The sequence below is a fragment of the Vitis riparia genome, chromosome 5 (assembly GCF_004353265.1).
Source record: "Vitis riparia cultivar Riparia Gloire de Montpellier isolate 1030 chromosome 5, EGFV_Vit.rip_1.0, whole genome shotgun sequence".
NCBI lineage: Eukaryota > Viridiplantae > Streptophyta > Magnoliopsida > Vitales > Vitaceae > Vitis > Vitis riparia.
This window is the reverse complement of record NC_048435.1, coordinates 22,419,727-22,650,339: the sequence shown is the minus strand read 5'-3', so window position 1 is coordinate 22,650,339 and position 230,613 is coordinate 22,419,727. Positions and strand designations below refer to the sequence as shown.

The 230,613-nt window shown below is 35.0% G+C and overlaps 15 protein-coding genes and 1 pseudogene across 19 annotated transcripts; 4 read left to right on the top strand and 12 right to left on the bottom strand.

Moving 5' to 3' along the window:
- Window positions 1-4,167: 4,167 nt before the first annotated feature.
- LOC117914214 (putative disease resistance RPP13-like protein 2) lies at window positions 4,168-8,142 on the bottom strand. Its single transcript, XM_034829445.1, has 3 exons — window positions 8,084-8,142; window positions 4,587-7,793; window positions 4,168-4,448 (listed from the first exon to the last, which is right to left on the bottom strand). Exons 1-3 carry the CDS (start codon window positions 8,131-8,133, stop codon window positions 4,442-4,444), a joined length of 3,264 nt encoding a protein of 1,087 aa, XP_034685336.1. The 5' UTR covers window positions 8,134-8,142; the 3' UTR covers window positions 4,168-4,441.
- Window positions 8,143-16,293: 8,151 nt separating this feature from the next.
- On the bottom strand, window positions 16,294-18,034 carry LOC117915056 (annotated as a pseudogene).
- A 6,609-nt stretch (window positions 18,035-24,643) lies between these two features.
- Window positions 24,644-27,139, top strand: LOC117914222. The gene is made up of 2 exons (XM_034829457.1): window positions 24,644-24,753; window positions 24,859-27,139. The coding sequence occupies exons 1-2, from the start codon at window positions 24,741-24,743 to the stop codon at window positions 27,009-27,011; spliced, it is 2,166 nt and encodes a 721-aa protein (XP_034685348.1). The 5' UTR covers window positions 24,644-24,740; the 3' UTR covers window positions 27,012-27,139.
- A 3,866-nt stretch (window positions 27,140-31,005) lies between these two features.
- On the bottom strand, window positions 31,006-37,148 carry LOC117914221 (putative inactive disease susceptibility protein LOV1). Its single transcript, XM_034829456.1, has 3 exons — window positions 36,907-37,148; window positions 31,480-34,667; window positions 31,006-31,363 (listed from the first exon to the last, which is right to left on the bottom strand). The coding sequence occupies exons 2-3, from the start codon at window positions 34,659-34,661 to the stop codon at window positions 31,357-31,359; spliced, it is 3,189 nt and encodes a 1,062-aa protein (XP_034685347.1). The 5' UTR covers window positions 34,662-34,667; window positions 36,907-37,148; the 3' UTR covers window positions 31,006-31,356.
- Window positions 37,149-40,368: 3,220 nt separating this feature from the next.
- LOC117914223 lies at window positions 40,369-111,892 on the top strand. Of its 2 annotated transcripts, none has more exons than XM_034829459.1 (2): window positions 40,369-40,671; window positions 109,735-111,892. In XM_034829459.1, the coding sequence occupies exons 1-2, from the start codon at window positions 40,659-40,661 to the stop codon at window positions 111,813-111,815; spliced, it is 2,094 nt and encodes a 697-aa protein (XP_034685350.1). In that variant the 5' UTR covers window positions 40,369-40,658; the 3' UTR covers window positions 111,816-111,892. The 2 variants fall into 2 exon arrangements, with proteins under 2 accessions (XP_034685350.1, XP_034685349.1); XM_034829458.1 differs by lacking the exon at window positions 40,369-40,671 and adding an exon at window positions 109,360-109,630.
- Window positions 74,941-76,885, bottom strand: LOC117914224 (7-deoxyloganetic acid glucosyltransferase-like). Its single transcript, XM_034829461.1, has 2 exons — window positions 76,227-76,885; window positions 74,941-76,112 (listed from the first exon to the last, which is right to left on the bottom strand). The coding sequence occupies exons 1-2, from the start codon at window positions 76,726-76,728 to the stop codon at window positions 75,151-75,153; spliced, it is 1,464 nt and encodes a 487-aa protein (XP_034685352.1). The 5' UTR covers window positions 76,729-76,885; the 3' UTR covers window positions 74,941-75,150.
- LOC117914220 (putative inactive disease susceptibility protein LOV1) lies at window positions 98,062-105,620 on the bottom strand. 4 transcript variants are annotated; one of them, XM_034829452.1, is made up of 4 exons: window positions 105,421-105,620; window positions 103,454-103,593; window positions 98,536-101,723; window positions 98,062-98,419 (listed from the first exon to the last, which is right to left on the bottom strand). In XM_034829452.1, the coding sequence occupies exons 3-4, from the start codon at window positions 101,715-101,717 to the stop codon at window positions 98,413-98,415; spliced, it is 3,189 nt and encodes a 1,062-aa protein (XP_034685343.1). In that variant the 5' UTR covers window positions 101,718-101,723; window positions 103,454-103,593; window positions 105,421-105,620; the 3' UTR covers window positions 98,062-98,412. The 4 variants fall into 4 exon arrangements, with proteins under 4 accessions (XP_034685343.1, XP_034685344.1, XP_034685345.1 ...); XM_034829453.1 differs by having other exon boundaries at window positions 98,536-101,720; XM_034829454.1 differs by having other exon boundaries at window positions 103,454-103,518.
- Window positions 111,893-113,714: 1,822 nt separating the features above from the next.
- LOC117915304 (probable disease resistance protein RF45) lies at window positions 113,715-116,338 on the bottom strand. The gene is made up of 2 exons (XM_034830858.1): window positions 115,354-116,338; window positions 113,715-113,926 (listed from the first exon to the last, which is right to left on the bottom strand). Exons 1-2 carry the CDS (start codon window positions 116,336-116,338, stop codon window positions 113,715-113,717), a joined length of 1,197 nt encoding a protein of 398 aa, XP_034686749.1.
- Window positions 116,339-116,400: 62 nt separating this feature from the next.
- Window positions 116,401-117,644, bottom strand: LOC117915303 (disease resistance protein RPP13-like). The gene is made up of 2 exons (XM_034830857.1): window positions 117,068-117,644; window positions 116,401-116,933 (listed from the first exon to the last, which is right to left on the bottom strand). The coding sequence occupies exons 1-2, from the start codon at window positions 117,642-117,644 to the stop codon at window positions 116,401-116,403; spliced, it is 1,110 nt and encodes a 369-aa protein (XP_034686748.1).
- A 12,039-nt stretch (window positions 117,645-129,683) lies between these two features.
- On the bottom strand, window positions 129,684-130,367 carry LOC117915302. Its single transcript, XM_034830856.1, has 2 exons — window positions 130,086-130,367; window positions 129,684-130,013 (listed from the first exon to the last, which is right to left on the bottom strand). Exons 1-2 carry the CDS (start codon window positions 130,365-130,367, stop codon window positions 129,684-129,686), a joined length of 612 nt encoding a protein of 203 aa, XP_034686747.1.
- A 12,176-nt stretch (window positions 130,368-142,543) lies between these two features.
- LOC117915301 (disease resistance RPP13-like protein 4) lies at window positions 142,544-143,596 on the bottom strand. Its single transcript, XM_034830854.1, has one exon. It carries the CDS (start codon window positions 143,594-143,596, stop codon window positions 142,544-142,546), a length of 1,053 nt encoding a protein of 350 aa, XP_034686745.1.
- A 5,265-nt stretch (window positions 143,597-148,861) lies between these two features.
- LOC117914253 (protein STRICTOSIDINE SYNTHASE-LIKE 13) lies at window positions 148,862-151,006 on the bottom strand. The gene is made up of 4 exons (XM_034829502.1): window positions 150,591-151,006; window positions 150,082-150,366; window positions 149,836-150,003; window positions 148,862-149,433 (listed from the first exon to the last, which is right to left on the bottom strand). The coding sequence occupies exons 1-4, from the start codon at window positions 150,956-150,958 to the stop codon at window positions 149,034-149,036; spliced, it is 1,221 nt and encodes a 406-aa protein (XP_034685393.1). The 5' UTR covers window positions 150,959-151,006; the 3' UTR covers window positions 148,862-149,033.
- Window positions 151,007-155,570: 4,564 nt separating this feature from the next.
- On the bottom strand, window positions 155,571-158,702 carry LOC117915300 (putative disease resistance protein At1g59780). The gene has a single exon (XM_034830853.1). The coding sequence runs from the start codon at window positions 158,700-158,702 to the stop codon at window positions 155,571-155,573; it is 3,132 nt and encodes a 1,043-aa protein (XP_034686744.1).
- Window positions 158,703-163,703: 5,001 nt separating this feature from the next.
- Window positions 163,704-166,946, bottom strand: LOC117915299 (putative disease resistance RPP13-like protein 3). The gene has a single exon (XM_034830852.1). The coding sequence runs from the start codon at window positions 166,944-166,946 to the stop codon at window positions 163,704-163,706; it is 3,243 nt and encodes a 1,080-aa protein (XP_034686743.1).
- Window positions 166,947-171,385: 4,439 nt separating this feature from the next.
- LOC117915297 lies at window positions 171,386-172,972 on the top strand. The gene has a single exon (XM_034830851.1). The coding sequence runs from the start codon at window positions 171,386-171,388 to the stop codon at window positions 172,970-172,972; it is 1,587 nt and encodes a 528-aa protein (XP_034686742.1).
- Window positions 172,973-185,619: 12,647 nt separating this feature from the next.
- Window positions 185,620-195,091, top strand: LOC117915296. The gene is made up of 2 exons (XM_034830850.1): window positions 185,620-185,659; window positions 192,954-195,091. Exons 1-2 carry the CDS (start codon window positions 185,620-185,622, stop codon window positions 195,089-195,091), a joined length of 2,178 nt encoding a protein of 725 aa, XP_034686741.1.
- Window positions 195,092-230,613: the final 35,522 nt, after the last annotated feature.

Sequence of the window (230,613 nt, the reverse complement as noted above, 5' to 3'; positions counted from 1 at the left end):
ATGGAGGTATATGTCAAATACAGGAAAGATGAAGGGGACCTTCTGGATGATCCTACTCTCTATCAGCGCCTGGTTGGGAGTCTTATCTACTTGACTACTACTCGACTTGATATCTCCTATGTTGTTCATTAGATCAGTCAGTTTATGACTTATCCTCGGCATCTCCATCTTGTTGCAGTTCGACGTATCATCCGCTATCTTCGAGGTTCACCTACTCCTGGGTTGTTCTTTCCTACTGGCTCCTCTCTTCAACTTGTTGCCTATAGTGATACTGATTGGGCTAGGTGTCCAGATACACGTCGATCTATTACGGGTTGGTTTATGTTTTTAGGTGATGCCTTAATTTCTTGGAGATGTAACAAACAAGATCGTGTTTCTAAATCGTCTACTGAGGTCAAGTATCATGCCATGCCTACTGCTTGTTCTGAAATTGTATGGCTACGCGGTCTTCTTGAGGAGCTTCATGCTACAATAGTGGAGAGACGTTGAAAGATGAAGGAGTATCAATGGCAACAACTTCAACCCGAAATGGTAGTTCGACTAGTTAAGGAAATCTCAACAAATTGATGGAGCAAATCCCGGATTCAAAACAGAGCATATCTTGAGTATTCTCGCAAAGCATATCTCGGATCATATCTTGGAATGTTGACGCAGCATATCTCCAAGACAAAATTAATAAATCAAATTACTCTCAGATAGTCTTGGATTTTTTGCTACCAGTTATACGGATTCTATGTAATCTGTTTTCGGAAAAAATGTAATTTTGTTATCCTGGTTTTTTGTGTTTAAATAGAGGACGTGATCCTCTGTATGTTGCATCCTGGAAATAAAAAAATTGGAGTTACATCTCCAGACGTGTTCACGTATACAAAAGTAGACTTATTCTTTCTTACTTCTGCTTTCAAATTTTCTTTTCTTACAAGAAGCTCTAGGTGACCATGCCCCCGACGAAACTCAATAGCCATTTCATACTGCCAAGATGAAGCTGGCTGCGAACAGCAAAGGACTGAGGTGGAGGCGACCTTGGAAACAAACTCACAATAGCAAGGAAATCTGGGTACTAACAAGTAAAACCAAGTCTTTCCCTGATCATTTTCTCCGTCCTCTTCATTTAAAATTCCTAATTTCCTACCCAGTCACGCTTACCACCTTCATCCTCTCTTTCTAAGAACATTCCCCCTTAACCTCTTGTCTCCTTTCCTCCCTGTGTATGTATATAAAGTATATACTTTCCTCTGAAAGCCAACTTACACTGGCCTCCATATATTGACCACCCAATACCATCAGTTCCTTTTTGTTTTTGTTTTTCTCTATGGGAGACAATGGACTTCTCCACCCTTTTTCTAAGAGGAATACTGGTAGGCTCTTTCGGAAAGACTTGTGACACAAAGAGTCAACATAAACAAACAAATTAAATGTCTCCACAATTGTAGTGAGTTTCTTGGACAGTGAGAAATTCTGTGTCTAAAATTCAAAACACCTTGTTGCAATATACGTATAAAATTTATCCATTAAATTTTGAGATCAAATTTTGTATCTCTTGAAGAAAATATAGAAATAAGAGATTTGTGATGATAGAGGAGACAGATGCTGAATAGTGTTTTCTTGTTGTAACATTTGGTTGCCAAAACTTATTTTGTGTGATTGCTTGAATATTTGATAACTTTCAACTAAATTATTCTTAAAATGGATGATACAATAATTTCGATGAGTGCAAATTACTCCAATGTCTCACAGCCTTTCACGGCTTGTTATTAATTTTTGGCATCCTCTAATGTCCCAGAATGGATAGTTTGTCACCTCCATATTAAAAAATATTGCGGTTATATTTGTTAATGTTTTGGTTCAAATGATTCGTTTCAAATTTCATGTAACCTTCAACTAGGAACATATGCTAAATGATTCTTTCGGGTTGCAGCATTTGATTACAATAACTTGTTTTTAAACTTCAGCAGCAGGTTTCTCTAGTGTTCTTGTGTGCTACCACTGACATACTTCGATAACCTTCTGCAACACTTTCAACATGGATGATGCATTAATATCAGCAAGCAGAAACTAATCTACTGTCCAAGGTCGTTCAATGCCCCATGTGATGGTGTTATTGATTTTGGGCATTCTCCATTGTCCCAGAAACATGCTTTATCAGCTTCATGTTCAACTGATTTGTTATATTTGTTAATCTCATGGTTCAAGTGATTCTTTTCAAATTTAAAGTAACCTTTAATGCTAAGTAAATGGTGGCAAGTTATGTCGTACAATTCATTTTGTTTTTTTGAGATAAGCTATATTCTTTTGTTATATTTGTTATGTTCTTTTCAAATTTTATGTTGCAGTCTACTTTGGGAATGAGTTTGAGATAAGTTTGTTGACAAACGGTATTCCAAATGATAAATAGTCCAAATAGGAATTGGAGTGAGATTTTTTTCACAAACAGATGTATGAGTTAAATTTATGCCAAGGCAAACTCAAACTCAATCACTCTGAAAGCCTCCTCCCAACATTTATTCTCGAATTAGGGGTTGGCTGTTGTTGCAGTTAAAAATGTTGAACAAATAGAATATGCTGCATGACATCTTGAAATGATCATTTTGTTTGGATGAATAGGCTCAAATGATGCTTGGGCCACCAAGTGTAGTAGCAGAAGTGGTGCCTCCATTACCACATTATTTGAAATTATAATCTTGATCTCAATTAGTTCATGTGCTAAATGCAAAAATCCGATCATAAGATTCATAACACCAAACACAACTCCTAATGCTGTAGCATAAATCCTTGAATTAATGAAGAAAAAACTGCCAACCTATATCACTAATGATCAAATGTTAGTTGTAAATGGAGGAAATATGAACCGGATCTAACCAAAGAAGAAAAAAAGATACAATGAAAAGATTGGATGTTCATTTCTATTGAAATTAGCCATCAGAAGCCAGACATAAGTGAGCAGCTCTTCACCTTATCTGGGCTACTTGGCATGTTGATCTGATCAACCATGCCTTACAGAATAAAATAGCATCTCCACAAACACGGCTTGTCATCTCCCATTTCTGTGCACAGTCCCAATGATCCTCTGTTTCTAGCGTTTACAAAGCTTTAGCCATCCTGCAGGCATAAAAAATCCTCTGTTATGTACTTCCTCTCTGGGAAAAACTCCCAAGACATATTTTGGAAAAAGAATGAAGGAGAGCTCCAATTAAGTGCTTGAAAGTGCTGAAAAAGTAGTAAGCCTCATGCAAAATGGCTGTAGTGAAGGAAAGGCTGCTTCCTGCAGCTATATCAGAATGACGTATTGCAGTGGCCAGTTATATTAGTATTCCCCTGTGAAATCTTAAAGCTCAATAGTTTCTGGCCTATACTTGTCCATGAATTTAGGCCTTGAATTTTTCTGGCATTCTGGAAACTGTATTTTAATTGCCCTGTTTGAAACACCCAAACCACAAGCTAAATGTACGATTCCAAAACCAAATGTCTCACTTGGGTGAAAGCTCTGATGTTCATTTCCAGAACCCCCATACTGACCATACAAAAAGAAGAAGAAGCAGATGGACTGGAACAGATTGAAGTTAAGGAAGCAGGACAGAGATAGATATCTCATGTCAGGAAGCATTGGATGGAGGTTGTCATAGAAACTCTCTGTTCTTCTCCTTCAATAACCAGCAGCTTTGGTTTGGAGGTGGATGAATCAGATTTGAAATGGGTGTTGTAATTATTGCTCCATAATTATATTGTACGATCCAATGTCCAAATCCGTAGTGCTAGGATCTTCTAAATTACAAAAAAGGAAAGGGCGTAAGCTTTGATATTGTATTTGGACTAAATGGACTAACTATTGGAATGGGCAGAGCATGTAAGCGGCCATGCAAGCCATGGTGTACTCTGATCTGAGCTTGTGAGCAAAAGGAAGTATTACTTTGATATATTAATATAACGTAATTGAAGACTTTGAACCTAATACACTTACAAAATAAGCTACAGAAAGGTGGAGGATTAATCTTACTCTCCTTCATCCATCTGGGCAGGAAGAGAACAGTTATTTTCACCCTATGTGCATTAGAGCAGACTGGGCGGTTAAATTCTATCTGACAAACATCATCAACTAAAAGAAAAAATTACTTTATTCATTCCAAATACAATCACACCCACAACACCATTGTGTTCACGATGCCCTGATTCTATAGTTCACAAACACTAGTTATAGAATCTACTAACAAGTACAATACAGTATGCATTTAAGGTTTGAAAGACGAGAACATAGCATCAATGGTAGAACAGAATAATGAGCAGAAGGGATGGAAACCCAATTCAAAAAAATGAGCTCTATAAATTGTTGCAACTGAGAACTGCCCTCATGAGGATTTGAATATCTGCTCCAACAGCAAAAACATTGGAATGGAAGGCAAAGCCCAACACGAAGAAGTAGACCAGAACCTTCTTCCTTAGCTTCTCACACCCTAATCAAACAAGAAAAGAAAGAAAGAAAGAAAGAAAGAAAACACAATGGCCTATCAGGTTGTTTGTTACACAAAGCAATCATCTCATGTTAAAGTAGGTCATAAACCAAATTTCAAGAGATGAAGTAGTGAACTTACTGGGCAGGTATAACTTCAATTTTCAAGAGAGTTCTATGCAGCAATTCTGCAGGTAGAATTTTCAGACTTCTGCAGAACCTAATCTCCAAATCTCGGAGAGCTTGTAGTGCTCCTTTCTCTACATTCCATTCCTCCAGTTGCTCTAAATTCCATAGTTTAAGAACTCGAAGCTGAGGAAAGCCTCCTAAAGAGCAGAGCATGTTCTTCCCTAAATAAGATTTGGCAAGCAATTTAAGACTTCTAAGGTTGGGAAGCTTATCCAGTGACTGCATTGGATCTTCTACAAGTCCTGACCCTGATAAGGTGAGGTCGATGAGGCTGTATGGGAATTGGGACATAATGGATGGATTCTTTAACCGTCCGAGCAAGTAAATGTAAGAAAGATTCACAAGGCTTACTAAAGGCTTCAACTCTAGATCCCATGGCTGATTGCTTTCATCAATAGATTTGAGCCTTAAAGACCGGAGTTGGTTCAGTTTTAGAACCCAGTCAACTACTGCCTGCAGTTGCAATGTTATTGCCTCTTGTTTAGATGATATTGTCAATCCCAATTTCCTAATATCGAATAATCTGTCTAGGCCATCTCTTACGGGAGTCTCCTCATCTACAAGAAGCCCACACAATGTTTGGAGGAACGTAGGAAAATTAGTACCGTGTCGAAGCATAAGTTTACTTCGATAGCTCTCACTCAAGTATAAGTGCCGCAATTGTTGTAGCTTCCAGATTGAATCAGGCAGAGTGTTGATGCTAGTATGCTTCATGTCCAGTGTTTGAACATTCTGCAACTTGCTTATAGATGATGGAAGTACCTCGAGGAATGTAGATCTTAAGCCAAGGTACCTTAGTCGAGTTAGTTTTCCAATTGCCTCAGGTAACTTAGGTCTGAATACATTTTCAAGATCAAGCACGAGCAGTACTAGGAAGCCACCGCTGGATATGCTTTGACGAAGAAAGTTTCCCACTTCTTCTCCTGGTTTGCTTTCTTTTCGAGTATCAAAGGACAGAAAAGAAAGGACATCTTCATAGTAAGGTGTCAAAGAAGTAGAAGTGGTATTGTAATCACCATGGATATGATCAAAGCTTATATCTTCTTTGTCAAGATGATCAACAAGACGACGGATCCTGCTGGTGCCTAGGGACAACTCAGATCTTGTGTTGGTATGAACTCCAAGAAATGTGGCTTGTTGAGCTTTGGATGACCAATATTGTCTTAGGGCATCAGGCAATCGCACCATTTTAACATTCCCATTAAGCTTCTTCTTTGTCACTTGAACCATTCCCTGGGCTATCAACAAATTCAAACACCTTTCTGCAACATCTTCTGGAGTTTCATTCTCGCCTTCTGGCTGTACCAAGTCCTCTGCAACCCACAATGTTATCAATCTTCTTGCCGGAATATCAAAATCTTGAGGAAATAGAGTGAAATAAAATAGACATCTCCTCATGTACAAGGACAAATCCTTATGGATCTTGTAGAGGGTACTAGGCCAAAGTTGCTGTTGGTCATGATGAAATTGTTGAAGTGAAGTGGACCACTCCTCAAGGGTTGCATCCTTGTGTGAGAGTGCTTCTGCCAATTTTACAATCAGCAGTGGCAGCCCCCCACACCTTTTTGCAATTTCGTCTTTCAGCTTTAGCAAGTCTGGGGGTATGCTAAATTTCAAAGCATGGGTAAACAATGCCCAACTCTCCTCATCTGTCCGTAACCGCAGTTGGTGAGGATCACTCTTCATTTTGAGATTTGGAGGTAGCCTTGTTTCGCAAGTAGTCAAAATCATTCTACTGCCATTTAATGTATCTGGAAGCACTTCTAGCATGTCGTACAAGAGATGCGAATCATCTAGAACTATGAGAGACCTGTTATTAATCAAGAAAGCTTTCAGCCGTTGCATCTCGTCATCATAACTCCACACATCTCCCAGTTGACTTAGATCGGACTCCATCAATTCTTCCTTGTTACGAAGCTGAAGTCGACAGCCATCTGACGTCCTAACAGCAAAGGGGAAATGATCCACAACAGCTTTATGGTTAAAGATCAAATTTGCTAGGGTTGTCTTTCCGATGCCTTGCATACCCATAATTGGAATCACTCTGAAACTCTCATCATCTGTAAGCAACCGTTTTACCATTGCATGTACATCATCAGTGAAGCTGGCGAGATTAGGTTCTTGCGTCGTTGGCTGTGGTGAGATTCGCATGGTGGACTCTGTGTCCCTGCTTTGACTTTGTCTACTGAATTCTGTTGGCCTGTGCATAGAGAGGTTCTGGATCTTAGCATATATTTTGTCCATCTGCATAGCAAGCTTATCCTCAGATTTCAATTTGCCAAAAGCAAAAAGAAATCCCCTGGAAGGTCTCATCCAACTTCTTTTTGTGAACTGTTCTTTTTTATTGATGAAGTCCTCAATGGCAGTCACAGCAGACAGGGCAACATGGGACAACTCCTCCATCCAAACCATTCCGCAAGCGTCTAATTCCACTGATTGTAAGCCTGTCAGAAAATCATTCAGAGACCTGACTTTGTCTAGCACCCGCATGACTTTCTTCTTAGTATGGGGATGAATTACCTCCTGAGCTAGCAGAGCTGATACCTTCTGTTCCACTGGGGAAACAATTGTGTTTGCCACACTCCGATCGTGTATCAAGAAGATGTCTGACCAGACCCTTTCTTCAAAGTAGTTATCATGGTTGGCACCGTCTCCTATTAAGATCGGGAGACAAGGGAGGGCAGGGATCTTAGACTTCATCAATTCCAGCTTCTTATGAATTCTGATTATCAAAAGGCACCTCTCCCAATTTCCTAATCTCCTTTGCTTTGCGGGTGATCTGAGCATAAGGTCATCAATCACATCTTCAAAATCATAGGCAACGTCCGTTAATTCCTCTGGGGAATATTCAGGTTCAACCCGAGCATGCATCAACTTCCTTTGGATCCACTGGACATCTTCTTCAACTCCAACCAAAACTGTTGGTTCTTGAATGCGCACAACATAGAGTTTCTCTATGACCCTCGACAAGACTATCTTCGCCAAATCTCGTGTGTCGTCTACCTCCGCCCAATTTATTGTGTCCCAATCTGGTGTGTCGTTCGTCTTCAACGTAGAGTTTCTATGCCGCATCTCCTTAGCTTCTTCATTTCTACCCTCTGCCATCATCCTCCAGGCCTCCTCCCTTTCCTTCCTTTTAGAGTATTCATGCAGCATTTTTCTGCGGGGAAAGGACAGAAAAGCTTTCACACAAATCTAATTAAAACATATCTTAAGAATTATCAAGAGATGCAGATTCTGCTTTTCAATCCGAATAAGAATCTAGAAATTAAACCAAGGGGATAAAGGAAAAAAAAAAACCTCATGAAAATATCTAATAAAATGATGATGAATAAAAGGAAACAATAACTGAAATTATTAACCCATAAATATTTAATAATCAGTCATCTTAGGAGGATCACAAAAGGGGAGATGATATTGCAGACTTGATCAAAATTTCATTGTTCTTACAAGAATCTGTAGGCGACAAAGCCCCCGATGAAACTCCATAGCCATTTCATACTGCAAGGTGAAGCTGGCCGCGAAAGGCAAAGGACTGAGTGGAGGCGGCCTTAGTAACAAACTCACAATGGCAAAGAAATCTGGTAACTAACGAGTAAAACTAAGTCTTCCCTGATCATTTTGTCCTTCCTTTTCATTTTATATTCTCATTTTCTTTCTTAATTTTCAACCCAATTCACACTCACCACCTTCATCTTCTCTTTCTAAGGACATTCCCCTTGACGTCTTTTCTCCTTTCCTCTCTCTTTATATATATATTTTCCTCTGAAAGCCACTAACAGTGACCACCACATATTGACCACCCAATACCATCAGTTTCTTTTTTTTTTTTTTTTCTTTTTCCTATGAGAGACAATGGACTGCTCCCACCCTTTTTCTAAGAGGAATACTGGTAGGCTAGCTCTTTTTGAAAGACTTGTAAGACAAGGAGTCAACTTAATCAAACAATGTTTCCAATGTGGAAAGGTTTTGTTTCCACATGAGAAAGATAAGGTGGTAAATGGGTAGTGAGTTTCTTGGACAAAATGAGAAATTCTACTAAGGATTGAGGATTCGAGTAGCTCTAGAAATTAAAGAATCTGGTGCAATTTATGTAATCCTCTGTATAAAATTCAAAACACCTTGTTGAAGAGGCCATCATTAGATACTCAAGACTTATGTAATGTATAATTAATTATCTGGAGGAGTTTTTAAAAATATAGTAAATTTTAAAATAATTTTTTTAAATATATTATTTTGAAAAATATTTCCATATCTATGAAATAAAATTAAAGTTCACTTCTTCTATATATATATATATATATATATATATATCATTTAATATGCTATCTAACACTTATCTAAAATAAGAAATTACAACAATTAATTTATTCTGGTAATAAAAGATGCAAAGGGAGGTAAAAATTTATCATATAAATTAAATATTTCCAACAGCCAAATTGTTCCTTAAATATGCGAGAGAGAGTTTTTATCCATGAAATTTTAAGATCAGATTTTGTATCTCTCGAAGAAATAGAAGTAAGGAATTTGTGTTTCTTTTTCCATTTGAGATCTTTCTCATGATCTCTCTCCCTCTCTCTTGTCATCACAGCTTATTCCACACTCCTCTCTCCCTCTCTCTTTTCTTGTCACCTCCATTAACTTACTCCTACATATTTTCTCATCTAAACATAGTCTACGATCATGCCAACCTTAGTTGCCCCATCTATGTGAAATTTAGAATGTAGCGTTGTCACCATCTTCCATGACCAGTATTGTCATCGGTCTATTCTCTCATTTGGAGAAGGAAACAAGAAAACAAAATTTGAGAACACAAATTCAAGGGTTTGTGGGTTTGTTTTGACCCATTTTATTCCATGATTTTTGGGTTTTACTTTGGGTATTTATGAATAAACCAAGTTTGACGATTGTTTATTGATTTTATTTTGTGATTTTTTGCTTTCCTTTTATTTTTTTGCTGAATGACTCTTAGGTATAAAAAGGGATGGTTCTCTTGGGCAGGACTCATTGGAAGATTATTCAATAAAAAAGCCATATTTTTCAATCAAACCCGTCTTCTTCTCCCTGGTTGTTTCATTAGTATCATAATGACAACCTAACACTAAGTAATGGCGGATGGGACTAGAACATAAGAAGTCTGTCAATTAGAGGATTTTGTTAAGCGATTGAAGAAAAAAATCAAATCAACAATCAACAAAACTAAAGGAGTTAGCCCATATGATGATAGTGATGAATCTCAAAATTGATCAACTAGCAGAAAAATCGTTGGCTCTTGGGGTTTCTACCGAGGTTAGTGGTTTAATTCCAACCAAGCCAAGAACGGGTTCCACGTCTAGCATGAATCATACACAAACCAAATTTTCTAAATTGATTTTTTTGACTTTTGAGAGGGAAAATCCTACAGGTTGGGTGTACAAGTGTGAGAAGTTTTTCAAATACAATGAAATGCTGGAATTGGAGAAGGTTGGGATTGCCTCTATTCATTTGGAAGGTAAGGCATTGGATTGGTTCCATGGTTATGAAGCCTATGTTAAGGATTTAAATTGGAAGACATTTGCTGCAAATATAATTATGCTATTTGGACTGGGAAAGTATGCCAACCTGTTGGGCCAAATTACTAAATTGAGGCAAGCCTCATTAGTGCAAACTTATCAAGAGTAGTTTGAAGCCTTAATGGTAAGGACTAGAGGCTTAATAGAGGAATTTTTTATACAATGCTTCATAAGAGGTCTAAGAGATACAATCAAGAATTAAGCCATGATGTTTCAACCTACTACTGTAATTCAAGTTATAAGGTTGGTTTTGCTATTAGAGAATACGATGGAAGCGACAATTATGGAAGCTAAGTTCTCATCACGAATCACTGCCAGCCTGGTACCACATATGCAAGAAGTAGGATTTCTGGACAAATTCCCCCAATCAGGAAAATATCTTAGGCCGTGATTTAGGTAATGAGAAACAAGAAGTTATGTTACTATTATGACGAAAAATATGAAGCAGGACATGAGTGCAAAAGGAGACAGATTTATTTGTTAGAAGGAGAAGAGGGTAGTGAAATGATTGGTGAGAATGCTGAACTTGAAGGAGAGGATGAGGATCCTCTAGTGTTAGTCCATGCTATTGTGGGAGCCATATCTCATCAGACCATGTGAATTAGAGATAATATCAAGAAAAAAATTGTCATCATTTGATTGACTATAGGAGTACCCATAATTTTCTTGATGTCTCTATGTCTAAGCGCACAGATTGTGTAATACAAGGAAGCCTCTAATGTTAGCAATGGTGTATGGCACCAAGATTGTTAGTATGACTACTTGGAAGTTATTAGCCTAGAGCATGCAAGGTAAGGAATTTAAAGCATATAAGAGATTCATTCCTTTTGGGGGATGTGACATGGTGTTGGGGATACAATGGCTAACTTAGTTAGGGCTAATCTTATGAGATTTTAAAAATTTGTTGATCAGGTTTAGTTAGAATAGGAGGAGAATGGTGTTTCACGAAGCTATAGTGGGTCCCTTGAAGTTGGTTTCAATAATGTAAAATGGAGATCAATTTGAGAGATTAAGTAGAAGTTATTTTCATATATATATATATATATATATAATATATATATATTAAAGGAAAACATGAGAAATAAAAAATAGCCTAAAAAAAAGTCATAAAAAAATTTTAAGTATGATTTTTTTTTTTCTTAATTATATGTAGTTTGTGAACTTCTTTTAACTTCTTTAAATTATTTTGATTAAGCAAATAAATTTCAAATAAGGCCTTATTTGATACATACCATTTATTAAACTAAAGACTAATTCAATTAGTACTAGAAGGTTATGGATCTTAAAATTGAGCCTAATTAATATTTAGAAATTTAAAAATTAAAATTTATATTAATGATTTTGTTTGTTTCTTCTTGATGTATAACTATATTTTTGCAAATTTTTTTGTTAGGCAAAAAGAACTCCAAACAAAAAAGTTTAAATAGGTTTCAAAAATAATTTGAAGTTTCAATAATAAAATAAGAAATTTTTGGATAAAAATTAGTTCAAAATAATTATATTGTTTCTTTTTAATGTAAAACAATATTTTTTTTAAAAATTTTCTTACTATACAAATAAACTTTAAATTAAACAAGACTTAATATGTTGGATTAGGTGTATTAAGTTTGTGATAATTTTGAACTAAAAAAACAATACAATTATATTGAAAATTGGTAGACTAAATTTTTTTCAAAATGACTTTATTATTTCTCTTGTACAAAACTATATTTTTATGAATTTTTCATTGGAAAAATATATTTTAAAATAGTGACACTTAATGTATTGAATTTATTAATGGGTTTAATTATTTTTAAAAATAACTTAGAACTCAAATATAGATTCAATCACTGTCAAAGATGATAGATCAAAACTAATACATAATGAATTATGATTTAATTATTTGTCCTATACAAAAAATTATATTTTCTAATTTTTTTCATTAAATAAATAAATTCTAAATCAAGTCAAACTCAGTACTAAATGAATCTTTCTATTTTTAAAAATAGTTGAAAAATTAAAGTTGATATGATTAATTGCATACTAAATCAAAATTAGTTGAAAATGCGTATATATAACAACAAAAATTGGAAGTGGAAACTACTCCATTGCCTCCCACACCTTTCAGGATCATATGATGGTTTAATTGATTTTTGGCACCCTCCAATGTCCTATGCTTTCTTAGCTTCATGTTAAAAAATACTGCTATTATATTTGTTAATGTTATGGTTCTAGACTTTGATAGTTTCCAAATTTAAAGTAAAAATCAATATTAAGTAAATGGTGCCAATGAATGTCACATGATTCATATTTTTTTTGCCAGATACATTCCATATCTCCTGTTAAGCATATCACACACTTTACATTTCAGTATATTTTGGGAACGAGGTTCATACAAATTTCATAGCAAACGGTATTCTCCTTCAAATTGTAAATACTCCAAATAGGCATTAGAGAAAGATTTTTTCACACACAGCTGTATGAGTTAAATTGGGCTCCAACAGAAATTTACATGAATGCAATCCCAATCCCTCTCAAAGCTTCCTGCTGAGATTTACTCTTGAATAATTGGGCTGTAGTTGCAGTCTTAAAATCTTACAATTAGATCTAAAAATAATTAGTGGAAAGCACTCAAAAGAGTGGAAAGCATTGCTGTTTGTTGTATCACTGCCTTAAATCCCAAATCCTTCTCCTTCTTTTGGTCCATACCCATCCATCAATTTTCCATAATGAGCCTTGGGTGTTGACGAGGTAGGATGATTTCTTGAAATTATATCCTTGATCTCCATCTATATGGTTGGGGAGGATGGCAAGACAACAGGAAGAGGAAAACTTGTAAAGGAGGGTCACTAAAGCTATATATGTTCCGATCACTACTTATTACTCCTTGATAAGACCGGATGTTGTGTTGTTGTAATGGCAATGTCTGCCACTCCTACTTCATTGATAAATGACAAGTTTCAGCATTGGATCTTTCTACATGTGTTACTAGCCATTAAGGCCAAAGGCAAGGGGCTCCTTACAAAGGGTAGACAAAAGGACCCGGTCCATGCAGGCTGTATGGCAGCCCTAACCAGCAAAACCTGCATACATTTGTATCTATTGGTTCAGATTAAGAGGCTTGAGAAGCTTTAAAGTCTTCCTATTGTCTGAGTAGATTAATCTACTCCACTCTGTGGATAGAGAAATCAGGTGTTCCTTTGCTAATCATACTCCGATTGCTCAGCAGGACTGGTACAAACTAACCAGACATCCTGAAGTTGAGGCAGAGCAGCGATGCATGCCGTATTGCAGACAGCATGGTATGCAGGGTGTTAGAGAACTACTCTGCTCTGCTACTTTGAGAGCAAGCAGCATTGGTTGGAGTTGAAGAGCAGCTCCAATGGATCCAAAGGGAATTGAGTACTCGGAATATCAAGTGGCATTACGGCTTCACAGAGGAATTTATAGATGTCGCTGATGAGGTAGAGAATGTCATTGACCTCCTTAAACTCAGATCAGCAACACAATGGTTCATTTTGTTCATTTGTGATTTCATTGGTCAATGTCAACTTCACCAGAAGCTATAGTTAAGATCTGTTAGGACAAAATCTCGTAAAAATTCCAATATTCACATTTCACCAAGATCTGAATTTGCTTCTTCCATTCTTTGAATTGGATCTAACATAGCCCAGTTAGAATTTCTTTCCAAACTCCTACTCCTAGTCCCAATATTTAGGGTAGAGTTTGATATTATTGCTTCACTTGTCCTGCAAACTTTCTTAGCAAGAATTTGATCCTTGACACCATTAAACTTTAACTCATAGAATTACCAACCACACCTCTAGCTAGCTAGGTACTTTAGTCGAGTTAGTTTCCCCAGTGCCTCAGGCAACTCAAGTTCAAATACATTTTCAAGATCAAGCATCTGCAATAATAGGAAGCAATTCTTAGAAATGCATCACTGTAAAAAGTTTCCTACCACTTCTCCAGGTTCCCTTTCTCTTGGAGTATCAAAGGACATAAAGAGAGGATATCTTGAGAGTAAAGTATCAAAGAAGTTGAACTTGTATTATGACCACCATCGATATGATCAAGGCTTATATCTTTTTTGTCAAGATGGTCAACAAGATGTTGGGTCATGTTGGTGCCCAGGGATAATTCTGGCCTTTTAATAGTATGAACTCTAAGAAATGTGGCTTGTTGAGCTTTAGATAACCAATATTGTCTTCGGGCATCCAACAGGCGAATTGTTTTAACATTCCCATTAATCTTCTTCTTTGTCACTAGGACATGCATTCCTTGGGTTATCACCAAATGCAAGCACCTGTCTGTAACATCTTCTAGAGCTTCATTCTCGCCTTCTGGTTGCATCATATATATCCTCTACAACCCACAGTGTTATCGATTTTCTTTCCGGGATATCAAAATCTTGAGGAAATAATTGAAATAAAATAAACATCTTCTCATGTATAAGGACAAATTGTTATGGATTGGGTAGAGGGTATTGGACCAAAGTTGTTGTTGGTCATGATGGAACTGTTGAAGTGTATCAGACCACTCTTTAAATGGTTGGATCCTTGTGTGAGAGTGCTTCTACTAATTTTACAATCAGTAGTTCTGGTGGTATGTTTACCTTCAAAGCCCAACTCTCCTCATTTGCATGTAATGGCAGTGGGTAATTATCAATCCTCATTTTGGGATTTGAAAGAAGACCCATTTTGTGAGTGATCCTAATCATACTATTCCCATTTGATTTGTCTGCAAGTATTATTAACAGATCATTCTAGAAAAAGAAATGAGAAAGATCGTCCATAACAATGACAACATGTTATTAATCAAGAAAGCTTTGAGCTTCTACATTATTTCTTGGTATTCACGGGAAACCCATACACCTCTTATGACTCTCATGGTGTAGTCCAATTGTTTCATGATGTCTAGGAGAATTTGATGTGATAAACCTATACTTGAACAAGCAGTTCTAGATGGCCAAGCACGACATGGGAGAACAGGTAAACTTCCAAAGTGGTTGACTCCAGATGGAGAAGAGATTAAAAAAAAAAATAATAAAAAAAATAAAAACTTGAATTTTCAAGTTCTAGGCTTGGGGGAGAGAAGAGGTAAAAAAAAAAAAAAAAAAAAAAAAAAAAAAAAAAGAAAACTTGAATTTTTCAAGTGCTTTTTCCAAAGTGGGACTTTGGCAAAAACTTGAATTTCGAAGTTCAAAGCTTGGGAGGGAGAAGAGGTAAAAGAAAGAAAAAAAAAAAAAAACTTAGAATTTTCAAGTGTTTTTTACAAAGTTGTTAACTTCGAACAAAACTTGAATTTTCAAATGCTTTTTCTGAAGAGATTGACTTGAGAAGAAAGAGAGATAAAAAAAATAAAATTGAATTTTTAAGTACTTTTTTCAAGAATTAATCAAAAGAAATAAAATCATTCGTAAAAGTTTTTCATGTTTTTACTTAAGAAGTAACTCATTTTTAACATAAATATCCTTCATCATTTCAATTATTTATATGTAGATTAAAAAAATATTTTTATAAAAAAAAAGTGATAATACTTTTGTCAAAAAAATGATGGAGGGTTAGATTTCAAAATCTAGGTTTTTCATAACCTTTTTACTCAAATAACTTTTTTTAGTGAAGGAGAAGAGGTTCAATTGTTGATTTAGGTTATTTGATTAAAAGGGTTATTAAAAAACCTAAATTAGGACCGACTTGGTTGATTTTAGGTTTTTAATAACCATTTTTTTTTTGCTGTGAGTTAGATTTCCAAACTAACTAGTTGAATTTATTGGTTCAATTGTTGATTTAGGTTATTTGATTCTAGTTCAATGTTTGAAACTGTTCAACTCCTAACCAAATCGGTATTGTGATCGGTTGATGGCTAATGGATTGGACAAATTAATTTGGTCTGGTTTTCAAAACCATGGTTAGGATTGTACTACCAGATCCAACGGCTAGGATCTTGTGTTCGGTAGGTACTGAAGCAATAGAACAGTTTTTTCCTAACGATAAATTTGGAACATGATATAAGTTACTATTTTTGGGCTTATTTCATTAATTCCTTTTGAAATTGCATACCTAGCGACCCGTAAAGGTTCTAAGTAAGAGCACAAAGTATTCAATTTTTTCTAAGTTGGGCTTGCAACATGGGACGACAAGGGCATGTGATCCTGCCCTTCACTTCTACCGATGGTTTTTCTTTCTTGATTGAAAAAGAACTTGGAAAAAAAAGGGAGGAAATCACATTTCAACGGAAGCAAGTTCCTCCAGGCTATGAGAGGCGCTCATCAACCTTATATCCTCGATCAAACGGTCAAAGTTACAGTAGGAGGTCCCACCTTCACTCAGGCTACGTCTTGCCAATTTTGCCATGGCATCTACCGATTTGGTGAACTCAGCTCTTCTCTCTTCCATCACATCCCTCACCATCTTTTCAACAGTAATTCTATCGCAAGCGTCCTTCATATCCATACCCATCTTCCAAACATGGCTCACGAACCTACTGTTTAACTGTTGATCAGTAAAATACGGCCAGCAAATCATTGGCACTCCGGCGACTATACTCTCAAGGGTGGAGTTCCATCCACCGTGAGTTAGGAACCCACCCACAGCCGGGTGCGCTAGAACCTCTTCCTGTGGAGCCCAATCCACAATTTGACCCCTCTGCTTCGTCACTTCCCGGAGCTGCGCTTGCAGCTGAAACTCTCCATCTTTTTCTGTGAGGGAGTGTGGCCGTATGACCAGCAAGAAGCGACTCCCGCTGTTGACTAGACCGTGCCAGAACTCCATCATCTGCTCCTTTGTGATGACCGTAATGCTTCCGAAGCTGACGTAGATGACAGATTTTGATTGCTGGCGATCAAGCCACGCTAAGCAGCTTCTGTCTTCCTCCCAGAAACTGTTGGAAAACTGTGACGTGGTTGTTTCGGATGCAAGCCTGGATTTGAGATGTGCGTGGAGAGGTCCAATGGTGTAGATTTTTGGGCAGTGATTGCGTATTTGAGAGAGTATGGGTCCGTCTAGGTCTTCAAATGTATCGAGTATGAGGGCATGGGCTCGTGGGGTTTGTTGAGTCTCCGTGATTATAAACTGGATTCCGGGGTCATTTGCATCCCTGGTACGGCAAAAACTAGGTAGATCTCACTGCCGGAGAAACCCCTCCATTCCCGGCACTCTGGTTACTAGGCGATCCATATCATCATCTGCAGTTCAGCCATACTCCTAGGAAAATAAGCAAAACAGGAAAGAGAGAAAAACACAGATGGAACATGAATATAAACAACCTTTTTTCATGAAAGATAAACCAGAAAAGTTACCTTTAAAGGGGACTTCCCCTGCTTCAATGAGTTCGGCGAAAGAGAAATATGCCAAGAAGCAACAAGGACTGACAGTACGGCAAGAAATGATGGGAACTCCGACTTCATTAGCAATATCAATGGCAAAACTCATGAGCCCATCTGCTATGATGCAGGTCACCGGGTCGGAACTCCGGCACGACGAAATTACCATCTCCCTAAACAGTGGTTTGGTCGTGGCTTTTATTCCATCCATCATATCCCTTAATCCGGCACCAGTCCGCGGACGATCCAATGGCAACCCATCGGTGATTGTTTGGAAACGGAAGCCAGGATAGCGCGTGTATCTGTCCAGAATATTTGTGTAACGGAGGAGGCGGTGGTGGTTGTAGTCGGAGTTGAGGAAGGTGATGCGGAGGCCGGCGAGGGAAAGAAGTTCGGCGAGCTTGAGCATGGGATTGACGTGGCCTTGAACTGGTAAAGGGAAGATGAGGACATGGGGAGAGACAGACCGATGTTCCATGTCGAATTTTGGATTTGGTGATGTAGCAGCGTCAGTTCTTTGCTCCTCTTTATATCACTGTGCTCACTGCTTAGCTTGGGCCATCTGGAGGGTCACACATGAAGAATAGTTGAGATCCACTTCCACTTGCCCTTTTAATGAAATTATGGGATGTTTGCTTTGTGATTACATGGAGATTGAATTAGACTTTTTTGAATGAGCAGAGAGCTTGTATTCAAGCTTGCAGGGCCAAGATTCAAACAGTGGAGACCATGAATGCATGGGAAGTTCCCACTGTTGGGGATGGCGTGGTTCCCAATCATATGAATATTATAGTGGGATTCCAATTCATTTGAATGTGGTGGTGGGAATCCGCTCACATGAACATGATATGAAGATCATTCATTTAAATATGATTCATTGATAATGCTATTAAATAAAATTATTCCAATTACCACAACCCTAGCTTGTTAATCAAACCATAGACACCAATAGGAAAAAAAAAAAAAAAAAAAATTTAACATGATTTGATGATCAATGTGATCCCTTCACGGAGTCTTGCAACACTCAAAAACCCACTAATAAAGAGAAAATGGGATCACAATGATGAAACTCTAAAAAAAACCTTTCAATTCTGTCCTTAGTGTGTAAAAGAAAAACTAGCTAAAATATAAAATTGTTAAATATATAATAGGGATAAACTCATCATTCATCACATAAAAAAAAATTTCTTTATGGGGCATTGCCCCCTTCAACCCCTACTAGTTGACTTGGGTAGCTTAATCCTCACGAGTTTGGCGGCAAGTTCAATCTTCGACATCATAAGCGAAGTATAACAAAACTGATTCAGACTTTATCACAATTCAACATAGCTATCATATTAGGATCATCCATTTAAATAATGATGGTAAGGTAATCACACCATACGTATATTAGATGAGGACCATTCATTTAACCATTAATATTATTCTAACATGCACACACCATAACAATATATATATATATATTAATAACATTCATTTGAATATGATACAGGTAAGGATGATTCCTTTCAATATGATCTATTGTTTATGCTACTAAATAAAAAATTCATTATTCAATGTTGCACTATTGGCTATTAAATTAGCCATTAAGCCTGTCGATTATCATTTATTAATTAATATGTCAAAGTTAAAGTTTTCTTTTTCTTTTCATTGATTTAACGTGTGAACTAATAATTTTATTTTATTTTTAAAGGAAGCAGTTAAATATTGACTATTTTTTTACAACAAAATGCAAAAGCACTAGCGGAGCCAAGTAAGACTGAGGGTCATGTGCCCCCCTCGAAATTCCCCCCCCAAAAAAAAAAAAAGAAAAGAAAAAAGAAAAATCCCTTACATGTTAAGAATTTTTAGCAAAATAAAAATGAAAAATGGAAAATTTGCCCTCTCTAAAAAAATGTAAAAGTAGAGGTAACTAAATATTATTACTAAAAAAATGTCACTTACCATTAAGTACTAAGAATATAATATTTAACTAAAATTATAAAAATAAATAAAATCTTATTTAATATTCATACTTATTTTTCCCTATTAATTTATCCAATCTTTTTCCTTTTTATATTTAATTTTCATGATTTAATCTTATTTAATTGTTCAAATTAAGTGAGTTTATATTTTGTTTTAATCATGGAGAAAATATAGCTTGATAGTATATTTTGAATTATAGAAATTAATATTTGTCATGTTTTCATTAACTACTAAAATTTTTACATGAAAGAAGAATAACAAGTAGGTCCATCAAAGTCTTAACATTAAGCCTTTATTATAGGATTAATTTCATTAAGACCCTAAGGTTTGATGTAAATATGCTAAACCACCATTGGTTTCAAATTTCATTAATTAATACCCTTATAAATTTATTTTATTTATGTTTTAGAGATGTTTTAAGTAAAAATATTTTAGATAAGAGTGTTTAACAATTCTCTAAAAACCAAATTTTATTCCTTAAAAAAAAAATTATATATGAAATACATTTATAGGGATGCTAATTGACGAAATTTGAAACTTGTGGTGGTTTAGTATATTTACACTAGACCTCAGTGGGTCTCAATAAAATTAACCCTTTATTATATAAAAAATAAGTTTTAAGTAAAAAAAACTTTACTTTCAACTATTTTATATTTAATGGGACAGCTCCTCCATCCAAACCATTTCTCTATCATCTATTTCTACTGATTTTAAGCCTTTCAAAAACCATCTAAGGACTTGAATTTGTCTAGTACCCACTGTTGGAAAATTTTTTATATGGGCTAACATTAATTGAATAATTTGTATTTGCAAAAACGGGTTAATGGATAGTCTATTGTATAATGAACCCAATTAACTAGTGATCACATTTTGGATTGGATTTTGCATCTTTTGAGTAGAAGTTCAGTTGAGTGGCAAGTGTAGGCTATGGGTCTCATTGAAGCCCATTATGGGAGGGCCCAATAAGAACCCAATATTGAGTTATGCTAAGTCCCCTCTTTAATCTAGATAAAAATGGTCTTTTTTGTTTTCCCATCGAACCACCATAGTTGTTATCAAGGTCATAGAAAGGAAGACTTGATTGCAACAATCAATCACGGTTTTTTATGATGGCTCAAACAAGTATGTTTTTTATAGTGATTTCCTATTATTAGTATCCTTTAATCATGTATGATTAATCTATGTGATTATGTAAATATTTTACACCCGCCTGGCTTTCTTCTTAGCATCTGGATGAAGTGCCTCTAGAGCTATCAGAGCTTGGCACCTTCTCTTCCACTAGGAAACAGCTATCAGAGCTGACACCTTCTCTTCCACTAGGAAACAACTGTGTTTGTCAGGTTCTGGCCATGTATTGAGAACATGGATGACCACTCCATTTCTTTCAAGTATTCAGGAATTTCCAAAGAATATGGTACAGCTATTCGGGCAGGAGGATGAGAGATCTTAGACTTGATCATTTCCAGCTTCTTGTGAATTCTAACTAATAAAATGCATCTCTCCCAATTTCCTCTTCTTTGTTTTGCAACTGTTCTAAGTATAAGGTCATCAATCACATCTTCAAAATTGTAGGCAATGTCCATTAATTCCTCTGTGAAGTCATAGCCATGAGTAACCCCAAGACCCTTCAATTTCCTTTGGATCCATTGGACCTCTTCTTCAACTCCAACCAAAATTACTGGTTCTTGAATCAGCACAACATTGAGTTTCTCCATAACCCTCGATACGACCAACTCAACCACCCCTTGTGTGTCGTTGATCTTCCTAAACAACTCGGTCCAGGGTAGAGTTTCCACGCAACATCTTCCCCTTCAGGGAAAGGAACAAAAAAGTTTCACACAAATCTTCATTCAAACATGTCATTTATCAACAGATGCAGATTTATCTTTTCAATCCAAGTAGGAACAATTCAAAATTTCTATTTATTAAACTATGTTTACCGAATGAATGGATGTGAAAACTGAGAACAACTGCCACACATCTGAGGGAAAAATAAAAGGAAGACATAAACAAAAAATAAATGCCCACCTAGAAATGAAATCTCTGGTTAGTGGGAATGTAGAATTCAGCTCACGTAGAGATATTCGATGAAGAAATGAGGAAATATAAGATGTTTCCAAAACTTGATAGTTGCATCTAGTTTTTACTCTTTGTAATATTTTTTATAATAGAGTGGAATGATTCTCTCTTATCTCTTATCCATGCTTATTGACGTAATTTATTGAATCATGTTAAAACCTTATATAATTTTATATGGTTTGTTTTATCCCTTTATGTCCGTAAACTAATTTTGTTTGTGTGAAAGTTTTTGTTTGCACAATACTATTTGTTATCACTACCTATGGTGATGGGTTTATGGTGTTGAAGAAATTTTCCTCCACAACTCTATCAGCTACCCTATTTCTAGATAGCATATGTAACTATAAAAACGGAAAAGATAAGATGACCCATTTAAATGCCATTAAAAGTTGTGGAGCACATGCATTGCTATTCACATTTCTTACATGTTCATCTATTAATATAGAGGGATGTTCAAACTCACATGCATCAATTTATAGCATTCACATGATGGAGTATTCTTCCTCCATTTATCACTATTCGTTCATATATGATTCATTGATATTAATAATTAAATAATATTCAAATTCAAAATAAAAGTCCATTACTAATCTAATGATAGTTTTTGCATATTGAAATCTTTGGTTATGATATAACTATTTTTTAAAAATAAAAAATAATGATAACAATAAAATCGTTTTTGACTAATTTTTGTTCATAAATTTTTTCTATTAATTGGATCATTATTTGAATTTTGAGTTATTTTTAAAAATTACTAAACTCGTTAATAAGCCAAACATGTTTTGTTTAATTTGGAGTTTATTTTCTTAATTAAATAATTTATAAAAATATTATATATGTAAAGAAGAATCTAATCAAGTCATTGAAAATAAAGTTTGGTCTATATTTTTAATGTTATTGAGTTCTGTAACTTTATAGTGTTAATTAAATCATTTTTTGAGTTTCAATGTACTTTTTAAAATTAATAAATTTTAAATATCAAGTATATTTGATTTTAAATTTATTTGCTTAATAATTTTTTTTAGAAAAGTAAAAAAAAAATATTTAAAAAAGCACATATAATTTACTATAAGTGATTTTTTAGAATTTTAAAAATGTTTCATAAAATTAATCCAACACTTAATGTATTTTTTTTTTTTAAAAAAAACATTTTTTAAACTAAAAGTATTTCTTAGAATCAGAATGTCAAAGAAACTCTTAATATGCTTAACCTACTAGACATGATGCATTGACAATGATTGTAACTATTAACTATTTTAATTCACATATGACCAATTTATTAGATTAATTATCATTTGGTTACATGTAATTTTTGTATAAGATACACAAATTTTAAAAAACTTATATTAAAAAAATAATGATTTTAAAAACTATTTAAAAAAATTGAGGTATTAAAATTTTTTATTATCTCAAATTTTAAAGTTTCTAATAAATAATTTTTTGCTAAAATTGAGGTATTAAGATGTTCTACATTTCTAATTTTACAAATAAAAAAAGATAGAAAATGTTCTCAAATGAATGCTAAGAATACTACCCATTTGAATTAGCCTCTAACATTATTCATTAGACAAGATCACTAAAAATGTTATAGTAAGCAATTAATCATTCCATTTCATAACACAACTCTATTATATTAAGTCTATTATATAGAGTTTATTCATTTAAATATGACCTATCCTTTGATAATTGTTAGAGGTTGGTGACTCGAATTCTATTTGATCTAACTTGAAAAACTCGCGGTGTAACATATTTGATGAAGAAAAATTATGAGATTTTGAGGGGCCTATGTGTTTTTAACAAATAATAGTGTCTTTTTATTATGATTTTCCCTATTTTGTAATAATAACAGTTATAAGTGAGCAATAATTATTCCAATTCACACAATAACTCTATTACATTAAGCCTATTTTGCACATGGGCATCCCATATTTCTATGAGTTATGGGAACCATTTATGGTGGAAGATTATTTATTTATATTGATATTTATTTATTTATTTTTCATTTATAGGACTTACAATATATTTATGTGGGTTTTTGATAAGTTTGTGGTAATTTAAAAAAAAATTGTAAATTACGGTAATGAAGAAAGTATTAAAAATATATTCAAAGATTTTTAAAAATCGTCTCTTCAAGAGACGATTATTTTCTTATAACTTTTTTTTTAAAAAAATAAGTAAATAAATCGTCTTTTTTAAAAGATTTGGCTTTCGATTTTTCTAGTTGACAAAAACTATTAGAAATTCTTGATCCATTACCATAGTTTACAAATTATTTTTTAAAATTACCATACTCTTATCCAATACCAGCTTTTATGTTTAGTGGACTTTCTATTTAATTAGTTGCATAATACTAATATACGTTTTGAACAAAGATGAAAAGAAAATTATAATATTAAAGAGATTAATTTTCAAGAAATTTTAGTATATGCTCAATGATAAATAATAAGTTATTTATTAACGAACCCTTTATATAATGTCAGATAGTTCTTGCAAGTAGGGAAAAAAAATCAGAAAAAAAAAAGACTATACAAACAAACAACAACCATAACAAAATCAAAACAAATGGAAAATAAAAATATATATCACTCACATGATTCATTCATTAAACAAATGAAAAATAGAAAAGTATATCATTCACATGATTCAATGTTCCTTCACCTATCAATACTTTAATTCACATGATCACACCTATTTAAAAGTGAATGATACATACAAGACATGGCTTGTCGGTTTAAATTATTTTTAGTTATTGGAAAGCATTAAGGATAAGATTTTTATTTTTTTTAAGAAAATTGATTTTATTATATTTGGATGCCATAGATAAAAGTAAGGAAACTAACAAAATAGAGAGGAATTCTTCTTCATATTCCTTAAAAGAAGTGGACAAAATTTGTGGAAGTGTAGTCCTAGACAGTTTTCATGAATTATAAGCAAGAAAAAATTTATATTTCTTCTATTTTTTTCCCCCTATCTTCTTTCCTTTAAACTTTCAGAAATAATAAACTCAAGGTCAAGGGTTGTCAGAGCAGAAAATATGGGCTAGGGAAACTATATAGATTTCTTGATCAATCATAGCTTGTGTTATCCATGTGTACCCCTTAAATGAAATGAGTCAAAGCAGGGAAGTTTGGCAGTTGGTGTTTCTTTATAGCAGAAGCTGCAAGTGTTGAATTCCAATCCCCAGATCTTAGATACACTCAGAGAAACCATGCCAATTACAGGTGAGCTCACCAGTAAGCCAGCTGATCAGCCATTGTCTAATGATCGTTTGGCTTTCAGATAATCTTCTATATTGATCTAACACATTAACCCCATTTTATTTTCAGGTATTGGCAGCTTGATCTTCATGAATAAAAGAAGATCAGTAATGAAAATATTGCCCCAAAGCGTGACAAAACTTTGGAATGAATGGGAAGTCCGGGTATTGGTTTTAATTAGCCTCTTCTTACAGATTGTGCTCATACTGTTAGGCAATCGGAGGAAGTATATACCTTCAAAGTGGATCAGAGTCATCCTTTGGCTTACTTACTTAGCTGCAGATTGGATTGCAGCAGTTTGTATTGGCGTCCTCTCCAACAGCCAAGGAGATTCTGAAGACGACTCATTGCAACAAACCAATATCATAAGGGCATTTTGGGCACCGTTTCTACTGCTTCACCTTGGCGGCCCGGACACCATTACAGCCTACTCAATGGAAGATAATGAATTATGGTTAAGACACTTGCTGGGGCTAGTCGTCCAGTTTGGAGGGGCATTTTATGTCTTTCTTAGGTCTTGGGAGGGCATGCCCCTTAATATTCTGGCCATCCCAATGTTCGTGGCTGGACTCATCAAGTATGGGGAGAGGACCTGGGCTCTAAGGTCTGCAAGCAGCAGTCAGTTTAGGGAGGCCATGCTCCCTCGTCCTGACCCTGGGCCTAATTATGCCAAAATCCTCGGCGAGTTTACTCTGCAAAAGTCCCAGGGATTTAATGTTTCATTCGAACCAGTGGCTGAGCCTTCTACCAAAGTGAATTGCTTGGATCCAGATGAAGAAATTCTCCAAGTTGGTTATGCCTTGTTCATGACTTTCAAGCGATTATTTGCAGATCTCATTCTCACTTTCCAAGATCGCAAGGACAGCCAATCGTTCTTCCACAATACAACTTGGGAGAAAGCTTTTGTAGTGATTGAAGTTGAGCTTGGATTCATGTATGATGTGCTCTATACAAAGGCAAGTGTGACTTATTGTAGATGGGGCCACCTACTCCGCGCAGTGAGTTTATCTTTCACAGTCTCAACATCCATAGCCTTCTTGCTCATTAACAAGCAAGAGTACGCGACCATTGATTTGATTATAACATTATTGTTGCTGGTTGGTGCAATTGTTCTAGAGATGTATGCCATTATTATACTACTTTCCTCCGATTGGACCATGCTCTGGTTGAGTAAGCACAAAAAACCCCTCAAGGATAGGGTTAAGATGGATCGAGCAAACAAGAGATGGTCTAATTCCATGGCACAATACAATCTACTAAGTCTCTGCCTCAAAGAGAAGCCAATCAAGTATCTTGGACCAGTCCAGAGATTGCCTTACATTTGTGAAATGTTGAAGAAGTATCGCCTTGGTCAACATGAAGGAATTCTCTGGAGATTCTCTCGTGTTTATGAAATGTTGGAGGAGCATAGCTACAAGACTTCTGTGACTGTTTCCACTGATTTGGAAATATTGAATGATTTGAAAGAATTTATCTTTGAACACCTTTCAGATAAATCAAATAGTGCTAAGGAACAATCAGATGCCAATGCAATTTATAAGCAATTATGTGCAGGTAGGGGGGATCTGGTACTCAAGAAAGAGAAATATAATTGTCATAGTATCCTTGGCTGGAGCGTTGAGGAAGACTTCGAACAGAGCATTCTTCTCTGGCACATTGCCACTGATCTCTTGTATCATACCGATAATCAAGACCAAAATCCAAGCTTGGATAAATGTCCAGATTATAAAGCTATGTGCAAGTTGGTGTCAGACTACATGTTGTATCTTTTGGTCATGCGCCCTTCCATGCTTCCTGATGGAATTGGACATATGAGATTTCGAGACAGCCGCGCTGAGGGCATTCAGTTTTTTAAGGACAAAGCCATCATAGAAGGAAGAACCGAGGCTTGCCAAAAGTTACTTGAGGTGAACACTGAAGTTCCACCTCTGCAAGTGGAAGGAGATAAAAGCAAGTCCATGCTATTCGAAGCCTGCAGGCTGGCTAAGTCTCTGCAATCCCTGGAGATAACTGAGAAAGAGAAATGGGAGATGATGTGTGATGTGTGGGTGGAGATGCTGTGTTATGCTGCAAGCCAGTGTGGATGGAATCAGCACGCCAAGCAGCTGAGGCGAGGAGGAGAGCTGCTCACCCATGTGTGGCTTCTCATGGCCCATTTTGGTATAAGTGAACATTTCAAGATTTCACAAGGCCACGCAAGGTCTGTGGTGGTTGTGACTTAGGAATACTTGATAGCTCTGGGACCCTTGTTGTGCTTCAACTTTTAATTTAGCAATTTTTATTTTAATGGTTTCTGGCAGTTTGTACTTGTTTGGAAACATTTTCGAAAACCATTATGAAAAACACTTTATGGGAATAATTTTCAAGAACACTTCTACAATCTTTTTTATGGCAACACAAATTTGTGATATAAAAAAATTAGACATGCGTGTCAAAATAAGGGGACACCATCCTTGTGTCACTTTTAGCAATTTGTGGCTCATCTTCAACACAAAATGGTGTTTAAGAATCAGAAAATGGTTCCAATTTTTTTGAGGTGGCTCCATCCTAACCTCATTTTTGGCATGATGGTATGTCGACTCATTGAATACTTTTCAAATTTTCGTCAATCTTTTCCAATTTTTTTGCTTAAGCAAAAGACATCCAAATTTTCTACAAAATGGTGAATTGGTCTTCAAATAGTCTAAATTTTAAAAAGGTTTATTCGAGGTCATTTGAATATATCTAACCTCCTCAACCAACCTAAAACCTTTGATTAATGGGAAGTTTATTTTATTAATCTTCATTCAACTTTGATATTTTAACTCTACTCATACTTTTATCTTGCCCTAGGATGTTCCAAGAGTCTATGATAATCCTTATTATTCATAAAAATAGTTGTAAAAATCAAGAAGTAAATGAAATATGTGACAAAATTGAGCATATATATGTAAGGTTACATATAATTAAGTTTTATAGAGGGTGTGTTTAATGCTAAAACTAAGTTTAGAATGCAATGTATGACATGCATCAATCAACTCAACTTTTATTAGTTTTTTCAACACAAGTACACTCTTGTGTCACTTGTAGAACATTAATGACTAATATCTAATGGTCAACCTCACAATCAACTTTTCAGTATTCGCGATGTATTTAGGTTTTTTATAAAAAAAAAAACATAAATACACTTCATATATAAACAAATATTTTAAAATTATTATGAATTACAAAAATAATATAAGATATTATAATAATAGAAAAAAACCATCATCACAATATGGATATATTAATTAAAAATGCTAATAATAATTAATTATATTATTAATAGAATTAATATTAATATCACTCATAGTATTTTATAGAGAAACATTTGATAGGTGATTCTCTTAACAATATTTTCAAAGAAAATGCTTCGATTAAAAACACTTTTCGAATGCACTCTTAGTTTTAGTTTTGCAAAGGTGGATAAATCTCATTTTAAATGGGTTGAATGGTCATTGCTTCCAATTATATGAGATTAAATAGCATGATCAAAAGGCCAAATTAATCTGTAGTGCTTCTTTCTCTTCTAGTAGGAAAAAGGATGGTGTAAGCTTTGAGACTGTATTTAGACCAAATGTATCAACTAGTGGGGATGATGGGCTATAATCACAACATAAGTTATAGGTATAAAGATTCCAACAGAGGTGGAGGATAATCGATCTGCTTGTTGAGAGTGAATCAATCTTACTCTCCCCCGTCTATATGGGCAATCTTTCCAATAAATTATGTGTTTCTTGTGCTTGCTATTTGCATGAAAAGAACAGTGATATATGTTATTTGCTCAATATGTATGCAGCAAACTACTTAAGATATAAAAACAACATCATCAACTGAAAGAGGAAATAATTTTTCTTTGTAGAAAACTAGAGCCCACTAGCATCTGCATGTTATTCTGCTATAAAGATCACACCCAAATACAATCAAAAAGTAAAACTCAAAAACATATTTCACACTCAGAACTCCATCAAGTACATGATGGACTCATTATGAAGTTCACAACCACAAGTTACAAGTTCTACTAACAACTACACAACAATATGCATTTAAGCACAGCATCCTCTAAGCCCGCGTATCTATGGTCTCTACTAAATGAACTAAGAGAATATAACAATTAACTAATTAATCAGAGATACCGGGAGAAAGAATAATAGAAAGAAATATATACAAGTCATAGTAAACATCAAATTACAAGAATAAACAAAAAAAAAAAAAGGCACAAATTGATTTATGAGGTTAATAAGAAAAAAAATTAATTTCAAATGACACGACACAATTTTAAAAATTTTTGAAAGAATTTATTTGTATTAAAAGGGGCCCTTTACACTTCAACTATTAAGAACTTGAGATACCCTCAAAGGGGCCCTTTACACTTCATTTCCTAAGCATCAAGGCATGATATTCTTATTGAAAATAGAAAGATCCAACTTACAAGTGGAATATATCATTAATAACAAAAAAAATAAGGGTAATTTCATAGGTACAAGGGAGGTTCTAAGAAATCCTTATTAATTCTTAACCTAAACCACTACTCCAAAAACATGAAAATGGAATTAAAGTGAAAAACAAAAGCACGAGAAAATAGTCATTGAAATCTAAGATTCAACTTCAATAATGTATTAAGCCAAACCTTAAAAGTAAATACATCCAAATATAATCAAAGAAAATGAGTGTAATAAAATACAATACAAGTAAAATGTGCAAAATAGTAGGTAAAAAGGGGTGGCAACACAAGCTTCAATAGCAACCAATTCTCCTTCCTCCAAGCTGTTCAAGGCTCTCCAAGAAATCCTCTTATCAATTGCAAAATGGCTTTTTACAGGTGCTTCAATATTGTGTCATATGTTGTATACTATGCGGATCCATAAAAAAGGATGGGAGATCCTATGGTGGGCTATGAAAGGTCCAAAATTGGTGGGTTTGTGCTATCCTGGAGTGGTAACATGAAATGATCAAGGGTAAGGTGGTGCGATCCTAGTGCCAGTTTTGGCAGTTTGTAACTCGTTTTTAACACATGGTGCCGAGGAATGAGAAAATGGTATGTTGCCTTCTTCAGCTTTTCTTATTTTCATCAATATATATTTTGTGATATATTATTATTATTATTATTATTATTATTGTTTTTGTTTTTGCATAGACAAATTAACAATGTCCAATTCTTCTAAAAATTGATGAGATTGATTCTGAAAGAGTACGTCAAGATCTTTTTTTTTTTTTTAAAAAAAGGAAATATGATTATATCATCAATCTTCATGAAACTTTGATACTTTAGGCTCATATTCCACTCTTACCCCCCATCTCCCAAAAGGTTCCCATAACCATCATTATTCATGAAAATAGTTGTAAACATTCAGGACTAAATGAAAAACGTGAGAAAATTGAGAATGTACGAGATAATTACTTATAATTAACTAGTTGGAGAGTACGCTTAATACTAAAATTGAACTCAAGATACGACTGTTGCCCTCATTACTATGCAATATATGATATTTGGTAAAACTAATGATGGAAATAATTCTACAAATCATGCTAATTCCAAAAATCATGCAAATCATGGTGATGATACAGACTCAGCTATCCTTGCATACTTGTTAAGGACCAACTCCAATTTAGTAGCCATCTCTAGGCTAGTTAACTCCAAAATTTGCTCTCAAGGATTATCTCTAACCTCATTACTGTTGGAAACCAATCTTGCACAATGTATGGCCATATCAAAGAGTCCTCCTTATGGGTGTATAGTGGCTGCCAAATCAACCAACACAATCTCATGAATCAAGGCATCAAAATTGATTTTTTTCCTTTTCAATTTTTTTTCTCTCATCTTATATATATATATTATCTGCACACTTTCTTGTAATGAAAGAGCACGGTTGTTTTTCATTCAAAATTATTTCTTCATTTGGTTCTTCAAAATCAATCAACCTGATAATAGTTTTCTTTTTTACCACAAATCAACAATTATGCATGACTTTGCTTAAATTCCACAGGCAATCACCAATGACCAATCCTACAAGGCAAACGGTTTGGTATTCCTACTGCATCTTGGTTTCTTATAAAAGAAAAATGAAGACACTCAATATATACAAGATCAAAATAATATCATCAATTGAAAGAGGAAATTATTCTCCACGGAAAACTAGAGCCACTAGCTTTCTGCATGGTTATTCCAATCAATCTAAATACTCACAAAACAAAATATTAAAACATTCAAACCTAGAACTCCATTGAGTACATGATGGCCTGATTATGAAGTTCACAAACAAAGGTTATAAATTCTACCAACAACTACACGACAATATGCATTTGAGGCATCCAAGATGATAACTTAACATTAATGGATACAACCGTAGACTGAGCAGAAGGGATAGAAATCCAATCCGAAATGAGCTCCATTACTTGTTGTAACTTAGAACTCACCTCCACGAGTATAATTTGAATATCTGCTCCAATATCAAAACATTGAAATGAAAAGCAAAGCTCAACATGAAGAAGTAGACCAAAACATTCAAACAGGTAGTCGCATCCATTGTTTCCTCCCCATATATCTTGTCACAGCCTAATCAAGCATGCAAAAAACAATGTTGCATCAGGTTATAAATTCTGCTAAGCAATCATCTCATGTTAAGCATGTTATATAAACAAAATTTTGAAGAGATTATGTAGTGAACTTACTGAGCAAGTTTAACATCAATCTTCAAGAAAGGACTCCTGTCTAACAATTCTTCAGGAAGGATTGGGGTCCTTTCAGAGTACCTGATCTCCAAATCTCGTAGAGCTTGCAGTGCTCCTTTCTCCACCTTCCAGTCCTCCACTTGATCTAGCTTCCATAGTTTAAGAACTCGAAGCTGAGGAAAGCCTCCCAAAGAGCAATGCATGCTCTTCCCTAAATAAGATTTGGCAAACAATTTAAGACTTCTTAGGTTGGGAAGCTTATTCAGTGACTGCATTGGATCTTCTGTAAGTTCTGATCCAGATAAGGTAAGGTCGATGAGACTAGGCGGGAATTGAGACACAATTGATGGATTCCTCAACCGTCCAAACAAAAAAATGCATGAAAGATTCAGGTGACCTGTTAAAGGCTTCAATTCTAGATCCCCAGGCTGGTTATTGTCATCAATGGATTTGATCCTTAAAGATCGGAGATGCTTTAGATTCAGAACCCAGTCTGTTACTGCCTGTACTTGTGTTGACATTGCCTTCGGTCGAGATGACATAGCCAATCCCAATTTTCTAAGATTGAGTAACCTGTTTAGGCCATCTTTTATTGGAGTCTCCTCATCTACAAAGAGCCCACACAATGTCTGAAGGGTTGTAAGAGAACCAATACTTGGTTGGGGCTTAAGTTTACTTCGATAACCCTCACTAAAGTATAAGTGTCGTAGCTGTTGCAACTTCCAGATTGAATTAGGAAGAATGCTGATGTTGGTATGCTTTATATCTAGCGTTTGAAGATTCCGCAATTTGCTTATGGATGAGGGAAGCTTCTCAAGGAAAGTAGATCTCAAGCCAAGGTACCTTAGTCGAGTTAGTTCTCCTAGTGCCTCGGGCAACTTAGGTTTAAATACATTTTCAAGATCAAGCACCCACAGAAATAGGAAGCAATTGCTAGAAATGCATCGTCCCAAAAAATTTCCTATCTCTTCTTCTGATTCAATTTTTCTTCGAGTATCAAATGACCGAAATGAGAGGACATCTTGATAGTAATGTGTCAAAGAAGTTGAACTTGTGTTGCAACCGCCATGGATATGATCAAAGGTTATATCGTCCCTATCAAGATGATCGACAAGACGACGGATCATGTGATTGCCAGGGAACAACTCAGATCTTGTGTAATTATGATCTCCAAGAGCTCTGGCTTGCTGAGCTTTGGATAACCAGTATTGTGTTAGGGCATCAGGCAGGCGAACAGTTTTAACATTCCCATTAAGCTTCTTCTTTGACAGTTGAACCATTCCCTGGGCGATCAACAGATCCAAACAACTCTCTGCAACATCTTCCGGAGCTTCATTGTTGCCTTCTGTTTGCACCAAATCCTCTGCAACCCACAATGTTATTAATCTTCTTGTTGGGGTATCAGAGTCATGAGGAAATAAAGTTAGAGAAAATAGACATCTCCTCATGTGCAAGGACAAATCCTTGTAGATCCTGCAGAGGGTATTGGACCAGACTTTTTCTTGGTCATGACAAAGCTGTTGAAGTGCTCTAGACCACTCCTCAATGGTTGCATCCTTCTGCGAGAGTGCTTCTGCCAATTTTACGATCAGGAGTGGCAGCCCTCCACATCTTCTGACAATTCTCTCTTTCAGCTCTTGCAGTTCTGAGGGTATTCTTACCTTCAGAGCATGGGTAAACAATGCCCAACTCTCCTCATCTGCTCGTAGTCGCAATGGGTGAGGATCACTCCTCGTTTTAAGATTTGGAGGAAGACTCATTTTGCGAGTGATCCAAATCATTCTGCTCCCGTTTGATGTATCTGCAAGCACTCTTAACAAGCCGTCCCAGTAATAGAAATCAGAAGGATCATCCATAACTATGAGAGACCTGTTATTAATCAAGAAGGCTTTCAGCTTCTGCATCATTTCTTCCTGTTCACTGGAAGCCACTGCATCTCTCGTGACTCTCATCTTGTAGTTCATCAATTGTTTTATTATGTCTAGGAGAATCTGACGTGAATCACCTATGGTTGAAGAAGCAGTTGTAGATGGCCAAGCACGGAATGGGAAGTGATCCACAACAGCTTTATTGTGGAAGATCAACTTTGCCAGGGTTGTCTTTCCAATGCCTTCCATACCCATAATTGGAATCACACGGAAACTCTTATCAGCTGCAAGTAGTCGTGTCATCATTGCATGGACATCATCATCAAAGCTAGCGAGATGAGGATTTTGTGTTGTTTGCTGTGGCGGTATGTGCTTTTCAGATTTTATGAACTCTCTACTTTGACCCTGTACTTGGGTGGCTTTCTCAGGCTTGGAAATCGAGAGTTCTTGGATCTTAGCATATATTTGGTCCATCTTCATGCCAAAATCATGCTGAGATTTGGATTTTCCAAGAGGAGATCCCATCCAACTTTTCTTTCTGAGCTGTTGGTTATTGTTGATGAAGTCCTCAATTCCAACCACAGCAGAAAGAGAAACATCGGACAACTTCTCCATCCAGACCACTGCTTTATCATCCAAACATACTAATTCTAAGCCTTTCAGAAAACTACTCAGCGACTCCAATTCATCTAGTACCCGCCTGGACTTCTTCTTAGTATCGGGATGAAGTGCCTTCAGATCTAGCACAGCTGATAGCTTCTCTTTCACTGGGGAAACAACTGTGTCTTCCAGGTTCTGACTAGGTATTGAGAACAAGGGTGACCACTCCATTTCTTCCAAGAATTTAGAAGTTCTTGAAGACATTGGTACAGGTGCTTGGGCACGAAAAAGATAAAGGATTTTAGACTTGATCATTTCCAGCTTCTTGTGAATTCTGATTACTAAAATGCATCTCTCCCAGTTGCCTCCTCTCCTTTGTTTTGCTGCTGATCTAAGTACAAGGTCATCAATCACATCTTCAAAATCATAGGCAGCGTCCATTAATTTCTCTGTGAAGTCATAGCCATGAATAACCCCAAAACACATCAATCCCCTTTGGATCCATTGAACCTCTTTTTCAACTCCAACCAAAACTCCTGGTTCTTGAATCAGCACGACATTGAGTTTCTCTATAACCCTCGATACGGCCAACTCAGCCACCCCTCGTGTGTTTTCGAGCTTCCTTAAGATCTCCCTAGCTTCTTCATTTCTTCCTTCCTCCAACATCCTCAACGCCTCCAAATGCATCTCCCCGGTGTAGTTTCCATTCGACATTTTCTTCTGTAGGGAAAGGAACAAAATATTATCACACAATTCTTCACTAGAACATAGCTTAATAATTATCAACATATGTAGATTTTGGTTTTCTGTGTAAGCATGAACAATCGGAAATTTTTATTCTTAAGCTATATGGTTAGAACAAAGGGAGGTGATGAGAACTACAATTGCCACACAATTAATGGAAGAAAAGAAAAGAAAAAAGAATGCTAAATGAAATCTTGAAATCTTATGATTCTTATCCTTAGGAAAATGATTGGAGGGTGAAAAATATCCTTAACCATTAGAGGGATGACAAAAGTCTATATATTAGATTAAGACTATTCATTTAAGAATTACCCATAAGACTATTCATCTAAATATGACCATTGATAATGCTCCTAATTAAGGTAATATTTGGATACATGATTAAATAAAGTGCTAAAATGAAAATGTTCTAAATAATCACTTGAAGTGATTTCTAAATAATCAATTGATAGGTTATTTTTCCAACAATCGGTTTTTAATTATATAATATATTATTAAAATAATATCTAAATATGTATTTAGTTTATATCTAAACACCAAGTGTTAGTTTGGATATACTTTCTATTTTCTATTTTTTTTTCAATTTAAAAAACTAGTAATAATTTTATATAAAATATAAGGACTTTTAAAAACTTACATCGAAAATATAATAATTTTAAGAATTGTTTAAAATTTTGAGGTATCACAAAAATTTTAGTGCCTCAAATTTTAAAATTTGAACATAATTTTTCAAGACACTAGATAAATCTATACATATATTATACAAGATACTCTATTTTTAAATAGAAATCTCTATTTTTATCTAAGCTAACACTAAGCATTTTTTCAAAAAAGTTTTTAACGGAAGCATCAATAAGCTACATATATAAGTGTTTTAATCAAATTCACTTCTCTAATTAATATACAAATTCAAACCAAAACTCTAATAAACTAGGGCTATATTTGGCTCCTATAAAACTTGAGGGAAAATATAGAGGAAATAATACAAAGAGGAAAAATAAAAAGAAAGGAAAAGTGGAAGAAAATAAAAATAGATTTAAAGCCAATAAATTATTTTTATTCACGATTTTGCATTTATTTCAGTTATTTTAATTCTTCGATGTAAATATTAGATAATTAAAAAATCCATAGGTTTTGAACTAATTTTAATTATGTTAGATTGTCTTTGATTTTTTTATAATAAAAATAAACATGAGAACATAATTTTTTTTCTTCTTAGTATTGTATTTTTTCTTTCTTTAATTAGTATTTTTTGAGAACCAAATATAACCTAAGACTATTGATTAAAAATGAGGGAGAAGACTCTTCAATTAAATACTATCATTCATTGATAATACTATTAAGTAAATAATTAATTATTCTAATTCATACAATATTCATTTAAATATGACCCACTAATAATTAATGCTACTAAGTAAATGATTGATTATTTAACTCACATAGAGAAATCCCTCATAGAAAAATCCCTCTCCTCACTGCCAATGTACGAAGGATGACTAAATGTGTGGGTATTCATAGGTATAGATTATTAAATGAAGATGTTTCCATTCATTCCATACTCTAAGACTATGTTTGATTTTCAGAAAGCACTAAGAAAAGAAAAAAAAGTTAAAAAAAAAAATTGTTTTCTAAAGAAAATCAAATATAATTAAAATTAATTATAAATTTATATAATTTTAAAGTTATTTTATTTTTATATAATAGAAGGAAAAAAGTGAAATAAATTTAAAGAAGTATATAAAAATAATTTATTGACTTTAAAACTATCTTTTATTTTCCTTCGATTTTTTTTTTTTCCTTCTACTTTTCTTTTCTATTTTCTTTTCTTAACATTTTTCCTCAAATTTTTTGAGACCCAAACATAACCTAAATATATAAATTAATGTGACTCAAGTTGAAGAAATAAATTCACCCATAACATTTGTGCATTTATTGGTATAAATTGTCTAAAAAAATTTGAGAAAGCTCAAAACATTAATCCAACCTGTTTATGATAATAAAATTAAGATTTTTATCAGATCTGACATGAACATATTTTTTTTCATATAGTTGGTTTCTAACTGTATAAGCTGTTTTGAAAAAAAAATAAAACAAGAAAAAAAAAACGAAAAAAAGAAAAAGAAAATGTACTTTCTATTGTTTGACAATCACATTCCGCAAGGATCATACATAGACTGATGGGCGAGAAGAAGTGATGAGCAGGCAGCTTAATTACCTGGTGTGAATGGATGAAACTAGGGAGCAGATCCTGAGCCTGGGAGAGCACAGCCTCAGCTCGAGACAAGCAATTAAAAGAAGAGCATTGGCTTGAGCTTGATCATCTGCACCTAGCTAGGGTTATGTAAATCTTATACATCATTCAAACACAAAATCCCCTCTCAACTCTCATTGCCAAAGCATATTGAGAACTATTCCTGAAAGAAACTATATCATCCAATATATAAAGAAGCACATCCATTGATGTATAGGTATGGGTTTCTTATATGCTATTATCCTCTTTTCATTCATTTAAATGCCCTTGGAAAACTGTGAAGCACATGGATTGGCGTTGACATTTTATCAGATGCCCAGTAATAACACTAACAAGTAAACAATAACTATTTCAGTTCACACCGTAGCTCTATTAAATTAAGCCTATGCATGCAGCACATGGTGTTCCATGGGTTCATGAATGGGTGACAGGTGGATATTGCTCTTGTATGGGCATCCATTCCTATTAGTTATGGCAGAAAATTATTTATTTATAATATTGATTTTTAATTTTTATAGGATTTGAAACTTTTATGCCTTGGTGCACATTTTGTTTAATTAGTTGGATGGTACTAATATATGTTTTGAATAAAGATAAGAGTGATTAAGTGTTAGTTTGGTAACCGCTTTAAAAAACAATTTTAAAAAATAGTTTTAAAAACTGTTCTATAATTTTTGTAGAATAGAAGTTTGTTTGAAATCCTAAAATGTTTTTAACTTATTTTTAAATATGTTTTTAAAATAATTTTTATATCTCCTATTTTATTTTTAATTATTCTATATATTTGTATAATTATTTCTTAAATCAATTTTCAGAAAACAAGTGCAAAAATAGAAAAATGTTAAAAGATATTATTTAAAAACACCATATTTTCTGTATTTGATTGTCAAACAAAAAACATTTTTTAATTGTCAAACGTATTTTTTGTTCTGGAGAATAAAAAATTGTTTTAAAAAACAGTTCCCAAACATACCATAATATTCAAGAACTTCTTTTAGTATATGTTGAATACATATTATGTCATTCTCAATTCAATTCTTTTGGAATATTAATGGTATAAAATGTATGGATATTACACTAGTAAAAATTTTATGTTTCAATTCAATAATTAAATTTCAATTTCAGTTACGTTTTGAATTTTTAGGACTTACGTCTATTTTTGAGCCATGTGAAGAGGCTAAATTCAAAGCTCATGCTCTTTGGAGTAAGAGCCATGTGAGAAGAGGGATGTCTAGAAGAATATGAAATCTATATCAAGTGTTCTAAAAGAGGGCACCTTTTTGGGAATAACAATCCCTTCATACAGTAAATACATCATGGGTTCCTCTTTTCAAACACCTTCACATGTCTTATGATTTTAACCCATCCATTTAATATATGTAGTTGGATTCACAGCATAGCACTACAAATAGATTACTATGTAATTAATGGCAACTCAACAACACAAATATATAAAATATTAGACAAAAGTCTTCATGAGTTGATTCCTTTTAAACTAACACATTAATTTCTTATATACATATGAAAGGAAAACCCATTGACCCTGTAGTTTTTTTTTTTTAGCTATCACTACCTGTATTCTTTGCTAATCTCCTACCCATATTTTCTCCCTCAATCTCGATAGTAATTATACACAAACGACTCACCCATATCTCTTATATACAACTCATATATTTTTTAAATCTCGTTAATATTAAAAATAATAATTTTAAAATCTATTTAAAAAAATTAAGGTATTAAAAAATTTTACTATCTCAAATTAAAAAATTTTTAAAACAATTTTTAAACACATAAAATAAAATTTATATATCTTTTTATATAAGATGTTCTACATTTATATGAAAGTTTTTAATTAAAAAAAACAACAAACAGAAAGTGTTCAAATGAATGCTAAGAGTAATACTGACTTGAATCTAGTCTCTAACATTATTCATTAGACATCATCCACTAAAAATGATATAGTGAGCAATTAATCATTTTAATTCATAACACAACTCTATTATATTAAGTTTATTCATTTAAAGGTAACCTGCCCATTGATGACTATTCCAATTCACACCATAGCTATATTAAATTAAGCCTATGCATGCAACATATGGTATATTTATGGGTTCATAAATGGGTGACGGTGGATAGCTGCTTTTGTATGGGCATCCACTTCTATGAGTTATGGTAGAAGATTATTTATTTATAATATTGATATTTAATTTTTACAGGATTTGATTGAAAAATTTTGAAAAACCTTGAGTTTGCCACACAAAAACCATAAAAGTGCAATATTAAAATCATGAAAGCCATGCGAAGGGCCTATCACATGGTTTGATCTCCGCGTTCTTTTGAGCATGAGCCTTGTGAGTTCGTATTCTGCAGAAAACCCCGTTCCTAGGATCTTGTCTAGAACATGAACTCTAGATATTAATCATAGAGTGACACATATCCTAGATTAATAAAATATACAAAGAAGAAAAGGTCCAAGAAGATGAGACCTTAATTTTTTTAGGAACAACGACCCCTTCATATATAAAGTATATATGATTCAATCAAATATATATCATTCACATGATTCAATCATCCTTCACCAATGCTATTCTTTTAAATATCATCACATGATTGATAATGCTTATTATCAAACAATTAACTATTCCAATTGATACCATAACATTAGCTAGGTGTCATTTGAAAGTCCATGCATGGAGCACATGGATTATTATTTATAATTCTTTTAAATATTGTCTAAGATTTGACTCTCGTTATGGAAACATAATGCAAAAATATCTCTTATATTAGTAAATAAAATCACACAAAATTCTATCTTTTACAATAAAAACTTGGCTAGATAAGAAAATCTATGTGCAGAGTGTTAATTTGCATCCAAAATAACAATAATTATTTATGAATTATTAATTAAGAATAATTTAAATAAATTCCTACCCAAGTTCAATCAAATTATTATTAACTTTAATTTTTCAGCAACTTTTGGCGGGTCTTTCACTTGTCAAATTTAGTACTTTAGTTTATCTATTTTCTATGATGTATAAACTTAATTTCTTTGGTCCAAAAAACTAAAAATAAAAAGGTCTTCAAAATACAATATTTCTTCAAGTATTTGTAAGTATTCAAATGTGCCTGAATTGATAATGTTATTAAGTCAATAATTAAGTACTCAAATTCACATGATCATATCTCAACTAGATCAAAGATATATGTTATTTCAAAACGAATGATTCATACAAGACATGGGTTGTTGATTTAAATTATATTTGATCATCGAAAAGTATTAAGCAAATGATTTTTTTTTTTTTAAGAAAAATGATTTTATTATATTTTGATGCTATATCTAGAGAGGAATTCTTCTTCATATTCCTTAAAAAAAGTTAAACAAATTGTGACGAAGTGTATTCCTGGACAATTTTCATGAATAATAATATTTCTTCTTTTTTTTCTCCCTATCTTCTTTCCTTCAAACTTTCAAAAACCATAAACTCAAGGTCAAGGGTTCTCAGAGCAGAAAATATGGGCTAGAGAAACTATAGATTTCTTGATCAATTATAGCTTCTGTTATCCATATGTACCCCTTAAATGAAATGAATTCAAAGCAGGGAAGTTTTAAGCTCTTTTTCCTAGCATAACAGTTTGGCAGTTGGTGTTTCTTTATAGCAGAAGCTGCAAGTGCTGAATTCCAATCCTCAGATCTCAGATACACTCAGAGAGAAACCATGATAATTACAGGTGAGCTCACCAGTAAGCCAACTGATCAGCTAATTTCTAATGAGCGTTTGGCTTTCAGATAATCTTCTATGTTGATCTAACCATTAATCCCATCTTATTTTCAGGTATTGGCAGCTTGATCTTCATGAATAAAAGAAGATCAGTAATGTATGATGTGCTGTACACAAAGGCAAGTGTGACTTACTGTAGATGGGGCCACCTACTCCGCTCGGTGAGTTTATCTTTCACAGTCTCAACATTCGTAGCCTTCTTGCTCATTAACAAGCATGGGTACTCGACCATTGATCTGATTATAACATTCTTGTTGCTGGTTGGAGCCATTGTTCTAGAGATGTATGCCATTATTGTACTACTTTCCTCAGATTGGACCATGCTCTGGTTGAGTAAGCACAAAAAAACCCTCAAGGATGAGATGGATCGAGCAAACAAGAGATGGTCTAATTCCATGGCACAATAAAATCTGATGAGTTTTTGCCTCAAAGACAAGCCAATCAGGTGGTATCTTAGACTACTCCTGAGATTCTCTTACGTTTATGAAATGTTAGAGAAGCATCACTGCAAGAGTTCTGTGACCGTTGCTGATAACTTAAAAGCATTGATCTTCCAGCACCTTTCAGATAAATCAAAGGGTAGTAAGAAGGAACGCTCAGATACCAATTCACATAATTACAAGGAATTATGTGCTGGTAGGGGTGATCTGGTACTCAAGAAAGAAAAATATAATTGTCATGGAGACCTTGGCTGGAGCGTTGAGGAAGACTTTGATCAGAGCATTCTTCTCTGGCACATTGCCACTGATCTCTTGTATTGTACTGATCATCAAAACCAAAATCCAAGCTCGGATAAAAATCCAGATTGTAGAACTATGAGCAAGATGGTGTCAGACTATATGTTGTAACTTCTGGTCATGTGCCCTTTCATGCTCCCTCATGGAATTGGACAGATCACATTTCAAGTCAGCTGTGCGGAGGCCAAACAGTTTTTGGAGGACAAGAAGCTCGTCGGGGAAGGAAGAACCGAGGCTTGCCAAAAGTTACTTGCGGTGAACAATGAAGTTCCACCTCTGCAAGTCAAAGGAGATAAAAGCAAGTCTGTGCTATTCGATGCCTGCAGGCTGGCTAAGTCTCTGCAATTTCTGGAGATATCTGAGAAAGAGAAATGGGAGATGATGTGTGGGTGGAGATGCTGTGTTACGCTGCAAGCCAGTGTGGATGGAATGAGCACGCCCAGCAGCTGAGGCGAGGAGGAGAGCTGCTCACCCATGTATGGCTTCTCATGGCCCATTTTGGTATAAGTGAACATTTCAAGATTTCACAAGGCCACGCAAGGTCTGTGGTGCTTGTGACCTAGGAATACTAGATAGCTCTAGGACCCTTGTTGTGCTTTAACTTTTAATTTAGCAATTTCCATTTTCGTGGTTTTTGGCATTTTGCTCTTGTTTGGGAACATTTTTGAAAACCATTATGAAAAACACTTTTTGAGGATAATTTTCAAAAACACTTCTATTATATTTTTTTTTTATTACACTAAATAGTACACATCTCACAATAAAAGAAATTTAACCAGAAATATGTCATATTAAAAAAAATACACAAATTTGTGATATAAAAAAATTACACATGCATGTCAAAGGGGCACCATCTTGGTGTCACTTTTAGCAATTTGTGGCTCATCTTCAACACAAAATGGTATTGAAGAATCAGAAAATGGTTCCAATTTTTTTGAGGCGGCTCCATCCTAGCGTCATTTTTGGCATGATGGTATGTCAGCTAGTTGAACACTTCCCAAATTTTCACCAATCTTTTCCAATTTTTTTTGCTTAGGCAAAAGATGTCCAAATTTTCTAAAAATGGGTATTCAATTGATCATCAAAGAGACTAAATTAATATTTAAAAAAGTTTACTTGAGCTCAATTGAATATATCTATCCTCCTCAACCAACTTAAAACCTTTGATTAGTGGGAAGTTTATTTTATTAATCTTCATACAATTTTGATACTTCAACTCTACTACTCCTATCTTGCCTTGGGATGTCCCAAGAGGCTCTCATAATCATTATTATTCATATATAAGAACCCAAATCTACCACAATAAAAAACTTAAATAACCATGAAAATCCAAAGAAATCCAACCATAGTTGGATGAAAAGTCCACTCATATTTGTTAAGGAGTTTGGATACTATTTAAGATTATTTGATTAGAAGGGATGGAATCATCCCCGATTGGTAAATCTAATTCTTCACTTTTTTTCAACCTAAAAAATAACTATTTTAGACAAAAATGTCCTCATTTTTTTTGTTGTTAAAATAACATTCTATTTTAAAACTTACATGTAAATAATTGAAGTATTAAAGGACATTTATGTTAAAAAGGTTATTTTTCAAATTAAAAAATGAGAGAGGTTAAATTTACAAATTTGGGTTAGAAACTTGATGACACTTTTAGGTACTTATATGTTGTTTATGAGTGTTAGAACCTCCTCTTCTACCTCCACTACTCTTGTCGACCACTTTTAGTTTCAGTTTTGTAGAGGTGGATGAATCTCATTTTAAATGGGTAGAGTGACCATTGCTTCCAATTATATGAGATTAAATTGCATGATCTAAAGGCCAAATTAATATGTAATGACTTATAATTAACTAGTTGGATAGTACACTTAATGCTAAAATTGAGGTCAAGATACGATTGTTGCCCTTATTACTGTGCAATGTATGATATTTGGTAAAACTAATGATGGAAATAAATCTAAAAATCATGCTAATTCCAAAAATCATGCAAATCATGGTGATGATATAGACTCAACTATCCTTGCATACTTGTTAAGGACCAACTCCAATTTAGTAGCTATCTCTAGGGTAGTTAACTCCAAAATTTGCTCTCAAGGATTATCACTAACCTCATTACCGTTGGAAACCAATCTTGCTCAATGTATGACCATATCAAAGAGTCTTTCCTTATGGGTGTATAGTGACTGCCAAATCAACCAACACAATCCCTTGAATCAAGGCATCAAAATTGACCTTTTTCCTTTTCAATTTTTTCTCTCTCATCTTATGTGTATATTATCTGTACACTTTCTTGTAATGAAAGAGCACGGTTGTTTTTCATTCAAAATTATTTCTTCAGTTGGTTCTTCAAAATCAATCAACCTAATAATAGTTTTCTTTTTTACCACAAATCAACAATTACGCATGACTTTGCATAAATTCCACAAGAAATCTCCAATGACCAATCCTAGAAGGCAAACGGTTTGGTATTCTTAATGCACCTTTTTAAAAATTAGATGGGTTGTCAACTTTTTAAAAATTTCTTTTGAAGAATTTGGATAGTATTATGAAAACCCAAATCTACCACAATCTGTAGTGGTTTTTCCCTTCTAAAAGGGAAAAAAAATGGTGTAAGCTTTGAGATTGTACCTGAACTAAATGGAACAACGGGTCAATGAGCTACAGATATATAGATTCAACGCTCCATTTCATCCATACGGGCAATCTTGCTATTGCATGAAGAGAATGGATCAAAACAACATCATCAATTGAAAGAGGAAATGATTCTTCTTTACAGAAAACTAGAGCCACTAGCTTTCTGCATGGTTATTCCAATCAATCTAAATACACTCACAAAACAAAATATTAAAGCATTCACACCTAGAACTCCATTGAGTACATGATGGCCTGATTATGAAGTTCACAAACAGGTTATAAATTCTGCCAACAACTACACAACAATATGCATTTGAGGCATCCACGATGATAACTTAACATTAATGGACACAATCATAGACTAAGCAGAAGGGATAGAAATCTAATCCAAAATGAGTTCCATTAATTGTTGCAACCTAGAACTCAACTCCACGAGTATAATTTGAATATCTGCTCCACTATCAAAACATTGAAATGAAAAGCAAAGCTCAACATGAAAAAGTAGACCAAAACATTCAAACAGGTAGTCACATCCATTGTTTCCTCCCCATATATCTTGTCACAGCCTAATCAAGCATGAAAAAAACAATGTTGCATTAGGTTATAAATTATGCTAAGCAATCATCTCATGTTCAGCATGTTATATAAACAAAATTTTGAAGAGATTATGTAGTGAACTTACTGAGCAGGTTTAACATCAATCTTCAAGAAAGGACTCCTGTCTAACAATTCTTCAGGAAGCACTGGGGTCCTTTCAGAGTACCTGATCTCCAAATCTCGAAGAGCTTGCAGTGCTCCTTTCTCCACCTTCCATTCCTCCAGTTGATCTAGCTTCCATAGTTTAAGAACTCGATGCTGAGGAAAGCCTCCCAAAGAGCAATGCATTCTCTTCACTAAATAAGATTTGGCAGACAATTTAAGACTTCTTAGGTTGGGAAGCTTATCCAATGACTGCATTGGATCTTCTGTAAGTTCTGACTCGGATAAGGTAAGGTCAATGAGACTATGTGGGAATTGAGACACAATTGATGGATTCCTCTACCGTCCAAGCAAATAAATGCATGAAAGATTCAGGTAACCTGTTAAAGGCTTCAATTCTAGATCCCAAGGCTGGTTATTATCATCAATGGATTTGACCCTTAAAGATCGGAGATGCTTTAGATTTATAACCCAGTCAGTTACTGCCTGTACTTGTGATAACATTGCCTTGGGTTGAGATGACATAACCAATCCCAATTTTCTAAGATTGTGTAACCTGTTTAGGCCGTCTCTTACTGGAGTCTCCTCATCTACAAAGAGCCCACAAAACGTCTGAAGGGTTGTAAGAGAACCAGCACTTGGTCGGAGCATTAGTTTACTTCGGTAGCCCTCCCTCAAGTATATGTGTCGCAGCTGTTTGAATTTGCAGATTGAAATAGGAAGAGTTTTGATGTTAGTATGCTTTATATCTAGAGTTTGAAGATTCCGCAGCTTACTTATGGATGAGGGAAGCTTCTCAAGGAATGTAGATCTCAAGCCAAGGTACCTTAGTTGAGTTAGTTTTCCTAGTGTCTCGGGCAACTTAGGTTTAAATACATTTTCAAGATCAAGCATCCACAGCAATAGGAACCAGTTGCTAGAAATGCATCGCCCCAAAGAATTTCCTATCTCTTCTTCTGATACAATTTTTCTTCCAGTATCAAATGACCAAAAAGAGAGGACATCTTGATAGTAACGCATCAAAGAAGTTGAACTTGTGTGCTAACCACCATGGATATGATCAAAGGTTATATCGTCCCTATCAAGATGATCGACAAGACGACGGATCATGTCATTGCCTGGGTACAACTCAGATCTTGTATAAATATGATCTCCAAGGGTTGTGGCTTGTTTTAGCTTCTTTGTCACTTGAACCATTCCCTGGGCTATCAACAGATTCAAACACCTCTCTGTAACGTCTTCCAGAGCTTCATTCTTGTCCTTTGTTTGTACCAAATCCTCTGCAACCCAGAATGTTATTAATCTTCTTGCTGGGATGTCATAATCATGAGGAAACAAAGTTAGAGAAAATAGACATCTCATCATGTACAAGGACAAATCCTTGTTGATCCTGCATAGGGTATTGGACCAGACTCTTTCTTGGTCATGACAAAGCTGTTGAAGTGTACCGGAACCCTCCTCAATGGTTGCATCCTTCTGTGAGAGTGCTTCTGCCAATTTTACAATCAGCAGTGGCAGCCCCTCACATCTTCTTACAATTTTCTCTTTCAGCTCTTGTATTTCTGAGGGTATGTTTACCTTCAGAGCGTGGGTAAACAATGCCCAACTCTCCTCATCTACTCGTAGTCGTAGTGGGTGAGGATCAATCATCGTTTTAAGATTTGGAGAAACACTCATTTTGCGAGTGATCCAAATCATTCTGCTCCCATTTGATGTATCTCCAAACACCGTTAACAGGTCGTCCCAGAAATAATAATCAGGAGGTTCATCCATAACTATGAGAGACCTGTTATTAATCAAGAAAGCTTTCAGCTTCTGCATCATTTCGTCGCATTCACTGCCAGCACATGCACCTCTCGTGACTCTCGTGTTATTGATTATCAATTGTTTCATTATGTCTAAGAGAATCTGACGTGAATCACCTCTAGTTGAACAAGCCGTAGTAGATGGCCAAGCACGAAATGAGAAGTGATCCACAATCGCTATATTGTTGAAGATCAGCTTGGCTAGGGTTGTCTTTCCAATGCCTTCCATACCCATAATTGAAATCACACGGAAACTCTTATCAGCTGCAAGTAACCGTGTCATCATTGCATGTACATCATCAGCAAAGCTGGCGAAATCAGGTTCTTGTGTTGTAGGCTGTGGCAGTATTCGTGTCGTAGACTTTAGCTTCCTCCTTTGACCCTGAACTTGAGTGTCTTTTTGAGGCTCGTGTTTAGAGAGATTTTGGATCTTAGCATATGCCTTGTCCATCTCCACGCCGAGCTTGTGCTGAGATTTTGATTTGCCAAAAGAAGATCGAATCCAACTTCTCATTCTGAGGTGTTGGTTATTGTTGATGAAGTCCTCGATTACAACCACAACAGACACGGAAGAATGGGATAGCTCCTCCATCCACGCCATTCCTCTATCGTCTAAATCTACTAATTCTTACCCTTCCAGAAAACCATCCAAGGACCGGAATTTGTCTAGTACCCGTCTGGCTTTCTTCTTAGCATCTGGATGAAGTGCCTTCAGAGCTCGCAGAGCTAATACCTTCTCTTCCACTGGGGAAACAACTCTGTTTGCCAGCTTCTGACCATCTATTGAGAACATGGGTGACCACTCCATTTCTTCCAAGTATTCAGGAACTTCCATAGAACATTGTACGATTGGTATGGCAAGAATAGTAGAGATTTTAGACTTCATCAATTCCAGCTTCTTGTGAATTCTGATTAATAAAATCCATCTCTCCCAATGTCCTCTTCTCCTTTGTTTTTCAGTTGATCTAATTAGAAGGTCATCAATTACATCTTCAAAATCATAGGCAATGTTCATTAATGATTCCTCTGTCAAGTCATAACGAGCACTGATCAATTTGCTTTGGATCCTTTGGACCTGTTCTTCAACTCCAACCAAAATTATTGGTTCTTGAATCAGCAAAACATACAGTTTCTCTAAAACCCTCGATAAGGCCAACTCACCCTGTCACGACCCAAATTCCAGGCAACCCAAAATTTGACCCGTGACCCCAAGTCAAAGGTTTGACCCTAAGGGTTTCTCCTATTCCACGTTGGCAGTCAACCAAAACACTCTGGATTTTTTTTTTTTTTATATCAATCCCACTAGAATTCTCATAAACTATAATATCCCAAAACTACTCAAAACAACAAGATTAAATAAATATTCATTATAATCCAAAATAAAAGTTCCCAATTAACAAATTTATCAAAATAAAACTTCATAACAAATCCATGAGTCATAATTACTAAAACAAATCCCAAAATCCAAAAAGAAACACAATAACAAAAAAAATGCCACGCTCCACTAGGCTGCTCCAGGAGCATCCTGAAGTCCTCCCTGCCCCACCTGTGGATCCTCATGAGAGATATCTGCATCTAAAAAGGTATAACAAGGAAGGGGTGAGCATTTCCACATTGCTCAGTAGGGTGCCTAACACCCAAGGGGTTAAGGGGATTACTAAGTTTCAAGGAATACGAAAATGACACTTCAACACAAAAGGAACAATTCAACAGTATCAATCAATCGCATAGTGTAATATATAATATTATACACAATCTCATAATATTCAACAATTACATGGATGCACATGAACGTGTGACACACAGTCATACAATGCACTATTGTTTTCGGGCTTTCACCGAAGGATACGCGTCCGCACCCAAATACACTCCCCATTCGGAGTCTTCCCGGGGTAACTTTTGGGTCTTTCACCCTAGGGATCTCTCTCCCTTCTTAGTTCGCCTCACACGGGCTTTCACTTTTCATCACTATTTTATTTTATTTTTCCATTTCATACACTTTTCACAATTTTTTTCTTCATACAACCATGATGCAAATGAATGCCACAATTCCAATGTTCCTCAATAATTCAACAATCTCAACATTCCCCAACAATCCAATAAAATAATTTCACACATTAAAATTTCCGATAATATCTCAAACAAATATTCAAAAATTTGCATATCAAAATCTTGAAATTTTACCACACTTACAAAATTTTCCACCATTATAATAATTTTTAACATCCGAAATTAACTAACTTTTTACCCTAAAATTTTCGAAAATATTCTAACCAATGCCTAAAAATTCACAAATCATTATATTTGGAATCTAACCCAAATTTTGGAATTTTCCAACCCATCTAATAATTTTTAACATTTCAAAACAATTAATTATCAATCAAAATCAACTTCCCGAAATTCTAAAAATTCCAAACAAATTCCAAATATTCTAGAAAAATTCATACAACACCTATAATTCCTAATTAACTCATAATGACAATATTTAGAATTTTTTCTCAAGGGAAAAACATAAAAATTTAAGTTTTAGGGTTAGGGTCCCCTACCTCAGATCTGAAAATTCAGCCGCTAAAAATACGATTGGCCACCGTAGGATTATTCCCCTCGTCGAGAAGAACACCCCCTCCAAATTTGAGCCAAAATGGAGGTCGTTTGACCACCCAAACGGCCGGTCAAAGCTCCGGCGAGGTGAGAATTGCTACAGTGCCGCCGCCCCCTTTCTCCCGGATCTGCTACTGTTCCCTTTTCCACTTAAGCCCATTTCTTTTCTTTTTAAATCAGCCCACTCAAGCCCATTTCTCTTTCTTTTAAATCAGCCCACTTCACATGGCTTTTAAAAGCCACCAGCCACTTAAGCCCACATCCAAGCCCAACTCAAAATCTAAGCCCAATCCATTATTATTATTATTATTTTCTTTTACAACCCATTACCTTACAACCAATATTCAAAGCCCATTGCATATATTTATTTTATTTCTTTTATTTTCTTTTCTTTTGTTTATTCTAATTGTTTTATTTTATTTTATTTCCAATTCTTTTTTTTTTTTTTTTTTTTTACACACAAATTTATTTATTACTACCAATCTAAAACTAGTTTTCTCAATTTTTTTATTCATCAATTTAATTTAATTGATTTATTTATTTTTCTTAATTAATTCTAATTAATCCTAATTTATTTATTTTTCATTTTCGTTTTCGTTTTTCGTTCCCGAAAATTTCCAATTTCTAAAATCCTAAGAAATTTTCTATCCTAAGGCTGACACGGCATAAAATTTCAACTCGTTTAATTGACCGACACAATAAAACGAAATTCACCAATCCGAAATTGACACGTGTTCTCCAAACACTTTTCTTTTTGACTTTTCAACCATTACACACAATAAGACTTTTCAAACTAAAATGCTAACGTGGCATAAAATACCCGGTCATTACATCCTACCCCCCTAAAAGAAATTTCGTCCCGAAATTTAAACTAGCTTACCTTAAAATTCATAGAAGAGTTGCGGATAATGTCGTCTCATTTCTTCCTCAGGTTCCCAAGTGGCTTCTTCTATCCCATGGTGTTGCCACCACACTTTGACTGCAGGAATCACCTTGTTCTTGAACCTATGCTCTCCAACTTCCAGAATTTGTAAAGGTTCCTCCACATAAGAAGTATCTTCACTAATCTGAACATCTTGCAAGTCCACTACCCAAGTTGGATCTGGAGTACATTTCCTTAGCATTGACACATGGAAAACATCATGCACAAGGGACAACTGTTGAGGCAAAATTAACTTGTATGCCACTGGGCCAACTCTCTTATCAATCTGAAATGGTCCAACAAACCTAGGGGCTAACTTCCCTTTCTTCCCAAATCGAAATATGCCTCTTCGAGGGGACACTTTTACAAACACCCAATCCCCTTCCTCAAACTCCAAGGGCCTTCTCCTTTTGTCTGCATAACTTTTCTGTCTATCTTGGGCAGTCTTAAGTTTTTCCTTGATGAGTTGTATCTTCTCTGTAGTCTCTTGGACAATCTCAGGTCCCAACAAACGACTCTCACCCATTTCTATCCAACACAAAGGCGATCTACAAGGTCTCCCATAGAGTGCTTCATAAGGTGCCATGCCAATACTAGATTGGTAACTATTGTTATAAGCAAACTCTGCCAAAGGTAAGTAATCTGCCCAATTTCCTCCAAAATCCAAAACACAAGCCCTTAACATGTCTTCTAAGATCTGGATCACTCTCTCTGATTGACCATCTGTCTGAGGGTGAAAAGCGGTGCTAAAATTCAGTTGGGTGCCCAAAGCCCTTTGTAAACTCTGCCAAAACTGAGAAGTAAACTTAGGGTCCCTGTCAGACACTATAGATACGGGTATCCCATGCAATCTCACAATCTCCTGTATATACAACTTAGCCAAAGAGTTCATGGAATCAGTAGTTTTCATGGCTAGAAAATGAGCTGACTTAGTAAGACGGTCCACAATCACCCAAACTCCATTTTTCTTGCTTCTAGTTCTTGGCAACCCTATCACAAAGTCCATAGTGATATTATCCCACTTCCATTCAGGTATAGGTAAAGGTTGCAACAACCCTGCAGGTCTCTGGTGTTCAGCCTTCACTTGCTGACAAATCTGACAATTAGCTACAAACTGAGCAATATCTCTCTTCATCCCACTCCACCAAAACTGTCTCTTTAAGTCTTGATACATCTTGGTATTCCCAGGGTGGATGGTATACTTCGCCCTATGAGCATCTGCTAGAAGTTCATTTCTCAACTCCACATCTTTTGGCACACACAATCTCCCTTTGAACCTCACACTCCCATCTTCATACATAGACCAATTTTCATCTATTTCACCTGCTACCAATTGGGCTTTAACCTTTTCTAAAAACTCATCATGAACTTGGCCTTCCACTATTCTCTGGATAACCATTGGTCTAGCTGATATACTGTACAAGCATGGACCATGCCCTTCCAAACCAAGACATAATTCAAAATCCTCAATAACTGCATGCATCTCAAACTCTCTCAACTCCAAGCTAGACAACTGGCCAACACTCTTCCTACTCAAGGCATCTGCTACAACATTCGCCTTTCCTGGATGATAATGAAGAGCAAAATCATAATCTTCCAATGTCTCCATCCATCTCCTTTGCCTAGAGTTCAGATCCTTTTGAGTGAAAATATATTTCAAACTCTTGTGATCGGAGTACACCTCAAACTTCTCTCCATACAAATAGTGTCTCCAAGTCTTAAGGGCAAACACCACTGCTGCAAGCTCCAAATCATGTGTTGGATAATTCCGCTCATGTTGCTTTAACTGTCTTGAGGCATAAGCTACCACCTTGCCTTGCTGCATTAACACACACCCTAGCCCCACTGTGGAAGCATCACAGTAAATTGTAAACAACTCTCCACTAATAGGAGCAGTTAACACTGGAGCAGTGGTCAATTTCCGCTTCAACTCCTGGAAAGCATTCTCACACTCCTCATTCCAATCAAACTTCACCCCTTTTCTAGTCAACCGAGTCATTGGTGCTGCAATTCTAGAGAAGTCTTCCACAAATCTCCTATAATATCCAGCCAACCCCAAGAAACTTCTAACCTCAAATACATTAGTAGGCCTTTGCCACTCCTGTACAGCTTCCACCTTGGAATGGTCTACTGCTATTCCTGCCTCAGAAACCACATGGCCTAAGAAATTCACTTCAGTAAGCCAAAACTCACTTTTGTCCAACTTCCCATACAACTGATGCCTTCTCAAAGTTCCAAGAGTGGTCACCAAATGCTGCTTATGCTCCTCCAAACTCCTGGAGTAGATCAAGATGTCATCCACAAATACAATCACAAACTGATCCAAGTAAGCACGAAATACCCTGTTCATTAAATCCATGAAAGCAGCGGGGGCATTAGTTAACCCAAAAGGCATGACTAAGAACTCATAATGCCCATATCTTGTTCTAAAAGCAGTTTTAGAAACATCTTCTTCCCTAACCCTCAATTGATGATACCCAGTTCTCAAGTCAATCTTACTAAAATACTTTGCACCCTTCAACTGATCAAACAAGTCATCTATCCTTGGAAGAGGATACTTGTTCTTCACAGTAACTCTATTCAACTTCCTATAGTCAATACATAACCTTAGTGTGTCATCCTTCTTCTTCACAAACAACACTGGGGCTCCCCATGGCGATGTACTTGGACGAATAAAACCCTTACCCAACAATTCATCTAACTGAGTTTTCAATTCTTTCAACTCAAGAGGGGCCATCCTATAAGGGGATACTGAAATAGGATCAGTTCCTGGGTATACTTCAATAGAGAAATCAAACTCTCTATGAGGTGGTAAACCTGGTAACTCATTTGGGAATACATCCTGAAACTTCCTCACCACTGGAATTTCTGTAATGTCCTTCTGGGCTTTCTCCTTACCACGAAGGCAAGCTAGGAAATTTATTGATCCCTTCCTCAACACATACTGATAACACGGATCGGACTGCGAAAAAGGCAAACTAACACACTTCCCTCCAACAAAGCAAACCTCAAATCCCTCTGGCAGACAAAATATTATCCTGCGGCGATGACAATCAATAATCGCTCTATACACTGTCAACCAATCCATTCCCAAGATAACATCATACCCAGTCATATCCAAAATCCTCAAATCCACATTTAGTGCTCTATCTGCCAAGGTAATAACACACCCCTTGCATATTCTATCAATTCTAGAATTTGTACCCACTTAGCAACTTCAACAATTATCAAAACTTTCACTTTCATACAATCACAATACATAATTTAATTAATCATCAACTCGCCAATTAACACATACAAAAATCATAACATTACAATACGCACAAACACTCACAAACATTGACCCCAAGGTATTATCGCAACCTTGGCTCTGATACCACGCTGTCACGACCCAAATTCCAGGCAACCCAAAATTTGACCCGTGACCCCAGGTCAAAGGTTTGACCCTAAGGGTTTCTCCTATTCCACGTTGGCAGTCAACCAAAACACTCTGGATTTTTTTTTTTTTATATCAATCCCACTAGAATTCTCATAAACTATAATATCCCAAAACTACTCAAAACAACAAGATTAAATAAATATTCATTATAATCCAAAATAAAAGTTCCCAATTAACAAATTTATCAAAATAAAACTTCATAACAAATCCATGAGTCATAATTACTAAAACAAATCCCAAAATCCAAAAAGAAACACAATAACAAAAAAAATGCCACGCTCCACTAGGCTGCTCCAGGAGCATCCTGAAGTCCTCCCTGCCCCACCTGTGGATCCTCATGAGAGATATCTGCATCTAAAAAGGTATAACAAGGAAGGGGTGAGCATTTCCACATTGCTCAGTAGGGTGCCTAACACCCAAGGGGTTAAGGGGATTACTAAGTTTCAAGGAATACGAAAATGACACTTCAACACAAAAGGAACAATTCAACAGTATCAATCAATCGCATAGTGTAATATATAATATTATACACAATCTCATAATATTCAACAATTACATGGATGCACATGAACGTGTGACACACAGTCATACAATGCACTATTGTTTTCGGGCTTTCACCGAAGGATACGCGTCCGCACCCAAATACACTCCCCATTCGGAGTCTTCCCGGGGTAAACTTTTGGGTCTTTCACCCTAGGGATCTCTCTCCCTTCTTAGTTCGCCTCACACGGGCTTTCACTTTTCATCACTATTTTATTTTATTTTTCCATTTCATACACTTTTCACAATTTTTTTCTTCATACAACCATGATGCAAATGAATGCCACAGTTCCAATGTTCCTCAATAATTCAACAATCTCAACATTCCCCAACAATCCAATAAAATAATTTCACACATTAAAATTTCCGATAATATCTCAAACAAATATTCAAAAATTTGCATATCAAAATCTTGAAATTTTACCACACTTACAAAAATTTTCCACCATTATAATAATTTTTAACATCCGAAATTAACTAACTTTTTACCCTAAAATTTTCGAAAATATTCTAACCAATGCCTAAAAATTCACAAATCATTATATTTGGAATCTAACCCAAATTTTGGAATTTTCCAACCCATCTAATAATTTTTAACATTTCAAAACAATTAATTATCAATCAAAATCAACTTCCCGAAATTCTAAAAATTCCAAACAAACTCCAAATATTCTGGAAAAATTCATACAACACCTATAATTCCTAATTAACTCATAATGACAATATTTACAATTTTTTCTCAAGGGAAAAACATAAAAATTTAAGTTTTAGGGTTAGGGTCCCCTACCTCAGATCTGAAAATTCAGCCGCTAAAAATACGATTGGCCATCGTAGGATTATTCCCCTCATCGAGAAGAACACCCCCTCCAAATTTGAGCCAAAATGGAGGTCGTTTGACCACCCAAACGGCCGGTCAAAGCTCCGGCGAGGTGAGAATTGCTACAGTGCCGCCGCCCCCTTTCTCCCGGATCTGCTACTGTTCCCTTTTCCACTTAAGCCCATTTCTTTTCTTTTTAAATCAGCCCACTCAAGCCCATTTCTCTTTCTTTTAAATCAGCCCACTTCACATGGCTTTTAAAAGCCACCAGCCACTTAAGCCCACATCCAAGCCCAACTCAAAATCTAAGCCCAATCCATTATTATTATTATTATTTTCTTTTACAACCCATTACCTTACAACCAATATTCAAAGCCCATTGCATATATTTATTTTATTTCTTTTATTTTCTTTTCTTTTGTTTATTCTAATTGTTTTATTTTATTTTATTTCCAATTCTTTTTTTTTTTTTTTTACACACAAATTTATTTATTACTACCAATCTAAAACTAGTTTTCTCAATTTTTTTATTCATCAATTTAATTTAATTGATTTATTTATTTTTCTTAATTAATTCTAATTAATCCTAATTTATTTATTTTTCATTTTCGTTTTCGTTTTTCGTTCCCGAAAATTTCCAATTTCTAAAATCCTAAGAAATTTTCTATCCTAAGGCTGACATGGCATAAAATTTCAACTCGTTTAATTGACCGACACAATAAAACGAAATTCACCAATCCGAAATTGACACGTGTTCTCCAAACACTTTTCTTTTTGACTTTTCAACCATTACACACAATAAGACTTTTCAAACTAAAATGCTAACGTGGCATAAAATACCCGGTCATTACACACCCACTCGTGTGTGTTTATAGATCATCGTCACTTCTTCATCTCTTCCCTCGTTGAACATCCACATCGCTTCCTCTTCCATCCCGTGTAGAGTTTCCATGCAACATCTTCCGGTAAGGAACAAAATGTTGGAAATGGTTTCTATTTTAGTAAAATAAAAATAAATAAAGGTTTTTAAGTTTATGACTCATTTAAATATTATTTTTCCTAAAAAAAAATAAAACGTAGGGACACATCTCTTAGGGGTAACCACCCATATCTATAGACATGAGACATTTTCATTGATGTTATAACTACCGTTAGTAATATTTGATGGGAAGAAGAGAAAAATATAGGAATATACTTAATGCCAAAAGGAATAAGGGTCTCTAGTCTACAACAATAGGTCTGTGAGTTCTATCGGTGCATAGGCATAATGTCTTTGAAGGACTAGCTAATGAATACCTATTTTGTGTAAATTTGATATTCATGGCTGGAGGAACGATTTTATTGGTTAGGCTTTCAATTCAATATTTATCGTTTTAAATTAATTTAGTTCTATTTTCATATTTGATGAGAGAAATTTATTTCCATGTTCATTGGGTATTTCTAATTCAATCCATATGGAGAAAATTCACATATATATGGTGATGATAATTTTCATGCAGGATGAGTTGGTTCCATATTTAAATTATCATAAAAAAAAACTGAACCATTGGCCTAAGGCCCATGTTTATTAAAGGTTGCCTTCTCTAAACTAAAATGTTGGCTCTATCACTGTGAACATGTATAGATTAAATTTTTATAAGTAGTATTTAGAAACACTACTTATATTTGTCTACCATTAACTTTGGTAATTTTTTATATCATATTAGAGTAACATGTGATTAATTAAGTAATAGCCACAACATTCTTGATTATGATGATGTTAAGTGACAAAGGAAAATTTAATTCTTGTCACATAAAATTAATGAAAGCAATATTTGAAATAAACATAAAAAATAATAATAATTTAATCCCAGAAAGTAATTATTATGTTTTGTGTTTATTTAGGATGTGATGGTAAAATAAAAAATAAAAAATTGCCTATAGGCCTAAAATTATTAGTTCCAATAATGTAATTAAAAAAAATCATTTGTGTGTCGTCTTCTATTCCCATAGGAAAGTTTATGATGACGTGTTGATTTTTTATTAATTGGAATTAATTTACATGAGTAAATTTTAATATTTGCTTCATTGCATATTAGTAAGCTTTGTCATTTATTTTGCAGTTCAATCTATATCCGTTCCCAATTTTGATTCATTTTGTATACCTTCTTTGAATGTTACTGATAACTATGCTAATTGGAAGGAGAAAATTCTCCTTACATTGGGTTACATGGACCTTAAATTAGCACTTCATGTGGATGAGCCATTGGTTCCTATGGAATCAAGTACCCAAACTGAGAAAGCATATGAACATTAGGAGCGATCTAATTGCTTAAGTTTGATGTTTATCAAGTTTAGTATTGGGAAAAGTATCTGTGGTTCAATTCTTGATGATGCTAAGGTAAAAGAATATCTCAAGTTATTAAGCAATAGTTTGAGACTTCTGACAAGGCTTTGGTTAGCACCCTAATGACAAAGATGGTTCCTATGAAGTTTAATGACACAAAAGGAGTACGTGAGCACATAATGAAAATGAGGGATATTGTTGCTCAACTTAAGTCATTGGAGATTGAGATGTCTGAGTCATTTTTGGTTCACTTCATTCTCTTCCATTTGATTATGGACCTTTTAAGATTTCATACAACACACATAAGAAAAAATGGTATATCAATGAACTTTTGACCATGTGTGTGCAAGAGAAAGGGAAACTAAATTAAGAAAGGATTGAAGTGCTCATTTGGCGACTTAAGAAAAGAAACCAGGTAAGAAAGGTAAAGGAAAGCAAAAGACATCTCTTAATCATGTTAATAAGGACGACATCAAGTGTTTCTTTTGCAAGAATAAAGGACACATCAAGAAGAGTTATCCCAAATTTAAGGTTTGGCTTGAAAAGAAAGGTAATCTCATCTCTTTAGTGTGTTATGAATCTAATATGGTTCATATTTCTTACAACACTTAGTGGATCGATTCTAGTACTACAATCCATGTTGCCAATACCATGCAGGGCTTTTTAAACTAAAGGAAACCAACGAAAAATGAATACTTTATCTATTCTGGAAAACGAATAAGTTCACATGTGGAAATGGTTGGGAACTATAGACTTGTTCTTAGATTTGGCTTTGTTTTAGACCTTGAAAAAACGTTTTATGTTCCTTTTTTTTTTTCTAGAAATCTTATTTCAATTTCGAGGATTTTACCCTATGGTTTTAGTTTTAAATTTGCTAGTATTTCATTTCATTTGATAAAAGACAATGATGTTGTTGGTGATGGTATTTTGGATAATGGTTTATTCAAACTCTATTTAAATCCTATTTTTAATCATAGCCTTACAATTATGCATGGAAATATTGGCATTAAGTGTGGTGTTATAAATGAGAAATCCTCCATATTATGGCACAAGAGATTAAGTCATATCTCTATTGAAAGAATTAAAATACTGGTAAATGATGGAGTCCTTGAAGCTCTTGATTTTACAGATTTTGATATTTGTATGGACTACATTAAGGGAAAGCAGACCAACAGGACTAACAAGCAAAGTGTTAGGAGGATTGATGATGTTTTAGAGATCATACACACTGACATTAGCGGTCCACATGATATGTGCTTAAATGGTCAAAGATATTTTATCACTTTCATTGATGACTGCTCATAATATAGTTATCTCTTTTCGCTTTATGATAAGAGTGAAACACTAGATGCTTTCAAAATCTATAAAGCAGAGGTAAAAAAATTAAGATCATGTAGTTAAATAGAGGTGGTGAATATTATGGTAGGTATATTGAAAAAGGACAATTATTTGGTCCATTTACGAGGTTCCTATAGGATTGGTTCACCATCCCAATACACAATGCTTGGCTTACCATCTTAAAATGGTGTGGTTGAAAAATGAAACTGAACCCTAAATGACATGGTTAAGAGTATGGTTAGTAACTCCAATCTTCTATTATCCTTGTAGAGTGAAGCCATAAATTAAGACAATGACATATGTACTAAACCGGGTTCCAACTAAGGTAGTACCCAAAATGCCTTTGAGTTATGGAAAGGTTTGAAACCCAGTCTAAGGCATGTACATGTATGGGGTTGCCCCGTTGAAATTAGAGTTTATAATCCTTAAGAAAAGAAATTACACTCAAGAATAGTCGGTGGATATTTCATTGGTTGTGCATAAAAGTCTAAGGGATACAAATTTTATTGTTCTTCTCATGCTACGAAAATCGTAGAATCTCATAATGCAAGGTTTTTGGAGAATGATGTGACTAGTGAGAGCAATGAACCTCGACACTTAGTGTTTGAGAAACGCCACAATATTGAACCTACTCTTGAGTTTTCAAGTAGACCGATTGCTTTCCTTGATAGTCATCAGGATTCAACAATTCAAGAGGCACCAGTTGTTCATGAACCACATCATGAGGATATTCTGATGGATCTAGTTATTCAACATCCTCAACAAGAGAATGTTGATATAACATTAAGAAGATCTACTAGAGAAAGGAGACCTACAATTTCTTCTGATTATGTTGTGTACCTACAAGAATAAGACATTGATATTGGTGCTAAAGATGACCCCATTACGTTTTCACAAGCCATGGGTGGAAGTGAATCCACAATATGGTACAATGCCATAAAAGATGAGATGAATTCAATAGCTAATAATCAAGTCTGGGATCTTGTTGAGTTGCCTAAAGGTGCAAAGACCATTGATTGTAAATGGGTTTTTAAAACTAAAAAAGACTCCTCAGGTAATATTGAAATATATAAGGCAAGACTTGTAGCCCAAGGATTCACTTGACAAGAAGGAATTGATTATCATGATACCTTATTTCCTATTTCAAAGAAGGATTGATTTCAGATAATCATGACATTATTGGCTCATTTTGATATGGAGCTACATCAGATGGATGTGGAAACAACCTTCCATAACGGAGAGCTAGAGGAAGAGATTTACATGGAACAACCAAAAGGGTTCATCTCAAATGGGAATGATCACATGTTTTGCAAGCTTAAGAAATCTATATATGGACTAAAACAGCCATCCTATTAATGGTTTTTAAAGTTTCATGATGTTATTTCTTCATTTGGTTTAATAGAGAATGTTATGAATCAATGTATATACCATAAGGTCAGTGGGAGGAAAATGATTTTCTTAGTCCTATATGTGGATGATATTTTACTTGCTTCAAACGATTTGGGCTTACTTCATGAGGTGAAGCGATTTATCTCATAACAGTTTGACATAAAAGATATGGGTGAAGTTTCTTATGTCATTGGCATAAAGATTGAAAGAGACAGATCTCAACGGATATTAGGATTGTCTCAAGAAACCTATATTAATAAAGTGCTTGAGAGATTTTGTATGAAGGATTGTTCACCTAGTATTACACAAATCGTCAAAGGTGACAAATTTAGTTTGAACCAGTGCCCAAGTAATGATTTGTAGAAGAAAGAGATGAAAAACTTTTATTATACTTCTGTAGTTGGAGCTTAATGTATGCTCAAGTTTGTAAAAGACTTGACATTTCTTATGCAATAGGAATATTAGGCAGATATCAAAGTAATCTAGGTTTGGAACATTAGAGAGTTGCAAAGAAAGTCATGTGATACCTTGAGGGGACTAGGGACTGCAAGCTTACATATAGGCAATCTAAATATGTCTTCTTATTAGCTGAAGGGTCCATTTAAAATTTGTAGCATGTTTTGAAGCAATGTCATAGGATATCGAGTTGAGGAGTTTTACTTTAGGGATGTTGACTCAATCTCTAAGCCATTAAGGATTTACTACGATAACTCTGCTACAGTGTTTTTGGACAAGAATAATAAGAGTGGAAGTTGCAGTGAACACATCGACATAAAGTACTTAGCTATTGGGGAACATGTTAAGTCAAACAAGGTGGCTATTGAGCATATTAGTACCAGATTGATGATTGTGGATCCTTTGATGAAGGGATTGCCACCTAAGGCTTATAAGGAACATGTTGAGCATATGAGACTCAATTTTATTTTGTAGATTTCAAGTAATTGAGATACCCTCTGTGTTTTATCGCATGTTTTGGTTGATATGAAAACTCCAATTATTTCAATTTTGTCTTCTAATTTTGGGTGTATACATAAAGTTTAGAGAATGACAATATGCATGTTATGAATATTAAGTAGACCTTGAATGAGAATTTGGAAACTCATTCATAAAGAAATGACTAACATATTGTTCATATTCAAAGGAGAAAGTTACATTGTAATATATAGAAGAAAAAACTTTTTCTTTGAGGACATATCACTATGATTCATATGATTTAAACTCTTTTGATTGAGTAAAAGGATTTAGGGAAAAATTTGTTATGTATTAATTTAATTAATTCATATTAAGTAATTTATGGATCAAGTGGGAGAAATGTTGGGAATAGTTTCTATTTTAATAAAATAAAAGTTTTTAAGTTTGTAGCCCATTTAAATATTATTTTCCCTATAAATAAATAAAACTTGGGACACATCTCTTATGGGGTAACTACCCATATCTACAAACGTGAGGCATATTTCTTGGTATATATGATAAATAACCTTAGTTTGCTTTTATGGGAAGAAGAAAAAAAGATAGGGATATACTATAATTCCAAAATGGATAAGGGTCTCTAGTCTACAAGAATAGGTTTGTGAGTTCCATCGGTGCATGAGCATAATGTCTTAGAAGGACTAGCCAACAGATCCCTATTTTGTGTGAATCTGATTGCCATGGTTTTCCACCTTAAAGTCAAGCGTCAGTCTTTTTATCTATATCTCTTGTTTATCTTAACTTAGGAAATTTTCATTGATTTAATATATTGGTTTTAAGGAAATTGGTTAAAATTGTATCATTTAATCTTTGGAATAGTGTGAAATAATTTATAACTAGGTCTTCATGTTAAAGAATATGAGAAAATATTTTTTAAGTAGATAAATGTCTTGTAAATCTTGATTGGGGAGTATTAACTTATTTGCATGTGAATTGCATTGACTATCATGTTGAGAGCCTTCGTACATCTATTTTCACTTTTGTTTTTACTTTGGCCACTTATTGATGAAATAAAAAAAGAAGAACAAAAATAATGAAAAATAAAATGAGTGATTTGCATTTCTGAGGCACCATCTTTAAATGTTTTAAAAATACCTATTCAGTTTCCTCTATGTGCTATCTATTGTTGAGATTCATCTCTTCAAATTGATGAATGGTAGTTTTTCATTCATTATCTCATTCGTTCATGTACAGAGTATATATAGAGGGTAATCGCCATTCTAAGAATGGGAAAGAATGATACAAGGAATGAATGATATAAAGAAAGAACTACTAATATCCTAATATCTCAACATTCCTAATATCTCAACTTTCCTAATATCTAAACATTCCTAATATCTCAACACTCCCCCTCAAGTTGGTGCATAGATGTCACACATGCCCAACTTGTCTAAAAATGTTGAGAATACTCGACTTGAGACTTTAGCTTTGGTGAGGATATCGACCAATTGATTTTCTGATCGAATCTTAGGCAATTCCAGAATCTTATCATCCAACTTCTCCTTAATGAAGAATCTGTCCACCTCGACATGCTTTGTACAATCATGTTGTACTGGATTATGAGCAATATCACAAGCGGCTTTATTGTCACAAAACAATTGGATTGGTTGCCTAGATAGGTAACCTAAATCCTGTAAGAGTCTTAGCCATAATGCCTCACAAAGTCCCAGAACATTACCCTTAAATTCCGTTTTTGCACTTGAACGAGCGATGACATTTTGCTTCTTACTTTTCCATGTCACAAGATTACCACCTACAAAGGTAAAGTAACCAGATGTAGATCGCCTATCATCCACTGCATTGGCCCAATCAGTATCAGTATATTCTTCTATACTCTAATGATCAACATTTTTAGTAAACAAAATTCCCTTCCCAGGAGCATTCTTCAAATACCTCAAAATACGCATGACTGCATTCATATGTTGCTCTCCAGGATTATGCATGTATTGACTTACTACACTCAATGCATAAGCAAGATATGGTCTTCTATGAGTTAAGTACATTAATCTCCCCACAAGTCTCTAGTATCTTCCCTTATCAGTTGATACTTGATTAGACTCAACACACAATTTCAGACCTTCTTCTATTGGTGTATCAACAGGTTGACATCCCGACATTCTAGTCTCCTATAAAAGATCTAAGGCATACTTTATTTGAGACAGAAAAATTCCTTCACTTGATCAAGAAACTTCAATCCCAAGAGAGTATTTCAGAGGACCTAGATTTTTCATTTTGAATTCTCTAGATAGATAATTTTGCAGAGCTTTTCTTTCTTCAGGATCATTTCCTGTAACTACCATGTCATCCACATATACGATGAGTGTCGTAATCTTACCATGTTGCTTTTTCAGGAACAAAGTGTGATCTGAATTACTTTGACGATAGCCAAAAGCTCTCATTGACTTTGTGAACCTTCCAAACCATGCTCTCGAGGATTGCTTCAACCCATTCAATGACTTCTTCAATTTGCACACCTTTTGACATTGCTTTTCTAACACCATGCATCCTGGTGGAAGATCCATATATACTTCTTCAGATAACTCGCCATGTAGAAAGGCATTTTTCACATCAAACTGTTGTAATGGCCAATCCAGGTTTGCAGCTAAAGACAGTAATGCTCGAACTGTGTTGATCTTAGCTATAGGTGCAAATGTCTCTATGTAGTCAATTCCATAAGTTTGAGTGTACCCTTTTGCTACCAATCTTGCTTTAAATTGTTCAATACAACCATCTGCCTTGTACTTCACAGTATAGATCCAACGACACCCAACTGGCTTATTTCCTGGTGGATATTCTACGAGTTCCCATGTTTCATTCTTCTGCAATGATTTCATCTCTTCATTCATGGCTTCTTTCCACCTTGGATCAGCTAAGGCTTCCTACACACTATTAGGAATAGCTACAGTAGATAATTGATTTACAAATGACTTATTTGATTCAGACAAACAATGGTTAGACACATAGTTGCTTATGGGATATTTGACTTTGGTAGACAATTCAGGTTCATATGTGGGTTTAGGAATACCTCTATTATGACGGTGTGGTAACCGTTTCATGAATGGATCAGGTTCCAAGTTAAGAATACCCTCAACAGACGATGATTGGTTTGGTATTTCAATGAAGACATCTTCGGACCCAAATTGTTTAGATAGTGGTGATGGTTCAATTGTACTGTCTCTTTCTTCTTCTATCACTTCTTCGGTTTCTAGGTGGTCATTACTACTTGGTTCCAAAGTTGTACCACTCATATCCAACTCACCCGCTTCCTGGTTCACTAGTTTAGATTGTCCAAATTCATCCTCCTCAAAGATATGATTAGTCCGACAACGATCAACCCAGAATTGGCAAGGACCAATCCATAGCTAAGGTGTCAGGGTTGTCAGATTTTGCTTTCATACTAGCATGACGTATTGCCTCTCATCGAATCAGTGCATAGCATTCTTCCAAAAGAGGAAGAAGATCTTTGCGTAGAATCTCTCCTCAAACTTACTCAAAGTCACCATCCAATCTAGCAAGAAAGATGTGCACCTATTGTCGTTCAATGGATTTTCGGTATGCTGCAATGTCCTCAGGGTCTTTCATGACTACCTTATCTCGATGATCCAATTCGTAAAAAAATTCAGTTAACTCTCCATAATATTCAAAAAGAGACCTGTTGCTTTGTTTGGTAGTGAAGGCTTTTTTTATTCAAAATGAAAACTTGTAATTCATCACTTCCATCATAAAAGGTATTTGATAATGCACTCCAAATTTCTTGAGCGGTGGGTAAGTGTAAGTAACGCTTCATAATTTCTAGACTCGTAGACATTAACAACCATCTCTTCACCTTTTGATTCTCAGCATACCATTTGTCATATCCATCTTCTGACTCTTTTGGTGGATTTGTCTTACCTCGAATATAGGAAAGTTTCTCCCGTTCAGCAATATGCATCTCCACGGGTTATGACCAAACGTCACAGTTTGATTCAGTCAAAATAATGCCTGGATTAAAAGTACCTTCAGATTGAAAAACAATAGTATTTTTTCACTTTTTTTTTTTTTTATCGCGAAGAAGGGGCGATGGTTAGCCTTACCGATAAAATATCCAGGATTTCAGCTCCATGGCTCTGATACCATCTTCAAATTGATGAATGGTAGTTTTTCATTCATTATTTCATTCGTTCATGTACATAGTATATATAGAGGGTAATCACCATTCTAAGAATGGGAAAAAATAATACAAGGAAGGAATGATATAAGGAAAGAACAACTAATATCCTAATATCTCAACTTTCCTAATATCTAAACATTCCTAATATCTCAACATCATCTACACACATCATTAACTCTATAGATTACACCCATGCATGAAGAACACAAATTATGATGTATTAAAAAATGTCAAAGTTAGAGTTTTTTTTTTCATAATTTTTTTTTCTATCATGTGTTTGGTTTTCATTAGAAAAAGTTATTGTTGTTTCATTTCAACATGCATATGTGAAGTAATTAATAAGGTTTTTATTTTGTGTTTGATCATGGGAATAAATTGGTGTAGAAGATATGACATAAATAATAGCATGGATTACCAGAGTGGTAATCAGCTTAGTTAATTACCTAGTGGCATGGAGGGCTAGGATCAAAGTATGCAACACAATGGTTAGAAGAATAGTAGAGCCTTCGACTTTAGCTTCTATTTGGGTATGTGTATATTATAAATAGATCCCTCTAACTCTCAATGCCAACTTTGTTGGTTTTTGGCTCAATTAAAATTTGTTATATTTTGGGTATCCTCATCCTTCTTGGATTGTGATTTGGTTTTGTTAAGGGTTAAGATCCTATAATTAAGTCCAAGTCCTTTGACTAAGGGATTATAGTTGTTAATTTTAGTCAATATTTGTATGATGAAAGCTCTTTGCAAAGTAAAAGCCTCTTATTTTGATTTTAAAATTTTCTTATTTAAAGATTAGTGGACTTTCATTCTGATAAGGGCTCTCGTAGGTCTACCTCTGGGTATGTGTACACTCTAAGAGGTTTTTGTTGCTTCTATAACAACAAAGGAAGCCTTTTGGCTTATGGGTAGTTCCCTTGGCTATATCGTCTAAGATCTTGTTATGTGATAATAGTGTGATAGTGGCATAGTTTGAAGAATTGAAATACAACAAGAAGAGGAAACGCATAGAGAGGAATGTCTTATTATGAGATAGTATATAGAGGTGATGTGGATGCGGAGTAGATTCTTTCTACGATGCCTCGTCTACTTTTGGGGCTAGTAAGAGTTTGTTGGGATTGAGCCCCTAAAAGCAAGACATGATGTAACAAATTCAAAGTAACTATCCCCTTGCTATCTTTTTGGTGTATGGACATTAATTTGAGCATTCAACTCATATCTCTTACATTGTACATGACTTGAGTGCATTAAGAGTTGCACAAAAGAAATAAGTCATGGATTCCTTATAAGTAGATAAGTTGTCCATAGTCGGTTCATGGATTTGAGCTATTCGGTAAAGATTGTAGGGCACCACCTCCTAATTGGAGGGATGACTTGTCTTGATCATCGGAATTGCATGGTGAGTGCACTAGTGTATGTGATGCACATTGGGTAGGACCTTGAGTGAATCACGATGCAAGGCTATTAATTGCCATAATTCACTAAGCTACTATACTGCATGCACTCTCAACCTTGAGAAGATATTGAACTTGTGCCAAAATCAACAACAGACTTTGACCTATGGATGAGACCCTAAAGTAGTCATACATTCCTATGGATTGGGTTACTGTTGATAGAAGTTGGTGGCAATGGGTATTCTTAATAAAGACACCATGATATCTCATGGGATTGAGATAGCGTGTCCTTTTGGGTGATCCAAAAGACATGTGATCATGAAATCTGTGACCGCAGTAATTCCTTTAATGGAATTTGACATATACTCCTTGAAGTTAGTGTATGTCAGTTGATCACATAATAAGTGGGATCTAAATCACTGTTGATGAAAGTTGGTGGCAATAGTTATTCTTAATAAAGTCACCATAATATCTCATGGGATTAAGACAATGTGTCTTATTGGGTGATCCAAAAGACATGTGATCATAAAATGTATGGCTGCAATAATTCATTTAGTGGAATTTGACATATACTCCTTGAAGTTAGGGTATGTCAGTTGATCACATAATAAGTGGGATCTGTAATTCAATTATTGGAGAAGTAATCTTGATAGGTGATAACACTACCTTGTTAGATTATGGACACTAGTTCATGGGAAGTCTACATACAATGGATAGTAGGTCACGAACACGAGCTTTGCCTCGTTGTAATCTACATAAGGTATTAGAGTGTAGTTGATTCTCTTTAGTGGAATGTTGAATCAACTTCAGAATTGGATTTTGAGGGAGCTAGTACTCCTATGGGTCTTAGTGGTCCCTGCTCTAAGCTCATAAACCATGATGATATGTTTTATGAGGATTGGATTGGCTCTAGGTTCATCCTTGTGCATAAGGGCATTTGGGTAATTATGCAAGGTTTAACAGAGGATAATGAATAAGGTCTTTAGATTGGACTAATTGATTAATTAAATGACCTTATGTGGTTAATTAATCAATTAGGACCCGTTTTGGGCTAGATTAAGTGACCCAAGTTTTGATGGGCTCAAGTCATTTAAGCCTAATGTGCAACCTTATAAACACCCTTTTATGGGTTAGGGTTTCCTATAGCCAATAACCTTTTGGTGAGAGTTATCCTCCACCTCTAAAGAGAAAGAGAGAACCATAGTTTCTAAAGTCCACACTTTGGAGTGCCAAGATTGTGGTTTGAGTTATCGAACGGAAGATTTTGGGTGTACGAGACTTTCAGACATGTTCTTCATCGCAAGGAATTGATCTGGGAACATCTAGATCTTGGTATAAGCATTTTTTATAGTCATATGTTTCAGTTGCGATATATTTAGAGAAGTTTAGGATAATTTACATGCATCCTATGAGATTTAGGGACAGAGAAAAAGTAATCGAGGGTTCCTAACATCTTTTGTCATGAAAAGGGGCGCTAGAAGAAGGATTGTCATAAGTTACAAAAGATGGATAAAAGCAAAATGGTGGTTGATGCTCAAGTGGCCAAGTATGATGATGATGAGTCAAACTTTATGTTGGTAAGTTTATCCTTGGTTTGTAACTTTGATAAATAGATTTTGGATACTAGATCATTTTTATCACATGTGACTTTACAAGGAATGTGTTTTCTAGCTTTGAAGAACTACAAGGTAAAGTTGTTTACATGGACAATAATAATACTTGTGAACAATAAGTATAGGTACCATCCAATTAAAAACTCATGATAGATCAACTAAAACTTTGACAAATGTTCAAAATGTTCTTAATATGAAGAACTAATTGTCTCATTTCATTAGGTGTAATAGAATTCATCACTATTATTATGATAGGATTTTGAAAGTTATGTTAGGTAAACTTATGGTGATGAAAGGAACAACAAAGAACAATTTCTACTACTTTCAAGGGAATAGAACTCTTAGATCAACAACTATAACCACAAAAGATAATGAAGAATTAGAAACTACTATGACATATGAGTTTGTGACATGCAGGTGAAAAGATTGTACATAATTTGGTGAAGCAAGGGTTATGAAAGGTGTAAAAATTTACAAATAAGGATTTTTGTGAGTATTATGCTTTTAGTAAGCAAACAAAAGTCAAATTTGAGACTACAATCCACTATACGATAGATATGTTAGATTAATTCATATAGAAGTTTAAGGATCAACCAAAGTAGTTTCATTGGGAGGTATGCACTATTTTGTTACTTTTATTGATGACTTATCTAGAAGGTTTTGGGTGTATGTTATGAAAAGTAAGGTGAAGTTTAGAGAGTGTTTTTCAATGGAAAAAGATGATTGAAACTCATACTATTGGGAAAATCAAACAAATAAGATCAAATGATGACGGTGAATACAAAAATGATCCATTTTTCCAATTATGTCGAAATGAAGGTATTGTTCGATACTTCATGGTTAGGGATATACCACACTAGAATGGGGTTGTAGAGTGTATGAATCAAACTTTGTTGGAAAAAGTTCAACATATATATGTTGTTCAATGCTAAATTGAGCAAGGAATTTTAGGCTGAGATAATTGTTTATGCATGTCATCACATAAATCATATACCATGTATTGCAATTGAGAGCAAAACTCCTATTGAGGTATGGTCAATCTAGGAAACTTACAAATGATTATGATTTCTTGTACATTTTTTATTCCATTACTTTCTTTCATATCAAGGGATCTAAATTTGATTTGAGAGCTACACGAGCACTATTCATGAGGCTCAATGCATGTGTGAAAGGATATCATCTTTGTTGTATAAATTCAAAGAACATAATTTTAAATAGGAATCTGTGTGACTTTTGATGAATCTTCTCTACCAAAGCATATAGAAAAAATTATTGTTCTCAAAAGGAGAAGATTGTGGGTACTGAAAATAAGTGGAGCTTGAGACAATAAGAGTTGGTCCACAAAATGTTAATGAGACAAATAATGACATACAAATGATAGATGAAGGTATTAGGGATGAATTAAGAAAATGCTCCAAATCAACTACTTCCTGTTGTGCCAACGAAAGCTTTGATGCCAACAATGTTAGTTCAAGAATACAAAGATAAAACAATCACACATACGGTACACGAGGTTTTAACGTGGTTCGGCCAACCATGCCTACGTCCACGGATGAGAGATAATGATTCCACTATACAATAGAGAATATTACAGAGGACAGAACCAGATACAACTATTGGGTTCCCGAAACATCCCATGTTTCCCCACTGCTTGTATCTATACCTTACTACGAGCCATCTCGCTCCACCGGGTACCTCCCGTTCTTCCTCACATCTCTATCCACCTTGTATAGTCTCTACAGGTCCATCTCCATCTCATAACTTTTTCCCCTCATGACCTAGAATATTTATAGAGATATTTCCAACAACCTTCCTTATTCTATAAGGAAGTCTAATATTACAATAATATATCAACCTGGAAATATTCTATATAATATTCTTTACAAAAAGGAATCTATACTAATTAGGAATTTGGGACACTCCTAACACTTCCTCATTAGTAAGATTGGATTGTAATTAGTAGAGTAAGAGGAGAGATTTGCACACCTGCTTGATTTGTTGATATGATGGCATATGCAGTTCTGGTAGTATGGTATTATGCGTTCTTATTGTTTAGACTTCGTCAATATCATGTGAATTTGATCAAGCATGTTGAATGTATGGCATATGAAGATGCATTTAGAGGAGATGATGGTTAATTTACTTGTCAAAAGATTTTTAAAATTTTAGAAGTCATTAGTGGTTGACTAATTTCACCCAAGTGGAGATTTGTTTGTTTTAAAATCTATTAGAATTTGTTGTACTTTAGGAATCCTTTGTCCCACAAAAATTATGATTTAGTTTTTCCAAGGCTTGAGAGCCTATCATTAAGTCTAAGTCTTTTCACCAAGGGGTTGAAGTGGCTTAGCCAATATTTGTATAGAGAAATCTCTTTACCAAGTAAGAGCCTCCCACTTTCCATTTCTAAGCCTATCATCAGTTTTCAAAACAGATAGATTGATGGGCCTGATCATAGATTGATGGTGAATTAACTCCTGTTGTTTTGGAATCACGTTCCACATGGATCATAGATTGATGGGCCAGAAAAGAAGAAACAAGCATAATGAGCAGCTTAATCACGTTGACAGTCTTATTATTTTAGGCCATCCATTAAATAGTTGCGTTCACACTATGACACTACAAATATATTAAAATCTCATTCACGTCATAACACTATAAATGTCTTAATATGTAATGGCACCTTAACAACACAAATATAAAATATTAGATAAAAGCCTTCATGATTTGGTTCCTTTAAACCAAGGTATGCCATGCATGGATTTTCATTCACATTAATTTCTTTTATACATGTTAGCCATTAATACTCCCCCGATCTTTCACTTGTTTGGATTTTCTTTTTCAATCCTACTAACAAGCAAGCAAATTAATTACAAGCAATAATGAAGGCACCAACACTCTTCCCACAAAATAGTCGATACATTTCACACGCAAATGAGTCAACACTTCCCAATGACAATATATAAGACATTTCATCAACTCAAATTTGAATTTTCACATGTTTAATTAATGATCTCAAACCTAAAAAAAAAAAAAAAAAAATTCATTCTCTTTCAAACCTTAAATAATCCAATTTCAACTTGTAATTAATATAAACTAGTCAAAAGATGATATAGAGATAAAGAAACATCAACACCAAAATTTTAATGGGAAAAACCTCCAAAGATATTAAAAACCACATACCTCAAGCAATCAAAACATCCACTATGAAGAAAATTAACTAAATACAAGGATTTACCTAGATCAAGCCTTCAATCATCTTTCAGACCACTTGCCTAGAACTTTCAAAATTCAGCTACCCATTTTCTTCTTTTGAAGCATACTTAGAGTCCTCACCAAGCTTGATCTCAACCTCTTCTTAAATCTACATACAAAGAAATTTGGGTTTTATCACAAATATAATAACTATGAGAGTAGGGATGAAACCTATAGTGAATCAACAAATTTTCAAAGAAATTCTCACTCAAAAATTGATTTTTAACTCAATCCCATAAAGTTTTCGTTCAAACCAAATACCCCCAAAAGAGGTAAAGGAATTTGAAGCTCAAGGGAGGCCAAGCTAACACTCACGGTCTTCTTTTCCTTATTTGGAAAGAGGACATAAATATTAGGATTTTAAAACCCATGAAATAGTTGAGATTCATTTGAAAAAACCTGAAAAATTGTAGATGTAATCAAATTAAGTTTCATCGATAAGACAAGACTAAAAAAATTTGGGTATAGTAAAAATTGTTACCCTTTAGTTTGATCGATAAAAAATCGATCCAAATGTTTTAAATAGAATGTTTTACACTCAAAATGATAAAAGATTAAAACTTGAAAAAACAAAACCCCAATATTTGAAATTTCATTTATGTTTTTAGTTTGAATATTCATCTAACATAAATATAATTAAATTTCATTTATGAAATTGTGCGATATTAGGGTTAAAAAGCCCCCGATTCTTTAATTAGTTGAGTGTGATTCAAGATTTTCATTAAAGAACATGCTGAAAAATTAACATATTTAAAAAAAAAAAATCCAATACACTAACTAAAATCTAGAGATTTAACTTGCGACCGTTTTTTTTTCAACCACATCTTCAACATTATTGAAATTCATATGAAATTGCAACAAACCCTAATGAAGAACAAAGAAAAATGAAAGATGAGAAAACTATTAGAGAAGAAATATATATGAGAGAACTTCACTCTTTGATTTGAAAAGTTATATCAATCTTGATATAGCATATAATATGACAATTTAGGGAAAAAAATATTTTTAAATTTTGATCTAATTACGATACAAGTATATATATATAAAACATCTCTAATCAAGTGATATTACGTGTATATCTATGAGTCTCATTATTAATGTTCTAATTTTATTCATTTGTACCATTATATTTTGGTCTCATTTGTTCATACCCTGATTCAATAGCCCAAATTAATCTCATCATACATATTCAACAGTCTAATTTTGAAGTTTTGTAGATATTATTACCTTAATGTTTTTCTTTAAATTATTGTAGAAATAAATCAAACTCTGAAATAATTATCAAAAATTTTTGAACCACATCGATTACCACATGATCAAAAACCAAGACCGAAAATGATGGTTTTAATGTAATTTAAAAAATACTTTAAAACAAGAATGGTGATGTTGATTTTAAGATAACTTTAAAATTACTCTAAAACGAACATTAACAACTGTTTTTTCACACTTGGTGATTATAAAACAAATTCTATCCACGTGACTGAGAAGCAATATTGTGAGAATTATTTTTGCAATCCACCTTGTTCCTATAATATAGAACTCATAATCTGATCATTAATTTCATTTGTTTGTACCTACATCTATCTATTTGTACCATATTCTCCTATGTTTGTACGGTCTAAATTTATTTGTTACTTATATTACAAGTTGGAGAGTTATGTGGTGTTTGTTTTTTTTTACTTAATTCTAAATAGAACCTTAATACTTAATAGTGTTAAAAATTAGGTTGTTTGTTTTTGTAATATTTTATTTCTATTAAGTATTAAAAAGTAAAGAAAAACCAATATATTATTTTTTCTATTTAGAAAAAGCTATATATTTTGGTTTTTTCTATTTAGTAAAAAGTTTACGATAAGTCATGAAAAAATTGAAAAACAAAGAACCTAAATTTTGAAAATAAATTGTTTTCATAAAAATCCTAAAAAAACAAACACCACCTTAGTGAATTGCTACCCTAGCATTTTCCTTACTGTGGAATCTTTCATATAGACAAAGTGTCCAACTGTTATGAACCCAATCTTTCATGGAACACGCAGAAGGATATAAAGAAAGAAGTCTAGACTAACAACAATTATTGAGACCCCACTAATGAAGTACCCAGCTAAAACATGTACTACTCCAGACCAGAAGTTAAATCCATAAAACAGGGGAATGCTATGATATCTGTGGAGGAGGCGTCCTAGTGCCATATGATTTTGAGCCATTAACTGTTGGCGCTGGTGGCTGAGATGGAGTGCCTGATCTTAGGTTTCGCAAGGGCACTACTTTCTTGTTGTAAACGCTGATCTGGCCTTTACATCCAGAGTTACCTTTTCTGCCAGCAACTATCTTCCTCGTGCCACCAACCCACCATGGACTTGTATCACAGTCTTTCATGGCATAAAAACAGTATACCAAATGAAAGTTAACCAAAAAGCACTTGCCATTTCCTCTAACAATTTTCCATGACAAATAATTTGAAAAAAAGCAAGAGTCTAAGAAAGAATTTGAAATAATTGAGTTAGGAGAAATATAATGAAAATGTAGGGTAAGGCCGGCTGACAATGGAGTAGACCTAGAAAGCTGGTGGCACATGGGTTGGTAAATACATTCATCAGATGCTGAATTAATAAATAGACGTTGGAAACTTTGATCTCTCATTAATATTAGTTGTACTTCAATGGTAAGATATTAAAAAGAAAAAAAGAAAAAAAATAGAAAGACTTTTAAAATTTCTAAATTTGAGTTTTTAATAACCCTTTTAACCAAATTATTATTATTATTATTATTATTATTATTATTATTATTATTATTATTATTATTATTATTATTATTATTATTATTATTATTCTGGGCAAAGTGACAAACTCGGGAGGGACAAGAGGTAAAAATGGCCGATGCATGGGTCCAAGCCTTGTGAATACAAAAAGTTGCAAAGGGATAAAACAAGGGAGAAGAGGTACAAAAACTTGTTTCCAAAAGGGCTGACGTATGGACCCAAGTCTTGGAATGCAACAAGCTGCGAAAGGATTGAAGGTTGGCTATGGGCCCAAGTCTTATGACACGAAGTTGGGAAAAATGTGGAAAACGACAGGAAAAAAAAAAAAAAAAAAAAGGTAGGTGCTGTGGGCCCAAGTCTTGAGACAAGGAGTTGGGAAAAATTTGTGTTTACAGTAAAGGAAAAGATCCATCCGATTCACCAAAAAATAAAATTGGTCGCTCCACCGGTTTAAATGGTTCGATCATCAATTTAGGTGGTTTGATTTCAATTTAATGCTTGAAATGGTCCGATTGTCTAATCGAATTGGTATTATGATCTAACTAATTGGACTAGTTGGTTCAATTATTGGTTTAAGTGGTTTGATTTTAATTCAATGCTTGAAACGATTCAATTGCTTAATCAGTCAACAATTTAACTAGTTAGATTGACTGGTTCAATTATTGATTTAGGTTATTTGATTATAGTTTAATGTTTGAAACTGTTCAACTACCTAATTAAATCGGTATTGTGATCAGTTGATAGCTAATTGATTTGACAAATCAATTTGATTTAGTTTTCAAAACTATGGTTAGGATCCCATGACAGTTTTTTCCTATCGATAAATTTGGGCTTATTTCATTAATACTTTTTTAAATTGCATCCCAAGCAACCGGTAAAGGTTCCAAGTAAGAGCACAAAATATCCAATATTCTATAAGTTGGGCTTGCTTACCTACTTTCCCAAATTAGCCCCTCTAGTTGCAAGGGCATGTGATCCTGCCCCGCACTTCTACCGATGGTTTTTCTTTTTTGATTGAAAAAGAACTTGGAAAAAAAAAAGGGAGGAAATCACATTTCAACGGAAGCAAGTTCCTCCAGGCTATGAGAGGCGCTCATCAACCTTATATCCTCGATCAAACGGTCAAAGTTACAGTAGGAGGTCCCACCTTCACTCAGGCTACGTCTTGCCAATTTTGCCATGGCATCTACCGATTTGGTGAACTCAGCTCTTCTCTCTTCCATCGCATCTCTCACCATCTTTTCAATAGTAACTCTATCGCAAGTGTCCTTCATATCCATACCCATCTTCCAAACATGGCTCACGAACCTACTGTTTAACTGTTGATCAGTGAAATACGGCCAGCAAATCATTGGCACTCCGGCGAATATACTCTCAAGCGTGGAGTTCCATCCACCGTGAGTTAGGAACCCACCCACAGCCGGGTGCGCTAGAACCTCTTCCTGTGGAGCCCAATCCACGATTTGACCCCTCTCCTTCGTCACTTCCCGGAGCTGCGCTTGCAGCTGAAACTCTCCATCTTTTTCTGTGAGGGAGTCTGGCCGTATGACCCACAAGAAGCGACTCCCGCTGTTGACTAGACCATGCCAGAACTCCATCACCTGCTCCTTTGTGATGACCGTGATGCTTCCGAAGCTGACGTAGATGACAGATTTTGATGGCTGGCGATCAAGCCACGCTAAGCAGCTTCTGTCTTCCTCCCAGAAACTGTTGGAAAACTGTGACGTGGTTGTTTCGGATGCAAGCCTGGATTTGAGATGTGCGTGGAGAGGTCCAATGGTGTAGATTTTCGGGCAGTGATTGCGTATTTGAGAGAGTATGGGTCCGTCTAGGTCTTCAAATGTATTGAGTATGAGGGCATGGGCTCGTGGGGTTTGTTGAGTCTCCGTGATTATAAACTGGATTCCGCGGTCATTTGCATCCCTGGTACGGCAAAAACTAGGTAGATCTCGCCGCCGGAGAAACCCCTCCATTCCCGGCACTCTGGTTACTAGGCGATCCATATCATCATCTGCAGTTCAGCCATACTCCTAGGAAAATAAGAAAAAGAAGAAAGAGAGAAAAACACAGATGGAACATGAATATAAACAACCTTTTTTCATGAAAGATAAGCCAGAAAAGTTACCTTTAAAGGGGACTTCCCCTGCTTCAATGAGTTCGGCGAAAGAGAAATATGCCAAGAAGCAACAAGGACTGACAGTACGGCAAGAAATGATGGGAACTCCGACTTCATTAGCAACATCAATGGCAAAACTCATGAGCCCATCTGCTATGATGCAGGTCACCGGGTCGGAACTCCGGCACCACGAAATTACCATCTCCCTAAACAGTGGTTTGGTCGTGGCTTTTATTCCATCCATCATATCCCTCAATCCTGCACCAGTCCGCTGACGATCCAATGGCAACCCATCGGTGATTGTTTGGAAACGGAAGCCAGGATAGCGCGTGTATCTGTCCAGAATATTTGTGTAACGGAGGAGGCGGTGGTGGTTGTAGTCGGAGTTGAGGAAGGTGATGCGGAGGCCGGCGAGGGAAAGAAGTTCGGCGAGCTTGAGCATGGGATTGACGTGGCCTTGAACTGGTAAAGGGAAGATGAGGACATGGGGAGAGACAGACCGATGTTCCATGTCGAATTTTGGATTTGGTGATGTAGCAGCGTCAGTTCTTTGCTCCTCTTTATATCACTGTGCTCACTGCTTAGCTTGGGCCATCTGGAGGGTCACACATGAAGAATAGTTGAGATCCACTTCCACTTGCCCTTTTAATGAAATTATGGGATGTTTGCTTTGTGATTACATTGAGATTGAATAGACTTTTCCTCATAATAACTACTTATAAGGTTATAATCTATAATTACAACATAAGTTATAGATATGAAGATTCTAACAAAGGTGATGAATAATCTATGTGCTTGTTGAGAGTGGATCAATCGTACTCTCCTTTCATCTATGTGGGCATTAATTTGCTATTTCATGAAAAGAATGGCGATATAAGTTATTGCGCTCTCTCTCTCTATATATATATGCATTCCAGTTGACTACATAAGATAGAAAAATAACATCATCATTTGAATGAGAAAATTATTTTTCTTTGCAGAAAACTAGAGCTCACTAGCAACATGATTATTCCATTCGATCCAGATATTATCAGAAAGTGAAATTCTAAAACATATTTCACACCCAAAACTCCATTGAGTACATGATGGCCTGAATATGAAGATCACATGCACAACTACACAATGAGGCATCCAAGACAATAACTTAATTGGCAATGATGGGTGCAGCAGCATAATGGGCAGAAGGGACGGAAGCCCAATCCGAAATGGGCTCCATTAACTGTTGCAACTTAGAACTCGCCTCAATCAGTATTTGGATATCAGAACGGTTGAACTGAAAAGCAAAGGCCACGAAGAAGTAGACCATAACATTGAAGCGGGTAGTCATAGCCAATGTTTCCTTCCCACATATCTTGTCACCGCCTAATCAAGCATAAAAAGCACAATAGTGTGTCAGGTTGTTGGTTATACTCAGCAAGTTACAAACCAAAATTTGAAGAAAATTATGGAGTGAACTTACTGGGCAAGTTGAACATCAATCTTCAAGAAAGGACTCCTGTCTAACAATTCTACAGGAAGCACTGGGGCCTTTCAGAGTACCTGATCTCCAAATCTTGAAGAGCTTGCAGTGCTCCTTTCTCCACCTTCCATTCCTCTAGTTGATCTAGCTTCCATAGTTCAAGAACTCGAAGCTGAGGAACACCTCCCCTAGAGCAATGCATGCTCTTCCCTAAATAAGATTTGGCAAACAGTTTAAGACTTCTTAGGTTGGGAAGCTTATAACCCAGTGATTGCATTGGACCTTCTGTAAGTTCTGACGAAGATAAGGTAGGGTCGGTGAAACTATGTGGGAATTTGTGAGTGTTTAGTTAGGTTGACAATTTTGGGCAAAATTCTTAAGTGTCTCCTAACTCAATTTTTCAAAATCCTTCTTCTGACTACTTGCTTAATAAAGATCGAGACATTGAATTTGCTTAGAGACCAAGGCATATGGTTGAGGTTGGATTGGACGGAATTGAATCAACCACATTATTTAAATGTTTTTTTTTGTTTTTTTTTTTTTTTATTAAGTGTTCAAAATGCCTTGTTTCAGGATTGATCAAACTTTAGGTCGGATCGATCCGGGTTGCACTTTCTTGATGAAATCTCATCCATTGGATTAAGGGCTTCTTTCATTTAAAAACCCTGAAATTGCTTCCTATAATGGTAGAGAGATACAACAACAACCATCTCCTTTTATTCTCCTCTTTTCCTATTTTGGGTTGTTAGATTGCCAAGAAAATTCAACTTTCCTAATTTTTTTCCAAATTGGTTTTAATGGATTTTCTTGAGAAAAAAATGGGTTGATTTTTCATTCATTCATCTCTCAATTTCTAATCTATTTGGGTTTTTGTCAAAACTCATTTTCTTCTTGTGTGGATTCAAGAAGAGGTCGAGATCGAGCTTAGTGTGGACTCCAAGTGTGGTCTAGAAAAAAAAGGTGAGAAGTTAATTGAAAGTGAAAAGTACTAGTCAAGTGGTCCGGGAAGGATTGGTAGGTTTGAGTTAGATAAAACCTTGTATTCAATTTTTGTTCTTTATAGTGAATTTTTTTATCAGTTGTAAGCCCGTGGTTTTTGATATCTTAGGAGGCTTTCCACGTTAAAATTTGGCGTCATTGTCTCTTTTTCTCATCCTACTTTTTGATTTTTTTTTTTTTCAGTTTTTGATATCATTGGTTAATTGGGTGTATATATGTTAAATGGAAGAAAAATGAATTGAAATAGGTGTAATTACCCATTGGATATCTTGAATAATTTTTTTTGTTCATTTTGGTGAATGATATCTTGTAGTAATTGAAAATGAGTTAAAGAAGATAATTGTTTTTATGAATTAATCTTGGGGAGTGTTGAAGTATTTTCATGTGACTTGCATTTGAAATCTGATGGTGTAGTGTTATTGCATTCATACTTATTTGAATATTGTGTTTTGTTGAAAAGTTGTAGGAAGAGAAGTTTATAGATATTAAGAATTTCAAAGGTTAGAAAATTTGTGTTGGGAAACCTTTTTAAATTGTTCAATAACACCTATTCACCCCCTCCTCTAGCCATAGTCCATATTTGAGATCCACCTTTCATAATTCATATACAATTGATGGATTCCTCAATTGTCTAAACAAAATATTGTATGAAAGCTTCACGAGACCTCTTAAAGGCTTCAATTCTAGATCCCCAAGGTGGTCATTAACATCAATGGATTTGATCCTTGAAGATGAGAGATGGTTTAAATTTAGAACCATGTCAATCATTGTATGTACTTGTGATGACATTGTCAATCCCAATTTTCTAAGATTGAGAAACTTGTGTAGGCCATCTCTTACCAAAGTCTTCTCATTTATAATTAAAGAGTCCACAATGTCTGAAGGGTTGTAAGAGAACCAGTACTTGGTCAAAGCATAAGTTTACTTGTGTTGACCAGTACTTGGTCGATAGCCCTCACTCAAGTACAAGTGTCGTAGCTGTTGCAATTTCCACATTGAGATAGGAAGTTGGTATGCTTTATATCTAACACTTGAAGATTCCACAACTTGCTTATGGATGAGGGAAGTGTAGACCCTCCATTTTGTCCCTTTAGCACATGTCTTTAAGTTCACCTTCAGTGCTCCACAATAGTTCCTTGGTGGCCCATTGCTACTCATACTACTTACCTTTTTTAACCATCTTGGAGACTTTGATTGAGGTATTTATCTAACCCCATTGTCACCTTTAGCAACCCTAATTTAGACTAAGGTTTTCCATTCCTTTTTAGGGTAGCTTTTAGGTGCACTTTTAGGATAGCGCACTTAGGCATGTTTAGGTCACTTAGACAACGTCCTAAACACCCTAATGTCATGGACTTAGTCGTTCACTAAGCTCGTACAGCACTTAGGCAAGTCAAGATGCTTGATCTTGCTAAGTTAGCCTTGCTCCCAATGCTTAGCTTGCTAGGCTAAGACGTTCACAACTCAAAAGCTTAAGAAGCTTAGTAGGCAACTCTCTAAATAATGGAAGCTCTTATTAACTCAAGGAAGCCTTTACAAGTGCTTGGAAGCTCACTTGCTTGGTTAAGAAGTGATTTTGGGTGGCGCCTTGGCCAAATGAGGGTCTCACCTATTTATAGGCACAATGGAACTTTTTGGAACCTTGGAGGGTTCCTTACAAATCAAGAATATTCTAGAACTCCCTACACTAATCTATATACAACCCCATGTACAAGAATATACAAGAGATCTCTAGAATTCTCTAGAAAGCCTTGGACTCCTCTCATGCCTTCCACCATAGTGTAGAGATGTGTGGACATCTCTAGGCATCTCTAGAACCTTCCACACTCTTCCCACCAATGTCTTAGTGTAGATGGCTTCAGGAGTCTCCAGAAGCTTCCCTCCTCCTATATAAGCCCATGGGGAGGGTCATTTGAAGCATCCTGTGACACTAAGCCCACTTAGGTACACCTAGCCCATTAGGCACCACCTTAGGCCCACTTAGGCACTCTTGGCTCATTAGACACCACATTAAGCCCACTACCTTAGGCCCACTTAGGTTCATCTTGGCCCACTTAGGTTTACTTAAGCACACTTGGCCCACTTCGTTCGCCCTAGCACACTAGGACACACCCTAGGTCACCTTTAGGCATTTTTGCATGGCTCATACTTTTGCATGTGGTTGATTTTTTATTTTTTTAGCTACGTGATTTAAATTTCTTTTGAATTTAAATTTCATGATATTTATTGATTTTAATCTTTATTTTATTTTTATTTTATTTTATCTTTATTTTACTTTTATTTTTATTTTTATCTTTATTTTATTTCTTGCATGAGGAAGTGGCTGCCGACAATTTGGAAACAGGCTCACTAAAATTATTAACAAAAGAAAGTCCACGGCTACAAATGGAGTGTAAATATTCATGCCCTAGGAAAATTCATCCAAAGGGAATCACCACTTGAGAGAAAAGGGAAGGTTGAAAACCGTGTTTTAGGAAGATTCATGGATTATTTTTGGAAAGGAAAGGTTCCACAGGCTATATATATATATATGGGAAAACACAAGAAGCATAGACAGTTTTGGAAATAAGTAGATTTGGGACCATATAGAGGAACCTTTTGAGTCTCCACCAAAAAGTTGGCAATCGTGCCATGAAAAAGAAAGACCTTCACTCTGCCATAACAGGTGTCAACATATCATATGGGATTCATGCACCATTAAGGGGAAGGTGGTAGGCTATGAGAGGAATAAGGGAGAAAGAGTTTTTTCTTTCTTTTTTTTTTTTTTTTTTTTTTTTTCTGGTTTTGGTTTTTATTGAAGAGATGAAAGGAACAATAGAGAAGATAGAGAGATAGGGCATCTGCGGCTGCAGACATGATGTTTGAAAGTTGCTAGTGTGAGAGTGGGTTAGATGAGGACTTTTAGTGGAACTTGAGAGCACACACGCAAAAGACCCTTTTTGGGGGATTCATAAAAGGATGGATTCCGATTTTTGGTTGGTTCTTTAAAGAAGAGGGAAGTTCACTAGTTCTGGGGTTCTTGAGAAACATTTGTCAGCCTGCATCTACTTAGAGTTGGATAGGGTCTGTTGGATCATGTTCAGAAGTTGTTTTCTGGTGACTGTGATAATACTAGAAGGCATGGAAGCTATATAATAGGAATTTGAAGACAAAATGTTTCCCTGCATGGTTCAATTGAAAAGCTCTTGTGTGATCTTGAGCAGAAGGAAGAACACATTGATATATATGTTGAATGATTGCTTAAAGCTCAGTCTTTTCCATAGGGAGGCTTGCCTGAGTGAAAAGCATTATCGATTGAGTATTGTGCTAAGAATGCCAAAAAGGGGTTTCTCCATTTCTGTGTTGACAGCTTACAATAGGAGCGGTTTCGTTTGTCTGAGAAGAAAGGCTACGTATACAAGTGAACGATCTCAAAGAAACCACTCTATGAAAGGATTTGGCAATAAGAAACCTAACGAATCAGGGTATGTCAAGTGGAGGTTCAAATATGGAGGATGAAGGCAATATCTCGATTCCACCCTTTAGTTCGATCATGGTTTCATCTTCTTTGGATGATCAAGAGGAAAATGATTTTGCATCCCAACCTTCTGTTCTGAGTAAAAAAATTCTCCAATTGAAAGTCCCTGTTAAAGTATTTGGTATTTTCATAGATAATCTGATGATTTGACACGTCTATTTGATGAATATGGATTCCTATTCCAGCTTCAAGCCAAATGCTCTACACATTTAGGGCGAAAACTGTACCTGGAATGATCGAGACCATTCTCTCATCTCTGATTTTCTCATTCCCAAGCGTATCAAGTAACCATCAAACTTCTTCATCAGCAACCTCGCTAAAGAGTAATCTTCTGATTATTGAAAACAGAGTGCATTATGACATGCATGCCAAACCAACCTTGCAAGGAGGAGGTCATCGAAAGAATTATGGGGTTCTCTAGGTATGAAATAATGGATCATTGCTAGTATGAGTTTTTTCACATGTTGCAGTTGGACATAGAGATGAGCATGATGAAGTTGAGCATAGTGAAGCTCACATGTTTAGAAAAGAGTGATTTGTCATCCACAATTGTTGATCAAGTTCATGTTTGGGTAGTTTTTTAAGAATGAGAAATCTGGATTGGTAGTCCAAGTGCTGGAGGTGAGATAGCCCATCATCAATGACACTAAACAGAGTTGAGAGCCCTCTTTGAGCAAGGCAACATCCCAGATCAAAAGTATTGCCATTGTTACAGTCACATCTTCGAAAAATGAGAGTGAGTCGTATGAGCATCAATAGGTAAGCTCTCTCATGCAAGCTACAGATGATTAGTTAGTACTATTGAAGAGGTAAAAGATGAAGCTCATGAGGAGCTTAAAAACACAGATTTTGAACTATAGTTAGAAGAAAATTGTGTGAAAATTGACAAATCAGATGAATTTTTTAGCAAAGGCTTGAAACTCGATAACAAGTGGCAACAAAGGAATTTGATTTGGAGTTGGACCTGATGTACAGAGGAAGCTTAAGTGAGTAGAAAATAATTTGTTTAACCATGGTCCGCATGAATCAAACTCTATTATTGCAAGATGAGGTAGAAGTTGAAAGGCTTGATCAATTGAAAGCTAGTAGGATGAAGGAAACTAATTCAAGAGGCAGGTTGAACTTGAAGAGATATTTGCCCGTGCTCACTTAAAAATAGATCTAGAGGCTATTCGAGCAAAGATTGTGGTGCTTCTTGATCCTAAGAATATTGAATCTCTTAAAGAAAGTTTATGGTTTTTCCAAAGCAAAGCTACGAAACAAGTTCTGCTGCAGATAATGATTTTTTTTTACCATCAAAGCTGTTGGCTAAAGTATTCTCGATATTAGAGGAAGTAGTTAATGCTTTCACTTGATGCTTGAATCATGAACCCTGACTGTTACAAGTAGTGAGACTCAATTTATCATGAAGTTATTGAGAAAAATGACACAACTTACAACTCAAATGGGCAAATTCTAACTGGAGATCCTCAAGAGTTCAATGGGATGAACCTTCATCCATCTTGGAGCCATAAATGAAAGCCCTTATACTATTCACCAAATCTTTCTTGAATGTGACACTTCTCTTTGATCCAGTATTCAGTTCTAAGTGACCCTATCCTCGAGAAAGAAAAAGAGAAGTGATGAAACCTTGGCAATGAGAATTTAATATGGAATACAGAAAACCTGTCAATGTAGAAAATTGTGAATTTTGAACCTTTTGTTCAGTGTTTGACTACTGTTGGGGATAAGCCAGTCGAGCTTACAAATCAAGTTGCTTTTTAAATCGAAGTATTTGACAGCCAAACACCCTTAAGTTGAAGCATTTGACAGCTAAACACCTTTACAGTGAATTGGTTTCTTTTATCCAAAATCCCTTGGCTCCACTCCTTTGGCCACCTTAGTGCACACCTCTTCCTCTATTTGTTTCTTTGATTGAGAATTTATAGTTTTGAATTGAATTTTCAAATCCTTTTCAACTTAATAATTCTAGCTTTAAAAATCCATCTCTAGATTTCTTCTAGGCAATAAGAATCTTCATTTTCAATAAACTTGTTGCTGTCAAAACTTCTAGCATGCATTTTCTTTATTTTTCTTGATAATTTTCATGGTTTTCTTGATTCCTTAACAGACATGAATAAAATTCATGATTCCAATAATGGAACTAATTGAACCAATTCATGCAAAAGTAATTAAGGCTTTGGTGGGAGCCCAACATCCATGATATTTTCTTCACTATTGTTTGTTCGATATTTGATTGATTGTATTTCCTCTTTATGAATACATGAGATGGTTTTACACCTATTATGGAGCTAACCTTGTTTCTCATTTTAGCGCTCGACTCGTTGTCTAGGTACGCTCTCCATCAACCTATTTTCAAAATTCCATGAATATCCATGTCTTTGTGTACTATGCCCTTGTTTGATGTTATGCTTGATTGCCTTGATATACGTTTGATCGTTTGGTTATCTTTGATAAAAAAGCATATTGTGTGCCATATTTCTAAATTAACTATTGTTGTTTTGATAGCGTTTAAGAAACAGTCCATGTACGCTTCCTAACCCTATTTACAATTGCGATTTGATTTCTTTTTGGCATGCTGGTTCTAAAATCACCTTAGCCTACCTAGGTACCTTCAATCGATGGATTAATTGCCACTTTTCCCTCGACTTAGTCATTAGAGACCTCTTTAGGGCTTAGAGGGATGCTACCTCTTAGAGGTGTCTTCCCAATAGGTAACTTGATCCTCGGGTTTTTCAAGACTTGTTTTTCCAAAACTATGGAGTCATTTCTTTAGGGTTTTCTTTCTTGTTTTATTTTCCTTTTTAAAATAAAATAAAATAAGTGGCGACTCCAACTTTTCCAAAACTAATTTTTCACCAATAAAAATGAACTTCGCCATTAAGTGGGGACGCATGTGAAAAATGTGGGTCCACAAATTGGCGACTCCACCGGGGATTTTGAGTATCAAGCTTGAACACTAGTTGAGAAAAATGTGGCATTTAATTGGTCGATTAGAGGGTACCCCATTTTTTAAGCAAGGTGAACCGATTTGCTTGCTTGTTTGGTTTGCTATCTCGACATGTTTGATTGCCTTGAATGATCACTTGATTGCTTGTTCACTTCAGCATAATTCACTCCCACATATGCTAGATAGGATTTTGTTTGTATGATACCTATCTGCTTGGTATGACTGCTTGTTGCATGACAACCATTACTCTTACATGATTGTATGATTGCTTGTCTTTGTTTATTATCTCACTTTAGATTTAGGGCTTTTCAGATGCACCCACATCCTTCACTGCATTCTTTAGATTATACCCTGAGTGTTGAGATATAAGAGAGTCTTCACCATTAAGAAAACCCCTGGGAAAGCGAGGAAGTGTATCTGTGGAAGTGATGACCACCTTACATGGAAGCACCTCGTCTCCCCGGAAGTGTGCAAAGGGTTGCATACCGTCGGAGGGTAAGATCACTTCTGCCTATCCATTTTATTTTATAGAGCCACTTCAACCTTGTAGGTTAGCCTAGACCCAATTAAGATTTCATTCCTACATGTGGGTGCATCTGTGGACCTTCAGAGCAACCTTGGTCACAATTGGGTTCAATTGTCCTCTTCATGGTCTCCTTTTGGTGTGCTCAAAGATTGGTACATATTTGAGTTTCAGTTGGGCCACTTTTCTGCATTGTGATTAGTGCTTTTCCACCCATTCTGAGCTTCTTTCATGATATTTCTTTTTCCTTGTCTTTGTACTTTATAGTAATGTTATTCGTTTTAGTTTAGATTCAACTTCTTAGATTAGAGTTGGAGATAGATTGATCAAGGTTTCAAAGCAATCAAATATGGATCCTCAGTATGTTACAATTGATCAACTTATGGTCACCATGACTCTATTAAGGAGGTATTAGCAGGTTTGAGCCAGATGATTGATGGACAGTGAGATAGATAACATCCAATTTATGATGAGATGTTATGTGATTCATTACCTCCCACCCCCACTACCCAATTAGCCAGTGACATTGTTGAGGGTGACATCCTACATATGATGAGTTTAGTGGATTATGAGTCAAAGTTTATCATATGAGAGTTCTTATAGAGGATGTTAGTTTTTCTCTAAGATGAGAGATTTGATCGACATGGTTTTCTTCATGATGAGCCTGAGATGGACGTATTGGATGATAATTGGATGGTTAGCATAGATTAGTCAGAGATAGTTCATGTTCTTAATATGCTTGAGATCTTCATCGTTGAGAGATCAAAAGAGATTAAGTTTATTTATATTGGAGGATCTTGCTTATGTTGATGATATGTTTGAGGAAATTGTGAGCCCAGATATGGTCATGGAGATTCATCTATTCCAGGAGACCCTAGGGACTTACTTGGAGTACACCACATGTCACTAGAGAGTTGACCCCAAAGAAGAAATATGATTGATATATCGAAATATAGACTAGTTCTTAGACCCTACCAATGTGGATCAGCTAAAGAAGTATTACATTTGAGACCATGGTCACAGGATGGGTGGTCATCATTTTGGTTAGTCTTACACTTTATCACCTCTATCTATATATTAGACCGTTGCTAGCCCATTGAGCTTCATGTGGTATGTTAAAGCCTTTTTCCTTTCTTATAGCCTTGATTACCATTTCTACACTCGGGTTGGGCCTTTTGATGTATATGCATGCTTTGCTAGGAAAGTCTTATGAGCTTTAGACTTATAGGCCTATCTTCTCATTTTTGTTACCATCTCCTTATCACCTTGTTTGTTCTATTTTACTATCATCATATTTTCATTCTCTTTCTTACTTTTATCATTATTTGCTTCATCTTGTTTCTTCTCTTCCTTGGGTTGATGATTCTTCACATCTTGGGGCAAAGAGGGCAGTTATATCATTCCATTCATCCCATTATTTGGCATTGATTCGGAGATTTTAGTTTGAGAGATTGTCTCATGGGATGGGGTTCATGTATTCATCAGTGATTTGAGAGAGTTTGTTCATTCATTATATTTTTCCCATTGGAATTCGATTTATTGATGATTAGAGCATGCACATTCAATAAAATAAAATAAATAAAAAAGAAAAAAAAGAAAAAAAAAACGCAATGATATGTTTGTGTATGATATCTTGCTCCATTGGGCACTTATGTCACCTTTTGAGGTCTGTTTATTGGGTATATTTGTCATTGATGGTTATTGTGAGATTTTCATGAGTTTTCACTCCTTGAGCCACTATTGTTATGCATTTGGAGTGTCGAGGGTTCGTGTGAGAGTTGTATGAAATCCTATGCTTCTCGGATCATGGTTAATATTACGTATGAGATATGAGTGATCTATTTACTAGGGTCCTTGGATCATTGTCATATCTACCATTCGATCATTGGTGATATGACTTTTCTTTATTGTACAAATATGGGTTGATTATCATTCATTCCACTTTCTCATTGCCTTTTATTGTGTCCCATCACCTTTTTCCAGATTTTCGTTCCACCTTTTATTCATTTCTTACATATTGATACACATTTCTGATTCAATACCTCCTTCACATCATTCACAAGTTTCGTTGATGGTTTGACCACTTATCATTTCTCTTGTTTCGCCATCGACATTTCCTTTGGTTACCTTTAGGTCCATGGCTCATGAGATTTTTCTATGCATTACATCTTGTACATGAAGGTATGGGTTTGATCATTGGGTATTTGAGCCTAGTTTCCCTTCATTTCTTTCACCCTATCACCCTAGCCTACGTTATGTCCCGTGTCTTAAGACCACCCTGAGGCCATGAGATCAGATGCTATCTTTGACAGCCTCTACTTAGGTTGGTTTTTGGGATTTGGTTGATATGTAGAAATCATCTTGTTTTTTCTTTTGGGAAATGCTTCTTTGATGCTTGGAGGTGATTCAGTGATGGGTGTAGACAATTGCTTTATTTTATGGATGATATTTGATGTCGTCTGGCTTCCCATTCTACTATGCATCAACTATCATATTGGGGTACATTTTTTTTATTAAAATTACTAGTTTTTCATGGTTTATGATGATAGATGATGATTCGATAGTATACCTTTGTCGTGATCCTCTAGCGGAGTATGTTGAGATGATATTAGTTCTAGTGGAGCATTGTTGATCTCATTGACGGTTGTCATGATTCTAGGTTCCATTTGTGGAGTATTTCTAAGATATACTAGTAGATTATTACTGAGTTGGGGACAGTTTTCAGTGCAATGTATAGATCTTGTATAGTAGAATGATTCTCTATTATGTCTTATCCATGCATATTGATGTAATGTAAAAATGAAATCTTTTATTAGTGGGAATGTAAAATTCAACTCATGTAGAGATATTCGATGAAGAAATAGGGAAATATGAGATGTTTAGGGAACTTGATAGTTGTATCTAGTTTGTTTCATCCCTTAATGTTCTATAAACTAATTTTGTTTGTATGAAAGTTTCTGTTTGCATTATACTATTTGCTATCACTACCTATGGTGATGGGTTTATGGTGTTGAAGGAATTTTCCTCCACACAACTCTATCAACTGCCCTATTTCCTGATAGCATATGTAACTGTAAAAAGGGAAAAGATAAGATGAGCCATTTATATGCCATTAAAAGTTGTGGAGCACATGCATTGCTATTCACATTTCTTACATGTTCATCTATTAATATAGAGGAATGTTCAAACTCACATGCATCAATTTATAGCATTCACATGATGGGGTATTCTTCCTCCATTTATCACTATTTGTTCATATATGATTCATTGATATTAATAATTAAATAATATTCAAATTCAAAATAAAAGTCCATTACTGAATCTAATGATAGTTTTTGCATATTGAAATCTTTGGTTATGATATAACTATTTATTTTTTAAATAAAAAATAATGATAACAATAAATTCGTTGACTAATTTTTGTTCATAAATTTTTGGTATTAATTGGATTACTATTTGAATTTTGATTTATTTTTAAAAATTACTAAACTCGTTAATAAACCAAACACGTTTTGTTTAATTTGGAGTTTATTTTCTTAATTAAATAATTCATAAAATATTATATATGTAAAGAAGAATCTAATCAAGTCATTGAAAATAAAATTTGGTCTATCTTTTTAATGTTATTGAGTTCTCTAACTTTATAGTGTTAATTAAATCATTTTTTGAGTTTCAATGTAATTTTTAAAATTAATAAATTTTAAATATCAAGTATACTTTGATTTGAAATTTATTTGCTTAATAAAATTTTTTAGAAAAGTTAATTTTTTTTAGAAAAAGCACATATAATTTACTATGAGTGATGTTTTAGGATTTTAAAAGTGTTTCCTAAATTTAATCAAACACTTAATTTAATTTTTTTTAAAAACACTTTTTAAACTAAAAACACTTCTTACAATCATTGAATGTCAAAGAAACTCTTAGTATGCTTAACCTACTAGACATGATGCACTTATAATGATTGTAACTATTAATTATTTTAATTCACATATGACAAATTTATAAGATAAATTATAATTTGGTTACATGTAATTTTTGTATAAGATACAAAAATTTTTAGAAACTTATATTAAAAAAATAATGATTTTAAAAACTATTTAAAAAAATTGAGTTATTAAAATTTTTTATTATTTCAAATTTTAAAGTTTCTAATAGATAATTTTTTGCTAAAACTGAGGTATTAAGATGTTCTACATTTCTAATTTTACAAATAAAAAAAGATAGAAAATGTACTCAAATGAATGCTAAGAATACTACCCATTTGAATTAGCCTCTAACATTATTCATTAGACAAGATCCACTAAAAATGTTATAGTAAGAAATTAATCATTCCCTTTCATAACACAACTCTATTATATAGAGTTTATTCATTTAAATATGATCTATCCATTGATAACTATTAGAGGTTGGTAACCCGAATTCTATTTGATCTAACTCGAAAAACTCATGGTGTAACATATCTGATGAAGAAAAATTATGAGCTTTTTTGAGGGATTTGTGTGTTCTTAACAATTATAGTGTGTCTTTATTATGTTTTTCCTTGTTATCTATTCTCGCCATTTCGCAATAATTATTCCAGTTCACACAATAACTCTATTACATAAAGCCAATTTTGCACATGGGCATCCTATTTCTATGAGTTATGGGAACCATTTATGGTGGAAGATTATTTATTTATATTGATATTTATTATTTATAGGACTTACAAGATATTTATGCGGGTTTTTGATAAGTTTGTGGGAATTAAAAAGAAAAATTGTAAATTATGGTAGTGAAGAAAGTATTAAAAATAAATTCAAAGATTTTTAAAAATCGTCTATTCAAGAGACAATTCTTTTCTTATAACTTATTTTAAAAATAAGTAAGTAAATAAATCGTCTTTTTAAAAAGATTTGGCTTTCAATTTTTCTAGTTGACAAAAACTATTAGAAATTCTTGATCCATTACCATAGTTTACAAATTATTTTTTAAAATTACCATACTCTTATCAAATACCCGTTTTCATGTTTTAGTGCACTTTCTATTTAATTAGTTGCATAATACTAATATACCTTTTGGACAAAGATGAAAAGAAAATGATAATATCAAAGAGATTAATTTTCAAGAAATTTTAGTATATGTTGAATGATAAATAATAAGTTATTTATTAATGACCCCTTCATATAATATTGATTGTTCTTGCAAGTAGGGAAAAAAAACACTATACAAATAAACAACAACCATAATAAAACCAAAACAAATGGAAAATAAAAATATATACCACTCACATGATTCATTCATTAAACAAATGAAAAATAGAAAATTATATCATTCACATGATTCAATGTTCCTTCACCTATCAATACTTTAATTCACATGATCACACCTATTTGAAAGCGAATGATACATACAAGACATGGCTTGTTGGTTTAAATTGTTTTTAGTTATTGGAAAGCATTAAGGATAAGATTTTTATTTTTTTAAGAAAATAGATTTTATTATATTTTGATGCCATAGATAAAAGTAAGGAAACTAAGAAAATAGAGAGGAGATTTAGCATGAGTAATTGTGCACCAGGAGACACTCCGGTGGCAAAAGGCAATAAATTTAGTTTGTACCAATATTTGAAAAATGAACTTGAGAAGAAGGATATGGAGAGGTTTCCCTATGCCTTGGTAGTAGGAAGTCTCATGTATGTATAAGTTTGTACACGTCTAGATATTGCGTACATTGTTGGAATGTTAGGCAGATATTTGAGTAACCCAGGTATGGATCACTAGAAAAAGGCAAAACGGGTTATGCGGTATTTATAAAGAACTAAAGATTATATGCTCACATATCGTAGATCTAGTCATTTAGAGATCGTGGGATATTTAGACTCCGATTTTGTGGGATGTCTTGATAGCAAGAGATCCACTTCAAGCTACATCTTCATGTTGGCTGAAGGAGCAGTTTCATGGAAAAGTGTTAAACAAACACTTATTGCTTCTTCCACCATGGAGGCAGAATTCATAGCTTGCTACGAGGCATTAAACCATGGGATATGGTTGTGGAATTTTATCACTCAGTTGCGAATTGATGATGGGATTCAGAAACCACTAAGAATCAATTGTGATAATAAGGCTGCAAAATTATATATTAAGAACAACCGAAGTTTGTCAAAGTCCAAACACATTGACATCAAGTTCTTGGTTATGAAAGAAAGAGTTTAGAGTCTTCAAGTATCAATTGAACACATAAGCACAAACTCCATGATTGCAGATCCGCTCACTAAGGGTTTGCCACCCAAAGTATATTATGAGCATGTTACACATATGGGTGTTTTACACATTGATGATGTGCTAGTATAGTGGAAGTTTGTATTTAGATTTTGTGTTTGTTTTCTTGATGTGATATTATGTTTGTGTTATTTGTACAGACCTTGATTTTAAACACTATTGTAATTTGAATACTCTGAATTGAAATGATGACTTTTAGAAGCAGTTTAGCATCAAGTGTTGAAAATGGAATTTGACTATTTTAGTCATAAAGTATGACCAATTGGAATTAGACATATTAAAGATCACATTCTATGTAATTTCCATGCTACACATCCATACTTGATCCATGTTGCTAATTTTGTTAATGTTGTGATTGATGGGTCTAGTTATAATTATGATTAACGAAGGCCACTTTAATCCTGTGTTAACATAATTAGTAGACTGGATTGTTTAAGAATATTTAGATAGAATAGCAAAATGAGCTCAATAAAGTACTATTGTGAATCATTGTTAAAATATATGTGGTCCAAGTGGGAGATTGTTAAAATATGGACGCACAAACATATTTTAAAATATGTGGTATGTGTGATGATTCGTCTTCATGAAAGAAGGCATGTTTTTCTAATGAATGATATATATATATATATATATATATATATATAGTGATAATGGAGAATAAACAAATAACATAGTATACTCTGCAAAAGTCCCAAGGATTTAATGTTTCATTCGAACTGGTGGCTGAGCCTTCTTCCAAAGTGAATTGCTTGGATCCAGATGAAGAAATTCTCCAAGTTGGTTATGCCTTGTTCAAGACTTCCAAGCGATTATTTGTAGATCTCATTCTCACCTTCCAAGATCGCAAGGACAGCCAATCATTCTTCCACAATACAACTTGGGAGAAAGCCTTTGTAGTGATTGAAGTTGAGAGCTTGGATTCATGTATGATGTGCTCTATACAAAGTCAAGTGTGACTTATTGTAGATGAGGCCACCTACTCCGCTCGGTGAGTTTATCTTTCAGAGTCTCAACATCCGTAGCCTTCTTGCTCATTAACAAGCAAGAGTACGCGACCATTGATTTGATTATAACATTATTGTTGCTGGTTGGTGCAATTGTTCTAGAGATCTATGCCATTATTATACTACTTTCCTCCGATTGGACTATGCTCTGGTTGAGTAAGCACAAAAAACCCCTCAAGGATAGGGTTAAGATGGATCGAGGAAACAAGAGATGGTCTAATTCCATAGCACAATACAATCTACTAAGTCTCTGCCTCAAAGAGAAGCGAATCAAGTATCTTGGACCAGTCCAGAGATTGCCTTACATTTGTGAAATGTTGAAGAAGTATCGCCTTGGTCAACATGAAGGAATTCTCTGGAGATTCTCTCGTGTTTATGAAATGTTGGAGGAGCATAGCTACAAGACTTCTGTGACTGTTTCCACTGATTTGGAAATATTGAATGATTTGAAAGAATTTATCTTTGAACACCTTTCAGATAAATCAAACAGTGCTAAGGAAAAATCAGATGCCAATGCAATTTATAAGCAATTATGTGCAGGTAGGGGTGATCTGGTACTTAAGAAAGAGAAATATAATTGTCATAGTATCCTTGGCTGGATTGTTGAGGAAGACTTCGAACAGAGCATTCTTCTCTGGCACATTGCCACTGATCTCTTGTATCATACCAATAATCAAGACCAAAATCCAAGCTTGATAAATGTCCAGATTATAGAGCTATGTGCAAGTTGGTGTCAGACTACATGTTGTATCTTCTGGTCATGCGCCCTTTCATGCTTCCTGATGGAATTGGACATATGAGATTTTGAACAGCCGCGCTGAGGGCATTCAGTTTTTTAAAGACAAGACCATCATAGAAGGAAGAACCGAGGCTTGCCAAAAGTTACTTGAGGTGAACACTGAAGTTCCACCTCTGCAAGTGGAATGAGATAAAAGCAAGTCCGTGCTATTCGAAGCCTGCAGGCTGGCTAAGTCTCTGCAATCCCTGGAGATAGCTGAGAAAGAGAAATGGGAGATGATGTGTGATGTGTGGGTGGAGATGCTGTGTTATGCTGCATGCCAGTGTGGATGGAATGAGCACGCCAAGCAGCTGAGGGGAGGAGAGCTGCTCACCCATGTGTGGCTTCTCATGGCCCATTTTGGTATAAGTGAACATTTCAAGATTTCACAAGGCCACGCAAGGTCTGTAGTGGTTGTGACTTAGGAATACTTGATAGCTCTGGGACCCTTGTGCTTTAACTTTTAATTTAGCAATTTTCATTTTAATGGTTTTTGAGTTTGCACTTGTTTAGGAACATTTTAATGAAAAACATTTTTGGGATCACTTCTATAATATTTTTTATTGCAACACAAATTTGTGATATAAAAAAAATTAGACATGCATGTCAAAATAAGGGGGCACCATCTTGGTGTCACTTTTAGCAATTTGTAGCTCATCTTCAACACAAAATGGTGTTTAAGAATCAGAAAATGGTTCCAATTTTTTTGAGGTGGCTCCATCCTAGCGTCATTTTTGGCATGATGGTATGTCGACTCGTTGAACACTTTTCAAATTTTCTTCAATCTTTTCCAATTTTTTCCTTAACCAGAAGACATCCAAAATTTCTAAATAATGGTGAATTGATCTTCAAGCAACTTAAAACCTTTGATTAATGGGAAGTTTATGTTATTAATCTCCATTCAACTTTGATATTTTAACTCTACACATACTTTTATCTTGCCCTAGGATGTCCCAAGAGGCTCTAATAATCCTTATTATTTATAAAAATAGTTGTAAAAATCAAGAAGTAAATGAAAAATGTGACAAAATTGAGAATATATATATATATATATGTAAGGTTACATATAATTAAGTTTTATAGAGGGGGTGTTTAATGCTAAAATTAAGTTTAGAATGCAATTATTACTCTTATTACAATGCAATGTATGACATGCATCAATCAACTCACGGCTATTATTAGTTTTTTCAACACAAGTAACAATCTTGTGTCACTTGTAGAACATTAATGACTAATATCTAATGGTCAACCTCACAATCAACTTTTCAGTGCTTGCGATGTATTTAGGTTTCTTATAAAAAAAAAAAGAAACATAAATACACTTCATATGTAAAACAAATATTTTAAAATTATTATGACTTCCAAAAATAATATAAGATATTATAATAATAGAAAAAAACCATCATCACAATATGGATATATTAATTAAAAATGCTAATAATAATTATTTATAATATTAATAGAATTAATATTAATATCACTCATAGCATTTTATAGAGAAACATTTGATAGATTCTCTTAAAAATATTTCCAAAGAAAATATTTCGAGTAAAAACACTTTTCAAATGCATTCTTAGTTTTAGCTTTGCAAAGGTGGATAAATCTCATTTTAAATGGGTTGAGTGGCCATTGCTTCCAATTATATGAGATTAAATAGCATGATCAAAAGGCCAAATTAATCTGTAGTGCTTCTTTCTCTTCTAGTAGGAAAAAGGATGGTGTAAGCTTTGAGACTGTATTTAGACCAAATGGATCAACTAGTGGGGATGATGGGCTATAATCACAACATAAGTTATAGGTATATAAAGATTCCAACAGAGGTGGAGGATAATCGATCTGCTTGTTGAGAGTGAATCAATCTTACTCTCCCCCATCTATATGGGCAATCTTTCCAACAAATTTGGTGTTTCTTGTGCTTGCTATTTGCATGAAAAGAACAGTGATATATGTTATTTGCTCAATATGTATGCAGCAAATTACTTAAGATATAAAAACAACATCATCAATTGAAAGAGGAAATAATTTTTCTTTGCAGAAAACTAGAGCCCACTAGCATCTGCATGTTATTCTGCTATAAAGATCACACCCAAATACAATCAAAAAGAAAAACTCTAAAACATATTTCACACTCATAACTCCATCAAGTACATGATGGACTCATTATGAAGTTCACAACCACAAGTTACAAATTCTACTAACAACTACACAACAATATACATTTAAGCACAGCATCCTCTAAGCCCGCATATCTATGGTCTTTACTAAATGAACTAAAAGAATATAACAGTTAACTAATTAATCAGGGATACCTGGAGAAAGAATAATAGAAAGAAATATATACAAGTCATAGTAAACATCAAATTACAAGAATAAACAAAAAAAAGGCACAAATTAATTTATGAGGTTAATAAGAAAAAAAAAAAATTCAAATGTCACGACACAATTTTAAAAATTTTTGAAAGAATTTATTTGTATTAAAAGGGGCCCTTTACACTTCAACTATTAAGAACTTGAGATACCCTCAAAGGGGCCCTTTACACTTCATTTCCTAAGCATCAAGGCATGATATTCTTATTGAAAATAGAAAGATCCAACTTACAAGTGGAATATATCATTAATAACAAAAAAAATAAGGGTAATTTCATAGGTGCAAGGGAGGTTCTAAGAAATCCTTATTAATTCTTAACCTAAACCACTACAAAAACATGAAAATGGAATTAAAGTGAAAAACAAAAGCACGAGAAAATAGTCATTGAAATCTAAGATTCAACTTCAATAATGTATTAAGCCAAACCTTAAAAGTAAATACATCCAAATATAATCAAAGAAAATGAGTGTAATAAAATACAATACAAGTAAAATGTGCAAAATAGTAGGTAAAAAGGGGTGGCAACATAAGCTTCAATAGCAACCAATTCTCCTTCCTCCAAGCTGTCCAAGGCTCTCCAAGAAATCCTCTTATCAATTGCAAAATGGCTTTTTATAGGTGCTTCAATATTGTGTCATATGTTGTATACTATGCGGATCCATAAAAAAGGATGGGAGATCCTATGGTGGGCTATGAAAGGTCCAAAATTGGTGGGTTTGTGCTATCCTGGAGTGGTAACATGAAATGATCAAGGGTAAGGTGGTGCGATCCTAGTGCCAGTTTTGGCAGTTTGTAACTCGTTTTAAACACATGGTGCCGACGAATGAGAAAATGGTATGTTGCCTTCTTCAGCTTTTCTTATTTTCATCAATATATATTTTGTGATATTATTATTATTATTATTATTATTATTATTTTTGTTTTTGCATAGACAAATTAACAATGTCCAATTCTTCTAAAAATTGATGAGATTGATTCTGAAAGAGTACGTCAAGATCTTTTTTTTTTTAAAAAAAAGGAAATATGATTATATCATCAATCTTCATGAAACTTTGATACTTTAGGCTCATATTCCACTCTTACCCCCCATATCCCAAAAGGTTCCCATAACCATCATTATTCATGAAAATAGTTGTAAACATTCAGGACTAAATGAAAAACGTGAGAAAATTGAGAATGTACGAGATAATTACTTATAATTAACTAGTTGGAGAGTACGCTTAATACTAAAATTGAACTCAAGATACGACTGTTGCCCTCATTACTATGCAATATATGATATTTGGTAGAACTAATGATGGAAATAATTCTACAAATCATGCTAATTCCAAAAATCATGCAAATCATGGTGATGATACAGACTCAGCTATCCTTGCATACTTGTTAAGGACCAACTCCAATTTAGTAGCCATCTCTAGGCTAGTTAACTCCAAAATTTGCTCTCAAGGATTATCTCTAACCTCATTACTGTTGGAAACCAATCTTGCACAATGTATGGCCATATCAAAGAGTCCTCCTTATGGGTGTATAGTGGCTGCCAAATCAACCAACACAATCTCATGAATCAAGGCATCAAAATTGATTTTTTTCCTTTTCAATTTTTTTTCTCTCATCTTATATATATATTATCTGCACACTTTCTTGTAATGAAAGAGCACGGTTGTTTTTCATTCAAAATTATATCTTCATTTGGTTCTTCAAAATCAATCAACCTGATAATAATAGTTTTCTTTTTTACCACAAATCAACAATTATGCATGACTTTGCTTAAATTCCACAGGCAATCACCAATGACCAATCCTACAAGGCAAACGGTTTGGTATTCCTAATGCATCTTGGTTTCTTATAAAAGAAAAATGAAGACACTCAATATACAAGATCAAAATAATATCATCAATTGAAAGAGGAAATTATTCTCCACGGAAAACTAGAGCCACTAGCTTTCTGCATGGTTATTCCAATCAATCTAAATACACACAAAACAAAATATTAAAACATTCAAACCTAGAACTCCATTGAGTACATGATGGCCTGATTATGAAGTTCACAAACAAAGGTTATAAATTCTACCAACAACTACACGACAATATGCATTTGAGGCATCCAAGATGATAACTTAACATTAATGGATACAACCGTAGACTGAGCAGAAGGGATAGAAATCCAATCCGAAAGGAGGTCCATTACTTGTTGTAACTTAGAACTCACCTCCACGAGTATAATTTGAATATCTGCTCCAATATCAAAACATTGAAATGAAAAGCAAAGCTCAACATGAAGAAGTAGACCAAAACATTCAAACAGGTAGTCGCATCCATTGTTTCCTCCCCATATATCTTGTCACAGCCTAATCAAGCATGCAAAAAACAATGTTGCATCAGGTTATAAATTCTGCTAAGCAATCATCTCATGTTAAGCATGTTATATAAACAAAATTTTGAAGAGATTATGTAGTGAACTTACTGAGCAAGTTTAACATCAATCTTCAAGAAAGGACTCCTGTCTAACAATTCTTCAGGAAGGATTGGGGTCCTTTCAGAGTACCTGATCTCCAAATCTCGTAGAGCTTGCAGTGCTCCTTTCTCCACCTTCCAGTCCTCCAGTTGATCTAGCTTCCATAGTTTAAGAACTCGAAGCTGAGGAAAGCCTCCCAAAGAGCAATGCATGCTCTTCCCTAAATAAGATTTGGCAAACAATTTAAGACTTCTTAGGTTGGGAAGCTTATTCAGTGACTGCATTGGATCTTCTGTAAGTTCTGATCCAGATAAGGTAAGGTCGATGAGACTAGGCGGGAATTGAGACACAATTGATGGATTCCTCAACCGTCCAAACAAAAAAATGCATGAAAGATTCAGGTGACCTGTTAAAGGCTTCAATTCTAGATCCCCAGGCTGGTTATTGTCATCAATGGATTTGATCCTTAAAGATCGGAGATGCTTTAGATTCAGAACCCAGTCTGTTACTGCCTGTACTTGTGTTGACATTGCCTTCGGTCGAGATGACATAGCCAATCCCAATTTTCTAAGATTGAGTAACCTGTTTAGGCCATCTTTTATTGGAGTCTCCTCATCTACAAAGAGCCCACACAATGTCTGAAGGGTTGTAAGAGAACCAATACTTGGTTGGGGCTTAAGTTTACTTCGATAACCCTCACTAAAGTATAAGTGTCGTAGCTGTTGCAACTTCCAGATTGAATTAGGAAGAATGCTGATGTTGGTATGCTTTATATCTAGCGTTTGAAGATTCCGCAACTTGCTTATGGATGAGGGAAGCTTCTCAAGGAAAGTAGATCTCAAGCCAAGGTACCTTAGTCGAGTTAGTTCTCCTAGTGCCTCGGGCAACTTAGGTTTAAATACATTTTCAAGATCAAGCACCCACAGAAATAGGAAGCAATTGCTAGAAATGCATCGTGCCAAAAAATTTCCTATCTCTTCTTCTGATTCAATTTTTCTTCGAGTATCAAATGACCGAAATGAGAGGACATCTTGATAGTACTGTGTCAAAGAAGTTGAACTTGTGTTGCAACCACCATGGATATGATCAAAGGTTATATCATCCCTATCAAGATGATCGACAAGACGACGGATCATGTGATTGCCAGGGAACAACTCAGATCTTGTGTAATTATGATCTCCAAGAGCTCTGGCTTGCTGAGCTTTGGATAACCAGTATTGTGTTAGGGCATCAGGCAGGCGAACAGTTTTAACATTCCCATTAAGCTTCTTCTTTGACAGTTGAACCATTCCCTGGGCGATCAACAGATCCAAACAACTCTCTGCAACATCTTCCGGAGCTTCATTGTTGCCCTCTGTTTGCACCAAATCCTCTGCAACCCACAATGTTATTAATCTTCTTGTTGGGGTATCAGAGTCATGAGGAAATAAAGTTAGAGAAAATAGACATCTCCTCATGTGCAAGGACAAATCCTTGTAGATCCTGCAGAGGGTATTGGACCAGACTTTTTCTTGGTCATGACAAAGCTGTTGAAGTGCTCTAGACCACTCCTCAATGGTTGCATCCTTCTGCGAGAGTGCTTCTGCCAATTTTACGATCAGGAGTGGCAGCCCTCCACATCTTCTGACAATTCTCTCTTTCAGCTCTTGCAGTTCTGAGGGTATTCTTACCTTCAGAGCATGGGTAAACAATGCCCAACTCTCCTCATCTGCTCGTAGTCGCAATGGGTGAGGATCACTACTCGTTTTAAGATTTGGAGGAAGACTCATTTTGCGAGTGATGCAAATCATTCTGCTCCCGTTTGATGTATCTGCAAGCACTCTTAACAAGCCGTCCCAGTAACAGAAATGAGAAGGATCATCCATAACTATGAGAGACCTGTTATTAATCAAGAAGGCTTTCAGCTTCTGCATCATTTCTTCGTGTTCACTAGAAACCACTGCACCTCTCGTGACTCTCATCTTGTAGTTCATCAATTGTTTTATTATGTCTAGGAGAATCTGACGTGAATCACCTATGGTTGAAGAAGCAGTTGTAGATGGCCAAGCACGGAATGGGAAGTGATCCACAATAGCTTTATTGTCGAAGATCAACTTTGCCAGGGTTGTCTTTCCAATGCCTTCCATACCCATAATTGGAATCACACGGAAACTGTTATCAGCTGCAAGTAGTCGTGTCGTCATTGCATGGACATCATCATCAAAGCTAGCGAGATGAGGATTTTGTGTTGTTTGCTGTGACGGTATGTGCTTTTCAGATTTTATGAACTCTCTACTTTGACCCTGTACTTGGGTGGCTTTCTCAGGCTTGGAAATTGAGAGTTCTTGGATCTTAGCATATATTTTGTCCATCTTCATGCCAAAATCATGCTGAGATTTGGATTTTCCGAAAGGAGATCCCATCCAGCTTTTCTTTCTAAGCTGTTGGTTATTGTTGATGAAGTCCTCAATTACAACCACAGCAGAAAGGGAAACATCGGACAACTTCTCCATCCAGACCCCTGCTTTATCATCCAAATATACTAATTCTAAGCCTTTCAGAAAACTACTCAGCGACTCCAATTCATCTAGTACCCGCCTGGCCTTCTTCTTAGTATCGGGATGAAGTGCCATCAGAACTAGCAGAGCTGATAGCTTCTCTTTCACTGGGGAAACAACTATGTCTTCCAGGTTCTGACTAGGTATTGAGAACAAGGGTGACCACTCCATTTCCTCCAAGTATTTAGGAATTCTTGAAGAAAGTGGTACAGGTACTGAGGCAGGAGGAAGATGAGGGATTTTAGACTTGATCATTTCCAGCTTCTTGTGAATTCTGATTACTAAAATGCATCTCTCCCAATTGCCTCCTCTCCTTTGCTTTGCTGCTGATCTGAGTACAAGGTCATCAAGCACATCTTCAAAATCGTAGGCAACGTCCATTAATTCCTCTGTGAAGTCATAGCCATGAATAACCCCAAGACGCATCAATTTCCTTTGGATCCATTGGACCTCTTCTTCAATTCCAACCAAAACTCCTGGTTCTTGAATCAGCACGACGTTGAATTTCTCCATAACCCTCGATACGGCCAACTCAGCCACCCCTTGTGTGTTTTCGAGCTTCCTAAAGATCTCCCTAGCTTCTTCATTTCTCCCTTCCTCGTACATCCTCATCGCCTCCATCCACATCTCCCGGGTAGAGTTTCCATGCGACATTTTCTTCTCTAGGGAAAGGAACAAAATATTAGCACACAATTCTTCACTAGAACATAACTTAATAATTATCAACATATGTAGATTTTGGTTTTCTGTGTAAGCATGAACAATCGGAAATTTTTATTATTAAGCTATAAAAATTAATGGAAGAAAAGAAAACAAAACAAAACAAAAGAAAAAAGAATGCTAAATGAAATCTTGAAATCTTATGATTCTTATCCTTAGGAAAATGATTGGAGGGTGAAAAAAAAAAACCATTAGAGGGATGACAAAAGTCTATATATTAGATTAAGACTATTCATTTAAGAATTACCCATAAGACTATTCATCTAAATATGACCATTGATAATGCTCCTAATTAAGGTAATATTTGGATACATGATTAAATAAAGTGCTAAAATGAAAATGTTCTAAATAATCACTTGAAGTGATTTCTAAATAATCAATTGATAGGTTATTTTTCCAACAATTGGTTTTTTATTATATAATATATTATTAAAATAATATCTAAATATGTATTTAGTTTATATCTAAACACCAAGTGTTCATTTGGATATACTTTCTATTTTCTATTTTTTTCAATTTAAAATATTAGTAATAATTTTATATAAAATATTAGAACTTTTAAAAACTTACATTGAAAATATAATAATTTAAGAATTGTTTAAAATTTGAGGTATCAGAAAAATTATGTTAGATTTTCTTTGATTTTTTTATAATAAAAATAAACATGAGAAAATAATTTTTTTCTTCTTAATATTGTATTTTTTCTTTCCTTAATTAGTATTTTTTGAGAACCAAATATAACCTAAGACTATTGATTAAAAATGAGAGAGAAGACTCTTCAATTAAATACTATCATTCATTGATAATACTATTAAATAAATAATTAATTATTCCAAATCATACACTATTCATTTAAATATGACCCCTAATAATTAATGCTACTAAGTAAATGATTGATTATTGAACTCACAACATAACTTTCATAGATTGCCAGATGTTTGGGTGTGTTTCCATTATATAGAAATCCCTCTTCTCATTGCCAATGTGCTAAGTATAGATTATTAAGTGAAGATGTTTCCATTCATTCCTTACTCTAAGGCTATGTTTGATTTTCGGAAAGCATTAAGAAAAGAAAAAAAAAAGGTTTTCCAAGGAAAATAAAATATAATTAAAATTAATTAGAAATTTATATAATTTTAAAGTTATTTCATTTTTATATAATGGAATGAAAATAAGTGAAATGAATTTAAAGAAACATATAAAAATAATTTATTGACTTTAAAACTATCTTTTATTTTCTTTCATTTTTTTTTTTTCTACTTTCCTTCTCTATTTTCTTTCCCTCGTATTTTTTCTCAAATTTTCTGAAACCCAAACATAACCTAAATATATAAATTAATGTGACTCAAGTTGAAGAAATACATACACCCATAACATTTGTGAATTTATTGGTATAAATTGTCTAAAAAAAATTGAGAAATCTCAAAACATTAATCCAACCTGTTTATGATAATAAAATTGAGATTTTTATCAGATTTGACATGAACATTTTTTTTTTCTTTTCATATAGTTGGTTTCTAACTGTATAATCTGCCTTGAAAACAAATAAAACAAGAAAAAACAAACGAAAAAACAAAAAATGTATAATCTATTGTTTGACAATCACATTCCGCATGGATCATACATAGACTGATGGGCGAGAAGAAGTTATGAGCAGACAGCTTAATTACCTGGTGTGAGTGGATGAAACTAGGGAGCAGATCCTGAGCCTGAGCCTGAGGCCCTGAGCTTGAGCCTGAGCAAGCAACTAAAAGATTAACAGCAGTGGGGCGAAGTTGATACACAAATTCTCCTCTCTCAACTCTCGATGCTGAAGGAAACCATAAAATCCAATATGGAAAAGTGTAGCACATGAATATCCGTGGGAACTACTCCATATATATACTCATGAATATCAGTTTATTATATTCTATATATTATTATTCTGTTTCTAAATCACAAAGTCATCATCATGAGACGTCGCCCATATGACATTAGTTAGACTTAGATGATCTTATTAATTATATGTAAACATATTCACACTATAACCCTAACTAATAGATTAATTTGCAATTATTGACAGCTCAACAACTAACATAAATATAAAAATATTATATCAAAGTCTTCATTTGATATATATATATATATATAGTTGGGTTTGGGTGCCCAAGTGGGACTGACCCGATTTGGATCCAACAAAATGCGAGATAGGGAGAAAGAAAAAAATCTTTGACTCTCTTTCTCACTTTCTTTGAAAAAAGGTTGAAAGAATATGCTTCTATAAGAAGTTTTCTCTCTTTAATTTCATCTAATTTTGTTTTTTCTCTGTGCAAAAGAAAGTTAAGGCATTTATGCTCTGAAATAAAGTGGTTCTTAAATTTTTTGTAATTCCATTCACGATTTGGGGTAGAAAATTCATCGATAAAACAATCAAACTGAATTTTAGGCATTTCAAAAAGTAATCCAAAGCCTTATTTCCTATAATATGAATGTTGAAAATTTTGATAGATGTGATCACTAATTTGCTAAGGCAATGTGATACATTTGTAGTCCAATTGATTGTGGAATAACCATGATGCATCTAAAGATATTGTAATTGGTACAAATAACATTCACATGATATATCGATATTCATTTAAATAAGACCTATTGGAAAATGTTTATTAAATAATTAATTATTCCAAATCATTTTAAAGTCTGTGCATGCAAGGCATGGGTTATCATCATTTGTTCATATCTCAACATAGTAATCAACTTATGAGAATCAACCTATCATTTGTCTTTCCATTGAAATGACTTTAAATTTAAAAGATTTTTGAGAGTTTAAAAATAATGATAGGGTAAAGGCAATATAATATATATATATATATATATATATATATATTTCCTCTAGGTATGTCATACTAATGGCGTCATAGCATAAGGTGGCACCATTGATCTTGGTGGCACCTTTAGTAGTTTGTAACTCATCTTCAACACAAAATGATGTTGGAGAATGAGAAAATGGTTCCAATTTATGAGGTGGCATCATCCTAGTGCCATTTTGGCAGAACGGTAAGTTGACTCCTTTAGCACTTTTCTTATTTTCATCATTTTTTTTCCAATATTTTTTTGTATAGATAATGGATGTCCAAATCTTCTTAAAATTTGTGAATTGATCTTCTAATTAGAGTTAATTTTTTAAAAGTTTATTTATGCTTATTAATTTAAATAGATCTAACCTCTTCAACTAACTTTAACCTTTGATGGAAATAGGATTATTTCATTAATATTCATACAATTTTGATACTTTATGTCTATTCATACTTTGCTCTTGCCCCTTAAGACGTCCCTAGAGGCTCCATAATTATGATTATTCATGAAAATAATCGTAAATATCAATAACTAAATGAAAAGTATGATAACGAAGTATACAAAGGTATCATACAATATAATAATTGAGAAGTGAATTTAATGCTAAAATTAAGCATAAGATGCAATTATTGCCTTGTTATCATGTAATGCCTTGGAAACATGGAAAATAAGTGAAAAATATTCTAAATTCCCAAACAGATTTTTATTCTAGAATGTGTCAAAGAATTGCCTTTAAAAATTATTCTTAAAACTTGTTTTATAAAATCAATTTTCAAAAACACTTATCAGATAAAGCCTTAATTACCTGGATTGAGCCGATGAAATGGGGAAGCACAGCCTCAGCTCGAGACAAGCAATTAATAGAAGAGCATTGGCTTGAGCTTGATCATCTGCACCTAGCAATCTTATACATCATTCAAACACAAAATCCCCTCTCAACTCTCATTGCCAAAGCATATTGAGAACTATTGCTGAAAGAAACTATATCATCCAATATATAAAGAAGCACATCCATTGATGTATAGGTATGGGTTTCTTATATGCTATTATCCTCTTTTCATTCATTTAAATGCCCTTGGAGACTGTGAAGCACATGGATTGGCGTTGAAATTTTATCAGATGCCCATTAATAACACTAACAAGTAAACAATAACTATTCCAGTTCACACCATGGCTCTATTAAATTAAGCCTGTGCAGCACATGGTATTCCATGGGTTCATGAATGGGTGACAGGTGGATATTGCTCTAGTATGGGCATCCATTCCTATTAGTTATGAGTGTTATGGCAGAAAATTATTTATTTATAATATTGATTTTTAATTTTTATAGGATTTGAAACTTTTCTGCCTTGGTGCACTTTTTGTTTAATTAGTTGCATGGTACTGATATACGTTTTGAATAAAGATAAAAGTGATTTAAGTGTTGTTTGGTAACTGTTATTTGTTAATTATTTTAAAAAATAATTTTGAAAAATAGTTTTTGAAAACTGTTCTATAATTTTTGTAGAACAGAAGTCTGTTTGGAATCCTAAAATGTTTTTAATTTATTTTTAAATATATTTTAAAAATAATTTTTATATCTATCATTTTATTTTTAATTATTCTATATGTTTGTATAATTATTTTTTAAATCAATTCCCATAAAACAAGTGAAAAAATAAAAAGCAACTAAAATATATTATTTAAAAACACCATGTTTTCTGTATTTGATTATCAAATAAAAAATAGTTTTTTATTGTCAAACGTGTCTTTTGTATTTTTTATTTTGGAGAATAGAAAACGATTTTAAAAAATAATTCTCAAACATACACTAATATTCAAAAACTTCTTTTAGTACATGTTGAATGATACAAAATATTTCGTTGTCAATTCAGTTCTTTTGGAATATTAATGGTATAAAATGTATAGATATTGCATTAGTGAAATTTTTATGTTTCAATTCAATAATTAAATTTCAATTTCAGTTATGTTTTGAATTTTTAGGAGTTGCATCTATTTTTGAGCCGTGTGAATAGGGTAAATTCAAAGCTCATGCTCTTTGGAGTAAGAGTCTAGTGAGAAGAGGGGTGTCTAGAAGAATATGAAATCTATATCAAGTGTCCTAAAAGAGGGCTCCTTTTTGGAATAACAATCCCTTCATATAATTAATAAATCAAGGGTTCCTCTTTTCAAACACCTTCACATGTCTTATGATTTTAACCCATCCATTTAATATATGTAGTTGGATCCACAGCACAACACTACAAATAGATTAATATGTAATCAATGGCAACTCAACAACACAAATATATAAAATATTAGACAAAAGTCTTCACGAGTTGATTCCTTTTAAACTAACACAATAATTTCTTATATACATGTTAGTGAATGAAAACCCATTAACTTTGGCATGTCTATATTTTTTTAGCGATCACTACCTGTATTCTTTGCCAATCTCCTAATCGTATTCTCTCCCTCAATCCCGATTGTAATTATACACATACAACTCACCCATATCTCTTAAATACAACTCACATTTTTTTTAAATCTCGTTCATATTGAAAATAATAATTTTAAAATCTATTTAAAAAATTAAGCTATTAAAAAAAAAATTTACTATCTCAAATATAAAAAAAATTTAAAGCGGTTTTTAAATACATAAAATAAGATTTATATATCTTTTTATATAAGATGTTCTACATTTATATAAAATTTTTTAATAAAAAAAAAACTATATTAAATGTTCTACATTTACTATATTAAGTTTATTCATTTAAAGGTAACCTGCCCATTGATGACTATTCCAATTCACACCATAACTATATTAAATTAAGCCTGTGAATGCAGCACATGGTATATTTATGGTTCATAAATGGGTGACAGGTGGATAGTTGCTCTTGTATGGGCATTCATTTCTATGAGTTATGGCAGAAGATTATTTATTAACTTTGACCTGTATATATTTTTTTAGTGATCACTACCTATATTCTTTGCCAATCTCCTACTCGTATTCTCTCCCTCAATCCTCTCCCTCAATCCCGGTTGTAATTATACACATACAACTCACCCATATCTCTTATATACAACTCACTTTATTTTTTTAAATCTTGTTAATATTGAAAATAATAATTTTAAAATCTATTTAAAAAATTAAACTATTAAAAAAATTTTACTATCTCAAATTTATAAAAAAATTTTAAGCGATTTTTAAATACATAAAATAAGATTTATATATCTTTTTATATAAGATGTTCTACATTTATATAAAAACTTTGAATAAAAAAAAAAAAACTATATTAAATGTTCTACATTTACTATATTAAGTTTATTCATTTAAAGGTAACCTGCCCATTGATGACTATTCCAATTCACACCATAACTATATTAAATTAAGCCTATGCATGCAGCACATGGTATATTTATGGTTCAGAAATGGGTGACAGGTGGATAGTTGCTCTTGTATGGGCATTCATTTCTATGAGTTATGGTAGAAGATTATTTATTTATAATATTGATATTTAATTTTTACAGGATTTGATTGAAAACTTTTGAAAAACCTTGAGTTTATGACATAAAAATCATAAAAGTGCAATATTATAATTATGAAAGCCATGCGAAGGGGCTATCACATGATTTGATTCAAAACTTCGCGTTATTTTGAGCATGAGCATGACCCTGTTCCTAATATCTTGAGTAGAAGAACATGAACTCTAGATATGTAATCATAGAGTGACACATATCCAAGATTAATAAAATATACAAAAAGAAAAGGTCCAAGAAGATGGGACCTTAATTTTTTTTAGGAACAACAACCCCTTCATATAATAAGTATACATGATTAATTCAATTAGATATATATCATTTACATGATTCAATCATCCTCCACCAATACCTACCAATACTATTCTTTTAAATATCATAACATGATTGATAATGCTACTTATTAAACAATTAACCATTCCAATTGATACCATAATATTAGCTAGGTGTCATTTGAAAGTCCATGCATGGAGCACATGGATTATTATTTACAATTCTTTTAAATATTGTCTAAGATTTGACTCTCTTCATGGAATATAATACAAAAATATCTCTTATCTTAGTAAGTAAAATCACACAAAATGCTACCCATTTATAATAAAAACTTGGGTATGATTACAATAATTATTTAAAAATTATTAATGAAGAATAATTTAAATAAATTCCTACCCAAGTTCAATTAAATTATTATTAACTTTAATTTTTCAACAACGTTTGGTGAGTTTTTCACTTGTCAAATTTAGTACTTTAGTTTATCTCTTTTATATGATGTATAAACTTAATTTCTTTGGTCCTAAAAACTAAAAATAGAAAGTTCTTTAAAATACAATATTCCTTCAAGTGTCTGTATGTATTCAAATGTGATTGAATTGATAATGTTATTAAGTCAACAATTAAGTATTAAAATTCACATGATCATACCTTAACTAGATCAAAGATATATGTTAATTGAAAGCGAATGATTCATACAAGACTTGGGTTGTTGATTTAAATTATATTTGGTCATCGAAAATTATTAAGCAAATGATTTTTTTTTTTTTAAGAAAATTGATTTTATTATATTTTGATGCTATGAATAAAGCTAAAGAAATTAAGAAAATTGAGAGGAATTATTCTTATATTCCTTAAAAAAAGTTAAACAAATTTTGAGGAAATGTATTCCTGGACAATTTTCATGAATAATAATATTTCTTCTTTTTTTTTTTTTCTCTCCCTATCTTCTTTCCTTCAAACTTTCAGAAACCATAAACTCAAGGTCAAGGGTCCTCAGAGCAGAAAATATGGGCTAGAGAAACTCTAAATTTCTTGATCAATTGTAGCTTCTGTTATCCCTATGTACCCCTTAAATGAAATGAATTCAAAGCAGGGAAGTTTTAAGCTCTTTTTCCTAGCATAACAGTTTGTCAGTTGGTGTTTCTTTATAGCAGAAGCTGCAAGTTCTGAATTCCAATCCTCAGATCTCAGATACACCCAGAGAGATACCATGATAATTACAGGTGAGCTCACCAGTAAGCCAACTGATCAGCCATTTTCTAATGAGCGTTTGGTTTTCAGATAATCTTCTATATTGATCTAACCATTAATCCCATCTTATTTTCAGGTATTAGCAGCTTGATCTTCATGAATAAAAGAAGATCAGTAATGGAAATTTTCCCTCCAAGCGTGACAAAGCTTTGGGACGAATGGGAAGTCCGGGTATTGGTTTTAATCAGCCTCTTCTTACAGATTGTGCTCATACTGTTAGGCAATCGGAGGAAATATATACCTACAAACCGGATCAGAGTCATCCTTTGGCTTGCTTACTTAGCTGCAGATTGGATTGCAGCAGTTTGTATTGGCGTCCTCTCCAACAGCCAAGGAGATTGTGAAGATAACTCATCGCAACAAACCAATATCATACGGGCATTTTGGACACCGTTTCTACTGCTTCACCTTGGCGGCCCGGACACCATTACAGCCTACTCCATGGAAGATAATGAATTGTGGTTAAGACACTTGCTGGGGCTGGTCGTTCAGTTTGGAGGGTCATTTTACATCTTTCTTAGGGCCTGGAAGGGCATGCCCCTTAATATTCTGGCCATCCCAATGTTTGTGGCCGGACTCATCAAGTATGGGGAGAGGACTTGGGCTCTAAGGTCTGCAAGCAGCAGTCAGTTTAGAAAGGCCATGCTCCCTCGTCCTGACCCTGGGCCTAATTATGCCAAAATCATGGGCGAGTATACTTTGCAAAGGTCCCAGGGATTTAATGTTTCATTCAGACCAGTGCCTGAGCCTTCTACCGAAGTGAATTGCTTAAATAGAGATGCACCAATTCTCCAAGTTGGTTATGCCTTGTTCAAGACTTTCAAGCGATTATTTGCAGATCTCATTCTCACCTTCCAAGATCGCGAGGACAGCCAATCCTTCTTCCACAATACAACTTGGGAGAAAGCTTTTGCAGTGATTGAAATTGAGCTTGCATTCATGTATGATGTGCTGTATACAAAGGCAAGTGTGACGTATTGTAGATGGGGCCACCTACTCCGCTCGGTGAGTTTATCTTTCACAGTCTCAACATTCGTAGCCTTCCTGCTCATTAACAAGCATGGGTACTCGACCATTGATCTGATTATAACATTCTTGTTGCTGGTTGGAGCCATTGTTCTAGAGATGTATGCCATTATTGTACTACTTTCCTCGGATTGGACCATTCTCTCGTTGAGTAAGCACAAAATAACCCTCAAGGATAGGGATGAGATGGATCGAGCAAACAAGAGATGGTCTAATTCCATGGCACAATACAATCTGATGAGTTTCTGCCTCAAAGACAAGCCGATCAGGTGGTATCTTGAACTACTCCAGGGATTCTCTTACGTTTATGAAATGTTGGAGAAGCATCACTACAAGAGTTCTGTGACCGTTGCTGATAATTTAAAAGCATTGATCTTCCAACACCTTTCAGATAAATCAAAGGGTATTAAGAAGGAACGTTCAGATACCAGTTCAAATAATTACAAGGAATTATGTGCTGGTAGGGGTGATCTGGTACTCAAGAAAGAGCAATATAATTGTCACAGTGACCTTGGCTGGAGCGTTGAGGAAGACTTTGATCAGAGCATTCTTCTCTGGCACATTGCCACTGATCTCTTGTATTATACTGATCATCAAAACCAAAATCCAAGCTCGGTTAAAAATCCAGATTGTAGAACCATAAGCAAGATGGTGTCAGACTATATGTTGTATCTTCTGGTCATGTGCCCTTTCATGCTCCCTGATGGAATTGGACAGATCAGATTTCAAGACAGCTGTGCGGAGGCCAAACAGTTTTTAGAGGACAAGAAGCTAGTCGGGGAAGGAGGAACTGAGGCTTGCCAAAAGTTACTTGCGGTGAACACTGAAGTTCCACCTCTGCAAGTCAAAGGAGATAAAAGCAAGTCTGTGCTATTCGATGCCTGCAGGCTGGCTAAGTCTCTGCAATCCCTGAAGATAGCCGAGAAAGAGAAATGGGAGATGATATGTGATGTGTGGGTGGAGATGCTGTGTTATGCTGCAAGCCAGTGTGGATGGAATCAGCACGCCCAGCAGCTGAGGCGAGGAGGAGAGCTGCTCACCCATGTGTGGCTTCTCATGGCCCATTTTGGTATAAGTGAACATTTCAAGATTTCACAAGGCCACGGAAGGTCTGTGGTGGTTGTGACTTAGGAATACTTGATAGCTCTAAGACCCTTGTTGTGCTTTAACTTTTAATTTAGCAATTTCCATTTTCATGGTTTTTGGCATTTTGCACTTGTTTGGGAACATTTTCAAAAATCATTATGAAAAACACTTTCTGGGGATAATTTTCAAAAACACTTCTATGATATTTTTTATTACAACACAATGTCAAAATAAGGGGCATCATCTTGGTGTCACTTGTAGCAATTTGTAGCTCATCTTCACCACAAAATGGTGTTAGAGAATGAGAAAATGGTTCCAATTTTTTTGAGGTGGCCGGTTCCATCCTAGCATCATTTTTGGCATGATGGTATGCCGACTCATTCACCACTTTTTAAATTTTCATCAATCTTTTCCAATTTTTTTTTTCATAGGCAAAATATGTTCAAATTTTTAAAAATTTGATGAATTGATCTTTAAAGAGTCTAAATATTGAAAAAGCTTAGCTCATTTGAATGTATCTAACCTCCTCAACCAACTTAAAGACTATTTTATTAATCTTCATTCAATTTTGATACTTTAACTTTACTCATACTAACCTTAGCTTATTTGGGATGTCTCCAGAGGCTCCCATAATTATTATTATTCATAAAAATAGTTGTAAAAAAAAAAGAAATATATAACAAAACTGAGCATATAGAGGTGAGGTAATGTATAATTAACTAATAGAGGGTGTTCTTAATGCTAAAATTAAGTTTAAGATGCAATTATTGCTCTCATTACCAGGCAATTATTGAGTAACATCTAATGACCAACCTCATAATGCAACTTTTTAGTATTCACAATGTATTTAGGTTTCTTATATATTAAAAAAAAAAAAATTACATAAATACACTTCATGTATAAAATAAATGTTTTACAATTATGATGACTTACAAAAATAATATAATTAAGAAACTATAATAATAGAATAAAACCATCATCACAATATGAATATATTAATTAAAAATACAGATAATATTAATATTAATATTAAATGGGTAGAGTTGACCGTTGCTTCCAATTAATATGAGATTAAGTTGCATGATCTAAAGGCCAAATCTCTTCTGAAAGAAAAAAGACGGTGTAAAATTTGCGATTGTAACTAGACTAAATGGATCAACTAGTGGGGATGGTGGGCTATAATTACAACATAAGTTAAAGGTATAAAGATTCTAACAGAGGTGGAGGATGATGGATGTGCTTGTTGAGAGTGAATCAATCTTGCCAACAAATTCGGTGTTTCTTGTGCTTGCTATTTGCATCAAAAGAACGGTGATATATGTTCTTTGCTCAATATGTATGCATTCCAGCAAACTGCTTAAGATATACGAACAACATCATCAACTGAAAGAGGAAATTATTTTTCTTTGCAGAAAACTAGAGCTCACTAGCATCTGCATGGTTTTCTGCTATGAAGATCACACCCAAATACAATCAAAAAGCAAAACTCTAAAACATATTTCACACCTAGAACTCCATCGAGTACATGATGGCTTGATTATGAAGTTTACAGACACGCGTTATAAATTCAAACCAACAACTACACAACAATATGCATTTAAGGCGTCCAAGACAATTAACTTAATTAACACTGATGGGCACAGCAGCATAATGGGTAGAAAGGTTGGAAACACAAATCGAAATGAGCTCCATTGATTGCTGCAACTTAGAACTCACCTCAACGAGTATTGGAATATCTGCCACAATATCAGAACGTTGAAATGAAACGTGAAGCTCAACAGGAGGAAGTAGATCAGAATATTCAAGCAGGTAGTCACATCCATTGTTTTCTTCCTACATATCTTGTCACGGCCTAATCAAGCATAAGCAGCACAAATGGGGTATCAGGTTGCTGGTTATGCTAAGTAAGTTATGAACTAATTTTCAAGAGACCAAGTAGTGAATTCACCTAGCAGGTTGCACTTCAATCTTCAAGAAAGTCCTGTGTTGCAATTCTGCAGGAAGCATTGGCAGCCTTTCACAGTACCTGATCTCTAAATCTCGAAGAGCTGGCAGTGCTCCTTTCTCCACACTCCATTCCCCCAGTAGATCCAGCTTCCATAGTTTAAGAACTCGAAGCTGAGGAAAGCCTCCCAAAGAGCAAAGCATGCTATTCCCTAAATAAGATTTGGCAAACAATTTAAGACTTTTTAGGTTGGGAAGCTTATCCAGTGATTGCATTGGATCTTCAGTAAGTTCTGACCCAGATAAGGTAAGGTCGATGAGACTATGAGGGAATTGAGACCAAGGAGGAAAATGTCGGGATATATCGGCGATATATCGCCGATATATCATGTATCGGGAGGGGTCGACACGACATTTTGTGAAGAAAAATAGGAGGGGAGATATTTCCGTAAATATCGCCAAAATATCGGCGATATATCGGTTCGGGGAGATATATCGGAGATATTTTGAAAAAATTGTCTCTGGTGATAAAATATCGGCGATATATCGGTGATATATCGGAGATATATCGCTGATTTTTTTGTGATATTTCCCCTCCTTCATGCAATGTGATCTGACGGCTCAAATCACATCCGTGTTGATCCGACGGCCTAGATGTGATTCCAATGGTAATATGGCAATCTAACGGCCAGATTGCTCCCAGATTTTGATCCAACGACCAAAATTGATTTTCAATGGTAAATTAATGTTCCAACGGCTATTTTGGCCCAAATTTCTTCTATAAATAACTCAAATTTCATCTATTTCATCCATTTTTTCTTTCATTCTTCATTTGCTCTCTCATTACTCCAATTTTTATTAAGGTTGCTCAATTATTTAATCATTTTAAGGTATATTTAATTTAAATTGTAATTAATTTTGTTTGCAATTGTAATTAGCTCATGTATTTTCAATTAATTAGTATGTTTACAATATGGATGATTTAATGCTATTTTTACATTCAATTGTAATTAATTTTTATATTTTTATTGAATTAACTTAGGTTAATTTGATTATTTAATTATAAATTGATATGTTTATTTTAGATTATTATTTGTGATTTATTTTCACATTTAGAATTAAATTAAACTAGTTAACTTAGCTAAATTATTTAATTAATTTAATTAACATGAACTAGTATATTTTGAATATGAAATATGTTTATTTAATGAATTTAATGTGTACAAATTATTGATATTTAATGAAATAAAGTATTTTATGTGACTTTATAATGAGAACAATTACAAAATTAACATTTTTTATAGATCAACATGATATAATTATATCTAATATTGCAAATTATATCATATATATATATATATATATCAAAATTTTCAATAAAACAACTTTAAAATGTCCATTATACTTCTAATTATATTATTATGAGGTTTTCCTTGCATTTCTATGAGTTTTTAATAATTTTAAGTCTACCGATATTTTTTTCCAATATCCGCCGATATATCTCCGATATATCCGATATATCCGTAAAATCGAAATACCGATATATCCGTGATTACCGATATTTTCATCCTTGATTGAGACACAAGTGATGGATTCCTCAACCGTCCAAACAAATAAAGGCATGAAAGGCTCAGGTTACCTGTTAAAGGCTTCAATTCTAGATCCCAAGGTTGGTTATTGTAATCAATAGATTTGACCCTTAAAGAACGGAGATGGTTCAGATTTAGAACCCAGTCAGCTACTACTTGTAGTTGTGATGACATTGCCTTTGGTTGAGATGACACTGTCAATCCCAATTTTCTAAGATTAAGTAACCTGTTTAGGCCATCTCTTACTGGAGTGTCCTCATCTACAAAGAGCCCACACAATGTCTGGAGGGTTGTAAGAGAGCCAATACTTAGCTGGGGCTTAAGTTTACTTTGATAACCCTCACTGAAGTACAAGTGTTGTAGCTGTTGTAACTTCCAGATTGAATTAGGAAGAGTGCTGATGTTGGTATGCTTTAGATCCAGAGTCTGAAGATTCTGCAACTTGCTTATGGATGACGGAAGCATCTCAAGGAATGTAGATCTCAAGCCGAGGTACCTTAGTTGAGTTAGTTCCCCCAGTGCCTCGGGCAAATTAGGTCTAAATACATTTTCAAGATCAAGCACTCGCAGTAATAGGAAGCAACTACTAGAAATGCATCGCCGCAAAAAGTTTCCTACCTCTTCTCCTGGTTTGCTTTCTCTTCGAGTATCAAAGGACCGAAAAGAGAGGACATCTTGATAGTAATGTGTCAAAGACTCTGAACTTGTGTCGCAACCACCATGGATATGAACAAAGCTTATATCTTTTCTGTCAAGATGATCAACAAGATGGCGGATCATGTCATTGCCTAGGAACAATTCAGATCTTGTGTAAATATGATCTCTGAGAGTTGTGGCTTGTTGAGCTTTGGATAACCAGTATTGTCTTAGGGCATTAGGCAGGCGAATACTTTTAACATTCCCATTAAGCTTCTTCTTTGTCACTTGAACCATTCCCTGGCCTATCAACAGATTTAAACACCTCTCTGCATCATCTTCTGGAGCTTCATTCTTGCCCTCTGTTTGTACCAAATCCTCTGCAACCCACGATGCCATTAATCTTCTTGATGGGATATCTAAATCTTGAGGAAATAAAGCTAGAGAAAATAGACATCTCCTCATGTACAAAGGCAAATCCTTGTAGATCCTGCAGAGGGTATTGGACCAGAGTTTTTCCTGGTCATGACAACGTTGTTAAGTGCACTGGACCATTCCTCAATGGTTGCATCCTTGTGTGACAGTTCTTCTGCCAATTTTACAATCAGTAGTGGCAGCCCCCCACATCTTCTTACAATTTCCCCTTTCAGTTTTTGCAGTTCTGGGGGAATATTTACCTTCAAAGCATGGGTAAACAATGCCCAGCTCTCATCATTTGCTCGCGGACGAATTGGGTGAAAATCATTCCTTGTTTTAGGATTTGAAGCAACACCCATTTCGCGAGTGATCCTAATCATTCTGGTCCCATTTGATGTATCTCCAAGCACGGTGAATAGGTCATGCCAGGAAAAATTAGAAGCATTATCCATAACTATGAGAGACCTGTTATCAATAAAGAAAGCTTTCAGCTTCTGCATCATTTCTTGGTGTTCACTGGAAACCCATGTATCTCTCGTGACTCTCACCTTGTAGTTCATCAATTGTTCCATAATATCTAGGAGAATTTGACGTGAACCAAAAGATGAACAAGCAGTTGTAGATGGCCAAGCACGAAATGGGAAGTGATCGACAACAGCTTTATTGTTAAAGATCAACTTTGCTAGGGTTGTCTTCCAATGCCTTCCATACCCATAATTGTAATCACACAGAAACTCGTATCATCAGCAAGTAACCGTGTCATCATTGCATGCACATCATCAGCAAAGCTGGCGAAATCTGGTTCTTGTGTTGTTGGTTGTGGCAATGTTGTTGCTCTAGGCTTTAGCTTTCTACTTTGACCCTGTTCTTGGCTGTCTTTGTGAGGCTTGGAAATGGAGAGTTTTTGGATCTGAGCATATATTTGGTCCATCTTCATGTCAAAATCATGCTGAGATTTGGATTTTCCAAAAGAAGATCCCATCCAACTTCTCTTTCTGAGTTGCTGGTTATTGTTGATGAAGTCCTGAATTACAACCACGACCAAAAGGGAAACATGGGACAGCTCCTCCATCCAAACCATTCCTCTATCATCTATTGCTACTGATTCTAAGCCTTTCAGAAAACTATCAAGGGACCTGAATTTGTCTAGTACCCGCGTGGCCTTCTTCTTTGAATCTGGATGAAGTGCCTCCAGAGCTAGCAGAGCTGATACCTTCTCTTCCACTGGGGAAACAACTGTATATGCCAGGTTCTGACTTTGTATCGAGAACAGGGGTGACCACTCCATTTCTTCCAAGTATTTAGGAACTCTCGAAGAACATGGTATTGATACTAGAGCACGAGGAAGATGAGGGATCTTAGAATTGATCGATACCAGCTTCATGTGAATCCTTATAAACAAACTCAACCTCTCCCAATTCCCTCTTCTCCTTTGCTTTGCGGTTGATCTGAGTATAAGGTCATCAATCACATCTTCAAAATCATAAGCAACGTCCATTAATTCCTCTGTGAAGTCAACCAAAAAGAATCCCAAGACGCATCAAGTTCTTTTGGATCCACTGGACCTCTTTTTCAACTCCAACCAAAACTCCTGGTTCTTGAATCAGCACGACATTGAGTTTTTCCATAACCCTCGATACGGCCAACTCAGCCACCCCTCGTGTGTCGTTGAGCTTACTAAGGATCTCCATAGCTTCTTCATTTCTCCCTTCCCTAAACATCCTCATCGCCTTCTCCCTCATCTCCAGGTAGAGTTTCCACGCAATACCTTCCCCTACAGGAAAGAAACAAAAAAGTTTTACACAGATCTTCATTCAAACATATTTTAATAATTATGATCAACAGATGTAGATTTTGCTTTTCAATCCAGGTGGGAACAGTCCGGAAATTTTATTTATTCACCTATGTAGGCCGAATGAATAGATGTGAGAACTACAATTGTCAGACAACTAAGGGGATTTAAAAAAAAAAAAAAAAAGGTTAAGAAAAGAAAATCCTAAATTTTTATCAAAAGGGGTTTTTCACTCGTTAATTTGAAAATATATGAAAAAAAGAAACTAAACTTTGATGAATCAGTTTTATCATTATTTGTTTAAAAACATTTTAAAATGAATATAATTTTTCATAAGTCAGATAATTATTTCTTGAAATAATCATTTTATTTTATAATATTTGAAAAAATTATCAAAAAATTTATTCATCATTTTAAATAAATAAAAATATCTTAGAAATAAATATTATAAATTTTTATTGTATAATATAAGATACAAATCATTATAAAAAAATTCTTTAAGATTTTCAAGTGATAAATAAAATATATTCTAATATTCTAGTTAATAATGATTTTATGTTTTATATTATATAAATTCCTTCGTCTTCTTATCTTTTTTAATATAATTGAATAAAAATTTTATTGGTTACATCAACAATGAAATAGGAATTTTTAAAAATTTAAACTTAATTTAAAACTAAAAAAGCTTAAAAACTAAAAATATAAAAATAAAATATTGACTTTCACTTCACTAATAAAGTATGCTAGTTAAAAATATAAATATAAAAATAATTAGAAACACCATGAGAGTCAATATATTTTTTTTTAACTTTTGAGTTTTTTTAGTTTTAATTGCATTAATTTATAAGCATTTTAGTTTTAATTGTATTTTTAATTTTTTAAATTTCCTATTTTACTGTTGTCCAATATTTCTATGGATGTTTGTTTTTTATCAAATAAAATTAGATTCAAACCAAATCTCTATTAGTTTAATTAGATTAAGGCAATTCTATAGATTACACTCATGAATACAAACACAAATTATGATGTGGTAACCAATATTAATGTCAAAGTTAAGAAGATTTTTTAGGTTTTTTGATCATATATATATAGAGCCACCTAAAATATAACCATGTAAAATAAGCTCAATTAAAAATAAGCACTTGCCACAAGAACTTCCCCTGACCTACACGGAACCTACTATGTTATAATGGTATTAAATAAATAATTAAATTAAATTCACATTCAAACCAAACCTCCATTAAATTAATTTGATTAAGACGACTCATTTAAGAATGACCCATGAGACTAATTCAATATTTAAATATGATCATTGGTAATACTATTAAGTAAATAATTAATTAATTGTTTCAATTCATACACTATACATTTATATAATACCGCCTAATAATTAATGTTACTAAGTAAACAATTAAAATTTTCAATTCATAATAAATATTTATAGATTAGACTCATGAATGCAAACACAAATTGTGATGTGGTAACCAGTATTAACGTCAAAGTTAAAAGATTTTTTGAGTTTCTTTTATATATATATATATATATATATATATATATATGGATAAGCCACCTAAAATATAACCAGCTAGAATCACCTAAAATATAGCCATCTAAAATAAGCTCAATTGAAAATAAGCATCTACCGCAAGAACTTCCCCCAACCTACAAGTAACCGACTTTCTAGTCTACCGAAAGATCATTAAATGAAGATTTTCCTGTCCCTAAATATATTATAAACTAATTTCACTTAATTAGATAATACACCGAATTTTAGTGAGTTTAATCACTCGTATAAATTGTCTCACAAATTCAGAGAAAGCTCCAAACACAATCCAAATTCCTTGTGATGGTAAAAGTAAGGTTTTGTATCAAATCTTACATGAACATTTTTGCATATTGTTGGTTTTTAAGTCTATCATCAGATCTCAAACACAGATAAAAGAAATACACCACAAAAAAATACATTTAGCAGCTGGTTTTCAGAAATGGTGTTTGAGAACATTTTCCTAAATTGATAAGTAACTTCTATTATTTTTACAATCGATTATAGACTGATGAACGAGAGAAGAGGTGAGAAACCTAATAAGATGAAGTGATGATCAGAAGCTTAATTACCTGGAGTGAGTGGATTAAACTGACCAGCAAAGCCCGAGCTTCAGACAAGCAACTAGATGAAGAACAGTGGCTTGAGCTTGATTAAATCTGTACCTTGGCATCATACACAAAATCCCCTCTCAACTCTCCATGCTAAACCATATTGAGAACATATTGCAAAAGGAAACTAGTACTATATTATGCAATATATAAAAGAAGCTCATGAACTTCTTGGGGAAGTACTGGATGCATACTCATCAGTTTATTATATATTGTTATCCTCCTTTCAAATACCCCATATATATATATATATATAATGGAAACTCGACAACAATACAAATATAAAATATTGGATAAAAGATTTCATTCACACTAATTTTTTTATATACGTGTCAGCAATTAATACTCATAAATCAAATTCAAAAAATTTTGATGTCTGATTTCAAGTATTATATTCTACCATTAGTAATGTACTTTTATAATTTAATTTGTAAAACTGTAAATCTATATGAAAAGTTGGCTTTAACTTACTAATTTAAAATATATAAAAAAACACAAAAACTAAAACTTTTATAAATTAATTTTATTTTCATTCATTTAAAAATATTTTAAAATACATGTACTTTTTTATAAGTCAGAAATTTATTTTTAGAAATGATTATTTTACTTGATAACATCTTAAATAAAATTATTAAAATATTAATTTATCATTTTAAGTTAATAAAAATATCTTACAAATAAATATATTAGAAATTTTCATTATATAACATGAGATACAGATCATTACGGAAAAATTCTCTAGGATTCTTAAGTGACGAAGAAAATCTTTTCTAATATTTAGTTAATAATAATTTTATACTTTATATTATATAAACTCCTTCATCTTTTTATTTTTTAATAAAATTGAATAAAAAAAATTTTGGTTGGCATCAACAATTAATGAAATAAGAAATTTTAAACATTTAAAATTAAATAAAAACTTTAAAAAAAAACTTAAAATCTAAAAATATAAAAATAAAATAGTGACTTTCACTTTACAATGCTAGTTGAAAATATAGATATTGAAAAAGAATTAGAAACATGATGGAAGTAAATATTTTTTAAAAAAATTTAAGTCTTTTGGTCTTAATTGTATTTAATTTTTAAATATTTTAGTTTTATTTATATTTTAAATTTTAAGGATGTTTATTTTTGGAGGAAAAAAATCTTAAATCAAGTCTCATAGTTAAAAGAAAAAAATTAAATTAAAAGGGAGATCGTTTCATTACAATTAAGTATCCATGTGTCTACTTGTTATGAGTCTTATAGACCTAATAAGTAAAAGAGTTATTTTAAGAAATAATTATCTGACTTATAAAAAAGTGCATATATTTTAAAAAAATTTAAATAAAATTGATTTATAAAATTTGATAATTTCTTTTGTATATTTTTTCAAATGAGCAAGTCATAACCCCTTTTTAAAGAATTTAGCTTGTATATATCCTCGAGAAAATAAATTATGATGGAGATCAGAAATGTCAACATTAGATTAAGATATGAATAGGTTTTCCATGTTATTAAATTATTTTGACATTAATACATTAAACTCACATGCAATCAGTTTTTTCAATTTCTATCATTCACATCAGCCAATATTCTTCCTCCACCTCTCATTTTTCATTAATTAAATATGACTCATTGATAGTGGTACTGAATAATTAATAAATAAAATTTACATTCAAACCATACCTCTATCAAATTAATCAGATTAAGACTATTCATTTAAGAATGACTCATAAGACTAGTTTAATATTTAAATATGATCATTGATAATAATATTAAGTAAATAATTAATTATTCCAATTACACTATCCATTCATATATGACCACCTAATAGTTAATGATATTAAGTAAACAATTAATTATCTCAATTTACAATGGATATCTATAGATCACACTCATGAATGCAAACAAAAATTATGACGTGGTAACCAATATTAATGTCAAAGTCAGAAGATTTTTTTGGTTTTTTTTCATATACTTTTTTTTCTAACTTTAATTTGTCAGGTTCTCATTTGCAAATTAAAGTTATTATTGTTTGATTTCAAAATGCATGTGTGAAGCAAATTCAACTTCTATTTGACCATGTATATATCATAAACATAAGGAGGATGAATGAATGAGTGGGCATGCATAGAAAGATCGTTAAATGATGATTATCCATTCCTTTAATTTCCCTAAATATATAAATTAATTTCACGTAAATTAGAGAATACACCCAATTTTAGTGTGTTTAACCACTCGTATAAATTGTCTCACAAATTCAGAGAAAGCTCCAAACACTAATCCAAATTCCTCATGATACTAAAAGTAAGGTTTTGTTTCAAATCTTACATGAACATTTTTGCTTACTGTTGGTTCCTAAGTCTATCATCAGATCTCAAAACAGGTAAAAGAAATATACTACAAAAAATGATATTTAGCAGATGGTTTTCAGAAATGGTTTTTGAGAACATTTCCCTAAATTGACAAGTAACTACTATTATTTTTACAATCACGTTCAGCATCGATTATAGACTGATGGATGAGAGAAGAGGTGAGAAACCTAATAAGATGAAGGGATGATCAGAAGCCTAATTACCTGGATTGAGTGGATTAAACTGGCCAGCAAAGCCCGAGCTTCAGACAAGCAACTAGAAGAAGAGCAGTGGCTTGAACTTGATTAAATCTGTACCTAGGCATATGCAGATCTAATTAATTATTCATACACAAAATCCCCCCTCAACTCTCCATGCTCAAACACATTGCAGAAGGAAACTATACCATCCAATATATCAAAGAAGCTCATGAATTTCTTGGGGAAGTACTTAGATGTATGCTCATCATTATTATATATTATTATCCTCCTTTCAAATACCCCATCTATATATATATATAAAACTCGACATCACAAATATAAAATATCAGATAAAAGTCTTCATTTGATTCCTTGTAAATCAAGGTGTGCTGCGTGCATTGATTTTCATTTTGATATGTTTGATTTCTATTAATATAATTCATCTTTACTAATGTGATATTTTACACTGGATAGGGAAAAAAGTTTTTAATATTATATATATATCAACTCTTTTTAACCTTATAAATGCATTGTAAAGTTGTCAAGCAAGAGTGAGCAATATCTATATGGTTGGAAGCGGGTTATTATAAATGATATCAAAACTAATCCCCGATCCTAGTGTAGGGGTTTGTTTGGCCTCATAAGATGTATCTATCTGTTTGATCTCGCAATCTTATGGAACATAACGAGAACATTGTGTCCACATGGAAGGCGATTATAATATCCTACATCAGATAAGAAAAAAATTTATACTGCTTGTAGACGCGTTTTAAAGTTGTGAAAGCCTTGAATCCAAAGTAAACAATATCTACACAATTGAGAATAGGTCATTACAACTAAAGTACCAAAACATTAGTTTATATTTGTGCTCCAAGTAGGAATGATGAAAAACATATCTTAATAATTATGAACAAATGTAGATTTTGCTAAAATAAAAAATAAAATAAAAAATGAAAACAAGCTCCTGCAAAAATGAAACCTTTGATCATGGGAATAAAAAAAATTAGCTGGTATGCATCCTAGATGGAAATTGGAAAATGGTTGGAGGTGAGATATACAACACTTCTCTATGATGGTTAGCTTTATACTGTTGAAGGAATTTTCCTCCCCCTTTCTTAGGTACTAAACTTTATCATTTTTGTATTTCCTTCCTTTCCTTGGATAGTTCTCTGGTGATCAGATTCCATGAGGTTGAGGTGAAGTTGTGGAAAGTAGGAATACAATGGGCAATTGGGGCAGCACAATTTTTTCCCATTTTATTTGTTTTAATTTGTCACTTGAAACTGAAGTAGCAGGATGTATGTTTTTCTGCCCATCTATTGAGGAATCACTTCATTCTGTTTTTTCCCCTTTCATTCAAGATATGCCTTTTAAAGAGTGTGATGGGTAATTTATTCTTCTCTTTTAGTAATCTCAATGGAGACATTTAACCAGGAACCTTGAAGCAAACAAAGTTTCTGCCATTCTTCCTCCTGAGCTTGGGGATGTAATTAATTCGAAAACTTTGCAACACATTGTTTCTTCTTCTTCTTTTAATTTTTAACCCTCTGAAATTTCGTTCCAAATTTAACATGCATATGAACAATGAAAGAACATCTAATCTGTCGGTTTTGCTCTGTGATGTTATTGCAGGATGCTGTCTTCTAATCAGTTCTTTGCAAATTTCCCAACAACACTAGCTGGACTTAGAAACTCGACAGATTTGTAAGAATCATAATATTATGCAATCAAACAAAAATCCCCTCTACGCCCACTCTCTCACTCCCCCACTCCCGCCCACACTAATATTTTCCTGTTACTTGGCACATGAATATCTATGATCGTACCAATTCAGTGCCATTTTGTTGCAGAATGCAGTAGGACAAATGATAACAACTTCAGTGGACCAATACCGGATTTTATACAAAACTGGAAACGACTTACAAGAATGTAAGATTCATTTCTTTCCCATAAAAATTTAAGTTCCTTTGTGTAAGGTTCAGGTACATCCGTTGATCTCTCATTACATTAAAGTACAGCTTATATACACACTTTCTTATGTATTAATATGATCTGTTCCAATCTGATATAAACGTTTCTTGATTTAGGTATGTGTCTTTGTTGATACCAAGCCAAGAAAGTGTTAGGAAGTGTCCCAAATTCCTAATTAGTATAGATTCCTTTTTTGTAAAGAATATTATATAGAATATTTCTAGGTTGATATATTATTGTAATATTAGACTTCCTTATAGAATAAGGAAGGTTTTTGGAAATATCTCTATAAATATTCTAGGTCATGAGGGGAAAAAGTTATGAGATGGAGATGGGCCTGTAGAGACTATACAAAGTGGATAGAGATGTGAGGAAGAACGGGAGGTACCCGGTGGAGCGAGATGGCTCGTAGTAAGGTATGGATACAAGGAGTGGGGAAACATGGGATGTTTCGGGAATCCAATAGTTGTATCTGGTTCTATCCTCTGTAATATTCTCTATTGTATAGTGGAATCATTATCTCTCATCCGTGGACGTAGGCATGGTTGGCCGAACCACGTTAAAACCTCGTATACCTTATGTGTGATTGTTTTATCTTTGTGTTCTTGAACTAACATTGTTGGCATCAAAGCTTTCGTTGGCACTACAGAAAGTAGTAGAGATTGAAAGTTTGAAGCCACCTTCCACCCCATTTTCCCTCTCTACTTTTTTTCAATCCAAGCCAGATCCATCAATCAATTATCACTGTCTCAGTTTCTCTTAGTAGCTATCTGTATTGCTTGTGTTCGAGCAACAAAGGACAAAAGTTTTTTTTTTCTGTTTCTAGTTCTGGTTCTGGTTCTTGTTCTGATTCTTGTTCTGTTTCTTCAAGTATCGATCAACCTTTGTTTGAGTTTGACTCCCCTTCGAGCCCATGTGCAGGTTATTCAATCCAATGATCTGGAACCACAGAGTTGAGGATCAAATGGCTTCTTCTCTGTGTTTCCTCAGAAACCCATTGCCTTGGGTTGCATTTCCTATCCCAGTTTTGATATTTGCATGCCTTTTTGGTTTTGGGGTCTTCTCCATCCTCATCCCATCTTCATATTTTGTCATTGATGTTCATGGTTCGGTTAATTTTGAAGTGCCCAGGAGCTAACACTTCTTATATTCTCATGGTCTGCTGCTTGTTGGACTGGTGCTTGGATATGGTGTTGGACTTTGGTTCACCTGATTAACTGCTCCTCTCATGATTATTTTGTTGCTATTGGAAGTATATATGGTCCTATTAGTTTCTATTTCACATCTTCGTAATGGGCTTCTGTCAGAATCTATAAAAAAAAACTAGAACTTGCAAGGAAAAATAAATAATTTGAGAGTTACGAATTGAAGGAAGGCACACATCTATTTCACAATTGAGAATGCCTATTTATAGGCTTACAACCAAACGGAAATTGCAAAAAAATCTCAACTACTGCCAGATTTTATTGGCACTACTTCTACTAATTGAAAATAGAAAATTATGAAGCAAAAATCTGATATGAAACAACAACAAAGACTAAGTCTAACTAAGACTTTTTCAAACTTCAGAGGCAAACTCTCATGAGTTCTAACACTCCTCCTTGAGATTTGCCTTGGACATGCCAAGCTTCAACCTTAGGAACTCCAGCCTTGATTTAGGAAGTGCCTTAGTCATTATGTCAGCAAGTTGCACATCAGTTGAGAAATAATGCAACTTGACAAGTGAATTCTTTTCAGCTTCCCTTATAGAGTGAAATTTTACATTTATGTGCTTGGTCCTACCATGTTGGATAGGATTTTGAGCAATGGCAATGGCTAACTTGTTGTCACGATAAAGCTCTGTTGGTGAGCTTTGTTCCTGGCCTAGATCAGGAAGCAATTTCCTTAACCATATTCCTTGATTTGCAGCAGCTGCTAAGGAGATATACTTAGCTTCTGTAGTTGATTGTGCCACTACTTCTTGCTTTCTTGAATTCCAGCAAATGACACCTGAATCGATTGTAAATACATAACCTAAAGTGTTCTTCATATCATCAACACTTCTTGCCTAATCATTATCAGCATAGCCATCTAGCTTAACTCCTCCTGTCTTTAAATACCAGATGCCAAGATTTGTTGTACCTCTAACATACTTCAGCACCCTTTTTGCAACTCCCATGTGAACATTGCTAGGTGAACTCATGAATCTTGAAAGCAAACCAGCTGGAAACATCAAGTCAGGTCTGGTTGTTGTCAAGTATGGTAGGCTACCTACCAAGCTTCTATATGCAGAGGGTTCCTCAAGTTTCTCACCATCATTCTTTGAAATTTTCTCGTTTTGTGCCAACAGAGTTGCTACTTCTTTGCATGATTCTAGCTTGAATTTATTGAGAATATCAACCACATATTTTCTCTGTGAAATGAAGATACCCAAGCTGCATTGGTATATTTCCATTCCAAGGAAATAGTTCATGATGCCAAGATCAGACATCTCAAATACATCTTGCATTTCCATTTTGAACTTAGCCAGCAATCGTACATTTCTTCCAATCACTAGCATGTCATCAACATAAAGTGACATTACCAATTGCAAACCATCCTTTTTTTTTTTTTTAAATACAAAGTAGCTTCATTTTCACTCCTCCTAAATCCAAATTGGATCCATTGAGAGTCAATTCTACTATACCAGGCCCTTGGTGCTTGCTTCAAACCATAAAGAGCCTTGTGCAGCTTGTACACTTTGTGTTCATGCCCAGTAACCTCAATGCCTTTTGGTTGTTGAACATAAATTTCTTCAAGAAGTACACCATTTATAAAAGTTGACTTGACATCTAAATGGTACACTTTCCATCCCATTTGACCAACAAGTGCAAGTAGCAGCCTTACAATGTCATGATTGGCTACTGGTGCAAATGTATCACCATAGTCCACTCGAGCAACTTGAGCAAAACCCTTCAGAACCAATCTAGCTTTGTGCTTGAAGATTGAACCATCTAAATTGAATTTGGTTATGAAAACCCATTTTATACCAATTGCTTTCTTAGCTTTAGGTAATTATGTCAACTTCCAAGTTCCATTTCTTTCAATAACATCAATTTCAGCCTTCATAGCCTCAATCCATTCTGGAAATCTTGCAGCTTCTATGTAACATGTAGGCTCAGCATGTATAAGATTGCAACTCTCATACACATTAGATAATGACCTTACCTTAAGCACTGGTGTGTCTAAAGTTGCTTCAACATCAAGTAGGTCTTCAATACTTGTACTTTCTACTATTTGTTCAAGAATAGATGGAGTGGTTCAATCACATTTATGGACTTTCTTCAAGCCCCAATTCCAGTAGGAATTTTCATCAAAGTGCACATCTCTACATATCACAATTTTCATTCTACTCAAGCTATAAATTCTATAACCTTTTGATTATGCTGCATACCGAACAAAAACACCTTTCTTAGCTCTTTCATCAAGCATGCCTCTCTTGATAGATGGCACATAAAGGTAACACAATGAGCCAAACAGTTTCAAGTGCTTGACAAATGTTTTACACCAAACCATGCCTCTATTGGTGTTTTGCTCTGAATAGACTTAGTCGGTAGTCTGTTAAGCAAATATACTGAGGTGTTAACTGCTTCAACCCATAGAAGCTTTGGTAGTTTCTTCTCAAATAGCATGCACCTTGCCATCTCCATTACCGTTCTGTTCTTTCTCTTAGAGACTCCATTCTATTGCGGTGAGTATGGAACTGTCAACTGGTGTACAATTCCAGCTTCTTGACAAAAAAACATTGAACTTTTTTAGGTATATTCACCTCCATTATCAGTTCTGAGCACCTTAACCTTCTGGGTACTTTGAGTTTCAACCATTTTCTTGAAGCTTTTGAACACAAAGAGCACTTGTGATTTGGTTTTTAAAAAATATACCCAAGTCATTCTACTGAAATCATCAATAAATAGTACAAAATATACATTGTTGCTCAATGAGGCTGTGCTCATTGGTCCAAAAATATTTGAATGAACTAATTTCAGCTTATGAGTAGCTCTCTTGGACATATTTTGAGGGAATGATTTGCAATGTTGCTTCCATAGCTCACAACTTTTACAAGTTGGAGCATTAACTGTGATTTCAGGCATGTCTTCAACCATACCAGCTTCTTGCATGAACTTCAATGACTTCAAGTTGAAATGACCATATCTTTTGTGCCAAACAACACTCTTATCAATCTTGGCACTAAAGACATGACCTTCAACTAAATCAAGCTTCAAATAAAAGCTATTTCCATTCATTTTAATTTTTTCTATCTCTGTTCCATGTACATCAGTGATAAAACAAAAATTTTCTTTAAAAGAGACTACATATCCATTTCTTAGCTTTTGTGTAACACTAAGAAGATTTTGATCTAGTTTTGGAATGTAAAGAACATTAGTGACAATTTTTGTACCACTCTTGGTGCTGATAGCAATTGTTCCTTTTCCTTTAGCCTACACAACTTCACCATTTCCCAACTTGACCTTTGGTTGAACTGATCTGTCAATGGAAGTAAAAATTGACAGATGTTTGGTCATGTGACTGGTGCAACCACTGTCAATGAGTCAAGTATTCAGTTCATGCAAACTTAGTGTTTGTGATGCCATAAATAAATGCTCATCATCATTTTTGTCTTCTTCAATCACATTTGCATGTTGTTGTGTTTGCTGCCGAGATTGTTTTTTCTTGGCTCTGCAATACTTCTCATTGTGGCCAAGTTTATTGCAGAAATTACAATTAAAAGGAGGTTTACTTTTATACCAACAATCTTTCTCAGCATGGTTGGTTCTGCTGCAATGAGAGCAAGGCGAAAAGTTTCCTTTTCTTGAAGATCATTCAACTTTCCCTTTGTTGTTCTTGAAGAACTTCTTTCATTGTAGGTTTCCAAAACTCTTTCCCTTATGATTTGCTTGAAGAACACCTTCAGTAGCTTCATCACCTCTCATTAAGACCTTTTGCTCCTGTACATGAAGCTTGCTGGTTAACTCTGCAATTATGAGTCTTTGCAAGTCACAAGACTCTTCAATTGCAGAGATCTTGACTTCAAACTTTTGAAGCACTGAAACCATGATCTTTTCTACCACATTTTGATCTATAAATGCCTCACCAAGAAGCCTCATTTGGTTTACAACATCCATTAACCTACTAGAATAATCTTTCACATATTCGTTGTCTTTCACCTTCATCAACTCAAACTCTCTCTTCAATGTGAGGAGCCTGATAGTTTTGACTTTGTCACTGCCCTCAAATTCACCTTGGAGCTTGTCTCATACCTGTTTAGGTGTTTCCAGGTCCATGATTTTGGTGAAGATGTGGTCTACAAGTCCTGAATGTAGGCAGGTGATGGCTTTGTCTTTCTTAAGTTTTTTCTCCTCATATGCTTTCATCTTAGCAACTGTAGGATTTGCTCCCAATGGTGGTGAATCAGCTTCAGACATCACAACATTCCACAAACCTTGAGACCTTAAGTAAAACCTCATCTTGACAGCCCAAATGTGATAGTGTTCACCATTAAACACTGGAATTACAGAGGAAGTACTACTATAAGTAGACATGTTTGCACCACAGCTGCCTGAAAAAAAAAAAAAAATCACTTAACCTCACTATGTTTAGAACTCAAAACACTCAAAGAAACTTTGCCTCATAGCCCATAGGAACAGTGCTCTGATACCACTGTCAGAATCTATATATATAAAAAAAAAAACTAGAACTTGTAGGGAAAAATAAATAATTTGAGAGTTAAGAATTGAAGGAAGGCATACATCTATTTCACAAATGAGAATGCCTATTTATAGGCTTACAACCAAATGGAAATTGCAAAAAAATTTCAGCTACTATCATATTTTATTGGCACTACTTCTACTAATTGAAAACATAAAATTATGGACCAAGAATCTGATATGAAACAATAACAAAGACTAGGTCTAACTAAGATTTTTTCAAACTTCAGAGGCAAACTCTCATGAGTTCTAACAGCTTCAATGTTAGGTATTTGAATTAGACAGTTGAATTCCTTACGTAACTGAAAAATCGAGATTTCAATTAGCTTATATCTCTACATCTGCAGGTGGCCAACCCAGCATAGTGCGATCGGTCCCATTCTACTAGCTGAGTGGTTGACATGGTCATCATTCAATAGAGTGCTAGTACCTAGAGGCTAGGGAAAAAGTTAAACTGGTAGCACATAACGGTTGATCGGTAGAAACCCAAACTTAAACAAAGTGTGGCAATGTGGGCGAAAAAAAAACTGAAATTGCTCTTACATAGCGGTGGACCAGGACTTTTTCTCAAAAATTCATCAAGCGGCAGTGTCTAGAGACTGAAATAATGAAACCTCCTAACGATCCAAAGTTGCAAGTTGTTCTTGTATGATAGTGAACAAATAGTGGAACATTCTTCATACCCTTCAAAATCTCCACTTTTTTGAATTTTTTTTTTTTTTTAAGTAGACTTCATATGACTTCGATATTGTTTAGATAAATGTATTAAACTTAGAGGTTGTGGAATTTGATGCCCTGAAAAATTGAGAATAAAAAACACTAAAATATTAGGAAGAATATGTGGAATTGATTCCTCACATTTTTCATACCCTAAAAAATCTCCATTTTTTTTTTGAATTTTTAAAAATTCTTTTTGATTTCATATGACTTTGATATTATTTAAATAGATAAATTACACTTAGAGGTTTTGGAATTAATTCCTAAAAAATCGAAATAAAAAAAAACTTAAAAAATAGGAAGAGTACGAAGAATGTGAGAATTTCTCACATTCTTCGTATCCTCCCAAATCTCAACTTCATTGAATTTTAAGAAAAAAAAAAATTATAACTTCATATGACTTAAATATTATTTATATAGCCTTATTAGAATTAGAAGTTGTAGAATTGATGCCTTGAAAAATCAAGAACAAAAAATACTAAAAAATTATGAAGGAAATGAAGAATGTGAGGTCCCCACATTCTTCATACCCTCCCAAATCTCCACCATTTTTTTTTTCTTTCTAAATGTTCTTTTTACTTTACATGACTTGGATACTGTTTAAGTATGCTAATTACACTTAGAAGTTGTGAAATTGATGCCAAAAAAATCTGAAATCCCAAAATACTTAAAAATTTGGAAAGATAGGAAGAATGTGAGGAATCCTCATATTTTTCTTATACTTCCAAATCTAAACTGCTTTGAATTTTTAATTTAATATTTATTTATTTATTTTTACTTCATATGGTCTAGATATTGTTCATATAGCCTTATTAGACTTAGAGGTTGTGCGATTGGTGCTCAGAAAATCAAGAACCAAAAATACTAAAAAATTAGGAAGGACATGAAGAATGTGATGATTCCTTACATTTTTCATACCCTCCCAAATCTCTTCTTTTTTGAAATTTTAGGTTTTTTTTTTTTACTTCACATGACTTGGATATTATTTACATAGACTAATTACACTTAGAGACTATAGAATTGATACCCTAAAAAATCAAAAATTGAAAATACTAAAATATTAGCAAGGGAATGAAGAATATGGAGATTCCTCATATTCTTTGTATCCTCCCAAATCTCCAATTCTTTGAATTTTTTTTTTTAAAAAATTCACGTTCATATTGTTCAGAGAGACTATCATACAATTAAAATTTATGGAAATGATGCAATTTATTTTTCCACTTCAAATACTAATTATATATATATTTTTTTATACTTTCAATATTTTATCCAATCTTTTCTGCAAATAAATTTAAATTATAAGAAAATTTAAATAATATAATTTTCAATTAATAATTAGTATATCACCATTTTAATTTTTAACAATATGTACTTATTTTAATTTATTTAAAATTAAAATTTATTTTTCTTTAGATCTTAGGTTTATCAATTTTATTACAAAATAAATTGCAACTTTTCTTTCACATTTTTTTTTATTTTTAGAAAATATTAAATATTTTCAAACTTTTATAAAATAATTCCTAAAATTATATAATTGGTTGTTGAAAAAATCATAGATTTTTGTGTTGGCATAGGATTATTTCCTTGACATGGGATTGTTGACCGATTGGTAACCTTTAGGATCAATTTTTTTTTTTAAAATTCACCTAGCCTTTACATGTGGCCTATTGCTATTGGTCCAAATTTGGTACCATAGCTTTGAAATTGTATTTGGAGTAAATGGATCAACTATTGGGCATGATGGACTATAATTACAACATAAGTTAAAGGTATAAAGATTCTAAACTTCAAATTGATGAATGGTAGTTTTTCATTGATTATTTCATTCATTCATGTACAGAGTATATATAGAAGGTAATCACCATTCTAAGAAAGGGAAAGAATGATACAAGGAAGGAATGATATAAGGAAAGAACAACTAATATCCTAATATCTCAACATTCCAAATATCTCAACACTCCTCCTCAAGTTGGTGCATAGATGTCACACATGGCCAACTTGTCTAAAAATTTTGAGAACACTCGACTTGAGACTGCAGCTTTGGTGAGGATATCGGCCAATTGATCTTCTGATCGAATCTTAGGCAATTCCACAATCTTATCATCCAACTTCTCCTTAATGAAGAATCTATCCACCTCGGCATGCTTTGTACGATCATGTTGTATTGGATTATGAGCAATATCACATGCGGCTTTATTATCACAAAACAATCGGATTGGTTGCCTAGATAGGTAACCTAAATCCTGTAAGAGGAGTCTTAGCCATAATGCCTCACAAAGTCCTAGAACCATACCCCTAAATTCCGCTTTTGCACTTGAACGAGCGATGACATTCTGCTTCTTACTTTTCCATGTCACAAGATTACCACCTACAAAGGTAAAGTAACCAGATGTAGATCGCCTATCATCCACTGCACCGACCCAATTAGCATCAGTATATACTTCTATACTCTGATGATCAACATTTTTAGTGAATAAAATTCCCTTCCCAGGAGCATTCTTCAAATACCTCAAAATAGGCATTATTGCATTCATATGTTGCTCTTCAGGATTATGCATGTATTGACTTACTACACTCAATGCATAAACAAGATCTGGTCTTGTATGAGCTAAGTACATTAATCTCCCCACAAGTCTTTGGTATCTCCCTTATCGGTTGATACTTGATTAGGCTCAACACATAATTTCAGACCTTCTTCTATTGGTGTATCAACAGGTTGACATCCCGACATTCCAGTCTCCTGTAAAAGATATAAGATATACTTTATTTAAGACAAAAAAATTCCTTCACTTGATCAAGAAACTTCAATCCTAAGAAAGTATTTCAGAAAACCTAGATCTTTCATTTCGAATTCTCTAGATAGACAATTTTGTAGAGCTTTTCTTTCTTTAGGATCATTTCCTATAACTACCATATCATCCACATATACGATGAGTGTCATAATCTTACCATGTTGTTTTTTCAAGAACAAAATGTGATCTGAATTACTTTGACGATAGCCAAAAGCTCTCATTGACTTTGTGAATCTTCCAAACCATGCTCTCGGGAATTGCTTCAACCCATACAATGACTTCTTCAATTTGCACACCTTCTGACATTGCTTTTTTGACACCATGCATCCCGGTGGAAGATCCATATACACTTCTTCAGATAACTCGCCATGCAGAAAGACATTTTTCACATCGAACTGTTGTAATTGCCAATCTAGGTATGCAGTTAAAGACAGTAATACTTGAACTGTGTTGATCTTAGCTACAGGTGCAAATGTCTCTGTGTAGTCAATTCCATAAGTTTGAGTGTACCATTTTGCTACCAGTCTTGCTTTAAATCGTTCAATACTACCATTTGCCTTGTACTTCACAGTATAGATCCAACGACACCTAACTGGCTGCTTTCCTGGTGAACATTCTATAAGTTCCCATGTTTCATTCTTCTGTAATGATTTCATCTCTTCATTCATGGCTGTTTTCCACCTTGGATCAGTTAAGGCTTCCTGCACACTGTTAGAAATAGTTATAGTAGATAATTGATTTACGAATGATATATTTGATTAAGATAAATGATGGTTAGACACATAGTTGCTCATAGGATATTTGACTTTGGTAGACAATTCAGGTTCATATGTGGATTTAGGAATACCTCTATTATGAAGGTGTGGAGTTAAGGATCTTTCCCCAATGACTGGGGTTGTGTTACCATTGGCTATGGGAATAATTTTTTGTGAGGAAGGTCTGAATCAATTATCCATGCACTATTAATAACAAGTGTAGAAGTATTTAAAAACTTACCACCATAATTTGTAGTGGCTACCAATGCAGAGGCTTTCTCAACAACATTAGCCTTTTTTTTATTTCGGTAACAACTGCAATCGAGGTTTTCTTGGAATCCTTCTTCCGTTGATCACGATTATGATCCCACCAGTCTGGATATCCCACAATTTCAAAGCAACGACTCTTGGTATGACCAGTCTTATTGCAGTGAATGCATTTGAAGGTTGACTTATCAATATTAGGGTCTGTCTTAGGATGGTTGGTCTTGGATTGGTCTTGCCAATTCTGGATGGATCGCTATTGGACTACCATAGCTGAGGTATCAAGGTCGTCAAATTCTGCTTTCATACTAGCATGACGCATTGCCTCTTATCGAATCAGTGCATAGCATTCTTCCAAATCGGGAAGAGGATCTTTGCGTAGAATCTCTCCTCGAACTTGCTCAAAGTCACCATCCAATCCAACAAGAAAGATGTACACCCGATGTCGTTCAATGGATTTTCGGTATGCTGTAATGTCCTCAGGGTCTTTCATGACTACCTTATCCCAATGATCCAATTCACAAAAAAATTCAATTAACTCTCCATAATATTCAAAAAGAGACCTGTCGCTTTGTTTAGCAGTGAAGACTTTTTTATTCAAAGTGAAAAATTGTAATTCATCACTTCCATCATAGAAGACCTTTGATAATGCACTCCAAATTTCTTAAGTGGTGGGTAAGTGTAAGTAAAGCTTCATAATTTCTGGACTCATGGACATTAACAACCATCTCTTCACTTTTTGATTCTTAGCATATCATATCCATCTTCTAACTCTTTTGGTGGATTTGTCTTACCTCGAATGTAGGAAAGTTTTTCTAGTTCGACAATATGCATTTCCACGAGTTGTGACCAAACGTCATAGTTTGATTCAGTCAAAATAATTACTGGATGAAAAGTACCTTCAGATTGCAAAACAATAGTATTTTTTTCACTTTTTTTTTTTTTTTTTTTTCACCAAGAGGGGCAATGGATGGCCTTACCGACAAAATATCCAGGATTTCAGTTCCATGGCTCTGATACCAACTTCAAATTGATGAATGGTAGTTTTTCATTGATTATTTCATTTGTTCATGTACAGAGTATATATAGAGGGTAATCACCATTCTAAGAAAGGGAAAAAATGATACAAGGAAGGAATGATATAAGGAAAGAACAACTAATATCCTAATATCTCAACATCTAACAGAGGTGGAGGATAATCGACGTGTTTGTTGAGAGTGAATCGATCTTACCATCCATCCATACAGGCAATCTTGCCAACAAATTTGTGTTTCTTGTGCTTTCCATTTGCATGAAAAGAATGGTGATACATGTTATTTGCTCAATATGTATGCATTCCAATAGACTATTTAAGATATGTAAACAACCTCATCAACTAAAAGAGGAAATTATTTTTCTTTGCAGAAAGTTAGAGCCCACTAGCATCTACGTATTTATTCTGCTATGAAGATCACACCTAAATACAATCAGAAAGCAAAATTCTAAAACATATTTCACACCCAGAACTCCATCGAGTACATGATGGCTTGATTATGAAGTTCACAGACACGTTATAAATTCTACTAACAGCTACACAACGACATGCATTTAAGGTGTCTAAGACAATAACTTAATTAACATTGATGGGCACAGCAACATAATGGGTAGAAGTAGACTAGGTTGCTGCAACTTAGGACTCACTTCAACGAGTATTTGAACATCTCCAATATCCGAACGTTGGAATGAAAACTAAAGCTCAACATGAAGAAGCAAACTAGAACATTCTAGAAGTTAGTCACATCCATTGTTTCCTTTCTATTTGTCTTTTCACGGCCTAATCAAGCATAGGAATCACAATGGGGTATTAGGCTGCTGGTTATGCTAAGCAAGTCATAAATTAAATTTCAAGAGACCAAGTAGTGAACTCACTTAGTAGGTTCAACTTCAATCTTCAAGAAAGTGCTGTGTAGCAATTCTGCGGGAAGCATTGGCAGCCTTTCACAGTACCTGATCTCTAAATCTCGAAGAGCTTGCAGTGCTCCTTTCTCCACACTCCATTCCCCTAGTTGATCCAACTTCCATAGTTTAAGAACTCGAAGCCGAGGAAAGCCTCCCAAAAAGCAAAGCATGCTATTCCCTAAATAAGATTTAGCAAACAATTTAAGACTTCTTAGGTTGGAAAGCTTATCCAATGATTGCATTGGATCTTCTGTAAGTTCTGACCCAGATAACGTAAGGTCAATGAGACTACGTGGGAATTCAGATACAATTGATGGATTCCTCAACCGTCCAAGCAAATAAATGCAAGAAAGTTTCGGGTTACCTATTAAAGGCTTCAATTCTAGATCCCAAGGTTGGTTATTGGTATCAATAGATTTGACCCTTAAAGATCGGAGATGGTTTAGATTTAGAACCCAATCAGCTATTACTTGTAGTTGTGATGACATTGTCTTTGGTTGAGATGACACTATCAATCCCAATTTTCTAAGATTAAGTAACCTATTTAGGCCATCTCTTACTAGAGTCTCCTCATCTACGAATAGCCCACATAATGTCTGGAAGGTTGTAAGAGAACCAATACTTGGTTGGGAATTAAGTTTAATTCGATAACCCTCACTAAAGTACAAGTGTTGCAGCTGTTGCAACTTCCAGATTGAATTAGGAAGAGTGCTGATGTTGGTATGCTTCAGATCTAGTGTCTGAAGTTTATGCAACTTGCTTATGGATGATGGAAGCATCTCAAGGAATGTAGATCTCAAGCCAAGGTACCTTAGTCGAGTTAGTTCCCCTAGTGCCTAAAGAAAATTAGGTCTAAATACATTTTCAAGATCAAGCACTCGCAGTAATAGGAAGCAACTATTAGAGATGCACCATTGCAAAAAGTTTCCTACCTCTTTTTCTGGTTTTCTTTCTCTTCGAGTATCAAATGACTGAAAAGAGAGGACATTTTGATAGTAATGTGTCAAAGAAGTTGAACTTGTGTTGTAACCGCCATGGATATGTTCAAAGCTTATATCTTTTTGGTCAAGATGATCAACAAGACGTGAACACAAGATTTCATTCATATGCTGATATATAAATATTACAATTTTAGGCACATTACTGTTGAGTCAATACCAAACCCAACTAACACATCTAGCTTTTTCAAAAACAAATTCCACAAAATACGGATCTTCACACCTTTACAATTAATCCCACTATTAACAAAAGATACAACAGATTTCTTAAAGTATCTATAAAATTCTCAAATTCTAACACTCCTCCTTGAGAATTTTCTTAGAGACTCCAAGTCTTGATCTTAGCTCTTTGAAATTGGCTTTGGAAAGTGCCTTAGTTAATATGTCAGCAATCTGATTTTCTGAGCAACAATGCACCAGATTGACTTCACCATTCTTCTCAGCTTCTCTAATTGCATGAAACTTCACATTTATGTGTTTGGTTCTTCCATGCTGCACAGGGTTTTTTGCAATAGCAATGGCTGACTTGTTGTCAACCCAAATTACAGTACCATCTGCTTGGCTTTGCCCCAAATCAATCAGTAGTTTCCTTAGCCAAATAGCTTGGTTTGTAGCTGCTACTGTAGAAATATACTCAGCTTCTGCTGAGGATTGAGCCACTACCTCTTGTTTTTTTGAATTCCATGAAAAAACTCCACTACCAAATGAGAAAGCATAACCAGAAGTGCTTTTAGAATCATCTAAACTTCCTGCCCAATCACTGTCTGCATATCCTTGGAGTTCTTTACTTTCTTTCTTAACAAACCACAAACCATAGTCAAAAGTACCTCTAATGTACCTTAGAACTCTCTTAGCTACCCTAAAATGAATTTTACTAGGTGAGTGCATAAACCTTGAGAGTAGGCTTGTTGAGAACATTAAATCTGGCCTTGTAGCAGATAAGTAGAGCAAACTACCTATTAGGCTTCTGTAAACAAAGGCATCTGCTTTGATGTTAACTTCATTCTTTGATAATTTCTCATTCACAACCAAAGAAGTTGCTATAGATTTGGATATTTCCATATGAAACTTCTTCAAAACCTTCAGAGTATACTTCTGTTGTGAGATGAAGATTCCAACTTCACATTGGTGAATTTTCATGCCCAAAAAATATTTCATCTCACCCAAATTGGACATTTCAAACTCACTTTCCATTTGCACCATGAATTGCTTCAAGATTTTTGAATTACAACCTGTAACCAACAGGTCATCTACATATAAAGAGACAATAAGCTGAACTTTTTCTTGAACCTTCAACACATATAGAGTGGCTTCACTTTCACTTCTTTTAAATCCTTGCTGCAGCAGATAGGCGTCAATTCTACTATACCAAGCTCTTGGTGCTTGTTTCAAGCCATAGAGAGCTTTGTGGAGCTTGTAAACTTTGTCTTCACAACCTGAAACTTGAAATCCTTCTGGTTGCTCAACATAAATATCTTCTTCAAGCATACCATTTAGAAAGGCAGACTTCACATCAAGATGATGAATTTTCCAACCCATCTTTGCTACTAAAGCCACCAGAAGCCTTATAGTATCATGCCTAGCCACTGGAGCAAAAGTATTTGAAAAATCAACACCATACTCTTGAGAATAGCCCTTTATAACCAATCTGGCCTTAAGTTTGTTTACAGAACCATCTGAGTTATATTTGATTTTGAAAACCCACTTAACTCCAATTATCTTTTGATTTTTGGGTCTATCAACCAACAACCAAGTTCCATTTTTCTTTATCATTTTTAGCTCCTCCTCCATTGCAACTTTCCACCCATTTTCTTTAGCAGTTTCATCATAACATGTAGGCTCCTGTAATGCTACATCACATCTCTCATATATTTCATCAAGTAACCTTGTTCCTCTTATTAGAACATCATCTAAGTTATCAGCACCAACTTCATTTTCAGTTTCTTTTCAAATTTGGGGAATGGTTACCCCAATTTGATCAACATCTTCTACTTCTATCTCATTTTTCTCCCAGTTCCATACTGCTACTTCATCAACTTTGATGTCCCTGCTAGCCATTATTTTTTTTGTTTTCAAATTGAAAACTCTATAGCCCTTAGAGGTTGAGCTATATCCCAGGAAGATTCCCATTTTAGCTTTGTAGTCCAACTTGTCTCTTTTCACATCTGGCACATGAGTGTAACACAAACTCCCAAATACTTTCAAGTGCTCCACTGCTAGTTTAACTTCATACCAATCCTCAAATGAAGTTTTATTCTTCACAGCTTTGGTTGGAAGTTTGTTCAACAAATACACTGTTGTGTTAACAGCTTCTGCCTAGAAACACTTGGGCATTTTCTTTTCAAATAGTAGACACCTTGTCATCTCCATAATGGTTTTATTCTTCCTCTCACTTACTCCATTTTGTTGAGGGGAGTAAGTGACAGTCAACTGATGTACAATTCTAACTTCAACACAAAACCTGTCAAACTTGTCTGATGTATATTCAGTCCCATTATCCGATCTTATTACCTTAATACTGCAATTTGCTTGATTTTCTACCAAGGCCTTGAAATTCTGAAACACACCAGCCACTTCTGATTTTTGCTTCATAAAAAAAACCCAACACATCCTTGTTTTATCATCTATGAACATGATGAAATACATGTTTCCATTCAGCGAGGGTGTCTTCATTGGTCCACACACATCAGTATGGATCAATTGCAACCTTTCTGAAACTCTCTAGGCCTTGTTTACAGGAAACAACAATCTACTTTGCTTCCCAAATGGACAGACTTGACACACATTTTTTTTCATCACAAATGACAGGTAGGCCTTGTGTTAAGCCTTTCTGATGCAAGTGTTTAAGTGCAGCATAATGAAAATGGCGAAATCTCTTGTGCCACAACACAAACTCATCAACAACAATGGTATAGGCATGCAAATTAGTCTCTTTCCACTTAATTGGAAAGCTTTTGTCTCTCATTTTTATAGTCATCAACTTACAACCAACATTATCAACAACAATGCTGGACATTTTTTGAAAATGCAAAGAATAATTCTTCTCTAGCATTTGACCCACACTTAATAAGCTTTGACTAATTTCAGGCACAAACAACACATCTGAGATATATTTAATACCTGTTGGAGTCTCAACAACAACAACTTCCTTGTCCTTGACATCAACCAAATCTCCATTTCCAATCTTCACTTTCAACTTATATGACTGATCCAACTCCTTGAAATAACTCTATTCAGGAGTCATATGGTTTGTACAACCATTGTCAATAAGCCAAGTTTTTGTGCAGCTGCTCGTTGCATGACTTGTAACAATAAACAATTGCTCCTGTTGCTGCTGATTTTCAGCCATTTGTGCTTATTGTCCTTGCTCCCCTTATTGATCATTTTTATTCTTGCATACCTTCTCTACATGACCAAATTGCTTGCATGATCTGCATTGTACACTTGGCCTATACCAAAAAAAATTCTCTGAATGACTTTGTTTCTTGCAGTGAGGACATGGAGGATATCTCTTCTTGCCACCACTTTTCCTTCCTTGGCCCTCATTCTTCTCTTTATCTTTCTTCTCACCATATTGTTTTTCCTTTCTGCCTTGAGAAGCTTTTCTTTTTTGTAGTGCAAGAAAAGCTTCTTCATTTCTTTCTTCCTGTCTCATTGATCTCCTCTGTTCTTGAGCTTCAAAAGCATGAACAAGCTCAGCCAAGGAAATTTTGGTTAAATCCTTTGAGTCTTCAAGTGAAGAGATCTTGGACTCAAATCTTTCCAGCAAGCTCACTAGAACTTTCTCTACAACCCTTTGGTCTATTAGATCCTCACCAAGAAGCCGGATTTTGTTAACAACTTCCATGAGCCTGTCTACATATTCTTTGATGGACTCATTGTCTTTCATCCTCAAAACTTCAAATTGCCTCTTCAAATTCAGAATCTGCATTTGCCTAGTTCTGTCACTCCCCAAATACATCTCCTTGAGCTTGTCCCATGCCTCTTTTGGTGTTTCGCAAGCCATAATCCTTGTGAAAATTGGTTCTGAGACGGTAACATGGATGTAAGATAAAGCTCTTGAAGCTTTAGCTTCTTCTTCTTCATGAGCCCTAATTTGATTGAGGATTGGATTGTTTCCCAAAGGTTGTATTTGCCTTTCAGTTTCAACCCACTGCCACAAACCAAGACCTCTCAGGTAAGCTTTCATCTTAATAGCCCAAACTTGATAGTTTTCACCATTGAAAACTAGGATTGAAAGAGCAGACGTATTGCTGGAAGCCATGAGGGTTTTTAGAGAAAGCCTTGCGGGTGGTTTGTTTTTCACTCACAGGTCCTATTAAGATCTTTTTGGTGCTCTGATACCATGTGAACACATGATTTCATTCATATGCGGATATATAAATATTACAATTTTAGGCACATTACTGTTGAGTCAATACCAAACCCAACTAACACATCTAGCTTTTTCAAAAACAAATTCCACAAAATACGGATCTTCACACTTTACAACTAATCCTACTGTTAACAAAAGATACAACAGATTTCTTAAAGTATCTATAAAATTCTCAAATTCTAACACGGCGGATCATTTCATTGCCTAGGAACAATTCAGATCTTGTGTAAATATGATCTCTAAGAGTTGTGGCTTGGGATAACCAGTATTGTCTTAGGGCATTAGGCAGGTGAATAGTTTTAACATTCCCATTAAGCTTCTTCTTTGTCACTTGAACCATTCCAAAGGCTATCAGCAGATGTAAACAACTCTCTGCAACATCTTCTGGAGCTCCATTCTTGCCCTCTGTTTGCACCAAATCCTCTGCAACCCACAATGCTATTAATCTTCTTGATGGGATATCTAAATCTTGAGGAAATAAAGTTAGAGAAAATAGACATCTCCTCATGTAGAAGGACAAATCCGTGTAGATCCTACAAAGGATATTGGACCACACTTTTTCTTGGTCATGACAAAGCTGTTGAAGTGCACTGGACCACTCCTCAATGGTTGCATCCTTGTGTGAGAGTGCTTCTGCCAATTTTACAATCAGCAGTGGCAATCCCTCGCATCTTCTTACAATTTTCTCTTTCAGCTCTTGCAGTTCTGGGGGTACGCTTACCTTCAGAGCATGGGTAAACAATGCCCAACTCTGATCATTTGCTCGCAAACGATGTAGGTGAAAATCACTCCTTGTTTTAGGATTTGAAGCGCCGTGACCCATTTCACGAGTGATCCTAATCATTCTGGTCCCATTTGATGTATCTCCAAGCATGGTGAATAGGTCATGCCAGGAAAAAAAGTTAGAAGCATCATCCATAACTATGAGAGACCTATTATCAATCAAGAAAGCTTTCAGCTTTTGCATGTCTTCAATGCTCACCCATGCATCTCTGGTGACTCTCATCTTGTAGTTCATCAATTGTTCCATCATGTCTACTAGAATTTGATGGAAATCACTAAGAGTTGAACAAGCAGTCGTTGATGTCCAAACACGAAATGGGAAGTGATCCACAACAGCTTTATTGTTAAAGATTAACTTGGCTAGGGTTGTCTTCCCAATGCCTTCCATGCCCATAATTGTAATCACACCGAAACCCTTATCATGAGCAAGTAACCGTGTCATCATTACATGCACATCATCAGCAAAGCTGGCAAAATCTGGTTCTTGTATTGTTGGTTGTGGCAATATTGGTGCTCTAGACTTTAGCTTTCTACTTTGGCCCAGTTCTTGGGCGTCTTTTTAAGGCTTGGAAATGGAGAGTTTTTTTATCTTAGCATATATTTGGTCCATCTTCATGCCAAAATCATGCTGAGATTTGGATTTTCCAAAAGAAGATCCCATCCAACTTCTCTTTCTGAGTTGTTGGTTATTGTTGATGAAGTCCTGAATTACAACCACGACCGAAAGGGAAACATGGGACAGCTCCTCCATCCAAACCATTCCTCTATCATCTATTTCTACTGATTCTAAGCCTTTCAGAAAACTATCAAGGGACCTGAATTTGTCTAGTACCCGCGTGGCCGCCTTCTTTGAATCTGGATGAAGTGCCTCCAGAGCAAGCAGAGCTGATACCTTCTCTTCCACTGGGGAAACAACTGCATTTTCCAGGTTCTGACTCTGTATCGAGAACATGGGTGACCACTCCATTTCTTCCAAGTATTGATGAGCGTCCAAAGAGAGTGGTACTACTACTCGGGCATGAGGAAGATGAGGGATGTTAGACTTGATCAATTCCAGCTTCTTGTGAATCCTGATTGATAAAAAACATCTCTCCCAATTTCCCCTTCTTTGTTTTGCAGCTGCTCTAAGTACAAGGTCATCAATCACATCTTCAAAATCATAGGCAGCGTCCATTAATTCCTCTGTGAAGTCATAACCATAAATGACCCCAAGACGCATCAATTTCTTTTGGATCCATTGTACTTCTTCAACTCCAACCAAAACTGCTGGTTCTTGAATCAGCACAACATTGAGTTTCTCTGTAACCCTCCATACGGCCAACTCAGCTACCCCTTCTGTGTCGTCGAGCTTCGTTAGGATCTCCCTAGCTTCTTCCTCTCTCCCTTCCATGGACATCCTTTTCGCCTTCTCTCTCATCTCCACGGTAGAGTTTCCACGCAACATCTTCCCCTGCAAGGAAAGGAACAAAAAAGTTTCACACAGATCTTTATTCAAACATATTTTCAACAGATGTAGACTTTGCTTTTCAATCCAAGTGGGAACAATCCGAAATTTTTATTCATTCAACTACGTGGACCAAATGAATGGATGTGAGAAATACAATTGCCAGACAACCAGAGGATGAAAAAATTTAAGAAAAGAAAACTGTTCGATCCTTACGAGGGTTTTCACTCTCTAATTTAAAAATATATGAGAAAAAATAACCCGAACTTTTATTCCATTTAAAAATATTTTAAAATATATATATTTTTTCAGAATGCAAATAATTATTTCCTTGGAATGATCCTTTTATTTGACAACATGAAATAAAATCATCAAAAAAACTAATTTATTATTTTAAGTTAATAAAAATATCTTACAAAGAGATATATTATAAATTTTTATTATATAATAGAGAATAAAATTGAATAAAAATTTTGTTGGTTGACATCAACAATGAAACAAGAAATTAAATTTTTTTAAAATTAAATTAAAACTAGAAAAAGGCTTAAAAGCAATAAATAAATAAATAAATATTAATTAAAATCACTTTCACTTCACTCAAAAAATATGCTAGTTAAAAATATAGATTTTGAAAATGAATTAGAAATAATACGATGAAAGTCAATATTTATTTTTAGTTTTCAAGTTTTTTGGTTTTAATTGTATTTAATTTTTAAGTATTTTAGTTTAATTATATTTTTTATTTTTAAAATTTTTTATTTTATTGTTGTTCAATATTACTAAGGATGTTTGTTTTTGAGGGGAAAAATCCAAAATCAAATTTCATAATTAAAAAAAAAAATTAAAAGGGAGATTGGTTTTTTAATAATTTTATTTTATAATTAAGCATTAAAATGTCATTTTAGAAAATAATTATCTGACTTACATAAAAGTGTCTGTATTTTAAAATATTTTTAACTAAAAATGATTTATAAAATTTGAAATTGTTTTTTCTATATTTTTTCAAATCAATAAGCCGCAACCCATTTTCCCCAAAAAAATTTGTCATGGGAATGCAAAATTTAGCTTGTATATATCCTCAGAATAAGAAAATGAGAGGAGGTCTGAAACACCAACATTAGATTAAGATATGAATGAGTTTTCCATGTTGTTAAGTTATGTTGACATTGATATATTAAACACAAATGCATCAGTTTTTCAATTTCTATCATTCACATCATCCAATATTCTTCCTCCACCCCTCATTTTTCATTAATTAATTATGACTCATTAATAATGGTACTTAATAAATAATTAAATAAAATCCATATTCAAACCAAACCTCTATTAGATTAGTTAGATTAAGAATGACTCATGAATGATCATACAATTAAGTAATTGAGTAATTAATTATTTCAATTCATATATTATTCATTTTTATATGACCACCTAATAGTTAATGCTACTAAGTAAACAATTAATTATTTCAATTCACAATAGGCATTCGTAAATTACATTCATGAATTTAAACACAAATTGTGATATGGTAACCAATATTAATGTCAAAGTTAGAGGAGTTTTTGGGTTTATATATATATATATATATATATATATATACATAGAGAGAGAGGGAGAGCTACCTAAAATATAACCAGCTGGAACCACTTAAAATGTAACCATCTAAAATAAGTTCAATTAAAAATAAGTACCTGTCACAGGAACTTCCCCTAACCTACACGTAACCGATTTCCAGGTCCAACAAATTAACCAACCTGACTCATAAAAGAAGTACTATACCTACTCTAAACGTTTTTTCCATTCCTTTCCCTACATATGTGAACTAATGTCACTTAAATTAGAGAATACACCCAATTTTAGTGTGTTTAACCACTCGTATAAATTGTCTCACAAATTCGGAGAAACCTCCAAACACTAATCCGAATTCCTCGTGATACCAAAAGCAATCAAATCTTACATGAACATTTTGGCACATTGTTGGTTTCTAATTCTATCATCAGATCCCAAAACAGATAAAAGAAATATACCAGAAAAAATACATTTAGCAGCTGGTTTTCAAAAATGGTGTTTGAGAACATTTCCCTAAATTGACAAGTATAACTTCTATTATTTTTACAATCGATTAGACTGAAGAACGAGAGAAGAGGTGAGAAACCTAATAAGATGAAGTGATGATCAGCAGCTTAATTACCTGGAGTGAGTAGATGAAACTGGACAGCAAAGCCCCAGATTCAGACAAGCAACTAGAAGAAGAGCAGTGGCTTGAACTTGATTAAATCTGTACCTAGGCATATGCAGATCTAATGCATCATTCATACGCAAAATCCCCTCTCAACTCTCCATGCTAGAACATATTGAGAACATATTCCAGAAGGAAACTGTATCATCCAATATATCAAAGGTCGTTGAGTTTCTTGGGAAGTACTGGATGTATTCTCATCATTATTATATATTATTATCCTCCTTTCAAATACCCCCATCTATATATATATATATATAGATATATAACTGATCAACATCACAAATATAAAATATTAGATAAAAGTCTTTATTTGATTCCTGTAAATCAAGGTGTCCCGCATGCATTGATTTTCATTATGATATGTTTGATTTCTATTAGTATAATTTATCTTCACTAATATGATATTTCACACTAGATAGGGAAATAAGTTTATAATATTATATATATATAAACTCTTTTTAACCTGATAGATGTGTTATAAAATTGTAAGGTCTCTTGGACCCAAAATAAGCAATATCTACATGATTGGAAGCAGATAATTACAAATGATATCAGAACTAATATCTGATCTTGGTGTAGGGGTTTGTTTAGTCCCATGAGGGATGTCTGTCTATTTGATTTCACAACCCTATGGAACGCAATGAGAATGTTATGTTTACATAAGGGGTAGTTATGATTTCCCACATCAGATGGGGGAAAAGGTTTCTAGTGCTTTTAAACATGTTTTAAAGCCATGAAAACCCTTTGAACCTAAAGTAAACAATATCTACATAGTTGGAGTAGGTTATTAGAACTAAGGTGTCAAAACATTAATGATTTTATACATGTTAGCAATTAATACTCATATATACAAGTCAAAATATTGTGATATGTTTGATTCTTTTATTATAATCTATCTTCACTTATGTGATATCTCACACCAAATAGAGAAAAAAGTTCCTAACATTATATATGTATTAACTCCTTTTAACCCTATGGACATATTTTAAAGTTGTAAGGGTCCATTGGGCCTAAAGTGAATCGACAATATCTACATAGTTGTGAGAGTTATTTTAATAATGATATCAAAGCTAATTTTCGACCTTTGTATGGAGGTTTGTTTGGTTCAGTGAGAGATATCTATCTGTTTGATTCCGCAATTCTGTGAGGCACAACAAGAATGTTGTATCTACATGAGAGGTAATTATGATATCCCACATCAAAAAAGGAAAAAGTTTTTAATGCTTATAGATATGTTTTAAGGTTGTAAAAACCCTTTGAACCTAAAGTGAACAATATCTACACAATTGATAGTAATCATTACAACTAAGGTGCCAAAACATTAATGATTCATATTCATGCTCCGAGTAGGAATAATTAAAAACATATTTTAATAATTATGAACAAATGTAGATTTTGCTATAAAAAAAAAAAAAAAAGCTAGTGCAGAAATGAAATCTTTGATCGTGGGAATAAGAAATTTAGCTTCTATGTATCCTAGATAGAAATTGGAAAATGATTGGAGGTGAGATATACAATACTCTTCTCTATGACGGTCAATTTTATAGTGTTGAAGGAATATTTTTCCTCCACCTTTCCTAGTTGAATACAATCCAATTTATAATAATATTATTAATTGAACAAGTCATAACTCTAGCTGCCCAGTTCCTTGATAGCATCACTGTCTAAAACAATAAGATAAGATGATTAATTTAATTCCCCTTTGAAAGCTGTGAATCACATGTATTTGTATTCACATTTCTTATGATGTTCGGGTATTAATATCTAAGGAAGTGGATGGGCCAAGAATTTTGGTTTTTTAGTTATATTTTTTTATTTTTAAATTCCTGTTGTAGATTAACATATGAATGGTTTGGACCTGCAAAAATACAATTGTCACAATTAATACTGAAAAATATAATTGCAGAAATGAAATTTTCAATGAGGACAAGGCTGGTATTGACAATGGAATAGGCCTAGAAAGATGTGTGGTACATGGGTTGGTGTATGATATCATATTGTGTGTGTGTGCATATGAAATCATATTGTCACAATTCAACCCCAATGCCATAAATATTAAAACATTAAAGAGGCCACTCATAAATCAATATTTTCACATATTAGTTAGAAACCATAGAACTCTAATCTTAGACAAACAAAATATGGCAAGAAGAGCTCATGAAAATACACCAAGAAGCTTTCAAGCATGAAATGGGATTAAGGGTAAGAGAGGGTGGCAATGTGGTTGTGAGCCACAGTTCCAATCCAGAGCTTTCCCTTCACCTCTCTAACTTCACTGACCAGCCTCATCACAAGGCCTTTTCGATCTTCAAGAACTTCTAGTATCTCTCCCTTCTCATTGAACAGAGAGATGACTGTGTACATCTTCATCCCCATCAACCTGGCCAACATACTCAACTTTACTGGCAATCTGAAGTAGATGTTTTTCAACCATGGATTGTGAGTTAAAACCTCCTGTGCTGGAGTTCTGCAACAATCTATGGCAACCCAAAATTGGCCTCTTTCGTTTAGCCTGACATTGTCCGGAAAACCTGGCAGGTTGGCTACAAGTTCCACGATTCCGGATTTTGGACCTTCTAGCCAGTATTTCATTAGCCTGTGAAAAGAAAAAACAAAGAACACTATTCTAAATTAAGAAATTTACTTCATAACATATAGTTCGAGAAGAGCATGAACTGAACTGGACATGCCCAAAAGTTAAATATTCAACCTGTTCCTCCAGTGTATGAGGATTGTAGGTTGTAAGGCTATGATATATTTGATTTTTCAAATTAATGAAGTGTATTAGGTAATAAACATGAGTGAATTCGCTGATCTTCATTGCCCTTGATCCGGAAGGACTGAGATATGTGATGTAATCAAAAGGATCAGAGAGGCCGAGTTTGAGGATTGTAGGATTTGGGGATTCAACATGGAAATTTCTAGTTTTAAAATCTTATTTCACATATTTTTTTTCTTTTTCCCAATTGTGAGATAGCTGAGAGAGAAGAGTTTATACCTGCAATTAGTAGTCTCAGTGAAGAGGAGAAAGCTCTGGTCCCCAGATAACTGTACTCCATTGGGGAAAGCCAAACCATCCAAGACAAGGTGAGTTGTTCTAGTAGGAGGATCATATCTCAGAAGCCTACCAGTGGCTTCTCCTTCCAACAATATAAAGAAATGGTTCCTACAATAATCATAATGATGTAAATGTAAATGACTAGAATTCCACTTGGTTTCAATCCCAAAAGATTTCTACACTTACATTCTGTTGTATCTCTTGCTAGTATCTGTGAAAAATATGGATCCATTCTTGTGGATGTCGAGGTCATTTGCAAAGAGTATTGGCTTCCCTTGAACATGAGTCACTAGAGGAGTAGCAAGACCACCTTCAGGTCCCACAACCAAGAGGCCGTAATAAGCATCGGCTATGTACAGATCTCCAGTCTCTTTGTGGAACCTTAGGCCAAGGGGGCGACCGCACCTTTGCTCTACCTTCCATTGCTTAGAGGTTGTTGAGTCAATGCCCTTGGCACACAGCTTCTCTGACCTTTTGAGGGCCATTTTTCACCATGATTAGCATGTAAATCAAGGACAATTCAAGGGTGGTATGTGTGTGCTTATGCATTCAATTTGTATACTTGATTGTGGTCATTGCTCTTTTAGGAAAGCTACTGACTAGCCTTACAGTAACTCAATCAGATGTTTTGGCTTATAGTCCAAAAACAACACACGTGGATCAAAAACTACTTTGAAGAAATTAGTAAAACTTACCAGTTTGGTGTCACAAGCGCAAATGTTTCCCACCCAACACTATCTCCCATCCACCTCACAATCCGGCCATCAGCTAATCCAGTGTAAGGGCCACGCCCAAAAATGTCAAACTCCAAAGATTCAGGGCCGAAAACTTCATCCACAAACTCCAACTTCCCTTGTCCTAGCCTGCTCCGGTTGTCCCTAGGCCAGTCCTCCATAACGCGTTTATACGGTGCAATATCATGCTTCACAGGCATGAATTCATGGCCTCCTATAGGACCCATGTGAAAGGGATCCATTATAACAAAACCCAAGAGTAGAACAACAAGAAGGAGACATGGATGCTGCAGTAAAGCTTCATCTTTGAGTGGACTTCTCTTCTCCATTGAGTGGGAGAGAGAAGAAAAAGAGATGCAGAGATAGTAAGACTTGGTGGGATTTCACATGTTATAGGGTTCATCAAAGCATGCAGTATCTGTGATAGCTTTGTGGTTGGAAGTAGGTTGTGTCTTGTTGCCCATGTTTTTCGCATTCTCTTCCTTATTTTTCAGAAACAAAATAGAAACTTACTGTCCTTTGTTGAGAAAGTATGCAAGTCTTTTAGCCCAAGCAGACCCTTTGTAGATGGTGACTAGTAACCAATACACTACCTCACTACAACTACAATAGAAATGAACTGAAGTTCTGTCCTTTGTTGAGAAAGTATGCACGTCTTTTAGCCCAAGCAGACCCTTTGTAGATGGTGACTAGTAACCAATGCACTACCCCACTACAACTACGATTGAAATGGACTGAAGTTGAGATATTGATTGGTAAATGATCATTTGGGGTTGTTTGTTTGCATTGGGATTTCTTTACTGTGGTCCTGACTCAGAAGTCTTAAGAAGATCAATCTACGATTTGGTTGGAGTTCATAAGAGTTGGTACTTAGCTTTCTATGTTCGGACCTTTTAGGCTATGTTTGGTCTTGAAAAGTCATAAAGAAATTAAAAAAAAAAAAAAAGTGATAATTTTATGATGTTATAAGAAAATAAATAAATAAATATAATTAAAATTAGTTAGAAATTTATTAACACTTATATTTCTAAAAATGATATTTTAATCAGTATTTTTTAACATAAATCTTCGTTCTTTGTATAAGAATTATTACTATGTTCTATTTTTAAGAACAAAGAACATGAAATACATCCAAATACTACTATTGCTCCTTAAAAAAATTGAAATACATATACGATATGTTTGGTCCTTAGAAAATTTGAAGGAAAATGTAAGGAAAAGAAAATAGAAAGAAAAAAAGGTGAAGGAAAATAAAAAATAAACTCAAAGTCAATAAATTATTTTTATATATTACCTTAAACTCATTTCAAATATTTGAACTTTTTTATGTAAGATTAAATAATTTAAAAATACATAAAATTTTTAACTAATTTTAATTATATTTGATTTTTTTCATATTTTTTATTTTAAAACTAAATATGAAAAATTCATTTTCCTTAGTTTTTTTCCGAACCGTAATTACCAAAGCAATATTTAATTAGTCTTACTTTGAGTGAGGATGCATTGCATGGTAACAAGATTCATGGGGAGATTACCCTTAATCTAATCCTGTGGGGTGAAATTTAGCATGTCTGACAACTTCAGATACATTAGGTTTAGTTGCTGCAATTCTTCATGGAGAATCTTCAACCTCAAGCGGGACTACTCTATATCTCTGAGAGCTTGCAGTGCTTGCTTCTCCACATCCCATTTTTCCAGTTGCTCTATCTTCCATACTTTTAAGAACTCAAAGCTGAGGAAAACCTAATGAAAAAGGAAAACATGCTGTCGACCATTCCGAACTTCATACATACTATTAATTTTTGTTCTTTCTAAAGCATTCCAAGCATCATAGATATTGACCCAAAATTAATATTGGTTGAACAAAGCATTGTTGACAACCACTTTGAACTGGCTGGGAAGGCCACACCCTTTCATTCAGGTGGATTGCAAGTGCAATATAGTCTAGCAGATGATTTTCTTTGATTTTTTTTTGCTCTGTTTGTCTGTTTTCTTCTGTATTCTATGTAATGATTTAATGCTTTCAGAAGATGATGTTGATCGCAATTAAAGGGAGAGCATGAAGATCACCCAGAAACATGAAGGGGAGTAAGATTGATCCAGTCTCAACAAGGCTCCACTAGCAGAAAATACATGAAAGCATTGATGAAAATTTAACCCCTCTTTCTCTTCTCCTTTCCTGTGCTTCTGGTTTGAGCATAAGATCATCAAAGGAATCCTCCATTCAACCCGTTGGAGCCGTTCAACTCCAACCAAAGCAGTTCTCAAGGTTCAGAGCAAAGAGTTTCTGTCACCCTTCATTCAATCTCTCTGTCATCCTCACCAGCATCTCATAGTCCATCTTCTTCTACTTCATGGAAGTGAAGGAACAAGAAAGCTAACATGCAAATTAAAACTTTGGTTTTTGAACTATGACAAACGACAAGCAATTGTTCATATGGTCACTGAGTTGAGGCCTGCAAGCTCATGGATTATATATGCTCCATCTGATATCAATATATCAGAGTTTTGAATCTTTGTCAATAGTTGTTGTGAGTGTTTAGCTTGATTGGCAATTCCAGACAAAATTTCTAAGTGTCCCCTAACTCAGTTTTCCAATTTTTTTCGGTCTATTTGACCTTTGAAGTTCAAGACTTTGGATTTAATAAAAGGCCGAGGTATGTAACCGAGTGTGTGTTGAATGAATTCGAATCAACCTTGTTTTTCAACATGTTGGTTGCCTTGAATTATTTTAAAAAAGTGTTAGGGAAACTAAGAAAAATAATGTTTGATAAAAGACTTTTATTCCCTTGTTTCTGGATCGATCTAGGTGTAAGGGTAGATCGATCCAACTAATCTGTTTTTAAGATAAATTTTCAGTCATTAGATTAAAGGTTTCTTTTGCTTTTTAAATACACACTTTTGTCCCCTTGGTTGCATACTAAGAAAATCCCATCCAAGTTTTCCAAGAAAATTTTGTAAATGGATTTTCTAAAAATAAAAAATGGATTGATTCCTTAAACATTCATCTCTCATTCTATTTGGGTTTGGGTAAAAACCCATTTTCTTCTTGTGTGGATTCAAGAAGAGGCCAAGATCGAGCTTGGTGTGTACTCCAAGTGTGCTCCGGAAGAAGAAGGTGAGAAGTTGAAAGTGAAAGGTACTACTCAAGTGGTCCAAGAATGATTAGTTAGTTTGAGCTAAGTAAAACCTTTTATTTAGTTTTTATTTTTCAAAGTGGATGTTTTCGATCGGTTGTAGGCATGTGGTTTTTGATCTCTTAAGAGGTTTTCCATATTAAAATCCAGTGTCAATTGCCTCTTTCTCTCACTCTTCTCTTTGATTTATAATCAATTTTAGATATCATTGATTACTTGGGCATATATGTTAAATAAAAGATATATGAACTTAAATAAGTATGATTATCCATGGAATATCATCAATAATTTTTTTGTTCATTCTAGTTAATGATATCTTGTAGTAAATTGAAATGAGTTAAGGAGATAATTGTTCTTTTGAATTAATCTTGAGAAGTGTTGAAACATTTGCATGTGAATTGTATTTATAAATTATGGGGAGAGTGTTGGTGCATACATACTTGTGAATTTTATGCTTTGTTGAAAAGTCCCTGGAAGAGAAGTTTATTGGTACTAAGAAATTTTGAGGTTAGGTAATCTTTATTGGAAATTTTTTTTTTATAGTTCAACAACACCTCTTCACTCCTCCTCTAGATGTAGTTCATTATTGAGATTCACCTTTCAGTTGTAATTGTATATATTAGGTTCAAGGATTTGAAATGCCCAATATTAATATTTATTACATCTGGTTTCTCACAAAGCTCTAATCTAAGCCACCATCCCCTGCATGGCTGCTTACATGCTCTGCCCATTCCATTAGTTAGTTCATTCAGTCTTGATACGATCTCAAAGCTTACACTTTTGTTTTAAATTTTATTTTAGAAGAGAAGAACCACTACAGATTTGGGCATTGGATCATGGAATATAATTTCAAAACTAAAATCAAGTGGTCAAGAAGAGTAAGAGGCAAGAAAGAAAAAGTGGCTCCAAGACTCTTTTAAGCATAAAGTTTCCCATCTCAAATCCAGTAATCCACAAGAAAAATAGCAATAATGGTAGCTTCATTATTCAATCTGATAACTTCACAAGCAGAAGAGAAAGAATCACAATATGATAACTTCATTATTCAAAGCTAAAAATTCCAACCCAAAGAATATAAGCAACAATGCTTTGGGCATCATCTGGCATGAGGCCCCAGAAACATTCACAAATAGCTGGCAAGCACTCTTCTCTTACGCCTCGAACGCATAGGCAGGATACCTCACAACGAGGCTTCAGTAGCAGAGTATTTACACACAAAGCAAAAAAAAAAGAACAGTAGAACATGACATTGCAAGTTGCAGATACTATTGATTCCAAGCACTGTTGCTGACAAGCTCTACCCACAGCTCCCCAGGCCCAGCACGGTTGTTTACAAGCTTGGCACATTCAAACTAATATATATATATATGTCATAAAGAAAGCTATACAACATTCACAACTCGAGGTTCATTGAGGCAGGCTTATTGAATGCATAATTATCCAAAAATAAACTCTCAAATACAAGATATATTCCAATAAGAAGTACAGAACAGTAATTGAAGGACACAAACCAGTATTTAAGAAAAAGTAACATATGCAAAGAATAGACAAAGCCACTCTCAAACAGTAAGAGTGTGAAACCTCTCAGCTCTCTTAGAACTAAACTGCCAAAAGGAGAGAGCAAAAACCTTTCAAAACTTAGGCACGAAACTCCATAAAAAGGCTCCAATAGCACAACATTGATGCAGACACACACAAAAAAAAAAAAAAGGGGCCCCGGTGAAGAAGTACAACATAATATTGCTAGAGGTCGTCACAGAATTACCTGCTGACCACATCCTAACCAGCAATGGTTAGTTAGATCCTATGTAGTGAAGTCATTAGGCATGTCTGTTAATTTCAAATTCCAAAGGGTCCTCTGTGTCAATCCCTGAGGAAGCATCTTCAACTTTAGACAGGACCTAATCTCCAAATCGTGGAGAGCTTGTAGTGCACCTTCTTCAACATTCCACTCCTCCAGCAGCTCTAGCTTCCATATTTTAAGAATTCGAAGCTTAGGGAAGCCTCCTAAAGAGCAAAGCATTTCCTTTCCTACAAAAGATTTGGAGAGTAACCTAAGAATTTTTAGGTTGGGGAGCTTATCTAATGTTTGCATTGGGTCTTCTGTCAGTCTTGAACCTGATAGCGTAAGGTCAGTGAGGCTCTCTGGGAATTCAGACACAATAGATGGATTCTTTAACCGCCCAAGCAAATATACACTAGAGAGATTTGCGTGGCCTGACAAAGGCTTCAGGTCTAGATCCCAAGGCTGATTATCTGCATCATCTGACTTCAGCCTCAAAGACTGAAGATGCTTTAGTTTCAGAACCCAGTTAGACACTGCCTCCAGCTGTTGCAACATTGCCTCATCTTGAGATGGTGTCAAACGACATGTCAAACTCAATTTTCTAATATTGACCAACCTATCCAGGCCGTTCTTCACTGGTGTCTCCTCATCTACAAATAGACCCCACAATGTTTGGAGACTTGTCAGAGATCCAACTCTTGGTCGAGGCATAAACTTACTCCGATAACTCTCACTTAAGCATAAATGCCGCAGTTGTTGGACCTTCCAGATCGAACTAGGAAGACTGTCGATATAAGTATGCTTCAAATCCAGTGTTTGGAGGTTTTGCAACTTGCTTATGGATGATGGAAGCATTTGTAGGAACGTCCATCTCAAGCCAAGGTACCTCAAACGAGTTAGTTTACTAAGTTGCTTTGGCAATTTAGGTCTGAATACATGTTCCAGATCAAGGACTCGGAGCAATAGGAAGCAACTGCTAGAAATGCATTCATGAAGAAAATTTCCTACGTCTTCTCCCGGTTTGCTTCCTTCTCGAGCATCAAATGACAAAAAAGAAAGGACATCTTGATAGTGAGATTTCAAAGAAGTGGAAGTTGTGTTCTCATCACCATGGATATGACCAAAGCTGACATCTTCATTGTCAAGATGATCCACAAGTCGGCGGATTAGACCAGTGCTTGGGGACAACTCAGATCTTGTTTTGGCATGATATTGAAGAAATGTAGCTTCTTGAGTTTTTGCTAACCATTCCTGTTGCAGGACATAAGGCAGGCGACAAGTTTTAACAGTCCCATCGAGCTTTTTCTGCGTCACTTGAACCATACCTTGAGCTATCAACTTTATCAAACACCTCTCTGCAACATCTTCTGGAGCTTCATTCCCACCCTCTGGCTGGACCAAACCCTCTGCAACCCACAACATGATCAATCTTCTTGCTGGGATATCAAGATCTTTAGGAAACAATCCAAAATAAAAGAGACAGCGCTTCATATACAAGGGCAAACCCTTATTAATCCTGCTCAAAGCATTGGACCAAAGATCTTGATCTCCATCCAGCTGTTGCAGCACACTAGACCACTCCTCGATTGTTGGTTCCTTCTGTGACAATGCATTTGCCAATTTTACAATCACCCGTGGCAATCCTCCACATCTTCTCACGATTTCCCTTCTAAACTTTAGCAGTTCTTGGGGTATGCTTATCTTCATTGCATGGGTAAACAATGCCCAACTCTCATCATCTCTTCGTAGTCTTAGTCCATAGTAAAGACTCCCTATTTGGAGGTTTGATGGTAGTTCTGTAACCCAAGATGTCAAAATCATTCTACACCCATTTGATGTGTCCCGGAGTGCTGTTATCATTTCATTCTTGAAATGTTGATCTTGGGCATCATCCAGAACTATGAGACACCTCTTATCAGCCAAGAAAGCTTTGAATGGTTGCGCCCTTTTTTCTGGTGACATCGAAGAGCCTGGCTCTCCGAAGTGTTTCCTGACATCTTTGAGAAGTTCAAAACCAAAAGCACGATAATGGAAATGATTGACAACAGCATCATTGTGATAGATCAACTTTGCTAGTGTTGTCTTACCAGTACCTTCCATGCCCACAACTGAAACCACAAAGAAATGGTTATCACCAGCCAGCAACCGTGTCACCAGGGCGTGTACATCATCATCAAAGCTGACGAAATCCAGGTTCTCAACCCCCTGTTCTAGCTGTATTCGACGCTCCCTTAGCTTTTGTAGTAGTTCAGGAAATGAAATACCTACCTTTCTGCTTCGACTATCTCCATGGACTATATTTGGCCTTCTTACAGAAATGTCCAGGAGCTTGGTATGCAGTTGGTCCATCTGGGTGGAAAACTCATGCTGAGATAGAAAATTGTCTAAAGCCAGAATGACTCTCATCAAAGGTCCTCCCCAATTCCTTTTGAGCTGTTCTCTTCTGTTAATGAATAGCCCGATGACATCGACTGCAGAACGAGAAATATCACACAGTTCCTCCATCCAAACCATTCCTCTGTCATCTAGTTCTACAGCCTCTATATCTTTGAGAAAACCATTCATCAAACTGAACTTGTCTTGTACCCGCCTGACCTTCTTCTTCACTTCAGGATGAATATACTCCTGAGCTAGCAGAGCTGTAGCTTTCTCTATGACGGGGGAGACAACTGTATTGGCTAGGCTTTGATCCTGTACTGAGCTGGAGCACGCCCAGTCTATTTCTTCAATGTCTTCAGAATGGCTTCGACTACATAGTATTAAAACTGGAGGAGGAAGAGCAGGGATCTTAACTTTAATCCGTTCCAGCTTCTTGTGAAGTTGAGATTGATCAATGAAATCACAAATAAACAAAATGAAACCTTCAAGAATTCCTCTTCTCCTTCCTTGCGCTGCTGATTTGAGTATAAGGAGGTCGATGACATCCTCTACATCATAGGCGACATCTATTAATTCCTCTGTGAAGCCAAAACGGATCTTAGTGCTCAATTCCCTATGGATCCATTGGAGCTGTTCTTCGACTCCAACCAAAGGTGCTGGTTCTCGAAGGAGCAGAACAGAGAGTTTCTCTAACACCCTCCCTATAATGCTTCGTGCCATGAGACGGGTATCTCTGTTCTGCTTCCTTAACTTCAACCTGTTGTACTCCATCTTCTTCTTCTTCTTCTTTTGGTATGGTCAATGTGGATTCTGGAAATAAAACAGCCGAGCTTTCACCCAACTAAGACTCTGTTTTTGGAACCATGAATTTAACTTATAGTTCGGGTGATTGAAACAAGGCAATCGAAATACAGTTTCCAGAATGCCAGAAAAATACAAGGCCTAAATGACAGATGATTGTCCTCGATTACTCAGACTAGGCCTGCAAGCAGATGGCCTGTAGTCCATGGATTATTCCAAGCTAAATTATTCTGTTAGGCACAGTTTTTAGCAGATTAGTTTAATTTCTGGGGCTTCCGATAATAAAAAAATTTAAAACTTGTACTATGAAATTCTTTTCTTTCTCGCATTACAAACAACATTGACACAGAAAATAAAATAGAGTAGAAACCACTTACCAAAAGAAAGAATCATATGCAATACAGAACAATGTCTAATATACCTGTAAAATCTAGAGTGCTGTTAAGTTTCACTAGCAATTCTGGACAGTCAAACAAATAATTTGAGGTATTTTGCCTACGTAATCTTATACCAGTCTGTGTTATGCCTATCTAGGGGTTGCTTCCTAGTACTGTTGGTGCTTGATCTTGAAAATGTATTCAGACCTAAGTTACCCGAGGCAATTGGTGAACTAACTCGACTAAGGTACTTTGGCTTGAGATCTACGTTCCTCGAGATAATTCCATCTTCCATAAGCAAGTTGCAGAATGTTCAAACACTAGACATGAAGCATACTAGCATCAGCACCCTTCCTAATTCAATCTGGAAGCTACAAAAATTGCGTCACTTATACTTGAGTGAGAGCTACCGAAGTAAACTTATGCTTCGACATGGTACCAATTCTCTTACAACCCTCCAAACATTATGTGGGTTATTTATAGATGAGGAGACTTTGGTAAGAGATTGCCTAGATAGGTTGCTTGATATTAAGAAATTGGGATTAACGATGTCATCTAAACAAGAGGCAGTGTCATTAAGCTTGCAGGCAGTCGCTGATTGGATCTCGAAACTAAACCAACTCCATTCTTTAAGGCGCAAATCTATCAATAAAAGCAATCAGCCATGGGATCTAGAATTGAAGCCTTTAATAGGCCATGTGAATCTTTCTTGCATTTACTTGCTGGGGCGGTTAAGGAATTCATCTATTATTTCCCAATTCCCATACAGCCTCATCGACCTCACCTTATCAGGGTCAGGACTTGCAGAAGATCCAATGCAGTCATTGGATAAGCTTCCAAACCTTAGAAGTCTTAAATTGTTTGCCAAATCTTATTTGGGGAAGAACATGCTTTGCTCTTTAGTAGGCTTTCCTCAGCTTCGAGTTCTTAAACTATGGAAGTTAGAGCAACTGGAAGAATGGAATGTAGAGAAAGAAGCACTACAAGATCTCCGAGATTTGGAGATCAGGTTCTGCAGAAGTTTGAAAATGCTTCCTGTAGAACTGCTACACAGAACTCTCGTGAAAATTGAAGTTATACCTTCCCAGTAAGTTTACTACTTGATCTCTTGAAAATTGGTTCATAACTTGTGTGTTTGAACTCTAGAATTAGGTCATCATGAACTCAACGGGGCCAACTCAATGGAGTTCTGGGTGTGAAAGTTGTAGAATTTTGCTTTGTGAATGTATTTGGATTGAATGGAGTAATTTCTTCTTTCTGTTGATAGTGTTTGTGCGGGTACTATTCTCTTCTTGTCCAGATGGATGGAGAGTGCACATAGATTGATCCCCCACCTTTGTTAGTAGTCCTGACATATGTTATCTTAATGCTTTGCTCACAAGCCATATCAGAGCCCACCATCACCTGCATGGCTGCTTACATGCCCCGTCCATTTAGTCCAGATACAATCTCAAACCTCACACCATTTATTTATTTATTTATTTTTTCTTTAAGTTTAAAAGAGAAGGATCACTACAGATATGGACTTGTGGAGAAGAGTCCAAACCATTGAAATGGGATTCATCCATCCCAAGCAAAACTAAAACTGAAAGTGGTCAAGAAGAGTTCCTCTATCCAAACCATTCCTCTGTCATCTAATTCCACACTCTGTGTATCTTTCAGAAGAGCTTTTGTCAACCTGAACATGTCTTGTAGCCATCTGACCTTCTTCAGCTCAGGATGAAGATAATTCTGTCTTCTTTTTCCATAGCTGGTTCTTTTTCCATGACAAGGGAAACACCTGTGTTGGCTATGTTTTGATCCTTTACTGAGCTGGAGAACCCCCAGTTTATTTCTTCAATGTCTGCAAAATGTCTCTGAGCATGTGGTATTAGAACTGGAGTCGGAAGAGCTTGGATCTTAACTTTAATCCATTCCAGCTTCTTGTGGAGTTGATATTGATCAATGAAATCACAAATGAATAAAATGAATCCTTCAAGAATTCCTCTTCTCCTTCCTTGTATTGCTGATTTTAGTATAAGAAGATCAATGGTATCCGCTACATCATAGGCAGCATCTATTAATTTCTCAGTGACGCCATAATGCCCAGTACTCCAACCAAAGTAGCTGGTTCTTGAAGGGGCAGAACAGGGAGTTTCCTCAAACACCTTCCATACAATGTTTACTGTCATAATCCCTGTCCTTCCTCAACTTCGACCTATTATGGTCCATCAGCTTCTTCTTCTTTTGGTATGATCAGTGTGGATTCTGGAAATGAACATCATAGCTTTCCCCCAAGTGAGACTTTTACTTTGGAGCCATAAACTTATCTTGTGGTTTGGATGATTGAAACACAGCAATTGAAATATAGTTGCCCTGTAGTGCATGGATTATTCCTAGCAGATAATGAAAATAGTCTGAAGGGTTGCATCCAGTTTCAGGCTAAACCTTAACTAGAGACAAGAAATTTTCCTCTGGAATGAGTCTCAAGGGCAAAGATTGGATATTCCAGCCATTGCAATGCTCATCATTGGACCCCTCAAGTATGTCAAGCAGTATTCATTTAAGTGATGCCAATGCTATGTAGTTATGCAAAATTCATTGATAATTTAAGTTAAAATGGCATTGGGCTGTAAGTTTTCACTGGGGGTAGTGATAAAACCAGCAACTACAGTAGGTCATTCTGATATAGCTGCAGGAAGCAGCCATTCTGCATTAGGCTTACTGCTTTCTCAGCAATTTTGAAGCAACTTATTTGCAGATCAGATTCAATTTTGCCTGTAGAATACGCCTTTTCTAACTTTAGGACTTTTAACAGTCACAACTTGGAACAACCCTGCAAACACCCTCATAAGAAATGCATTTGAATCTCGACTGGATGACTTTTAAGATGGTATATATCTTGCATAATAATTTTCAGTACATCAGTACCAGTTTGACTCCAAAAATATCCTTACAAAAATAGTTTCTGCTCCTTTTGAAGTCAGCATTCTTGGAGCCTACGCCTATTCATAAGATTAGTAGTGGAATGGCTATCAAGTATCAAGGACAATTTGCAAACCCTCGTGCACTTCCAAATTCTCTGAACATGATCAGAGCCGACCATCCCCTGTATAGCTGCTTACATGCTCTGCCCATTTGATTTGTTACTCCCTTTGGTCCAGATACAATCTCAATTCTTTCACCTTTTAATTTTCCTCTTTTAGAAGAGAAGAACCACTACAGGCTTGAACTTTGGACCACACAACTAAATCACATACAATAGGAAGCAATTGTGACTACACCCATTTGAAATGGTACTTATCTATCTATGCAAAACTAAAACTGAAAGTGATGGAGATGAGTGGAGGCAAGATAGAAAAAGAGGCTCTAACGCTCTAAGCATAAAGTTTCACTATTTGCACTTGAAATTTGATCAAGAGAGGAAGTAACTAACAACTAGAAACCAAGCTTGTACAATATTGAAATTTAAAAGAGATAGAAACTAGTCAGTGCTCTTTGATGCCTGATGGCTGGCTAAATTTTGCAGACCCTAGAGGCAGAGGTTCTTTGGAAGTGCGCACAGAAATGAGAGATTATGAGTCTTGTGTGGGTGGAGCTGCTACTTATGCCAAGCAGCCCAGGAATAAGCTGCTTAAAAGTTAAGACTTGATAAGCTAATAAAAGTAGAAGGAAATGTCAATGCCCTAGTTGATAAGCTGATATAGAACATATTACTTGGCTATATCAAAGAACATTTTGCATTTTCCCAGTAGCAATATTTCTTTTTTAGATTCTTTTTGCCTTGGACAAAAGAATTATCTGAGAAGAGAATTACGATCATAGCATAATCAGAGAGCTGAACTTGACTTTGTTTAATGATTGGCAAGCAGAGCGCAAGCATATTTCTTTGAGCTTGGTATGAGTGTCCAACTATAGACTCCACAGTTGACCAGATTGATTAATTGATCTCAAAGTCAACGCTATTTTCCAGAATCATGGCCTGGAAATTATGTTCTGAGTTTAAAACAAATTAAAATCACTTCAAAAAAGGATATGTATATCAGCTGATCCCCAGCCCAGATGCCATGTCTGATTAGCTAGTATCAGCACTGTTGAGCAATCAGAGTAATGATTTCTCTGAAAGATGCCTATATCCGCAGAGGAGAGTACACTAATCTACTCCAACAATAATGAAGAGTATGAAGCTTCTCAATCCTCTTGACTTTGAACCAGGAAAAGATCTCAGAGAACCTTGAGAGATATATGACGGATACAAATTTTTGCTGGCTTGGCCTGTCATATATAGCTTGCATGGTCCTTTCCTCCACAATTTAAAGAGGGCCCCTAGCCTTTGGCCTTGAAGACCAGTAACATAGGCAGAACACCTCATAAAAAGGCTCCAATGCTGAAACATTGATAGATAAAGCAAAGCGGAACAATGAAGTAGAATAGTGCATTATAAGTGGTAGATATAGCCATTACTAAAGCACAACATCCAATCTTGTCAAGGACTAATAAGTAGTGATTGTGGGCAAAAGAAAAAGAAAAAGCACATACACTCCAAATCTGTTCTGCTAAGTCTGTGATCCCACAAGAACTAGCAATCATGATCAGATTACCACTTTATTCAATCCTATGTAGTGAACTCATTCGTCATGTCTGATAACTTCAAATTCATAAGATTTCTGTGTTGCAATTCTTTTGGGAGCATCTTCAACCTTGGGCATGATCGAATCTCTAAATCTCTTAGAGCTCGAAGTGCCCCTTCTTCAACATTCCATTCCTCCAATTCCTCTAGCTTCCATAGTTTAAGAACACGAAGCTGTGGAAAGCCTCCTGAGGGACAGAGCATGTTCTTTCCCATGTAAGATTTGGCTAACAATCTAAGAATTTTTAGATTGGGAAGCTTATCCAATTTTTGCAGTGGATCTTCTGTTAGTCCTGAACCCGATAGAGTAAGGTCAGAAAGACTCTCTGGGGACTCAAACACAACTAAGGGGTTCTTTAACCTTCCCAACAAATAAATACTAGAGAGCTTCTCAAGTCCAGACAAAGGCTTCAAGTCTAGATCCCCAGGTTGATTCTCTCCATCATCTGATTTCAGCCTTAAAGTATGAAGATGGTCCAATTTTAGAACCCAGTTAGCCACTGCCTCCAGTTGTGCTAACATTGCCTGTTGCTGAGATGGCATTAGCCGACATGTCAATCCCAATTTTTTAAGATTGACCAACCTGTCCAGACCATCCTTTACTGGAGTCTCCTCATCTACAAATAGTCCCCACAAGGTTTGGAGATTCGTCAGAGAGCCAACTCTTGGTTGAGGCATAAATTTACTCCGATAACTTTCACTCAAGTATAAATGTCGCAACTGTTGAATCTTCCAGATTGAATTAGGAAGAATACTGATGTAAGTATGTTTCAAATCCAGTGTTTGAAGATTTTGCAATTTGCTTATGGATGATGGAAGCATCTCGAGGAATGTCCATCTTAAGCCAAGGTACCTCAGTCGATGTAATTTACCTATTGTCTCAGGCAACTTAGGCCTGAATACATGTTCAAGATCAAGCACCCGCAATAACAGAAAGCAACTGCTAGAAATGCACCGATGAAGAAAGTTCCCTATGTCTTCTCCTGGTTTGCTTCCTTCTTGAGTGTCAAAAGACAGAAAAGATAAGGCATGTCGATAGTGAGGTTTCAAAGAGGTCAAAGTTCTGTTGTACTCACCATGGATGTGCCCATAGCTGAAATCTTCTTTGTCAAGATGATCAACAAGGCGACGGACTAGACCAGTGCTTAGAGATAACTCTGATCTTGTGTTAGTGTGAAATTGAAGAAATGTGATATGCTGAGCTTTTGATAACCAGTGCCTTTGCAGGGCATCAGGCAAGCGACATGTTTTAACATCCCCATTCAGCTTCTTCTTTGTCACTTGAACCATGCCTTGGGCTATCAATTTTATCAAGCACATCTCTGCAACATCTTCTGAAGTTTCATTCTCTCCCTCTGGTTGCATCAAACCTTCTGCAACCCACAATGCAATCAACCTTCTGGCTGGGACATCAATATTTTGAGGAAATAGGCCAAAATAAAAGAGACACCTCTTCAGGTGCAAGGGGCACTTCCTATCAATCATGGATAACGTATTTGACCATAGTTTTTGGTCTCCATGGAGCTGCTCAAGTGCAATAGACCACTCCTCAATGTTTGCTTCCTTCTGTGACAGCACCGCTCCCAATTTCACAATTGCAAGTGGCAGACCCCCACATCTTTTCGCAATTTCTCTTTTCATCTTATGTAGTTCTTGGGGTATGTTCCTCTTCAACGTATGGGTGAACAATGCCCAGCTCTCATCATCACTCCGTAATCGCAATGCATGATGAATGCTTCTTGTTTGAAGGTGTGAAGGTAAGCTCATTTCACAAGTGGTCACAATCATTCTACTCCCATTTAATGTTTCTGGTAGTGCACTTAACAGTTCATTCAAGATATAGACACTGGAACTCCAGGCATGATCTAGAACTATGAGATACCTCTTGTCCATCAAGAAAGCCTTCAGCTTCTGCTTCATTTCTTCCTGCTCCTCCCGCCAACTTGTCTTTGTGCTTTTCTTGTAGTCAATAAATTGTTTAACGATGTCATCAAGAATTTTATACATATCAGTTGCAGAGGCCCATGCACGATAAGGGAAATGATCCACAACAACATCATTTTCATATATCAGTTTGGCTAGTGTTGTCTTACCAGCGCCTTCCATACCCACAATTGAAATCACGCAGAAACAACTGTCATCTGCCAGCAACCGGGCCATTACTGCATCGACATCATCATAAAAGCTGATGATATCAGGCTCTTGTGTTGGCTGTTGAAGGATTTGGCATGTACATCCTGGCTCTCTACTGTGACTATGTCCAGGGACTTCTTCAGGCCGGCTCATTACTGCTTGCGAATCATCATCATCAAAACTGATGATATTAGGCTCTTGTGCTGGTTGTGGAAGGATTCCAAATGTAGATGCTGACTCTCTGTTGTGAGTCTTGTGACCATGCCCAGGGACTTTTTTAGGCCTCCGGATGGAGATATCCAAGATTTTGCAATGTATTTGTTCCATCTCCATTGAAAACTTATGCCGAGATTTCAAATCGTCAACTGCCAAAACAACTTTCCTAAAAGGGCTCCTCCAGCTCCTAAGCTGCTCTCTTCTGTTGATGAACAGCCCAATGACATCCACAGCAGAACGGGAAATGTCACAAAGTTCCTCCACCCAAACCATTCCTCCATCAGCTAATTCCACTGATTCTAATTCCTTCAGAAAACCATTCATGAACCTAAATTTGTCTTGTATCTCTCTGACCTTCCTTTTCAGCTGGGGATGAAGTGACTCCTTAGCTAGCAAAACTGAGACTTTTTCTATGACAGGATAAACAACTGCTTTGGCCACGTTCTGATCCTGTACTGATCTCCGATTTGACCAGTCTATTTCTTCAATTCTCACAGAAAGGTGACACCACGAGCCTGGGGGGTCATCAGGAAGGGAAAGGGTCTTAGAATCAATCCACTTGATCCTCTTGTGAAGTTGATATCGATAAATGAAATCACTGATGAACAAAGTTAACCCCTTCGAGATTCCTCTTCTCCTCCCCTGTACTGCTGATCTGAGTATAAGGTCGACAACATCCTCCACATCATAGGCAATATCTATTAATTCTGCTTCGAAGCCACCAGTGGCCCTCACATACGGTTTCATCCTCCTATGACAATCTTTAACCCATTGAATCTGTTCTTCAACTCCAACCAAAGCTTCTGGTTCTTGAAGGTGCAACATAGAGAGTTTCTCTGTTGCCCTCCACATAATGCTTTTTGTGATCATCCTCAACATTTCGTAGTCCATCCATTTCCCCTTCTTCTTCCACCTCATGGAAAGAAAGTAACAGCAAAATTTTCACACAAATTAAAAATCTGGTTTTTCAAGCCTTACTAAATGAAAAAGGATTGTCATTGGTTACTCAGTCGAGGCCTACAAGCACATGGATTATCCTCCATCTTTATTAGAAGTTATAATATTAATATATTGGAGTTTTTAATCTTTAGATCTCCATATCTTATGCTTGCTTTTGTCTAGCTACTGGATATTCCCATCTTTCCATTGCAAGCAGATAATCTAATTGTGTCTGATGGTATGCCAAGGTCACATCTTGCAAATCCGCCCTCTCATGATCATGTTGTATGGCAAAGGCCTATCCATGACCTCAAACTTGGTCACCGCTGTTTTACCATTGAAACCCCACTAGCTGGCATTTGTTGGCAGCAAAGTCTCTCAATTGCTGTATGTTCATCTGATCAAATCCTATGACAAACTCGCATCTGCCAAGTTCCCCGGGGTCAGCTATATATGCAGTGAGCCAACTAGGCATGTCTATGAATTGCAGTTCTAAGATGATTCTATGAAGCAATCCTTTGGGAAGCATCTTCAATCCTATACCGGATCTTATCTCTAAATCTGTGCTCAAAATGAGCTTAATCAACAAATTTTTCATGTACATTATTCATGAAATAATCAAGTATTCAAATAAGAACTGAAACTTTAGCTCCTACCCACATCCATCTCTCAACATTAGGAATGGCAACGGGGCGGGTTTGGGACGGGTCATTCCCATCCCATTCCCGCACCCAATTATACAGTTATTTCCCATCCCTGGCTCAAACCTGTTTCGGGGCAGGTTGATTGGTTCCCATCCCCGTTAACAAAAAAATTAATAATCTCATCCCCGCCCCGTCTCGAATGCCATTGAGCCCTAACCCTAACTGGTGATGAACAAACCTCATACCCAAATGCACTTTCCTTTCACTGATTATGATAATATACCAAAAAATGAAAAAATAATATCAAAGTTGAAATTAACACCACAACAATCATTAATTTTAAGCCCATAGTTAGCTTAAATGATTCAAAATTAGTGCAAAACACTAAAAAAAAAAAAAAAAAAAAAAAAAATCTGAACCATTTATGAAAACTGAACCAAACGAGAACAGCCGTGGATGTGAATCCCTCTTCAAGTCAATCTTTGAACCAAGACTTCATCAAATCCACTACGGTTTTCGCGTTCCTTTTGTGTTGTGCTCTCGGACAAAGATTTCAAGGCGATCCTCAATCATCTATGACTAGTTTGATGTTGCGAAAGAGGAGTTTTGGGCTCTGAGGCTAAACCAAGAACAAGATGGAATTGATTTCAGAGTATTTTAGTTGGTGTGAGGGAGGAAGAAAAAGTCGTATTGATCCTAGAGATAGGGATTCAAGCGAGGAAGAAGAAGAAGAAGTGGCTGTCGGAATTAGGGCAAATGGAAAGAATGCAGGACCATTGTATCAGAGGAAGAAGAAGGAGGAGGAGGAGCAGTTGTCAGAATTAGGGGAAATGGGAAATAATGAAGTATATATATAGGGAGTTTTTTGACATTTTAGTGGTAGTTGAAGGGTAATTCTGTAAATGTATATTCGGGGCAGGGCGAGGCGGGTTGGAACAAAATCCATACCCATCCCAAACCCGATTCGGGTTTTAAAAATATTCTCATACCCGCCCTATACCCGTTTATTATATTTTAAACCCGTCCCAATAGGGGCGGGCCGGGGCGGGTTACCCGATTAGCCTAGAAAATTGCCATCCCTACTCAACATCTCAGCCTCATAGAAGGTCTAAGCAAACGGTAAAGTTAATTTCCTATTGTTTTACAATGTCTACCCATTCAAATAGATGGTCTATTCAATAAGAGATTTAGTGTGTGTTTGACAATAATTTTGAGAAGTATTTTTAACTTTTTTAATATTTTAAAAATAAAAATTTCTAAGTATTAAAAATGTTAAAAACATTTCTTAAAATTACTATCAAATACATTTTTAATCACAAAGCAACCTTACCGTGTGTTTGGCTTGGGGCAAAATTGTTATGGAAATAATTTTTAAATTATTTAGGGTTCATTTCCCATGTGTTAACTTGTTTTTAAAAACTATTTTTAAGTTAAAAAAAAATGAAACAATTTTTTAATATTTTACAAAAATAAGAGTATTTACTAAATTGTTTTTAAAAATCATTTTTTTAAAATAGAATATAAAAAACTTATTTGGATAAATTGTTTTTAAATATAATTTTTTTTTTGTTTTATAGAAACATTACAAATTTAATTTATATAATATAAATTACATTTAATTCAAGTCTTATTAAAAATAAAAATAGGTTTTTAATTACAAATAAAATTAAAAAAATAATTTTTTAGTAAAACATGAATAATAATATTATAATAAAATCATAAATTATATTTTTATAAAAAAATTACTATTTTAGTGTATGTTAGAAACATAAAGATATTAACATTTTTGTAATTTTTTGTTAAAAATAAATAATAATAATTTTTAATAATATTTTATTTAAAATGAATAATAAACAAAGTTTAACCTTATTTTTTTTCACATGTAAATAAATCAAGATTTTCATTTTATATACACATTCTAAATTATGAACATAATATTTTAAAATATTTTTATTTAATATGCAATTAATTAAATTAGTTTTTTGAATTCAAAATTATTTTTAAAAATTAAAAAATTCATTAAAGAATTTAAACTATTAATTATATCTTACTTAAGTTATAATTTATTTACCAAAATTCAAGAAATATAATTGTGTGTATAGGAGAAAGGGTAAAGTCATGATTTATAGTATATTAGTTTTAATCTATTATTTTTTTTAATAATTAGATTTTTTTTAAATCCAAATTATTTTTAAAAATTGTTAAACCCATTAATAAATTTAATATAAAGTATTACTTGATTTGAAGTTTATTTTTATGATGAGAAAATTTATAAAATATAATTATATGTAGAATAACTAAAACAACTTCTACTTCTTTAAAAACTCTCTTCTATTTCATTTTATTTTTAAAAATTGTTTCCAAAAAACACTAACTGTTTTTAAATTATACAACCCAACAAACTCTTAATTTTTATATATTTTATAAATAAGAAAATAAATTGAAAATAATAAATAAAAATAATTCAATGACTTTAAATCTATTTTTTAGGAGGTTTTTGTGGAAAGATGTTAATTCAAATTAAATTTAAAAATCGAATTTTGAAAATTCCTAATTCATTTATATTTTGAAAATATTATTCATATTTTCTATTACTATTTAGAATATTTTATAAAATAATTAAAAAAATCTCAAATTTGTTTTAAAAAATTGATCAGAAAACGCCAAAAAGAAAAATTAAATTAAATTAAATTAAAATTAAAATTAAAACATTAGGTGTGTCCCACTAAGACATGCCTATAATCGCATTCTATTGTATTGATTGTTTCTCACACAAAAGAAAACAAGAAAAGAAGACAAGAAAAGAAGAGAGAAAATAACGCCTTTGCTCCTTGAAAATGATGTCGTTTTCATCTTCACTCGCTATTTCTACTTCCTCCGTTGACTTCCCACAACACTTCTTCTTCTCCCCATCGCATTCACAGACTCGGAGAAAAGCAGTTACGCTTGGTTTGGCCCAGATTGTTCTCAATCTTTAATCTCAATTTCTTACAAATTTGCTTTGGTTTGATACTTGTTGGTTGGCCCAGATTATTCTTATATGAATACTAATGAGTTTAAAGTTATTGTTATTTGTAAGTTTGTGGAATTGTTAACGAGTTTGGGTGTTGGGTTGTGCTCTGTTTGGTTGCTTAGAAAGTCATTTCTCGGTAGTCACTGTAATGTAATTTAGTTGTGCTAGTGCTTATTTAGTTGGCAAGAAGCTGGAGTCTGGTTTGTAGTGAAGTGATTTGTTTCCTTCCCTCCTAATAGCCACTTAATTAAATGATAAGGAGAGTCAGAAGAGAAATTAATATACTGCTGTAGTACTGTATGATTGGGATATGTCGAAGGTTTAGGCTGTGAGTATGCTGAATTCCATTCCTCACCGATTCAACTCAACCATTTTCCAATGGTTAATTAGCATTCTGGTCATCTATGTTAATCTGATCATTTCTTTTATATTTTCAGGTACTAGCAGCATGATCTTCATGAATAAGAGGAGAGTCGTGGAAATTTTCCACCAAAGTGTGACAAAACTTTGGAATGAATGGCAACTTCGTGTATTGGTTTTACTCAGCCTCTTCTTACAAATTGTGCTCATCTTCCTAGGCAACAGGAGGAAATATATACCCAGAAACTGGCTCAAATTCATCCTTTGGCTGGCTTACTCACCTGCAGTTTGGATAGCTGCAGTTTCTATTGGCGTCCTCTCCAACAGCCGAGGAGATAGTGAAGATAACTCATCACAACAAAATGATACGATATGGGCATTTTGGGCACCTTGGCGGCCCGGACACCATCACAGCCTATTCTTTGGAAGACAATGAATTATGGACAAGATACTTGCTTGGGCTAGTCATCCAGTTTGGAGGAGCATTTTACATCTTCCTTAGGTCCTGGAAGGGCACACCACTTAATATTCTAGCCGTCCCAATGTTTGTGGCTGGATTGATCAAGTATGGGGAGAGGACTTGGTTTCTAAAGTCCAGAAGCAGCAATCAATTGAGAAAATCCATGATCCGTGCTCCAGACCCAGGGCCTAATTATGCCAAATTCATGGAAGAATATGCTTTGATAAGAGCTCAGGGGTATAATGTTTCACTACAGCCAATAATTGAAACATCTGAGGTGGTGAATATACCTTCTCCAACCCCCAGAAAAAAGAATATTCCAGATGCAGCCCTTTTGCAAAAGGCTAATGAATACTTTCCCAAGTTCAAGCTTTTATTTACAGATCTTGTTCTTGAGTCAACAGACTTTGAAGAAAGCAAATCCTTCTTTGAGAAAATATCTTGCAAGGAAGCTTTCAGAGTGATTGAGATTGAGCTTGGGTTCGTGTATGACATGCTCTATACGAAGGCAATGGTGGCTTATTGTAAATGGGGTGGCCTAGGTCGTTCCATATGTCTATCTTTTGTAATCTCAACATTCATAGCTTTCTTGATTATTGACAGGCATGACTACTCAACTATTGACGTGATAATAACATGGTTGTTGCTGGTTGGAGCAATTGTTCTGGAGATCTATTCTATTATTATACTGTTTTCCTCAGACTGGACCATGAGTTGGTTGAGCAAACAAGAAAAACCACTTGTGACTCTCATCTTTCTAGTGATATCGAGTTGTCGATTACCTTATCTATTCCTTGCAAACAAGAGATGGTCTGATTCCATGGTACAGTACAGTCTGATAGGTTTCTGCCTCATAAATTTGCCTACCAAGTTTAGCAAAGTCTGGAAGTTCTTTTGCATTTGCCAGATGTTGGAGGAGCATTATTCTAAGAATTCAAGTGTTGTCTCCAAATATTTGAGAAGATTGATCTTTGAAAAACTTCTAGAGAAATCAAGGAGTGCCTCAGACATTAAGGCAGCCAAGAAATTATGTGCTGACAGAGGAGAATGGACACTTCAAAAGATGAACTGTCTCCATAAATTAGGTTGGAGTATTGAAGTAGAATTCGATGAGATCATTCTCCTCTGGCACCTAGTAATTGATCTCTGCTACTACACTGATCTAAACAAAAAATCATTCTCTATCAAGAACTCAAAATGTAAAGCAAGCAAGTTGCTATCAGATTATATGGTGTATCTTCTGGTCTTGCGCCCCCTTATGTTACCTGATGGAATTGGACAAATCCGATTTCAAGACAGCTGTGCTGAGGCCATTGCGTTTTTTCATAGAAAGCACGTAAAAGATGGAATCCAAGCTTGTGAAAATTTGCTTCAAGTGAATACTGAAATTCTACCATTGAAAGTGAAAGGAGATAGAAGCAAGTCGGTGCTATTTGATGCCTGCAGGCTGGCTAAGTCCATGCAATCTCTGGAGACAGAAGAGGAATAGGAGTGTGAGAAGAAATGGGAGATGATGGGTCATGTATGGGTGGAGATGCTATGTTATGCTGCATGTCAGTGTCGATGGAATCACCATGCCAACGAGCTCAGGCGAGGTGGAGAGCTGCTCACTCATGTATGGCTTCTCATGGCTCATTTTGGTATAACTGAACATTTTCGGACTTCAGATGGCCATGCTAGAGCTAGGTTGGCTGTGAGTTAGCAATGCTGATGGCAAATTGTAGGAAATGTGGATGCACTGGTTGATAAGTTGTTGTCCGCCAACTACTTACCTGAGCCAAAGCAAAGATCATTCCTTAATATAGTAGTTTGCTTTCTGCCCTTCTAAATACAAAATAAGTGCAACTTCAATAAAAATGCTTTGGAAATGAATATCCAGTTAAAAGAGTGTGATGTACTTCTTTCAAGTTTCATTTTGAAGGTGGAGTCTTTCACCTGAATTGTTACTCCCATTTGTGCTTTGTTTTATTTAAGGGGCATATGTAGAATGTATGTGCACCTTTTGTATGTGATAGAATGCCTAAATGGGTCTTTAGAACATTATTGTGTTGTTTTGAATTTTGTGTGGAATCTCAAACATTGTTACATTCATTTAGATTAAAATAGTGAATAATTAAGGAAAAAAAATAAAGGAAATGATAGGTATAAATGGATGATGGAAAATATCTATAGCGGGAAAATTAAAGGTGATAAATTGCTGATGTGAAAGACGGGAAATTGTGCTTGAGGAAACTCATAGAAAAGAGTGTTTTGTGTGTCAATGCATACCCTTGGGTAAAAGTCCACAAGGTTGATTGCATTGTGTAAATTTATGTGTGATGTCTCACATGGAGTAGGAGAAAATTTTTTTGGCACTATACATGTAATAAACTCTTTTTAACTATGTAGACATATTTTAAAGTCGTGATGGTCCATTTGACCAAAACAAATAACATCTATACAGTTGGGAGTCGGTTGTTATAGGATGGTATTAAAGTCAATCATCAACCTCGATATGGGACTTTGTCTATCTAGCCCCACAAGGGGTGTTTTATCAAATTACATGAAAGATAGAGCTACTAAGGTAACAATTGAGATTAACGTATGAAAGGAATGCTTTGTCTATTTGAATAGTCCTACAATCTTGTAAGACACAACGTTGATATTGTGTTTGATAGGGAAAGAAGTTCCTAGCACTAAACATGTAATGACCTCTTAACCATATACACATTTTAAAGTTGTGAGAGTTTATTAAGTTCAAAATAGATTATATTTATATGGTTGGAAGCATGTCATGAAAGTCTAAGCATGATCATATGCATTAGGTAATAAACATGTTTATAGTGGATTGTTAAAACTCATCAAACCACCTCAAATTTGATGTGATGAAACCTTCAATTTGAAAAAAAAATAAAATTACTTAAATGGTACTGTAATAACATAATCAAAGATTTTAGCTCAAGTTTTCAATTTAATCTTGTTTTGAGTAAAATGATCTATTGATTCTCCTGATTAAAGTTTATTTCCATCTACCTAATCTACTTCTAGATGATATTTTTCCAAATAAATCATTTTCCTATTAGTTTGCTCATAAAAGTAATATTTAGATCCTTTAATTATTGATTGAAATGATTCAAGAAGTATGCCAAACAATGGCTCTAACTATAAACTCCAAGTTTGACTTGATTGATCAATCGATTACAAAGTCAATCCTTTTTGGAATTAGGGATATCACAGGTTTGGGGTAGATCATTCCCATTTTGATCATGTCCTGATTATTTAAACCTGCTATTCCATCCCTATCATAAATCCTTATCGCGGTGGGATAGGGTAGGGTGGGGAGGGGAATTTCCCAAACTGTCAACATTCCCTATTTAATTTTTTATTATTTTTCATTTTTTATCATATATTTTTCAAATTTTTTACATTTTTTTAATTATATTAAAAGTAAATATAATTTATAAATAAATAAATAATTTTATAATTCACTTTTATGAAAAATAAGCTTTTTTATGTGTTAAAAGAGAAAATTAAATTAAAATACATTTTATTTAATTATATATATAATTGGAGTGGGACAAAAAAAAATCTTAATACCATCTTATTATGGCAAGATTGCGCATGTCTCAAGAAAGACCGATCCCATTACCCTTACTACCTAGCTAGAATCATTGTAATCAATTACTACATAAATGAAAATATTAATGTAAGAGGATACAAGAAATACAAATTTGGCCTTTAAGTTGCACATTGTGCAACTTAACTAGACAAGATAAGAAACAATTGTAACTATGCCCACTGCAAATGGCATTTTCCTAACTCTTGCATTCTTGAAGGAAAGGCTCATTAGGAACTGTTCTAACTCTCAAACATTTGGTCAACAATGACATCCTCCACTTCATAGGGCAACATCTGTTTATTCCTCTGAGAAGCTACAATAAGTTGAAAACCATGAACCACATTACTCCTCATTTGCCCTTCAATGAATTGGAGCTGTTCTTCAAGTCTAACCTAAGCTGCAAGTTTCTATAAGAAGCAAAAGAGCAAGTTTCTCTATCGCCCTCAGCACAATGCTCTCTTCCAAGAAGTCTAAATCTCTATTTCTCCAACTCATCATCTTCCTCTTTTGGTATGAACTGAATGGAGATAATCACAACAAAGCTTTACTCAATACAATCTTGGAGAGCATGAACTCAATCAATAATTAAAAACCCTAGCAAATTTGAAGGGCTGATTGAGTGACTTGGAAAAGCTTCATTGAGGGCATATATATTGTATAAAGGGATTACATTTTATTCATAAATGAGATGGGGAAGGTGATTATCCATAATATGAAAGGTTGTCAGTTATTTTTTCATTGACATTGACTCTAAAGCTACGTTTGGTTGAGGGGATAAAATAGAATAAGACACATATATCCTAGGACATCATATTCCATTAGATAGAAAATATACATTTTAGGATATGATTCCTAATATGATATAATATCATTGGATATACATATCCTATGAACATGATATTTTAAGATCTTGTATCTAATGAGATATGTTATGTTAGATATGTTTATATTTAATTTGTTAATTAATGAATAAAAAAATAATATGAAATGTATATTATTTTCAATATTTAAAATAAAAATTATATTATATTCCAATATTTTCTATTTAAAAAATTAAAATTTCTTTTATATTTAACAATGTTCATGATTAAAATATTTAAACTTTACAAATAATTTTTTTATATTATGTTATTTAATATATAAAAATAATTTATATATTATATATTATTATTAGTTTATAAATTTTTTAAGTTTTTTTTTTAACCTTAAATTTAATTTTGAATAAAAAAAATTATTTTGCAAAACAAGTATATAAAAAATAAAAAAATTGATAAAAAAAAATAAATTTATGATATATAGAATATACATATCTCATATTTTAGTATGAGATTAACATATTCTATGTAAAAAGGATAAAAAAAAAATAGGGTGAATAATATATTCCACTACTTATCCTATCCCATGTTTGATTGAACATGGGCTATGATAAGCAATGAGATAACTTATCATATCCCATCACCGATCAAGTATAGGATAAAATAAAATATCTCATCTCTTATCCTATCACATGTTACATCCGACCAATCAAACATTGCCCAAGTGTAAGAAAACATTCAGTTTGTAACAAATTTATTTTTCCATTTGGAAAATATTTTGCCAAATTGATGTCTCATGCATGCAACATGGATTATCCGGAGCCTTTCTTTGATGTTCTTGAAGTGCAATTTTCAATCAAGAGCCATCTAAGGTAGAGTTGTTAGAGGTTTTTCAAGAGTTGTTTTCCACAAACATCGGATTTAGCTCCTGTAAAACATTCATTCTGTTGCAGATTTGTTTTTCTATTTGGACGAAACATTGTACTTGAAACAGCTAAGTTTCCTTATTTTATTTCTTTACATGCATGGGTTTTTATACAAATGATCCGGCCTAACACGTGGTGGGGGGTGCAGCTAATTTTATGCTTTTTGGATGAATACAAAAACCCTTTTTGACTCTAGGGACGATGGCCGGTGGAATCAACTTCTTTAACAACAAGGCTGTATTGTGCCATTTCTGCTCTTGATAGAGTCATTGCTGAGATTTTCTTGGATTAAATTCCATCAATTCTTACACTAGCAAGGCAAGGTCAATGACTAGTTCACTAACCTTCCAAGAAAGTATCACCTAGAAAGATTCAAAATCCTGAGAAAGGCACCAAATTTACAAAATTTATTCTTGATGTTAACAGATTGCAAAGCTGAATACTTCTCATTAATGAAACAACGTATAAATACATACCCAAGAGTGGTTGAAGATCCTACAAACTAGGAAGGTTACAAACTGAATCCTATATCTATGGATGATAGATAAATACAATTAAATACATAGATGTATACAATTAAATACATTTGAATAAGCTGATATGAAAGACTAAGTCAAGCTGAGATGAATGACTAAGTCAAGCAACTGATTATCTCTATTATGCCCCCTCAAGATGGAGCTCAGGAGAGAAGTCCAATCTTGTGTTTAAGTTGAAGAAAACGTTGTCATGGAAGTGGCAGAGCATCTGCAAGCTGATCTTTAGAGGAGACACGGGCTACACGAAGAGCTCCATTTTGAACTTGATCCCTGATAAAATGGAAGTCTATTGCAACATGCTTCATACGGGAATGAAAAATTGGATTGGAACAGAGTTGAGTGGCCCCTATATTATCATAGTAAATGACAAGGCAGGAGGGAAGCGAAATACCAAGATCAGTCAAGAGATAACAAATGAAATTAAGTTCAGCAGCTGTATTTGCAACTGAGCGATACTCCGCCTCAGTGGAGGATCTAGCAACAAGTGGAGCGATACCAAGATCCGTTGCTTTTTAGAACTCTAGGAGATTGGATTTTTACCAAGATAAACAACGTAAGCATCGGTTGAGCAAAAAGTGTCCTTGTCCCCTGCCTAATCAACATCAGAAAAGGATTGAAGACTGAGAGAGGTATCTGAGAACGCATGCAAGTTGAGAGTAGAGTCTTTGTAGAGTTGTAAACCATCATCAACGGTGCCAACAAGATAACGTAGTAGGCGTTTGACAAAGGACCAATGTGTAGTTGTTGGGCAATGTGTAGTTATTGGGCAGTGCATATATTAGAACAATTTGTTGACAGCAAAGGCGATGTCTAGTCTTGTTATGAGCAAATACTGCAGGCTCCCAACTACCTAGCGATACTCAGTGGGATCAAACAGAGAAGAACCTGAGTTTAACATGAGAGTTGGACTGGTTGGGATGGGAGTAGGAACAGTCTTGGCATCTTGCATCTTGGTTTGAGTGAGGAGATCTAGAATATATCGCCTTTGTGAGAGTAACAAGCCATGTTTGTTTGGGACAACTTCCACACCCAAAAAGTAAGTTAGTAAACCAAGGTCTTTGATGAAAAATCACTGAGCAAGGATAGCAATGAAGTGATTAACTTTGGTATCATTATCGCTTGTGAGAATTAAATCATCAACATAAACAAGGAGATACATAGTGTGGCCATCAGCATGAAAGACAGAGAGTGATGTATCACCATATCAATTCTGAAAGCCAAACTGTAGAAGAAAGTTTCTGAGTTCATGGTACCACGCCCTAGGGACTTGTTTCAGGCCATATATTGCTTTGTTGAGTTTGCAGACATAAGAGGGGTTGTCATTATCAACAAATCCCGGTGGCTGTGACATGTATACATTCTCTGATAGATGTCCTTGAAGAAAGTCATTATTAACATCAAGTTGCCTTAAGGACTAGCCACAACTGACGGCGATACTGAGAACAATGCGTATAGTAGTTGGTTTTACAACGGGACTGAATGTGTCGTGGTAGTCTATTCCAGGACGTTAGTGGAAGCCTTTTGCCACCAATCGGGCCTTGAACCTGTCAATAGAGCCATCAGATTTGCGTTTAGTTCTAAAAATCCACTTGCAACCAACCAGATTTTGACTGCTATCCGGTTGAACTAGAGCCCATGTGTCATTCTTTACTAAAGCATCATACTCTTCAGACATGGCTCGACGCCATTTATGATCTTTGAAAGCTTAGGTCAAGGTGGTTGGTTCATGATCATCACTTTTGGTTAATTGAGTGTGAAGATTCAGTTTGGTGATGGGTTTGCGAATATTGTTTTTGGCTTTAGTAGTCATGGGGTGGGTGGGTTGTGGTTGAGGCTCAGGTGGGCTTATATGTGGTGATGGGTGTTAGGGATTGTGGGGATGTGAAGGTTCACGTGATGGTGATGGAGATGATATGGTAAGCAGGTCTGGTGGTGGTGAAGCGACACTAAGGGATTGTTGTTGAGCGTCCACGGTAGATGACAGATTGAGTGGTGGTACCAAAGGCAAGTTGGGAATGCGAAGGGGTGGTGGAAGCCAAGTAGTAATGGAATCTGATGGAGGACAAGAGGAAGGAGCAGAGAGATGACGGAAGGGAAAGACAGACTCAACAAATTTAACATGCCTAGAGACATATATTTTAGACGTGGATGGATCAAGGCAGTAGTAGGCACTTTGAGTTAAAGAGTATCCAAGGAAGACACATGGTTTGGATCGAGTGTGGAGTTTGTGGGTAGTATATGGTCTAAGCCAGTGATAGCATAAACAACCAAAAATTTTGAGTTTTAAGTAATTAGGAGTTGTTGTAAAAAAAAATTCATAAGGAGAGGAAAGGTTCAGTGTGGGTGTTGGGATGCGATTTATTAGGTAAACTGTTGTGGCTAGGGCATAAGGCCAATAACTTAAAAGAAGATATGCATGAGAGAGTAAGGCTAGTCCAGTTTCTACAATATGAAGATGTCTACGTTCAGAAAATCCATTGTGTTCAGGTGTGTGAGGTGGTGTAGTGAGATGAGAAATACCATTTGTTGAAAGAAAATGGGCAAGGGTAATATATTCACCACCATTGTCCGAATAAAGTGTTTTGATGGTTTTATCAAAGTGTTTCTCAATAATTGCTTTAAATCGAATAAAAATATCTTTGACCTCTGACTTTTGTTTAAGAGAATAAAACCAAATATATCGGGTGAAGTGATCCACAAAAATGACATAATATTTAAATCCATTATTTGATATAATTGGAGATGTCCAAACATTAGAAAATATAGTTTCAAGGGGTTGAGAAGAGACAATGGTGGATTTAGAAAATGACAATTTGTGGCTTTTATTACTCAAACAAGCATTACATGGAAAATTATTGGATAATGAAGAAGAGAAATCGAGTTTATTTTTGGAAACAATCTGTTTCAGAATTTTGAAAGCTGGGTGTCCTAATCTTTGATGCCACTCTGATAAAGTTGTTTTGAGGCTGGAAAATGCAAGCAAGGGTGGAGATACCGGCCACTCATAGACGTCATCTTTAGTGTTGCCCTTCAGAAGTGTTGTCCCCATTTGAATGTCCTTTACAAGGAAAGCAGTTGGTAAGAATTTAATGGAGACATTATTTGAGGTACAAAATTGAGAAATGGAAATGAGATTCTTTTTCATAGTAGGAACATAAAGAACATTGTTCAATTTAAAAGTGTTATAAGTTGTGTGGAGAGAGGAAGAACCAGTATGAGCAATGGAGAGACCCGAGCCATCACCAATCATAATGTCATCCGAGCCATTGTATGGAGTATGCATGGAGAGATTGTGTAGATCAGTTGTAATATGGTGAGATGCGCCACTATAGAGGAGCTAAGATGTGTGGCTGGGAGTGTTGGAGGCATAATGGGCCCTTGGTTGCCATGGGGTGGCAAAGGGATTGTTCGTAGCAGGAGAAGGACTGTTGGATGTGTTGATTGGGACTGGCCGAAAAGAGGGACACTGTTTTGCTGTATGTCCTTGTATCCTACAGATTTGGCAATAACCCAAGTATGGCCGAAATGGGCGATTACCTTAAGGTGTGGGTTGGCCGCTGGTTTGTGTAGGAGGATACCTGCGTTGGTGGCTGTTGGAGGGGCGCCATGTATGATTGGTGGTGCCTGAAGGTTTAGGTGAGCGCCTAGGTGTTGGGTTCCTGCTCGTGGGATTAGCAGTGGCAGGAAACTGAAGGGGGTCTGGTTTGGGGGTGATCATCGAAGCTTCAAAATTGAGCAACTTTTCATGTAGTTCCTCAAAGGTTATAGGCATGTCTCTAGCTTGGACATCACGTGTGAGTTCTCTATATTCATCACCAAGGCTATCAAGTATCTTGTCAGTGAGATGTTCTACATTAAGTGGGGCTCCAAGAAGGGCAAGCTCATCAGCCTTTGCCTTGATGGATTGTAGAAATGAAGTGACACTATCAGAGCCTTTGGTGATTAGCTTGAGTTGGCTTTGGGCCTATTTGATGCGGCCACGATAAGGCTTAGCGTAGGTGGTGGCTAGGATTGTCCATGCTTCACGGGCTGTCTTGGCTTGTGCAATAAATGGTATGATGGTGTGAGAGATGGAGCCAATGATTGCATTCAAGATCAATTGGTCCTGTCGGATCCAAAGGGTATGAGCAGGGTTGGATCTGGTTGTGTCATTGTGTGTGAGAGTGGCTAAAGGACATGGCTTGGAGCCATCTATATATCCTAAGAGGTCATAGCCAATGAAGAGGGTGTGGAATTGTAGTTTCCAGGAGAGGTAGTTGGTGGATGTGAGTTTTAGAGGTGTTTGGGCAGCAACATTAATGCTGATAAGGGTGTTGTGGGAATCATTTGTGGTGAGAATGGAGGGGGAAGAGGTAGCCATGGCTTTTCGAGATTGAAGAGAGGAGGAGTTTTGGGAGAAAATTGGAATTTGTTACCTTTGGTTTTGCTCTGATACCATAACAGATTGCAAAGCTGAATACTTCTCATTAATGAAACAACGTATAAATACATATCTAAGAGTGGTTGAAGATCCTACAAACTAGGAAGGTTACAAACTGAATCCTATATCTATGGATGATAGATAAATACAATTAAATACATAGATATATACAATTAAATACATTTGAATAAGTTGATATGAAAGACTAAGGTGGTGTTTGTTTTTTTACTTAATTCTAAATAGAACCTTAATGCTTAATAGTGTCAAATATTAGGTTGTTTGTTTTTGTAGTATTTTATTTCTATTAAGTATTAAAAAGTAAAAAAAATCAATATGTTATTTTTTCTATTTAGAAAAAGCTATATATTTTGGCTTTTTCTATTTAGTAAAAAGTTTATAATAAGTCATAAAAAAGTAGAAAAACAAACAATCTAAATTCTAAAACTAAATTGCTTTCAGCAAAAAGCCAAAAAAACAAACACCACCTAAGTCAAGCTGAGATAAATGACTAAGTCAAGCAACTGATTATCTCTATTAGATGTGAGGCTTAGATTGCAAATACTGTATTTGACCATACTACCTTTTTCTTAGATTTTCTCCCAATCTCTTCTGGCTCTCTCTTCCCTTTTCTTCTTAGTTCTCACTATATTAACACTTAAATTGGCTTTGGTATTTTTGGTAATCAAAGCACACTGGATAATCATTTGGTTGAAAATGCCATGCCCCATTTGTTTAAAGGAATTCATCCATATAGCAAAGAGATTAGTCTTATTAATTCCATTATTATGAAAAGTGGGTTTTAGATGGAACCTTAGAATTTTGTCTTAGAGCATCAGACATGATGATTCACGTAAAGATATAAGAACTTGGTGTCCATTCAAATATGCCTATATACATTCATATCTCAACTTTAAGCTATATTTTTAGTAAAGAAGATAGAAATTAGAACCGAGCTCTGTTGCTTACAAGCTCTGCCCACAGCTCACAGCCTCCAAGGCCCCAAAAAGAGAGTACATTTGAGGAAGAGTGAAGCTTTCAAGCCTCTTGACTCTCTACTGGAAAAAAAAAAAATCTCCAAGATTCTTAAGAGGGATATGATGTATACAAATTTTTGCTTGCTAGGCTCGGCAACTAACCTGCACGGTTTTTTTCTCTACCCTTTAGAGAGGACCTCTTGCCATTGGTTTTGAAGGCCAGTAACATAGGTAGGACATCTCATAATAAGCTCAAATAGTGAAACATTGATAGACAAAAGCAATGCTTAGCAGTGAAGAAGAATAGATCATTGTAAGTGATAGAACTAGCCAGTACTACAGCATAACATACAATCTTGTCAAGGACTAATAACTGGGATTGTGGGCAAAAGTTTCCCACCTCAAAACCAGTAATTCACTAGAAAAAAGACAATCACAATCTGAAAGCTACATTATTCAAAGCTGAAAATTTTCACCTAAAGAATATCACAAACAATGCTTTGGGTATCATCTAGCTCAAGGCTCCAAAAGCATTCAGAAATATCCAGCAAACACTTCACAAGGCTCCAGTAGCAGAATATTGATACATAAAATAAAAAACAAGGAAAAATAGAACATAGTATTGCAAGATGTAGAAACAAACATTACTTCCTTACCATATATAATCTTGCCCAAGCCTAACAAGCAAATATTACTCTGAACCTGAAGTAGGGAACTCCTTGGGCATATCTGTTGACTTCAAATTCCTGAGAGTTCTTTGTTGCAATCCTTTCGGAAACATCTTCAACCTTATACAGGACCTAATCTCCAAATCATAGAGGGCTTGCAGTGTACCTTCTTCCACGTACCACTCCTCCAATTGCTCTAGCTTCCATGGTTTAAGAATCCAAAGCTTAGGAAAGCCTCCTGAAGAGCAAAGCATATTCTTTCCTATATAAGATTTGGCCAACAACAAGAAATTTCAGGTTGGGGAGCTTATCCAATTTTTGAATAGGGTCTTCACTTAGTTCTGAACCTGATAGGGTAAGGTCAGTGAGACTCTCTGGGAATTCAGATAAGATAGCTGGATTCTTTAACCGTCCCAGCAAATAAAGACTAGAGAGATCCCTATGACCAGACAGAGGCTTCAGAACTAGATCCCAAGGTTGATTATTAGTATCAACTGATTTCAGCCTCAAAGTGTCAAGACGGTTCAGCTTCAAAATCCAGTCAGCTGCCTCCATTTGTAACAACATTGTCCCCTATTGAGATGGCATTAACCGACATGTCAATCCCAATTTTCTAAGATTGACCAGCTTGTCTAAGCCATCCTTTACTGGAGTCTCCTTATCTACAAATAGTCCCCATAAGGTCTGGAGAGTTGTTGGAAAGCTTGCTTTTGGTTGAGGCATGAATTTAGTTAGATAACTCTCACTCAAGTATAAATGTCTCAGGTGTTGCATCTTCCAGATTGAGTTAGGAAGAGTACTGATGCAAGTATGCTTCAAATCCAGTGTTTGGAGGTTTTGCAGCTTGCTTACAGATGGTGGAATCATCTCCAGGAAAGTCCATCTCAAGCCAAGGTACCTCAGTCGAGTTAATTTAGCAAGTTCCCCGGGCAACTTAGGTCTGAATACGTTTTCAAGATCAAGAACCCTAAGTAATAGGAGGAAACTGCTAGAAATGCATCTATGAAGAAAGTTTTCTATGTCTTCTCCCGGTTTGCTTCCTTCCCGAGTATCAAATGATAGTAAGGAGATTACATGTCGGTCTTGAGGTGTCAATGATGTGGAAGCAGTGTTGTAGTCACCATGGATATGATCAAAGCTGACATCTTCTTTATTCAAGTGATCAGCAAGGCGGCGGATTAGACCAGTGCTTTGGGACAATTCAGATCCTCTGTTAGCCTGAACTTGAAGAAATGTGGCTTGTTGAGCCTTTGATAACCAGTGCTGTAGTAGGGCGTCGGGAAGGCGGCATTAGTTAACATTCCCATTAGGCTTCTTGTTTGTAACTTGAACCGCCCTGAGATATCAACTTTATCAAGCACCCTCTAGCTGCAACATCTTCTGGAGCTTCATTCTCTCCCTCTGGTTGCACCAAACCCTCTGCAAGCCACAACATGATTAATCTTCTTGCTGGAATCTCAAAATCTTGAGGAAATAGCCCAAAATAGAAGAGACATCGCTTCATGTACAAGGGCAAATCCTCATTCATCTTGTTCAGGGTATTGGACCATAGGTCATGTTCTCCATTAAACTGCTGGAGCACACTGGGCGATTCCTTGATGGTTGCATCCTTCTGTGACAAAACGTCTGCTAATTTTACAATTGCCAGGGGCAACCCCCCACATCTTCTCACAATTTCACTTCTCAGATTTAGTAGTTCTAATGGTATATCTACCTTCATGGCATAAGTAAATAAGGCCCGACTCTCATCATCTCCTCGTAATCGCAGTGCCTGATGAACGCTCCTCAATTGGAGATTTGAAAGCAAACTCATTTCACATGTGATTAGAATCATTCTCCCCCCACACATTGTGTCTTGGAATGCTGCTATGACTTCATTTAAGCAAGAGACACGGTGAGCATCATCTAGAACCATGAGAAACCTCTTATCACTCAGGAAAGCTTTGACCATCTCTGTCATCTCATCCCACCAACTTACTGGCTCATTTGTGTCGTAGTCCATAAATGTTTTCATCACGTCCTCAAGAATTTGAAATTTACAAGTTGCAGAGGTCCAGGCACAGTAAGGGAAACGATCCACGATCATATCATTATTATAGACCAACTTTTCTATGGTTGTCTTACCAATGCCTTTGATACCTACTACTAAAATCACAGAGAAACTTTTATACTCTGCAAGCAATTCCGTGTCATAAGCGCATGTTCATTGTCATCAAAGCTGACAGTATTAGGTTCTTGAGTAAGTTGTGTTCGGATTCTGAAGGATATGTCGATGCTGGCTTGGTGATTCGAATATGTCTACTGTGAGCTTTTTTTTGGCCTCCCCGTAGAGATCTCCAGTATCTTAGAATGAATTTCATCCATCCCCATGGCAATCTTATGCTGACATTTAAAATTGTAAAAGGCCAAAAGAACTCTCCTAAGAAGTCCCCACCAACTCCTACTGAGATGTTCTCGTTGGTTGATGAATAACCCAATTACATCTACCGCAGAACGGGAAAGGTCACAGAGTTCCTCCATCCAAGCCATTCCTCTACTGTCTAACTCTTCTGACTCTAATTCTCTCAAAAAAGTACTAATCAGGCTAAATTTGTCTTGTAATCTCCTGGCCTTCTTTTTCATTTGGGGATAAAGAGACTCCTGAGCTAGCAAAGCTACAACTTTTTCAATGACTGGGGAAACAACTGTGTTGGCCATATTCTGATCCTGTAGTGAGCTCTGGCATTCTCAGTCTATTTCTTCAATATCAATATCATGAGCACGGAGAATAGGAACATAGGCACAAAGAGCTAGTTTGGAAAGTTGTACCTTAATCGATTCCAGCTCTCCATGAAGTTGATATTGATGAATGAACCTAGTGATGAATAGAACAAACCTCCTCAGAAATCCTCTTTTCCTTTCCCGTGCTGCTTGTTTGAGTATAAGGTCATCCATGACATTCTCCACATCATAGGCGATTTCCATTAACTCCTCCATGAAGCTATAGTGACCATGGATCCTAGTACTCCTCAACTCCTTTCGATGAATTGGAGCTGTTCTTCAACTCCAACCAAAGCTGCAGGCTCTTGAATGAGCAGAAGAGAAAGCTTCTCTATCACCCTTGATACAACATCCTTTGCCATGAATTCCAAAATTCTATTCCTCCAACTCATCATATTCATCTTCTGGTGTGAGCTGAATTGGAATGAACAATAAAGCTTTGTGGAATTTTGGTTTGTAGTTAGAGAGAATAAACTGAAGCAGTAGCTAAAATCTCAAAAAATATTGAAGGTCTAATGGAATGACTTAGTGGAGCTTCACTGAGGACACAGAAGAAAAAGATTGCATTTGATTCGTAAGTGATGTGGGGGAGGGGATCATGCAATATCACAGGATGTTCAGGAGTATTTTTCTATCAACATTGACTTTGACTCCAAAAATAAATTTCCATTACAGGTTGTTCAAAGGTACTTTTCCATTGGCATAAAATAAACATTTCTTATTATGAATGCATATAATATCTATTCAGAAGAAATACTTTTACCAACTTGATGTCTACTAGTGTTTGTCCACTAGCTTATCGATTTTTCTCATGCTTTCTTCCAAGTTACTTGTTATAATAACTTGGAAGATGTATGTATTACATACACACATGATAAACATATTTGCTAAGTATAATATGTTAATTGTTCTAATTTAATGTTTTTTAGATCCTAGACTAAAGCTTCTCAAGAATTTCAATAAGAAGTCATATTTTTCATAAAACCCTCAAAAATTCCCGTGGACATTCAGAATTCCTACATTATGAGGACTGACGAGGATAGACTTACATTTTATTGGTGGGATATGATGAGATAGAATGTATATATCCCACCATATCATATCTTATTAGGTAATAAATGCATATTCATATGATTTTCAATGGAGTATAATATTATTAGATATTAAATCCAATGTATATGATATTTTAAGATAGTATATTCAATCCGGATGTGTAATATCATGTTAATTTATATTTAATTTATAAAATGGATAAAATAATATATATATATATATATATATATATATATTAGTTTTCAACATTTTAAATAAAATTATATTACCTTCTAATATTTCTATTTAAAAATATATGAAATTTCTCTTATATATAATAATATTCATGATTAAAATATTTAAAATCTATAAGTAAAAAATTTTTATATTATGTTATTCAATGTATAAAAATAATTTATATATACCTATATATTAAATAATATAAATATAAACATTATTTTATAATATATTTTATAAATATTTTATACTTTTTCTTTTTCAATCACAAATTTAATTTTATAATAAAAAATTATTTTATAAAATAAGTAATATGAGAAACATAAAAAATTGATTGAAAAATAAATTTAAAATGTAAGATTAACACATCCGATAAGGAATATAAAAAAATGGTGGATATTATATCCTACCACTTATCATATCCTCATAGATTGAATATAGAATATGATAAGTGGTGAAATAACTTATTCTATCTTACAACAAACTAAATATTTCAAACTCAACCACATATTAGTGATATAGACTTATAATATTGAGTTTGAATTGGACAATTATTTTGAGTGTGGAATTGAAATGGACTTTGGATAAATGAGCTACTTCATGATCAGGATGAGTTGATTTGGTTTACATAATTCTTATGATATTCCACATCAGGTAGAAAATTGTTTTTTGAAGTTATATATGTATAAGTTCATCTTAATCAAATAAGCATGTTTTAAAAACATGAAAAATAGTTCTTATGATATTCTACATCGAATAAAAAAAAAGTTTTTAAAAATGATATATGGATGAACTACTTTTAATCAAGTAAAACATGTTTTAAAAACATGAGAGCTTGATGTCACAAGATGCCTCAAATGAGCCTCCTCATGGGCTTATATAGAGCCTAGGAAGCTTTTGGAGACTCCTATACTTAGCCACTAGTGGGAAGAGTGTGGAAGGTTTTAGAAATACCTAGAAAAGTCCACACCTCTCTACACTATGGTAGAAGACATGGAAGGAGTCCAAGGCTTTCTAGAGAATTCTAAAAACCTCTTGTACATAGAATGGTGTAGGGTGTTCTAGAATATTCTTGAATTGTAAGGAACCCTCCAAGGTTCCAGAGAGTTCCATTGGTGTCTATAAATAGGTGGGGCCCTCATTTGACCAAGACACCAAGTAAGTGAGCTTATTCCAAGCATTGTATAGCTTCCTTTGAAAGCAATAAAGCTTCCATTCTTTAAGAATCGCTTACTACGCCTTCTAAAACTCCCAAGTCGCGAGCGTCTTTGCGGAACAAGCTAAGCATTGGAAGTAAGACTGACTTAACAAGATCAAGTGTCTTGACATGTCTAAGTGTCGCACGAGCTTCGGAAAAGACTAAGTCTGTGACATTAAGCATAGAATAGACAAAATGATATGATATGGACATTTTCAAGAATAAGTTTTAAAAAACATGACCAAACAGACCTTAATTCTTTTGGTCGTCATGGTTAAGAGCTCTCTTGAAATTTTCTTTCTTAATGTGCAAAAATCACCATTGCTAATATTGGTTTTAAGGGTTTTTTTTATAACCCCTTTCTTTCCTTACCAAACTATGTGGTTTCAAACCAAAATCACAATGCATTAGAACCAATAGTAATAACTATAGTTTTAAATCAAACTCATTAAAAAAATTAAATTTAAAAAAAAACGTACAAACATTAAGAGTGTGTTTAGTAGTAATTTCAGGATACATTTCTAATATTTTCAACACTTGAATGATAAAAATTTTCAAGTGTTAGCTAGAAATGTTGAAAACACTTCCTAAAATTACTATCAAATGAGAGTTAAAATCAACATAAATACTTTTAGTTTTAGTTGAAACTGAAGATACATACTCTAATTTATATAATCGGTTGTTACGTGCTCCGATCCATTTTATTTTTCCATTGAGGCTAAACCTAAATTTGTGCTCGAGAGATAGTTTATCTATACACTGATAAGATATATAACGACATTTCAAACAAAAATTAAGTAATTATAATAACCAATTTTAGTAATTAGCAATTGAGGACGTTTTAAATAATACACTATGATTATGACATAAAAACTAACAACTATAATAATATGATTAATTGAAATGGACATACTACATTATAATTTAAATATGCTTTAAAGTGACTTATTATGATAATATTATTCGAGTTTTTTGGCATACAATGTCCAGCTTTATGATTACAACTTGAATTAATAAGAACAAAAAAATAATAATTATTTTTTGGTTGTCTAGAGGAATCAAAACATATCAAAATGAAGTAGGATCGATTATTGTCATTAAATCAAGACAAACCACATTGATAGATTCCCTCTTTGACTTCAATTAGTTCAAACCTTAATGTCAATATATAAAAATTAATAAGGTCAATTGCATTTAATTTGTCGATCTCAGAGAGACATGGGACCACCGATAGCTCGCTTGGGACCAACATAAGATGCAGAAGTCTATAAAATGTTTTGCGTCTTTTTCTATTTTAAATGACAGAGAGATGGACGTTACTTCTTCACAAAACTCCAAACCCACACTAAATAAAGTAATGACAGAGAGACTGAATCTGCAATTTGAAACCAATAAGTGGATCTCACTAAAATGTTTTGCATCTTCACCCACTATTTCTGGTTGTTTGGTCTAGATTATTGTCAATTTTTAATCTCAATTACATACAAATTTGCTTCGGTTTGGTCCTTGTTAGTTAGCCCATATGAATACTAATGAGTTTGAGGTTGTTGTTATTTGTAAGTTTGTGGAATCCTGAATGAGTTTGCGTGTTGGGTTGACCTCTGTTTGGTTGGTGAGAAAATCATTTTTCTATGTAGTTGTTGTGATGTAATGTAACGTAGTTGTGCTAGTGGCTATTTACTAGGCAAGCAAGTTGGAATCTGGTTTGTTGTGAAGTGATTAGTTTTCTTCAAGTGCATTTTGTTATACTAAAACCAACAAAACCAATAATAGTTTTAGTTGGGAGTGTTTCCAAAAAACATTGTTAACCTTGATCTTAAAGAAGACAAAATTTAGGAAACGCTTTTAAAAATTTTTTAAATTGCTTATAATGTTTATTGAAGAAATACTTCAAGATAAAACATTTTTGCTAAAAATATTTCGAATGAAAACAATGTCAAACACACCCTAATATAAATCAATTGCATTATAAACAAAAATTAAATATTATAACAACTAATATTAGTAATTGGGGTTTTAAATAAATTCTCTATGGTTATGTTTGGTTCCCAAAAAATATAAGGGAAATAAAATGGAAAGGAAAAATATAAGAAAAAAAAATTTTAAATCAATAAATTATTTTTATTTACCACTTCAAATTCATTTAACTTATTTTATTTCTGTAATATAAGGATTGAATAATTTTAAAATATACAAGTTTTCAACTAACTTTAATTATATTTTATTTTATTTGATATTTTTCATAAGACAATCAAACATGAAAAAATCAATTTTCTGATAATTTTTTTTCCCTTTTTTTATATTATAATTTAACTACGCTTTAAAGTAACTTATTAGGGATGATAATCCGATGGGTTCAGAACGGGTAATCCTCACTAACTTCATCACATTTATTTATATTTATTCCCATTCCAAAGGGCAAGCAAGTAAGGGACTCTATTTGATTAAAAAAAAAATCATTTTTTTTATTTTAAAATTTTATTAAAAAATAAATATAATTTATGAATAAAGAGATATTATAAAATATTTATAATTTATTTTTATGAAAAGTAATGTTTTATTTATGATAAAAAAAAAAGCTAAAAAAAAACTAATTAAAATAAATTTTTATTTAAAATTATATATAATTACAGCGAGACATGTCATACCCAAATTTTTAAAAACTTCCTAAACCCACCATAAACCTATTTATCTTATCCTAAACCCTTCTCATTAGGAGCAGGGTGAGGTGGATACAGGAAAAAACTCTTCATTATCATTCCTATTATGATAATATGTCAAGCTCTATGATTACTACTTGAATTAGTAAGAAAAAAAAAAATTGTCTAGAGGAATCAAAACAGATCAAAATGGAGTAGGATCCACATCGATAGATTCCCACTTTGAGTTCAATTAGTTAAAATTTTAATGTCAATATATAAAAATTAATAAGGTCAATTGGATTTAATTTGTTGATCCGGGAGAAACATCGGGCCACCTGGAGCCCGCTTGGGACCAACGTAAAATGCAGAAGTTTATAAAATGTTTTGCATCTTTTTCTAGTTTAAATGCCAGAGAGATCGACGTTACTTCTGAACAAAAATCCAGACGCGCACTAATAAAGTAATGACAGGAGACTGTATCTGCAATTGTAAACCCAATCAGTGGGTCTCACTAAGATGCCACACCAAAAAAAAAAAATTAATAATAATTGAGGGAGGGAAGACCTCACTCATTATATCTGCTTGCACTCTTGACCTCCCATGACACTTCTTAGTGTCTCTCTCCCTCACATCACATTCACAGACTCGGAGAAAAGTGGGTATGTTTTGTTTGGCCTAGATTATTCTCAATTTTCAATCTCAATTACATACAAATTTGCTTCGGTTTCATCCTTGTTAGTTAGCCCATATGAATACTAATGAGATTGAGGTTATTGTTATTTGTAAGTTGGTTGAATTCTGAATGGGTTTGGGTGTTGGGTTGAGCTCTGTTTGGCTGCTGAGAAACTCATTTTTCTATGTAGTTGTTGTAATGTAATGTAGTTGTGCCAGTGTCTATTTACTAGGCAATCAAGTTGGAATCTGGTTTGTAGTGAAGTGGTTAATTTCCTTCATTATTTGAAATCAAAAGTGCATTTTGTTTTACTATTTGAAACACCCTCCCAAATCACTCCCCATTTCCAAAAATGTGTTCATGGAAGAAATTGCTTAAACATGCTAATCAAAGTGTTGAAAGCAAGAGAGGATACAAAACTTTGAATTTTTTACTTAACGAATTATCAAAGTGTGATATCACTTTGATAGGAGAAAAAAATTTATAGTAGTGTATAACTCATTTTAATCATGTAGACGCATAATGGATATAGAGCAAATAATATTTAGGTAGAAAGGAGCGGATCATTAAAAATAGTATTGAAGTCGATCCTTGACCTCGACCCTATTGTGGGATTTTTTCTATCCACCCCACAATTTGGTGGAATAATGAGGATATTGTGTATATATGGGATTGATTGTGATTTACCACATTTAAAACTGTGAGGATCATTGGGTTTTAGAGCGGATAATATCTATATACTGCATGAGGATCATGAGAATCATTGTGATATATCTCACTTTTAAAACTGTAAGGGTCCACTGGGTGTAGAGCGGACAATATGTACAAGAAAGGAGCACAATAGTATTGTATGATTAAGATATGTCAAAGGTTCAGGCTTTGAGGATGATGAATTCTGTTCCTCGCCGATTCAACTCTTCCATTTTCTAATGATAAATTGGTATATTCAGATCTTCTGCATTAATCTGATAATTTCTTTTTGTTTTTTCAGGTATTAGCTGTGTGATCATCATGAATAAGAGGACTGTCGTGGAAATTCCCCGCCAATTAGGTGTGACAAAACTTTGGAGTGAGGGGCAACTCCGTTCACTGGTTTTAACCAGCCTCACCTTACAAATTGTGCTCGTCCTCCTAGGCAGCAGGAGAAAATATCTACCCGGAAAGCTGCTTAGATTCATCCTTTCCCTAGCTTACTCACTCGCAAATCCGATAGCTGAGGCTTGTATTAGCATAATCTCCAACTGCCAAGGAGAAGAAGATAACCCATCACAACAAATACGGGCATTTTGGGCACCATTTCTGCTGCTACACCTTGGCGGCTCGGACACCATCACAGCCTATTCTTTGGAAGACCATGAATTGTGGACCAGACACTTGGTTGGGCTATTCATGCAGTCTGTATGGGCATTTTCCGCCTTGGGTATGTTCTGGAAGGGCACACCACTCAATTTTCTAACTATCCCGATGTTTGTGGCTGGACTGATCAAGTATGGGGAGAGGACTTGCTTTCTAAAGTCCATAAGTCACCATTATTTTAGAAAAACCGTGATCCCTCCTCCCGACCCAGGGCACAGTTATGAAGGGCTCACTGGTAAGGGGCTCAGTTTTGACATATTAATGGCTAATTATGAGTTCTATAAATCTAGTGGATATGATCTGCACAACGTTATAGAACCTGAGATGATGAAAAAACCTTCTCCAGCCCCCAGAAACGAAATTATCCCGGATGCAGCCCTTTTGCAAGAGGCTAATAAATTTTTCCCCAAGTTGAAGCGTTTATTTACAGATCATGTCCTTCTATCGAAAGATCTTGACGAGACAAAACGCTCCTTCCTGGTTAAATCTTGGACAGAAGCTTTCAGAGTGATTGAGATTGAGCTTGGATTTGTGCATGACATGCTCTATACCAAGGCAATGATGGCTTCTCGTAAATGGGGTGTCCTACGCCGCTCCATCTGTCTATTTTCTATGATCTTAACATTCATGTTCTTCTTGTTTATTGACAGGCATGAGTACTCAACTACTGACGTGATTATAACGTTGTGTTTGCTGGTTGGAGCAATTGTTCTGGAGATCTATTCTATTATTCTACTGTCTTCCTCTGACTGGACCATGTGTTGGTTGAGCGAACAAGGAAAAACACGAGTGAGTCTCATCTGTCAAGCCATATCTAGTTGTCGACTACCTTTTCTATTCCCTGCAAACAAGAGATGGTCTGATTCCATGGCACAACAGAGTCTAATAAGTTGCTGCCTCAAAAATATGCCTATCAAGTTCAGTGAGATCTGGAAGTTCTTCTGCATTTGTCCGAAGTTGGAGGAGTGTTCTTCTAAGAATTCAAATGTTGTCCCCAAATATTTGAAAACATTGATCTTTAAACAGCTTCAGAAGAAATCAAGGCGTGCCCGAGACATTAAGGAAGTTAAGAAAGTATGTGATGACAGAGGTAAACGGACACTAGAAAAGAGGAAATATTTCTATACACCACATCGGAGTATTGAGGAAGCAGAATTCAAGAGCATTCTCCGGAGTATTGAGGAAGCAGAATTCGATGAGAGCATTCTCCTCTGGCACCTAGCAACTGATATCTGCTACTATACAGATCTAAACAAAAATTCAAGCATAGAGAACTCAAACTGTAAAGCAAGCAAGCTGCTATCGGATTATATGGTGTATCTTCTGGTCAAGCGCCCCCTTATGCTGCCTGATGGACTTGGACAAAACCGATTTCAAGACAGCTGTGCTGAGGCCACTGCAGTTCTTCAACGTGGAAAGCACGTAAAAGATAGAATCCAAGCTTGTAAAAAGTTACTTCTATTGAACACCGACTTTTCACCATCAGTGAAAGCAAATGAAAGCATGTCAATGTTATTCCGTGGCTCTGCGCTGGCTAAGTCTTTGCAATCCCTGGAGTATGAAAGGAAATGGAAGATGATAAGTCATGTATGGATAGAGATATTATGTTATGCTGCATGTCATTGTCCACGGAATGAACATGCCAAGGAGCTGACGCAAGGAGGAGAGCTGCTCACTCATGTCTGGCTTCTCATGGCTCATTTTGGTATTACTAAACATGTTCATGTTCTAAAACCCTCTGGCAAGGTTATGCTGGTTAAACAGGAATGCTGATGACAAAGAGGTAGGGTGGATATTCTCCATTTTGATGGAAATTCTATTTTTCTCAAAAATGGTTTGAAAGTTGAATCTCAATAATGGACTACACCTAGAAGGGAGGTGAATAGGTGTTGTTGAACTATATAAAAAATTTCCCAACAAAAGATTACCTAACCTTGGAATTTCTCAATGTCAATAAACTTCTTTTCCAACAGTTTTTCAACAAATCATAAAATCCACAAGCATGTATACACCAACACTCTCCCAACAATTTATAAATGCAATTCACATGCAAATACCACAACACTCCTCAAAATTAATTCAAAAGACCAATTTCACCTTAACTCATTTCAATTCACTACAAGACATCATTAACCAAAATGAGCAGAAAAATTATTGAAGATATTCCAAGGATAATCATACTTATTTCAGCTCATATATCTTCCATTCAATATATCTGCTTAAGAAACCAATAATATTAAAAACTGAAAATAAATCAAAGAGTAGAGTGAGAGAAAAAGACAATTGACATAAGATTTAATGTGAAAAACCTTCAAAGAGATAAAAAACCACAAGCCTATAACCGATTGAAAACATCCACTATAAAGAATAAAATTAAAAAAAATTATAAAAAAAAACTGAATACAAAGGTTTTACCTAGCTCAAGCCAACCAATCCTTCCTAGACCACTTAACTAGTACCTTTCCCTTTTAGCTTTTCACCTTCTTCTTCCAAAGCATACTTGGAGTCCACACCAAGCTCAATCTCGGCCTCTTCTTGAATTCACACAAGAAGAAAATGGGTTTTTGCACAAAACCAACAAAATGAGAGATGAATGTTTCAAAAATCAACCCATGTTCTTTTTCAGAAAATCCATTAACGAATTTTTTTTGGAAAACTTGGATGAATTTTCTTCGTAGGCAAACACCCTCAAAATGGTGAGGAAAAAAAAATTCTCTCATAGTTGCTGCAGTCACCACTTCTAGAAATGAAGAATGAAGTTGTGGACAAAGAAAATGGTGAAAATGTATGCCAAAAGGAGAATGACAACAAATTTATTAAAACCTAGATTTTATGCCTAGACATTTGAGGATGAAATTTGAAAATTGAAAATTATTCTGGTGAAAAAGATTTTAAAGACTTGAATCAAAACTAGTAAGATCACAAAGAAAAGAAAAGAAAGACCATGGGGAGAGGAAAGTGTGCTCCGAGATACTCAATGCTGGAGTGAGGCCGGGGGTGAGACTGAGACTGCATGCACCATGGGTATTGTGAATTCTGACCTTTAATATCCAGGTTGGGCAGTGAGGAATGAAGAGATAATATTTGATTTCAAGCAGCACTTAAGTGACCCAACCATCTTCTTAAGAATACAACAAACAGACTGTCTAGATAGACTTGAGTGCTCCATTAAGGCAGTTTCGGTGTCAAGCAAGGTAGTTTCCGTTTTGGATAGTGGTGCGAGCAAGTCTTCATAAGAATCATTTTCAAATCCTGAGGAAGAATCAGTTTCAGCAACATCTTTACCAGTTCGCACAGTCATGAGAAGACTTTTCCAAACTTCTTCACTGTAGGGGACATCTCTCGCTAGAGTAACAGATGCATACGTGCCCTGTCTTCATTGGGTTTGAGGCAATCCAGCAACCATAATATCTGTCACTGGATATTCTGCTGATGTTTCTAGTTGTGCTTCTAACTCCATCACCTTTAGCTGTAGATGGATTTCTGCTCTCAGTTCTAACTTTTAGTGAAATCCTTGAATTCTAGATTGCTTACTTCAAGATAATCAGTTAACTCTTTTGCTAAAGGTTTCACATTGCTGTCATTCATTAGAACATGAATAGATTCGATGTCCCTTTTCGTAATTGAAGCATCTGAGTCTTTTATTCATTCCAAAGTTGTTGCCTGATGTGTCCACACTATTTGTACGTCTGCCAAAATAGCTTTTAATCACTTCGTTGTGCAATCAGAGATTGGCCATCTCTGATCATCAGTCGAGAATGGCCCAATGCTTTTGGGATTTAACTTGCCCCTGGTAACAATGTGGACGTCATGGATTCCAGATCAATTCCTAGTTGTTGCAAAATATTGGAATGATCTTCAAGTTTTTGCACCTCATCTCCTATCAGGAAATGGAGGCCAATTCCCTTATAAGCTCCCCTATACCTTTGTTCCCAAGATAGACGTTTTTCCAAAGGGTTCATTTTGTGAAGATCGTGATTCTCATTTAATACTGCCATCTTCACAGAATTTAAAAATTTAGAATTTTACCCAGCGCCAAGTTGACCAATCTGCTCATTATCAACCTGAGATCTTTATTTTCCTTAAGAGCTTTTAAGAAATGCAGAGTTCCATTCTGGGCTGAAAGGCTTTGGCTCGAACAAAATATCACAAACAAACTTCCTGTGTCCAATAACATTAGTCTTGACTTACTCCCAGTGTTCTTCGTTCCATCAAAAGAGGGATTTGAATCTCCTGCACGAGCGGAAGTATATGAAGCTGACTGTTTCAATCTCTGTGGCAAAATTCTCCCAAAATCTGGCATGACTGAAGCTCACAGTAAGTGAAGGGTTTATTCGTTGAGCCAATTACATCTGTTGATTCTCATCTGCTTCCTCGATGTCTTTCATTTCAATTGCAATGACACACCATCCTTCAAGAAATCTGGACTGAATCCTACGCCTTTTAATTCATTATTTCCTGAGCCTGGCTGTGAGTTGACACAACTGAACAACCCAGAACACAACTGCCTTCAGGAATCCTCCGGGATATAGACATAAGTGAGGCATTTGCTACCCAAACAGCTTAGGAGTTAGTTGTCCGTTTGGTTACAGAAGTTTCAAGCACTGCAATTGCGACTCCAAAAAGTTCAACTGTTAGAGTCTATACACTCATCAGTTACAAATCAGCAATATGAAATAGGACCTAGAAGCAAACAGTCACACGAACCTGGTTTTCCTTTTCCAAAACAGTCTCCTTCCATTTAAAAACTGCACTCCCTATCTTCCAGAGGCCATGCCTACGTGCCTCACTGTTTGGATTTGTTCTAGCATAGAGGGTTTATTATCGAAAGCAAGATGATCATAAACTTCACCAGAAAGTCAAGCTTTATTACCATTTTTTGCAGCCCTCTTTAATCCTCAATTTTGGAGAATTTAGCATCCCAAACACAACTAGGGTGCTCATAAACTCCAATTCCCCAGATTAAAAATAATTTTCACTATCATTGTCAATGATTCTAGATGCATGTGAATCATCAGAATAGATAACGAAACTGTGACCCACCACCTCTATTAATATTTCTCCAGTTAGTGCCCAAAACCTCATGTTTCTATTGTTGCTGCTCATTGTCTTCTTCCTTAAAACGCCTCACATGTTCTTCGTATTGTCTTTGAGGATCTCATAGGTACAGTAAATCACTTTGTATGTGTAGGATCATTAAGTTCCGTAGTGGCATATTAACGGAGAAAGCTTGCCAACTTGATATTGCACAATGATTGTTACCTAAGGAAATGGCAAAGGTAGAATTTATCAAGTACTCAAAGCGATGAGCCAGAATCAATTGGAATAAGTAACATCGGAGCTCTTCACCATTAGCTCTTTCAAGAACACTGACAGTAGGGTCTTTATTACCATTTTTAATCCCAATTATTTCGTGAACAACCACAGAAATTGGTACTGGTCATTTTGGTTTTCATAAACATCGTAGAGCAGAGCATTGGTCAGGAACTGGGCATATAGCACCTCGGGTTTGATGAAATGCATCTAATTGCGTCAAATTTCTCTGCAGGGAAAGAGCTTTATCCCATTGTTGACCTCAGTTCAGCCATATCCCTAGAAATACTGGTGGTAAGAAGTCCAAGGCGAGTGCTCCAAGTGAACGGCATCATCATGGGCAGTGTCAATTCCACCGCATGATCATTCTCCTTTTCACAAACAGTTCTAGTTTATGGCCCGGGGAATCAAAACAGATTTTCTCAAGTCTTCTTGAAACGATTTTGTCTGCTTTATTTTCAGGAATCCCTTCAGGACAAACTGTGGCTTGCATCACACTTTCCTCTTGATGCTCTGAATTCCCTAGTTATGCGTTCTTAGACCTCCGTGTTTAGCTCTATCAATAGATTAGAACTTGCAGGTAAAAAGATGCTTCCGCCACAGCGATTCTTGTGATATCAGGATGGAAATTCGTGTCTTCAAACTTCATCTTTGAAACTCAAAGGAGCTGGTGGAATAAAGATCGATGGGTGCTAGAGATATCAAGTTTAGGGACGAGACTTGACCCCTGATCTGGATAATTTCGGATTTTCTTTTGCTGATACAGCCTCAATTCCAGCATTCTGATTGATATATTGTGGAACATACTGATAGCCCGTTAATTTCCCACAGCTCGCTAGGGGATTGTGAACCCGCAGGTGATCGGTTCCATCCTTTCCATCCCGCTTCGAATTCCCGTCATCAATTTCCATAGGTGAAGTAGGGGCTTTGTTAGCCATAAAAAGTAGTTGACTGGCTGAACCATCCTACGTCCATGTAAGTGATTCACTAGAACAGGATTATAGGAAACTGGCCTACCCAATAGGAATGCCATTAATGAAATCAATAACTTTGCCATTTCGGCACTTTAAAAGAGAGCAATCTGATGGTTATCAAGAAGGTGTCCAGCGAACTACTCTGCTTTGAGCATCTCAATCTGCTACAGTTATTCCATGAAGTTCGACCAAACTTGAAAGTGCCTTGATTGGGATCACTTTTGGGTAACGAATTTCCCATCCCAGCATTCCATGCCCGATTCTGAATTCCTGTTAAATCTTCTGTAAACGGCCACTCTGGTATAGGATGTTTTCTCAGTCGGCCAAACCTTCAAGGTTTTCAACTCTCAAATACATACCCATCAATTGATTCAGAATAAGAATTAGCCTCCTTTGCTCAAGCTTTTACTCAACAGTTTGCTCAATAACTTGAGCACATCTTCTTTTCCTCTCAGACTTCACACTACCCCAACAGAGGATTCACAAGAAAGTGTACATAGGAACATATAGCAAAGATAAAAGCAGGGTAAAAGAAAACCAGAGAAAAGCCAACAGAAAAAAAAAAAAAAAAAAAAAAGCAAAAGTTTACGAAGCCTCATTTCATGCAACTTCCATAGGCTTGGAATGGGTGGGTATTCAAAGTGAGCTTAGAACATAAACAAGGGCATGATTTCTAGCATCAAATTCAAAGATGTACCACCCACATTCAGATTGCTTTCAGATGGAACTAAAGAACTCAAAAAAAGAAAACCAAAATAGTGTAAATATGCAAACAACCGTTCTCAACAAATCAAATTGACCCCTTAGCGTCCACACCAAACAAGAAGAATAAATTCTTGGAGACAACCAGAGAATGAAGAGGAGTAGGATGTAACTAGCAATAACAAAATCTCAGAGAACATACCTGACAATCTGCACTCTAATTGCTTGACTTCAAACTGTCTTCAAAAATCCCCCAAAGACCAGTAAACACCAGTTCATTTTCTTCTCAGGAAGGCAATCCCAGAATCTTCTCATCTAGCCTTTTCTTTTTTTCTTGTTTTTTTCTTTTTATTTTTTTATTTATATATATATCAGTTTTTCCAAAAGGAAACTTTCCTTTCTCTCTCCCCAAAAGTCTGCCATCTTTTTCTTCCATAAAATAAAAAAATAAATAAAAGTTACAGCCCCTCGATAAATCTGCTACTTTCCTTTTTCACATAAAAAAAAAAATATGCCACTCTCTCTTTCTTCCCTTCCTTTTCACAGCCTCGTATTTTTTGTTTTCTTTGCCATCCCTCTTACTTGTGTCAAAAACAATGTTTTCAAAACCGGACCGATCATTGAACCGAAAAAGTTACCGGTTCATGGTTCACTAGTCGGACCGGCGGTCGAATCGCTATCAAACCGGTGACGTCATAAATATATATTTTATTATTTTATAAATTATAAAAAAATTAAAAAAGAAATAAATTCTATGTAAATTTTGACAGCATCTACTTTATTTGTTGAGTTTTGTCACAAAATTTTTTACCTATAGAAGTCATCAATTATCATATATGATATCTATAATACAATATAAGATGTTATACATTCATAATGTCAATAAACTCGATATTTATCAAGTAATCAAACCATTACTATCCTATAATAACCAAATTATCAAAGAGTTGTTAACTTGACACATTGTCCATAATAGATAATACAAATGTCAACCATAGGTCCACAACACTTAAATAATTACTCAAAATAAAAATATAACATGTCAATGTTTGAATATTCATGAAGATTTTTGCATACTAATAAATATAAAAATCATGTCTTCATTCATTTTGGAAATTGGAATATGGAGATAGAAAATAAGCATTTGGAAAACCAAAGTTCTCCACATCAAGCCCTTCTATAGCCATGTCACCCTCATCCTCATTATCTACAAAAATATTGAATATATATCAACAAGAAATCATTTTTGAAGAAAAAAATATAATTATTGAACTTTTATAAGTACTAACCAATGTGAGAACTTGAACCTTCCACTTCATTTATTGGAATTGACCCTTCTTCATATAGAAGAGTTTCCAATTCTTCAACATCTAGCTCTGTTGGCTAATCGTCATCAACTATCCAAAAATCGGTCTCATCAATGCATGCATAGTCAATGGGATCATAGATTCTTTTCTTGTTATAAAACCTAAAAAAGAAAAACATATAATTATTCATAATTGTGAATAAAAGAATTTAAATTCAAAACAACTAAGAAAGCATTTATACCGATTTTTTAGCCGAAAATTGTAATGAATGTATACAAGATCATTAAGTCTTTGATGTTCCAATCTATTCCTTCTTTTGGTATGTATACGTCCAAAGACACTCCAATTCCTCTCACATCCAGAAGACGATACAGTTTGGCTCAATATTTGAATGGCCAATTTTTGCAAATGTGGTGCACTATATCCATGTAGCCTCCACCATTCATCTAGTTACCATTTCACATTAAAAATAAGAAAAAAAATAAAACACACTAGCAAGTTTAAAATATTAAATAGTAAGTAGGTAACTAATAAAAAAGAACAAACACATTAATAAATGAAAATATCTTTTACCAGGTTGAAGTACTTCACGTGAAGAATAAGCAAGGTCTCTTCCAAAACTTCCCAATCGATCACGAAACAACTTCATTTCATTCATTGTTTCAAGCTTGCCTTTCAGAACTTTTTGATCAATAACATCCATGACACCTCCAATAATAGTTGGCTTATTACAAAAGTTTTCTTGATCATATTGGAAACATGGATTGAACCAATAAGCTACTGAATGAATGCTTTTCTATAGTTGTTGATCCCAACATTGCTTTATGATCTCTGTATAAGGCTTGTATAGTCTTTTGTTGTAGTTAAACAATTTCTTTATGCTCAAACGAACCCTATACATGCCTTCATACACATATCCCATCGAAGGTCTCTCATCACAATCAACAATGCGCAATAAGCGCATTAGTGGAGACATAAGAATTACAACAATCAAACAATCGTTCCAAAATCTATTATCCAAGATGATGGAAACTACAACTTTGCTTTTATTATCCTTTGAATATCTAGAGTCCACAAAGAACTTACTAGTCACAAAGCTTGTAAGTCATGTTTATGATCATGAAGACACTTGAGTGCAATGAATATAGTAGCAAAGCGAGTTGCACCAGGTCATAGAATCTCTATCCATCCTTCTCTTTTTCTCAACCAACTTAACAAAGCAACATGATTATACACAAAAATTGTCACCTTTGATGCACGTCTTACAAGTTCAGCAACATGGTTCATCTTACCAATATCCTTAAAGATCAAATTAAGACAATGAGCTACACAAGGTGACCAATTGATGTGTTTATGCTTATGAGAAATCAATCTCCCCGCGGCCACATAATTTGCTGCCTTATCAGTCACAATATGAACTACATTGAGTAGACCCACCCATTCAATCACCTCATCAAATAACATAAACAAATTACTTGCATCCTTAACAATGTCCGAAGCATCAATAGATTTCACAAATGATATTCCTTCAGGACAATACACAAGGAAGTTGATGAGTGTTCTTTGTCTATTATCTGTCCAACCATCACCCATTATAGTACACCCAACTTTTGCCCAAATTGCACGATAAGAGTCCACAAGTAATTGAACTTCCTTCTTGGCATCCTTTAAAAGATTAACCCACAGTTGATGGTAATTTGGACCCTTATATCCAGGACCAATTGTAGATATAACACCTAACATTGGCTTGAAGTAGAAGGAATTCACAACATTAGTAGGAATGCATGCATCATAAAAGAATCTTCCAACCACCATATCCGCTTTCCAAGTAGCTTTTTTCCCAGCTAATACACTCCTCATGGAAGGTTGAGCTCCTTGAGTATTTCTTGGTGCAAAATACTTATCCGTCGTTAATTTTTTCCTTTTTCCACTACTAGCTGCCATAGGATTTTGCATTTCTTGAACCTCTTCTTCACCTTCTGCCATATCCTTTTCAAATTGTGACACATTAGGACCATAAGCATTTCTTTCTTCATATGCTTCTTGGGTTGCTTTCTTGGAATTCACAAACTCTTGCAAAGAATTTTCCATTCAAAATCTGACATCAAGAGGAACCGATTTACATGGACCAATATCTCCTTTCACTCCAGCAAGATGTTGTTTCATTCTATGAATACCCCCACCTTTTGTAATCTTTTTAAAATACAAACAAATAAGAGCTTTCCTTCCATTTGCATATCTTTCTTCAGAAACATGCTCCCATGCAGGATCGGTTTTACTTCTAGTTGATTGTGAATTGGTGGTTGAATCTTGACCAAAGGATGGAGTCAATTTTGATTCCATTTTTTTTTCTCTCTATCAAATTAGAAACAAAAATCTCATATTAATTATTTATAATCAAGTCATCAACAATTTATAACAATCACATATCAATGGGAAACATATTCTTCAAATAGACCTTCATTTTAGGCTTTGGGCGATCATTCGTGTGTACATTGATGTGCCTTTTTGTTAGCGCTTTTTAATATATTCTCTCATTTACCTATCAAAAAAAAAAAAAAATTTAAGTTGTACTCTAAGCATTAATGTTGTTTGGTGACAACACTTTGAATGTTTTCTAAACCATTAAATTGATATATATATACATGTTGAAGAAAGAAACATGGTTAGCTAAAGTAAAGGATAGTTAGGATTTTGCAAAAGTTAGGGTCTATTTGGAAACTATTTCTTGAAAACAATTTTGTGTTCTTTAAAACAAAAAAGAGTTTTCTAACTTAAAAGCACTTGACTAGAAACCGTTTTTTGAGATTTGTTTTTTGAAAACACGTTGTTTTTGGAACAAATTTGAGGTGTTTTTTAGTGTTTTTTGTAGGATGTTCTAAGAAACAATTGAAAATATAAATAATATTTTGGAAATTTTTGCATTACATATGTGAACAATAACTTCACAGAAAAAAAATAGTTGAGAAAACTATTTTTTATATTTTAGTTCTCAAACAAAATGTTATTTTCAAAAATAATTGAGAAATGTTTTTAAAAATTATTCTCAAACATTGATTTTTGAGAACTACTTTCAAAAATGTTGCTAAATAGATCTCTTATATATTTTAATTTATTACTTGAAGGCATTATTAATTTTAAGTTGTAACATTGTTTTTTTTTTACCAAACATGCTTAACATTATTTTAATTTAAGCACTTCTTTCATACTGCTTATTAGTTTTTTAACTGAATACATAGAATCAAAGCCAAAGATTCTGAAAAATATGCAACAGGAAGAGTCCCTCCAACAGGAAAAAAATATATGGCAGCCTTGCAATTCCAGAAACTAGTTAATACCTTTTCAAAATGATGAACAACAGTAGGGGACGAGCTTTGTCGGCTTTCAAGTTCCAACGCAGCAAGTTGTCGGCCTATAACGGCCGCCGGTGGAAGCCGTCCGATTGTCGCGGTCGGCTGGACGTCGAGGGCTAGCGAAGCGGTACGGCGGCAACAGCTACAGGGGGCGGACTGAGGTGGGAAGGGAGGGTTTTGGGTTTCCAGATTTGCAGCCAACCAACAAATTCAATATATACCGTCCAAAACGGCGTCGTTTTGATGCAGTTTTTAAAAAAATATATTTTAATTGAACCAGACGATTCGTCCGGTTCACCGGTTGGACCGCCGGTTCAGGTGGTCCAACCCCGGTTCAATTCCATCCAGGTCCAATTGGTCGGACCGAACCGAAAACTCCACCGGTCGGCAGTCGGACTGGCCGGTCCAGTTCGGTTTTCAAACCATTGGTCAGAAATCCTCCTAAAAAGCCCTTCTTCCAGTCGTGAATGGAAACTTTAGGTTGCAGCCTGTGTGAACCCTCCCTTTTTCCTTTTGTGGTCGATCCCCCAATGAAAATAAAATAGAAATATTTGGTTAAAAATGATAAAATAATCCCCAAATAAAAAATCTAACCCATCCCATTTTTTTTTTTTTTTTGGGAACATAACCCATTTTTAATATAAATGTCTTTTTCTATTTCATAGGTTTTTTAAAAAATAGTAATTTTTACAAGAATATAATGAAGACATTTTTATCCAAAATGATGTCAAAAGAGGATGGGAGGTTAAATTTCAAAAATTGGGTTTTGAGAGGCCGTTTTAATCAAATAACCCAATAATATATGTGTTGTCCCTTCAAAAATAAAGTCTCCCCTTTTCAAAATGTTGGTGAATAATGATTTTTGAAGTGGCCTCCTTCCTTTCAATATTCTGGTGCATCCTTAAGTGGATAGCAACCTAGTATTCTCTAATATTCCCTTATATTCTACCTTCCAGAATTCGGCCCAATCTCTTGTTTTATAAGTCATAACACTAATGTGTTATCCATTTATATTAATTTGATTTCACAAAAAAAGGAATACCTAAATATTATGGTTAATTTTTCTTTATATAGGATGTAAATGTAGTAAGAAAAAATATTGTTAAAACTACTTAAATGAAATATGCAATTACAAATTTTGGATGATGAAATTTAAAATTTCAAACTAAAACAATTTTTAGGTGAAGGAATGTTTGGGGGAAAAGTGTTCAATCCTTAGGTGACAAGAAAAAAAAAAGTTCAAAATTGATTGAAATCTTGCATAAAGGGTAGCCTTGTACACCCTTGTATAATTAGTACATTTGCCTCATACAGTTAGTATATTTGCCTTGTATAGTTAGTGTAACACCCTTATACAATAGTGTAAATTTCATATACAATAGTGTAAATTTCATATACAATTTGTGGGTGACAAAGAAAATAAAGAAATGATTAATTCCCCTTGTAAATTTCAACTAAAATCTTTCACAAATGGTAGTTTTGTACACCCTTGTACACTTAGTACATTCCCCTTGTACAGTTAGTGTAACATCATTATACAATGGTGCAATATATCCCTCTTAAGTTGTGTGTCCACGTAGGTATATTAACCTTATTTCTAATGGTTTGACTGACAAAATGGTGGATGAATTAAGATTAATTTTTTTCCCCAAACATTATTACTAAGGAAAGTATCGGAATTTCCATGTGGAAGTTAAATAAATTGCATGACATGGGTATGCAATCTGTGGGTGACAAGGAAAATGAAAAAGTGATTCAAAATCGATTAAAATCTTTCATAGATGGTAGCCTTGTACACCCTTGTACACTTAGTGCATTTCCCTTGTACAATTAGCGTAATACCATTGTACAATGGTGCAATATATCTCTCCTAAGTAATGTGTCCACGTAGGTGTGTTAACCATATTTCTAATGGTTTAACTGAGAAAATGGTGGATAATTAGGGTTAATTTTTTTTTCCCCAAACATCATTACTGGGGAAAGTATCAGAATTTCCATGTTGGAGTTAAATAAAGTGCATGACATGAGTATGCAATTTGTGGGTGATAAGGAAAATAAAGGAGTGGTTCAAAATAGAATGAAATATTTTATAAATGGTAATCTTATACATTGCTTGTACACTTAGTACATTTCTCTAGTATAGTTAGTAAATAGTGACACAAATTTCATATCCCCGTAGTGCATATATGCCTATATGTGTATTAAACATGATTCTAAAAGTTTGATTAAAAAAATGATGAAAAACTTAAATCCAATTTTTTTATGAACACATTACATTTTTGTGAAAAAATATGCAATTGACCAATTCCTTTATTTAATTGTGAACATATTATATTTTAAAAATAAAAAAAGAATAATCAATAAATGAAATTTAATTCTTTTTATTATCTTCATATAAAAAATAGTATTAAACAAGGTCTTCAATTTTCATTTTTAAAAATAGTTTTCATATTTTTTTAATAAAATGTATTTTCAAAAAGAGACAATATAGAAAATAAAAATTATTTTTAAAAATAAAAAAATAAAAACTATAAAAAATATTTCAAAACCAAACTCAAAACATAATCTATATAATTTTTAACAACTTGTTTTCATTTAAAATGAGTAAATATATCATTTAACCCTTTTATATGAGAAAAGATCAATCTCTACTGTACTATGTATTAATATAATCCATTTTAAAATACAAAAACATTTTAGTTGGATATTTAAAATAAAAACTCTTCATCTATCCTCTTTCTCTCTTTTTCTTTGTTCTTATTTCAATAAATTTTCAATTAATTCAAATCATTAAAAAAAATTCCTTAATAAACAAATTTGGAACATTCATATAATTTATTACCAAAAGTTTATGTTCAAAAAATTATTAAAATATGGAAGGAAAAAAATTTTAAAAAAAACTTTAAACTTTTTATTTTATAATAGTAAAAAAAAAAAAAAACTTTAAAATGCTTTTTAGTATAAAAGAAAAAAAATAGTAACTTCTAAAATGTAAAAAATAATTTTTATTCATTTAAATTAATAATTTTTTTCTAAAGTATTTTCCAAAATAATTTTTGAATCATTAATATAATTTTTGTTTATTTATAATTTAAAAATAGAAAATAATGTTGATTTTTCAATTATTTTTAAAAGAGTTTAAAAAATATTTAATAAAGGAGAATTTTATGGATGGGGCATGTAAAGAGCGGTGGTATGAAGACAAAAATTATGGGTATAAGTCAATGGGGTATTTTTGTCTATTCTAACTTTATATCCTTGTAATCAATTATGAGTAGTTGAAAGACTTTTCATTAATTATCAAGATCAAGTAGGTGTAAAATACAATTCTCTCTATATATATTTATATAATGAACATGTTTATGAAGTATAACATGTTGATTCTTCTTGTTTGTTATCTATCCCTTCTTTTTTCAAACAAAAAGAACTGAGATAGAATTAGATCAATCCCCGAAATGCCTTTCTAGATATTCCTCAATGTGTAATTTAGAATATAAAATGAATGATTTTCATTCCTTGTTTGTTTTGAATGGATCAATATGAAATGGAATTTGCTTTGCTTGTATGATATCTTGAATAAGAATTTGCTTTGCTTTGCTTTGCTTTGCTTGTATGTTTTTAAGTCCAAAGCTACCAGAGTTTAATCCAGTCTGTGTAGCCTAATTAAATTGTATGTCATCGAATCGCCCTTGACCAATGGTCTAATCATCGGGCCGGTGGACCGGGCTGCTAGTTCTGGCTTGATTTCCCTTATTTCCTAAATACTTTTATTTGGCAAAATGGGCCCAATCATGTGTAGAGATGTACCATATCCTGGGCCACCTGTTATGACGCTTTTGTCAGGGAATGGGCAATATAAACTCATTTTATTCCTTATTTGTTTTCAACGTGGGATTGCTTAAAGAGAGGAAGTGACCACTATGCTGCTTATGCTATACATGCACATGGCACAACAATGGATTATATATAAATTTCTTTCAAAACTTTTTATAAAAATAAAAATGTAAATAATATAAGTGAAATAATATAATATATATATATAGAGAGAAAAATGAAATATTATATATATCATATAACAAAATGTTAAAATATTAATACATTTATGTGTTAATTTGATAATATTAAAGATGAAAAAAATAAATATAATTGATTCTTAATTTTTTTTATATATGTAAAAAAAATTGTCTATTATTTTTAATTTTAAGAATATACAAATTATATATTTATGACATCATCAGTTCGACTAATAAACTGTGAACGGATAACTTTTTTGGTTCAATAATTGGTTCGGTTCTAAAAATATTGGGAAAAAGTCGTATTTCTCATAAGAAAGATTATCAAAACCCTCAAAAACCCTATGGACTTTCAGATTCCCTGGCATGATGGGATTAGTTAATGTAAAGAGAATTCATGAAAACAGAGTTCCATGGACCTAAGATTTGATATGATAAATAGCTTGATTTGTAATCATGACCCACTCTCTAACTTCTAATGGATTAAGTCAGATGTTTGATCAATCCATATGGAATAATCAACTTCTTATACAACAAGGCTATATTGTGTCATTTTTGTTGTTTTACATTCTTTAAACTTTGTTGAGTTTTTTTCTATTTTCATTAAGTCTTACACTAGCTACACAAGCTCAATGGCCTATTCCCCAACCTTCCAAGAAAATATGACCTAAGGAAGATTCAAGATCCTGAGAAAGGCTCCAAGGTTACCCAAATTTACTATTTAATCTCAAGTTGAAGAATGGCCAATCAGGCTTCAAGGACCACTATTCATAGTGTGAGGCTTAAGTTGAAAACACTATAGTCTATCATACCAAAAAGTGTTTTGGTATGATAGGCTGTAGCGTTTTCAAACTCTCTACCATGTGGATGAATTCTTTTCAACTCACACATTATCAATAAGAAGATAGTATGATAGACTATAGTGTTTTCTACCTAAGCCTCACACTAGAAATAGAGTGGTCCTTGAAATTGGATTGTGCATTCTTCAATGTTGAGATCAAATGGTAAATTGGGTAACCTTGGAGCCTTTCTCAAGATCTTGAATCTTCCTTAGCTCATATTTTCTTGGAAGGTTGGGGAATGGGCCACAGACCTTGTATAGCTAGTGTAAGACTTAATGAAAATTGATATGAGAAAAACTCCACAAAGATTCAGAAATATAAGCACTGTTGTATAAGAAGTTGATTATTCCATATGGATTGATGAAGCATCCGACTTAATCCACTAGAAGTTAGAAGGTGGGTCCATGATTATAGATCAAGCTATCTATCATATCAAATCTTAGGTCCATGGTACTTTATTTTCATGAATTCTTTGTACACTAACTAATCCCGTAATGTCAGGAATCTAAAAGTTCGCAAGGTTTTTTAGGGTTTTGATAATCAATATGAAAATAATCTTTCTTATGAGAAATGTGACTTCTTATTGAAATTCTCGAGAAGGTTTAGCCTAGGACTTCAAAAATACAAATAAGAAGAATTAACATATTATACTTCATAAACATGTTCATTATACAAATATATATATATACTAGTTGAATATATATTAGCAACCAAACACATTAAATCAAAACATTACTTCTTCAAGTAGTGATGACTTCGAAAATTTTATGATTAGATGTGACTATGAAGAGACATTTTTGGACAAGATGAATCAAAGGACATCTAGTTTGGGAGGTGAAGATTTGTGATGGAGTTATTAAATGGTCATAAAAGAACATGTTATGAATTGTTTCAAATGGATAAAACTACATTTTTCTCCTTTGCACTTCTTAAAAAAGAAACAAGGCATTTAAAAGAAACTCAAGAAGTCATGATTGAAGAAACAAGAGCTATAGCAGACCGTTTTAATATTTTGTGTATATAATTTTGATATGATGTTCATATTTATTTATACAGATTGGGAAGACACTACAAGTGATTTGAAAGATTTTCTCAATGCAATTGCAAGACCTTAAAATACTTTTTAATAATTAAAAGGAAGTAAATGAAAATCTCATTTAAATTACTATTTTATTAGTTGTATAGTTGTATCATTGTTATTTTATTTTTCTTATATTTATATTATCCTGTAAATACTATGTTGTTGCTTTTTAATACCCTTGTATTATGAGGTTTTCTTCTTCCATATCAAGGTGAAAGATCTCATTTGCAAGATTATCATGGTAGAAGTCGTCAACCAAAAATTTATGAAGAATTGTTCAATTATAGACATTTCTCACTTAGAAATATAATTGAATGTTATTTTGATGTATTGAATGCATATTTTCCAATTTTAAAATCATGATGTCATCTTACAAACCAAGTAGGCAACCATTAATAGTCATAACTTGTTGTACTCGTCATAATTTCATTCGTAAGTAGAATTAAAATGATGTCATGTTTAAAAAAACTAGGAAGAAGAAGAGTTTGAATTTAAAGATAAGGACAATGTTATAACCAAAATAACTCACGCAATGAATTTATCAAATGAAGCAGCGTAAACTATGACTATGACAGCTTATTGAGATCATATTTCACAGTAGATATGAAATGCTTATATTAATAGTTTGTAAACATTAGTTGTTAAATAGTTGTGTTAGTGTATGGAGCAAACACATGAAGTTTGAAAATTGTATATCTATTATAATGAACTTGAAGTACTTTGTATGTATTTAGTTTGCAAGTATTTTTGCAAGCCACTTTTATTTTAATATTTTTGTTTTATTATAATAAAAAATTATTTAATAATTAAAATAAGTATTTATCTTTAATTTATATATCATTCAATTTTTTTTTAATGAGACTTATCTTGAATTTAATTTTATATTGATATAAATTAAAATTTAAAAATTTTATAAAATAAAAATAAAAAATTTATTTTTAAAAACAAAGCCAATTCTTTCATTCAAATAAGTTTTTTGATTTTAAAAATTATTTTCTTAATGTGCAAAAATCACCATTGCTAATATTGATTTTAAAGTTTCTATTTTTTTTATTATTTTATTTTATTTTATTATAACCCTCTTTCTTCCCTTTCCAAACTATGAGGTTTCAAATAAAGAGAAAAAGAAAAACAAAAAACGGACACACTCACATACACTAAAATTAACATAAGCAATTGTAATTTTGTTGAAACTAAAAAATATGCACTATAATTAATAAAATCAACTGCATTTTAAAACAAAAATTAAATAATTATAACAACGAATAATTAGTAACTGAGGTTTTAAATACATACACAATGATTATGACATAAAAACTAACAACTATAATAATATGATTTGGAATAGATTTACGATATATTATAATTCAAATAGGCTTTAAAATAACTTATTATGATAATATTATTCGAGTTTTGTAGCATACGATATTGGGCTTTATGATTACGACTTCAATTTATAAGGAAAAAAAATTGTTTTTTGTTGTCTAGAGGAATCAAAACAGGTCAAAATGAAGCACAATCGATTATTACAATTAAATCAAGACAAACCACATCGATAGATTCCCACTTTGAGTTCAATTAGTTCGAATCTTAATGTCAATATATAAAAATTAATAAGGTCAATTGGATTTAATTTGTCGATCTCGGAGAAACATTGGGCCACCTTGAGCTGGCTTGGGGCCAACGTAAAAATGCAAAAGTTTATAAAATGTTTTGCATCTTTTTTCTTTTTTAAATGACAGAGATCGACGTTACTTCTCCACAAAACTCCAGACCCGCGCTAATTAAACTAAAGGCAGAGAGACTGTATCTGCAATTTTAAACACCATAGGTGGGTCTCACTAAGATGCCACACCAAAAAAAAAAAAAATGAGGGAGGGAAGACTTCACTCACTATTTCTGCTTGCACTCTTGACCTCTCACGACACTTCTTAGTGTCTCTCTCCCTCACATCACATTCACAGACTCGGAGAAAAGTGGGTATGTTTTGTTTGGCCTAAATTATTCTCAATTTTTAATCTCAATTACATACAAATTTGCTTCAGTTTGATCCTTGTTTGTTAGCCCATATGAATACTAACGAGTTTGAGGTTGTTGCTATTTGTAAGTTTGTGGAATTCTGAATGAGTTTTGTTGTTGGGTTGAGCTCTGTTTGGTTGCTGAGAAACTCATTTTTCTATGTATTTGTTGCAATGTAATGTGGTTGTGCCAGTATCTATTTACCTGCAGGCAAGCAAGTTCGAATCTGGTTTGTGAAGTGATTAGTTTCCTTCATTTTTTGAAATCAAAAGTGCATTTTGTTTTACTATTTGAAGCACCCTCTAAAAATCACTCCCCATTTCCAAAAAATGTGCTCATGGAAGAAATTGCTTAGATCATGTTCTAATCAGAGTGTTGAAAGCAAGTGGATGCAAAAATTTGAATTTTTTACTTAATGAATTATTAATATTGTGATATCACTCAGAAAGGGAAAAAAGTTTGTAGTAGTGTGTATACCTCTTCTCAACCACATGTGGATACACAATAGTCTAGAGCAAATAATATCTACATGGAGATGAGCAATTTCCTGCGGATGCAATGTTTGTCCATATGTCATCCTTGACCTCAACCCCGGTGTGGGACTTTTCCTACCAATCCTGCAATCCCATGGAATAATGAGGATGTTGTATCTATACGAGGATCATTGTAATATCACACATTTAAAACTTCATTAATTGAGCTTAACATGGATAATATTTATATTGCATGAGATGGGAATCATTATAATATATCTCACTTTTAAAGCTGTGAAGGCCCTTCTGTCATTTTCTAATGATCAATCGGCATTCAGATCTTCTGTAGTAATCTGATAATTTCCTTTTATATTTCCAGGCATTAGCTGCATCATCATCATGAATAAGAGGACTGCCTCAAAGCTTCAAAGTGTGACAGAATTTTGGAATGAGTGGCAACTCCGCCTATTTGTTTCATTCAGTCTCTTCTTACAAATTATGCTCGGCGTCCTGGGCAGCAGGAGAAAATATACAAGCAGAAACTGGCTTAGATACATCCTTTGGCTAGCTTACTCACTCGCATATCGGATAGCTGCGGTTTCTATTGGCATAATCTCCAACGACCTAGGATATTGTGATAACCCATCACAACAAATACGAGCATTTGGGCACCATTTCTGCTACTGCATCTTGGCGGCCCGGACACCATCACAGCCTATTCTTCGGAAGACAACGCATTATGCAAAAGATATTTTCTTGGGCTCTTCACGCATTTTGTAGGGGCAGTTTACATCTTTCTTGGATCCTGGAAGGCCACACCACTCAATATTCTGGCCATCCTAATGTTTAAGGCTGGACTGATCAAGTATTTGGACAGGACTTTGTATCTAATGTCCAGAAGTAACGCTCGTTTTACAAAATCCGTGATCCGGTGGCTCCGGGATAAGGGTGACGACGATGACAGCGATGACGCGAGTAGCGGCGGTGGCGGCGGTAGCAGCGGAGGCGGCGGAGGCGGCGGAGGCGGCGAAGGCGGCGGAGGCGGCGAAGGCGGCGAAGGCGGCGAAGGCGGCGAAGGCGGCGAAGGCGGCGAAGGCGGCGAAGGCGGCGAAGGCGGCGAAGGCGGCGAAGGCGGCGAAGGCGGCGAAGGCGGCGAAGGCGGCGAAGGCGGGGGCGGTGGTGGCGGCGGCGAAGGCGGCGGCGGCGGGGGCGGCGGAGGCGGCGGTGGCGGCGGTGGCGGCTGTGGCGGCGGTGGCGCCTGGGGCGGCGGTGGCGCCTGGGTCGGCGGTGGCGCCTGGGGCGGCGGTGGCGCCTGGGGCGGCGGTGACGCCTGTGGTGGCAGTGACGAGGATGACGATGGTGACGAAGGTGACGAGGAGCCTGGTGATGCAGCATTCACGGCAGGGTACTATTTCAAGAAAGCAGAGGGATGCCATGTTTCATGCCAGCCAGAAATTAAAAAGCCTGAGGTGGTGATTATACCTTGTCCAGCACCCAGTACCAAGAGTATCCCAGAAGCAGCCATTTTGCGAAAGGCTGATAAATTCTTCCCCAAGTTCAAGCCTTTATTTGCAAATCTTGGCCTTGAGTCGACAGTTCTTAGAAAAAGCAAATCCTGCTTCCAGAATTTATCTTGGACGGAAGCTTTTGGAGTGACTGAGATTGAGCTTGGATTCGTGTACGACATTTTCTATACCAATGCACCTGATAATAAGCGGGGTGTCCTAAGCCGTTTCATCTGTCTATGTTTGACAATCTCGACATTCATGGGCTTCTCCATAATTGACAAGCATGAGTACCCAACTATTGACGTGATTATAACATGGTTGTTGCTGGTTGGAGCATTTCTTCTGGAGTTCTATTCTATAATTCTACTTTGCTCCTCTGACCAGACCAGGAGTTGGTTGAGCAAACAAGAAAAAACACGAGTGAATCTCCTCTGTCAAGCCATATCTAGTTGCCGAGTAGCTTTTCTATTCCCTGACAACAATAGATGGTCTAATTCCATGGCACAGTACAGTCTCATAAGTTACAGCCTCAAAAAATTGAATAAGTTCAGTGAGGTCTGGAAGTTCTTCAGCATTTGTCCAGAGTTGGAGGAGCGTTCTTCGAAGAATTCAAATGTTGTTCCCGAATATTTGAAAACATTGATCTTTGAACAGCTTCAGGAGAAATCAAGGTGGGCCTCAGGCATTAAGGCAGCCAAGAAATTATGCGCTTTGAAAGGAGAATGGGCACTTGAAAAGATGAAGTGTTGCTGTAGATTAAGTTGGAGCATTGGGGAAGAATTCGATGAGAACATTCTCCTCTGGCATGTAGCTACTGAGATCTGCTACTATACTGATCTAAACAAAAATTCAATCCCTGTCAAGAACCCAAACCGTGAAGCAAGCAAGCTGCTATCAGATTATCTGTTGCATCTTCTGGTCAAGCGCCCCCATATGCTGCCTAATGGAATTGGACAAATCCGATTTCAAGACAGCAGTGCTGATGCCACAGAATTTTTTCGGAGTGGAAAGCACATAAAAGATAGAATCCAAGCTTGTGAAAAGTTACTTCAAGTGAACACTGAAATGCCACAACGGAAAGTGAAAGGAGATAAAAAAAGGAAAGTGAGAGGAGATAATAAAAGAAAGTCAGTGCTATTCAATGCCTGTCGGCTGGCTAAGTCTCTACAATCCCTGGAGACGGAAGAGGAATGGAAATGTGAAAAGAAATGGGAGATGATGAGTCATGTATGGATAGAGATGCTATGTCATGCTGCATGTCAGTGTCCATCGAATCACCATGCGGAGGGGCTAACTCAAGGTGGAGAGCTGCTCACTCATGTCTGGCTTCTCATGGCTCATTTTGGTATTACTGAACATATTCAGGCTCCACGAAGCCACACCAGGGTTAGCTTGTTTGTGAATGCTGAATGCTGATGACAAAGAGGTAGGGTGGATATTCTCCATTTCCATGGAAATTCCTTTTTTCTCAAAAAACGGTTTCAATCCTTTCATGCAAAAGAGTTTCTACTGGGGTGGTTAAAATTCCACCATTGTTAGACTTGCTTTAAGTTTTATTTTGAAGGTGGAGTCTTTCACCAGAATTGTTACTCCCATTTGCGCTTTGTTTCATTTAAGGGGCATATGTAGAATATATATATTGTGTGTGAACCTTTACCTCATTGTATCATATTGTGTGTGGAATCTTTAAACATTTTTACATCCATTTGCATGGAATTCGTTTATAATTAAGGTGGAAAATAAAGGAAATGATTGGTATGGATGAAATGGAAAATATCTATATTGAGCAAATTAAAGGGAAGAGATTCCTTATCTGAAAGACATAAATTGATATCTACAAGTGTTTGTCCACTAGCTTATGGATTTTTCTTAGGCTTTCTTCCAAGTTGATGTATATTCAATTAATGTTAATTCTTATAATTTGTGTTTTTTAAGTCCAAGGCTAAGCCTTCCGGAGAATTTCAGTAAGAAGTCACATTTCTAAGAAAGATTATCTTCATGTTGATTATCAAAAACCTCAAAAAACCTTGTGGACTTTCAGATTCCCTGGCATGATGGGATTAGTTAGTGTACAAAGAATTCATCAAAACAGAGTGCCATGGACCTAAGATTTGATATGATAGATAGCTTGATCTTCAATCATGGACCCACTTTCTAACTTCTAGTGGATTAAGTCAGATGCCTGATCAATCCATATGGAATAATCAACTTCTCATACATCAGTGCTATATTGTGCCATTTCTGCTTTTTATTAAGTCAGATTAAGTCATATGCTTAATCTTAGTGGAGTTTTTCTCATATCAATTTTCATTAAGTCTTACACTAGCTATACAAGGTCCGTGGCCAATTCCCCAACCTTCCAGGAAAATATGAGCTAAGGAAGATTCAAGATCCTGAGAAAGGCTCCAAACTTGCCCAATTTACCTTTTGATCTCCACCATGAAGAATGCAGAGTTTGGTTTCAAGGACCACTCTATCCTAGTGTGAGGCTTAGGTTGAAAACACTATAGTCTATCATACCATCTTCTTAATGATAATATGTAAGTTGAAAAGAATTCATCCACATAGCAGAGAGGTTTTTCTTATTGATTCCATTACTATGAAAGTGGATTATCCGGAGGCAGGAATCCTCCTCTAGAGTTTAGATGGGGCCAAGGTCTCAAGGCAATGTAAAAGACATGAGTTTTTACCAGAGAAGTCTTGCTACCTTGTCTTGATCCGGTGCCTAGTAATCTAAAATTATTGGACAAGTATAATTCAAATAGCATTGGGCTTTGAGATTTCAAAGTTGGGGACAGTGATATTAGTGGAAACTGCAATAGGTCATTCTAATACAGATGCAGGGAACAACATTACCCCCAAGTCAGCCATTCTGCATGAGGCTTGCTACATTTTCAACACTTTTAGGCACTACTTTGCAATCTGGTTCATTCTTGTTCCAGAATACATTTGGTGAAAGCTTGGTGGGAAGCTTTCATCATTTCTGTGTTTATAGCCTTCTTGATCTTATTCATTTAAGCTTAGTATGATTGTTCAACAATAGACTTCACAGATGATCAGATTGATTAATTGATCTCACACTCAAAGCTTATTGCCAGAACCACAATCTTGAAATTATATTGTTTTAAGTTCAAAACAAATTTCACCTCAAAAAAGGGTATGTTTATTAGCTGAACCCACACCCCAGAAGCTATGTCTAGTTGTATCATTTCTGTTAAGTAATCAGAGAAGTGATTAATTGAAATACTAAACAAAGGAGAACCTGACAACAATGAAGAGAATGATGCTTCTCAACCCTCTTGACTCTGAACTAGGAAAAAAAATCTCAAAGCCTAACAAGCGAATATTACTATGAACTTATAGTAGTGAACTCCTTGGGCATCTGTTAACTTCAAATTCCTAAGAGTTCTGTAATGACCAGGTATTTTAGGCCAAGTTGGAATTTCAAGTTTGAATAGTCTTCTATTCAACGGTGGTTGAAAAGTCAAACAGACCATTTGAGAACATAAGAACACGTGTCAATTTTGGATTAACAGAATTCAAAAGATTTTATTGGTCAATTAAGCGAATTGAATTTTTTGTGTCACGTCAACTTTATAGTAAAAATCTCTTATGATTTTAGAAATCAAAATTTCCTGAAAAACAAAAAAAAAAAAAAAACTAAAACGAAAAATGAAAAAATGAATGAATTAAAATTAATTAAGTAAAAAATTAAATTAAATTACTTGGTAATAAATTTGAGAAAATTAATTTTTTTTTGTTGGTGTTTGATAATTTATTAGTGAAGTGCAGTTGCAAAAAAAAATGAAAAAAAATAATAATAAAGAAACGAATAGGAATTGTGTTAGAAAAAAACCTAAATGAATAAATAAATAAATATATATATATATATATATATATATATATATATATATATATATATATATTTGCACGTGCACCACTTTTGCTTTCTCTAAGGGTTAAAAGAAGAAGAAATAAAAGGTAGGAAAGGGGAGGAAAAAAAAACTTGTAGAAAGGGGAGAGGAGCGGCGATTGTGAAAGGAAGAAAGTGTTGTCCACCTTGGCCGACCGTTTCAATGGCCAAACGTCGTCCATTTCTTGTGAAATTTCAAGGGAACACTCTACTGAACACGAAGAACATTTATACAGTGTCGGATTTCATTTTCAGCGGTTGGATTGTTAGATCTAATGTTTTTTTCTTTTAAAAAATAAATATAAATCTCATTGTTGGAAGTTAAATATGTAATATATATGATACAAGAAATTTTATTGGATGATTTAGGAATTTTCTTTGAAATTTTTGTGATAATGGAAGTGTTTAGTTGTGGAAAATAATTGAATTTGGTTGTTGAATTTATTGGGATTGTTGAGAAATAATGGAATTTTGGTATAAATTATGTTTAATTGATATTTGAATTATTGAGAATTTATTTGGTTGTTTTTGGTAATTTAATTGTGGAGAAATAATTGTATTTGATTATTGGAATTATTGGGATTGTTGAGAAATAATGGAATTTTGGTATAAATTATGTTTAATTGATATTTGAATTATTGAAAATTTATCAAGTTGTTTTTGATAATTTAATTGTGGATAATAATTGTAGTTGGTTGTTGAAATTGTTAGGATTGTTGAGAAACAATGAAAGCATAGTATAAATTGTAATTTTATTGAAATTTGGATTAGTAGGAATTTTATCTGATACTTTTTATACTTGTGAATTAGGATAATTAATCTCATTGCATCTTATATGCATCATGGTTGTGTGAAAGAAAAAAAAAACTATAAAAAGTGCATGAAATGGAAAAAGAAAAAAATAAAATAGTAATGAAAAGTAAAGGCCCGTAAAAGGCAAATTAAGAAGGGAATGAGATCCCTAGGGTGAAAGACCCAAAAATCTACCTTGAAAAGACTCCAAATAGGGAGTGTATTTGGGTATAGACGTATATCCTTCAGTGAAAGCCCGAGAACAATAATGCATTGTATGAATGTGTGTCACATCCTCATACACATTTTATTTAATTGTTGAGAATTGTTGAAGTGATGTAATGTGATTAAATGAAATGTTTGGAGTTGCTTATTCTATGGTTGAATGCTTAGTTTATGTGTTTTTTTTACATTAGTAACCCCAATTAACCCCCTTGGGTGTAAGACACCTTACTAAGCTATGTGGAATGCTCACCTCTTTCTTCTTATATCTTTTTAAATATAAATGTAACTCCTAAGGATCCACAAATAGGGCTGTGAGGGCTTCAGGATGCTTTAGGGGATTTTGGAGTAGCTTAGAGGATTTTGTTATTCTTGGTTGTGTTTGGTTATCTGGATCATGTTCTATTAGATTTTTAAATTATGTAATCATTTATGGACTATATTTTGAATTAAATTTGCTCTATTGTGGACACTCTTGTTGGACTTGGGTTAGAGATCTTATTGATATTAAATTGCTTATTGCTCTTGAGTAGTTATTGTATTGTGATAAGTTAGAATGTTAGTTGGAGGAAGCTTTGTTGTGATTTATATTTAGAAAAAAAAGAAAAGAAAATAAAAGATCAAGGTGTTTTAGTTGATTGTTAGTTTGGATTAGGAGGAACCCTTAGGGTCAAGCCTTTGACCTAGGGTCATGAGTCAGATTTTGGGTCACTCAGAATTTGGGTCATGACAAGTTCTTTGTTCCAATCCTTTCGGAAGCATCTTCAACCTTATATAGGACCTAATCTCCAAATCATAGAGAGCTTGCAATGCACCTTCTTCCATATTACACTCCTCCAATTGCTCTAGCTTCCATAGTTTAAGAATTTACAGTTTAGGAAAGCCTCCTGAAAAGCAAAGCATGTTCTTTCCTACATAAGATATGGCCAACAACCTAAGAAATTTCAGGTTTGGGAGCTTGTCCAATTTTTGGATAGGGTCTTCACCTAATTTTGAACCTAATAAGGTAAGGTCAGTGAGACTCTTTGGGAATCATCTCCAGAAAAGTCCATCTCAAGCTAAGGTACCTCAGTCGAGTTAATTTACTAAGGTCCCTGAGCAACTTAGGCTTGAATACATTTTCAAGATTAAGAACCCTTAATAATAGCGGGAAACTAATAGAAATGCATCTATGAAGAAAGTTTCCTATGTCTTCTCCTGGTTTTCTTCCTTTTTTATCCAAGTGATTAGCAAGGCAATACTGGGGTGTCAATGATGTGGAAGCAATGTTGTAGTCACCATGGATATGATCAAAGCTAACATCTTCTTTATCTAAGTGATCAGCAAGGCAGTAGATTAGACCAGTGCTTGGGACAACTCAAATCTTTTGTTAGCCTGAACTTGAAGAAATGTGGCTTGTTGAGCCTTTGATAACCAATGCTATCGTAGGGCATTAGGAAGGCGAAATGAGTTAACATTCCCATTAAGCTTCTTGTTTGTAACTTGAACCATACCCTAAGCTATCAACTTTATCAAGAACCACTTTGTAACATCTTCTAGAGCTTCATTCTCTCCCTCTGGTTGCACCAAACCCTCTATAAGCGAATAGACATCGTTTCATGTACAAGAGCAAATCCTCATTGATCTTGTTCAAGGTATTAGACAATAGGTCATGATTTCCATTAAATTGTTGGAGCACACTGGACCATTCCTTAATGGTTGCATCCTTCTATGACAAAATATTTTCCAATTTTACAATTGCCAGTGGCAATCCCCTAAATCTTCTCACAATTTCACTTCTCAGATTTGGTAGTTCTAATGGTATGTTTACCTTCACAGCATACGTGAATAATACTTGACTCTCATCATCTCCTCATAATCGCACTGCATGATGAACAATCCTCAATTTGAGATTTGAAAGCAAACTCATTTCACATGTGGTTTCAATCATTCTACCCTCACACATTGTGTCTTGGAATGCTTCTATGACTTCATTTAAGCAAAAGACACGGTAGGCATCATCTAGAACTATGAGATACCTCTTATCACTTATGAAAGCTTTGACCATCTGTGTCATCTCATCCCACCAACTTACTAGCTCATTAGTGTCGTAGTCCATAAATGCTTTCATCATGTCCTCAAGAATTTGAAATTTACAAGTTACAAAGGTTTAAGCACGATAAGGGCAACGATCCACAATCATGTCATTGTTATAGACCAACTTTACTAAGGTTGTCTTAGCTTTCTTATTTGAATACATCTAGTGCAAGCTTTTTTTGGCCTCCTCGTAGAGATCTCTAAGATCTTAGAATGAATTTCATCCATCTCCATGGCAAGCTTATGCTAACATTTAAAATTATAGAAGGCTAAAATAACTTTCCTAAAAGGTCCCCTCCAACTCTTACTAAGACGTTCTAGTCGGTTAATGAATAACATAATTACATCTACTACAAAATGGGAAAGGTCACAGAGTTCTTCCATCTAAGCCACTCCTGTACCAACTCTTATGATTCTAATTCTCTTAGAAAACTACTAATCAGCCTAAATTTGTTTGGTAACCTGCTGACCTTCTTTTTCATTTAGGGATAAAGAGACTTCTTGAGTTAGGAAAGCTACAACTTTTTCAATGATTAGGGAAACAACTGTGTTGGTTATATCCTGGTCTTATAGTGAGCTCTGGCATTCCCAATCTATTTCTTCAATATCAATAGGACAAGAGGCACGAAGAATAGGAACATAGGCAGAAAAATATAGTTTGGAAAGTTATACCTCAATCATTCCAACTTTCTATGAAGTTGATATTGATGAATGAATCTAGTGATTAATAGATGTGGACTCGTATTTTCACATGCCTTCCTCTCTTGATGGTGAGACTTGTTTTTTTAGTGAAAAAACTAATTTTTAATAAAAAATTGAGTCGTCACTTATTTTATTTTATTTTTAAGGGAAAACAAACTAAAAAATAGAAGCCTAAAAAACGACTCCTTATTTTGGAAAAAACATGCCTTTGAAACTGTGAATCTAAGTTGAGGGACCAAGTTAATCTTTGGGAAAGTACCTTAAGATAACACCCTTCTAAGGCCAAAAACAAGTCTCTACTAAATAAATTAAGGTAACTATGACAATTAATATGTAAATCAGTGGATATCAAAGAGAATAAAAATGACTGTCTAAAGCTTAACATGATGTTATTCATATCGAAGCAATCACACCAAATAAATCAATCACACAAAGAAAATGATATAAGTGTACATAAGCCGCAACCTAAAGCACTTTCATGAAAACGCTAAGGTTAGTTTAACAAATAACACAACATGCAAATCATATCATCCAAGAAAACTAAGCAATGATCAAAGCATAATCAAGCACAAAGATGTTCATAAACACAACATATCTATTTACAAAGTTAAGAAATAAAGGACATACCTTGATAACATTGATAGCTTACAATGCGTTTGCATATAGTTAGAGTGTTAGAATAAACATGACAACAAATAAATATGATAGTAAACCCTAATTTACATGGCATATGTATGGCTCAAATAAAATGGCAAGAACCTAAAAAATGTCAATTATCACATAGAATACACATACAATTTATTATAAAAGAAAACTAATTCACAAGAGAGCTTAGAAATACCAATATTAATGACCAAGTCAAAATATGCAACAAAGTGGCAGAATAGTCAATTGTTTTAAGAAAATTATAAACAAAGAAAGTTATGTACAAGAATTTCAACATTCAATCAAAATAGGAAGGTTCATAAAATAAATACTCAAAAAATATCTAAAATATGAATTTAATCACAAAAATTTTCAGAGAACATCTTCTACATGTTTAGCTTATCATTCAAGTGATCAAACAATTAAATAATGCTCCAATCAATTTGAGTTCACCAAAATATCCTAAAAGGTATAGATCTGGCTATATATTACCTTCACTCGTTCTTTGTAGCTTGTTAGATGTAGTTCTGGTATTAATATTTCCGTTTGGTGTGACATAGGCAAGGAAATAAGAGGTCGGTTAGTTGAGTGGGTAGAGAATACCTCTTTCGATCACCTCAACAAATTGTTCGTAATTATTGTGGATGAAATGAATCATCATACTCTCCTAACTTACCAGAATCTGTTGGTAGTCATCCGAGAGCCTTAGTCATACATCATTCCCATCATTTCTCGCTCGCTCCCCAAGGTCCTAGTGTTCGGGGAACATCACTTACTGAAGGATCTTCCCTTCTACGAAGTGCCACATGAGACAGATGCTAAGGCATGCCAGGACCGCCTTGATCAGAGGGAGAAAAATAGGTAGGAGGGGAAATTAAGGCAAGCTCCGAGTGGGAACCGTTTGACTACTACTTCCATTGTCCGCCCCTGACTAAAAAAAAAGTCTTCTACCTAGGCTGCCAAGAAGGCGCCTACTCTAGTCTCTGCGTCTTCGTCTGTCTCAACTTCTTTGGCGGTTGCTTCAGCGGCCAGCACTGTTCCAGATTTAGAGACTGACTTAGATCTCCCAAGAGTAGAGCCAGACACAAAGGCTGAGTTTGTGGTGCCCCGCATCATCCACGAGCCAAAAGGGGAGGACGATATGGCGACAAACCTGAGGGCTAGTTTTAGGGAGAGGCAATGCAAATGCCTTTCCGAATATATTGCAGTCACCACCCCTCCTACTAAGAGGTGCTGCACGGAGGCCCCCTAGGAGGCACTTGTTCAGGATACTCTCTTAATAGCGATGCCTCCAACTGATGTTGCAAGGCCTAGCAATGCATTGACTGCGAAGTCTTCTGCTAGGGAAAATACCTACCCTATTCGAGACGGGGCCTTCACTGATCCAACCCCTATTGATGATGACCTGGACAAAAAGGAAGCCATGGCTGCTCCTCGCGCCCTTAGCTAGGAGGAAATGGTGGAAATTTTGAAGTAAGTCCCCTGCTTTACCGAGGCCGAGCCCCCTTCAACCAAAATGTCAGACTTTTTCCCGCTTACGAAGCGGATCTCGATGAATTTAGAAGGAAATCCCCCTATTTCTATCTCTACCTGACTTTCATTTGGCACTCCAGAAATCATCGTCTCTTGTATCCAATCAATGCAAGGTTACACGGCTCAATAGACGACTAAAGTGGTAAATATTGTCATCTCTTTGGTTTGAGTTTCCTTAGTTGCCTATTTTAATACTTATCTCAATGTTGCTCTTAGGTGGTGGCTGGTGTCTGCAACCTGATATGGCAGCGTGTCATACTTTTTGAATGGTTGGAGGTCGCAAAATGATGAGGGCATTCATTACCCAAAAAATGGGCGATAGCGAAAAGCTTCACGCTAAGTTGGAACGGGTAAAGAGCGACCTGGCCGATGCCCAAGAGGCTGTAATGGACGGAGCTGAGGCATTGGGGAAGGCAGAAGGGGAGAAAAAGATGGCTCAAGCTGAGGTCGGTCGGTTGAGAGAGGATGTGAAGGTTGCTGAGGCCAAGGGCAGAGATTCCGATAAAGAAATTGAATGTTTGAGGAAAGAATTGGAGGAACTTCAAGCAAGGTTCGCCACTCAGAAGGAATTGGATAACGAGTATAAAAAACAAGTGGATGATATGTTCTTCTTCGGCTATCAATGTTGTATGGAAAAAGAACAACATCACCCAACACATTCCCAACTATCCTTCTAATGATAAGGACAAAACGACCGACACTTCTACTCAGGGAGATGAAGTTTCTTCTATTGTTAATCCTTCTACCGGGTAGTGATATATGTTTCTTTTTTTAGTTACTTTCGGCCGGTCATGGCTTTGTTATCGAACAATTTGATTTTTGAATGAACACTTATTTCTTCCTTTGTTTGATTTTGGGCACAATTCTCTTTACTTAAACCAACTCACTGATAGTATTGTTTTAAGTTAGATACATTCCATGGGCAAAGCAGGAGCACTTCGTCTAGCGTTTGTAGGTGGTATGCCCCTGAGTCTCCAGCCTTAGTTACTACATAGGGTCCTTCCCAATTTGCTTGGAACCTTCCAGACCCTTTTTATTTTGTGTTTTCAAAGACTCTTCTGAGGACTAGGGTCTCAACTCTGAACGCACGAGGCTAGGCCTTTTTGTTGTAGTGGGCGATGCCTCTTTGCTGGTAGGATTCCATCCGGATGGCTACGTTTCCTCTTACTTCGCCCACCCAATCCAAGTGTCTTTCAAGCTCTTATTTCTCATCTCTTTGCCCTTGGATGGTTGTCTTGGTTGTTGGCATGTCTATCTTAGTCAGGATGACTGCCTTCATTTTGTAGGCAAAAGCGAAAAGGGTGTTTCCAATAGGTCATCTAGAGGTTGTCCCATAGGCCCACAAAACTCCAGGCAGTTCATCCACCCACTTTGCTTTGGTTTTTTCCAGCATTTTCTTTAGCATAGAGAGCAGGGTTTTGTTCGTTATCTCCGCTTGTCCATTGCTTTGAGCATAAGATGGCGTGGAGTATAGATTCTTGATCTTTAGCTTCGAACATAAGTTCTAAAGGCAATGTTGTCAAATTGCGGCCCGTTATCGATTACAATTGCTCATGGGATTTCGAATCAACAAACAATGTTTTTCCATACGAATTTGGAAACGTCCTTATCTTTGATGCTAGCATAAGCTTCTACTTCCACCAATTTGTTGAAGTAGTCGGTGGTTATGAGCAGAAACTTCTTTTATGCTGCTGTGACGAGTAGGAAGCCAACTATATCCATCCCTATAGTGCAAACGACCAAGGACTTGTGATTGGATTGAGGACTTCAGAAGGCATACAAGGTATGGGAGCATACTTTTGGCATTTTTCACACCTTTTGACCTAGTTCTCAGCGTCTTGTCTCATGGTGGCCAATAGTATCCTTGTGAATGAGCATGGTGTGTCAGGGTATGTCCGCCTATGTAGTTACCACATATACCTTCGTGGAGCTTGGCCAGTACATACTGTGCTTCTATATCATTCAAACACTTGAGATACGACCCTCCAAAAAATCGTCTGTAAAGGCTCTCCTTGATTAGAGTGTAGCAGGCAGCCTGTGCTCGGATCTTGTGGGCTTGCTTGCTTTCTTCAGGTAGCTCTCCTGTCCGAAGGTACGTCTCAATTTCATGCATCCAACTAATGTATGTCTTGCTAGCACTACATATTGATGTTGCTGTGATCAAGGATGTGGTTTGGAGGTAAATGGGTAGTTGTACCACCTCGTTTATAGGGAACGTGGAAGCTATCCCGGCTAAGGCGTCAACTTGTACATTTTCTGCTCGAGGAATTCTTTTGACGTCCCACTCAGTTAATTCTTTTAAGTTGGCCCACACCTTTGAAAGGTATTGAGCATACGTTCATCCTTAGTTTCATATTCCCCATAGATTTGCCCAACTATAAGCTGGGAATCGTTGCATATTTTTAATTTAACTGCTGATAAAATGAAAGTGAGGTCCAACCTGAACAAGATTGCCTCATATTCGGCTTCATTATTAGAGGCAGGAAACTCTAGCTGGATAGCCTACTCTAATTGTTCCCCGATCAGTGATTGTAAGAGAATGCCTAACCTAGAACCTGAGACCCTGGACGTTCTGTCCACATGAAGAATCCACCACCCTTTTTCAGGGATACTGCGATATGGTAAGGCTACTAAGGGACCTCTGCTATGAAGTTAGTCATGACTTGCCATTTCATCGCCAGTCTGGGCCAATATTTAATTTCGTACTCACTTAACTCTATGGCCCATTTTAGCATCCTTTTGGATAAGTCTGGCTTATGCAGAATGTTTTTTAGCACAGTCACCTGATAGGCTTGGAAATACGGGCAGAGTTTCTGAGTAGTGCTTCTTAAGGCCAAAGTTGTCTGTTCCATCTTGGTGTACCGCGTTAGTCATTGCCTTGCTCACGTAGTAGATGAGCCTTTGTTCTTTATCCTTCACATGGCGAAATAGAACAACACTGACTGCGCATTCAGACACTACTAAATACATGTAGAGTTGCTCACTGGGCTCAAGGCTGCTCAGGATGAGCGGTCGGGTGAGGCAAGTCTTAATTTCCTCGAATGCTTGTTGGCACTCACTCGTCCATCCGACGGTATTTACCCCTCTTAGGGTGAGAAAGAAGGGTCTTAGCTTGTTGGTGAATCGGCCTATGAAGTGCCCTAATGCAGCTAAACGGCCCGTGAGCATTGTAATTCCTTCTTGTTACTTGGGGTAGGCGTTTCCATAATAGCTTTTATTTGATTCGAATTAAGTTTAATCCCCCTTTGTGTCACCATAAATCCGACGAACTTGTCCGCACTGACCCGAAAGCACATTTAGCCAGGTTGAGCTTCATGTTGTATGCTCTCATTAGGCGAAATGTCTTTTCCAAGTGTAGGGCATGTTCACCCTTGGTTTTGTTTTTTACCACAATATCATCGATGTAGACCTCCACATTCCAGTCAATCAAAGTTTTGAAGATCTTTGTCATAAGCCTTTGGTAAGTGGCTCCAACATTCTTCAGCTCGAATGACATGACTTTGTAGCAGTACAACCCGTGTGGTGTTACGAATGTTGTTTTTTCCTTATCCAGTTGGAACATAGGGATTTGGTGGTAACCGAAGAAAACATCTATGAAAGAGAGCATCCCGTGTCCGAAAGTGGAGTCAACTATCTAATTTATCCAAGGAAGGGTGAAGTTGTCATTTGGACAAGCATCGTTCAAGTTGGTGTAATCGACACAGGCTCGTCATTTTCCTCTTTTCTTCGGGACAACCACTACGTTTTTCAACCAATCCGGGTATTCGACTTCCCTAATGAATTCGACTGTCAGCAACTTGTCTACCTCGACTTGGATGATTTTTTGCCTATCTGGATGAAAGCGTCAGACTTTTTGGCGAATGGGTTTCAATGAAGGTAAAATATTGAGTCAATGAAAAGCTAGCGATGGGTAGATGTCGGGCATATCAAAATGAGCCCAAGCAAAGACATCTTTATTCTGTTGAAGCACTCATTCGAGTACCTTTAATTCCTCTGGTGAGAAGAAGGAACTAGTATAAGTTATGTGATCATTGTTGTTTGAGAGACGTAGAAGTCGGAGTGGATCAACTGCCGGTGGATCTTTGTCCATCGAGCACTATAGTTGTTATTGTCTCTCCGTGTTTCCTGGTTCTGAGCACGATTCACTACTGCTTGGTGCTCCGGACTCGAGTATCACTTGATAGCATTTTCGTTGGGCTAGCTAGCTACCAAGAAGGTCAATATGCATGTCCTCAGTGAGGTAACTTACCATTTGATGATACGTGGAAAGGATGACCTTCATGCTGTGATGCCATGTGCGTCCCATAATGGAGTTGAAAGGGGAAAAATCCTCCACCACAGAGAACTGTACATTCTAGGTGACCGGCCCAACTTGGACAAGTAACACGACATCTCCCAGGGAAATTGTTAACGCTTCGATGAATTCGGACAATACCTGCCCGAGATTCTCCAAGACTAAGGGTGAGAGTCTCATATACTTATATGCCGACATCTATAAAAGGTTAGTCAAGCTACCTAGATCAACCAGAATCCTCTTTAGATCAAAATCACCTATCCCCAATGTTAAGATCAAGGCGTCTTCGTGTGGCTGAAATACCCGGTTAGGATTTACTGGAGGGAAGGTGATTATCCTGTCTATTTGGTGTATGCTCGTATTAGGCAAGTTGTATTGAATGGAGCTAATTTGCTCTCTTACGGATATTGCTCAAAGCAACCTTTGTCTTTTCCACTTAGAATTGTATTTCTCATCCACAGGCCCCTCATGGATGTAGTTGATTATTGCCCTTGGGGCCGCTGAAGTGGTAAGAACTTGGATAGCCGGATCTTAGGCCGTCACACTTCATCATTCGTCTGAGTAGGTGTACTACTTCAAGTGTCCCGCTCTTATTAGCCTTTCCACCAAGTAGTAGAGACTTTTGCATTGTTCCGTGGTATGACCATGATCCTTGTGATAGGCGCATTTCCTGCTCCGATCCAGTTTTTTCAAATCCGTCTTGATTGGCTTTGGCCATCTGAAATCAGACAGATCTTTCATCATGAGTAGGAGCTTGTCATATGAGATGTTAAGGAGAGTCAGACCAACTAGGCTTGGTTGTTGTTGTTCGTCCCGCCCTTTGCCTTTGCCTTTGCCTTAATTGGTTTAAGGGTTTGGAGTTTCCTACTAAATCGTTTCTAGCGGGTTGACTGGTAACCAGGACCTACTGTATAGCTGCATGGACATCGTCCTCGAGCATGGAATATTTGTTTGCTCGTTTGAACAAGTCATCCATCGTTGTTGGAGGTTTTTTGGTTAGAGATTCAAAGAAGGGTGTTCCCGAACAGATACTTCTTTTAAAGATTTGTAGGACAAAGTCAATGCTACAAGATTCTACTTGAAGTATAGCCATTCCGAACCGTTTCATGAATTCTCTCAAAGACTCAGTCTCATGTATCTTTATGTTTTGTAGGGTACTAATGTTTTACTTATATCATGCTAAACATAGATATTGTCCCATAAAAGCCTCTGATAGGTCCCAAAAATTATTTGTCTATCCGTGGAATCATGAAAAAGTTTGGTCGTGGAGGCTGATTGGTAAGACCTTGCATAATAGTGCGTCATTCCCTATATTAAGGGTCATGAGTTGTTTGTAATGCATGATATGGTTGAATGGATCACTGGTTCCGTTGTATGTGGAGAACTTTGGTACCATGAACCCTCTTGGGGGCTCGTAATTGATGATGTAAGGGCTGAAAGGTATGGAGAGCATGTCATCAGGTCGCCTACTGACAAAGCTGAGAGGACCTCAGTTTGTTAGAGCCCCTATTTGTGGTTTTGTTAGCAAATGGG

Excerpts from the sequence above, each read along its gene's own strand:
- LOC117914214 (XM_034829445.1), bottom strand. The coding sequence starts at position 8,133 with ATGAAATGGCTATGGAGTTTCATCGGGGGCTTTGTCGCCTACAGATTC. Across the intron at positions 7,794-8,083 it reads TTTGTCGCCTACAGATTCTT|AAAAATGCTGCATGAATACT; the intron begins GTAAGAACAATG and ends CTTTCCCCGCAG.
- LOC117914221 (XM_034829456.1), bottom strand. The coding sequence starts at position 34,661 with ATGTCGAATGGAAACTACACCGGGGAGATGCATTTGGAGGCGTTGAGG.
- LOC117914224 (XM_034829461.1), bottom strand. The coding sequence starts at position 76,728 with ATGGAACATCGGTCTGTCTCTCCCCATGTCCTCATCTTCCCTTTACCA. Across the intron at positions 76,113-76,226 it reads AGGGGAAGTCCCCTTTAAAG|ATGATGATATGGATCGCCTA; the intron begins GTAACTTTTCTG and ends GCTGAACTGCAG.
- LOC117914220 (XM_034829452.1), bottom strand. The coding sequence starts at position 101,717 with ATGTCGCATGGAAACTCTACCCGGGAGATGTGGATGGAGGCGATGAGG.
- LOC117915304 (XM_034830858.1), bottom strand. The coding sequence starts at position 116,338 with ATGGCATCGTGGGTTGCAGAGGATTTGGTACAAACAGAGGGCAAGAAT. Across the intron at positions 113,927-115,353 it reads AGAATTGAAGCCTTTAACAG|GGAATAGCATGCTTTGCTCT; the intron begins GTAACCTGAGCC and ends AATCTTATTTAG.
- LOC117915303 (XM_034830857.1), bottom strand. The coding sequence starts at position 117,644 with ATGGAGTGGTCACCCCTGTTCTCGATACAAAGTCAGAACCTGGCATAT. Across the intron at positions 116,934-117,067 it reads CTGTGTGATTACAATTATGG|ATATTATGGAACAATTGATG; the intron begins GTATGGAAGGCA and ends AAATTCTCCTAG.
- LOC117915302 (XM_034830856.1), bottom strand. The coding sequence starts at position 130,367 with ATGTCTACTTATAGTAGTACTTCCTCTGTAATTCCAGTGTTTAATGGT. Across the intron at positions 130,014-130,085 it reads ACCTGGAAACACCTAAACAG|AGAGAGTTTGAGTTGATGAA; the intron begins GTATGAGACAAG and ends CTCACATTGAAG.
- LOC117915301 (XM_034830854.1), bottom strand. The coding sequence starts at position 143,596 with ATGACACGGTTACTTGCTCATGATAAGGGTTTCGGTGTGATTACAATT.
- LOC117914253 (XM_034829502.1), bottom strand. The coding sequence starts at position 150,958 with ATGGAGAAGAGAAGTCCACTCAAAGATGAAGCTTTACTGCAGCATCCA. Across the intron at positions 150,004-150,081 it reads AGCAAGAGATACAACAGAAT|GAACCATTTCTTTATATTGT; the intron begins GTAAGTGTAGAA and ends TGATTATTGTAG. Across the intron at positions 149,434-149,835 it reads ACTGAGACTACTAATTGCAG|GCTAATGAAATACTGGCTAG; the intron begins GTATAAACTCTT and ends TTCTTTTCACAG.
- LOC117915300 (XM_034830853.1), bottom strand. The coding sequence starts at position 158,702 with ATGGAGTACAACAGGTTGAAGTTAAGGAAGCAGAACAGAGATACCCGT.
- LOC117915299 (XM_034830852.1), bottom strand. The coding sequence starts at position 166,946 with ATGTTGAGGATGATCACAAAAAGCATTATGTGGAGGGCAACAGAGAAA.
- LOC117915297 (XM_034830851.1), top strand. The coding sequence starts at position 171,386 with ATGATACGATATGGGCATTTTGGGCACCTTGGCGGCCCGGACACCATC.
- LOC117915296 (XM_034830850.1), top strand. The coding sequence starts at position 185,620 with ATGTTCATTGTCATCAAAGCTGACAGTATTAGGTTCTTGA. Across the intron at positions 185,660-192,953 it reads TGACAGTATTAGGTTCTTGA|GTATTAGCTGTGTGATCATC; the intron begins GTAAGTTGTGTT and ends TTGTTTTTTCAG.